At 39.2% G+C, this 243,793-nt stretch overlaps 1 protein-coding gene and 1 long non-coding RNA gene across 5 annotated transcripts; one reads left to right on the forward strand and one right to left on the reverse strand.

The window, feature by feature from the left end:
* Positions 1-122,728: 122,728 nt before the first annotated feature.
* Positions 122,729-132,886, reverse strand: Inhba (inhibin subunit beta A). Its single transcript, XM_036187634.1, has 2 exons — positions 132,437-132,886; positions 122,729-123,713 (listed from the first exon to the last, which is right to left on the reverse strand). Exons 1-2 carry the CDS (start codon positions 132,822-132,824, stop codon positions 122,827-122,829), a joined length of 1,275 nt encoding a protein of 424 aa, XP_036043527.1. The 5' UTR covers positions 132,825-132,886; the 3' UTR covers positions 122,729-122,826.
* Positions 126,592-239,168, forward strand: LOC118583888. 4 transcript variants are annotated; one of them, XR_004944979.1, is made up of 6 exons: positions 126,592-126,783; positions 142,496-142,625; positions 144,105-144,334; positions 147,353-147,439; positions 235,711-235,812; positions 237,551-239,168. It is a non-coding gene; the product is annotated as an uncharacterized LOC118583888 (long non-coding RNA). The 4 variants fall into 4 exon arrangements; XR_004944980.1 differs by lacking the exons at positions 235,711-235,812; positions 237,551-239,168 and adding an exon at positions 179,967-182,197; XR_004944978.1 differs by lacking the exons at positions 235,711-235,812; positions 237,551-239,168 and adding an exon at positions 157,901-158,005.
* The last annotated feature ends 4,625 nt before the right edge of the window (positions 239,169-243,793 follow it).

Below are 243,793 nucleotides of genomic sequence, written 5' to 3' on the forward strand. Positions count from 1 at the left end.
CTAGGCAGATCTCTGTGTGTTCAGGGACACAGCCAGCATGGCAGACACATGCCTTTAATCTCAATACCAACCATAGAAGACCTGGAGGTCTGTACAAACAGGCAGTGACGAGGAGGTCATGTGGCTGGGTTTACAACCAATGAGAAAACAGAACAGAAAGTCTTTAAATAGATAGGATGCACAGAAGTAGGTCTCTTGCAGAGAAGAAGAACAGCAGAAGCAGTGAAGGGTAAGGTTTTCCGCTCTTGCTCTGACCTCGTGGTTTTTAACTTTGCAATTGGTTCTGTGTTTCTTATTTAACAAGCCAGTTACATCTACACTGGGCCTGGCTTTAGCATTTAAAACCTTAAAGCCCACCCCTAGTGACACAATTTCTCCAACAAAGCCACATGTACTCCAACAAGGCCATACTTTCTAACCTTGTCAAGTAGCACCATTCTCTAATGACTAAGCATTCAAATGTATGAGCCTGGGGACTATTCCTATTCAAACTACCTCACTTAGACCTACAGAATTTGAGCTCTTTTTTTATTGGACCTTAAGGAACTGTTGGACATGGAAACTGGTAAAAGAGTTATCATCATGCCAACTGTGAAAAAACTAATGTCTCCTACTTCAGGAACAGTACAAAGACAGCAGATTCAAGGAGAACTCAAAGAAGCAAGTGGGAAAATTTTCAACCATATCAAGTTTCAGATAGCAAGCACCATGTCCAGTGGATACATGAAGAAGACAGGATCCAGGGATAAATAACAAAAGTTAAAGAGATAGCATGAGGACTTGGTGCTATGAAATACTATAGTGTAAATGTTTATGTCTTTTCTAAAATCTATGCTGAGACTTAATTCTAAAATGACAGTTATTAGTAGACAGGATGTATGGAAGATGAAAGAGATTAGTATCATTCACTAATATAACTTTCATGTAGGGATACTCATGAGTGGCATAGTGTCCTTATAAAAGAGACTCCAGAGGATCCATTCACCAGCCATGTAAAGTAAGGACAGAAACAGAAGATACAGACTAAAAGAAAGCAGGCCCTTGCCAGGCACCAAATCTTCAGCTGCCTTGAGCTTGTATTTCTTGGGCTATGAGAAATAAATTTGTGTGATTTGTAAACTACTCAGATTATAATACCTTATTATAGTAACCCAAATATACTAAGAAATACCAGTGAAAGTTTATGTAATTAATAATGTCACTCAATAGTGCTGATTAATTTCAATATATGGCTCATATGTTCTATAATCATTAATTTGAGTATTGGATTATGTTAATGTTCAACTGTCTAAACCATCATATAATTACCACTGATTTTTGATGCTTTCATTAATAAAATTGATAGTATTGGTGTTAGTGAAATCTTACCATAATGCATTCAATAAAGACAATCCAATAAAATTTTCTTCTTTATATTAGCCCTATTCTTAATGTCTGTAAAATTCTAAGCTACATTTTTTTCTGAATCCATAAAATTGAGCTAAGTTAACATAGGTATATAAACATAAATATAGTTATGTAGGTAACTCAAGTATACTAAACATATAGTAACATGTAAACATACATGTAATATATATATATATAATTTAGTGTTCATCTTCATATCTAAACATGAATGTAATATATATATATATAATTTAGTTTTCATCTTCATCAAAATTATCACTCTTAAGGGTTTAATTTCTTTTTATCAACTAATTATTCTTTTTATAGATTTTTAATACAATATATTCTTATCACAGTTTTCCCTTACCACAACTCCTCTAAGATCCTCTCCACTTCCCCTCTCCCCACCAACCCAAATCTACACCCTTTCTTTCTCAGGATTGAGTTTCTATCTAATTCTTGTGGGATTTAGTGCCACTAGGTAACTTATGTTTTATATTTGCCACAGTCTGTCTAGTGTTTATTTTATTGAGAGGGACTTGTGCTCTTGACAAGGTCATTTAACTGCAAATGGGTGTAGGCTCTGCAGCTGCATCACTCTGTCATGGTATTCCAAGAAGGATTCCAGAAGAAATCCCAAATGCATCTGACATTGAAGGTAGAAGCCTTTCTCTACATCATCCTTTCACTGGAATTACCCAAAGCTAGAACTAACTTAGGTTTGCTTAGTCAGCTGTCCACAAATTCTATTTAATATGTCCTTTGGTGTGCTTTTAGTGCTATGAGCCTGAAATGATAATGGACCTGGTTTTATTTTACTCTTCTCTTTGTTCTACAAAATAGTATACATTCAGGCAATTATATCCCCACAGCCCAGGCAGGTGTATATATAAGCCGTCACATAAAATCCCTATGCATTTACACTGTGTATTTGGATAACATATACACACAATAAAGCTTTCCATAGATACATTTTCATTCTGTGTTCTCACTTCTAAGTGAAATAAAAATCAGCGCAAGAGATCACTACATGCTTCACCCAGATGACATTACTGTCATGTGTACCATACCATAATTCATATATTAATATGTAAAAATGACATTTTTTAATAAAATGTGTCACTTTAATTTAGAGCTGAAGGAGAAGACATAGGAAAATATTTTCCAATTCATTAGGCCACAGGCCCAAAGAAATAAATCCTTCTGATGAATCCTGTCATCGCATTGTAATTCCAACACTTCAATATTCTGAAATTAACCAGACCCATGCCACCCTCTTCTTCACTATTGCAGCCTAAAATGCTTCCAGAAAGTTCCCCAAGCACTAGCTGTGAAATTACATTGGGCACTAATGGGAGTCACTAGGCAGGGGGTAAAAGAGAGTTTTTGCAGTGTGTAACTGATGTCAGATAAGCAGTGAGCTCATGAGTCAGGAAAATGACTTGTTTCCTTTCCGTGTTCTACCCAGTGAAGCAGCCAGGATAATTTTACAAGTGAGGATTTTGCTGTTGCTGCTGAGATTCTGGTTGTGTGTAAACAAGTCTGCTGCTTCAACCCTGAGGTCTGTTTTGGTGTCGTTTAGTCATCATCTTTGGATGGTTCTTCTCCTTCATGTTACCATGTGCCTGGGGTTTTCACAAAAGCTGCTGGTCCAATCTCCAGGGCAAGTAGAAAATGAACTGGTAAATTGGATACCATTGCCCTTCTCTTTTGATTCCTTGGAACTTCGGGTCACAACCACCTCTGGTAAAATGCCATGAGAGACTTAACATTTTCCTTCTAGGCACTGGTCTTTCAGAATCTACCTCCTACCTTCAAAATCCTATGGGCCCCCCATTTAATAATGCACCAGAGAGTGCTCCCCATTGATTTGAGGGTATTCCTACATCTACCCAGAATGGGGGTTAGTGAAAAATCATAGGTTTCTAAATAAAACCAAAACACATCATTTCCCAACTTCTCTGAATACATTCTTTTAGAATAGACATAGGCACACTTACTGAGATTTGCTGTATTGCTAGTACCTGAGATACACCTGTATTAAAATGAATGTTCCTACATTTAAAGGATTCATCAATGAGATAATGTTTAAAACTTGTGTAAAAACCTTTAGAGCTGAGTCTCCCCTTGGGGAGACTCCTCAATGCTAAGAAAAGGGAAATCTGATTTTTCACTTTTCCCAAGTTTATTTTATCACAAAGTCCTTTTCTTTTTAACCAGGGAACATCAATTTGGACCATAGTTCATAATAACTCATGTCAATAACATCTTCCATTCTTATATATTTTCAATCTTTCTTTCTGATATTTGCTGATTGTTCTAAATTTAAAGCCATCTATTCAGAGGCTAGGATGGCATGAGATATATTCATTAGAAGCTCTAATTTGTGGTGAACATTCCTTGAATTTTAAATGTGACAATATTAGTAATTTAAGTTGTGCTTTATGTTTTCGATGTTGCAGTAGAATACAAAACAATCATCATATTACTTTGGGTTGTCTGTCCTAAGCACTTTTGTGTATGTTCATATTGGAATAGCAACTGTTATATTCACTTCTTGAAAAGAAGAAAAAGACAGATAAATATGTGGCTGAAGGCCACAGAGCTGTGTTCAAGTGAGACTGAATGTGCCTAAACCAGCTCTCTCCAGACACAGGGCTTTGGCTTTCACATCATGGAAAAGTTACCTTTGATAGGTAGATACATTTTCTGTTCTTCTGATATTATTACAGAAGACCCTTCACCCTACTCTGCTCCTTAAATTAGTTACAGAAGTCTCCCTTCATTTGTAGAGACCATAGTTTAAGTACCCAGTAGATACCTGGCACTATAGCTAGACCTGAGCAGAAGCATAGTGTATCTATGATAAATTATAAGTTGTAAGTTAGGAGAGGTAAGATTCTAATATCAGATGAGATTGGACGCGTTCAGGGTGGTATGTCCCTGGTGCAAGGGCAGGCTTTTCGGAATCTGATGCCTGTGGTGTGATGCCTTGTGCAGCCTTGGTGCAGTGGGAAGGGGCTTGGACCTTCCTAGGCTCAGTGTGCCGGACTCTGCTGACTCCCCATGGGATTTGGGGGATGTGGGAATGTGGGGTGGCTCGGAAGAGAGGGCTGGGGATGGGAGAAGGGAGGAGGTGGGATCTGTGGGTGATATGTGGAGTGAGTAGAAAATATCTTAATAAAGAAAAATGGAAGAAAAAATAAAAAAATATTTTTAAAAGATTGTAATATTAAATAATAAAATAATGCTTCAATGAAAATAACTTGAACCATGCAACTCTTGTTGCTACAACTTTTCATTTAATATTTTCAGAGCTAGACTGATCTTGGTTTTGGAAAGTGAAAGAGGGCACTTTGAGTGGTTTTCTGTATACAGCAGTTGTCTTTTAGGTGGGGCCTTTACCATAATTGTTTTGCTAATGTTCATTTTTTGGGTATATAACATAAAGTCCCCATGACTCTTTCTAACCACTGTCTTATATGCATTGATGCTTAGCACACATGAGCCTCATACATGTCACACTTTCTTGAGCTTTCTCTGCTTCCTTGACTTATTTTACCTAAAAGAACATAGATTGAAAATAGCAAGGACCACAAAAGAGAGAGAGGAGAGAACAGCCTTCGCTAACTTGCATTCATATTTTAAAACCTCCACAGTAAATAAATATAGCAAGAAGGGTCTGTGGGGTACAAGAAAATTTAAAAAGGCAATCAATGTTTCCCTGATATTCCTAATAGGAGGAAAACTATGATATGTTATTTGGAATAAGAAAGGAAATGACTATAAAAATAATCCCATTTGTACCACATATCTAATATATTATATGTGTGTGATAGACTAGATATCTGTGTATAAAAGTGTCACTTACACATAAGTAATTATAGAGACAATCAAAATTCATAGTCAAGGTAAGCTACTCTGAAGTATTGAATTAACTGAGTTTCACTAGTCTTCATCACATAGATTTTCCATAAGCATCATTCAAACATAAAACATGTTGGACTTCTCTAGCTCAGGATTTCAATCCTCAAAGTATTTTTATCCCTGGCCTCTTCCTCTTCATTCAAATATCTACAGAATACTTACCTTTGTCTGCGAAAAACGTATCATTAAGGTTTCACAGTATTCTAGGCACATGGCTAATGTGTGTGAAATATACCAAGATGAACAGAAGAACTAAGAACTAAGCACTGAGGTATCTAGAGTTTTCTGTAGTTAAGTTGATGTGAGCCTGCTTTCCAATGGTAAAGGAAGTAGAGAAAGGTATCAAACAAAGGACATGTTCCACTAACCAAACCAATCTACCAGCCAAATAAACCAAGACTAGAAATGCTATATGTAGGTATAGAGAGTAAATAGGGAATTCTGCTAAAGAGTGGTCTAAGCTTAGGGACTTATGAGTAGGAGCCAATAACCAAGGCAGACATTTGGGCAAGATCCACTTTGGAGAGTAATGCTGGATTTTGCTTAACTGTATCAGTTTAAGGCAGAGAGGCAGCTGTGTGATAAATGAGCACATTAAGCACTTGAAGATGAAGGGTCAAAGTCTGAGCTCCCAGCAGATAAGATGAAGCCATCATCAGGGAGGGAAGGCTGGACACAAAGCTGATGTGGCTTTCCTAATACAGTCCGAAAGCCACACCCTTAAATCCAAGCTTCATGAGCCCTCCTTGATGCTTGACTTAGGTGAACTTTTGTATGTACTCATGTTCTATTTCTACTACTCTGTTTCTTGATCTCTCTGCCTTCTCACTTCATTCATTTGCCAATGCTGTGACCTGCATCCATCGCTGGGCATGCACTATATTTCACCCAGCAGCTCCCTAACATCAGAAATTAAAATCTACTAGTAGATGACAAATGTGACATTGGTAATTGTGTTGGGCAACTTTTGCCATTTGTGATGAAAATGCTCAACAGGATAATCATGCAGAAAAGGGGTTTATTTAGCTCACGTTTCCAGAGGCTGAAGTTTAAGTGGAACGGCACATACCTTCAGGTGAGGGTTACCTCAAAACCCCCATGGCCACCCTCTCCCAATTAACACTAGTGTGGGACCAAACTTCCAGTCAGAGTGGATTCTTGGGGTACATTCCCTAAGCATAGGGTATAATATTCCTTTTGCTTTCTATGATTCCCTGCCTCCCTGGTAGTTAAGTTAGAGCCACATGACAAGTTGTGGTAAGTACACTATGAGAAGAAATAAGAAGTATCATTTTAGCTCAAGGCATACTCAGTTCCCTCTGGCCATGTGCTCAAGAAAGTGTCACCCCAGGATGGAGACCATCCCACATGACACACAGTGGATATTGTGTAAACAGGGATTAAACCTCGGTTGGGCTAAGCCACTGACATTTAGGGAGCGGTCTGTTGTGGCCAGTGGTATTATTGACAACAACTCACATAGCAACCTAGAGGATCTCACTATTTGAAAATAAATAAGTGGTTTTCAAGGGAAGTTAAAGAAGAATCAACGGAACAAAGACTTCTGGAAGGGAGATCTCCATGGCCTGTGTCCTAGGCTGCACCTTCAAAACATTCATGTTGTTTTTCTTTCACCCCAAGTCATTAAGCTTGAAATAAAGAAGAACTGACAAATTTGATTATCTGTTGGTGCATCATGTGAGGCAACATACTAGGATATGAAGACCACCCCAGCTCCTCTTTCTGTACATAATTGTTTTCATTAGAAGTTGCCCAGGTGTTTACTATTATTGTGACTATTTATTCTATAAACAAGATATAACAAAGCTGAAAAAAATATCCAGGAATATTCTTTTAAGGCCTTCAATGTTGAACTAAAATATATATACACTATAATTTGACCATAATTATGCTTTTCCACTGCATTATGGATGGACATTGAATACTTCTGATATAAAATTCAGTTACATAATTATGTGGTAGGGTACTCTTATTTTAAACACAACTTAATCTTTGGTTGGAACTTACTGATGGTGAGTTTCTATGAGTCTGCATTCTCCACAGGACAGTTGTTTTTCAAGAGGAGTAAATAGTGAGAAGACAGGACTCACTGGGAGGTTGAAGCCAGAAGTTTCTGCTTAGAGTTAACCATATTCTCCTTCCCAGCCCCAGTAAGCATCTGAGGTTACATAAATGTCATGTGGTGTGATTATGGTTTACTGAGCACAAGGCATAAGATGGTTATAAAGTTTGGGCATGAAATCCATGCTATGCCAACACTACACATTTTCCCACACCTATCTGGGGCAAAGTGCATCCATTTCTTCATTTTGTTTGTAGATGGGCTCCTCACATGTCTGTTAAATCTCTACTATGTTACAAGCTAAATTATGAAGCTATGGCAGCCAAAAGTTTAAGTATTTTCATATTTAAGATCATCTCATTTTTATGGCCACACTGTTGCAGTAGTTGAGTTGGCTTTACAGTTCTCAAATGATGTAACATAGCCATCCTTGCTATTTACAGGAGTGAAAAGAGAGCAAAAAACAAAAGTAATTCAAAACAGTGAATACAGTCTCCAAAGCAAATTTGTAGGAAACATATTTGGGGAATTGGCAAGTTTAGCAAGATACAACCATTGAATCAGGTTGTGGGTGGAGAGCAGACCACCAGAAAAATAGTAGCCAGCCATCATCAAGACAATGTTCTTAAATATAGATTATATGCTTAAGGGAAGGGAGTTCTTGTAAAAGTAAAGGTCAAGAATCAGCAAAGTGGGACAAAATTTAAATCTAGCATAGAATGGCAGGATGGTTTTCATTTAGATAGAAAAACAAAGCTCAAACAACTTAAAGAGTTTGACACAGTAGTAGAAAAGAGGCTTTATTCATACAGCCGAGCATCAGTATGTGCTAAGCAAAATATGCTGGACTATGTGAGCCTTTGCTCTTCATTCCTAAAAGATCCCTTAAGAAGCCATTAATAAGAGTTCCCCCAAATTATTGATGATGTTCTGAGATTCTGGGAAAGAAACCTATTTTAGGTTCAGATGATAGAATATGAATTAAGCCCACCAGGTACCAAAACCTCTGCCTGTTTACCATCTTGCTCTCCTGGCACATAAGCAATATGATGCCAGCTCACCACACCTCCTCCAACACACACACACACACACACACACACACACACACAGAGAGAGAGAGAGAGAGACAGAGACAGACACAGAGACAGACACAGACACAGAGAGACAGAGACAGACACAGAGTGAGAGAGAGAGAGAGAGAGAGAGTCTGAAAAGTTTAGGAGTTACACAAAAGCAAAGCTCTGATACTTGATTGTCTTCCATGCTGCTGTCTCTTTGTGTATTTTCATTGGAATTAGATGATTCCATATCCATTGATTTTTATATCCATTTGGGGTGTGGTTTAATTCCTATGGCCTCTCCTTTGTTGACATTGCCAGGAACTCCAGGAAGTAGGTGAAGCCTAGTTATGGTTCCTGTTACCTCTTCTTTACCAGCAATAATTCATTTTCTGTTGTTATAACAAAATACCCAAGGCTGAATGACCTAAAACAAAGGAAGCTTACTTAATTAACTATTTTAGAGTATAACAGTGTGAGTATTTTTAGTTTAGTTCAGACCCTGGAATGGATGCCTTGGCTCGATAATAGGGTGAATGACATCATAGTGTGTGTAAAAGAGGGAGATCAATGATGATACAAGTAACAAAAGGAGCAAGACATAAAGGTGCAAGTCATGATCTTTATACATATATGCACACATTCTTACTGAGACTGACTGGAGTATTGTGGGAACTACACTAATTCTTCCTGAGAGCAGTCTTGCCCAACAACATAACCACCTAGTTCATAGCCCACCACCTCAGCGCAGTCTTACTGAGGAGCAAGCTTCCACCATTAGAGTCTCTGGAAAGCAAACCACACCTAACCTCAGTCCACCCCAAACACCACAAAGAGTTTAGCATTATGGGAACACATTATGACCATGCTATTGACCTTCACCTGCCTTTAAAATTTTGATCTTAGCTGAGATGTTCTCCTTCCTAAGTGCTGTCAAACAGGAGCCTGCGATATTGACAATGACCAGAATTTTTCATGGATTTTAATATGAACCCATGTTGGCCTGGATAAATAGCTGTAAATACCACTAACTACTCCTTGTAGATGATCTGGATTTGGTTCCCTACACCCACATGGTGGCTTCCAACCATGTGTAACTCCAATTACAGGGGATCTAACACACACCTCTGACTTCTGTGGACAACAGAGACAAACACACACACACACACACACACACACACACACACACACACACACATGTATGTATGTATGTATGTATGTATGTATGTATGTATGTATGTATATGCTGTCAAAATAGTCATACAAATAAAATTAAATAAATATATCTATTTTTTAAAAAAGAACTCATAAAGCCATCAAAGTTACCCTCCACAGAAGCCATCTCTACAGAACTGATTAATTTCCCCGACTCTACCCATGGCTCCAGCAGCAAGGTCATATGTGATGCTAGCTCCTTTCACATACAAGTATCACGGCTCTGCCTCACCAATCCAAGTGTACCAAGTACCATCAATTATTACAAAGAAGTAAGGATGGAAGCTTTTGTTTATTTTCAGTAATAGGAAACAAATAAAAGTTTAAGCCTCATCCAAATTGGTATTTCTTCCCTATTTAGGCCACTAGAAAGTTATAGAAACAGGATATTTTTTATTTAATTAATTAATAGGTATTGTTTTGCAGATTAACTGATCAAAAAGTCCTCCTATGAGCCAGGCGGTGGTGGTGAATGTCTTTAATCCCAGCACTCGGGAGGCAGAGGCAGGCAGATCTCTGTGAGTTCGAGGCCAGCCTGGGCTACCAAGTGAGTTCCAGGAAAGGCACAAAGCTACACAGGGAAACCCTATCTCGAAAAACAAACAAACAAACAAAAATTCCTCCTATGTGTCTCCACCTAATGAGAGGGGTATTTTAGGGGTGGGGGTGGTGGTCTTGTTGGTCTTATTTTTGTTTTTGTTTTTGTTTTTTTCTTGAATTTGGACAGTTTATCATGTACTTTGATGAACAGGCACTGTGCCAATTTGAGGGTCTTTCATCTGGGAGTCAGACACATAGTGAAATAAGTATAGTAATACTGAGGGTAGGAGGATGGAGAGAGAGAGGATGGAGAGAGAATAGTCCAGCTTAGATAGTCACCCCAGGTAAGGTATCACATGGATAGATAGATAGATAGATAGATAGATAGATAGATAGATAGATAGATAGATAGATAATGTATAATCAAGCCATCTTGGACATTGTAACCTCAGTTGATCAACTAATTGAGTTTAAAGAAGCACCAAGTGAAACCACCACATAGAGCAGAAAGAGCACACATCTCATCTCAGGATGAGACATCTTAAGTCGTTGTCACTGTAAGTCAAGTGCTGATGTACTTTGCATATAGAAATGTCTATGCCCCATGCTCTCCATCCTGCAAACACTTACAGTGTATTAATTCCTGCAAATGTCATCCATTGCTCATTGTAAGAATTAAAAACCAAATGTCTTGCAGGAAGATCTTCTGGAACTCTTAAATAGCATTCCTTATCCCCATCCTAGGAATACTTTCAGGGAAGTTGCTGAGATAGATTGCAGAGGGTCAAGACCAGCCCTGTGCTTCTTTTTATAGAAGTAACTACTGGGAATAAGTAGAAATTATTTTCAATCTAGCTTCTGACCAAAAAAAATGTTCTTTTAAGAGTAAAATACACTAAAATAACTTCTGCATTTATTATCTAACACCTAACACATCTTCTATCTCATATGGCATTCCATGCAAACCAAGTACTTCTCATAAGCAGTTGTTTGCCTTCAAGTATTTATAGGAATTCTACAACAGCCTGGGCAGGACTTGAGCTTGGCAATGACTTAGGCTAATGTTGAACATTCTTTCCTGGAAACACCAGACATCCAGCTATAGATTTCAAGAAAAAGGACAAATATTTCCCTTAGTAGTTGTTAAAATAGAAGCTTCCAAATTACATATTTACATTTGCTTTCAAGAAGAACAGCTGAAGGCCCATGAAATAGCTCAATTACTAAAAGCACATGCTGCCAAGATTGGCAACCTGAGTTCGAGACCCAGGACCTCTACATGAAGGAAAGAGAGAAATGATCCCCACAAGTTGTTCTCTGACCTTCATATGCATATGGCACATGCATGCTTATGCAGCTCACATATGGGTACTCATACATAGATGCATACACTAAAATAAACCAAAATGAAAGAGAGAAAGAAAGGGAGGGAGGGAGGGAGAGAGGGTAGGAGGGAGGGAGGGAAAGAGGGAGGGAAGGAGGGAGGGAGGGATGTGGTGGTATTGTATTCCCTGAAATATTGTGCACCCTAATAAACTTATCTGGGGTCAAAGACAGAACAACCACAATATAAAACATAGAGGATAGGCAGTGGTAGCACACACCTTTAATCCTAGCATTCCAGAGGCAGAAATCCATCTGTTCAAGAATACAACCAGGCATGGTGACACATGCCTTTAATCCCAGGGGGTGATGGCAAAAAGTGAAAGATATGTGAGGCGTGAAGACCAGAAACTAGAAGCATTTGGCTGGTTAAGCTTTTAGACTTTCAGCAACACAGTTCAGCTGAGATTCATTCTGGATGAGGACTGAGCGGCTTCCAGTCTGAGGAAACAGGATCAGCTGAGGAACTGGCAAGGTGAGGTAGCTGTGGCTTGTTCTGCTTCTCTGATCTTCCAGCATTCACCCCAATAACTGGCTCAGGTTTGATTTTATTAATAAGAACTTTTAAGATTCCTGCTACAAAGGGATGGAAGAGTGAGGATAGAGGAAGAAAGAAAGGGAGGAAGGAAGGAAGGAAGGAAGGAAGGAGGGGAGGGGGAGAGAGAGAGAGAGAGAGAGAGAGAGAGAGAGAGAGAGAGAGAGGCCAAACCAAGAGTCATGTTTTATGTGTCCTTAGCTTGTGGAAAGCTTATTTACTCTCTTTTAAATGAACAAAAGCCCCACCATGGATATAACATGAAGGTCTTTTGATAGCTTCTCCAGGCACTAGGCAGCTCTTAAATAACTGCTAAGTCACTACTCTTTATACAAGGGCTTGATGGCCCAGATATCATTTGAGTCCCTACAGGTAGACAGCTGTTACCATTCCCGACTCCTCTGGCTCCTGGAAACAAAGTGAAATGAAGCTGTTTGCAGCTGCAGGAATCAGCAGCGCTGCCATCTGCTTGGCTCCCCAGAAGCTCCCAGCCAAGGACTTTGCATCCAACTGCTGCACAGCAGAGCAGAAAGTTTTCTGTGGGGAACTGCTTTGAAGGTCACCTCTTGTCATTTCCAGAAGGCCATTTCCAGAAAAAAACACATGGCAACCCTGCCCCTTAGCAATCTATCTCTGCTACTGCTCAGAAACTGACCCAAGAAAATAGATTCAAGGAGGCTTTCTTCCAGTGAGATTCTTTCTAACACTTGGGCAATGTGGCCACTTACCCCTACACAAAACTCTACCTGGAAGTTTACACATCCCATGTCCTTCTCTTTGGCCAGTCACTTCTCTAAGCAGCACTCCTTTCTCCGGCCCTTAGATATAATAAGCCCACAAACCCGAGTCCTTCATCCTTGCTTTCCTTTTTCTGAATTGCCATTGCCCATCTCATCTCTGTACTCTAGGTATACCCCAAAGAAAATCACTCATAACTAAGTCCCATGTCTCTCTGCCTTCTACCAGCCTATCTCTTCTTGGAATTCTTACCTTTCCCAAAACAGCACCTTCAAAACAAATGCAACCATATATCTATGTAGATGATGAACTAATCCTTCAGTTCCACACCTAATCACCTGAAGTTTTCAACCTTGGCCGGTAGTAGCCCAGAAGCTTTCGATCATTCATATCCTAGGCCCAATATTACAGCCTCAGAGTGAGGACTTAACAGGCTAAATTCTTGACACTTTGAATAGTCTTCTACTTCTTGGCTTTATGTCTACCATTTTAACTTTCAGAGGAACCTAGATATTTCTCCAATGTAATTCTCCCCTCTGTTCAAAAACCTCCAAGATAAATGCACTCATACTCACACCTAAGACTTTTTCAATACTTATGTCCCTAGCCTACCTGTCTGGTCTCACATCCATCCTATATCTAGTGTTTATAGATGTATAGGCTTAAGTATAGACTACAGTTTGGATCTGGAATGTTTCTTAAAGGGCCACTAGGTTAAAGGTGAAGTCCCTAACTTGGTGTTATTGGAAAGTGGTAGAAATTTTAGCCTCTACTTCCTTTCATTTACTTCCCAGCCATGAAGTGAGAGCTGTTTGCTCTGAAGTGTATTGCTGCCATGATTGCTGCTTCACCACAGGTGTAACAGTAACAGGGACAATCACAGGCTGAAATCTGAAACTGGGCCAAAATAAGCTTGTCTGTATAAGTTCATTTCACCCAGTGTTTTGCATAGTGATAAAGAGTTAACTAACACACTTATATATGTTATAAATAACATACACTGTTAAATAATTCCCCCAGGGCACTGTTTACATGAGCCACAATTTGAATATTACTTCATAGTATAGAACTCAGAACATGCCACATGTACTGAGCCTCAGCCTCTACCTGTACCTTACCTATTGGGTGCTTCCCTACACTTTATATCTCTCAACCTTCACTTTCCTCTTGTCTTCTTAAACTTAAAACTTGTCTTTTCCCCTAGGAAGACCTCCTCAGTTGACTCAATATTTATTCAGATTCAAGAAGTGAATCATTACCTAAATCATTATGATGACACTTGTCCTCCACCAGGCCTTTGGATCAGTTTGGTCATTCTTCGTGTGTGTTGTCTATTTCTAAGATTTGAATACAATTTCCTAGAAAAGCCTCCAAAATTATGTTTGCCTGAAATGTCCAATGAAAAAGATTTTTATTTAATTTTTTAAAGAATGTCATATGTGAGTACTGTATTTATATCATTTTCACCCCTCCCCCTCCTCCATTCAACTACTCTTGGAACCCATCCCATTCCCCTTAAAACTCATACCCTCTTCTGCAATTATGATTAATATGTAGAGATATAATGGATATAGATATAATAATATATTTATATAGATATTTTCACTGTCTAAGGCAGTAAATAACGCAAGTCAAAAGTAGCAATAGAAGTGCCGTAAGTGACATGATCTATTTAACTACAGGAAAGATCATAAAATGCAGAGATTTATGGGGTATGTAGTGAACACTGAGTACATAATATATACAGAGTAAATGATGATATGTTTGTGTGTTAGCATGTACTGTATATTTCATAATATTTTCAAAATATATTCTCATGCACACATATATATAGTGAGAATTTACCCCATAGGCTCATACGTTTGAACTTTTGTCCCTAGTTGGTGGTGCTATTTGAGGAGGTGTGGACTTGGAGGAAGTAAGTCATTGGAGATGGATTTTAAGAGTTTGAAGTCTTGTGTCATTTCCAGTTTGTTATTTCTTTGTCAAGTTTGAGGTTCAAGATGCGAGTTATCAGCATTTTGCTGCAGGCCACATTGCTGCTATGCCTTGCTGTCACAATATCCCTCTGTAACCTAAGCCTAAATTCTATGAGTTGCCTTGGTCAGGGTGTTTTTTCACAGCTTTATTCCCCATAACCAAATATCACCTTTTTCTTTACTCTTTATGTAAGACAAATCCCAACAAATTAATTTACATCAGTCATGAGCCACTGCTAATATCAATCAGGCCATGAGGGCTGACATTTCTCTTGTGGAAAACACTACTTTCAGCACATGGCACTGCATCCAGCTCAAGTTCATTTCTGCCTTCTCTTGACATCATCCCTACATCATCCTGATTTCCCTTGTATCCCCATCTCTTCCTCTTTGCTTGAAGAACGTTGTTTCCTCACATTTCACCCTTATACCTTTCTCTTGACACTCTTGTTCTCTCACTCCACTTGCTCAGGAAGAATGATTCATAAATTCACCTTCAACCCATAATTCTGTTCCATATCTCCCACTTCCATTATGAGCAAACTAGATTTCCTACCTTTCCCAAACCAACATATTCAAATCAAATCAGTATATTTAACCCTAGATGCTTCAGATGTCTGCCCTGGAAGTTTTATGGTTTATAGTAAAGGGTGCTTATTATGGATTTAACCAAATCTGATTCAGGCTGTGAGATCGCCTTCAATTGGTAAGTCATGATCCGTCTTGGGGCTGCCTAATTTTGTCACATGCTCTGTGTTTGCTGAAGGAAGAAAAGAAGGGGAGTTGGCTAGCTCTTTGCTGCCTCAGTCAGAAGCAACAATAGAAGTGACATAAGTTACATGTTGATTTAGCCACAATAAAGACTGAAAATACAGAGATATGGAATACATAGCAAGCACTGAATATGTACCGGGAACCCTTCATCTCTCAACTACATTACTGCCTATTCTAACTAGATTCTAATCTTGATTATAGTTCCATCCTTCCTATATACTTTCACTAGAAACATTTTATTTATTAGTTATTCTTTTAAAAACAAAGTTCACTTTATGTTGCAACTGGCACAACTTAGGGACTGACCTGACTAGAGCAACAGGGAATGAAAACTCAGCATTCACACATACAAAAAGCTGGGACCAGTGGGGACATGGTCTTGGATGAAGATGCACCAGCAGCCAATAATTTCTTAGCAGCCTGGAAACTCAGCTGTTTAGAATATACAGTTGAAGGAGGAGACAGGTTAACTCATTTTGGTAGGGGGTCTTTGTGAGGGAGCAGTATGAGGCTGAAGTTGTCTGAGAGGAGGAAGCTTTAGTTGATATTTTATGCGCACACTGTCAACATTCATATTCAGTCAGACAAGGGGATAGTTTTGCCATTCTCACACTCCTAACCATTGGAAGGCCTTCATATTCCCATGGGTCTGAGGCACTGGAATCCTTGACACGGCCATGTTCATGTCAACAATACACATGCACTCAGGACTTCAAATGCTCTCCACAACATTACCTTATCAATGGATCTCCAGTATTAACATAATAAAATTTATCTGACTACAAACTATTTTCCTAGCCTCATCATACCTACAAACTCTCTGTCAGAAATACACCTGATGAAATCACCGGAACATTCCATTCATTCTCTTTTCTATTTCAGCACACCTGGCACAGCCTTCCTGGATTACATAGGAATGTAATTTAAATGTTTTGACTTTACTCTGAATTGTTATGTTAATGTAAATGTTGAATTTAGAACCATAAAAAATATAATTAAGTAAACCAATTCTTAGAATTCCTTTATCTTAAGAAAACAGGCCTAAAGCTTAGTTTTCTTCTTTTCTCCTTAAATTAAGAATGTAACCACAATTGGCTATCATTCCCATTCTCTGTATACTGTAATCCCTCAAAAAGCCAGTAGTGAATGATGCTGCATTTTTGAAGACAGGTTCCAGATCCCTAATGAGACTATTAGGGGGAAAATTGGACATACTTAACAGCTGATGAATTTCATATAAGAATTAGAGTATTTCCCTTCTGGTCCAGGCCATGACCACACTAGCCAAGATTCTGTGCCAGGAATTACCCCCTGGGATCTGGTTTGTATGTAAGGGAAGATGAGGTCTTTGCTGCTGACAGCCTAAACCACTAGGAACTAAGATTATTCAAACACAGAATAAAGAAAGTTCCTTTGGGAAGCTAGGCTGCTTTAGCAATAGAAGAAGGAATTAGTGGGAAGGCAGTGTAGTCTACTGGAAATAGTCAGAGGTCTGAAGACAGATGAAGGATAAGTCTGCTAAGAACTCTATTGAGCTTTTGAAGTAACCCAACCTTTCTAAGCTAGAGGGGCTTTGCACACCTTTTCTAGGATGATAAGTGATTACATAAACTGTGTCACAGACTAATTTTATGAGATGTTAACTTGTTTTTGTTCCCAGGAGATCCTCCAGGACATTCATTCCTACACTTCCAAAATCTGGATTTACTTCAGTCAAGGGCTTTGCACAGCATGGAGGAAAACTGTTATCCTGTTAAAATATACTTCTTGTCCTTGTTTAGTCTTAAGTTCTCAGAGGAGATTTCAAAAATACTAGAAACTAATGGCAGGGACATTACAATCAGAGAAAACTGGAGTCTGGAAGAAGAAAAGCAATCTATATGCTTTTGTGTATAACCTCAGAGGGTATTTAAAAAAGGCTATGCCAAAGAGTCTCCCTAAGTATCCCCCAAGACCTAGGTATGTTGCTGAAAGCTCAATTCTAGGCAAGTTGAGATATTAGAAGCAATCAATATGAGCTAAAAACTGAAGATTTGGGGTGCCTTTTACCCCAGAGGACAACCATGATGTTGGCTTTTGTGTTTCATTTTGTAAACATGACACAAATCCAGACATATCCAGGAAGGGAGAAGCTCAACTAAGAAACTGCCTCTATAATATTGGCTATATTCAATTCTGCAGGGAATTTTCTCAATTAATGATTGGTATTGACACAAACCCTGAGCAAGTAGCTCTGGGCTGTATAAGAAAACAGACTGAGTAAGCCTTGAGGATTAAAACAGGAAGCAGTATCTCTTAATGCTCTCTGCTTCACTTCCTGCCTCTAGATTCCTGCCTTGTGTTCCTGTCTTAGATTCCACTGAGGGTAGACTGTAACCTGTAAGCCAAACAAACCCGGTTCCTCATAAAGTTACTTTTGGTTGTGATGTTTTATCATAGTGACTGAAAGCAAACTAAAACAGAAATTGGTCCCCGAAATGGACCACTGCTGAGACAAGCCTGGTCATGTTTGGGGGAGGATTATGGAATAAATTTGAAGCTTTGGGCTACAGAAACTTAATGAGTCATTGTGGGAACACAGAAGATTAATTCTGAGAGCAAAACTATGAACAACAATTGCCTGACTTGTGTAGTTTCCGAGGCCCTTTGGACTACCAGGACCATTCCTGTGACATATTTAAATTAAGAATTTGTGGTGTCTGGTCAGCTGAAGAATCAGGTGTGATTAAAAAGAGAACATTATGAAAGTGAAACTTTCAATTTACTGGGACAATTGAGCTTGTTGGCCAGGGCTCATAGATAGCTGTGATTAAGAGACCGGCATCATTGAAGCGAAGTCTTCTGGGAAGCAGTTCCACACAGAAGCTGTGGTCCAGAGGGGACCAAGGCTGTATCTCATATGGGCAGATGAACTTGGTAATGTGTAACAAAAGTCTTTCATATCATGTTAGTTTTGGATACATGAAGGGGTCATGGAAAGTAGCTGAGGCTTAGCACCATGACAGATGAGGAGAGGCCATTGGTGAAGGTGCAACCTCAGGTATAGTACAAAGCCAAGGATTGAAGGGGTTGTGGAGAAAATTTGAGGCTTGACCAGAAAGAAAGCCTAGGAAAGGGTATTGATGAAGGTGCATTGTGAATTTTAGTACAGACACAGGGAGACTGGAGGCACCAGAACTGAGGAATGGCCACAAAGAAGAGCAACAGCTGATGCTCAGGTACTTTGGCACCCAGAGAATCATGAATGGGTCTAAGATGTTGAGTCCTAAACAGCTACACTCTTCAATTTTGGCTTTGCTTTGATTTGATTGTGACTGCTCTGGTTCTTCCTTCTTAGAATAAGAAGTAAGTAACTCTTTTTTAATTTTAATTTTAAAGGAACCTACAGTTAAGAGACTGGTTTTGAAGATTTGGGATATTTTAATAAACTGAACTTTTAGAGTGTTTGAATTTTTTAAAAGCTGGAGTTTTTAAAGTTATACTGTGTTTTACATTGCATTATTAATATTAACATGGTATCTTGGCTACAAAGAAGAAAGGAAAATTTAACATCTAGGTGTTTGTTAAGTTGACAAGGAGTCAATTGAGCTGATGATTTTTCTCAATTTGATGCAAACATAAACATATCTGGGAAGAGGGAATCTCAACTGAGGAATTGCCTCCCACCATGCTGGCCTATAGGCAAGTCTGTGGGGTATTTTCTTATTTAATGATTGGTGTGGGAGTGTCCTACTCATTGTAGATGGTACAATTCCTAAAAAGATGGTCTTGGGTTTTACAAGAAAAGAGGATGAGCAAGGCATGAGAAGCAAGTCAGTAAGCAGCATTCCTCCATGGTCCTGCTTCATTCTTGCCTTTAGAGTTCCTATCTTGGTGTCCTTTGATGATGGACTATAACCTTAAGCCAAGTTAGTCCTTTTGTCTCCAAGTTGCTTTTGATCATGGTATTTTATCACAGTGATATAAATAAAACTAAAATACTTGGTAATAACTGCAAATTCATTTTCCTTCCAGAAAATAGGATAAAGACTGGAAATCTAATTTCAACTTTTAAGTACCAAAATATGATATCCCTTGTCTCTCAAATTCAGAGATTACATAGCATATATGCTACAAATTCATCATGAACTGAATACTTATGTCTCTCACTAATTCAAATATCAATTTTACCCCACCCCAGCACAATGTTATAAAGTGCTGCTTTGGAGAAATAATTAAGTTTAAGTCATGAGAGTCATTCCTCCACTATGGGATCCAGTGTCCTTATGAGAAGAGAGAGACACACCAGAGCTTCCTCTCTCTTCTGTATAAGGACAAGCAAGAGAATAACAGTTGTCTGTGGACTGGGAACCAAAAAGCCTAGTCTATCAATAACTCCTTAGCCTCCCATGCCATGTAACGTTAGCTCATAGTACATAGAACTTAATATAAGTTCTGTAAAAATCTCCATACAAAATATTATCTTTTAACAATTCATATTATACATCGCAAAAATGTCTTTTAAATGCCATAGAATCCTTATAAGTGATATTGCAGTTATTGATTAAACTATTTTTTTGCATTTGTGATATTTGGTATATAAGGGATCTGATTAAAAATAAAAAATAAAAATAAAAAATAAAAACCTTGTTCTACACCTCACTGTTTAGATGCACCAGCTAAATGATGTGTTCAATCATAAATAGCCACAAGCTTTATAACCAGTAAGAGAATTATACCTAATTTCTTCCTACAGAGGAAAATGGTAGCAATCATCTGAGTCCAGACTATTAAACAGACAGGATGATACTAACAACTGCCAAGATCTGCCAAGAAAACCAAGGTCTGGTTACTACATATTTTCTGAATGAGAGTCGTTTAGAAGACAGATCCTGGCAGGGTACTCATTGCTGCCCTTCAGTTAGTGAGTCACTATACTGTCCATCTCCTTTGATAATGGAAAAACTAGATGCTAGCAGACTTTTCCTTTCTTGAAAAAGAAGTGCTGTCAGAACCAGTCACTGCAGAGGAACCCCATTCTGAGCTGGCTCAGAGAGTTCTGGAAAGTATACAGCACAGACAGCTCCAATTCCAGAATATATTTCCTTAACCAGAAGTCATTTTCAGGAGAAGAAAGATGGCCTCTTCAGCTTTAATTCATGATTTTGTGGTCAAATTGGAGTATTTGTAGATACTCAGAATGGATAGAAAGAAAATGCAGGTTAGCCGGGTGGTGGTGTTGGCGGTGGCGTACGCCTTTAATCCCAGCACTCCGGAAGCAGAACCAGGTGGATCTCTGTGAGTTCAAGGCCAGCCTGGGCTACCAAGTGAGTTTCAGGAAAGGCACAAAGCCACAAAGCTACACAGCGAAACTCTGTCTCGAAAAACCAAAAAGAAAAAAGAAAAGAAAACGCAGGTTGTTACAGAAAGAATACCTGGATGGAATCAAAATTTTTAGAAATCAAATATGTATAAGGATGAAAGTAATACCCTCAGAATATAATAGCTGGTAGAAAACTAGAAGATAAAATCATGCTTAAGGAAGTTCTAAATCACATTAAAACTCAGTACTGAGCATTCCTCTATGAGAAAGAGAGAAAGGCACAAAGTGAGTGATTTCTCCTAAGTCCATATAATGCTTGCTATTTGCATAACTGCCATCCCAGACACAAAACTCAAAAATATTTCTGAAGTCAATTAATTCAAAAAGCCATGTATTTCAAACTAACAGTATACATCAGGACTGTTTAAAAGAACTGGGGAGAAAATGGTGGTTGAAGCAAGTTAAAAGCATGCATCTTTTTGTCACCCAAAGAGGAGTGCTACATCTGGTTCAGGAAGAATCCTTGCTGATGCTCCAGTCCTGCTGCACAAAGTCCTGTGAACACAAAATCTTTCTTCATGCTGTGACACCATGAGGATGTTGTTCCTATCTCATAATAAAGGAAGGCAGCTACAGCCACAGTCCAGGAACAGGATTAGGAAAGGAAGAAAAGTAAATTATTGTCCTTGAGTCCAGGCCTACATGTGCCATTTTAGTCCCAAACATAAGCAATTACAATGCTTTATTGGCAGGCTCCCTGGGTGCAAGTTGCCCTCTTTCCAACAAACTTGGTGTATAACCAGCCATGATTCAGTTACTGAGAAGAAGTAGCAATCACAGCCTTAGACCCTCCCTGATAATCTTATTCAAGGGAAGCTATAGGCAGATTTTTCTGTCCTACCAGCCAGCTCCCAAATGACCAGATGGAGATAGTTTATTAATTATGAAAGCTCAACCAATAGCTCAGGCTTGTTACTAACTAGCCCTTAGAACTTAAATTGACCCATTTTTATCAATCTATTTTTTGTCTTGTAGCTTTATTACCTTTACTCCATACTGTCCATGCTGCTTCCTCTCTGTCTGGGTGGTGACTCCAGAATCTCCACCCTTCTTCTTCTCAGTCCTCTCTGCCTCCAAAAATCCTGCCTAGCTATTGGCTATTCAGCTTTATATTAAACCAATCTGAGTGACAAATGCTCACAGAGTACAAAAAGATTATTCCAGAACATTCTGTGCTTCCTAAATTCCAACACCAATTGGTTACATTATGTGACTTTGGGTAGTCCTCCACTTCATTCCCACTCAGTCTAATGGAACACTTAAAATTTAGACTGTTTGCCTTAAGGCAGTATCAGACTTTTATATAACATTATCTATGCTAGTATTGTTTTAAAAACAAGACTAAATATTTAAAGCATTGCCCTTCAAATCTCATTTATGTGAGAACCAGAACCGGGACTCACTGGGAAGACCACCCACCACTAGAAATGTTTTCTTCATTTTCTAGCTTTTTACCATTTATTTGCTTGGTTTATTGCCTTAGAGGAGTGGCACTTGCAAATTACAAATGGATATGCTTCAACTAAAGAAGATACCAATCCTGAGATACACTGATCTCCACGATGACTGTAGTAGATATGGTATTAGAATGTCACAGGGCACAAATAAACCAAATGCAGAAAACATAACCTTTAAACATGGTCACTCTGTAAGGGAACAAAGAGGAACAATGTATAAAACCTACCTTATCTACGAGATACCTTGAAATCATTTCCAAAAGTTTCAAGTTTCGAGTGTTTTAAACTTGGTGTAATTCCTGGCAATCTGAAAAAGGGAAAGAAAGCAGGAGAGCCCACTCTGGACTTTCAAGCTAAATGCAAAACAGTGGTATTCAAGACAATGCAGTACTGACATGGGTAAATAGAAAAAGCCATGGCACAGAACTGAGGTTACCCTCAAGAATCCATATCTCTGTGGTCAACTGACTTTCAGAAAGGATGTGGTGTCATTCAACAGAAAGAAAAAAAAATGAGGTTTTCAACAAATGATGCAGACACAGCTATATGTAATAAAAAACAAAAACAAAGCCTGTTCCTCACATTATTCACAGCATACACAGAAATAGTCTTAATATAATCAGAGAACTAATTGCAAGAATTAAAACTTTTAGAAGGAAAAAGAGAGGAGTAAATATCTATGTGTTTAGTGATATTAAATATAATACAAAGCATGAGCAATAAAAAGATAAATAGATACATTAGAACTTGATTTTCTTAGAGTAGATAGGTGATGGGAAATCCATTTCATCAAGGTCACACAATAGATCCAGAGCACATCTCAGGGGAAATTTGATGTATCAACTCCATGAAAGCAGTTGCATAATGGAATGCCCCAAACCCTGACAATGTGGTTCCAAAGAGGAGACTGAAGAATCCAAAGGCTGTGGTTTTCCATGTGTGCATCAAACCTAGATAACAAGATCCAAGCTTCCAAGAGCTGAAGGTCCAGTGGAAGATTTCCTACAATTTTCTGTGTAATTTAAATGGCGATAAAGGTTCTAGAAAGATGGCTCACCACATATGAGCATTGGCTGTTTTTCCAGATGACCTGGGTTCAATTTCCAGCACCCACAGCTCACAACTGTCTGAAATACCAATCCCAGGGAATCTGACATATTCTTCTGGCCTCCCCAGGTACCTCACACATGGTACATAGACATTCATGCAGAAAAAAAAATAAAAATAAAAATAAATAATAAAAAAACCCATATCCCAGCTAAGACTCCTAGCAATAGTGGAGAGAGTACCCAAACTGGTCTTCTGTAATCAGATTGATGACTACCCTAAATTGTCATCCTAGAACCTTCATCCAGTAACTGATGGAAGCAGATGTAGAGATCCACAAATAAGCATTGGGTGGAACTCTGGGAGTACTGTTGAAGAGAGGAAGAAGGAATTGTAAAAGCCAGGGGGATCAAGATAATGTGGGGAAACCCACAGAAACAGCTGACCCTGAGCTCATTGGAGCTCACAGACTCTAGACCAACAGCTAGGGAGCCTGCATGGGACCAAGCTAGGCCCTCTGCATGTAGGTGACAGTTGTGTAGCTTGGTCTGTTTGTGGGGTCCCTAGCAGTAGGACCAGGATCTGTCCCTGGAACTTGAACTGGCTTTTTGGAGCCCATTCCTATGGTGGGATGCTCTGCTCAGCCTTGATGCAGAGGGGCAGAGTTCAGTCCTGCCTTAATTTGATATGCCACGAGTTTCTGACTCCCATTGGAGGCCTTACCCTTTCTGAGGAGTGGATGGGGCAATGGGTAGGAAAGAGGTAGGGGGAGGGAGCAGGAGGAGAGGAGGGAGGGAAAATTGTGGTTGATATGTAAAAATTTAATAATAATATTATAAAAATACTCATACACATAAGTAAAATTAATAATAAAAATTAAAAGTTTTACAATTCTCCTTTCTTCTACTTATCTTTTATAATGGTATTTACCACAGTACAATTTTAAAAGGTGTCAACAAATACTTCAATACATTCCTTTTAAAATGAAATCATCCTTTTAATTGCCAATAGAATTATTAAATTGCTTTTCATTAATAGGTTATAATAGCTTGGTGATATGTGATGCTGGGAGTCACAGAAATATGAAGCAGAAATTCAGCTGACTATGGCAAAAGCTAATACCTGGAAGAAGCCAAGGACCTTCCAGAGTTAAAGCCAAGTCTCGAGGAGTCTTGATGAGACTGGCTCTTGAATATTAAGCCATTTTCCTGCAACGAATTTCTCATGTGCTATTGTAGCTTTTTCATTCCTGAAAACAATATGTTTGATCATTCATTGGGCACAATTTCCCCTATACAATTAAAGTGTGTATATAACTTTCTCCAATTGTGCTAACCACAGACACAGTCAAGACCCCTAATTTCAGGCTTTCCTGTAATTATCATCATTAGCACCATCCCACCAGGACCTTCTCTGGACGAAAGTATCTTATCTGAGATACTTCCCAGACTTTCTAAGAACAGACTTCAGCATCCAGACTATCTGTTTGAGAAGGCCTGGCAGATGTGCTAATTAAGATTAACCGTCTTTCTTCCAAATGCTGTCTCTGCTCTAGATCAATTAACTCAGAACTAAAGGGTTTTTATTTACCAGGTACATCAAGCTGTGACTCAGGGTGCCTAGCCACCGAGTGCACTCCCCTGCCCTTCCAGAAAACAGCAGTAGCTGAGATAGCATGGACAGATAAGGGACTGAAGGAAAATAAGGTAGTTTTACTTTCACTCATCACTGATAGACTCCTAACACTTTACCTAACCACTTCTAAGAATATAGTTTGAGCACATACATTCCCTTTCTCAGATCTATTACCCTAATTTAGCCCTCAGTTGATTCATTCCCCATTAGCCACTTCCGGTTGCAGATGATGGCTGGCAATTACTGCTCTTTTGTGTGGATCCTCTCCTTTTGACCCTTTGGAATTTCAAGCCTGGAGGCCTTGCCTTAGCCAGAGCAATGCTATTGCATGTGTATATAACTGTAAGCCTCAGAGACTTGAGAGGACTAGATTGGAGGACTAGAAGAGAGAACTAGAAGAACAAGACCGAAGATGAGGAAGAGCCAGGTGGGGAAGAACAAGATGAAAGAGAAGGATATAGGAGAGGAGCTAAGATGGGAAAGAAACTAGATGGATGAGAACCTAGATGGGGCAGAATTAGATGAAGGAACTACGATAGTACTTAGAGGGAACTGAAGAAAAATGTAGAGAAAAATCAGGCAAGAAAGGAGCTAAATAAGAGAGCAAAATGGAAGCTGTGTAGAGAGAGAACTGACTCAGAAGAATAAACTGTATAGACTAAAGAGCTTTGTATAAGTGGAATCACTTCATATCATCTAAGATTAGATTCTTGCACGGACCCTGGGAGAAGGCTATCAAGGGACTGGACCCCAATAGTCTTCGTTAATGTGAAATTCTAAGAACAGGTCATAAGAATTCATATAATTTGAATTCTAAGCGCAGGTCCTGTGGCATCACCCTTTGTTCTGTCTTATAATCTTGTAGAGCTCTGCTTTATAGCACTGTGAAGAAGCTGTGGTAAACAACTGTTCAGGTTTATAGGTGACTTTCTCAGCTTTAGCACTGAAGGTCTTTCATCCACAATAAACTTTCGGCCCTGGAACAATTAGGGTGGCCCATTACCCTAAGAGAAGCTCAATAGCAAGAAACATGAATTGGAGCCAGGCAGTGGTGGTACACCCCTTTAATCCCAGCTTTCAGGAGGCAGAAGCAGGTGAATGTGTATGAGTTTGAGGCCAGTCTGGTCTACAGAGTGAGTTCCAGGATGGTCTGAGCTGTTTGTTACACAGAGAAACTCTGTCTCAAAAAACAAAAACAACACAAACAAACAAAAAGAAGCATGAATGGCCCACAGGAATGAGACATCTGGAAATGAATCCTTCAGTTCCCAGTAAAAGTTTTGCATGACATGGAGCCCTCCCCCAACACCTTTACAAGGAACTTAGGAGAGGGTCTGCACTAGGACCACCAACTCCAAACACTGAACTGCTGACCCTTTAGAGAAAGTAAGATGTGTTTCCAGTCCAAAGCCACTAAGTCTAGGTGTAAATTATTATCCTCCAGGATTTCATTATCTTTTAACATTTCTTCTGGATGGAAATAATTTTAAATATGAATTGAAATCTCTAAATTTCATTTAATCTGAATCCTAGAGTTTTGATATTTATTATTGTTAAGAATCAAGTAACTTAAATTTCTTTCTAATACATTGTTTGCTCCAAGATAATTAACAAGCACTATAAAACATCTAAGAATGTGTGGGCTTTTCTAAGTCATCTTTAAATCACTGATTCCTAAAATATTTTTAAAATAATTAATTCTTTATGATCCTCATTCCTTAATATGTATTGGGATTCAAAGCACAGGGTTAATTTCGCTAAATGTTTTCAAGCATCTGTGATTAAAAAGAAGAAATAGTTTGAGAAATACAATGCTTAGTATATCTCAATTAGTTCAGATTTGTTAATTGTGCTATTTAAATTTCACCCATCAGTAATGATGCATTTGTATACCTTGTTTTTGTGTGTTTCATGGTCTTCTTTGCAAGAAGATACACTGAAAATAATATATTAAAATCTCTCTATATAAGGAAGGTTGCTCAATTTTTTTTAACTTTGGCTAATATTGGACTTAAATATCTTAAAGCTTTGGCCACATGAGCATATAATTTTTCATGTAAGTCTTAAGAATATATTCTTGGGCTGGCTAAACATGTAAAGGTGCTTGCCACTAAGTCTGACAACTTGAGTTTAATACCCAGGGACCACTTGGTAGGAGAGAACCAACTCCTGCAATTTGTCATCTGACCTCCACAAGAGTGTCATAGCATGTGCATATATATATACAATGTAATATAAAATTTAATATAAAAACAAATGCAATATAAAAATGTTAAAGACTATATTCCACAACTATCTAATCATTTTCTTCAGGCTTCCTATGTTAACCCATCCTTTATTTGAAAGTTCTATGTGGGGGACATCAAGATCATGATGGGAAGACATGCAGAGATGACCTGCCACACTAGTGGAAGTCCATGAAATGTAGACTAGTGGCTCTGGAGCCCCTATGGGACTAGACTAGGCCCTCTGGATATGGAAGATGGTTGTTTGGCTCGAAGTGTTTGGGGGCACCCAGGCAGGGGAATCAGGATCCATCCCTGGTACATAGGCAGGCTTTTGGGAGCCCAGTGACTGTGGTGTGATGCCTTGTGCAGCATTGGTGCAGTGGAGGAGGGGCTTGGACCTGCCTAGGCTCAATGTTCCTGGTTCTGCTGACTCCCCATGGGAGACCTTGATTTGGGGGATGTGGGGATGTGGAGTGGCTAGGGAAGAAGGGCTGGAGGGTGGGAAGAGGGGGGATCAGTGGGTGGTATGTAGAGTGAGTAGAAAATTTCTTAATAAAGAAAAAATTTTAAAAAAAGAAAGTTCTATGCAATTGGTCTGCTCTTCCATAACTTACTTTCTAACAATATACATTTCTATGTTAACTCATAGTAGTGTACAATATATCAACTTATTTACCTTCCCTACTATTGTTAGTAACTTCCATGCCATTGTGACCAAACTCCCCCCAGACACTGCACAAAGGAAGAAGAACTTGTTTTAACTCACAGTTTATGAAACTGTAGACCATCATAGGAAATGTGATGGTTAATCTTTGCTGACTGGACTTGGAATCACCCAGAAAACACACTTCCTCAGTATCTCTTTGAGCCCGTTTTCCAGAGAGGTTTATGTGCAAAGGATGACCAACCCTGGGATCCTAGGCTGAGGAAAGAGGTAAATGCAGAAGATGGAAGAATGTTCTCTTTCCTCTACCCTGATCTACCCAGACAGTGAGAAGAGCTGTGAGTTCAATCCAACACTGCATACTTTTCACACTCATTTGGTTTTCCTTTCTATCCACTGATAGTCTTGATGTTGAAACTGACATATTTGTTAAGTTTATATTTTAATGAATTGCATATGTGGACACTTGTCTATCATTTTACCACTTGATGTACAACATCTTTACTATACATCATTTCTATTTTCTAAATGCTTTTTTCTATATTAACTAATTTTTTAAATAACCCAGTTATGGGCTCTTGTTCACTTATTAGGGTAAATTCACTTATTTTCACTATTAAAGTTAACATGAAAACTTTATCATATAAAGGCTTCTTTTTTCCCCATCTGAAATAAAGGGTTTTTGTTTGTTTGTTTTGTCCAAATAATTGTCTTTATTTTTCCCTTTTCCATTTTTCACTTGTTGCTTATGTGTATGATGGTGATTATTTCTCTGTTTCAGTATTTGTTTTTGTTTTTGTTGTTTTGTGAGACAGGGACTCACTATGTAGCACTGGCTGTCTTGTGAAATATTTACTAAACATTTATTAAAACAAAAACATAATTTGGAGGTACATGATTCTAAATTATCTTTAGAGAACATTCTTCTCCCTATACAATACAAAAATGGAAGCTATCTCCTGCCAGGTCTTTGGAGAAGCCATTAGACTAGCTTCTGGCTTCTCTCATATTATTACAGCTTAGTTTCATTTATTTTTTGGCTTTAAAGGTGTTTGAAAGTATTTGATATTAAAAGTAATGTGTGCCCCACCTCCCTAGCTACCATTAATTATTGTGACCTTTGTTTTCTTTGATTTCAGTGAATCTTACAACGGTATAATTGGAATGCTATATTTCTAATTTTGCTCTTTTGTTTTTATTATATTCTTTGAACACGATTCAAATCTGCAATTTAATGTCTTTCATCAACTTTGCAAAGTTCTTTTCACTAGTATTTTAAAGTGGAAACCTGCTATTGTGAGTGCACTGTGCCTGCACTGCTGCTATGCCCCATGCTTTTCTGCTGGTTTGGATTTCTTCTGCTTGACCTTCGTCTTTAGTTTCCTTTGCTCATCACCACTGTGTTCTTCAGTCTGCTTATTTGTCCCTGAGCTATGTCTCAATCCTCTAAGTCTCTATTGTGCTAACATTGTTTTACTGTCACTTTGCTCACTCAGTTCTTACTAGTGTTTGTCTATGGTAATTTATATATATATATATATATATATATATATATATATATATATATATATATATATATATATATATGTTTGTCGAGACAGGATTTCTCTGTGTAGCTTTGTACCTTTCCTGGAACTCACAGAGATCTGCTTACCTCTGCCTCCCGAGTGCTGGGATTAAAGGCATGTGCCACCACTGCCTGGCCGGTAATTTATATTTTAAATGCTTCTTTAGAGTTAATTATCCATTAACGTTGCCACCTATTTAGGAACACCTATTGAATCACTATTTGAAAGTCGTTAATCTATTAGTTTCAGCTTCTGGGTTTAATTTTCCTGGCTATATTTTCTCTGGGGTTTTTTTATTCATTTTAACAACTAAAGTTTTATTATACACTCATTTTAATTAAAGTTTGAAGTTAGCAGATAAAGTAATGAGCTTCATTATGATATATATATATATATGTATGTGTGTGTGTGTGTGTGTGTGTGTGTGTGTGTCATTAGGCACTGGCTAGCCCATCTTCTCACCTCCACAGTCATCCAATGATTTCTATATTTAAAATATTATATTATCATACACATGATAATATAAAGTTCCATTTTTTATTGAAAATAATTTTTCATACAATATATTCTGATCAGTTTCCCCTCCTTTCCTTCCAAATGCTTCCCATCTCCCCATCTATCCAACTTCATGTATTCTTTTTCCGTCTCTTTAGAAAACAGATTTAAAAAAAAACAATAAAACAAAAACATAGAAACAGGACAAGAAACACATACAGACAGATAGACACAGAAAAAAAAAACATAAAAATACAAAATTGGAGACCATAATATATAAGCAAAAGACCAGTATGGTAAAATAAAAAATTAATGCCCATCAAAGAAATATGAGAAAAAAATATCTCCAAAAATATCATTGGGTTCATTTTGTTTTGGCCACCTACTGCTGAGCAGAGGTTCTGCCCTCAAGTGTGGTTTATATAGCCAATGAGAATCTACTCGAGAAAATTGATTTTTTTTCCCCCTTGGCAATCAGCTGTCAGTTGGAGATGGCTTCTTGGTTAGGGATGGGAGCCTTTGTCCCCTTCTTCCTTTCAGTGCTTGGACCCATCCTGGCTTGGACCTGTGCAGGCCCTGTTCATGCTGCTACAATCCCTGTGAGTTCGTGATTGTGTCAGTTCTGCTGTGTCTGAAAGACAGTTTCCTGGGTGGCATCCATCCTCTCTGGCACTTGCCACCTTTCTGCCTCCTCTTCTACATATACCTCTGAGCCCTGAGGAGGGAGTTGATGAAGACATACCATTTAGGACTGAGTATCGCAAAGTCTTTCACTCTTTGCACATTGTCCAGTTGTGGTTCTCAATGTTAGTTCCCATTTACTATAGGAAGAGAAATCTTTGATGATTGTTAACTAGGACACTGATCTATGGATATAGCAGAATGTCATTGGGGTCATCTTATTGCTTCAGCAGAACAATACTATTTGGTTTTCCCCTAGAAAGATGGCCTATGTAGTCTCAGATATTTGGTCATCCAAACAGTGGGTTCCATCTCATGCAGTGGGCCTTAAATCCAATTAGAGAGTGGTTGGTTACTTCCACAACATTTGTGACACTATTGCACCAGGTCACCATGGTAGATTGCAAGTTTGTAGCTGGGTTGATGGCAACTACTTTTGTTATGGAAAGACAACTATTGCAATAAAGAGATATAACTTTTGAAAATGTAATTCCATCCAGAGACAATATTCTTATAATTGCATGTGTCACATGATGTGATGTTAAACTAATTTAGAATGTTTTATTCATTGGGAAAGATAATCTTAATCTAGTCACTCTAAAGTCCAACATCTGAGTTTCTCACTTTCAAGTCTGAGATGTCTATATGCAGTCTCAGTTCATTGGTGATCTCCTAAGACTACTGAAGTTCTGCTCAAATTCTAGCCTCAGAGTCACTGTTTCCTATCCCGACTCTTAGAGTTTATACTCTTCATAGATATTTTAATTTCAGTTTCTATTCAATGACTATGAGCTTATGATTGCAAGTTCTTGAGACAGACATTTAGCTTTTCTTTTCTTATTCAGTTCAGAGCCAATGCTTTTACTAATATGTGTTCTTGCCGTTGTATATGTATTTACATATGTGTGTATGTATGTATGCATGTCTATGCCTATTTATGTATGCATATGTGTATGCCTGTGTTTATATGTGTATATGTCTGGGTATATTATTGACAGAATCACCTTTCAGTTTTTTACTTTAATGTAGAACTATTTGTCTGTATCATTCATGCATAGCCTAAACCTTTGTATCTTGTCCGTAACTTACATAGACCAGTAGTATCTATGGGGTCTTTAGATTACTTGGCATTGGCAGATATCTGTAGAGCTAAGGCCATCCATATTGAGCTTGTTTGCTTTTACAAATCAATGATTGCTGTCCTCTGAGGAAATCTCTTCATCATTTCTAATGACTTCAACCGCCTATTTGAATAATTTCAGCATTTAATCCAGTGTTTTAGGTGTGTTGCACCAGGAGGTGTATTTCTGAACATCTGGTCTGCCATATTGCTTTATGTTAGTATCTCATCATGCTGTTCTTTAGTCACATTAAAAACTCATCTCACATTTTCCTACTTTCAGTCACTGACTCCACTAATTCTTTTTGAGTTAAAAGATATTAACTGTTGTTTGAAAGCTAAGAGTGTATTCTTTGGAGTTGTATATTCTGAATTAAATTATTTGCCCTCCAAGCACACGACTTTGAATTACTTACTTTTGAGGACTCCATTTCTTCTTCTGTAAAATGTGATATTAATAGTGTACTTCTTATACAGTTCAGGAAGATCATAGTGAAGTGCTGAGAACAATATCCAGCACACTGAATAAGCAATCTGGAGCCAAACATAATAAGGCATAAATCAACATGAGTTATTATAATAATTACATAGTATATTCTTCCGTTAGGTAATTATTTTGCTGGGTTCCTCTCTTCCATTTAGGGTTCAACACGTATTTCTACAACTTTCAAATATCCATTCTGATTTTTCTACTCAGGAATAATTATTTACATTATAATCCTATAGTGTGTCTATTTCTTTTAAACTCTTCATAATAATTTGTCTAGTTCTACCAGGCCTAGAGTGTTTTCATGTGTCTTCTTCATCAGTCTGTAAGCTTCTACAGTATAAAGATTCAGAGTGGCCTAACAACCTTGAGATAGCAGGCTCTTAGAGATAAATGCTAGAGTTCACAAAATTGATTTATATTTTATATCATCTGTGATCTAGGGAGACCAAAGTACAGTAAATAATATATACATGTATTTGAGAAAAAAAGAACAAGATTTAGTATGGTGCGGGGGTGGGGTGGGTTAACAGAGGGGGGTTCCTGAAACTCTGCCTTGCATATATTATTTCAAGTGACCCTTATCTTGGTGAAGCATTCACGGAGTTTTTCATTGTTTCCTTTTCTGGGTAGATATAAAGAGTTAATTTTTCTTCAAAATGTGCTAAATTTCAGATTTCCTGATATTAAACTAAGTGAAAACAGACACTTAAACCACTTAATGACAGGAAGTTTGAGGAGGCATGCTATGTTTTAAACCAGTGAAAGGTAAATTTGCCATAGTAGAAATAGTTGAGGGGAAATGGGGTATATGAGATAAAGAATTAAAGAAATTTATAGCTATGTGTTGGTCGAGGTCCTCTAGAGAAATGAAGCAAATGAGCAAATATTGTGTTAGTGTAGATATAAACATGATGGAAATGACTTCTAAGAAAATGATTTGAAGTCCGATCATTAACTGTGGGGACAGGCAAGGTAAGATCGTGGTGAAGTACTGGGAACACATTGCATAAGCAATCCGGAGCCAAACATAATAGGGCATAAATCAACATGAGTTACCATTATAATTACCTAGTATATTCTTCTGTTGGGTAATTGTTTACTGGATCCCTCTCTTCCAACAAAGTTGATACAGTAAAAAAGAGATGAGTCTGCCATGTCAAGACAAAAGGAAAGATGGGCACACAAGTTTCTTTTAGGCAAAAGTCTTAAATGACCCAACTGACCAGTAAAACCTATTTCTATCATAGTTATTATGTTCTGCTTAAAACTGGATGACTTATGGATTAGTTATATCTGAACCATGTCAATACCACCATGTCTAGACATGCATTTGATTGAAAATGAGGTCCCATAATGTAGCCAGTCTGACACATAAATATGATTAGCCTTCATAATGGCAAAGAAAAGATGTGCCCATGAAAATGTCACCTTCACATTATGCCATTTTGTGGCCCTCTTTTCAGCTGTTTACGTTCTTCTTCACGATGTACGCACTCTAAGCTCAGTTCTGTTAGCAGGCTTTCAAAGACTTCTCTCAAGCCCTCTCAGGTAGTGCAAACTAACCTTTCCAAATGACCTTGAATCAAAAATTCAAAGCATCCTTTTTTCTTCTGTCCACCTTTTTCATCCCTCACCCCAAATTTTCTTTGATTTTCAAAAAAATATAGCTTTGCATGGCATCTTGGGATGTGGGAGAGTTTTAGCAATTTAAGTGAAGAGTGATGAAATAAAACGGGATGGCTGGGAAAGGAAAGATAAAAGCACTCGCTCTGAGAGGACCTAAGAGGAGATTTGAAAGGCAAAAGGATGATGTGTAGATCTAAGAGTGTCAACAAAGTCTTTCCTGGGATGCACTAGTTTGGGAAGACTTTGAAAGCCTGGGAACCTCTGCAGCTGAGCAGCAGCCTTGCAGAGAGCAGCTCTCTGGCACCTATGGAAAGAGCAGTACTGGCGAGTCTACAAAGAAAACCTGGCATTTCTAAAGGAATGATCATTCATTCATTCATTCATTCATTCATTGGGCATTGACCACTAGTTAACATCTTGTCCTTGGAACTGTCCATCAGTGAGATTTTAGTCAGCTCGCCTGAACACGCAGCTCCTTACAAATTCAGTATCTCCATTTTAATAGTATCATTAAGAGCCATAACAAAGAATTAAATCTGTGGAACCTTCCTGAAACTCGATGTTTTCTATTTTTTCTAGGAAGGCATTGAAACAATATGGTTTGTTATTACTAAGATATAGGCACACTGCCTAACAAATTAATCTTGTTCTTTAAATAATTAATTGAAACAAGTCTGCTATGCTCATTATTTCTCAGCATATTCTCAAGCACAACACCAGAGCTGTAATCTGATCTCGATTTCCTTTTACTGTTTAAATATCTTTTACAGTATTCTGCACAGAGCAGTGGTATAATTTGTGTCTAAAGTTTTCCTGGTAGGGAACCCACTCTAAAGTCCTCCTAAATTTTAGACAACTCCAACTGCAACTTCTCTTTGATGTTGCCATATAATGTGTCTTCCTGGGTACCCACTGGCACTCTTCCTACCATTCAGGTCCAATTACAATTAACCTAGAATGTTTGGTTTCTAACACTCCAATTACATGATGAGAATTTCACTCCACTCCTCATATTTAATTTGGAATTATCTTTTCTTCAGTTATGTTTCATTATTACTTAGTGTAATATACATTTGGCTTTCTAATTCCTTTGCTTTAACAGATTCAGAACTCGCCAATTCTATATATGATCTGACCAGCAGACGATGGTAGAAAACTCTTTTGATTGCTCCTATTATTTCGTTATCATATCTTTTTAACTTTCCAGTTTATTAAAACTCAGCCATCATTTTATCACATTCCATTATGCTACACTATTTCCAACTGTATTTGGGCAGTAGGGTTTTTGGACCAAAGTGTAGGATCTTATGTTAATCCCCGTTAACTTCTATCTTTTTAGAGATTCATCCCATTGCTACAGACTGACAAGATTTTTTTTTGTTGTTTCAATTCTGGTTCTGACATACAATGTGTTCCTTCTCTCGCCAGGCTTCATGCCATCTACATATTTGATAAGCATGCCTTCTGTGGCTTCATACAATTCAATCTATAGGATTATACAGTCATAATTACATCTTTTGAGAACTTTCCAACCTTCTAAAGTTATATTTCCTTTCAAAACTTCATGTTAGAGAGTAAGGACCACTTTTCACTGAACTTTTAGAAGTTCTACTTTCTAAACTTTGTAGTATACCCTTCCTTTCTTTGAAAAACACATATTCTCCAGTGAGTATTTCAGATTTTTGAATATCATTCATTTCATTAATCCACAAACTCTTTTGCAATCGTGTTAGCATACACTTGTTTGCATTAAAATAATTATTTATTTAGAATTGCATCCATTACCCAATTCTGCCACAACACATCATCCTAAACTCAGAGGCTTAAAATACTATAAATTTACCATCTTACATTTCATAAAATTAGAAGTCCAAACATGTCGCAATAGGCTAGAGTGAAAAAATATGTTGTTAAGGCTGAATTCCTTCAAAGGCTATAGGGGAATCCACATCTTTATCATTCCCAGTTTCTAGAGCTGCCGGTTCCTCGGGTAGTGCTCTCTTTTTTCACTTTCAAAGACAGAAACATAACATCTTCAAATTATTCTCTCTGGTCCTCATTTCCACTCATGCCTCTTTCTTCTAGTGTGAAAAGGCCATGCATTTTCATTAGGCTTACCTTTGAGCCCTACATACTGTCACCAATTAATTCAAAACAAATTGAAATGTTTCATATTTGAATAGAACTAACATCTATTTTTCTTTAATTATTTAAAGAACATAAGAGCTAAATAGAAGACATACATTTAAAAATAAGCTATTGGATGTGGTGGTATTGTGTTCCCCAAAATATTGTGCACCCTAATGAAATTATCTGGGGTCAGAGAACAGAACAGCCACTAGATACAGAGGCTAGAAAATGGTGGCACTCACACCTTTAATCCTAGCATTCCAGAGGCAGAAATCCCTCTGGATCTCTATGAGTTCAAGGCCACATTGGAAACAGCCAGGCATGGTGACTCAAGCCTTTAATCCCAGGGAGTGATGGCAGAAAGCAGAAAGGTATATAAGGCTTGAAGACCAGAAACTAGAAGCTTTTGGCTGGTCAAACTTTCAGGCTTTCAAGAAGCAGTTCAGCTGAGATCCATTCGGAGGATGACTCAGAGGCTTCCAGCCTAAGGAAACAGGATCAGTTGAGGAACTGGTGAGGTGAGGTAGCGGCTGTGGCTTGTTCTGCTTCTCTGATCTTCCAGCATTTACCCCAGTACCTGACTACAGGTTTATTTTTATTACTAAGAACTTTTAAGATTCATGATACAATTGGAAGCTTGTATAGATGATGGGCTAAATTAAAAGTGTGGGATTTTAAAATCTTGTTCACTAATATAGTGAAACTAGTTTGGATTTGGCATGATCACATGGAAGAAAAGATTATGAAGTGAAATTGGGATTATTAACCAAATGGATATTAAGAAGTCTCCATAAGATCCTGAGGGATGCCTTCATGTTAATAATCAACAATATAAATGAGCCTTGGCTTTAGATAGCATAGTATTTCAGTTTGTCAAATACAGCAGGATATCTGTCATGTAACCACCAGTTGTCATGCCATTGTGGGCAGGAGAAATGTAACATGATTCACCACAAGATGAAGAGCTACTGAGGTCAATGGCTACTGAGAGGAGGAGAATTATTTATCTCCAACAATGAACTCCCATATAGATTATCTAGTCTAATCCCAAGTGTTCAGCCATGAATACATGCACATTTGAACACTTACATGGACTCCATAGGGTGGACACACACACACACACACACACACACACACACACACACACACAAATAATAAATGTTAGAGAAAAGAGAGGAGTTAAAGGAGGAGAGGAAGGGGCAAAAGTGATATAGATATAGTGTTCATGTATGAAATTCTCAAAACAAGCTAAAACTTTCATTTAAAATGTAGGTGGCATGCCGTTTCCTAAGGACTAAGAATGATAAACATTTCTTTAAGTGTTTCTCAGCCATTTCTGTTTTTTCTTTTGAGAACTCTCTGTTTAGAGCTGTACTTCATTTTTAATGTGGTTATTTGTTTTCTTGATGGCCTGTTTTTTTTTTCAAAATCCTTATATATTAATTTTTTTCCTTTATTGGATGTGTAGTTTGTAAAAAAATTTTTTCCCATTTTAAAGCCTGCCTCTTTGTCCAAATGATGTCCAGAATTAGCTTTGCCACACAGGAGCTTTTCACTTTCATGAGGCCCCATTTATTAATTGTTGTTCTTAGTGCCTGTCCTAATGGTGTTCTATTCAGAAAGTCATTTCTGGTGCTAATGAGTTCAAAACTATTTTGAACTTTCTCTTGTAACAGATTCAATATGTCTGGCCTTCTGATGAGATCTTTGATCCATTTGGAGTTGAGTTTTGTCCAAGGTGATAAGAATGGATCTCTTTGCAACCTTCAACATGCAGTCATCCAGTGTGACCAACACCACTTGTTGAAGATGTTGTCTTTTTTATAGTGTGTATTTCTGGTTTCTTTTTAAAAAGTTGCATGTCCATAGTCAGGTGTGTGGATTTATGTCTGGGCCTTCAGTTCTATTCCATTGATCAATGTGATTGTTTTTATGCCAGTACTATGCTGTTTTTATTTCTATATCTTTGTAGTACAATAAGATATCAATGATAGTGATACCTCCACAAGTTCCTTTATTATTCAGGATTATTTTAGCTGTCTTAGTTTTTGTGTGTTTCCATATGAAGCTGAAAATTGTCCTTTTAATCCATGTGAAGAACTTTGTTACAATTTTGGTGGGGATTGCATTGACTCTATAGATGATTTTTGGTAGGGTGGTCATTTTTAATGTATTAATCTTTCTGAACCATGAGCATGGGAGATCTTTCCATCTTTTAGTATCTTTTTCAATTTCCTTATTCAATGTCTTAAAGTTTTTATAATACAAGTCTGATTATTTTCCAATGACAGAACAAGAAAGGGTATGTATGGATTTGGATGGGTAGGGAGGTAGAGAGGGTCTGGAAGGATCTGGAGAAGGGGAAACTATAATCAGAATGTATTTTATGGAAAAATTTTCAATAAAAATAACACACACACAAAAAAAAGTTGGTGACAAAGTATGGAATATATGAACAAGTTGTAATATTTGCAATATCTATGGACTAGATCTAAGTTATATTTATATTTATGAAATTTATCTGATTTTTAACAAAGTCATTTATTTTAATTTTTAACAAAATTGCCTTGGCTGTTGTTACATCTACATTCTGTCCATTTCAGGTTAAAATCATTGACTTACTCAGCCTAGGCTTTAGGGGTTTACATAATCTACCTCCTTCAACACTGTACTGAAGCTAAGAGAAGACAACTCTGCTCCTACCTCAAACTGACTCACTCTCTAAGCCTAGGGGACTCATTTTTCTCTCAGCCCAAGTTGGCTAATCTGTAAACTGCATCTCCAAGGTGAGAACACTGGAGTACTTCGGTGCCATTTTTTAGAGTGTTGTATAACTCTTTGTTCGGTAAGATGTCTCTGGCACTGTTAGGACATGCATGGGTGAGAGAAGTTAAAGGGGTAGGCATCTTGAAACTAATTCCACAGTGTAAACACAAGCCACAGAGATCCAACTTTTCATACAATTATTAGAGTTTAAAAGAAATCTGTAAGCAGCACACTCATTTTTTTACTAAAGGCCTCTATTAAAGGATTCCAAACAAGTCAGTGATGGTGGTAAACACTTGTAATCCAAGAACTCAGAAGCTGAGTGAAGAAGATGACAGCCCAAGGCCAGCCTGAATTATGTAATTAGACTCTATCTCAAAAGGTGAGCAGACAAAGAAAGAATTGGGCTCACAATGCAAAAATTGTCACTCCCTAATCCCTACACTATTGATCTTTGAGACAGAAATGTAATCAGCATAGAGTCTAAAATGGTATCCAGAGGAGAGAACTAAAGCCACACTTTTCAACTTTATAAACAACATTGAATAATTCAGAACTAGCTTAATACAGCACAGTGTTAGATTGCAGTTCCTAAAACAAACACCCATGAGTCCTTGCCATCAGAGAAAAATTAAATAAGCAATGGGAAAGAAGGTGAAACCACCTCACTGAAAAATTATAATTAATGAGTGCAGAAGAAATGAAGGGAAATCACCAGCAGGACTCCACTGTAAAGATGCTTGTAGCAAGATTCACTGATGGCTAAGAAGACCATTGAGTGATGGGTGGGGAGAACAGTTTCAAGGTGCCAACATTTCATTCCCCTCCTACTTTCTAAATACTGTGGAAAAAAACTGGCATGCTTTTGTCATCACCAAATGACCATTTTATAATATCACACTAGGTATTAAAATTCTGAACTGAATGTTGTTTCTCTAATTAATAAGATGTTAAGTACATTTAAGTCAAAGTCTTTATAATATTGTCCTAACATTCACCTTAAAATTAGAAAGAAAGCAAATTTGAATAAATGTAAATGTTTTTCTCTCTACTACTAAAATATATCATAAAATTATAATTACCAAAACAATATCCTAAAAACACTTGAAAAATAAATTATTCAGAATCATTTCTAAATAGATATAGAGATATAAAACAAATATTGGCTTAATTAGTCAAAGATCTTAATTATATACAGAGAACTGTTCTTTAGGAAATAATCTATTTACATTTGACACAATCAATTATAGGCGTGTTAAAATTAAAAAGTATAATAGCATAGAAGAAAACATCACTGTGTCTTCCATATGTGTTTGGGCCATGAAAGACTTAACAGACAAGTATATGTACAAAATAAAAATTAAAATTAACTATCATTACATAAAAGTAATACAAAACATTATATATCAAGTGGGAAACTTGTTAACACATGTACTGGTAAAGACTAATAATTATAAAGTCATTTATTTATTCTTCCACTTATTTACTGTCTGTCCATTTTTTCACTTAATAATATGTCTAAGCATCTATTCTGTTCCAGACTAGAACACAGTAGTCAACAGAACAAAGTTATTCCCTGCATGCTTACACTCTAGAAGTTGGTATAGGTAAAAAGCCAATCAATCAGGCAATCTAGAAAGGATCAGTATGCAAGTTCAAAATAATACTGCATAGGGAGATGATGCTGGCCAACGAAAGAGAAGTAGTATAGAGTGAGGATTATTTTATACCAGGTAATCAGAAGGGCTTTGATGCCATAATTTGAGAAGAAACATACAGGAAATGTAGGAAACTGCTGGGCAGATGTCAGCATGAAAACTTTCAACAGCAGAGGGAAAGGGAGAAAATGAGACGGGGCTTGAGGAGGGATTGCCTATCATGCCCAATGCTTGTAGAGTCTAGTGTTAGGGCTTAGTAACAAAGGAGACAGAGAGTAGACTGCTAGAAGTGTAGGGTGGATGCCTCAATCAGACCTAAGGCATCATAGGCCACTAAAAGGAATACAGGGTTTCTGGGGAGCTGTTTTGCTTGGCTGGGTTTTGTTTTGGTGGTATTTGCTTGTTTGTTTGTTTTTGAATAAAGTAGGAAATCTTTGGAAATATTTAAGTGCCAAAATTATTTCACTTGTTTAGTGCATATTTGTTGACTGACTTTGTACTGGTCACTCTCCTGAGGTCTCATGGAACAACTGCAAATAAATTCTGACCCTTAATTCTAGTAAGGAAAGGCAGTTAATAAATAAATAAGTTTAATATCTATGCTATTGAAGAGCAGTAAATGCTCTAGAAGTTATGAAGGAGGCTGGGAACAAGGATCATCCAGAAACAGTTTCAGAGAGAAAAAAAAAATCCTCATCTCTCAGTGTACAAAGGACACTGGCCTCAGAAGAGACTCTCCTTAGTGTGAGAAAAGAGGGTAGAAATGGGCTATCAGGAAACTACTGAAATATCCAGGCAAGCTTTTAAGTGTTTTTTACATGAAGCCTACAGAATGTTTGACCTGTTGGATCTGAAGGAACTAGGCCTCCAGACATAAACAAAAGTAGGAAAGCATGCACTGGAATATGAGTCACTATTGCTTCATTTTATCTCTTGGGACATTTTAAAGGTCATTGGGTACCAAATCTGGTACCTAATGACATGAGTTCCCAGGCATTTTTTATTCACCAGACTATATTTTTCTTAGATTAGATAGAAATGGTTAAAATAAAAAAGGTTGTCAACATGACAGCTTTCTTATAGTTTATTATTGACCATGTTTAATGAAGTTGGAAGTTGGATAGCTTCATCAATGCTATGAGTCCCAGACAGGAGTACTTGCCTTTGAATGGAATTTCTAGTCTATTTATGAAGAACCCATAAGCCAATTCTGTAACTAGAAGTTTAGAAAGGTTTTGACCTATATCTGTCCGGGGGTTCTGTGTTTTCATTTTTTAATGTTCATATAAAATAACTACATGGTCCTTTGTCCTTACTGAGTGATGAATATGAGTTTGTTTTGTATGTGAGAAAGAATTAAGAAGACAGAAAAGAAATATTAAAGGAGAAGAAGAGAGGAAAGGAAGCTAAGAAAGGAGAGAGAGACACAAGACTAGGAGAAAGCATTGTCAATATGAAAAAGAGGCAATGGTAGACAGCAATGCCTGTGTACTCAAGAACTGCCCAAAGACAGAGTGGAGGAATCACCCAGGTCTCCCCTCTGAATTGTTTCCTCTAGTGGTTTGGACAGATAAACACTTGCCATGCCCTCAGTTGGAAGCCAAAGTCCTATTGACTTAAATGAGAAGTCCCTTGTTGATTACTCAAGTATAGCTTCCTCAAGCACACAGAAAGAATTTTCAGGAATCCTTAGGGTCTCTGTGATGGGTGTGGTTGTCACCATGCCCCCAGTATCATTTAAAATCAGCTTGGAAATTCACCAGAACAGAAAGTCATATGAGAATGGACACTCATTATAAATGTTTAAGTTTGAAAGTACACCAGCTCCATTGTACATGGGGATAGTTGAATGTCTTCTACAAAATGGTTTCAAGTGGTTAAAGCATACAATGACATTAAAGGGTATAGTCGTTAACGGGAGATTTGAGGACTCGCAAACATACAGTCGCTGTCCATTTGTTAGAGTTTCAACACCTTTTAAAGAAATTTCTTTGTTTGAACATAATGCTGAGTTGAGGAGGAGTCATAACAAACTTTGTCAAACTACCCACCTGACTCTAAACTCCCTTGCCCATATAACAGTGAAAACCCTTGCTTTGCTTTGGGGCTAGGTATATAGATTTGGGGGTTTTGTTTGTTTTGTTTTGTTTTTCTTTCATGTAAAATTGCAAGTCTCTTCACTGTAACTCTAATTCTTATAGCTTGAATTCCTTAAAATAATCCTTAACTTTGATCTATTTCTCTTTTAAGGGTCTTCTCTGTCTTTTTGCCTTAGCCTCAGAGAACTCTCATCCTACCTGCTGGCATCTGTCACTTGGACTGACCTACTTAGACATTCTGTCACAGAAGTTCCTTTGTTAATGATATCCCATTTTTATGGAGATTCTGACCACCTCCCTTTATTTCAAGAACTTGTCAAGGAAACTATGAACACTGATATTTGTTCAAGAGAAATACATATAATAATATGGGTTCCTGTGAGCTTCCCTTGTGAGCAGGCAGAAGGGGACATGATAAACAGCTGTCTCTACTCTCTCAGAACAGCCTAATTGGAACTTCACTTCCCATATTCCTAAACCATTTTCAGGAAGGACCAAAATATGCTTCTCCTCTGCCTGAGCATCAACCACCCATAGAAACATGTCTAGTTTTTCACGTTTTCTTTCATTTTTCCTACTTCCTTTCCCCCTTCTTCTCTCTTAGTCTTGATTCCCTGACGTCCTTAACCCTTCATTGTATTTATAACCTAACTAGTGTATATATACATCAGTCTTCCCCTTGTGACAGAAATCCTCCAGGAGGCTGTCACTGTAGGTTTTTTTTATACTAAAATTGTGGTAAAATGCCAGACATACATATTTGAATTGATTAGTAATGTAATCTACTAAGTAAAAAGTAATAAGGCTGAAAGCCTCACCTGAAAATCTTTATAACTATTTAGCAGTGTAATTGTCCAAAATCTTAGTCTGCTCTGATGAGTCTTATTGACAACTGTGAAGCCTACAGAAAACAAAAAAATTATCAACTTAGTCCTTGCACATAACTTTCATGTTTTACTACATTTTTCATGATATTTTTTCCTTTGGATTGATAAACTACTTTCATTTGTATAGTACAGCCTTAAACTCAAGCATTTATATATTACATGTTATATACTAAATATATGCATAAGTCATATACACATAATCAAAAGTTGTTTCTCAGTATCCACATATGTGCAGTAGCACTTGACCTAGCCCACACACACATGCACACAAATAAATAAAAATAAATAATAAAGTTATAGGAAACATGATTGGTCAGTTTGACAGCCCAGAACCCTGGTATCTTTAAAATATGTTAATTTCTCTGAAAATGGTGAATTATTTTCTAAGAGACAGGGTCCTTCAAAACTGCAGTTCTGAGTCAGTGAGATGAATCAGTGTGTAAACTAGCTTTCTTCCAAAGCTAACAGCTTGGGTTTCATCCCCAGAATCTAGATGGTGACAAAAGAGAATAGACTTCCTCAAACTGTCCTCTACTTAATATCTGCACTATACACACACACATACACACACACACACCACTAAAAATAAATAAATGTAAATTCTAATCTTGAAATTCTGTTATTAACCAAAAGACTTCTGTCATATTTTCATATATTAAGATATTTAATTTAGTAGTCTCTGATGGCTCAGTAGCCACGGTGTGGTGGTTTGAAAGAAAATGGCCCTCCAAGTGGCACTAATGGGAGGTGTGGCCTTGTTGGAATAAGTGTGGTCTTGTTGGAGGAGGTATGTCACTGTGGAGGCAGGCTTTGAAGTCTCATATATATATTCAAGCCATGCCCAGTGAGTCAATCTACTTTCTGTTGCCTGCATATCAGCATGTAGCAACTCCTTCTCCAACACCATGTCTGCCAGCATGCTGCCTTCTTCCCTGTCATGATGAATGATAATGGACTAAACCTCTGAAACTGTAAGCCACCACCTCAATTAAATATTTTCCTTTATACAAGTTGTTGTGGTCATGGGGTCTCTTCACAGCAACAGAAACCCTAACTAAGATACATGGTAAAGTTAGCAAAGCATTGTTAAACAACAGAATCACCAAGAGGCCAGGATAGTCTCTTGCTGCAGCAGCTACCCAAGAACACCTTTCTGATTTCTGCATTTGTATGCTCTATAACAATGAAATAAATCACTCAGAAAACCTAAGCCACTTGCTCAACTGCTTATGTGTTTGTTTGTTTTTAAGTCAGTAGCTATGTGATAGATATAGCCCTTCTGCTTGATTTATATCTATGATGATAATGATGATAAAGATAGGTAGATAGATGATAGACAGATGGATAGATAGATAGACAGACAGACAGACAGACAGATAGATAGATCACTTCTGTGATAAATATATCCCCTTCTGCTTCTTCTCAGCCACTGACATCAAAGGATTATGGGAAGGAGTTAGAAAACAGCCCTGCCAGGTTATGAAAACAGGTTAGTTTACCAAGACCTGAAGACCAAGCCATGATTGACCCAGAAGATGGTGTTACAATGTTAGAATTGCTTGATTTTATTGCAAGTCTTCAAAAGATAAAATGGATTATGTCCTTAGAGACTTACTTGGCTGAAGATTAAGGACCCATAGAACAATTGTTTGAAAAGTAAATGTCTGAGCAAATGAACCAATTTCTTTTGTGCCTACATTTTCTCATTCCTTTTTTCTTCCTCCATCTCTCTATCATTATACCTACACTATGTAGGGCCTTGATGAGCAAGAGGAACAGTATAGAAGACAGATTCCTTCCCACAAAGCCATTCCTTCTGCTCCATAGCTCCAACATAATACCTCCACAAAAGTCCCACAAACCCCAAACCATCCCCTGTGGACTCCACTCGAGCTCTGCTTTGAACCAAGAACAGCAGCATAGCATTTTCTGAAAAATGAAGTAGCTGCCAGATGCTGTTAAAATTTCCAGACCTTGAAAAAAAATGCATCTTCTCTCCAGAGTGTGCATTCAGCTGATGGAAGCGCATTTCCGTGTGACCATCTTCAAGTTCTGAAACATCTGGATGGTGTCTGCAGCTTTGTGGTGCTAAGTGCCCCCCTTATTCATCATAAAAAGGAACTTACCACATTATAAACTGAAGACAGAGCTCTCCTTTGTGGGTAGACCTAAAAGAAGAAGATTAAAGGAACTGTCTTTTATCTCCCCAGGTGTGGGTCTGCCCTCTGGGGACACCACTTACAAGTGAGTTCAAAACCGACAGTGGACTGAAGGTTGTCCTTACTCAAGAGATGAGAAATGGCAAACCTGAGGCCTTGGGGGAGAAGGAAAATCCCTTTCTGTCGCTTCCTGTGTCATGTTCACATCTCTTCATGGAAAAGGATGACTTCCAAACATAACCGTGTTTTGTTGGTTTTGTTGGTTTTGTTGGTTTGTTTGTTTGTTTGTTTTCCCTGGAGACCTACCTGAATGTTTTCTCTGCTATTGTTTAAGAAGAGCCTGGCTTTCACACGTGAGTTATCATCCATGGCTTAGGGCTGTTCAAACATATTACACGCTATAAAGGAATTTGATTCAGCTTGATGACATTCACTCTATTTTCCTTCTAACAGTGCATGTTCACATATATCTTTAAGAAGGCAAGATCCTTTCTAAAATTTCAAAATCAGTCACATCCAAATAGAGCAAAAGTCAATTGAATGTACCATGTTTCAATATTCTTAATGTTCTGAGGGGGAAAAAAGTGTGGCTTTTCTTCTTCTTTTCTTCCCAAATTATGGAATTTAAGGCATTCCCTTCTATTTTGTAACGTTTTTGATATATTTTCATGAGAAAGAATTACTTTGCAGATGCCTACAATGTAAACTTTGTTCTGAAATTTATTCTGAAAATAGGTGACTAAATGAAAGACTTAAACATTCACCTTGCCAATGAAATTGCAGTTCATTACCCCCTTGAGAAAAAAAACATACAATTCTAACTGAAATCACTAATAAATTAAGAAATAATGATTTCTGAAACTGCCAATGATTAAGGCAAGAGATCCTACAACTGCTAAGGCCACAGAGTGAAGTCTATTGGCAACTGGTATGTGCATGGGTATCTGGACGTCACTTCAAAGATGATCAGCTAAAAAGAAAAAGGACACTGGCCATCAAAATAGTAGGAGATCATCTTGTAGCCCATGTGGCTAAATTCAGCCATACAGTTAGAGGGGAACCCAAACTAACATCTCTCCTTCCAGCACACAATATAAAGATATAGTGCCATCTTAGATACTCCTGATGAAATTTTTACTTGAATCTAATTAGGCCTTTTTATATACTTAATACTTTCTACATAGGAATAGGAAATATGAAGGACACTGAAATGTGTTAAATCCAAAATAAGAGGAAACTATCAAATCAAACCACAGTAATAAAATAATCAGATTATTTTTAATAGTTTTTGTAAGGGTTTGAAGGACTTGCCAAAATTCTCAAAGACTAAAGAAATGAAATTTATCAAAAATGCCACCAGAAACTTTGATTCTGCTGTGAGATAGTGGTCACTAAAACAAGATACAGGTAGACATGCTGGTGGGGTCAATCAATCTCACAAGGTCTCCTCCCATCTTGAAGCGCTACAGACAGTAAGTAAGTGGTTGTTTAGAGTGGCAAATCAGTCTTCTCCAGGTATGAGCCCCTGATCAGTGACTCAATCCAAGACAGTCAGCCCTGAACACATACATATATGAGCAATGCTAAATTAATCCAGCAAGCTACATTTATATATACATATGTATATATATATATATATACATATATGTTTATATATGCATACATATGTATATATACAAATATACACAGACACATATACTCATATAAGTAGCAGTAATATTTAAAGAAGAGGAGGTCATTAATTTGAGAGGGAATGGAAGGGGACATGAGAGGATTTGTAGGAGGAAGAGGGAGGAGTGAAATGATATAAATACAGTACTCATGTATGAAATTCTCAGAAGAATAAAAAAGTTTAAATTAAAAAGAGTTCTAAAAGCATCTAGAGTACATCTGAGAGAGGCTGAATGTGAATTCACTGTCAGATGTTAAGGAATCACGGATTGCACTTCTCAGCATTGTGGTTCCATGGGAGAACATCCTTAATTTTAGAGGTGCTAAAGTATTCAGGACTGAAATTTTCTTCAAGCGACTTCAAATAGTTCAGTATTAAACAGGAGATTTAAGAGTTTTTCAACCTCTTTATTACAAACAATTTGAACTAAACAACTCTTAGTGTAGGGACTTAACAAAACGTTGGCCTCTACAAGTTAGATACCAGCATCACAAACTGGCCCTTACTGTCTAATTGTGACAACCATAAATGTCTTCAGATATTGCTAAAAATCCCCCATAACTTATTCTAGTGGAGAACTACTGCTCTAGATAAACCAAAATTGTATAGTTAAATAATTTAAGTTTGGCAAAATATTAAGAATTGATAGATCTCCTACAGGGGTACATGAGTGACTTTTAAGCTATTCCTTTACTGTTGATAGGCATACTGGTTATCAGTTACCATTCTTTCAACTCTTCTACAAATAAGAGAAATTTTATAATAAGGATACAGTAGGGGAAATGATGTTTTGGCTTCATTTGCTGAGATTACTAAGTGGTTTTGGATAAAGACTGGGCTTTCATATTTTTTTTTAAAGAATCCCTTTCTCCTAAGGGTCAGCAAGGATTTTCCTAAGGGTCGCCAATGGATTAAAAGGATTTTGAAATATCATCAGAGTTGCAGTATTGCCTTATGAGATGTAAGAGGAAAGTGAAATACAATGTTATTTAATTTCTATTCCATGAACATTAAACAAAAGAATACCTATTCACTATTTTTACCTATGAACAATGTAGGATTGAGAAAGCAAGAATGTGACCTCACAGGATTCCATCAGCGCCACCTGAAAGCTACAGACCTTCAGACTCTACTCAGGCTTGCTGAATCCGAACCAGAATTTAGTGAAATTCAAACTGGAAAACGGTCACAAAACAAATCCTATAATGGCTGAGCTACTTGTTTCTTTGGGGAGACTTAGTCTGTTACTGCAAATTAAATTACTGCCAAATAACCATCTAGGAAGTGGAACAGCAAACAGAAATGAATCAATGGAGGCATGTTAAATTCTCATTTGATCAACTTTTTGCTTCAGTATTATACAAAACAAAATCTTGAATTTGCTACCGACTTCTCCCTTCCCCTCCTCTTTGTATCCTTCTTTCTTCTTCCCTTCCTCCTTCCCTCCCTTTCTTTTTTTCAAAACTTACTTATTTACTTCCGTTGGAAAGATAGCTATTCCTTTAGTTAATTAATCTTACACTGGTTACCACAGATACTCTTAATCACTTTATTTCTCAAAGATATCAAAAGCATTATCCTTTTATTCCTATAAATGATCTCTGATTGAAACTAGTGCATTATCAACTTCTGTAAATTTTTCAAAACTGAAAAGACTAAAGAACTGAGTGCTAAAGGAAACTAAGGATCAGAAGAATGGAAAACATTTGCTTTTGTACCAGTTAATGCAAAGGAGCAAGATTTAGCCCCTCTACTTTGCATTCAAAGACTTGTTTTCTCCAGTGATGTGACATACAGGTCTCCCTGTTAAGAAATGCCTTCTTTGGGCATCATTCTCTCTGCTCTAGTAGTTGAGGCAAAAACAAAGGCCAAGAACATGCATGATCTTCAGCTCTCCACTACACAGACACACACACACACACACACACACACACACACACACACACACACAGCTTTAAGACATACTTTCTATTCCTGCATCCCTTGCTCTGGTAAGTGTTTCAAGAGATGAAATATTCATTGCCTCCCTTTGACTACTTGAGCACAACAGGCTTCTCGTTAGGAAATATTTTTGGTAACTCTAACAATTTTTTTCCGTGTACAATTCCATCTAATTATCCTGTACTACAACCATTTAGAGACCCAAGCCAGCCCTTCTTCTCTGTTGCTACACCCTCCAAATATAGCTTTTGGAGTTAGAGTCAGCTCTCATATCCACTCTTAGTCATAGCCCAGGTGCCTAAGAAGAGTAGAAAGCACCTGTCAAAATGAATCAACAATAGAAACACTGAGTAGGTGAAACCCTCCTCTTTTCTTTTTCCCTCCTACATTTCATCTGAAAGTTGAGGGGGAGAAGAATTCTTTGCATTTTTCAAGTAGGAAGGAGTTCACCTTTTACATTGCTCCACAAAGGTTAGCATCTGATCTGCTCTTCTTTCTCAGGATTTAAAGAATTTTCAGATCAAAATAACATTATTTGCCAGTAGACTTTGCACTGTTCCTCCTTATTTTCCAAGAAACAGCATCTATGTCAGATCAGCTGATCACTGTTGCTAGCACTCAAAACCCACATGAACCAAGCATGACTGTTTGCAGTGAATAATAGTTTAATGCTCATTGTTTACAGAACTTTATCTTTGTTCCCCACACACACACCACTAGCATGCTTGGTTTGTTTAGTCAAAACGGAGGCCTTCTAGGTTTAAAGGGGTTAATTTTCTTTTAGCATTGAAAGAAATGCAAATGATGCTAAGAAAAAAAAATCAGAAGTAAACATTTAAATCTTCTGGTTGGAAAAGGCTGTGCAGTTAATTAAAAAAAGAGGAAGCCACCACTGGTTTGCATGAGAATTTGTGGGAAGGCTGCCCATTGTTAAATTAGGATCATCCATTCATTGCTGAATTTGATTTCACCACACTCCTTGCTTTAGTTCTTCAGTGGGAATGATGCCAGTTTTGAGATTTACAACTTTCCCCATCTGCTCTTGCCAACACATGGATCTTGGGAAGGTGTTCCATGGTGTTTAAGATGTTTTCAATAAGAAAAACCTGTCTGTGGGGTGAGTTCACTTTTCGTCCTTGCCTTTTAACTTTCATTTGGCTATGAACTTGGCTTCTTTGTTCTTTCATGACTAATATTACCATCTGTGACATTACATATCAACATAGCAATGTAACTAACATATTAAGTGCAGGAAAACTCAGAAAGCTTGAGTTCATCCAAGCGTTTGTTGCTTCAAGTTCCAGGCCTGCTTCCTAGCCACCTGAAGGGCTTCCCAAATTCCTGGCGACCTAATAGAACATAATTATTCAAAACACTTTTGTCTTATTAGAATGGAAACCACAAAACCTTTGGCATAGCAATCCTTGGGTAAGATGTCATTTTGCCTCCTAACAATAATTTTTCCGGCATCAGCTTCAAAGCAAAGAACGGCCCTTTTGGCGGTATCCCCTCTCCCTGTAAGACGCTGCTACTGAGGAAATCATCTTGCTTCCCTTTAGCAAATGAGCTCAGAAGTTTCTGTGTGGAGTTTGGGTCTCTGCACGCACGGAGGGTCACACAGCCGGTCCAGGAGAAAGCGAGTAGGGAACAACACAGCACCTGGGGAAGAAAGATGCAGGAAGCAAGGATACAATTTGAGCACTGTTTACAGTGGATTTATCAAGTGCTTGGGCTACTAGAAGCCTAAGACAGGAGGACCACAAGTTCAAGGCCTAGGCTACAGGGTGAGGCCAACCCGAGGAACATCATGGAAATCTGTCTCAAAATACAAAGTTTAAAAAAAAAAAAAAAAAAAAAAAAAGAGCCTGGAATATTGCTCAGTAGGAGAGCACTTGCCTAGTATGAGCTAGAGCCTATGCTCCTTCTCCAATATTCAAAGAAATATAATTTTAAAAAAAGAGGGGGGAGGGCGGTAAATCACAATGTGTATAGTCATATACCTGCTTTTCAAAATAATGTCATTATGCCATATTTACATGATTAACTCTAAAAAGGAAAATCACTTTTTTTCCACGCTGTACCTTTCCATGAATTTAAAATGTATCCTGAGTTCACTTGGGTTTTGCTAAGGTAGAATCCTCAGGCCAAGAAGCCTTAGTGTTTCCCATGGACAACAGGATGCAAGCACAGGCTTAGTGCCTACATTCACTGGTACTGAGTCCACAGTTCATCTGGATTGGGTTTTGCTTTACATTTTTAAAGTGGGAAAATTGTTTTCACCTTGGGATAGCCTCTAGGCAGAGAATCACAGATGACATTTATTATAGAAACGGGTATTACATGCTGTTTGAGTCAGCTCAGGTTGCTATAATAAAATACCATGGACTGGGTATCTTAAACAATAGACAGGACAGTGAAAATCTAAGCTTAAAATGCTGGCTGACACAGTTCTCAGGTAAGGGCTTCACTCTGTGTCCTCACCTGGTGAAGAGAGAAAAAGACATCTTCTCTGGTTGCTCTTCCACAATTGAAAAGTAGCCCCATCATTGGAGAAGTGCTTTGTAGCTTTACCTAAATTTGGTTTCCGCTCAGAGGCCTCAACTTCAAATACTTTGGAGATAAGAACATAAACACAGAAAGTATAGACACTCAAAGATTTATGATACAACATGCAGACAATGATAGGGACAGAGTGGATAGGATTGGACCATCCCTGAAGAGAATAGATCTGTTACCAAAATGTAGGACAGACACGAAAGGTGAAGTGTCCAGCTGCAGCCAACACAATATCATTTTCTGCAACTACACTAAATAGTGTCAGTGTTTTCTGTTTCAAAATTACTTTTAATTTCATTTATGAACTGCTGTGCAATGTAATCTACTATACCTGAACAAAAGACAAAAGTGAATGTTTACATCGCACCAGGAGAGTATTTGGTGTTTCATTTTGGAGACACACACACACACACACACACACACACACACACACACACACACACATACTGAGAATTCTGGACATGTTTTCATCATATTCACCTCCCACTTAACTCTTCCCGGATTCACACCCCTCTTTCTTACCTCACAACTTTGTGTCCTTTTCCTCCCTCGAAGGCAGCTTGTGCTGCCCAAAAAAGCTTGAATATCTGGTCTTCCTCCGACTATGGCTGACTCCTCAGGGGCTACACATTAAGAGAAAACTACCTTACCTCTCCCCAACAGCTAGCAATTGTCAATAACTCCTCAACTAAAGATGAGATGTTATGCCTGACCACTGCCCCTGCCCTTCCATGCTAGGATTTGCTCTGGCTTAGGCTGGCTGTCTTGTATTTTGTACTGGATTAGGTCTTGTACATGCTGTCACAACCACTGTATGTTTGTATGTGCAGCTGCCTTGCCGTGTCCAGAAAATATTGTTTTCTTGTAGCCATATATTACTTCTGGCTTTTACATTTCTCCTGCCCCTCCGCACTTCTACAGTGATCCCTGAGCATTTGAAGGAGTGTGTGAAGTATATATTTTCTATTTAGGACTGAGAATTCTACAGTCTCTCATTCTCTGCACCTTAGCCTACTGTGGCTCTCTGTATTAATTTCCATCAACTGCAAATAGAAGCTTCTCTGATGCATTAAGCTATAGGTATAGTGATACATCATCAGGAGCCAATAAAATACTAAAATACTATGTCCACTTAGCAGAATAATAGTAGTGTTCTCTCCTAGGGTCTATGACCTGTTTATCCAAAGGTTCTTGGATCAATAATAGTATCAGGTGTGGGTTTCATCCTGTGGAGAATAGCCTGCTGTCCATCAACTAATGAATGGATAATGAAAATGTGGTAGTTTACACAATGAAATATTACTCAGTTATTAAGAAAAATGGAATTCACAGGTAAATAGGTGGAGCTGGAAACAGCCATTTTTAGTGAGGTAACCCAGATCCTGACCCAGACAAAATTGCATGTTTTTCCTTATTTGTGGATGTTAGTTAGATGTCAGATATGAGTCTTGAGATATGTGTGTATCATTTGGAATACCCATAGATGTCAGTAAATTACTAAGAAGCCATATGGATGGCCTTCCAAGGGAGAAAAAAATAGAGTGCTCTAGAATAAAGGGTTAAAATATGTTTTGAGTGGGCTGGAGAGACAGCTCAGAGGTTAAGAGCACTGACTGCTCTTCCAGAGGTCCTGAGTTCAATTCCCAGCAACCACATGGTGGCTCACAACCATCTGTAATGAGATCTGGCGCCCTCTTCTGTATACATAATAAATAAATAAATCTTTAAAAAAATAAGTTATGGAACAAGAAGGGTTAAATTGAAGTGGGGGAGTGGAGGGCAGGGTATAAATGGAATGTAGAAAGGGATAAACTAAAGGATTATTATAAAAGTCATATGGAAACCTACTAATGTAGAATAGTCCTGTTTGCTCTCTCTCTGTCTCTGTCTCTGACTCTCTCTCTCTCTTTTCCTCTGTGTGTGTGTGAATGTATGTGTGTATTGTTTACAATGAGGAATTATGTCCCTAATAGACACCAAAAGCTAACAAATAAAAAGTATGTTCCAAGAATGCATTCCCCTTTTTGGAGTTATTGACCAGTGAGTTCCCATGAATCCCAAAATATTTTTTTGCAAGGCTCTTGGTTACCTGCCAGAACATGATAGTGAGACTCCATTGCTGCAAATACTGCATATTTGAGTCATCAAACATGAAGAAATCAAGCAGGTACCAAAGAAGGTGTCTCGATTGCTTTCCAAACATAATTTGGTCTGTATTATTAAGGCTGTGATCATTGGTGTGCCAATAGGTGCTTTACAGTGGGGAATAAGCTGAGACTAGGGAAGGAAGAAGCTCGGTGGGCAGTATTTCCTGATATTTGTGATAGAGATGGCATAGTTTGATTTGCCACCCTGTCTTCACAAGACAAGATGTACTATACCTCATTTCTAGAAAACACAGCCTCCATGGATTAAGCAAGGAGCAAAGTCTAATAATATAATTAGACAGTGATATGCTGTGAGTATTATTATCTTTGTCTTTAAATAATTTGTATAATTTTACATAATTTAATTTTTAATGATAGCTGTGTTGAGTAAGTGACTTGTAAAACTCATTTAAGAAGTTTAATGAGTTATACCTAGTTCACCACTGGATAACTGTGGCCCTTCACACTGGACTTTCCTCACAGCTGTAGAAACCTACCCTGAAAACAAGAACTGACTTCCTCTAGAGATCATCTGCCTCACTTCTGCTTTCTCCATTCTTCCCACCCTGCAGTTCTTCACAAAATCTAAAACAAAGCAAATGGAAAGGCAAGAAAAGAATCTACTTGTTTCAGTTCAACTTAACAGGTCTTAATGCTTTCTTAATGGTTTTTAAATGTTAGAAAATATATAAACATCAGAACAACTAAGAAATGTTTATGCAAATAGCTGAGAAACAAGTTTATTTTAATAACTAAAATTAAATGGGACTTTGTATTTGTAATTTTTTACTTTTATAACTTTTAGGTCCTTTTCAGATAAGTAATGAAATGTAAGGCACTTGAAATTGTCTAGAATAGTTATCAGACATTGCTTGTGAAGACAGAGATGATTAATGAAAAGTGCTAGATACACTCTGAGTTAGAGGTACTGTGTTAACAATGACCACCCTACCCTAGAAGAGGCCATGTCAGAATATAAACACCTGAAGGACCTGTGCAGGTTAAATCAGAGTTGAAACATTTGTGATCCTTCCTATAGGCAGGAAATGTCAGTACCCCAGCTACTTAGATCCTCACTGCACACAGCAGCACCCAAGTTTCATGCAAAGTGTCATTCCAGAAATTATTTGTCATCAGTGACTAAGCAATCACTGAGAACAGATGGAACTAAAATACTAATTTCACACTCTTGTAGATGAATTGCTAAATGGTCTTATAAATGAAATACATGGAGCCAGGTATTGGGGTAAATTCTGAAAGATCAGAGAAACAGAATAAGCCACAACTAATCTCACCTCGACAGCTTCTCAGCAGATCCTGTTTCCTCAAACTGGAAGCCTCTGAGTCTTCATCCGAATTGATTTCAGCTGAACTGCTGCTAAAAAGCTAAAAATTTAAAAGCCTAAAAGCTTAAAAAGCCTCTAGTTCCTGGTCCTCATGTCTTATATACCTTTCTGCTTCCTGCCATCACTTACTGGGATTAGAGGTGTATGTCTTTCCCAAGCAAGACATGAGATCTCAAGTGCTGGGATTAAAGGTGTATGTCACCATGCCCGGCTGTTTTCATTGTGGCTTTGAATTCACAGGAATCTTGATGAATCTCTGCCTCCAGAATGCTAGGATTAAAGGCATGTGCTACCACTGCCTAACCTCTATGTTTAATATAGTGGCTATTCTGTTCTCTGACCCCCAGATAAGTCTATTGGGGTGTATAATATATCAACCACACACTCTATTGAGAAAGATTTTTACAAACTAGTCCAGCAACTTTGTGTAATTCCACTAATACTTACTGTACTTCAATTCAGAATCAATTCTTAGGCAGTGAAGAAGACGCCACCTCCCATAGCAGTCTCACACAGTATGTCTCTATCCTTAATGGGGAAAGTGGCATTTTCCTTCGTGTAAAAAAGCTCCCCTTTCTGGACAGTTCTCTAAAACATTGCTGCTCCTGCTATGGTTTCAGTATGTATTGTATCCCACAATCTGGTGATTTCAATAGTTGGTCCCTAGGTGGTGCTTTTTGGGGAGGTCTGTAAGCTCTGGGAGGTAGGGTCTAGCTATAAGAGGGAAGTAACTGGGGTGGGACTCTTTCCTATATATTCTCCCTATTTGCTTCTTGTCTTACCCTCTGCTACCCTCCCAAATGGCCGCTGACCACCATTAACTGAATTAGACCACTGTGCCTACTTTGACACCATGAAACACTCTGAAGCTATAAACCCAAATAGAGCTCTCCTCTCTTGGGTTGTCTGTATCAGTAGGTTGGGCAAAGTAATGGAAAATAACTGTGATGGTTAATTTCAATTGTCAATTTGATGAGATCTATAATAACCTGGAAGACAGGCCTCAGGGCTTGCCTGTGGAGTATTACCTTGATTCAGCTAATTAAATGGGAGGAATCACCTGTTGTGCATGTTACCATCTGAAGGGTGGCATCCTGAACTGTCTGAAAAGGAGGAAAGTAGTTATGCAGAGGCATTTGTGGCTCTCTGATGACTGACTGCACATGAGCCCAGCACCTTCAAGACCCTGCAGCCGTTCCTCCTCTGCTGTGATAGATAGACCTTGGAACCATGAGCCAAAATAAATCCTTCTTCCCTTCCTTCATGTCAACTGAGCAACAGAAAAAGTAACTGAAACAGTGACTTATGTAACACTGGTTCCCCTAGGATGGAATTCTCACCCTTGAAAGTATTGACCTTAGGGGCCACATGCTTCTTTGCCATGGAAGATGATTCTGTGCACTGGAGGGTATCTGACAGCATTCCTGATTTCTAGTCACTGAACCCCAATATCACTCCCTATACCCCATTTATCACAATCAATCCTCCTGCCTTCTTTTCTGCTTCCACTCCTTCTGAAAACCACACCAAAGTCATTCGAGAATTCTGTTCTGTCCCAATTGTTCTCCAAGGCAATATACACAAGATGATTTCTATCAAATAGAGAACATTTACAGTAGTATGTAAAAATATAAGAGAACTGTAAATTCATAGTTCAAATGTCTATATTGTCTTATTCATTTTAAATATCTATTTAGGTTGAAGCACATAAAATTGCTACCATACAACAGTATCAACTTCTTGTGGTTGAAACTGATAATATATGAGCATATAACCAGCCCCAAGTGTTTATTCCACCTTTTTTACAAGCAATCCCTGGATGCTAAATATAAAGGTAGGGGCAGGTATTCCATAGATATTCATGCAACCGTCATTAAAATTTAACTGAATTTAGCAAGCATAAATTTGGAAATGTGGACATGTTTATTTTTTAGAGTTAGTCAGCTTGCATCTTTGTGGGGACAGAGGATAGGAAATCCCTGGCAAATTCTTGGACATGGCTTAGGGGACAAAGAAGATGTCCTCCCTAGGCTGCTATTTTCTGAATGAACTCAGAAGTATGGGAAACTACACCAGAGCAAACCACCCTGTTGCTGTGCTCTGACCACAACCTACAGACTCTGCTAATGAAATAGAAGAGCAGAGCCTTTTCCCAAGGGAAAGACCCTATCCTTGTCACAAGTCCTACCCCTAATGGGTTCTAAAGAAAGGACCAAGTATCCACAGGGCAGTGCTGGCCCAGTTAGTGCATGTTATATGCTACCTATAGTACACAGTTTCCAAGGTCAGCGTGAGATAGAAATAAGGCCTTAAGTTACTTGTGCTGTGGCCCTGGGTCAAGCTGACATCTATGGAAAGAAAGAGTGTTGAAAAATAATAGCTGTTTTCCCAGAAGTAGAAGCTTTTTGGAGTTGTACATAGTCCTTGGGTGCCTCCTTCTACCTACCCAATGCTTCTGAAAACCCTGACCCAGGAGAAAAGGTTGAAGAAACCACAGGTGAATGATGGCTCTGCCAGTACATTAAACACACAAAACAGAAATTGAAGAATAAAGGCAGAATACTGAGACTTAGAGTTCTGTAGCCTGAGATTTCTGTTGGCAGCAAGCACCAGACCTAAAAAGTCACTTGAAGCAGCATCGTTCTCTTGGTTCACACTCAGTGAAATGGACATTAAGCGACAAACATCCATCTCTCCAAGTTATCAAGAGCTGAGTATATTGAGTCAGCCCATCACCTTATCCTCTCAACCAACTTAATATTTCAACTTTAAATTTAGCATAGGGCCATGCTATCAGTGTTCTGAACATATTGTAGTGTTCAATAATGTGATTGCAATGAAAATATCCCAGAAAGGCATTAGGCTGAAGATATTAATTACCATGAAGCCTTTTGCCTAAGTCCAGTGTAAAGGCCATGACTATGCTGTGCCCCTGTGAGACTTTCGATAACATCAGCGGAAATTAGCTGCAGGAGACAGGAATTAGAGAAAGATGGGACTAGGTGGGGCTGAAGACAACTAGTTTCACCTTCTCCAGAGCTGTTGCTGTGTGACTGAGATGCCCCCAGGGAGCAGGTGGCAGCATTTGCCTGACACACAGCTTGTTATGTACTGCATGGGCTTGATATAATAACAGTCAAGGTCTCATCAGGACATTCTTAATAGAAGTTTATAAAGTCATACAAAAGCCTAAATTACCCTAGAATTCATCGATAAGTTTTATAGGTGAAGCTCATTATAATCCTTTAGGAAGTAATGTAGTAGTTCTCGATACAAGGCTGGCAAACATATTGAGAATAAAATTAAACCCTACTTACTAATATGGAAACTGAAAAACTATTAGAATAATCTCTAGTCTCAAAGAAGCTGTATCAACACGGAAGTATATATACACACATATGGTAAAGAACTGTGTTCAACAATTTTACATAATCCAACACTTCCCAGTCCATTTATAAAGCAAAGTCACTGTGCCCAGAATCCAGAATACTCAAGAAGTAGAGAAAATGCATGACTGTGAATGTGCATGTATGTACTTATATGTGTGTATGTGTATCTGTGCATGCATTTCTGTATGCCTATGTGTGTGCCCATGTGTATGTGAATGTATATGTTCTGCTGCCAACTTATTTCATGTTGTGTTGCTAATAAGATGACATCACAGACTGAGTAATTTATAAAGAGATTTATTTCTGCTAGAAATCTGGCCCAAAGTTGAAGGCAGCAGAAGATGGCGGGTTTCTTGCCAGTCTAAACTTAAGGTGTTACAAAGCAGGAATAAGGACGCAGAAACATTGTCCCATTGGTTTCAGTAGCAGACCACTCTTGATACACCCATTAACCCCTTGATCCATTAACCTACTAATTACATAAATGGATTAACCACCCCAGAGTGCAGTCCTCATGGCATTGTGTGTCTCAAGACAGTGATGTTTTCCTTTGTGCAGCTAACTTTTGTGTGAACAATGTTGTCTTTTATTACCATGTCAAACATGAGTAGTGAAGGGAGATGCACATGCACAAAACAAAGTCTTTAAAAGTCTGGGCAAAATTAAGGCAGTGAAACAAAAATTATGGGAAAATACAGAAATATCTGACATTGGTCAGTGTTTATAAGTTCTAAAACCTTAGTTCCACTTTGAAATAACTAAATCCAGGAAACAAATAATGAAATGTAGTTTTCACAAGAAAGAGACTTGAGAATTCTTATCCATGACAATCTGTATTCAGAGGCATGGGAACCACATGCAAAGACTGACAAAGAAGTTTGTGATGGGGATCATTTCCCATCATTATTCAATGAGCTTTTCCTACTGTAACTTTTCCTAGTGGTATCAATAGGTTGAAAAGAGGTTTTCTCACAATCGTCCATATATTTTTAAGCAATAAGGTCACAAAATAAAGAGGGAAAATTAATATTTACTACTTTCTTGAAGGGAAATAATTATTTGGAAAAGAACAGATAAAATATTATTTTAGATATCAATCCCAATTCCTAATGAGAAAAATAGATGTAAAATTCCCAATGTAAAATTAAAAAATTTATGTTTATGACAAAAGATATTAATATGGACAGTCTTTCATTATATAAAAGTACAGAAACATAAAATATTAGGTTTTCAAATGTTCAAACAAGACCTAAAAAATTAAATTTAAAACTGGCAAGCCACATGAAAAGTTGTGAAAAATAGACAAGAATTATATTTATATGGTAATATTATATAAGATATATTCATTATTTAATGTATTAAATATATTAATACAATACACCATCCTTGGCAAGAAGGACACTAACAGGCAGAGTGCACACACTGCTGTCCCTCAGAAACATGAGGTAAGGAAGGTAAGATGAGAATTATCCTTAACTTGCACTCCCCACAGGTATCTAGTCCCTTCTCAAGTGTTCTCCAACCTACTGTCCAAGTGGGTGCTCTATTTCACAGAAGCTAACTCTTTGGGTTACAGAAGAGCTAACTCTTTTTTTTTTCCCAGAGCTGAGGACCAAACCCAGGGCCCTGCGCTTGGTAGGCAAGCGCTCTTCCACTGAGCTAAATCCCCAACCTGAGCTAACACTTTAAAGTTGAACAGCACAGGTAATGTTGGTGCTTCTTCTGCCCTAGTCTTCTATTGGTTTTCATGGATAGTCCCTGAGTATAGCCACTAGTCCATTGCCTTTTTATGCTCTCAGATAAACTCACTGAGCTTAGAATTTGCAAACATGATTTGTGGAGTCTGCTTCTTCAAATTCCACTTCTCTACCCTTCCAGATAGGTTTCTAGCATCTCTCCCATGTCTATCTTTTGGTGGCCACTTCAGTGCCACTGGCATGTGCCTTCAATTCATGTCAGAGTCAAGTCTGAAGTTGCAGTGAAGGTACAAATTATAAATTTCCAGTTAGAAACATAAATGGAATTTGTCTTTGTAAGGATTATGTCCTTAATTATGTCACCAGCCTGCAACGGAGTCCCAGCCTAGAAAGCAGGCATGCCCTCTGTGTGTTCTCTTTTTTCTGCACTCTCTCTCCTTCCTTACTCCCCTCTCCATGTGGTCTCTCTCTCTCTCTCTCTCTCTCTCTCTCTCTCTCTCTCTCTTCTCCCTCCCTCCCTCCCCTCCCTCTCTCTCTCAATAAAGCTCTAGAAAGGTAACTATGGTACACTGATTCTTCTAAGACCAACACATCCAGCACTATGCTCTGTAGGCATGGCCACCACAGGCAGTCGCCAGCCTCAAGCGCTGCCCCTTAACCAACAATCTTAATTTGGGTTTCTACTGCTGTGAAGAGACACCAGGACCACAGAAACTCTTATAAAGAAAACATTTAATTGGGTGGCTCACTTATAATTTCAGAGGTTCAGTTCATTACCATAATGACAGGGAGCATGGCAGAGTGCAGGCAGATGTGGGACTGGAGTAGTAGCTGAGAATCTTACATCTTACAGATAAGAGGAAGTCAACTGAGATATTGTGCAGTATACTGAGCATTGGAAACCTTAGAGCATGCCCTCACAGTGTCCTACCTCCTCCAACAAGGTCATATCATGCCAACAGAGCCACACCTCCTAGTAGTGCCACTCTCTATAAGATTAAGCAGGTCAGTTACATTCAAACTACCACATTCCACTCCCTGGATGCCATAAGCCTGTAACAATACCATAATGCAAAATGCATTTAGTCCAACTTCAAAAGTCTCCATGGTCTATCACAGTCTCAACAATGTTTTAAAGTCCAAAGTTCAAAGTCTCTTCTGAGATTCATGCAATCTCTTAACTATAATCCCGTATAAAATCAACATCAAAAAACAGATCACATACTTCTAACATATAATTGCACAAGATACACATTATCATTCCAAAACACAGGGAAGGGATCATAGTGAGGAAACACTGGACCAAAGAAAGACCAAAAACCAGCTGGACAAACTCGAAATTCTTCATCTCCAGTGCAGATGTCAAAATGCTCTTCAGATCTTCAACTCCTTTCAGCTTTGTTGACTGCAACACATTTCTTTCTCTTAGTTATTTCCATTCCCTGTTAGTAGATCTCCTCAGCAGGTATTCCATGACTCTGTTATTTCTAACATCTCAGGTTCCCCAAGACAATCTAGGCTTTACCTTCACAGTTTCATGCAATAACCTTTCTAATAGGCCTCCATTCATGGACACCCTTAACACATGCCTGACCTCAGAAGCTTTATTCCATAACTTCTTTCTTCTATTCTTAACTCTAAAGCAAGAACCATGTGGCCAAACCTGTCAAGTTCTGCTGCTTACAGGGACCAGAACATGGCCCTCTCATTTAGTTGCGTCCTCACCAGCTTTCTATCCTTCATTGCCTAAGCTTGGTTGCCCTGAAACTGGATCTCTAGACCATGCTGGCCTCAAACACAGAGATCTGCCAGCCTCTGCTTTCCCAGTGCTGGAATTAAAGATATACCCCACCACACCTGACTCTAAGCTTTCCCTTAGTTCCTTTCACAAGTTGAAAACTACAATGGGTGGGATTTTACCTTGAGGTCACCATTCCCTTTATTCCATATCTTAATCTCCTTGAATACAGAATTTATCTCCATTCCACTTTCTGGTGCTCTTTTTCCCTCAGGTATTTTTCGTTGCTCAGCTTACTCCTTCCCATTACATATCTTCATTAGAGCTAACACTGGTAACCACAAGACAGAGTCTGTACAAGGCTGTTTTGAGATTTCTTCTGCCAATGGAATTAATCCAACACTCTTCACTTTAGCCTCAGGCAAACTCTTCAGAAAAGGAAAAAAAAAAAACAGCCACTTTCTTCAAAATATCACAAGAATGATTTCTAGGCAATATACTAAAATGCTCTGAAACCTCTTGAGCCTGCTCCTGACATTTCAAATCATTATCAATATCATTGTCTTCCATGTTCCTACTAGTATGCTCCATTAAGCAGTGCTTAAAGCATTCCACTGCTTTCTTAACTCAAAGTACCAAAGTCCAAATTCCTCTGAACAAAAACATGATCAGGCACATCACAGCAATACCCAAGTCCCTGGTAGTGTTATACCCAGATCACAGGGACCCCCAAAAGACCACCACTGAGACCAAATCCCTCATGTGAAAGCAAAGAGCCTTTATTTCAAGCTCCAGAGCTTGATCCCTCTGTCTGTCTGACACAGTGGTGAGAGCAGAGAACCCTGAGCTCAAGTGGGGCAGAGTTTTTATCATAGCAGAGGTTGGGTTGAGGGGATTTCCAGGGTCCAGGACCCTGATTGGTATCTGTAAAACAAAAAAATAGGTGTGTGCTAGACTCAAGGATATCTGGCCACTTTATCTAATGGTTGGAACGTTTGGGATGTCAGGTACTTCCTTACCTGGGTGTATCCCTGGGTGGTATCAGCTTAAGGCTTTTCCTGGATCTGGGTGTTGCCTGCCAGTAAGTCTGTCACAGAAGCTGTGTCTAGGCCCCTAAGCCTGTCATGGCTCCTGTGTGGTCAAGCTGTTTTGCCCCAACCCCCCCCCCCACACACACACAGTAGCAACTTCTATCTTAGTTTGGATTTCTATTGCTATGAAGAGACACCATGACCACAGCAACTCTTATAAAGAAAACATTTAACTGGAGTGGCTCCCTTGCAGTTTCAGAGGTTCAGTCCATTATCATCATGATAGGGAGCATGGCGGACATGGTGTTGGGGTAGTAGCTGAGAGTCCTACATCTTACAGGCAACAGGAAGTCAACTGAGACACTAGGTAGTATCCATATCCACTTCAACAAAGCCATATTTCCTAATAGTGCTACTCCCTATGAGAATATTCAAACTACCACAGAAGTCAAAATGGCTCTCATCATTTTCTCATTATGTGTGTATGGGGTGAGGGGGGTGGAGACACAAGCAAGAATTTATTTGTATGTGTTTTATAATTATTCAGTACTAGAAAGATGTTACCTCCTGAACTTAAAAGCCTACTCTTTCAGCTGCTGTTTGAGATGACATTGTGACATTTTTTGAATAATAGGATGCATTGATTTAAGTTCATGGACCTTGTTGTCTGGCCTCGAAATAAATCTGTTAAAAATCATGAGACCCATATCCTCCCTTTGAGGTGTATAATGTAGTATTAATGTGACAAAGTAGATGTTAGCAGAAATATGATGATGGATCCATAAAAATATTTATAATTCATATCAAACAGCCAATAATTATGAGGGTGAATGGAAAAACTAAGAAGGAAGGCTGTGAGAGCAGAATGAAAACAAGATAAGCATGAAGCACAACATACATATTCATGAGATAAAGGAGCTGTTGAGTATTGAACCTGAACAATGAGCACTTGTTCATAAGAGAATCAATTGGTGATGATAACTGTGGCCAGTCAGAATTTCCTAAGCAGCACATTGAATTAAGGCAGAATTAAGGTAGAAGCATTTTAAAAGTGCTGATCACTCTCCATGTGTCTCCCTTCCTTACTGGCGTGCTTTACATTGCACTTGAAGAATGAATGGTCTGCCATCAGGGAAGGACTAAATGTTAACTGCTGTCTTCTTTAGTTTGGATGACAAGAATAAATGTCTTAAAGAAGATGGCCCATTGATGCAGGTCCTGTTGCTCCCTGAGTGTAAAAAGACTGGGAGTTCTGTCTTCCTTCACCAAAACTCTTGTGAGGATTCATTCTTTTGATATGGAAGAAGTCACCTACAGCACTTACATGATACAATCTAGACTGCAATAAAATATTATAATTTTGGAAACTATAAACATACCACCATAAGTTGAAGAGCTTCTAATCCTTAAAGAGTTTCAGTTAAGTTGTGCAGGTGGCATCAGCACATACAGCTACTTTACTGAGATGCAATGTATAATAACAGGTTAGATGCCTAAGCAGACAGAAGACTCCAGCTGCCTTCTTTCAAGAGATTTGCAAAAGTTTAAAACAAAGTCATGCTTTCTGCTATTTATTTTGCCTCATAAAATTTATTTTTCATAAAAGTGCATCATTTTATTAGAATATAATTGGCTTTCCATTGTTATATTAGCTGTTTCAACTTCAACTTGTAATTTGATATATGTTGATAAGTAGTATGCATATAAACAATTCTTTGAAGTTCTCAATCATTTTTAAAAGTATGAAGCATTGGTGAAATTATTAAAGCGACTCCACATAGTTAAAAGGGAGGTTTATTTTGTAGCATAACTTACAAATGAAGGGATAGGTAGATTGTAGGGTCTGGCAAAGCTATGGCACAGTCCGGCAGTGTTCTCTGGAGAACTCTGCTCAGTCTACCTCCAGTGTCCAGGGTCCGGGCACCAAGAGATCCTTCTCATTTGGATCCTGGGTCTTCAGTGTCCTCTCTCGGCCCTGCCTTGTATGCATGACCATTACCAAAGCCTCAATGGGGATTGGAACTTTCAGGCCAATGCTGGAATGGCTACCCAATACAATGAAGGAGTCCTGAAGACAACATTTAGACTGATAAATAAAATGCGAACCATGATATGTGACTATTTTTCCCTTGGTAATTGTCAGATGAAGCCTCTTCTTAATTTTAAACAATGTTTATTGAGCATTTCGTGTAGAACTGAGCTAAGAATTCTGTTTGCATTGTTCGTGTGTGATCTCTGCACTCAGCTAGGACCTCAGGCTTCTGTACTCTCCCACAGAGAATAGACTTAGTCACTTCAGTGGTACTAGTAACTGATGGGGCCCAGATTTGAAACCAGCAAACCTGCTGATATCAAGGGCAGTGTCCTTCAACAGTGAGTAAGATGAGTGGCTCCCCCTGCTCATGGCTTTGCTATGTCACTGAAAAAATAGATTTTAGAACATGGTTGTAGCTGCTCAATTATACCATACTGTATATCATCCTTTTTCTATGCTTCACACTTTCTCTGCCTAAGAGGTTCTAGTTAGTCACACAGCATTCTGTCACATGGTTATGTTTTCTTACCTATTCCCAGATTTCTCCAAATCACTGCTACCAGAAGGAAGTAATAAACAAAGCCTGAACAGAACTTTTAATGAACCAAGGTTTTAAAAGTTCTATTCCCAGCAAGGGAATTCTAAAATATAAGACACATAATCAATTTTATTAAGTGTTCCTAGGGAATCTTCCAGAATGTGAATAAATTATGGATTTTCCTAGGCAGAGCATCAAGAGTAAATTTTATACAGGCAATGAATGATACTTGGTTTTATACAACTTTCCAAATTTAGCCTCTGTGATGGATTCAAGTTCTTAGGAAGCTACTCCTTTTCCTTGGCAGGCTGGTGGTTACAGGACTGCCTGTGGCTTCCTGGTCTTGCATTGCACATTCTTTAACTGTATCCCCTCTGCCATGGAGTTTTCTTTTTTTCTTGTTGGTATTTACTTTTATATCATTATGTTAATATTTTACTTATAGTAAATATATTCTCTTATCTGCTATCCTTGTTTATATTTGTTTAAAACTCTAAAAGCACAAATTTTAAAATTGAGAAATTTGTCTGATTTTTTTTAAATTTTCACAATTTAGGGATCAGATTTTTAAAATGTTTCCAGAAATTACAAAGGTATTTTTCTGGGTTTTTTTCTACTAACCTTGGTATTTTGTCTTCTGTTAGGTATTAATTTACTTGGAGATTCCTTTTATATTTGATGAAACTTGAGAGTCAGTTTTTCTTCTTTGTGTCTTTTGACAGAGTTTATGTATTTTTCTCAATTTCTAAAACATTCTCTGTTATTTGTTTAAGTTACTTAGTAGGCATTTTTATAGTATTTGTGAAGGGGCATTATTTCTACACAATTTATTATTAATGATTTTTATATATTAACCTTGTTTGCTTCATTTTCTTATAACCGTGTTAATTGCGCTGGAGATTTATATATAAGAGAGTGTTGCTAGAAAAGGTAGTACTGTCTCTTTTTTCTCAGTGCTCAGGTCTCTTACCTTTTACTTCTTATGATTATAGTCAGAGTCCTTAGAGTGCAGGGGAAGAGTGAACACGAAGGTAACCTTACTGGTCGGACTCCCTACTCCCTGCTCACTTACTCTCTCACTCTTGTCTCTCTCACACACACATACACATAAACACACACACACACACACACACACACACACACACAATCACGTGCAATCATGCATGTGTATCTAACTCATATTAATTAAAATAGATGTTTATTATAAGAAAATTGAATAAACTTAAGAAATTATCTTCTAGTTCTTTTAAAATGTTGTAAATATGCCTTCAACTTCAACATTTTTTTTCTATTCTTATTTGAACAATGTGATTTTTTTCCTACTGACCTGTTTTTCATTTGTGAGTAATTAAACTAATGTACTTTATATTAAACTACACTCAAACTATTGAAAGGAAGCATTTTCTTTCTTAAATTTAAATAAACCAGTTTTGAGGACAGCTTCTCGGCTCACAGCAACATCAATCAGAAAGCTTCTGTGTATTTCTTGCCCCACACTCATGTACAGTCCCCATTAATCTTTGGTTCCCAATGCTTCATCTCCAGCACTGGCATACTGTCATCCATAGTCCACAGAGCTGCTGAACCCAGATTGACACCTCATCCTCTGTACTCCACAGTTCCCACTGCTTCATCCTGGTGATGTCCCTTCTGTGGGTGTGGTCAAATCTGTAGTGACCTAGACCCACCATTGTAACATTGCATGGAAGGATCCAAGGAGGAAACTTACAAAGCTACAAACAAGCTCATGCTCTGCCTGTTTTTCTTACCTCCACTTGACCTCTTCTTGCATTCATGTAATAAAGATCAACCTTTCTCCACTAAGCACCTACTTCAGAGGAAGGAAACAGTGCTGGCCTAGTCCTCTCTCTTTGAGTCAAAGCTGCTGTTTTTCAGCCCTCAAAGGAGGAATCTCCCTAGTTTCCACTCCTTTCTATGTATCCCACTTCTCTTCTCAATGTCTCTCTCAGTTTGATACTTTTTGCTTGATTAGTTTTTCGTAGTTGTTAAGACACAAGAACAACTAGCCCCTGCACTGTTGTACTCTTCTCTGGGAATGATCTTGGCATCAAGAGCCAGCATTTCATATTTGTTTTGTTCTTGTCAATCAAATTAGAGATTATACTATAATTTGCTTTATTACATAATGAGCGGAGTGAGGACTCAGTACACTAGAACAACTAGAATTCCAGATGCTGTTTTAAAATAAAATGCAGTAAGCAATCAATGCTCCGAGCAAAATTCAAAGACAGTTTTTCTCAGATATAATAAAATTCCATTGCAGAACATGTTGTTATTAACTATAGATGAACATGCTTTAATTATGGTTATATAATTTGCAGTCTTGATTTTTGTATGAATTTCTTCTACTATATGAATTTTTCAAGCATAAGGAAAATCAATTTACATTTTTCTTCTTATAAAAAAAAAAAAACAGCACAAGGAAAACTCCTAAGGTAGTTCAAAGGGAATCTGACTTTAAGTTCAAATGCAGAGCACATCCCTATGAACTCTTGGCAAGAGCCAGATTCAGCTCCTCAGCAAATTCCTACTCCATGCCAGGGACTTAAAGAGTCCATGATCTACATCCTACTTTGGTTTTCAAAAAGAGCTAATAGGGCCAGTGAGATGGCTTATCGGATAAAGGCACAGACCTCTAAGCCTGACAACATGAATTAGATCCTCAGAACTCACACTATGGAAGGTCAGAACCAAGTCTCTGAAGTTGTCTTCTGATCCCCATATGTATGCCATGGTTCATACTCATGCACATACATATACATACACAATTAATTAAATAATTAATTCGATGCAATTTTAAAAAGAGAATAATAAATGTTTCTTCAGAGCCTTTTATTTATAACTTTAGAAAAATTATTGAAGATTTAATCAAAATAACAAAGCAGAAATTTGCTTTCCATGACTGCATAGTGGTCAGTGGAAACTGCTGGAAGGTTCAATGAAAACCGCTACCGTATACCTTTCAAAAGTCTATCTAAATTATTGTCCAATATTGATATTTTACTAAATTTTAAAGTTATGTAACCCCTCTCTCATCTCCTCTTATTACAGAAGAAGAAATTGAGAAAGAAATAGCAGAAATATGGCCCACTGATTGAGAATTGTATGTGTTTAGGCAGGTAAAATGACATGTAATATCATGACTTGACTACTGTAATAATTGATGAGCTTTATTCTCATTTTTCCACAGCAAAATTAGTTTCAAAGAAAACAAGATGTAGAAAACCAACTCTTTTCTTATTCCATAGGCTTAGATTAAGGGATTCATGATTGATAACTAAATTTCCCAGAATTCCCCACATTTTTTGGTTTTATTTTTCACTTTTAATATAAAAGTATTATTGAAATACAATTCATATCCCAGGTAATTCAGACATTTAATGTATACAAGTCAATGTTTTTAGTATATTCACAGAGTTATGCAACTGTCATCACCATTGATTCTAGAACATTTTCATCATTCCAGAAGAGACTGTACCTATTATGAGTCATTACTCATTTCTTCCAACTTACCAACCATAGCCCAAGCAACCACCTATTTACTTTCTGTGTTTAGGAACTTACCATTTCCAGAAATATTGAAAGGAATGGACCATCTGCAGCCTTTTCTGCCTGACTTTTCTCACTTAGCACAGTGTTTTCAAGTTATGTCTATATGTAGCATATAGCAAGACTTTATTTTTTTTCTTCCTGCCAAAAAAATAACTTTGTTGTATGGAAATGCTAAATTTACTCATGTTATTTATTTTTAGTTATCAAGAATAATGCCATGCAACCATGCAGACAGAGTACTTATGTGGTATGTCTTAATCTCTCCTGTATATACACCTAAAAGTAGCAACTCTAGGTTACATGATGACCACTTGTTAAACTTTTAAGGAGCTGTTATCAATTTCATTTGGTAACTTGTTCGTCCATGAAAAGGCACTTACTCAGAACAGCATTGCTTCCCCCTTGCTATTTTAATTCCCCTACTATGCTATGCCCTCTGGTTATACACAATACTTAATAGCAATGTTCCATTTGTGATCCCACAGCTGCTTGGATAAGGTTTCCCTAAGGACAGCAATACTTTCTTAGTTCACCACTGGCTACTCAGCTTCTAACAAAGAATCTGACAACTAGTAGTCACCCAATAAATCTTAACAGATGAATGAGTAGATGGAATAAGAGATACCATTTTATTGAAGTCTAAGGAATTAAATGATCAACCAAGACATTTTATATATTAGGCATATTTCTAAAATTGTTTCTCAGCAAGAACTTTGCTAGAAGAGACTTTGTCTTGTTAAATTTCAAATAATCTTGAGACACTTTGTCAGGAACCATAAGATACACTGCTTAGGAAAATCATAACTGAAGAATATGGCTCACATCTGAATGCCAGCCAAGATCTGCACTCTGGATTAGTGACCCCAGTGCACACTGAGCCTATTTCTAAGATGCAGGGAATACAGATGTTTCTCTTCATTAAACTCTGTGTGGCAGGTTAAGATAATTGTACACCATTGCATTTTATATTGTAACTGAACACTTTAAATACTCATCAAATATTACTTTATCTGAATGTAATTTACCCATGTGACTATTTCTCTTATTTTTTTAAAAGTAGTCCTTGGGAGCAGAGAGCTGGCTCAGGGGATAAGAGCATTAGCTGCTCGTCCAGAGGATCCAGGTTCAATTCCCAGCATTCACACAATACAAACAAACAACTGCTTATAACTCCAGTCCCAGAGGATCCATGTCTCTTCTGGCCTCCATGGGCTCTGCACACATGTGGTTCACAGACATAAATGTGGGCAAAGCATTCGTAGATATAAATTTTTTAACAAAATTTTAGAAGAAAATTTAAAGTAGACTTTATTGTGTGTATAAACTAGTATAGCGTTTCCCAGGACCGGCTGAATATGTATTTTTAAATTATGTGGTTCTCTTGTTCAGATAAAACACATTTAGAATTTGATATTTGGGTGACCAACCAAATGTTTTTATGTAAGATGTATATAAAAGTTAGGAAATTTTAGTTTTCAAAATTACCTTATACTTTGCTAAGAAAAAAAAGCATGTGGAAAAAAAATCACTCTTTGAAAGTGTAACTGCCGCTACAAGGATGGAATGCCTGCTCCTTAAAGCATTTCCCCTTCCTGGTTACATCAGAAAGTTTTTGGAAATTTCTGAAGAGTATGTTTGGCTGCTTAGAAAAGTTGTCTGGTTTATTGATTTGTTGATTCTGTTATTCTGACTTCTGAAAATAATGTATTGTTTCTGAATACTGAAATGTCAGTATCAAGGTGAGTATTGCTGTTGAAAATGCAGCAAAAAAAAATTATGTACTTTTAATCAAATTTGTTCATTTATTGTGAGTGTGCAGCCTCTCTCTCTATCATCTATCTATCTATCTATCTATCTATCTATCTCTATCTCTATCTCTTTGTGTGTGTGTGTGTGTGTGTGTGTGTGTGTGTGTGTGTACTCATGTGCCAAAGCACAACTGTGGAGGTCAGAGGACATCTTATCAAAGTAGATTCTTCCCTCCACCTTTTGGGTTCTGGGAATTCAACTCAGGTCACCAGTCTTAATGGCAAGTACCTTAGCCCATCTTACTGGCCCTGACGATTTTATTTAAGTCTCTGTGTCTTCAAGGAAACTATCTAAAAGCATTTTACTACGTTCTCACCTGAGATTGTCTAACTGAACTGGTACCCTTGAGTTGTGAAAGAAAAACAGAAATCAAAGAATTTACTGTGACAGCACCTACGCCTACCCCCTTCACTTAGCCTTTAAGAAGATGTGATATGTGAGGATGTGAGGAACATGGTTTACCAAGGAACCATGACAGCCATTGGTCCTCTACTATTCAGTCCCATGGCAGTTTGTAGGAAGCAGAGTGAACATGTACCATCAAATTCTTAATCTTTAAAGTAGAATAGTGATTTCTAATGAGGCAGTGTTCTTTAATATCATTTGGGCAAATAGAAAAATATAGAGTATTTGCATGGTGAAAACCAGTGTGAGCTATCTGGAGTCCATGGAAGCAACCTGAGTGCCTCGGAAAGAGATGTGGCTGGAAAAGGGAACAACAATCATTGACAATAGCAAATGGCATTTGGGGACCCACTAATTTGAAATTAAGTTGCCATTAAAATAGACCTTTACCTCTAATCTATCAAAACACATAGCCAACGAATTTGTCTGTGAAGGAGAAGCAGAGGAAATGTATTGGGTCATTTGAAATAAAATCCCTTGCAGCTGACCCATGAGAGGTACTGATAGCTTCCAGATGGAGCCCTGTCCAGTTCCCATTGGCCAGATGTTTGGGCCTGTCCAGAAGGATTGTTTTGTATGTAGAGTGGGGAACCATGGAAATAGCATCAGGATTGACCAAGGACTTACCCCAAAATAAGAAAATTCCAGTCAGAGGTGTGGTCTATAGCTTGAAGCTTATTCAGTGAACTAACTGGCTGCAGAGTCCAGCTCTATTCTTTCAGAGCTTTGTACCTTCAGGCAAATTAATTAAAGTCTGAGAATTGGTTATCTCATCTGTGGGTGGGAAGGAGACAGTAAGAACTAAGCCTCACAACATTGTTGTTAGGAATACAAAGGGTAGTTTAATAGTCTTCAGTAAGTGATTCCTGTATGCAATTATTAAATCACCTCCAGGGTTCTACACTGATTGAATGTGAATTAGAACTAACTCTGTTGGGTATTGCAAATACAAAAATGGGTGGAAGACAGTTCTGATCTTCTAGAACTTCAGTTAGGGAAGATAAATAAGCAAACAATAAATTAACCAAAGTAGATGAGTGCTGGTAGGGGTGTCTACACAGTAGCCAAGGGGAGAAGGAAATGACTTCCATATTTCCACAATTGCCATATGGGAGCACCAGGCTTCATATTATGAATTCATAACTATCCTCTCTTTCATTGTAAAGGTGAGAAAACTAAGGCACAATAAATTGTCCAACTTCAAATAGATAGTGCATGGTGAAGTTTGATGTGATTTCTCTTGTCCTTGTCACAGCTGGTCTCTCTGTCTCCAAAGTTTCAAGGATGCTTCCATGTATCAAAGGGGAAATGGGGAGTGTCTATATCATTTCTGTAGCTGTGACAGATTGCTATAGATTAAGAAGTTTATAATTTTATAAGAACAGAGTTTATTTAGCTTGTAGTACTTGAGCGTGTTATGTTCAAAATCTCAGGGATATATCTTGCAAGACTGCTCTCCTTTGGTAAGAAGGAAAGCAGGACTCTTTTCTTCTTAGAAAGCCATTAATCTCAACATTAAGTGCCACCTTGGAGACTTTATTCATCTAACACCAATTACTAATATCTCAAAGTTACCATGTGCATGGCTAAATTGATTACCATCTAGCTTTTTTTTTTAAATAATCCATGCAGATGCAAAGAAACATTTTACATGTTGACTCAAATGCATTCATAGACACATTTATAAAGTAAAATTACATACTTAACTCTAGCTACTTGTGCAGCATAAGATCACTGACATTTTCCAGCCCTCTGTGGGTTTTTGTTTGTTTGTTTGTTTGTTTAACTGATTTTATGAGTGTATCACAGTTTTAAAATCACTGAAAAGTATCTGGACAAAATGTACATGGTATCAGTCTTGGTACTGAATACCTTGGGAAAGGCTGAGATGTTATTTTTTTTACCATAATTAAAATAATTTTAAGATTATATGCAATATTCTTAGGGGTGGAGTCAGCTTGTAATATGGGCCTCACCTATTTAGTGACCTTTGAGCCACATACCACAGATTAAGTTATCAAAAGAGACAAACTAATTTGAAACACCAAATGGGAAAGAGTAGCACACAGAAAAATCCTATGTGGACATACAAAAAAAAATGAATTAAAGAATTAAATTTAGATTCTACAGGAAGATACACATTTAGACCCAAGCAATTTACTACAAGCATCTTCCTTTTTTTCCATCACAAGAAGGAAATTTTCAGCTATAGGTATCATTTTGGGTGGTCCCAGAGAATGCCTACTAAAGTGGTCAGTATGTGCAGAGCTGTGTTACTGGAGTCAGCCAACCTGCAGAAGATGGCCCTGCCAGCACAGCTAAAGCTGGATCAGTCACTCTTTCATTTACTCTAGGAGCACATTATTTACATAAGGTTGAGTGGCCCTTTCTCAGACTCTCAGCCACCCTCTGAACCTTTGCCCATGTATATTCTCAATGTTCAGTTGATCTGCTGCAATGTTTGGATGTAGAGTTTACAGCAGGCGCTAGAGCAGGAGGTGTCAAAACACGACAAGAAAGGCTTTTTCTTGTTTGACTTCTGGCAGGGATCAGAGTGAAAGTGATGGAAGGCTTGGGAAAAAGCCCAAACTTGTCATTTCTTCCAGCCAACTTGGCGGACTCTACAGGTTTAGAGAGTTCAGATGAGCTTCATGTCCATAAACCTTTGAATACTTATAGAGAAACTAATCTGTCTGAGGCTTTCTGAGGTTCAACACATCTTATTGTTCTGACACCAAACTCCAGCTTCAATCAAATTACCCTCCCCGCTACTCTACAAATAACAACAAAGGGCTTTGTGCTGCAATCATACGTATCAAAGAAAATGGCAAGCAAGCTGGTAAAACCCACACTATACCTGGCCCAACCTGGAAGTACCACTTGCTCTGCTTTGCAAATATACCCCAAATTATTAATTTTTGTCTGTTTTGTATTCATTAGAACTGTGCATACTAAAGCAGCCAGTACACTACATTATCTTCTGAATACAGAAATTTCTGCTTCCTTGAGGAAATCTTAGACTGACAGCTTTTTAGAATAAGATTATTTGTTGATTTTGTTTTATAAGTGAAGTATGAATGTAAAAGAGCATACATGACCTATGTATATTTTAAAACTACTCAATGGTTTAAAAAGATAATGATTCTTGCTTAAAAATATTTGTATTATAATTTTTCTTATTTCAACTCTCAAGTTAAAAAGAAAAAAGTCAAGAAAAGCAGCCACTCCAGTAAACCACATTATTTGGCAGTCTGTGACAATGAGCACAGAAGAAGTGGCCTAGGAGGGACTATGGGATTTTGACTACATTCATTGTTTTTATATTATGCAGTGCTCAGATATTATACTAAGGCTTTGTAGAGGTCTGTTCAAGACTCCGCATAGATTTCAATTATCCACAACACACATATTTCCTTGAGAACATTCTTATGGAAACCACATTTCCAACCTTTAAGTTGCTGGTGTTACAGTGCCTAGGAAGCTGGCTCGGGACCAGGAACATGTCTCACATCTTACTGCCACATTTCCTGAGTGAACTCGGGGTTTCAGTTGTAGCTGAATTTTCTCTGAACTGTAGATAACATTCAAGAAAGAGCAGTCTTACAGTCTGGGAATCCCAAAAGTCACTTGTTCTGGGGCGTGCACTTCCACAAAGCCCAGTTTTTATGCCCTCGACTACCAGTAGTGTCCTTTGGACTCGTGCATCTTCTGGCTTTGTTGGCAAGGCAGTTGGCATTCATTCTATAACACATCCCAAATGTCTAAGTAGGTCACCAGAACTAGTCTCTAATGGATGGGAGCATAAAACACTGCTAAAAGGACAAAGGGGGGAAAGATAGATCTTCCCATTTCAAAGATTAGTTGTCTATAGTTTTTACTACAACACCCAGCAGGAATGCAATATACTTCTAACAAACAGCAGAAACCAAACTAGAGAATTAAAATATACTCAAAAGTTATACTCTAGCAAAACTAGATTTTGCTCTTGTATTAATAACTCAACAACTACAAAAAGACTCCGTTTGAAGCTGATATTTTTGTTTATTTCATTGTTTTTGTTTCATAGGGTTCTCTAATGTGTCTATGCATTGTGGAATCTATCGATGGAAGTTCTAACATTTTAATTTGAATTGGAAATAAAATTCACCATATGAAACAAAATTGGGCAAATGTTTCTACAAATTAGAATGAGCTCCATAATTTTCAGGGATTTTAGTGTGCTCCATGTGTACACTCCTAATTAGGAGTAACTGCATTGCCTTACATTTGTAGAGTCGCCCAGCCACTGTAGAACACTCCATGGATGCTCTTAAGAAGGCTTCTGAACAAATAATAAAATTAATGCCATGCCCTGTAGTGAACTGTATTCCAAAATCTGTGTATAACTATCTGACAACAAACCCAGAATCATCACCATAAAAAGCAAATAGCACCTCATCCATAATTCCAGAAAGCTAAATATCATTCATTAACATGTGATGAACTCAGTAATTACATGGGTGCCAGCATAACGACAGTTATGGCATAGACAAGGTAATACACTGTGCTGGTGGCCTAAAAGGCCTTCCAAACCCAAAGGAATTTAACTTGAATGGTGTCATTTCTGAAACTGGGGCAGACAGTTGGGTGGAGATGTCAGCAGCTGGCACATCTGCTCATGGGAAAGGTCAGTCACGCCTGTTTTCTGGCAGGGGTCTGTAGCTTTTTCTCTACCCACATAGCCATGCCATGGAACCAGAGCTGGTTCCTAGCAGCATACCAAACACTTAATGAACAACTTCATTATTCTTCCTTGAGGTCACTAGCCACAAATCTAAGGAGTTTAGGGAAGAATTTTTACTAGATTTGTTTTAGTATTTTTCCTCCCAGACTTAAACATGGATAAAGACTGTGGTCTTCCATTTGACCAGAAACATGCAACAGAGCACCAGCATTACACATTCTTTCCTGTGGGGAAAACAAATTAGAAAGAGAAAGCCATACAAGCAAAGGCAATGCTGCCCAAGGATTTATCTTTCAAGTGAAAATACTGACGGGTGCCTACTCAACAACATACCACACTCAGGTTGTGATGTGGGAGGGAAAGAATCACCGTGACAGTTTCAACTCCACAGGTATGTTCACAGATGAGGAAAAGAAGGCAACTCAGAAGAACACGATGTTCGTATCCTCTGCAAGCCACAAGGCATGTTTTCTCTCTCTACAGGGATTCCTATAATAACAAGAGGCAGCACCACCATAACTGATGGCTCTGATCACAATAAGAACCTAGTGATGAACCAGCTCCCCAAATGCTAGCTTACAAACATGCTGAGCAGTCAAAGCTCGGGTACAAACGGCAGAATATACTGAAAAAAACTCCCAAGCTGCTTGCTTTACAGGCAAGTTTTCTATGGAAGCAGAGGGGGCAAAATCCTATAACCCACTTCATCATTTATTTTTCTATTATGTATTACGACTGAGACCAAAAGAAGTCAATGAAGGAAAATACCAGATTGATATATCACCATTTAGTAAGTTACGTTTATTCGGGGTTAAATTTATCAACCACTACTCACCTTATTCCATCTTATAAGAATTTTAATTTTGAAAGGGTAAGTTTTTAATATTGAGTAACAATCAAGAGGATTTGAAGAACCTTGTTTACACCAATTACCAGTGAAAGCAATGTAATGGGGAGAGGTTGGGGGGGGGAAGGAAGGAGTGAGAAGAAAAGGGGAGAGAGAGATTGTGCCTACTCACAATTTCATAATTAGAGAAGTCCCTTCCATCAACATTTTTTTCCTAGAATAAATGTTCCCTCTAGGACAGAGGTGTCCTAGACAAGTTGGGTTAAACAGACACACAGTTTATACCCTGTGAAGTATATTCACTTCATTAAGTGTCAGAATTTACTCTGCTGAGGCCATGGACTGTGCAGATAACTCATTGTTCTAGGCCAAAGAGCTTCATGAACACTGTGCTTCCAGAGAGTGAGTTTCATTCTCAATAAGACTAAGGAAAGATAACCTCTCACACACATGTCACACAATCTCCCAGGCAAGACTACATGGAAGGAGTTTTACAGAGGAAAACAAGGGTTAAAGAGGTTATAATGGACAATGAGGCAACCTCTCAGCCAATGTGATTGTATATACAACAAAATGTGAATGTCTTTCTCCCAAGGTTAAGGCTGAGCTAACCTGAAGAACAGATGCATTATGATTATGTAATTTGGGGGAAAATTACACACCAAACACTTAAAACAAGTGTCAAGAGACAGAAATAAAATACGTAAAATAAAAAAATAAATAAATAAAACATGAGAAAGGAACAAAAGATAAAAGTAGGATGTGAAATCATTTCCTGGGTCTAAGTCTGCATGCCATGGTAGACGAGTGGACTTTCAAACCCAAATAATGTGTCATGGAGCATACAAGTATGCCTCAGTGGACCCTGAGGGAGATAGGGCTGAGGTGAGGGAAAGTGAAATTGGTTTCAAGGTCCAGGGATCCACTGCCTCCCCCAGAACAGTTTCCATTGCACGTATCAGTGGTTCCCATGAAATTGTTTGGCTTCTGGGACTTAAGTCAGTTTGAAAATGGCCTTAACTAGCACACTCTCTGGTAGCTACACAATTCTCCAGATGCTGTCTGTAGCAGAGCCTCACGGTAGAGTCTTCTTGGCATTCCATCAAGTCAAGTGAAAAAATTAGAATGCTTAATTCATCAATCAGCCTGTCTCTCTCATCGCCTGTAAAACCCACTTCCAAGAGTAGATTAACATAGGCAACTAGCACAGTGTCACTGTCTTTGCTTACCTTGGAGAACCACACACTGTCAGTGGAAATTATTTTAGCTACATCAGCTTTGCAGAGAAAAGTAGATGAACCATTAAATCTACAGCCCTGGAGTTACAACTTTGCTATGGCCTTCGGCTCACTTCCTAAAAATAATGCCTATGCATCTTTTTCATGAGTCTGATTGTGCCTCACTACCAACTTCTAGATTTCATAATCCCCAGAGAAACTTCACCAAAAAGCAGTCATTTGTCATCTCAATTCTAAAGACAACATCTTTCTTTGGTATTATCATGGTAGACTTGAGACATTACCACAAAGAGTCAATTAATTGAGTACAAACAGAAACATTCTCCTGTGTAACTTAGACCTATATCAATATGCAAGTGTCAATAATATTGGCTAGAAATGTGTCAGATGAGTAGAAGTGTGAGTGCTTGTCATTTTCCTGTCACCAGGATTTCCTATAGTATTTCTAATATACTTTGTGTAATTGTGATGCACAAAAATCCTGTGTATCATGCCATCTTCAATTTGTAATAGATTTGTGACTTGCTTCTGTACCATAATGAGAGTGTTATACTTCTAAGTCAAACCCATTCATCAGTGTTCATGTCCTTGTACCAGTACATCAACATATGATAGACAATTGCTTAGAAAATCCTAGACCTTTGCTAAAATCACACCAGTAAAGCCCTCTTTGGTACCCTCTCTTATTATGGCAACAACATGTGTTTCAGATTTCAACCACTCACAAGTTATTTCTTGCAGAAGAAGGAGTGCATTGCACATGTCTGAATGATGAGCATATGTTAGCACACAGACATACACATGAATTTATTTTGAGCTAAAATCTCCTAGTGGGACCATAAACCATTTGGCCAATGAAAGTTATAGATGTGCACTTGAAGACTGACATTACTAATTCACATAATTAATAAAGCTTGTTCAAAACGGAAGATTCATATTGCTATATTTATCTGTAATGTTTCCATTTTAAGTAATAGACTCCTTCATTATTCTTGAATTCAGGTTGTGGCTTTCCATCTCTTAAAAATCTCAAGCAGAACCACTTGCAGTTTGTTGTCACTATGCCCTAACATGCTATTGCTTTAATATGCCCAGTGCCGAGTATAAAGACAAAAGAAATTCACCAGAAAATGTTTACTTTCAAAAGGACTTTTTCTGGATACCTGCTGCATCAGACAATCTGCTTGATTCCATGGCAATTTCAAGAATTTCCAGCTGGTAAAATATAGGAAATACAAAAAGATGGCATGAATGTCTAATCAAAACTTGGCATGATTTGTAAGCACCCATTTTCATATTTAACACAATATATACCTCTGTTTTACATTGAAAAGAAAATATTTGTATTGGCATGAATGGTTCAAATGTAAGTATTTAATGAAAATCGGACTTACATTGCATCATTTTATCCTGGAGCCCAGGGGAATGTATTTCACCTTGAAATTCACATTGAAACTGTCATTTAAGTCAATCTTACCAAAAGCTATATACAGATTCAATGCAATCCCCATCAAAATCCCAACACAATTCTTCATAGACTTGGAAAGAACAATACTTAACTTTATATGGAAAAACAAAAAACCTAGGATAGGATAGCTAAAAGAATCCTGTATAATAAAGCAACCTCTGGAGGCATCATGAACCCTGACCTCAAGCTCTACTATAGAGCTATAGTAATCAAAACAGCATGGTACTGGCATAAAAACTGACATGTGGACCAATGGAATCAAATCAAAGACCCTGACACTAATCCACACACCTATGAACATATGATTTTTGACAAAGAAGTCAAAGCTGTACCATGGAAAAAAGAAAGCATCTTCAACAAATGGTGCTGGCTTAACTGGATATCAACACGCAGAAGATTGCAAATAGATCCATATCTGTCGCCATGTACAAAACTTAAATCCAAGAGGATCAAAGACCTCAACATAAATCCAGTTACACTGAACTTGATAGAAGAGAAAGTAGGAAGTAGTCTGGAACGAATTGTCACAGGAGACCACTTCCTAAATATAATACCAGTACAGTAGCACACACACTGAGAGCAACAATTAATAAATGGGACCTCCTGAAACTGAGAAGCTTTTGTAGAGCAAAGGACATGGTCAATAAGACCAAACTACAGCCTACAGAATGGGAAAAGATCTTCACTAACCCCACATCTGACAGAGGGCTAATCTCCAAAACATATAAAGAACTCAAAAAGCTAGACGTCAACTGAACAATCCAATTAAAAATGGGCTACAGAGCTTAACAGAGAATTCTCAAAAGATGAATCTCATATGGCTGAAAGACATTTAAGGAATTGCTCAACATCCTTAGTCATCAGGGAAATGAAAAGTCAAAATGACTCTGAGATACCATCTTACACCTGTCAGAATGGCTAAGATCAAAAACACTGAAGACAGCTTATGTTGGAGAGGACGAGGAACAAGGGGAACACTCCTCCACTGTTGGTGGGAATGCAAACTTGTACAGCCACTCTGGAAATCAGTATGGCAGTTTCTCATAAAACTGGGAATAAGTCTTCCTCAAGACCCAGTTACACCACTCTTGGGCATATATCCAAGGAATGCTCAATCTTGCCACAAGGACACATGCTCAACCATGTTCATATCACCATTATTTGTAATAGCAAGAACCTGGAAACAACCTAGATACCCCTCAACTGAAGAATGGATAAAGAAAATATGGCACATATACACAATAGAGTACTACTCAGCAGTAAAAAACAATGATATCATTAAATTTGCAGGTAAATGGATGGATCTAGAAAATATCATCTTGAGTGAGGTAACCCAGATTCAGAAGGACAAACATAGTATGTACTCACTCATAAGTGGATACTAAATGGGAGGGAAGGGATGGCCAGACTACAACCCACAACTCCAGAGAGGCTAGCTAACAGGAAAAGACTGTAGGGGGGGACACATGGATGATCCTGTGAAGGAGAAGTGGATGAGATCTACATGAGTGGACTGGGTGTGGGGGGTGGCAGAGGGCGAGGAGTGGGGGATGAGAACATAGGGAAATGGGAGCGTCAAGCTGGAACAAGGACAGAGTGGGAGGGCAGGGAGGAAGATACCATGGTAGATGAGGGCATCGTGAGAATAGGAAGAGGCAGGGTGCTAAGGAGGCTCTCAGGAATCCACAAAGTTGACCCCACCTTGGTCTGCTGGCAGTGGTCCAAAGGGTGCCTGGACTGGTCTCTTCTGGTGTCCAGCCTAGCAAATAACCTAGCTGTCATCATAGAGCCTTTGTCCAGTGAAAGATGGAGGCAGATACAGAGATCCACTGCCAGGCACCAGGCTGAGCTATGGGAATCCAACTGATGAGAGAGAGGAGAGGTACTACAGGCGAGGGACATTGAGATCATGATGGGAGGACATGCAGAGATGACCAGCCACACTAGCAGAAGCCCATGAACTGTGGACTGGTGGCTGTGGAACCTCCATGGGACTGGACTAGGCCCTCTGGATACAGAAGATGGTTGTTTGGCTCAAACTTTTTGAGGGGAACCTAGGCAGGGAAATCAGGATCTGTACCTGTTCTATTAGCAGGCTTCTGGAATCCAGTGCCTGTGGTGTGACACCTTGCACAGCCTTAGCGCAGTGGGAAGGGGCTTCAACCCGCCTAGGCTCAGTGTGCTGGGCTCTGCTGACTCCCCATGGGAGACCTCAATTTGGGGGATTTGGGGATGCAGGGTGGCTTGGGAAGGAGGGTTGTGGGATGGGAGGAGGGAAGTGAGTCTGTGGATAGCATGAGGAGTGAGTAGAAAATTTCTTAATAAAGAAAAATGAAAAAAATCATTTAATTTTTTAATTTTGTTTTCTTTGTTTTATTTAAAAAAATATTTTATTAATTGAGAATTTCATACATTTTATGTTGATCATATTCACCCCTCCCCTAAATTCTCCCAGACCATTCCTCCTTTCATAGTATCCAATATGTGCCCTCTTCTTTTTTTCTTTCTTTCTTTCTTTTTTTCTTTTGAGACAGGGTTTATCTGTGTAGCTTTGGAGCCTTTCCTGGATCTTACTTTGTAGACCAGGCTGGCCTTGAACTCACAGAGATCTGCCTGCCTCTGCCTCTTGAGTGTTCAGATTAAAGGCGTGTGCCAGCACCTCCTGGCTGTGCCTTCTTCTTTTTAACCCAAGCATAATTTGTACATCCTATACACTCCTGGGTATGTGGCCTTCCATAATAGTGTTATCAACCTACCAGAGACCACATCCTTAAGAAAACCAACTCTCCTGGAATCCTAGTGATTCCCAATAGGACTTCAACTGGAGGTGGCACTTAGTGACTGTCTCCCCGTTCTATGCTGGCATTCTGTCTGATTTTGTGGTTAGGTCTTTGCATGCTGTTATGACTTCTGTGATATCATATGTACAGTTGTGCTGTTATCAGGGCCAATAATCTGTGGATAAATAGATCACAGGCTAGAGAGTAGAACATAGTATTAAATTGACTCCTAGTAATTTACCACATATCCATAGTTTATTGCATCTCTCAACCCTTATTAGAGAAGCTCTATTTGCAGTAGGTGGAGAATAATACAGAGACCCACACCTGGCCGAAGTACCGAGAAAAGGACACTATGGAGTGCTCAGCCCTAAATGAGACATGCAGTTTATGTCCTCACCTCTTGAAACTCAGGAATCGTCATTGAAGAGGGGTGAAAAGATTGTAAGATTCACAGATTGATAAGGAATGCACCTGAGTCTTCTGGACAAGAAAGGACTGCTATGGTCATCAACTAATAGCAACATAATTGTCTGCATGAAATCTATGCAAGATCAAGCCAATCAGTACCCTAGAACGAAGGGAGGAGGAGGAGCTCATGAAGAGCTATTGATGGTTAATGGCTACTGGGGAAGGAGAAATCAGTTTTGTTTAAAGATGTGCCTCCTGTTAGGTTGACCATGCTCCAGTTGGCAGCCCTACACCCATGAGTATATCTGCAATAGAATTGGATAAGGTGGGTTATAAAAATAAGAGGGTATGAGCTGAGAAGGGGTGGGAGTTAGGGATGGATGTTGAAGCAAGTAGAGAGAAGAGTGGGGATGAATATGGTCAAAATACATTGTATATATGTGTGTATGAAATAAAAATTCTCAAAAGATTAATTAAAAACTACATTATTAAAATCATATTTTAAGTCTATATGGATGAAATATTATAAAGTTCATGACTTATTCGCAAGTGGTTCAAAAAATTTGAAAATATATGGATATTTTTACAGAAGAATAAATGAAACACAATAAACAAAAACAAAATCAGACTCACAGAAAGTAAATTTCAATTTAGAAGAGGAAAATCCTAGTTTCCTCTCCACAGTGTGTTCATTCTGCTTTCTTACATCACCTAGGGCTACCTGCTCAGGAGCAGCACCACTCACAGTGTGTTGGGCCCTCCTACACAATCAGCCAAGAAGATGCCCACACATACTTGTCTATAGGCTGATTTGATGGAGGCAATTTTCTCAATTAAGATCCCATCTTCCCAGATGACTCTAACTTGTTTCAAAAACTAACCAGGACATCAACCAAATTCCCAAGTCACCATGCATTTGATTGTATTCTGTCTGTGTTTTGAGATACTGTATGTAGGAGCAGCCATATTTGAGGTTATATTCTAATTCCCATCAGTTGTGACATATTTCAGATGTCTTCCTAACATGAAAATTCATGTCTGAGGGACAAGAGTACCAATTCTCATTGCTACAAACTATGGAAAACTGAGGCTCAAAGCAGGACCACTATCTCCAAAAATGATCTGTGGTCACCTTCTGTTGAAATTTTCATCAAAGGAGACAACATTCTTGAATAGATGTTCATTTTGTCTCATGAGAAGATGTAATAAGTCAGCTCTTCTACAGAAGTCCTGGACTCTTTCAAGAAGATATTATTGTTTGTTTGTTTGTTTGTTTGTTTGTTTGTTTGTTTGTTTTCTGCATTCTGTCTGAGGTCTGAGACCAAGCCATTGCCTCTTTCAATATAAAAGTGAAGAAAGTGAATAGTGAATTCTGGTCTTCCACAGACTTTACTGGAATCAGTCTCAGAAAAATGAAGGTTTAGAAAACAGCTTCTGACTGTGACTCATTTTATGTTTGCAGGGCTCCAAACCAAAGAGGGTGATATGACTCTCTGGATCCTATATTCTCATCATCTAGAATTGTCTCAGTACCTCTTTGCAAGTGGAAAATTTCCCCAAACTCCAGTGTCAAAACTGATCCCAAATAAAAAGAAAATATACTTAATGGAGGTCTTGGAGTCTTTACTGTCCAGTTCAAGCTTACCTTGAACAAAAGGAAAAGGAAAAGAAAGCATAAAGCTTGTTGAAAGTTAATGTCACTCTGTGGCAATCCCCCCATCTTTCTTTTCAGGAAATCAGGCTAGAACATCAAGAGCCAGCTTTCGATGTTCACTCTTCTCAGAGTTTGTGCCCAATACAATCTTATTGTTGTCTCTTTTTCTTCCCTGGAAGGGTGTTCCCTTACCTGTCCCCTGTTTGTGTGTTGTCTTTTCTACATCAGCCATTATATTCCCTACTCAGTGAAGAGATACTCTTATTCATTCAAGTTTGATATGTCATGGATCTGATCTCTCTCCCCTCTTTCCCTAATACAAGCTGTGGTGAATAGGCCTCGCCACTTGAAGCCTCACTCACACCTCTGCTCAAGAGCTGTCTTTAAGGACCAGGAGAAGAGCATCATGAAAAGTCTCTTTCCGCTACTTCCCAACCTGATGCTGTCTGAATATCCTATAGAGCAGCCCTAGTAGCATGTGAGCCCAGGACCATTCTTCCTTCTGAGTGAGCTTTTCCTCTGTCTACCCTCTCCAGGATAACCCTCCACTAGAGATTGACAGTAGTTGGGCATGTGCAACTGTGAATCACTATCCTTCCCTTTTTGGGCCTCAGAACTTCCACACAGCACTGTGGGCTTCCCATGTTAAGCAAAGACTTGACTGAGTTTTTGGAGACTCAAATCCTAATTGTGACCCCAAATCCCATTTAGTTCATAAATGAGTGATCTGGTAAGATATTAAAGCTAGTTCAATGAGATTTATAGTCTTTACTTGGAAAATTCATTTGCATTTGTAATGTCCAGGGATTTTCTACAATTTAAATTCTGTCTCTGTAGAGTTACAATAGAGCATCATCAATAAAAAACAATCCAAACTGAATGCTATGTATATTTTGAGATAATGCCTTAAGGACATCCATATTTTTGTTTGTTTGTTTGTTTGTTTGTTTGTTTGTTTTTGCTTTTTTTGCTTATTTTCAAGCCTTGCATTAAGGTCTGACAAGAACTATATACTCCTATTTCAATCTGTTAGCTTATATGCAGTATATATTAGTAGGACCATACACCTCTGCTAAAATATAAATTTCTTAAAGGCAAATACTATGCCAAGTCTTTTCACTGCTGTGTCTCCTGAGTCTAGAGTAAAAGTTGCCACAGTAAACATTTAAAAATTAACACAGGGACACATTGCTCAGCCTGGAAGGAGGGGACTGGACCTGCCTGTACTGAATCCACCAGGTTTACATGAATCCCCAGGGGAGTCTTGGCCCTGGAGGAGATGGGAATGGAGGGAAGGGGATGGGGTGAAGGTAGGGTTGGGGACGGGAGGGGGGAGGACAGGGGAACCCATGGCTGATGCGTAAAATTAAAACACAAATATAATAAATTTTTAAAAAAAGAAAAAAGATAAGCAAGTTAAAAAATAAAAATAAAAAGTAATATACTGGATTTAATTACATGTGTGCCTGTGAAAATCTTGTCAATTGCCAGAATAAAATGTTTTATTGCACATGTGGTGTTTGGTTTTTTTTTTTTTTAATAATCTTCAGTGGGTATTTGAGAATAGTATGGTTTGGACACAGAACACTATGACTGTTTAATTTTCATTTCACATAGACTCATTGGCTATTTCTGAGATCTGACCATTTCCCTCCAAGTGCATGGCCACTACCAGTCTAGATGCTGACACATTTGATTTCTTAATGGACTAGCTATTCTGTTTAATTACTTGGATTCCAGGTCAGATGTTAGTGGCTCTGCTTATCCTGCACTTGGGTTGCCTCCAGGGTGTCCAGTTGTCCTTATAAAGCTCATTTGTAATTATTTTCTAAGTTTATCAAATGTATTTTTAAGTTTTGTATAACTAAACATTGTACATTAAATATACCCTGCTACTTCCCTACCCTCCAAACTTCTTGCACATTCTGTTAGTTCCCTTTGTCCTTCTAGGCAGCTCTACTTCTGTGGCATACACACAATATGTATGGTTATATACATGCATATGTGTATAATCTAGGAACATATGATATTTGTTTTTCTGAGACTGGTTTAACTCATTTATGATGACTGTCTCCAGTTTCATCTATTTTCCTGCAAACCACATGACTTCATTCTTCTTTATGGCTGAAAAATAAAATTCCATCATGTCTGTGTACCTTATTACTTTTATCAGATTCTCTGTAGTCAGCCACATAGGTTTGTTCCATAATTTAGATATTGTGAATCATGCTGAAATAAATATCTATATTTAAGTATCTCTGTGATATGTTGACCTAGTGTCCTTTAGGTAAATAGCTTTTCTGAGGGCACTATTTTCACTGGATCTGCTATCTGCTTTGCTATATAAAAGGATTTTAATTTCATTAGGTCCCATGTTTAACCTGACAATTTCAGAGTTTTAGTTGTTTGGTTAAGGCTTTTGAAGCATTTTGCATTATTTTTGTACTGGGTGAGATAAGAATATAGCTTCATTCTTGCACATGTACTTATCTAATTTTCAAGACATGTTTGTTGAAGATGCTATGTTTTTTTCATTATACTTTTGGCATCTTTATAAAAATCCTAGATGCTATAGTATAGCTGTGTGGGTTTACATCTAGATTTTCTATGCTATTTTACTGACTTACACATCTGTTTGTATGCATGTACAATGCTGTTTCTGTTACTATGGTTCCAAAGTATAGTTGAAAATCAGTTATGGTGATACCTCCAGAAGTGTTCTTATTGCTCAGAATTGCTTTGGGTATCTCTGGTCATCTGTGCTTTCATAAGAACTTTAAGATTGTTTTTTGTAGTTTTTTGATGAGTGACATTGTAATGTTTATTGAAATTTCACTGACTCTGTAGATTACTTTTAATAAGATAATTTTCACAATATTAATAATAATGCCAATTAATAATAATTTTTCCCATCCGTAGATTTCTTTCTACACTATTTAAAATATTTCACTACAAGCTCTTTTACATTTTTGGGTATGGATTATTGTAAGGTATTTGGGGGCATTTGTGAATGGGACTGTTTCTCTGATTTTGTTCTAGAATGTTTGCTATTGATATATATCAAAAGTAATGGGATTTAAGATGAACATACAAAAATCAGTAAGTAGCACATATATATGTATATATACATACATATTTCCATCCATTGCTTTAAGGTTTATCTTGCTCTTTTTTTTTCCTAAAACCCCAAATAAATTGTTAAGTTATTTATTTAGGATCTTTCTTGCATTTGTGTTTTAATGTAAGCAGATGCAATAACAAGCCTCTCTCCTAAACTTTCCTACTTGTGTCCCAAAGGTTTTGATATGCTGTGCTTTCATTTTCATTCAGTGCTTTGAGTTTTTAAATTTTCTTTCTTGTTATATTCAATGGCCTACTCATTATTCAATTGTCTGCTTTTCAATCTCCACCAGTTCATATATTTTCTACAGTTCCACTTGCTGTTATTTTCAAGCTTTGTTCCACTATAGTCAAGCAGAATACAAGAATGGAGTCTAGTAATATTCAGAGTTATTATTGAAAGGTGTATATTGATCCATGTCATTTTCTTGATTTACAGTGTTTGGTGTTACCCTAGCCTTTTCTTGATTAACTACTATTCTATCATGCTTTATTCTTTCCTGATGTGTTTGTCTTACTCTTTAACCTGGAGAATTCATTCCAATACATTATGTGGACTTGGTGACTTAGTCATGAATTGCTTTATCCTACTTTTATCATGGATAGATTTTGTCATTCAGATAGGAAAGTCTCAGTGATTGCAGTAATCAAATTTGACAATTGTCATGTCAAGCCCTTCTGCATTTTAAAGCTTCTGTTAAAAGAACAGCTGTTACTCTAATATGCTCACCTTTATGGCGGTTCCCTTTTGTGGCTTCCAATAAGCTTCCCTTGATCTATTATTTTGTGTTTTAACTGTAACATTGTATGGGGGGGTTCATTTCTGGCCTTATCTATTTTGTCTTCTAAATGCTTTCTGTGCCTGGATAGAAATCTCTTCCCTTAGATTGGAAATTTTTTCAGATTTAATTCTATTGAAAATGTTCCCTATGCTTTTAGCATGGAATTCTTCTATTTTTTCTGTGCCTCTGATTAAGATCTGGTCTTTCCATGATGTCACATAGGCCTCACATGTTCCAGTATCATTTTTTGTCATTAATATATCTTTGCCATTGACAACTTCCTCTACCTTATCTTCAGCCCCAATATTTTTGTCTTCCCTATGGTCCATTTTATTGAAGAAACTTCCAAGGAGTATTTTCATCTAACTTACTTAACTTTTCATTTCCAGTATTTCAGTTTGTTTTTTTTTTCTTCAGTATTTCCATTTTTAGAGCATCTAATTACTTCTTTTTTCTATTCAGTTGTTATTATTTATTTAGATGTTTGTGACTTCTTTGATTTGTTTAAGTACAAATCTGAGTAGATAACCTGAAGTACCCGTAGAAGAATGGAAAGTTGAGGGGACTGAGGGTAATGGAAAGGAAAAGATCCAGAGAGGAGTAGTAGGATACAGGTGCTGTGATGGTCTCATGGGTAAAGTGGAGGTAGCAGGCTCTAACCAGGGAAGAGACAGGAAGGATAATTCAAGGAGAATTGTTTGAAAAAGACATGGAAAAACATTATTTTATAAGCTCACTTAAATACAATAAATGCATATGAGTATGTAATATAGACAAGCACTCTTGAATTATTTATCTGTAATTTCAGCTAACTCATCTTTGATGTGGACCATCACTGTGATACTGGTAATTTGGGGAGGAAACATGTTGCCCTGGTTTCTCTTGTCTCTAGTATTTTCTCTTTGAGATTGTGCATCTAGCCTTTAGGTTGTTGCTTGATTTTTTTTTTTTTTTTAAATTAAGCCACTTTCATTCTTCCCATGGAAATGTTTTCAGTGTTCAATAAAAAGTAGGTGTCATGTTCCTCTGTTAGACTTGTATCAGGACACTAAGTTTGATTCATAGGACTTCCTTGATAGTATAATACTGTCTGTGGCAATAATCACTGCCAAGAAATTGGCCCACTGTGAAACCATAGCAACAGTCAAATAGAAACCATCACCCTGTAAAAATCACTCACTTTAGGAGGTGAAGGGACACTGAAAGTATTGTGTGCACTAATATCAGTTACTGTAGCTATAATTGGAATGGGGGAAAAGCAGTTTATGGGCAAGGTTTAGTACTGGATTGACAGAGAAAAAAGCACAGCAGGATACATAAGTCAAAGCAGGAACAGTACCAAAATGATGAGTTTGTGATGTGGTAGTTTTCACTAAAGGTAAACAGGAAGTAGAAAGCTAAAGAAATCCACTCAGGGGGCTACCAAGATGGTTCTGTGGTTAAGGACATTAGCTACTTTTCCCAATTCCCTGGGTTCTATTCTAAGTACCTACATGGGAGTTCACAACTGTAATCTATAACTTTAGCTTGGGATGTGTATCAGGTGATGTCTTCTTACGGCTTTCACATGCATCAAGCACACAAGTGGTGCAGAGACATGCATGGAGACAAAATACATATAAAATAATAAGATAATAAGTTTTAAGTTAAGAAGAACTACAATCAGATAATATCTAGTGTCAGCTTTCAAAAGCCTGAGATACTGAGACCTCACAAGGCAGGCCATTTCTATGTTATTTGGAAGAGGAAGATAAATAAAGAAAGCATGAGGAAGGAAGAAGAAAGTGAGGGAAGAAAAGGAGGAGGAGGAGAAATAATAGTAATAACATCTAAGAAGAACGAAAGAAAGCAGAGATGGCTGGCTATGTTGAAATTGAATATTAAATAAAGGAGGAGTGATGTGTAAGGGCAGGAGCTAGAATAGGGTGGAGTATGTGAATGCTGGCAGGCCTGTTTGCTGATTCATCTTTGAATCTCTCCGTCTTTTTTTTTTTCCCTTGATGCCTTGGAAATTCCTTGGGATGTCTAGTACCAAATGCTGATCACAGCACTGAGGAGTCCTGTTTCACCTCTGTGTCTTCTTTTGGAAGATTAGGTTACTGATGCAAGTCTGACTGGTGAGCAATACTCCACAAACAGAACTTTACTTGGTAGCAATACTGCTGAAAATTCTTTAGAAGTCTGCTTGGAAACTTCTGGGTTGTCTATGTGCAATCCTTTCCATTGTCCAGCATGCTGCTTGGAGCTTGTGGGAAAGTTTCTCTACAGACTTGAGCTCTGACGAGGTTTCCAGAAGTTCTGATTCCAAGTTCTCCAGAGCCTGGAAGTATTTCTCTGGCCAGGTATAAATGAGTGTACCTGCAGTACTTGCTTTGAGTTTCACAAGAGTGTGGCTCATGGAGGGTCTTAGACTACCTAGCCTCTAAACCAGCAGAGGACTTTTTGAAATACCATCATCATTTAGTGCCATCATCACTTAGTAAGCATCTAGCACCAATGGGTAGTGTCTGTCTGCAAGTGCTACTACTTCACTGGGTCCTCATTCTTTTTTGAATCTTTAAGATTGCTGACAGGATGAGTGCATCTTCTGGATGTCTCTGGCTCTCACAGCCTGCTTTCCCTCACTCTGGGAGCAGAGAGCTCTCCACAAGAAACCTATTTCTGTGGATTACTTTCTAGAAGATACTTGCTTCTTTGTAAATTTTGCTATTTAAACTAGAAGTATTTTGGTATCACATCTTCTAATACTTGTTATCCAACTTTCCCATTTTAATTGCTGGAGACTCTAGAAGACTATGCCTGAATGTCATCCACAACCTTAAAAAAGTAAATAGCACCTAGGTGGTGGTAGTGCATGTCTTTAATCCCAGCACTTGGGAGGCAGAAGCAGGTGAGTTCAAAGCCAGCCCGGTCTACAGAGTGAGTTCCAGTAGATCCAAGGGCAACACAAAGAAGCCCTGTGTTGGAAAAAAAAGAAAAAAGAAAAAGAAAAAAACTGGTATTTTATAATATGAAGCAAAAAAAAAAAAAATTATCTTTCCTAAAGATCATCCATGCTATTGTTACCCAAAAATACCTTTTAAAAGTTTTTCCCTAAAAAATGATTGCTTTAAATTCTTCACCTTGCTACACTGCATTTATTAATTCAAGGTTTAGAGATCTAAATTCTAGCTTTAAAAGGCTATTTTAAAAGACCAATTTTTCTAAGTTTCTATTAAAGCTAGAGTTTAGAATATTGATTTAATTAATATTCTTCCACGTCCAAAAAGATACTAAAAACAATATGTGGGAAGAATTAAAAATAAAGGAATAAATGTTTATTGAGTGTTTATTATATGTACAATAGTGTGCTAGTGATTTTGAAATGTGTTTTATTTTATATAATATCCCTGTGAAGGAGCTATCATCTTCCTTCTCAACATCATCATCTTTATGTACATAAGAAGTTGTGGCTCTGGAGACAAAATAATTTGGGACAGGGCTAAAGTCGGCAGGCTCAGAACCAAGTGCTTTGCCCTCACATTTTCTTTAAGCTGCAGTCCAACTCTTCTTTGTTTCAATACATTCATCTGTTAACTGGTAGAGAGAGCTCATATACTAAGAGGAAGAATTATGAAAGAATTCTTTTCATCATATTTATATATAAAATACAAACTTTTAAGATTTCAAAATTACCCAAGTCAATGTGTAGAATGGTATTAAATCTACTTCAGATATGGATTATAAAAGGTTAAGTGTGTACCACTATCAAAGGCTTCTGGAAATTTCTAAACTTCTATTGACGAATTGCAAAGGGCTTTGGCAATAGGATTTATAATTCTACTGAATTGAACTAGGGTAAAAAAAAAAAAGATCAACAAAAAGAGAGTCCCTGTCTTAGTTCTAAACAAACAACAATGTGACTTTAGCACCTTCTTTTAAATTTTGTCAAATGAGAAGTGTTAAAATTTAACTAACCTCATTGGGCAGCTTAAAAATACAGTGAAAAAGAGAAGAAACTCTTCTCAACACACACCCATCCCTTGATCTCATTGCTCACATACTACAATTTTCTGTCTAGCCAGCCATGTACATGCTGCCCCAGAGCCTAGCCTTCTGAGTTCTCCTGATCCTTCCCTTCACCATATACCATTTCTAATCCCCAGTTCTAGCCTGGGTCCCTCATCTAATGTTCTATCCTAGTCTGGACATCCCTGCATACCACCTACAACCTCCAGGCTTTGGCCAGGACACACATCCTACTTGACAGCATTAGACCTATTCCACTATCTTTAGCAATTGGGAAATGTAAGTCATAACAACTTCTAGATTTCATCTCTCCCCAGTCAGAATGGCAAAGATCAAGAAAACAACCAGCCACAACTGATTGAAAGAATATGGGGGGAAAGGAACTCTCATCAAGTGTTTGTAGATTCCAAACTGACTCAGCCACTCTGAAAATCAGTGTAGAGAAGTCTCAAAATACTAAAAATAAATCTACCATATGATCAAGATATACTACTTGTGGTGGTTTGAAAGAAAATGTCGCCCAAAGAGAGTGACACTATTAGGAAGTGTGGCCTTGTTTGAGTAGGTGTGGTTTTGTTGGAGGAAATGTGTCACTGTGGGGGTGGGCTTTGAGATCTCATATGCTCAAGATACTCCCAGTGAGACAGACCACTTTCTGCTACCTGTGAGATGTAGAACTCTCAGCTACCTCTCCAGGACCATGTCTGCCTGCATGTCACCATGTTCCACCATGATGATAATGGAATGAACAACTGAAACTGTAAGCTACCACCTCAATTAAATGCTTTCCTTTATAAGAGTTGTCATGGCCATGGTGTCTCTTCACAGCAATAGAAACACTCAGACAGCACTCCTTGACATATGTCTAAAGGATTCCACATCCTACATGGCAGATACTTGCTCAGTCATGTTCATTGCTGTGCTATGCACAATGGCTAGAGTAAAATGAAAACGTAGTATATACACTATGTAACAGTTTTTGACAGTAAAGAAAAAATTAAAGTTGAAGGTAAATGAATATTACTAGAAAATATTATATTGAATAAGGCAATTCAGATCCCAAAGGACAAATTCCACATGTTCTATCTCATCTGTGGGTCCTAGCTACTAATATTCAGATTTCAGTCTATAGCCTGCAGTAACTACAGAAGCCAGGAGAGTAAAAAGGTACCACAAAGAGAGAGAAGCACTAGAAAAAAGAACAGAAGAATCCAAGTGATTTGAGGGGAGAACCACAATAAGCACCAGCACGGCATACTAACCCTAAGGGTGCAAATATGGCACTAAACAACACCTGTCTAATTTGGCATAAAGCCCAATTAGGAGGAGGGAAATCATTCCTACTACTAGAAACCTAGCCCATTGAGGCCATGTATCTTAAGGAGAATCTGCTACTGCCACTTCCAGTGACTATATTTCCCTAAATATATTCCAAAAGTTCATCCTCCTAGATAAATGTTATCCCCACAGATAACTGTTTCTCTCACCCTTCATTAAAGATTTTTTATTGCAATGAAGACCATTACTGAAAAACACAGTCATTCAAAAATTCAAAGAACAAATGAAATGACCACAAAATGCCCAGTCCTAATTGATACATTTACAATACAACTCTGTACCTAAGTCTCAGAGAATATTGTGAAAGAGGAGACAAAAAGATAGAGGCAGAGAATCAGAAAATCTGCTGTGAGATTGTGTCTCCTAAAATAGACAAGAGGCTTCACCCATGATACTTCAATAATATGGCTATTTACACAAGACATGAATAAGTACAACATTAATAGTTATGCTAACATAAAACAGGGTCATCTTATAGGACTTCACTCATAGATTAAGAAGGAATTAACAAGGAACTAAGAAATGCTGAGAGCTAGAGCAATCTTCTTCCTCAAGGATGAGTTCCCTAAATAGTTGTCCTAAACAAAGTGGTCAGCCCTGAAATAATTTGTACAGATAAGTATTGCTAATGGACTATATATGCAACAGCAACAAAGTAAAGAGGATATAAATTTGAGGCAGAGAATGGGTATAAATATGGGGTGTTTGGAGGGAGGAGAGGGAAGGGGTAAAATGATGTGTCTATATTTTAATTAAAAAAAATAAAAACAGAAGAAGAACAGTATTTCAAGACTTTGAAAAGCTAGGTATGGTATTAGTTACCCTAGTTCCAATAACTAAGGAGACTGGGTCAGGATGCTGACATGAGTCTAGGAATTCATGGCCAGAAAAAGCAACAAGACAAGGTCCCATTTCTCCATATTAAAAAAATTAAAAATGTTATTGAATGATATCATAGTGGGATAGAGACAATAGAATGTGAAAATTTGTTTGTGGCTTTCAAGGAAACACTGAAATGTGCTACTGTCACTCAGGCTTCCATTGGTGAAGCGCTCTCTACCTGTAACAATGGCATTAATTGTACATAGAGCTTCTTCAGTGAATCCTCACAAAACACTGAAATCTCAATGGTATTTTCATTTTAAAGATACCAAAATTCCAAATAACAGGTGCAAGTTATTCTCATGGAATAGAATAGTTAATTCTCATGGAGGTGAGAAATAATCTCAAACTAACTAACTCTAAACCATGTGAGTGTGTGCTAGTCAGTTTTTTGTCAGCTTAACACAAACTTAGAATTAAAAATTCTGGCAGCTAAACTTGGTAATGTCTGAAAAGAAGGAATCTCTATTGAGGAAATGCCCCCCACCAAAACAATCTGTAGGCAAGCTTGTAGAGTGTTATATTGACTGATGTGGAAAAGCTAGCCCACTGTGCATGGTACCATCCCTGGGCAATGTGTCTAGGGATGTATAAGAAATCAAACCTAGCAATCCAGGAAAGGCAAACCAGTAAGCAGCATTCCACCCTGGTCTCTGCTTCAGGTACTGCCTCCTGGTTCCTGCCCTAAGTTCCTGCCCTGATGACTATAAACTGTGAGAAGAAATAAAACTTTTACTCCCCAAATTGTGTTTGGTCATGGCATTTAACAGAGCAATGGAAACCTAACTAAGACTGAAATGGGTACCAAGATTTGCTGTGACAGACCTGACTATGCTATTTTGGCAAGGGTTGTGGAAGGAATTTGAAACTTTAGGCTGAAAAATCCATGGAGTGTTTAGCACGCTTAATGAGCTGTTATGCATTTTTGGAAAACAATGAGAGTAGTACAGATAATGGAGGTCCAGAAAGAAGTTCAAGCTTCTTTAAAAACTCTATTGGTGTCATTTATGTTGTATTTTGAATTAAGAATCTGTGGCTTTTCATGCTTTATTGACACCCATGGGATGCCTGACCCTTTCTGAGCAGAAACAGAGGAAGAGTGGATTGGAGGAAGGGATAATTGAAGGAGAGGAGGGAGGGAAAACTGTGGCCAGGTTGTAAAATAAATGAATAAGTTTAATTAACAATAATAAAGAATCTGTGGCTCTCTCAACTTGGGCTAAATAATCAGCAGTGATTAAGAAAACACCAGTGTCACTAAAGTGAAACCTTTGCTTTATTGGGACAACTGGTGCTGGTTAGCTGGAGTTGGAAAAGGAGCAGTGGTTAGAAAGAGACTGACATCACTGAGGTGAAATTCTCTGTGACTATTTTCTCAGATTCGGTACACAGGAAGCTGGGATCAAGAAGACCCCAGGTTATACCTCATTCTGGTAGCTGAACTTGGTAGTGTATAAAAGTTTTTCACATGGTGCCAGTGTTTTAGGTATGAAGGAGTCATGGGGAGCAGCTGAGACTTGGCACTGTGAGAGGCCAAGAGAGGCCATTAGTGAAGGTGCAGCAATAGTTGCTGTGGAGACCCCAGGATGAAGGGGTCATGAGGAGAAGCTGAGGCACCATGTAGCAGATTTAGACTACCTAAAGAGGGGCCAAGGAGGTCAGTAGTGATGGTGTAACCTGGGTAGAACTCAGCATATGAGTAATGCCATCCCTAGGCAAGTGGTCCTAGGATATATAAGAAATCAAATCTAGCATGCTATAAAGAGAGTTAGTAATTAGCATTTTTCTCCGTGATTTTTTGTTTACAGTTCCTGCCTCCAGGTTTCTTCCTTGAATTCCTGTCCTAACTTTCCTAAATAATGAACTGTAAGAAAACATAAACTCTTCCTTCCCAAATTGCTTTTGGTCATGGTGTTCATTATAGCAATGGAAACCTAACTAAGACAGATTATACTCTATAACATAATCATGACTCTAGGGGCTTTGTTGGTTTATCGTGTTCCATCTAAATAATGGAGTTGGCCACTGTCCCGGATCAATACATGGTGACTCCCTATAACAGTTATAGGGGTATATTCAGAGTCCCTAGGAAATCCATCCATTTCATTTGAAAGGGATAAGAAGCTTAATTATTTAGTGTGAATTATTTGGTCCCATTAGCTCCTGCTTCTTTCTGTCTTAGTTCTGACTCCAGAATTTAGAATAAAAATTTAGCTTTGACTCTGAACAAAGTTTGAAATCTGGCCAGCATGAAACAACTAAACTCCTTGTAGCCATGTCCTTCTTCATTTTAACAAAAGCATCACTTAGTCTGACAAAATATAGATACTTCTGCTTATATTTGATGTGGTGGAGGATTATAAGACAAGAGAGTATGAGTTGAGAGAAATATAGAAGAAACAAAAGAAATATGAAGCAGCTGTGACTATTTTAAACCTTGACTTTGCCTGAAATGCCCGTGTGCATAGATCCATATTTTAAAATGAATCTGAACATTTACCCAAGCCTAAATATAGCTCCTCGATTATTTGTTCTGCCTGTCTTTATCATGATTTAGGCTTCATATTTCATTGTTTGGAAGGCATATGTGGCAGGCTAATGGTCTAAATACCTCAGTCTCATTTATAAATATTTATTGCCAACTGCTGTGTTCATGTCTTTGAAGTCATGTGCATGGCTCATTGTAAGCCTGTATTTCTCTCCTCTGCTGGTAGAGACAACCTACTCAGCATTTTCTTTACATCAAGAGAGTTTGGATACTAAGTGATCTTTTTTTCCTAATTCTTTATCTCTTATTCACTCACCTCTACTTGTCATAATTTTTCCTCCTTTACTTAACACCCCATGTAGTAAAGGCCAGAGCAATAAACAAACTATGTTGATCAGTCTTGCCAGTGAATGAAAGCTGTGTTACAGCCAACTATGGGTGCCACTGGAAACCAAGTGGCAGTAAGTTTAACTGAGACCAAGAGTCTCATAACATAATGTAAATAGGTCCAGGTTCCACATTTGTGTGCCAGGAAGACCTAAAGCTGTATGAAAGATTATAATCAATAGATAAAAGCACCGAGATGATAGACAAGTATGAGAATCGTGTCAAAATTTGAAAGCTCCCATGACAATCAATATCCAATCACAGTGTTAAAAAAAACAAAATAGGGTAACTTCTTTAACTTGATAGAATGTCTTCAAAAATCTTATCTTACTCCTTTAATTGTAAAATATACAGTATGTTACTGCTAGGTTAACAATGGAATAAGGATGCCTTCTCTTACTCAACTCTAATGCAAATAAACCTGGAAGTTCCAGCTAGTAGAATAAAGCAGAAAAAGTAAACAAATGATGTAAAGATGTAAGAAAGAAACAAAACTGTCACTTTTGACAACTGAAAGGAAATATACCAAAACATTTCTAGGAGAAATGAGTGCTATCATCAAGCAATAGTGCATAAGAAAAGCATTCAAAATTGATTGTATTTCTATACATAGTAATGATCACATAGGTATTGAAAATAAAAACATACTATTATTTATATTACCCTTAAAAAAGAGAAGAAATTAGGTGTGAGTTTGACATACCTGCACAGAACTTACAAGATAAGGGAAGCCAAGGCAGAACTGAATAATGCAGAGATATATAGTATTTATGGATTGAAACAATAAAGATAGCAAAGATGTTATTTACCTACAAATTGAAATGCATGTATAATACTATACTTATCAAAATCCATATATGATATTTTGTAGATAAGAATTATTCCAAAATTTTTATGAAAAACAAAGATCTGGAACAGCTAAGACAGCTTATTTATTCATTCACTCACAATTTCACACACACATACATATAGATCATACTTTTATAATAATCCTTCCTGTTATCTTCTTTCTTATCATATACTTCCTCCCACTGAACCCCTGCTTCTTTCCAGGAATCCCAATAATAATTTCTGGTCTTTTGTTTGTTTATTTGTGACCCATTGCCTACATGAGCATAGATGAGGGTTATTTATTTGAAGAAAGACAATTTACCAACGTCTTCAACACTTAGGAATATTACGGATCCTCCCCCAGCAACCATTAACTGACAATAGCTTATCGGGGAGCAGTGGGTTCTTCTTAGACCCTCCTAATCCATGACAGAGGAGTGGTGGGTCCAGGTTTTTGGAAGTGATGGACTACTCTGTAAGTTCAGAGGTACAATCATCATGCCATGTACAGAGGACAACCTGTCACAGTTCTTTCCATACACAGGCTCTTAGTTCTACTGAATCTCCCAGTATGTTCTCTGAGCCTTGGCAAAGATGATGTAGCTGTCCCGAGAGGAATGAGCACTCAGGAGCTAAGAGAGGTTTTGTTTGTTTGTTTTGTTTTGTTTTTTTAATCTGGAAGGAAGGAAACAGCACAATTTTAAGACTTACTGCATATTTTGAGAAAGAGAGAGAGAGAGAGAACATGAAGTTGGGTGGATAAGAAAGTTAGGGGTATCTGGGAGAAGCTGGGTGAGGGGAAGACTATAATAAACATACGTGGCATGAATTTTTTAAAGGATTTACTACTTAGCTATAGTAGGCAAGGCTGTGTGATGTCTGACATTAACAGAGGGACACAGACCAGTGAAACATAATAAAGAGCCCAGAAATACACCCAGAAAAAAATGTCCAACTGATCTTGGAAGAATTTGTTAGGAATTTCAGAAAGCAAGGCTAGGGTGGGACTGGACTGGAGGCTGGCTATCAAACCAGAAGGAACAGATGGATAAGTGTTCTTCATTGATACTTTCATATTAAAGGAGTAAAATTACCTTAAATCTCAGGAAGAATGTACAATGAAAGTAGCAGTTCCCTCCATGCAGTTTCACCTTCTATTGCTAACTGTCAATATCAAAGTCCAGTGCTCTTGAAAGCTTCTAGTTTTTTGAACAATTATTCTCCAGTCCTGAAAACTAAACATTTATGTGGGTATTTCATCTATTAAATCTAAACTCACTTGACTTGGGCATTGTATAATATCTTAACATATACCCTAACACTACTTCCTACTCACATACGTCCATGCTCACTCACACATATTTGCTTCTACTACCTCATCTTTCTAATGTGCCATAAAAGCCTTCGTGCCTGATATGAAGAGAGCTAGTTAATGGAGAAGAAGTTGGTTGAAGAGGGTAATTATACAAAATGACATATGTCCATAACATTTGGTCTTAACATAAAAATATGTTACTGTAGATTCATTCGTCAAGCTTTTGATACAGGGCCAGGGCCTTTTCTTTGAAAGTGGATCTCTGATTAAAGGTTGACATCATGTTTCTTGTATGACTTTTACAATTTCCTGTGAAAGATTCTTTAAATCAAGGACAAGAATTTAAGTATCCCTATATTTTATGAATGTTATCTTTATTATTTGGGTTTTTTGTTTCAGTTTTGTTTTATAGTGTGTGTGTGTGTGTGTGTGTGTGTGTGTGTGTGTGTGTGTGTATGTGTGTGTGTATGTTCTTTACTCTTACCATCATCTAATGTAATAACTAATTTTGCCACCAAAGTTTTAAATCATTTCCCACTAACTTTTATAATCACTTAATTTACTTAATAGTTTTTAATAAATCATGTTTTATACGATTAAAAGTTTTCATGTGACACAACACAAACAGCATAAAAAGATTTAGAAAGAGTCTGTGCTACTGATGTTATATTTAGGAAGTGATCTCCTATGTCAACGCATTCAAGAATACTTCCTACTTTCTCTTCTATCAGGTTCAAAGTAACTGAATTTATGTTGAAGTCTTTGATCCACTTGGACTTAAGTTTTGTGCATGGTGACAGATATGGATCTATTTGCAGCCTTCTACATGTTGACACCAAGTTATGCCAGCACCATTTGTTGAAGAAGATTTCTTTTTTCCATTGTACAGTTTTGGCTTCTTTGTCAAAAATTATATGTTCATAGGTGTGCAGGTTAATGTCAGGGTCTTCAATTCGATTCCATTGGTCCACATGTCAGTTTTTATGCCAGTACCAAGCTGTTTTTATTACTATAGCTCTATAGTTGAGCTTGAGGTTGGGGATCGTGATGCCTCCAAAGGTTGTTATATTGCACAGGATTCTTTTGGCTATCCTGGGTTTTTTGTTTTTCCATATGAAGTTGAGTATTATTCTTTCCAGATCTGTGAGGAATTGTGTTGGTATTTTGATGGGGATTGCACTGAATCTGTAGATTGCTTTTGGTAAGATCGCCATTTTTACTATGTTAATCCTGCCTATCCATGAGCATAGGAGATCTTTCCATTTTCTGACATCTTCAATTTCTTTTTTCAGGGACTTAAAGTTCTTATCATATAGGTCCTTCACTTGCTTAGTTAGAGTAACCCCAAGGTATTTTATATCATTTGTGGCTATTGTAAAGGATGATGTATCTCTGATTTCCTTCTCAGCCTGTGTGTCTACTGTATATAGGAGGGCTACTGATTTTTTTAAGTTGATCTTGTATCCTGCTATGTTGCTGAAGGTGTTTATAAGCTGTATCAGTTCCTTGGTTGAATTTTTGGGGTCATTCATGTATACTGTCATGTCATCTGCAAATAGGGAAAGCTTGACTTCTTCCTTTCCAATTTGTATCCCCCAATCTCCTTTTGTTGTCTTATTGCTCTGACTAGAACTTCAAGTACTATATTGAATAAGTATGGGGAGAGGGGACAGCCTTGCCTTGTTCCTTATTTTAGTGGTATTGCTTTGAGTTTCTTTCCATTTAATTTGATGTTGGCTGTTGGCTTGCTGTAAATTGCCTTTATTATGTTTAGGTATGTTCCCTGTATTCCTGATCACTCCAAGACCTTCATTGTGAAGGGGTGTTGGATTTTGTCAAATCCTTTTCTGCGTCTAGTGAGATGATCATACGGTTTTTTTCTTTGAGTTTATTTATATGGTGATTACATTGATGGACTTTGATATGTTGAACCACCCTTGCATCTCTGGGATGAAGCCTACTTGATCATAGTGGATAATTGTTTTGATGTGTTCTTGGAGTATGTTTGCCAGTTTTTTCTTGAGTATTTTTGCATCAGTGTTCATGAGGGAGATCAGTCTGCAGTTCTCTTTCTTTTTTGCATCTTTGTTTGGTTTAGGAATCAGGGTAATTGAAGCCTCATAGAAGGAGTTTGGTAATAGTCCTTCTGCTTCTAGTGTGTAGAACAATTTAAAGAGTATTGGTATTAAGTCTTCTTTGAAGATCTGGTAGAATTTTGCACTGAAACCACCTGGTCCTGGGCTTTTTTTGGTTGGGAGACTTTTAATGACTGATTCTATTTCTTAGGGGTTATTGTACTATTTAAATGGTTTACCTGGTCTTCATTTAACTACACTGAGAGAAACAATCAATCAATGGGACCTCTTGAAAGTGAGAAGCTTTTGTAGAGCTAAGGACATGGTCAGCAAGACAAAGAAACAGCCTACAGAATGGGAAAAGGTCTTCACCAACCCCATACCTGAAAGAGGGGTGATATCCAAAATATATAAAGTACTCAAGAAATTAGACATCAAAATGCCCAACAGTCCAATTAAGAAATAGGCTATAGAACTAAACAGAGAATTCTCAACAGAGGAAGTTCAAATGGCTGAAAGTCATTTAAGGAATTGCTCAACATCCCTAATTATCCAGGAAATGCAAATCAAAATGACTCTGAGATATCTCCTTACACCTGTCAGAAAGGCTAAGATCAAAAACATAGAAGACAGCTTATGCTGGAGAGGATGTGGAGCAAGGAGAACTCTCCTCCACTGCCAAAGGGAATGCAAACTTGTACAGCCACTTTGGAAATCAATATGGTACTTGCTTAGAAAATTGGGAATCCATCTCCCCTAAGACCCAGCTATAGCACTCTTGGGCATAAACCCAAGGAATGCTCAATCATACCACAAGGGTATTTGCTCAGCTATGTTCATATCAGCATTGTTTGTAATAGCCAGAACCTGGAAACAACCTAGATGCCCTTCTACTGAAGAATGGATAAAAAAAAAATGTGGTACATATACACAATGGAGTACTACTCAGCAGAGAAAAACAGTGACATCATGAGGTTTACAGGCAAATGGATGGATCTATAGAAAATCATCCTGAGTGAGGTAACCCAGACTCAAAAAGACAAACATAGTATGTACTTACTCATAGGAGGATACTAGATGTAAAACAAAGATGACTAGACTGCTACTCACAACTCTAGGGATGCTACCTAGAAAACAGGACCCTAAGAAAGACACAGGGATCACCCAATGACAGAGAAATGGATGAGATCTACATGAACAACCTGGACATGAGTGGGGTAATGAAGGGCAAGGTTCGAGGGAAAGAGAGTTTAGGGGAGCATGAGATCCCAGCTGGATCAAGAACAGAAAGGGAGAACAAGGAATAACAGACCATAATAAATGAAGACCACATGAGAACAGGAAGAGGCAAAATGTTACAGAGGCCCCCAGAAATCCACAATGATACCCCCCAGTGTAGACTACTGGCAATGGTCAAGAGAAAGCCTGAACTGACCTAGTCTGGTGATTGGATGGCCAAACTCGCTAACTGTCATGCTGGAACTCTCATCCAATAACTGATGGAAGTGGATGCAGAGATCCTAGGCCAGGCCCCAGATGGAGCTCCAGAAGTCCAACTGGCGAGAAAGAGAAGGGATTGTATGGGCGAGAATTGTTGAGACCATGACTGGAAAAAGCACAGGGACAAATAGCCAAACTAATGGAAACACATGAATTATGAACCAAAAGCTGTGGAGCCCACAACTAGATCAGGCTTTCTGAATAAGAGAGACAATTGAATAGCTTGAACTTTTTGGGAGACACCCAGGCAGTGGGACCAGGACCTGTCCTTAGTGCATGAGCTGGCTGTTTGGAACCTGGGGCTTATGTGGGGACACTTTGCTCAGCCTGGAAGGAGGGGACTGGACCTGCCTGTACTGAATCCACCAGGTTGAGCTGAATCCCCAGGGTAGTCTTTGCCCTGCAGGAGATGAGAATGGGGGAGGGGCAGGGGGAAGGCAGGGGCAGGGAAGTGGGGAGGACAGGGGAACCCATGGTTGATATGTAAAATTGAAACACAAATATCCATATTAAAAAAAGTAAAATTTGAAGAAAAAAAAAGATTTAGAAAGAAATACACCTGAATCCATAGCACTGTGCATGACAAATGCAGAGTGAGAGCAAAAAGTCACTGCATATCCACAATCATGGAGAACACTGGAAATGCACACAGGGACCCAGGCAATACATGTATGCAGTTTTCTGAGAACACTGAAACTGCACACAATGAATATGGTGATATTTTATTTGTGCTAAGATGTGATTTTATTTGTATGTTAATAAATAAAGTTACCTGTGGGTCAGAGCTAATAGTAAGCTATAGCAGAAGTAGAACATGCCCTTAATCCCAATCACCTGACAGACAGATCTCTGTGTGTTCAAGGACACCACCAGCTTGGAGACACACGCCTTTAATCTCAATACCAACCATAGAAGACCTGGAGACCTGCATAGACAGGCAGTGATGAGGAGGCCATGTTGTTGGGTTTACAACCAATGAGAAGGCAGAACAGAAATTCAATAAAAAGACAGATACACAGTAAGTAGGTTTCTTTTGGAGGGGCAGACAGAAGTGGCAGCAAGGGGTAAGAAAGAGTTTTAGTCTCAGCTCTTAGCTACTGCTCTGACCTCTTGGGCTTTTAACTCTGCATTTGGCTCTGGGTTTCTTATTTAATAAGACTGTTAGTTACATCTATACAATGGACCCACTTTCTGCATGTGTTTACTTTGCTGAAAACACTGGAACTACACACAATGGCCCACTCACTGCATGTGTTCATTCTGCCAAGAACACTGGACACTGTTCTTTATTCTGGATATGTGGATTATCTATCAGTCCCAGAGTTGATTAAATAGGCTTGATAAGAGATATTCTATGATCTTTTATCCCACAGGAAAGCAATACTGGGGAAGAGTTGTTTTATAGAACTTAAATCATTAGCTTCACAGGTTAGGTACTGTGATAACAAAATAGGTAGAAGAGTTGTCTTGAGGCTACAGATTTCAAAAAGAGACAAGAACTACTTCAGCTGAAAACAATAACACTGTCCACTTAAGTAGACACTGCTAGGCTTACCAAATCGTCATTTGTATGACTGTAAAAGGGATCAATTCTGTTCGGTGCTGTTCATTTCATGCTGTGAAGAGTAAAGACCCTCTTTCTCAATCAAGTGGATTTAGATACCATTTAGAAAGCCAGGGATGCCAGGCAGTGGTGGCACAAGCCTTTAATCCCAGCACTCAGGAGGCACAGGCAGGCGGATCTCTATGAGTTCAAGGCTGGCCTGGTCTACATAGCGAGATCCAGGACAGGCATCAAAACTACACAGAGAAACCCTGTCTCGGGGAAAGAAAAAGAAAAAAAAAAAAAAAAACAAAAAAACAAACAAACAAACAAACAAAAAACTAGAAAGTCAGGGATTTAACCCAGAGGCATAGTATTCACCTGGATTCCCAAGGTCCATTTGTCAATACTACAAAGAAAGGGTTTATTTAATAGAATAAAAATGTGGTGATGCATGATTCTTCACTGTTCACCCTAGTCAAATCTGTATGATCTAGCAGCATTATCATTTAGGGAACTGATCCATCTCCAGAAGTTCTGTCTACTGATCTCACATAAACATGGCCTCCAGTCATCATGTTTAACCTCTGCTGATTTAGATCAGGTCATTATTAGATGAGATATAAGAGTGATTTTTTTTTTAAATAATTACTTCTTTACTGTTTAACATAAGCCATGAAAAGCTGTCTAGCCATGGATCTCTGCATCCGCTTCCATCAGTCAATGGATGAGAGTTCTAGCACAACAGTTAGGCTGTTTGGCCATCCGATCACTAGAGTAGATCAGGTGGAGCTCTGGGAGTCCAATCGGTGAAAAAGAGGAGGGACTGTATGAGTGAGAATTGTTGAGACCATGATTGGAAAAAGCACAGGGACAAATAGTCAAACTAGTGGAAACATATGAACTATGAACCAGTGGCTGAGGAGCCCCAACTGGATCAGACCCTCTGGATAAGTGAGACAGCTGATTAACTTGAACGGTTTGGGAGGCACCCAGGCAGTGGGACTGGGACCTGTCCATAGTGCATGAACTGGCTGTGTGGAACCTGGGGCCTATTCAGGGAATGTTTGCTCAGCCTGGGCAAAGGGAGGAGGGCACTGGACTTGCCTCAGTTGAATCTACCAAGCTGAGCTGAATCCCCAGGGGAGTCCTTGCACTGGGGAGGGGGGAGCTGGAGGAGGGAGGACAGAGGAATCCATAGCTAATATGTAAAATTAAATTAAACTGAAATAAAGTAAATTTAAAAAAGAAAGGAAAAGAAAAGCAGTCTAGAGGAGAGACAATGAATGCCAGAGAAGATGAATACTTTCCAGATTTTTTTTTGTAAAGGCCTTATGACCATTGCCTGATGGCAAGTCAAAAAACTTACTTGGAATGATTAGAAAGTACAGCTGGTACCATCATTGCATTTTGCCTGAAAGTGTGGTCTTCTATTATACAAGCAACAAATGTTCTTATTCAGTCCTTCCTGGCTGCAGTTCCACTTCATATACCCAAACCAATACCATTCCTATTGCTTTTCCAATATTTAGAAGCTTTTTCTTCATTTATGGGCAAAATGTGTTCTTTACATGTGATGCTTTCATTGTTACGGTTTTCAGGTTTAAATGCTGATTTAATTTATATGATATATTAGTATACCTTTTTATCCAAGGAATGGATTAAGACTGAATGAGTAGTTTGAGTGGAGTTATTAAAGAAAGTGATTTGGGTAAAAATATAAGCTTCAGCAATTGATGGCAACCAAGCAACAACTATATCCACTCCTAAGCAAATGGCACTGTCAGAGATCAAGTCCTGCAGTGCATGAGACCAGGGCATGAGGAGGGAAGGCACTATTCATAGCAACCTTTCTAAGAGAGTGAAAGCCTAGAAGATAGACCCAGGATGTGAGGAAGAAAGATGGTACCACTTTCAGTGCTAACATCCTAGACTGAGCATGAGGAGGGAGTTTGTTTCTGATAATCCTTGGAAAAAGCAGACATGTACATACTACTACTTGGAGTTGGTAGAGAACACACAATAGTAGACACTGAGCTCTGCTATTTCAGCTTTCCGCCTGTTATTTTGTAAATAGTCCTACCAGATTGAATTGTTTTAACCTCAATTTTAAGAAGATATGGAAAAAATTGTTGTTGGGTTTAAAGAAGGTTTCCTATGTCATTGAGCTACTAAGTGCCCAGCATAAAATCTGTCTTTTCTAAACTGGAAACTTCGTTATTCCCCATTGTAAGATATATTTCATTTTATTTTATTTTATTAAAAAAACTTCACAGGCTAAGGCAAAAAGAAAAGCTTATGAACCAAGTATTACAGGTCTTATAAAATTACAATGATTAGGAACATCTCCCAACATTTTCCCCTATGAAGTCCACTTACATGCACTTGTTCTAAGAGTATCATTCACCTACCAGGAGAGGCACTAGCAACTATCTTAGATAGAATTTTTTTCTACTATGCATCTTTAGAGGGAGATGGGTCTGCAAGAAACAACATCTCAATGATTTTACATTATGAAGTACAGTATATGTACAACATGGAAATTCAAAGGCACATGAAGATTGGCTTTACTTGAACACTTGTGGAAAGCAGTGTTCATCCTTAAGAATATACTATCATAAATGCAACTTGAGCAATATTGTGCCTCACAGTTACTATATATCTTTATTAAGTACTCATAGACAGAATAGATAAATATTTGTTTTTATAATTTGGTCTCTTGTAACTGGTACACACAATTAAATCCATTAACTCCAAACAAAAATTAGAAATGAATTAATGGCCTGGGAGACTGTATTTATGATTCCTTAACCCCTAAAGTAGTTTAACATGTGCTCACCCTCATCATCCAGAGACATAGCTTAAGAGGTATTATTTGTTCAACCCTAAAACTAGAATTAAAATACCTTATTCAACAAAATATCTAGCCAAGTATAGTCTCATAATCTGTACCTCCAGCATTCTGAAGGCAGAGGCAGGACGATCATCCATAAAGTCCAAACCACCAAAAAAGAAACAAAAAATGAATTCACAATTCCATCACTGGGTTGTAATTCACTGGGCTGTAAAAGGACAGCCTAGACCAAATACGTTTAGTACTTACTCCAGATCTCAATCCAGTTTGGACATTACTGGTAAGCTTAATGTTACACACTAACCATACAAAGAAAATTAACTTCAAATGTCTTGGAGATGAGTTAATTTCATGACTAAGACTGTTTCATAGGGCTGGAGAGATGGCTCAGTGATTAAGAACAGTTACTGACTGATCTTGCAGAGGACCTGGCTCACAACCATCCACGACTTCAGTTCTAGTTCTTACTTCCACAGGCACCAGGCACACATGTGGTGTACATACATTCAAGCAGGGAAAATAATTATAGACATAAGAATAAAAAAAATCTGAAAATATTAGTACACAATTAAATTCATAAAGAAAGAGATGAGAATATGCCACCAAGGCCAATATGGTCAGCTAAAACAGTACATCCGTCTCTAATTACACCATGTTTAGTAATCTTTTGAAGAGAGTAAATACTTTTGCAGTCATAGGGCAGGTCTTCATAGTTCCTGTCTGTTCTATTTTAGATCCTGAATTACTCAAAAAGGCCACATGCTATTGCCATAGACCTAGGGTGGCACTATTGGGAGGTACTATTGACTTTTATGAAGGTCCTGTGGTGTTATGGAAGGTGCTAATGCATTTTGGATATGACCCAAGGAAGCTGTGGGTCTTTGGATTTCTTCTTCCTTCTAGCTATAGTTATCTTTTTCAGAACATGTGTATCCAAGAGCGCTTACCTCATAGAGTAAGGAGGTAATTATTTCTGAGCTTCTTATATATAGTGTGTATTTGTTTTTAAATGTGATATGTTCTTTGATGATTTCATACATGTAAAGAGTATATTTTGTTCATAATCATTCCTAACTTCCCCTTCCTAAGTACACTGGGCATTTCCCCAACACATCCTCTTTCTACCTTCATGTTCTCTCCTTATTATTTACTTACAAATCATTGAGACCAATTATTGGAATACTGGCTGATATTATCATCTTGCAGGGGAACCATGACTGCAGTGAGCTCCTGAGTACAGCCACCACAGCACTTCACAGCAGCCTTCCACATCCTCCAGCTTTAAGTCTTTCTGTCACCATGTCCATGGTGTTCACTGAGCACTATAGACAATGACACACATGTCCCATTTCGGGCTGAGAACCCACCAGTGCTCACCACTTGATCAGTTACGAGTTTCTTTTTCATTGTTGTCCACTGCAGGTAAAGTTTCTTTGGCAAGAATGACAGACAGCATGGATACAATTTCTGGGTATAAACATAACATTTAGGGTGCAGTTAGATAACATGTATATTTAGCCAAAGAGTAGTAGGTTCACCTCTAGGACCTCCTGAGCACTGTGTTTTTAAAAATGGTTTTTTGAATATGTTTATGATAATAGTCTTGAATTTCCTTCTATAGAGCAGGTCTCCAATCTAATCATAAAGCAGTGAGTTACCCCCTATAACTGTCATACCACTATTGCACCAGTGGGCACATCTTCCCCAGCAGGTCAGTATTGTAGTACGCAGGAGTCACAAGTTGAGTGATACCAGTGATGATTTTTCTTCCAGCAGCCTGCACTTTGAAAACAAGCCAGAAGGGAGGAAGATTCCAGGCCAATCCCAACCTGAGTTCTCTATGTCCTGCAGACAAAATGTACTGTGTCTTCAGAAATAGGGTCTTATCATCTATTTATGATGAGTAACCAAGAAATGTGACAACAGTTTGTATTGTTTTGGAGACTTGTAGGGCTTCCCTGACCAATAACTCATATAGAGCTATCTCGCACTGCAATTTTCATTTAGTTACCCATGATTTCTGGAGCAAGCATTGTCTGCCCATGTGGTACAAATAATCAGATTTTTTAAATTGTATTTTAATTATCTTGCAAAATAGTGGATTTCCATGGGAGTTTTTGTACTATCTTTGAATTTTTCTAGCCCCAATCATAACCCCTTCTACATTCTGCCCCCTCCACCCTACCCCTGATTAAACTTTTAACCCCAAGTATCTCCTGCTCCAATCTCATATCACATCTGGTCTACTATTCTCTCATACTCTGTAGAGTCTTTCCTTTCCCTCTCATGGGCTATTTCTAGCTTCCCGACCTCAACAGACACTCCAAATTAAATACACAAATCTAAAATTCAAAGCTAAGATCCGCATATTAGAGAAAGCATATGGTGTTTCTCTTTCTCGGCCTGGGTTACCTCATTTAGTATATTTTTCAGTTCCATGCCTTTTCCTACAGACTTCATTTCTCTTTACAGTTGAATAAAATTCCATTTTGCATATGAACCACATTTTATTATCCATCCATCAGCTGATTGATATCTAGGCTGATTCCATTTCCTAGCTATTGTCAATAGAGCATCAATGAAAACATATGCACATATGTGTCTATAGGAGGATGTAGAGCCCTATGGGTATGTGTCCAGGAACAGCAGAGCTGCAACACATGGCAGTTTTACTTTACTTCTTAAGTGGCCACACTAGTTTATACTCCAAGTGTTCTCTTCCCCCATTCTCACCAGTATTTGCTGCCATTTGTTTATCCTGACCGTGGTGAAATGGACTCTCAAAGGTTTTTGTTGTTGTTGTTGTTGTTGTTGTTTAATTCACATCTCCCTGGTGGCAAATAACACTGATTGCTTTTTAAAGTGGTTGCTTTTTAGCCATTTGTATCTCTTCTTTTGATAATTCTTTATTCAGTTCCATGGCATGTTTTTATTAGGGATGTGTTTTCTTGTGTTTAGTTTTTTAGTTATTTGCATATTCTTTTATTTTTGTATTGAAAGATTTTATTTCCATTTGACCATAAGTTTGTCTTCTGTTTTTTTAATTATATTTGTGTTTTAATTTTACACATCAGCCATGGGTTCCCCTGTCCTCCCCCCTCCCGCCCCCGCCCCTGCCTTCCCCCCAGCCCCTCCCCTCCATTCCCATCTCCTCCAGGGCCAAGACTCCCCTGGGGATTCAGAACTGAATTTTTTAATCACTTAGGCTTCTTATTGAAGAATGTCATCACAGTTGTTCAATTATTGATATATTGTGATATTTTAACATTATTCTCATTCAAATTTTGCATATTTCTTACTATATATATTATTGAGCATTGCAAATTTAAGGATTTTTAATGACATTGCCAATTATTATATATTTTTTCATTTTTTATTTATTATATTTGTGTTTTAATTTTACACATCAGCCATGGGTTCTCCTGTCTTCCCCCCTCCCGCACCCACCCCCACCTTCCCCCCAACCCCTCCCCTCCGTTCCCATCTCCTCCAGGGCCAAGACTCCCCTGGGGATTCATTTAAACCTGGTGGATTCAGTACAGGCAGGTCCAGTCCCCTCCTTCCAGGCTGAGCAAAGTGTCCCTGTGTAAGCCGAAGGTTCCAAACAGCCAGCTCATGTACTCATGTACTATATACACTTTGTATATTCTATATATTCTATATATCCTCTGTTGGATATAGAGCCAGAATATATTTTCTCCACATTCTATAGGCTCTTCATTTGACTGACAGTTTATATATATGCAAAAGTGGAAACTGAGTCGCAGAAAAATAAGGAGTAGAAGGAACATGTATGAAGGTAAAGGCTGGCACAGCTGTACTGGGTTAAAGGTGACGTCCTCAGATCCCTCTGGCTCTAGCAAGTTCCATGTGGCACTGTGTGCAGGAGGGACTAATGGAGGCCATTGGCCTCTGGTTCCTCTGTGTTCTTGGGTTTCTGGTGTGATAGCTCCCTGGCACCCCTGCACTACTCTGTGGCGCCTTCTAGACCTGTAGTTAAGGTATATGTGAAAACAGCACTTGCCTCTAAGTTCAGCTGCTGTGTACTGGGCAGCTTTGTTTGGTAGGCAGGCAGGCTGATGTGGAGAGGGCTTCCTGCTGGGCTAGATATATTGCCTTTCTTCTCTGCTTCTCCACAGAGGTCTCCTCTAGCTTAGCATGTTCACTTACTTGGCACTTGTTGGGTGAGAATTTTTTTTTGTATCTTATCTTTACTGTTTCCTCTTGTTCAGTTTCAGTGATGAGGTCTCCAGACTGTCTGCCATCTTACTCAGAAGCCGAGGATATATATTTCTATATATTTGTTGGAAAAATCTATGGACCTTCCTCCTCAACTTCTTGTCTTTGGCTTTCTGGAAGATGAGGTGAGTTATTTGGCTCCATCTAGTGTTCCCACCAAGATGTGCTGCTTGTCTATGGGCCCCAAATGCTGACTAAAACCTCCAAACTGTGAGCAAATATAAATCTTGTCTTTTTATAAACTGCCTCTGGCATATTATGATAACAGTAGAAGGTTAACTGTGTGGGTAGCTGCGCATCACTGCAACCAAACGACTGTGGTAATCAAGAAGATGTGGAAGACTGCTCTGGGCTCAGGGTCTTGGAAGTTCCTGTCCATTGTTAGTTGAACTCACTGCTTTAGGGCCTTGTGGGACAAATAGCAGGGTGTCTTGGCAGTGGCAGTTGGTGGAATGACCTGTTCACCTCATAGTGGTGAGAAAGCACAAAAAGAGATCCAGGATCTCAATGTCCCCTTCAACCAACCACATGTCCATAGGATCCTAACGGTCTCTTGATAAGCCTTACTATTTAAGGGTAGCACTACAGGTTGGGGACACAAGCCTTTAACACGTGGGCCTTTGTGTTAAAGGTGTCATTCAACCCACTGCTAGTGCATACTGATTAACATACTACCCATGAGTCTAGAAAAACCAATCTGAGCAAAAGAAATGCCCAGACATAGGCAGAGGTGTGACCTTTAGCAGTTTCCATTTCAAAGAATTCAGAGTCACTAATAGGCTAAGACAGGTGTCAGTTTTCTGTGTAGTCTATCTTCATATTCTTATAAAAAAAAAAAACAAACAAACAAACAAACAAGCAAAAAAAAACTCAACTTCACAGTGCTTTTCCACTATATTGGCATGTTAAAAAATTTTTCAAGTGTGAAACATTGAGCCACTGTTCCAGAAATGTCACAAAATAAATATTTCCGGGTCTCACTGTGAACATGTTACTTCAAACCTATTTAGAGACATTTATAGGTGATTATGCATACTGACATCAGAAATGTCTGATTGCAGAGCACAAAGCTCCATTTGAAACTTTTCCAGTCTAATTAGTTTAGCCTTCGTGACCTTCTCTCTTGGCTTTCAGATTAAAAAAGAATTTTCAGTAGGAATGGAAAGACTGATAGAAAATAACAACAGAAGAAAGAAAACCACAATCTCATAATAAGCAGTGGAAAAAAAATGGGTAGGCACCGAATCACCTGTAGTGAAACACAGATCTATAACAGCAAATGTGTGCAGGGCCCAGGAGATGGCTCAGTCGGTGAGAAGACTGGCTGTGATTCCAGAGGACAGAGTTTTGGTTCCCAGAACCAATGTAGTTCTTTATAACCACCTATAACTACAGTTCCAGAGGGTCACATGCCCTTTTCTGACCTCTACAGGTACTAGACATGTGCATAGTACACAGACATACGTGCAAAACACTCATACACATAAATTTTTAAAAATAAACTTTTAAAACAGTTTTAAAAGAAATGTGTGGAGAACATAGCTAGAATAGGCAAATTTAGAGATTAAAAATGAATATTCACATATTTTTCTAACCTTAATGAGAATTAAGATAGACTGCATGATTCCAAATCTTTCCTGTTAGCATCAACCTCCTTTTTAAAAAGCAATATGGCCAGGTGGTAGTGGCACACGCCTTTAATCCCAGAACTCGGGAGGCAGAGGCAGGCAGATCTCTGTGAGTTCGAGGCCAGCCTGGTCTACAGAGCTAGATCCAAGACAGGCATCAAAACTACACAGAGAAACCTTGTCTCAAAAAGCCAAAAAAGAATTTTTTAATTAAAATAAAAATAAAAAGTAATATGGGTAAAATGAAATGGAAAATTTGTTTGTTTGTTTGTTTGTTTGTTTGTTTGTTTTAGACTGACATCCATGGGTGGCCTGTCCCTTTCTGAGCAAATATGGAGTAGAGTTGGATTGAGGGGGAATGGGCAGAAAAGGGGAGGGAGTGGGAGGGAAGGTGGGAGGAGAGGCTGTGGTCAGGATATAAAATAAATAAGTTAATTTAAAAATAAAAAAAAAGAAATGAAAACACCCATGGTACTTCAACAATATAACTGCCTAAACAAGAGCTGAACAAAGACAACGCCAACAGACATGCTAACACAAAAGGCGGGATCTCAGGAGGCCCCACCCCAAACAGGAACTACAGGCGACCAAGGAATGCTGAGAGGAAAACCGATCGTCACCCCAGAAATGGCCACCATAACTGGTTACCCGATAGTCACCCCAGAAATGGCCACCATAACTGGTTACCCGATAGTCACCCCAGAAATGGCCACCATAACTGGTTACCCGATAGTCACCACAGAAATGGCCACCATAACTGGTTACCCGATAGTCACCCCAGAAATGGCCACCATAACTGGTTACCCGATAGTCACCGCAGAAATGGCCACCATAACTGGTTACCCGATAGTCACCGCAGAAATGGCCACCATAACTGGTTACCCGATAGTCACCCCAGAAATGGCCACCATAACTGGTTACCTGATACAAAGCAGTCAGCCCTGAAATTGTATTCAAACAGGCCACACTAAATGGACTCATCAGGTAGTATCCATATATTTAGGCATATGTAAATGTTTTTATTGCTAAACATATGTGCTATATTATATTAGTGTTACATATATATGTAACAAAGCTATATACATGTTATATATTGTAACAATAACAATCAAAGAAAGTGAGGTCATCATTTCAAGCATGGGTACACAGGAATGGTTGGAAGGAGAAACGGAAATGGGGAAACTGACATATAACTCTATTTTTAACTTTTAAAATTTTAATTTTAGAAAAGTAACTTTAGGAAAGTAATTCTGAAGGAATCCCTCAGTCAACTTCTTTGACTGGCTTGCACATTTTTTTTTCTACAACAAATAATTAAATGAAATAGTTTAGTGCTGTTGACATTATTTAGAAAATACTGGGACATAAAAAAAACAAAATAGTAGCAGGATGACAGTGACCCATGCCTTTAATCCCTGCAGTTGGGAGGCAGAGGCAGGTGGATCTCTATGAGTTCAAGGCCAGTCTGGTCTACAGAATGAGTTTCAGGACAGCCAAGACTACACAGAGAAACCTTGCCCAAAAAAAAAAAAAAAAAAAAAAAAAAAGAAAGAAAAAGAAAACCAAGAAAAAAGAAACCAGACAATAATCTAAGCAAGAAGATGCTTTTAGCCTCTGCCTAACTACTTTTATGTCTTAGCATCCATAGGATGAGATACACTTTATGGATACTAACCCCACCCTTTCTGCAGATGTGGACATTGAGACCCACAGATGTCAATGTAATCCGATATGGCAGAGCGACTTGCTGATTGAGCCAAAATATCCTCCATTCCTGCACATAGGTCCCCCCCTTTCCCTTTTCAACACAGTGCTGCTTAGTAACTGCAGCTCAATAAACAGTTGGCTGCAGCACTTGTAAACATATTAAGTGCATGTAGAAGCAGAAGGAAGACAAGAATTTGTTTTGCAGACTCAGCAAAAGAGAAGCAATAGCCATGAAATTGTTGGAGAGGGAGCAGAGAACAGGAGGGGTGCAGCCTTGCTGGGTTCCACCCCCAGCTCCATTGCATCCCTCCTACTTCATATTAGGTAATTTCAGATTCAGTCATAATTTCCTCATCTGTCAAATGGTTCATATTTGAGAAAGTAGAGCTATAATTTTATATGACTTGAAAGCATAAAGGACTTTGTTGGGTAGTTTTGTGTGTGTGTGTGTGTGTGTGTGTGTGTGTGTGTGTGTGTGTGTGAGAGAGAGAGAGAGAGAGAGAGAGAGAGAGAGAGAGAGAGAGAGAGAGAGAGAGAGGGAGAGGGAGATATGCAGCCTCAGCCATGGGCAATAGCTTTCCTCAGATGCCCTTGTCTGAGAAATGTTTCCAAGCCTGGCTTGTAGTTACCAAGTTGTCTCTTCCATGAACTGGTAGATACTGTGACTGGCATCACTTCTTATACTGAACCAAACAGTCAAAAAAAACTCTTTATAGAGTTCTTCATTAGCAAAGCACTTAACTATGCCCTGCCAGTGACTTCCTGATGGTACTAGCTATCCCACAATCTGGTAAAGACTGGTGTATATTCATTATTTTGAGTATTATGTTACCATTGGTTAATTTCTGACTTGTGAGCCCCATAACACTTTGAATAATGCTAGCCAGCTACTAAAGGTACAGGGTAGCCTCCAGCCATCACATCTAGGTGGTGATTCTGTAATGTTTAGGACATGATTACTCATATGGAAAATTAGTTTTATCATCAAGAGACTGTCCTATTTAATGACAGCATTACTAAAAGTCTTTGAGGGATAAACAAATTGACCATGAAACACAAACATTTGTTGTTGAGATCAATGGCAGAAGCCTCCCTGGTTCCATTTAGAGGAGTTTGATGCCTGTCTTCAAAGGACTCGGCAGCACTAGCACAATACACACTTTGAAGCGGGTGCTTTGTCATCCCCTGCCTTAGGCCTGCCTGCTTCTGGCATAGATTAGCAAAGCTTGTCTTTTTTTTCCCTTTCTTTCTTTTTTTTTTCATTCTCTCACAATGGAAGAGTTTTGCCTTAATGACCATTTCTATCCCACAAGTACAAAGCTTTACACACAGCTTAGCCTTGATACTCCACATTGAGACAACTTCATTAATGAAAGGCGGATACTGTGGGAGCCTTTGTTGCCACATTATGGTATTTGTGTCAGAACATTGTGTGCCCCACATCACAATGATGTGGGCAGACCAGCACCATGACAGGAAGAGATACAGCAGCAAATTAGCTCTGACCAGGCATGGCTTTTCTGCTCCTTCCTGACAGAAACTGAATAGTGACCAGCACTTCCTCTGACTTCTTCCTGAGGGGACCAAAAAAGAGGGTTCTTCATCATGTGTGTTCAGTCAGTAGGTCTAATATTTCCCCAAACACCTCTAGATCTTAGCTGACATGTCTTCTATAAGAAAAATATTTCTCTGGTGTGTACTTGATGAGTCTAAACTCTGTGGAACACAAGCTTTTATGAAATTAGACATCATCGAGTGAGGCAACTGTACATTTCCAAATGTACTTGAGACTGCTCAGTGGGACTTGGCTTGTGGGTAAACAATTCACTTTTCCTACTCTCCTTGATGTAGTCACTAATTGCATGACAATGAAGGAAAGGGAGAGAGGGCGTCCTAGAGACTCTGGAGCTGACCCTTTCTTTTCACAGGCCAAAGAGAACACTCAGAGCTGCAGCCATGCAGAAATAGCAGAGTTCTTTCAACTGCAGAAGGAATATAGGCACTATTCTATCCCAAGCTGACAGTGCCTCCTAACACAATTGTTTTCTGACAAAAGCCTAAACCACAATGGACACGGGTTTGGGTGTAAAATGATGGCACATTCTCTCTCCCTGAATGTGTGTGTTTGCTAATTACCAATATTTTCTTTTGAACTTCAGTGTTTTTCTCTAGATTAAGATAGTATCTATGTAAAATTCACAATACTGACTCATTTGTAAGTCATTGGCATTTTGAATTTGTTTTGTGATTTCCTAGGCCATGAGCAGGGGGTAGTTCTGAACTGTGGAGTGGAGGAATTGAGCTGGGCACAAACAAGTGCATATGCGTTCATTACCTTCTGCCCTTGACAGGATGCTGTTTGCAGTTCCTTGACATAATGCTGTTTACCCTAGAACTGTAAGCTGAAATAAACACATTTCTATGTTGCTTTTTGTCAGTGTTTTTTTTTTTTTTTTTATCACAGCAACAGAAATTAAATTAAACTAGGACCAAAATGAGGTAATAAACACCCCCAGGAGGGATAACAAACCAGATGGAAACTATAGAAAGAAACATTAAATTATTAACTAAGCCTTTGGTTTACAATTGGTCACAACTTGCTTTAGTTAGTTCTGGTACTAGAATGAAGTTTGTTTCTTTTACATTCATATTGTTCTCTGGCTTGGATTGCTCTAGACAAAAAGGAAAGAAAAGAAAACAGAAAAAAAAGTGGGAAGAATGCTAAAGAGTATCTACTTTATAAGTGATTGACACTATTGTCGGAGAAGAAAATAAGTACAAGCTAAATATCGTAGCCTAGTGTTAGCTTCTGCGATGGCAATATAGATAGGTACTCCTCTGCTTGACTTCTCTCAGTCAATAGTTTGCATCCCATCCCATAATCAGCCCATTTCTCATCTCTGGAAAATTACAGTAGAAACAAAATTACCACCTAGCAAATGTGTAGTGAAATGTATGACAGTTGATCTTGAAAAACAAGTAGACAAATAACAAAAATAAAAAATACATCCCAAACAGGTCTTTTTATTTAACATAAGGCCAAAGAAGCTATCAGGCATTGCTGAATACTGCCTACTAACTGTACAAAATATTGACTGCATGCCTCGCAAACACCAGAATATCCGCTGGAATGGAATAGAAATAAATAACTTCTGCTATAAACACATGAAAACATATCCAACTGTTATCTCTTTAAACATATTGTAAATAAAAAATTACCAGTACTTCTACAAAATAAATATTAAGAAACCATTGACATAGTTGAAATGCACTCATATAAATTAACAACTTTAATTACATTAGCCAAACAGACATTGGTTAAAGAATTGCATATAGTATGCAAAAGAACTCACAAAATAAAAATAAAAACAAACAAACATCAACCACGTAACATAAAAAGTTTTAGAACAAAACAGGTTTCAGATTATCTTGGCTTTAATAATTATATTTTTCTTTTAAAGAAAAATATCAACCCATTGTCAATGCACTGTTTTTCAAAGCATTTAAATAGAGGGTAAAACCCACTGAAAATTAATACAGAAGAAATGATTCACTTTATGCATAAAAATAAATAATAATATAGCTGAGACATGTGATTCTGCTCTTGAAGATGTGAACAGCATCTTAGCATTCATTATCTCTGAGCCTTCCAATAGCTTCTTCGTGTTACAGGGTTTAATTGAAACACATACAGTGTTCATCCCCAAACTGCCTGCCCACATCTACAAGTTTCACTTATGTGGGCTTTGGGGGTGATTGAGCTTCTCTCTACATTGAAAAGAGAAATTGCCAAAAGGCTCACAGGAAATCATATTTTTCAAGTGACCACAATCATTTAAATTTATGTTTACTACATTTTTGTTCTTTTTTATTTTTTTTAAGTCACCTCTTGAGTTCAGTCCCACAAATATGAAACAATTTTGCTAATTCTGCCATTTAGAAAACTGCAAGGCCTCTCCTTGACAAAGGAGTGTGGAATCAATCTTAAATGAACATGAAATTGGCTAATCTTCTAGGATAAGAAAATCTCAATCATTGTGCTGGAATTTGCCTTACTTTTGAGGGGAATGTCAATTAAGCTTACAAAGTATTTAATTTTTAAAGAGATACTGAGCACAGATGCTCTTCATAACTTCTGGAATTCATGTGGGCAGGTACTTAACAATTATCCTAGAGAAATTGAGGAGACTAGAAAGAGCCACTCTGAGGCTAGGTGAAGTACACCACGCAGAAACTAAGATGTTAGACAGTAAAAGCTTTTTGATTTTGGACTGAGTAGCCATTTGAAAGGACCAGTTGTTCACAAGACTGTGTTTTCTGAGAGTGCTAACTATAGCAAAGTAATATCTAATATGCTTAAAGACGATAGTTAATTTAAATTCTATTGCAAGGCCATACAAATTTGATGAGCTTAGATGTGGTTTATTGGTACGTGACAACCAAGTCACTTGATCCCCCAATTAATACACCGTCCTGTGGAATTCATTTTTTTTCTAGATTTAATTACTATGGTTACTAATTAAACATGAGCTTACCCCCAGTACATCTTGAATTTAAAGGGCTTTAAAAGATTACACATTCATCTCAGATGAACAAGAACTATAATTAGTAGTTTCATAAATCCTGCTCTTCCCATGGTCTAGATAGTTCCTGATATGGCACAGTAGACCTCTACACACTATTTCTATAGGTCCCAGTAATAGCTCCAGTACCAAGAAAACAATTCAGAGGGCTCTAAGGTTTTTCATAAAAATTGGCAAAGTTGAACCTGGCCATCTACTTCCCTCAATTTTCTGCACCATGCCATCTGTCTCCACATGCAAGATCTCCAAGGTCAATGGACCTTAATTATAATTCATTTCTTATGCAGTACATGCATTTCCTGCATAAGACAGGGAGGGCCCCTGGAACACAGTAAGTATGTTTGCCCAGTAACAAGACTAAAGTAGATTGCCTACATACAGCCTAATGTGATAATGTATATTGACTTAGTATATATAATATATATTGACAGGTTCTTTTTTTTAGAGTTAAACCAGCTTTTGTAACATTTAATTTCTCACTTTTATTTCATTTTCCTACAATGACTTTAATCTATGGACTGAATTAATGCTAAAAGTTTTAATATTTTATAAAATACTGAGGAATATAGTTTTTCTCAATTAGAGTTTTTCATTTTTATAAAGTTTTCAAACTTCAAACAAGTCCGTAAAAATAAGGCTCTGTATTTTAAATACATAAATGAATAATTTATTAGCTGTTTTAGACAAGCAAAACACTGGACTAAATTAGAAACTTGGGTTTAAGCATGTATTTTGATATTTATAAGACAATCTTTTCAGTTTTGCCTCTGAAAAATACAAACTTACACATCAAGATTTTTGGCTGTAAAATAAAATATTAGAGATTTGAACAACTACCCTACTCCCTGGCTCCTAAGTACTCTCTCCCTTAACTTCCACTGTCTTAAATACTTTCCTGCTTGTTTTATTATTTAAGTAGTAACAACACTATTCAAAAAAAAAAAAGAACTTTTATTCTAGCCTAGAGATATTTTTTTCCGAAAAAGTTTCTGATTTAAGATTGATTCCAATAAATAATAAATATAAGTTGAAAAAACTCAGCCACTGTTTTCATTAACATCCTGTTTTCCCCACAGGGGATAACTTGTAGGGAACAGGGGTGAGAAAGAGGGGGGATTTTATCTTGTACATTTAAAGAGGGCCTTGCTGGATACTCACTGGGATTTTCAGGCTTTTTTCCCATCCAAATATTTGAAATGTACCCACCTAATACAGAGTAAAAGCAAGAAAAATCTATCACTTATCCTTCTTAAAAATACTGTGTTTTGCACACAAACATTCATTGTTTTAAGAACATTTAAAAAAAATGACAGCCTGAAGTGCTTAAAATGTGTATGGACATGGTACAATACATGTATATATACACACAGGTATGCATATGCACAAGCAATGTATATATACACATACAAGCATGTAGTCTCATGAATTTGAACTTGATAATCCAACAGTGTACACTACTGTACATCCAGTATGAAATGTCCTGTTTCATGGATGTAAAAAGAGTCAAAACCCAACCTCTCAGGTCTCTTAAGCCTGAACCCAACCCACCTAACTCGACCTTAAATCTTGACCCCTGACTCATTGATGGTGAACGATACCAACCACAGACAGACTGTTTAAAGGCTCACACAAATGTCTTTGGTGTATGTGTCTATTTTTAAGGTACAAAATAATAATAATAATAATTATAATTATAATAATAAAAATAGCTATTTTGTGTGCTGTAGCAGTTCTTTTATAGCTCACATGAAGTGCAGCTCTTAAAGCCCACCCCCACCCCCACCCAAAGAAAATACTTGTTAAATAAGGATTAGACAGGTCAGACACCGTTGTAGTGCAAATAGTAAACGATAAGAAACAACATTTACAAAATATAGAAATGTTTGAATCCAACAGATGGACAAACATATTCCTTTCAAGTATCTCTCCTTGAAGAAAATAAAAATTAATCAGGTTACTCCCAATACAAAAAAGTCTCTCTTTTTGTCCTCTTTCAGGTAAACAGTTTCAAACCTATTAGGTTGCATAGTTCTAAGATCATAAGCACCTTAACGAAATGTAACTTGGTATTCTTTTTTCCTTGATCTTTCACTCTTTCCGTTCCTGTTCTCAATGTTTTATGTTGATTTTTGTCTTGTGGCAAAAGTGGTACAGAAAAAAAAATGTGACCACCTGCACAGAATTATTCTTTTACCAGTACGAGTATGCATGTGGTGTGTGGAAATACCTCTGTGTGTCGTGTGTACATGTGTGTGTGTGTGTGTGTGTGTGTGTGTGTGTGTGTGTGTGTGTGTGTGTGTGTGTGTGTTTGCATGTGTGTGTGCATGTGCATGTGTGTGTGTGCACACACACACATTTGTGCACACTGAAATACACAGAGATAGTGTCACATAGACATACTTATGACCTGGGTGGGACTGGCCCTTTAAAACTCATGGCTTTCTAGACGTTATTTGGGTTGTGCTAGCCCACATTACTGCAGAATAGACAAGTAGACTTCCAGGCTCACGAGGGAACCGCAAGAGGCAGGAGAGAGGACAATACCCAGTTTGGATAAAACTGATGCCATCAGTTTGGTTTGGGAAGAAATGAAGGGTACACCATTCTCTCTTTTCCTCCCAATCCCTGTTTCCTTCACTGCTTCATATCTGAGCCCTGGCTTAGGATATTTTTCCACAACTTCCTTCATCTGTTTCATTAGGTTTTGTTTTCAGTTTAGTTTTTGTTTTGTGGGTTTTTTTTTTTTAATTTCTATTTTTCAGGTTGTTTTGTTTAATTCGGGTATCTTATATTTTTCTTCATTTTGCCACTGTCTTCTCTGGACTGTCTAGATCCATTTCCTCTGGGACCTGGCAACTCTAGGAGCAGCCACACTCCTCCACAATCATGTTCTGAATGTCCTTTTTGATGATGTTTTGACCATCATCATAATATAGCATGGACATGGGTCTCAGCTTGGTGGGCACACAACATGACTTAAGGTTGGCAAAGGGGCTATGACCCCTCATGCGGTAGTGGTTGATGACTGTTGAGTGAAAAGAGAGGGAGGACCCAGAGGTGCCTGCTATGTGGCTTGGGCACTCACCCTCACAATAGTTGGCATGATAGCCAGAGGGAGCAATGATCCAGTCATTCCAGCCAATGTCCTTGAAGCTGACAAAGAATTGTTTCTTACAGCAGATGTTGACCTTGCCATCACACTCCAAGCCCCGCCTACGCCTGCGGTGAGGGTGGTCTTCGGACTGCCTAGCCTGCAGCATGAGGAAAGGTCTGTGTGATTGTTCCTTTTCCTCTTCCACTGCTCCATCACTTCCATCTTTCTTCTTCCCATCTCCATCCACTTCTTTCTTCTTCTTCTTGCCCAGGAGCACTAGGCTGGCACCACTCTCCTGGCATTGCTCACAAGCAATCCGCACATCAAGGGAACTCTTTCCCTGGTCCAGCAGGCGCTGGATGCTGCTAGACACTGGAAAGATGTGCCAGGTACTCTTCCGAGCATCAACCACTTTCTCTGATAGCAGCAGTTCACTCCTCTCCCCCTTTAAGCCCATTTCCTCAGCCTCATCCCCCATGTCCAAGCTGCCCTGTGGGTGCTTCTGCTGCTGAAACAGACGGATGGTGACTTTGGTCCTGGTTCTGTTGGCCTTGGGGACTTTCAGGAAGAGCCAGACTTCTGCACGCTCCACTACTGACAGGTCACTGCCTTCCTTGGAAATCTCAAAATGCAGTGTCTTCCTGGCTGTACCTGAAGATAAAACAACACAAGAGAGAAAAAAAAGAGCACGTGTTAATTGAAAATTGTATATCTATCAGTAACTTCAGGCAGTAAGAATCTTGTTATCCACTATGACACACAATGCTCAGTCAGCAATTTACAGCACATACATGAGATAAACCTGTTTCCATGTGGCCACTGAGTTGAAAGGGGTTTTACAGCTTTGAAATGATTGAAGAAAAATAGTATTTTTTTTTACATGTGAAACTTACCTGAAATGTAAACTTTAGTGCCTGTAAAAGCAGTTTTATTAGAACACAGTCCTGTCTGTTTCTTTGTATGTTGCCTGTGACCATGCTTCACTTACACATAATTGAGTAGTTATGGGAAACACTAACAGAGACAAGTATGTAGGCCTTGCTCTGTGATGAAGGAAACCTGGACTTCTGCATCTCTTTCATTCACTCCTGAACTTTAGTTTAATCCATGAAACAGGAAGGATATGGTGACATTTGAAAGAGATCTCACGGGTTTGACAGGATCTGATGGAGTCACGTATATGAAAAACCCTGGAAGCCGTAGTAGTAAGTTGTAGAATTATTTTCCCACAAAAAGCCAAAAACCCTGTCCATCTATGTGTGGATCCATGTGGACCAGATTCTCTGAGACAATATTTTCTTCCCGTCACTACCTGACCTAATCTGTCTGTCAACGTGTATTGAGTTACAGCAGCAGCGTTTTCACCAAATGACCCCAGAAACTGAGTCAGGCCTCTCTCAGGTCATTTCTCCATTAAACACTTAAAGAAATCTTCCCTAAAAGTGAGTCTGATCACAGCTGTCCCTTCTGTTGTGACCTTTGCTTTCCAGTATCCCTCACACCAATTTAGTTTAGGAAACCGGCTTAGGTCATATCTATCTTATCCACTGTCATGGTATAATATGCAGCAAAGGGTAGGTAATTACTAGATTCCTAATTAACAAATGGGGGCATCTTAGCATTGAGTTGCCTTAAATGAAGAAAGCAATTCCTATCTCTGAATCCCTTATTTTTGCCTCTGTTCATTTAGAATACACCAAACAAATACCAAAGATATATTTCACTTTCTATCTGCTTTTAAAACAGAAGAAATCCCAGAAACCACTCAGATCTACCTAGATGTAGAGCCAGAACCTTGCTATTTCCTTCTTTTCTCACAGACACTTGTAGATGTATTATGCAGTCTCATTTATGATAAAAAACACGTGTCCAGACTAGAATTCTTTGATCAAGTATATATTTCCCCTCGCTTCCACGTTACCATTGGGAGGCATATAAAAGCATGCTCTCTTTTACCTGATCATGTTCCTACTCATAACTGTCTGCTGTACACGGATCACATGTACAATCTGGGAACAATTTTCAAGAGGTTCATCTATGACATCACAGTTCCCTAGGAGGATCTCCCTAACTGGCTTCCAGAATTAACAGAAATCCAGCTCTACTCGTCAGTAGAGACGTTCAGATGTTTATGGTACCGTGAATTTCAGCACAGTCTCAAGGGCACTGCAGCAGAAGGCAAGCTTTTCTGTGCGCGGTACACTGTAGATTCCCAGCTCAATCTAACACGCTGTACACTACGACTACAGTACTTTGGTAAGATCACAAAGGCAAGGCCCAGGGAGCACTGACTAGAGGCAAGGAGAGACCCCTGGCATCTGCCTAGAAGTCTGCCAAGAAGATGGGGCAGCAGAGGCATTCCTCTGAGTCACTTCACATTTTGGCTAGGAGTCAAAATAAATAATTAATAGATTTTTTTTATTCCATAGTATATAAGAGCACAGAACAGTGAGAAAGGAAAACATGATAACAGTTTTTAAAGTGAATTCTGTTTCGCCCTTTGCTAAGTGAGTTTGTTGTTGATTATTTTTATAAGAAAGTAAAAGGCTCTAGGAAAAAAAAAAAAGATGGAAATTGCAGCATATCTTGAGGTTGTTAGGGCACATGAGGGTAGAGAGGCCTAGAAGGGTTGGGGTAAAGGAAGGATAGGGTCCAAGAGGCCTGGAAAAGTACATGCTCCTCCACTGAAGGGGCACATCTGCTACTCCTTTGGAAAATGTTAACTTACCTACCTGTCATTTTCCTTCCTGCCTCCATGCAGAACCCTTTCTGAAATTCTGAGCTGTGCAGGGTGTCAGTCCACAGACAGAGAATAAACATAGCAGCTTAATTTGAGAAGTCAGAAGAGGCTGCCTTCTTTCTCTAGGAAACAGCTTCTGACTGGCAAGGTTCACTAGGTCTCAAGTAAGGCAGCCTTCTCCCAAACTCTCTTCTGTCCCCATCCACCCTTGGCATGGGTGTGAGGGTAAAGAAGCTGACAGCAGCGATGACCTGCTCAACCAAGGCTTCCTATAAACAGTCCTGTGCTGACTGCAGATGCTGGGGTAGGGGACAGGAGAGGATTACTTGGCGTGCTAGAAGAAGTGACTGTGCATATGAATTGCTTTTTATCATGGCCAGTAAGGCTGAGGCCTTGTACTCCTGTCACACAGCCTGCAGGATGGCCCCTTATTTCATGGGAACAAGTTTCTAATGCCTGGGGTAGCTCCACCCCTTCTTCACAGGCGGCTGTACTTGGAAGCAAATGATTTAGTGTTCCTGCAAGAGGATCGTACAAAGAGAGTGCTCATTAGAGGGGGCTCAGTCTGTCAGGTGCTGTTACATTAGGCTCAGAGAGTCATCATCCAACGACTCTCAGGCTGGTCTTGGCTGACAATTAACTACAAGCCATTGCCTGTGTGTCACGGGGATGCAAGGGTGCTGATTTATGCCGCAGTTTAATTATCCAGCCGAAAGCCTCTGCTCCTGTATTTGTTTCCTCTCTAGCTTGCTTCATCTCTCCCCCATATTTCTGACATTTGGATTTTCCCCTACTAATTGACATGCCTGTCCCCTCCTTCTCCTGGTGTCCATTTCTGGAACTGCTATTTGTGTATTGCATGATATTTTATCAGGGAAAAAATAAAACTGAGATCCAATTTCATGAAAGTGCTGTTGCCGTATGCCCAGGAGGACAGGGGGAGGAGAGAGTCAAGTCTTCCTCCGTCTACCTCATGCGCAGGTACATTTTACAAGTTCTATTGTATTCTGACTTATTAAGCAGGGCATTTTTTTCTTTTACCTTAGCTTTCATTGTAGAAGGGTGTGGGGAGAGTGAGATGGATGGAAGCTGAAGCGGACTGACTGTTTATCAGACCTGTTGGTTTCAGAAATATATTACAGTTCTCAGGTTAGTTACATAAGAATGAAAAATATAATTAGCAAATGCTATATTCCCTTCTTTTCTATTACCTGAGAGAAATTGCTATATTGCAGTGATGCTTCAGGAAGCCCCAAGCTGAACATGTAATGATTTGGAAAAGGAAAGAAAGATATCTAAGGCTGAGCTGTTGAGGATCAACTTCCCATCCATATCAGGCCTGACTTTAATATCTGGTGCTGTAAAAATCCTGAAATAAATGCCTTCCCATAATGCTACGTAAGCAAATATGGCAGTCCTGTGTCCAGGTGTGTGCCAGGTTCCTCCACCAGGCCACAGCTCCCTCGTTAAAGCTGCTGGCTCTCTAACCTTTCATTAACTACTCCCTGTACCGTTCTTTTCCCCTCTGTGCTATTTTCTGTCCTGAGGCTTGTGAGCAAGGCTTATATCACAGCCTGCTCTGTCTGAGTAATTCACTAAGAAAGTCCCACGCAAAACCATGTGGGTGATAATACCTCATCACTTAAGCCCCCGTGAGCTTGGTGGACACACCGCAAAGCAGAAGGAAATGGGCAGAACATTCCGGAGGGGCTACAGTTTGTACCTTATAGGGAATACCTTTGAAATGCTGCCTGGGGGAAGGGCTGGATGGAAAGAAAGTCTACGTCAGCCTAAAGGAAGAGTGTTTGTACCGATTCTCTTTTGCTTTCAGGATTTTTCTCTAGCTTGGTCACAGAGGTATGCCAGGGCTTAAGTAAGCAGGCTCTTTGTTCCCTTCCCCAACATTAGTGTGTAAATGCCACACACACGAAAGTCCACGTATCAGATTTGTGAGTATATGACCATTTTCATTAAATAATCAATATACACACAAAGTTTCAGCTGACTTTAGCCCGGTTTTCCTCACCAATGTCCTGGGTAAATATGCTGCCCTTTTACAAAGAGATAATAATGACATCTCTGTTAATATGAAAAGCCATGCCATTCATGGTGCACATTTAAACTCACCGTGAGGGGAGCACAGCTCTGCTGTAAAATATGTGTTACTCTAATTTTCCATTCTTCGTCAAGTTTCCCTGTGCCTAGATACAGCACAGTCAATAACATAAAGGGCCAGCATTGCAGCCTGTGTGTTCTCTGAGGCACTAAGTCGGCCTCTGGATGGCTTCCAGGGGGTTCTGCAGAAGGCAGCCAGTGAGGTCTGAAAGGTTATTTTTCCCCCGTCCTACAATAGAGAATCTCGCTTACAGCAGGCGTATTAACTTGCTTCTATGAATTATCCTGTCTAAACTTGTGGCTTTAATACCTCTCATTGGGATCCATTTTTGAATTATTGTAAATCTTCAGGTCTGAGTAACGTATCATCCATTGCCTCTTCCATTTAAATAAGGATTTTAAAAAAAGGGGGGGATAGGGGGAGTTAAGCCTTTGAAAAAAGAGGAGTCTTCATAACATACATAGAAAAAAAAATTCTCAAGATTCAACCCAGAGAGTTTTTCCAGAGTTCCTCAAAACTTTTACACTTTTAATTTTGGACCTAGGATCCAGTCAAGCATGGAGAATTCCGAAGTAAAGCGAAGAAATCATGCTCCAGTTTGATAGAGCAGAAGGGCCAAAGCAAATAAGTATTTTCATGAAGAGTGGGAAGGTACTCCTTCTCTCCATGTGAAACTGCATCTCTCTCCTGCCATCTCCTATCATACTATGCTACACCCACTCCACAGGCAAAAAAAAAAAAACCAAAGTGCTCATCTCTTTGCACATTCTTCCCCACGGTTTCTCTCCACACTCTCAGCTGGGAAACAAATGCGTCCTCAGCAGCTGAACTCCATGTTCCTACCAGGCGTTAAATAAATAGTCTCTTTTTTCTCCCTGTTGGAAGTCACTTGTCATTTTTGTCCCTTGTGAAACGCATTGATTCGGCAGGCAAACTAGGAAGCAGAATTGGGGAAGATGTCTTTGTAGACCCCAGGCAACCGTATTAGAGAGACTGTGCTCACATCAGTGTGGCTGACGATTCACACACATCCCAAGCCCTGTTTTGTTTGTTTTTGAAATGTATCGCTCCTCTGTGGCCGATGGAGCTGTGGAATATTCACATGGACCACAGTGTTCCTATTGCTGTGTCTCTGTCTCGCTTAATGTATCACAGGTACTTGTGCACCTCCCAGCCCATAAAATCTTAACTCTTTGGGAAGATGGGATTGTGGGGAGGAAGTAACTGATAAACTTCCAGATTAAGGTGCTACAGGCTGGGGCTTCAAGTAGACACAAAACTGCTTTTTCCAGATTAGCTGATGAAGATTTAGGGATGCGCCCTCTTGTGGTCAATCTTTTCCAAATTCAGATTAAGTGTGAAACCTTAAAAGTTCAGAGGTTCTCTGAGGTGTAATTCACAAGACAGGTCAAAAGAAAGGCAGGGAATGGAGCTCTGGAAGTTTACTCCATTTCCAGATGGCTTTCTTGAGGTGTAGAGAAGCACTCTTCAGGTGATCTCATGTCTAACTCAGATCTTCTGTACCTGGTGTCCTCCAAGAGGGGAGAGATTTGCTGCTTTAGACAACACCTGGGCAGTATTTATTCAGGCATCACTTTTTTTGTTTCTCTATCTTATGTAGCAGGCACTCAAGTAAGATAATTGTGAAAATCAGCAACTAACCATGGCAGAATCTATGCAGACTCAATGGAGGGCTGTTACTGTACAACTGCTATAACAAAGCAAAAGTAGATAAGACACAGTGTATTGGCCAAGAAGTCCTCTGATCTCAGTTTCATTGAGAATTTAAGTCATAGCTGGATTGGCTTTACTCATCCACACTGCCATTCCTTTGAAGAAAAGGGAGTACTGAGAGTTTGGGGCCAGCCATATGCTAACTTTGGGCAGCACTCTTGGGTGACACCTTTAAAAATAAAATCGATTTTATTTATTGGAACAGATTTCAGAGAGCTTGAGAGTGAATATCTATCTGCTGCTTAGTCAATGCTATCCAAATTGGCTCCACAAAGCTGAACTACCTCCCTCCTGAACACAGTAGGACAGTTAGTTAAAAGCTCAAGGTACTGTTGCCTGGCAGTCTCTTTATTTTTACATTTGTTTTTTGTCAGCTTTTTCTAATAATCTTGAGTGAAGAGGCCAAAGGGGAGGAAGAAAACATCCCCTAGCAGGAATCTTGGTATTAAAAGGCACATCTATGGTGTGTTTACAGGTGACACTCAATGACTGTACTCTGTGTTGTACAAATAGTTACAAAAAAGAAAAAGAAAAAAAGAGCACATGCTCTTTTCTATTCTTGAAATATGTTCGTGTACTACATAGAAAAGTAGAGCTACTCCAAAAGCAACAAGACAGTTCTTTGCCATTCATTTTCATGTATTTTCTCTAATTAATCAGATGGTAAATATGTTTCCTGCATAGGCAAAATGATTATATTATACTCTACACTATTTAGAGAGTAGATTGTCTATACTTTGATCCTTACTTACATCTATGAAATTATAATAAATCAACTTGAAGTCAATGTGTGCTTCTTCTCACATGAGAAATAAGCAACTGTAACAAACACACCATGTTCCTGGACTAGAAAGAGTTTCCACTTACAAATTTTACACTCAGTCAATGTGTGAGTCCAGTGAATCACCGTTGTAAATAGTAGCTCATTTTCTCTCAAACTAAACAACAGAGAAGCAAAAATGACAAGATCCTATTTAACTGAGAGAGTCATTAGCATTGAGAAGGCCATAAGTAAGAAAGAGTGTAAATGGCCTATTCTTTGCCAAATCTCTAACTGCCAAGCAATGAATTTTCTGTAGAAGCCCAGTAAGAAGAGGGTAGGATAGAGTGCTGGCATCCACTGTGCAGTTAAACATGGTGGAAGTCATATGGATAGTCACATGATACATTTAAAACCAAGTTAGTAGAAACTGCAGCTGAGGCCAACATAGGTGAAGGTTGTATAGAAAAACATGTGAGGACCAGCACTAATCTTCTACAGCACAGAACCCATCCCATGCACACCAGCCAATGTGATTCTCTTGCACCTTCAAATTATGAAAGCTGAAGAAAATTAAGTGGCAACCTGAAAGGTCCAACCTGTCTTTTTGCTCAGTAAGGTTCAGAAAATAAAGTCACCATGACCAAGGTTTGGGACCTGTATCCAGAAGGACCTGGTCAGTAAGAATGGAGGGCATGGACAGAGCTAACCTACCAAGGGAACTGCTGGGGTAGCAAGGCTTCTCCCAAGGAGGAAGCCACCAAGCCAGCAGCCTGTGGAATCCCACCCTACCCACCCCCCAAGAATGCCCAGGTCTTGCATGGCTTTCTTGAAAACAGTACATCTGACTCAACAGGTTTTCAGGATTGGAAATTTTGAGTGTTGCCTTAATTGTTTATACTGCTGCAGCAAACTTTTAAACAAAATGCTGGGAGTCCCTGCACATACTTTACTAGCCATATGCTATACCAAACAAAACAATGGCATTCCTTTCAAATGGCTTTGGCAAAGGATCCTATTCCTTAGCCTGGCATTTACCATGAAAGTGAAAAGGTATTATTAACCCATCTGTATGCCAGCTCCCACAGACTTACAGACTTGTAGTAAGATCTGTGTCCTCCTGCTCTGTGTCCAGTTCCAAGTCTAGGGCCTCGGCTTTAGACAGGTACTTTGTACACAGCAACAGGTTAGCGTGTTCCTGAGCCAATGATTAGAATCTATTCAAGTTCTTAAGTCTCAAAAATTGAGTAGTTCATCATAGTGTGTGAGAGCACACTGTCAAGGTTGCATTCCTTGGCAAAAAGTTCTTAGTAACTTTACAAAGAACGAAACTGGGTTGGGGGTGAGGTTCTTTGGCTTTTGATGCTGTTGCTTTTGTTTTTATTCCGAAAGCAACGCTATTCTGAAAGTAATCGCCAATTCAATGCTAACTGCCCTGGGAGTTGCTCTTTCCTGTCTTGGGTGGATTGTGCACAGAGGCAGGCTTTCCAGAGGTGAAAATGATTGTCACTAATAAATATGCCCCGCGTCTGGCTCCGATGTGGCCCCAGATCAGACATTTAAAGGAGATTTGTTTTCAGACAGTGGATTCATCCGTGCCTTTGCACCCGCCCCCCAGGCACTCTCACCCCTACCCCAGAACAACTTTGGATGGGGTCCAGATGCTGCCTCTGTACCCCCAAACCCCCAAATGCCCTGCTTTCATCTGGCTGCTCAGATCTGGTTTCCTAGGCAGGGCAGCTAGGGAGCTCCATGCAGACTGCCTTCCAGCTCCAGACTGGCCCAAGAGAATCCTCTCTGGGTAACCGCTGAATTTATTTAGCAAGTGTAAGCTAGCCATCGCGGGGCAGGGCTCCCTGGCAAAGAAGTCCTCTCCCCTCCTCTGCCTCTCAGGCGCCACCATCACCTAATAACTAATAACCTTCCCGGGCGGTCGCTAGCGGGAGGGGGAAGAAGTTCCTGCTAGGACTGTCAACGGAATACATTTCCCTGCCCCCGCCCCCCCCCCCAACGCCAGCACCCACCTGACTCGGCAAAGGTGATGATCTCCGAGGTCTGCTCCATGAGTTCATTCATTTCGGCCCTTCTGCCAATGTCGTCCTCTATCTCCACATACCCGTTCTCCCCCACTTTACCCACATGAAGCTTTCTGATCGCGTTGAGAAGCGCCGCCTTGGGCACCGGCTGGGTGACATCGGGTCTCTTCTTCAAGTGCAGCATGTTTAGGATGTGTTTCTTGACAGCCTCTACCATCTCTGGCTGAGAGTTAGGTCCATCCTTCGGAAGGGTGGCCAGCGCACAGGACGGGCAGTCCGGGGCTGCTCCGTGCCCCTCGGATCCTGGGGTGGGGGAACTCCTCACTATAATCCAGCAACTTGCCAACAGAAATCCTCTCAGCCAAAGCAAGGGCATCCTGGCAGCAAAAGTCGTAGGGTTGCCTTCTTTAAAGGCCCTGCTTTTCCTCCCACCCTCACGCACAGGTTTCTTTCTTTCTTTTTTTTTTCTTTTCCTTTTCTTTTTTTCTATTTTTTCTTTTTTTGGACTTTTTTTTTTTTCCTTCTCCTCTTCAGCAAATTCTCTGGAACAAGAGCAAAAAGTTTTCTGTGAAGTTTTGTTTGCAGGTTCCCTCTCTGAATGCAGTCAGTGCTGTAGGTTTGTGGCTGTCAGGGAGGAGAGTTCTGTCTCCGAGTAAAAGAGAAGGAAGGAGGGAGGGAGAGAGGGAGGGAGAGAGGGAGGGAGGAAGGAAGAGACAGGGTGGGGGGGGAGACAGAGACTGAGAGAGGATGGGAGGGAGAGAGACAGGGAGAAAAGAGAGAGGGGGAGAGTAGACAGAGGAAGAGGGGGAGAGAGAGAGGGAGAGCAAGGGAGGGGGAGGGGAGGGAAGAGGGAGAGAGGGAGGGAAGGAGGGAGAGAGAGAGAGAGAGAGAGAGAGAGAGAGAGAGAGAGAGACGATTGGTCCTAAGTGAGTGAGTGAATGGGAGAGGGAGGGAGGAGGGGGGCTGTGAGTAAGAGCTGTGACTCGGGAGGAGGGACAGCCCGTTTCTGACAGGCTGCCTTCCTTCTGCTCCTTGCTCCCTCACGCACACCTCTCTTCAAATCCAGCCATTCTCTGGGGGTGGGAGGGTGGGGGGTAATTCTTCAGTCCTTTCTACGATAAATGCTCCTAATTCTGCTCACTTTCGGTCTAGGAGTTTCTTTCTTTTTCTTCTACTTTTTTTTTTAACTTCTTTTCATCTTTCTCTGTCTTGGGAAACCCAAGCCAACTAAATGCACCGTCTCCATTCACTGAGATAACTTGATTGGAAAGTGTACCCCCGAAGTCCTCTCCCATGACCTTGCACTACTCTGGAGTAAGCACGCACCTGGCCTCGATGTGGGGCTGAGGGAAGTCCTCAGTAGATGGCACAGGTCAGGGGCCTGGGCCTGGGGCAGAGGAGCTGCCTAAGACAGCTGGTTGTTCTGCCTGACAGAATCCAGAACCATTCCTTTCTGCCATTCATTCATATTTAAATGTCCAGGGTCCTCATGCCAGCAGGGGATCCAATGGGACCTGGAGCGCAGCAGAACTTTTGTCTGGGGTCATCTAATACACTCTGCTTTTGCCAACTGGGCACCACAGCAGGGCATTGGAAGCTCCCTTGGGCAAGCAGCATTTTATATGCCCTAATCAGAGAAGGTACTCACTTTTCTCTCTCCCTCTGCCCTGGATACACGCATATTCACAAATTATAGCCTCCTGTCCCTTGTCCTGGCTTCACAGATAAAGCACAGAATTAACTTGGCCTTTCTCACATCCTTTCATAAAAAGAGTGCACTCTTACCGTGTGAAAAACTGGCCTATGGGGAAAGAATCTCTAAAATATATTTGTCAAATTATTTTTCTCTGGCATGTGCCAGTTTTGTTTTGTTTTCTGCACGCACACCTACCACCACCACCCAGTCTTGACCATATCATTCATGGCACCCTGCTTGGTTGCTTCCTTTCTCTTCAAAGTAACAGCAGAGCTGAAATCATGGAGGATTACAGTGCTCACAGAACAAGACAAATGTGCATTTGAAAACAATGCCTTTCTGGGGCTTTTTTTTTAAAGTCCTGCACACCCCCTTTTCATTTTCTGTCTTATTGCTTTTATCTTGCAGAAGTATCTTTAAAGCATCCATTTATTAAGGCTGCCCCTTTCTCTCAGTTTCTTCCCTACACATAAGCCCTCTTAGTTTCTGTAGAGACACTGCTTCTACCTGACACTTACCCTCTTCATAGCATTCTGTCTAGCAAAGCAGGTCAGGAGAACAGAGTTAATAGGTGTCATGACTACAAGCATAAGGTCTACATACAAAGAGAAGAGCTTGATAAAATCCTAACACTCAGTTAAACTTCCAGTTTTGACAGGTAACAATGCTTTTCTGAGCCACACAAATGCTACCTTTTTCAGAAGCAGCAGTGCACAAGACTTGCTTGGTTCCAAACCTTCTGACACCCTGGCAGGGTTAGGAGGGCTCTGCTGTTATTGATAAGACTGTCCATAACACCTAAAACTCTCATTTAAAAAAAAAGGGGGGGGGGATGGTAAAAAGATAAGGGAAGTAGGGGGATGGGTATTATAATGGTTTAATAAAAAATCTTTGTATTATAATAATGTCACCCACCTATTTGGAGTTGCAGATACAGAACCCGGAGCATTTTGTGGTGCAGTTAAGTTTTACAAGACAGACTAACACAGAGCATAAAGTTTAATGACTCTAAACAACTTGAGAGTCCTAATAGCAGCATTTGGATAAGAACAACTTATCAATGTTTGGATTCTCTCTGTATGTGAATGTGTGTGTGTTCCCTGAATTTACTGTTTGCAAATGGAACTCTTAAAAATAGCTTTCTCTCTTTGGCATATGTACTTGTATATGTGTGCTGAATGGGTTGTATAAACACATAATCTATTTGCATGCTCTAGAACTATTAAAAACAGTATTAACCTGCCTGCACAAGAGAAAACGATACAAATTACAATGCCTATGGAGGTGCCAAAAAGTTGTAAAAGTCCTCTTAGCCATAGTGATTTTTAATGTGTATAGAGCTCATAAGCAAGAATAAAAGCATTACCTTTCGGGTCCCTTCTGCTTTGCCAGCCGGCTCTTGTATCATGAGGTCAGAGCTGTCTGAGTTCCTCTTCATGGTATTGGCACTGTGAAGTTTTATACTGTAGTACTTAGTTGTACACTCACACATTGGTACCTCGCAAAGAGGAGGGCTGGGGCTTTGTTTGGATTGGTTAGAATCAGCATGACGTCAGCAGATGACTAGTTTTTCCAGGGTGAGACATTTCATAATTCATTATCCAATGGAAATCCCTCTTGGCTTCTGAGATACTACCTGGGTGATGTCCTGAGCCAGTAAAGCCTGTGGCTAGGAATAGTTCACCCTTGACAAAACTAAGAGAACCAAATACAGGCATATACATCTCCAGGAATGTCCAGCCTTGACTTTATACTACTCACCCTTCCCCTCTTGTTATATTCAGACTCAATTTTATGTCTGTACATAGAACATCTGTTACTTCATAAAGTTGCCTATATTTGCAAAGCACTTTACTTTTTCCACAGCAAAGAAAATTCATCATGATCTTTATAGGAAGTCTAATTTGATAATTATGATTAAAATAAGCTATTTTCTTGAGACAAGCATAGGAAAATCTGTATGTCCATGTGCTGATGGTCTCCCTGCCTTGACTCACACTATTAATTTACACTTTGAAATTGAATGCCTGCTTCATACATCATTTATCACCCCAGACTTGGGCAATGGTCCTTCTTTGCAAGTTAACTTCCTAAGTACCCTGCCTAGATCTTTAGAGTCTCATCCTAACTAGCAAAACACAACCACAAAAACACACCAAAAAAGACATACATCTTTTTTTTATACTAGAACTTCAAGTCCTATAATTTATAAACATTATAAATATGAATGTAATGAAAAGAGTGAACTCTTCTTGAAATAGAAGTAAAGTTAGTTTGGGGGTTTTCTTTTGGGGGTGATCGCACTGGCAGGGAGATAACATAGAGAGGAAGAACACTCCGATAAGCCCAGTAAAGACTGGCCGTTGTTCTCAGGAAGGAGCACAGCTGAAGTACTGGCCAGGTTCTCATGACAAGTTGGATAAAATGTGCAAAATTGGGAGCTAATGAAAGCCATATGACCAGATACGTTGTTTTGTGTGCCGGATTTAACATGCATAAAATAAACTTTTCACTGTGCCCACAAGCAAAATAGAGAGGCTCTGGTCTCCTGATGTGTAGTGGGGGAAGGTTCCTTTAGGACACCAGGAGCTGTCTCTGCAAGGGTATCTCCTGGCTACAAAGTGTGGGTGCTGGCTATATGTCGGGGAGGAGAGGAGAGGAGCATTCTAAGAACTGCATTAGAGAACTGAAGTAGGAAATGAAGTTGCAGGGCAAGAAAGGAATATGAGTGGCAAGACATAAAGAAAATCAGAGATGGTCAATCCCATGCCCACCCCAGGATGAACATAAACACTTGGGAGACAGGCACTTCCATACTGTTTGATAAAAACCTTCAAGCAGCTAAACTCACCTCCTGCCTCACACATGATTTCAGGGAAAGTACCACTTGCACCCGAATGTAGTGTGGGTGGCACAGAAAAGTGCCTGCGTCAGACCCCAGCTCTGAGGCTCCCTCATTATTTAAACTCAAGCCTCAGTGTTCCCATCTATAAAATGGGATCTATAATCTCAGGGTCAAAACTCAGTGGTCACAAAGAATGTTATTTCTGGGCATGCTGGTAGTTTCTTAAGCATGTGTGTCATGGGAATGTTCAGGACCCTGACTGCAGAAGCCACCTCACATGGGTCACTCTGAGACCCTGTTGGCCTTTGACGCCACGGAAGTGCCCACCTGCTAAGCCAGTCTATGACAAGACTTAGCTGGATCCCCCAACCTCAGAGCTGAACTACACTGGGAAAGCCTCCTCTCTCTCCGTGGAAATCAAGTTGGGGGGGGGGGGGGGAGGAAGCAGGCAGGTTAAAATAGCTTCTTTGGAATATTCTGGGCTGAGGATCAGCGTTTCCCTGCTGAATTCCAGGGCCCAGGGCGTGCGCTGGTCAACCCAGCTCTGAACGGGGTTGGTTTCTCTTTCACTTCCTGCCCCCCCAAACACCCCCGCGGAGACTCCCTGCACCCAGGCCCTGTCCCTTCTCAGCCTGCCACCGTACCTTGAGCAGCACCTGCTGGCAGTTTCCAGGGATCACTCCCGAATGCGCAGCTCCAGCCCGGCTCTCGGGACGCCTGGACTCAGGGCCAAGCCGGTCCAAGCGGCCGCCTCTATTTTTACCCTGAACACCAGCAAGGGCAACTTCGTTTAAAAGCGCAGCTCTTGATTTTTCCCCCCCTTTGGCAGCTAAAGAATTCAGGGAGGGGAAGAAAAAAAAAATCACTGTTCAGTGAGTGCAGCTGGGAATCTCTGATCCCAGCCCTTGGTGCCAGGGAATGTCAGGGACCGGGACCTGCAGTGGGACTAGCGGTCTCCTGGCCGGCCGATGCGAGCGGCAACGCAGGCCTGGCGCCCGCAGACTGCCCCTTCCCGAGTGTGGAGTTCGGTCCCACCGACTACCGCACTGGCAGAGTGGCCCGCTGCCACCGCGCTCTGCACCTAGCGGAGGCGTTCTGATTTACTGGCTACTTCACAAAGCTCCAACTCCACGCTGGCCCTGTGCTTGCCTGGAGGAGCAGCCACTAGCGAACCCGGGGAGCAGCTTGCTGTGAGGAGGAGCCCGGAGGGAAACTGGTACCTTATTTTACTGTAATTGCAAAAGAAGCGATGTGCCAGAGATTTATATTTAGAAGTTGTATGTTTCTACTTTTATGTAAATGGAGCAATTAGGGCCTGTCTTGTTTCTGCTAACTCGAATGCGTGAGCATTGCTGGGGAGCTGGTGTTTTCAATCACAATTAGTGAGCTGGTCAAGACACACAGTTCCTTTGAGGATAGAGCTCCTTTGTGCGGATGGAGAGACCTGCATTTTGGTGCTGGCCTGTGGCTTGGGGTGACACATATCTCAGGGGCATAGCTAACTCTGGACTAGCGTGTTTGCCCTGTGCGGCAGCTGGGCCCATGTAAAGTTGGCAGAGATCAAGAAGTGAGAATATTCACTTTTCCTCTCAAGCGAACCGTATGTCCTTAAGCATTCATCCAGACTATTGATCGCTCTTCCCTCACTATTCCTGAATCGAGGAGACAGGCTTGGGAAGGGGGCCGTTGTCCACGACTCTGGTTAGCTGCTGCTCACACATCCTATGATTCAGTCCAACATGGCAAACAGGGGATAAGGACACCCTCAGCAGGTGACTGAGTAGTGTCCTCTGATTCAACTGAATGACAGGAGGCTGGTGGTTCAGAGGCACCGACAAGCTGCTGACAGCTCAGGGTGTTTGGTTCCTTCCCATGAAAAATCTGTTTCCAGAAAATCATGATTTCTGCCTCATCCCCACTGGGAAAGTGAACATGAAACGTGACTATGGAAATGAAAAGGACTTTCGAAGTGTCCCCAGCAGCTGAGTATTATTCTGGGTATAGGAGGGAAAACCTTGCCTCCTGATGAGTAGTTACCCCCTTCCCCAAGAGGCATCTCAGCATCCAGAAAACATGGACAAGATTCTAAATGGTATTTGCTGCAGTCAACTGTGGGAGTCCCTGGTTAAGCATCCTGTCAAATGGCTTCAACAGAGTATGGGTTTGGCAGACCTATTTGTTTCCTACCAGCCACAGCCTGCAGCCAGTGTGGGCCAAATGTTAGAGGCAACGATTTGGGCCAGAGCTACAGCCACACTTTTCAGTCAAAATCAAGCTGGGGTGGTGGTGGAGGTGGTGGTGGTGGTGGTGCTTCTAAGTTAGATCAAGAATGAATACTTCAAAACAGAGGTGGAAAGGGGAGCATTAAAATTCCTCTGAGATGTATCAAAAACAACAAATCAGAAATAGTTAACCCCAAACTCCCTGATCTCTAAGATTCACATTTTTCTCAGAATTATCTGAATAGCCCTCCAGGCCTCGTGCTGTCTAAGAGGGTCTGCTTTCAGAGTATTGGAGAGTGTTAACTGAACAGCGTACCCAGATGTTAGAGCAAAAAAAAGGGAAAAGAAAAAGAAGGGGGGGGGGGTGGGGGTAAACTGTTCTTCATTCCAGAGCAGCGGTTCTCAGCTGAAGCAATTTTGTTCCCTGGGACATCTGACAATGTTTTCAACTGTCACAACCAGGAAGGAGGTGCCACTGGCATCTATTGAACAGAGGCCAAGGATGCTGAGAGCCCTCCCACAATGCACAGCACAGGATGGTGCCCACACTAGAGGAATTAGCAATGATTACACAGTGGAGAGGCCTGAGTTAAGAGTCATGGTTTTAAGATTTCACCCAATTCCCTTTCCATCCATGGTCCAAGAGGACTTGGAAACCCAGATTATAATACTGGAAAATAATTGAATTATGCAAAGGATTAGTGATTGACGTGACCCTGCTTCCTCATGCATGTGTGTGATACCTAAGGGCTAGAGACTCACTCGAGGCAATAGATAACTGACTTTCCATGGGCAACCTTGTCCCCACCTATCTTCTCATGTTCTCTCAGGACATTTTCTGCCATTTTTGGGTTAAACCAAGGGTAGTCTCGGTGGCAAGCAACAAATCTAGATGAACTGATTTATATCCAAGGTCTTCAAAGACAACAGATTCACACACACACACACACACACACACACACACACACACACACACACAAAGGAAATAAAGAACTGGCATCCTGACTTTAGCAATTTAGTAACAGCTCAATCAATGCAACAGAGAATTCCCCAAAAGTAAAGTTTACACATGTAAGATAGCTATACTTGTCTTATCTTAACTTAAAAAAAAGAAAAAAATAATAGCTTCATTTTATTATCTTGTACCTTAAGAGAATGACATACAATAAATTCAAAACAAAACAAAAAACAAAAACAAAGCAGCGTTCTTGCCAAAATCCAAACGTACATTCCAAGCCACAGAATGTCCTGCAAACACCCTTCCTATAAGGAAGTAAGGCTGTTAAAGGAAGGCCATGGCCCTCCAGGTGCTACTCCTCTGAGAGGTCCCAGACGTGATTGTGAAAGATACAGAAAAAGCGTCATCAACAACAAATGATGCACATTGCACACAGAAGCAGCCTATAACAAGCTAGCATGGGTGTGAATACTGTTCAAGATGAGGTCCAACATCCCAAGTTCATGGCTTAGCTTCTTGGTGGCTCAGGTTAGTCAGAAAGAAGAAGGTAAGTCAAAGTTCATCTGTCAATGGACAGAGCCATAAGAGGAGTGTCTTAGACACCATGACTCCATGTCATCTCCTCCAAGATGTGAATCATAGTCTACTCAGGTAAATGGTCATTTTAGAACCAAAAGCCTCAATAAACTCCCAAATGATTCATAAATGCCTGGATTTCTTCCCAAAGATGGCTAGTACATGCAGAAACTCACTTGTAACCTATAAAGAAACCACACAAATATATCTTCTCAAAATTCTGACCAACATGCATAATGTTCATAAATTATCACAACTCAGTTTAAACCCAATCAGGAAACATCTGCTACAGAAATTGATTTATTTCCCCTAGAAGGTTATGGGAAACATTCTCAAAGGAACATAGAACAGGGCGTTACCATCCTTTTTCTTACCTGGAACCCCTAAGATAACAAGTCTCATGTTCCTGGGTTGAAGACACAGAGATTCAACGTATAGGTTCCATTGGAATGATAAGAGACTTTTATTCTAATCCAGTTTTGCTTATCCACAAAGATAACTCTACAATTTGTTCTCCAGTTATAGATCCAAAAGGTTGGATCTTGGTAAAAAACCAATCAAAAGCTTGAAAAGCTTGAAAAGCTTGAAGCTGTTCTCTCTCTCTCTCTCTCTCTCTCTCTCTCTCTCTCTCTCTCTCATTCACTCACTCTCTCTCTCTCTCTCTCTCTCTCTCTCTCTCTCTCTGCGTATTCGTGTGTGTGTGTGTGTGTGTGTGTGTGTGTGTGTGTGTGTGTGTGTGTGTGTTTTGGATCAGTGAATAACTGCCTCCTGCATGTCCTGATAAAGTCCAAAGGTTGTGTCCTTCTGTGGGAGCAGCTCCCAGGCACGTCTAAGCCACCGTGGCTTGGGTGCTGTTCTTCACTGCACTGTGACCTCTCCTAGGCATGTTCTGGCAGCACTTGCTGGCAGCACCCTGGCCTGGTCAATAAATATTTCCAGGTGTCCTACTCTAATCTCAGGAAGGTCAGGTTTGCAAAGGTGGACTATCAAGCAGGACTCTGCCAACATTGATCCACTTGGGGAAGCAAAATGTAAGAAAGTACAATTATCTTATGTAGTTTAGTTGGGGTCACTAAATACGTTAAATTTATGGCCACAGTGCCTTGTCTTAACACTTACTCCTCCTGAAAGAAGGAGGACTAAAATGATGAATGGAAGAACAGTCATTGTATTAAAGAAAAAAAGTCTCGTCTCTCAAAGACCATTTGTGATCACTTTAATGAAACAACTGGAAAGCCAATAATGTCATTTTGGCCCACTCTAACATCATTTAGCTATGAAATGAGAACAATTAAAATGGTGCTCCCTGTAGAGAAGAGTTCACCAATAACTTCCTTAACTCTCAAGAAGCTTTTGTTTTATTAGATGCTGTTGGCTTCATGTTAGTCACAGGGAAAAAAAAAATGCCCACATACACACGCACGACTAAATGTAGTCAGTTTGCTCAGCTGCTGCTGACGTCACTGCTGCCCACTAGGAGTGAGTTACTGTAATAACCCCCTTTTATTAATCATAGGCTGGAGGAAGCACAAAGTGAGTGACATCATTAGGCAAAAGACTGGCTAACTCATGCTCCAATTTACTCAGCTTTATTATAGCATTTCTCAAGTGTCATATGAAAGTGATTACCATTTCACACTTTCCCCTCTGAGCAGTCATCCCTGACCTTCCATTCAGACTCCCAGAGAAAAGTTGGTTTTTCAAATGGAGGTACGAAAGAGCCAAGTCTCACTAAGGGTCTTTATTCCAGGAGAGAACATCCCCAGGACAGCTTCTTTCTGGGCTACACATGGAGAGCATCTCTGAAAGGAAAGCATTCCCTATGACCTTCGTTTCACTCGGACCCTGGTGACAGCATCCAATTGCAGGAGGCAGTTGTGGTATGTCTTCATGGTGACCTAGGCCTTGGATTGTGCACAACTGAGCTCCAAAATGTGAAAGATCCCCTTGGGAGACTGGCAAGTTAGTGAATAGCCACGTGGGTCTTGAGGTTAGACTACAGGGGGTTACGTTCATTGCTTTCAGACTTGAGGACTTCTGAAGGAATCACTGTTGTCAGTAGAGCGGTTCCCCTGACTAGTGAGCGCCCATCACAATGCATGTCCTCCACAAATAACAATCATGCATGCAGGATGAAGGCACCACTAAAGCCCAGCACATAGAACAGGACTCTTACATAGGCCACATGGCCACTGGTGGGTTGTTGTTTTTTTCCTCAGAAAGTTTCACTGGCTAAAATGAGCCTTCACTGTCTTCTACATTGAACACTGGAAAGACATGTACACATCCTGTAATGTAACCAGGGTAGGTTAGAAAAAGGGAAACCCAGCTATATACTCAGCTTCAATACTAGCTTGAAAGTGACAAGCCAGCCCACATTTGTGTGGTCCAGTTCCTCATGCACTCCTACATACCCAATGGAGAACTTCAGGAACTGAAGAGGTGGGTGACTGAACGGGGAGGAAGACCACTTTAGCTCAAAAACTGCCAAGAACACTACATCATGTTTCTGTCACATTTTCTGTTCTTGTTTTCCTTCTCTTTCTTTCCTTTTTTTTTTTTTTTTTAATCCTTAGACAAGGTCTGACAGCCAGAGGAGATAGAGCTTGACCTTGCAATCCACCTGCCTCCACCTCCCAAGTTCTTGGATTATAGGAACGTACTACCACATCCAACCTCTTTTCTTTTGACCATACAAAAACTGACTGTCCCCATGATGAATTGTAGACACACACATACACAGACAGACAGACACACACATTCCATACACCAGGAAAAAAAATTGTTTTATCATAATCTGAGTTGTCTTCAAGCTCATAAGCTGGCATCTAGCAGATGTTACTTTGTAGAAACCTTCACTCGCTCCCTTTCTTGTAGTTCTAACCTGAGGTTATTTTAAGGAGCCAAAGAGTCAACTAAAGTTTAGTTGGACATACATGAGAGATGTAAGGTAAAACAGACAAGAGGGCTGGAATCCTGGGGGCTTTGGATAACAGTAGGGTTGACTCACCAGTTGCCGAATGCAATCATCAGGTGAGATACCTTACTACTTGGGCCTTTTCCAGCTCAGTATTAAATCATGAGCAGTTTCTAGGAGATGGATAGGCTTTCAGAATGATAGGCTACTCCAGGAAGGACATACCAGACTATGATAAATCAACCCAGCATGATAAATCAACCCAGCAACTCTAAGATCTCCAGATCAGAAGTTCCCTTAAGCAAAGAATGCCACCATGGGAAGGCACAGGGTCAACCAGGTAATTGGTGGCTGATTCGAACTCCTTAGGTGAGAAATGTGCATGTGGCAGTTTTTACCCTTTCTGTGGCTAAATTCATGCTATACTTTACTCCCCTTTCAGTGAAAGGATACTCCTGAGTTACAGAAGATGCCCTGCAAAGGCACACCAAATACAAATTATGTGCACTGTGTTTGTTAATACTGTGACTAGAGGAAGTTCCCACAGGGCCACTTGGAACTCTTGTAAGATTTTCTGAGGCAGAAAAAAAGAACAAACAAACAAACAAAACCAACATGACCACCACAGAAATCAAATCTTCTGGACTTGGAGGAATGTTCCGGATTTACCAGGTGATTGAGCTGTTACTCCCCTGGAAAGAGACAACAGCGCCCTCTTCTGGTGCATTAGCATAGAAAGAAACTTTAGAAGGTAGCTGATAGGCCCACTCCCAGGCAATTGCTTTTCAAATGACACTCATCCTGAATTTAAAAGTAACATATATTCTCTATGCAGAATATGAAAATGCATGCAAATACAAAAAATGTGAATCACATGTGGCCTTCCTTCCCAGAATCCTCGCTATTTTTGTGTGCGTGCTAAACAAAATTGAAAATTAATAATTGGATAAACTGATATTTTTCATCTCTCATTCATTATATGTTGACTATTTTCAATGGCCATATTTCTTGGAAAAGTAATGTGTGAAGGATAATAAGTCAAATAAATTGCTTTATTTTTAAAACAAGCCAACTAACAGCGTGTAATCAGTTCCAAAATTTTGTAGGCATTGTTTAAATGTTTTTACTTCATCTCTTATTACTTCCTTAAGATAAATTTCTAGAAAATGTATTATTGGGTCCATTAATGTGGACATATTTAATATCTCCATACATGTTACCAAGTTGCCCTCTTACAAGTTCTAATAGTATAAGAGCATGGCCCCTTCGCTGTGTTTCAGCCTGGGTCTTAGCTTAGTTCCAATCCTTCTAGATAAATCTACTGTACATTTTCTTTAAATTTAGATTTTTAAGTTACTCATTAAGATTAAACATTTCATTGTTCATCTGTATGAGTTTCTTTGGAGTCATTGTTAAGTTTTAGACTTTCGTATTTCAAATAAAACTTAATTATGTACAACTTAATATGAGCATATTCTATGATTCCTAAGGAGTCTTGATAGCCAAGGCTGTGTCTTACTTTCTGGTACTGTTGTCAGGACTTCTCCCATGCTAATTCTTTATCATTTAATTTTGTTTACAGAATTTCAGACAAAAGAGTACTTAAATATATGCAGACCATTATAGTATTCTTCACATATGTTGAGGTTTTTCTGTCAGGAAATCCAATTGATATTCACCTGTGTTTTCTTCTAAATTTCCTTTTCTACATTTTATTCTTCAATCCTGAATATCCAAAATGCATTTGCCATGAAGACCAAGAGCTTCATAGCACATAAACTCTGGCCTTCCATATCTGTCCTTACTTAAAATTAGTAATTTAATAGTGATCATTAAATAGCATTTTTTTTCAGAGCTGAGGCCTGAACCCAGGGCCTTGTGCTTGCTAGGCAAGTGCTCTACCATTGAGCTAAATCCCCAACCCCCTAAATAGCATTTATTTTTAATTGAAGTAGATTTTTTTCTGTCTATAAAAACCCTATTGATTTTTAAAATGTTTTTTTCTATTGCATTTTTGACAAGTGTTTTTGTTTGTTTCCATAATTTTCTTCAACAATATAAGTAAATTGTTAGTTTGAAAAGTCTTTAGCTTTTAAAGGTCCATTTTGCCTTTTCTGTTTTGCTGAATCCTTTTCTATTAGTTGCAGAATGTATGCAAAAATACCCCTGTTGCCATTTTATTCCTTTTTCTGGTGATTCATTTGTTTAAGATTTATTTTATGTATTTAAATTAGGGTTGTGGTGTGTGCATTAAGAGTGCCCAAGGAGGTCAGAGGTATAAGATCCCCCTGGAGCTGCAGTCATAGGCTTTTGTGAGCCACCTAACATGGGTGCTAGGAACTGAGGTAGGCCCTCTGCAAGTTCTCACCCTTAACCACTGAGTAATCTCTCCCACACCCTGTGACTTCTTTTTTTAATAGTACATCTTTTTTATAAAAATGCCATCTTCTTTTCCCCTCTTCCTTGCCCAGGGACCAATTTGTTATTATTTCTTGATGAGTCAAAAATATTCAGGGAGCCCCCAACTTCAGTAGGAGCACCACTGCACCCTAATCCAGTTGAAGGTTAACTCAACTCTCATATGGAAAATGACTCTTCTTTGTATTTAGGAGTGAATTTCAGAAGGAAGAAGAAAAAATGCAAAGATTATCATGGTGGGTGACACTTCTTAAAGCATCTTAAAGAATCCTTTTATCTATTCAGTATCACAGCCCTCACAGTCAGTAAAGAGTTATAGTGATCCCGTACTCTACTCACATACCTTACTATTCCCCACTCTGGTGTCTCTGATAGTTGGGCATTTGTTTTGTTTTCTTTTTGTTGTTGTTTTTTGTTTTTGTTTGTTTGTTTGTTTTTGCTTTGGGGGATTGTGGGGTTTTTTGTTTTTTTGGTTTTTTGTTTTTGTTTTTGTTTTTGTTTTTTTATTATGCTGGGTATTGAATCCAGAATCTCATGCTCACTGAGCAAGCATTCCACCACTAAGTTACATTGCCAGCTCCCTTTTTCTTTTTACTGTGAGACAGTCTCATTGTATTTCCCAGGCGAGGCTTGCACTCCTTCTATAGCCCAGACAAACCTTGAACTTGCAATCCCCTAACGAACTAAATAGCTGGGACCACAGGTGTACACTACCAAGCCTCTGATAACTGTTTGACTTCTGTAATGGCATCCTGAGTTAGGATGTCAGTCTTTAAATACAATACACCAGGAACATTTATTTCCTGTCATTGCTGATTTTGAGACATTATTATTTGCAGATCTATTTCTTATAGCAGTGAATGCCTTCCCAGGAGGGAGCAGAGACTGAGATGAAACCAATCTAAAAGTCAGAGTCCTGGGAGCCGCATATTTAAAAGGAAGGTGTGGGCAGAGAAGCTTGTGCGGAATCTGGCACAGTAGTCAGGGTGGGGGAAGAAAACTGAGGGCAGATCACCTTCCAGGAAGCCAAGAAGAAAGTTTGGAAGTATCAGGTGACACAGGTTAGCCAATGAAGGTACAAAGAGTCTGGCAGGGAGGACAATACCGGAATTGCTGCCAGTTGAAGCACACAGGGTCTGGTCGAAGGTAGTTGAATTTCTGGAGCCTTACCTTTGAAGCAGACTTGTGGCCAGACCACCTCATTGCCCGGCTGCTGCGAGGTGAGAACATATTCACCACATGTTCCTCTGAGACTCTTTTCCCTCTCCACAGGCCCACAGATAATGGAACCACATAACTATGAAATGAAACCTCTGAAGCATGGGTCAAAAAAATAAACCTCCCCACCCCAAAGAGCTGGTAAGTGTCTGGTGTTTTGTAGCAGTGATAGAAAGCTGACTGCCATAGATAAAGTCGGGATGCTCCAAGTGCCATTAGAGTCCAGTGACATTAAATGCAACTGAAGTTTCCAGCGGCATCAAGTCACTTACTTGTGTGTTGCCTAGTTGGTTTTTTTTGGGTTTTTTTGTTGTTGTTGTTTTGTTTTGTTTTGTTTTGTTTTGTTTTTTTGTTTTGTTTTAGCTCAACGTGTACAAGAGAGAAACTGATTGCTTTGATAAAGCACTATTGTCTTGAAGTCCACTCTACCACGATGAAAATATCCCACACCCCATGCTGTGCAATAAACTAGCTGTGGACTGCATGTGCATGGCCACTGTCATTGCTTCATAGTTAGTGGTGCATGTAGAGGCATCTGAAGACAGGGTCTGATGGGATGAGAGCCCCCACAGCACAACAGAGGAGGTAAAAGCCTGGCAGGGTGGTACATGCCTGTAAGCCCAGTGCTCAGGGCTCAAGCAGGTTGGCTCTGGTAAAAAGACTCAGGCAGAAGGGCTCAAGTAGGAGCACTGACTATTTAAAGCCAGACTGGGCTACATACCAAGACTTATTTGGGGTAGGAAAAAAAAAAAGTCAAATGGAAAACTGATACATTTACTACTGAGGTGAAAGAAAGACATGAAACCAGAATGCAACCAATGGTTTTTTCCAAATATCATTATGTAAGAATACAGACGATAGACATGTGAATGAAGTTTAGCTATGCCTGGAGGAAGATACAGAGAGCTCGGAAGCATGAAGTTTCTAAAGAGCCTATTGAATGACAAAATGCCAAAGGGAAATGGTAATGAAGAGGTGATCCATGCAGGATGTGGTTAGGGAATGGATTTCTTATATGGGGTAGGTATGAAAGTCCTTGATATTAAGGAATTCAAAAACAAGTAAAGGCAAGTGGAAAGTGTAATGAATCAAACTTATGGAGTATATAGGAGACATCTAAGATGTACAGTACAATAGCCAAAGCCCTAAATTTGTCCCGCTGAGTGAGCAGGAACACAATGTGGGTGTTATCATTGTTGTTACCAATGATCTGTAGACACCGAGTGAAACGTGTGATGTATGTGCAATCCCTTTCCATCCACTAAGCAACCTTCTGAAGCAGATTTGCACATTGATGCCATTTATAGATAAAGCCACCTAGGCTTAGAAAAGCCAAATAACTTGTCCCTAGGACATGCATTAAAGGTGTAATTGAACTATGATTTCAGTAACTAAGCCATTTCACTGTGGCAGTGGCAAAAGCCTTTAGTGGCTCCAATCTTGTGCTCATCTATGTGCCCCACATCTGGGAAGCTACTTGACTTTGAGTAAATACTATATACTGGGGATCCAGTGTCAGGAAAGATGATAGTGGACCAAGAATTCAGGGCAAAAACTGAAAATAAATCACAGTTCACTGACACTGGAACAAGTGGGAGTGTTAGGAATGGTGCAAAGAGCAGAGGAAGGATGGGGGCCTAGGCCCATTGGAAGGAATCCTTGGAAAAATAGACTCTAAAAAGGCCTTGAATTGGGATGGTGTTAAAGACTGACAAGCAAACATTAGTTTGCCTTATAATTTCACACTGAAATATATGTGTGTATGTCTGTATACACACACACACACACACACACACACACACAGCATGCTATTTTGTATATACTAATAGATATTAAAAGAATACTAAAAATGAAAATTAAATTTAGAAGAGCTTCATTAGCATGATACATTCAAGTTTGATTGCTACACCAATTCCTACAATGATAGCATGTCAAAAAAAGCAAGGCATGACAATAAGAACAAATTTTAATATACATACACAGGTGATTAGGGTTAGTGACTTTAGAACTCAATCTTTCTTAATCCAGTACATGAATTTCACTCTGTGTAAAATCTTCAACTGTTCCCTTCCACCTAAATCCTGGGTTAGGAGTTGAGAGTGAAGGGGGCTTGTTGAGTTTCTTCAGTCTTGATGGGATGAGGAGCATGATGAACCAAGATATCTTCTGGGTTGCTCTACAAAGATCACAACTATATTGTTCCTTATTTATAACTGTGACTTTTTATTTTTTAAATTCTAGTAACTATAATAGATACATATACAAATAATGAGCAAAATTAAGCAACAGGGAGAAAAATTTTGAGTATTGCTTGGTAGATGGTAATGATCTGATTTTTCAAAATCCACACTTACAAGCAAGACACATGGCCTTTTTTTTTTTTAATTAAAAAAAAAATCTCAAACACACACAAGTGAGCAAAAAGTTAAATTTTAGTTATACTTTTTCCTTTCATCAGCCCAAAGAATTCTGAGTATTGGCCAAAAGAAAACCTGTCTTCTAAAGGTCCCCAACATGCCCGCTGGCTGGTGCTAAGACTCCAATGTCTCTAGTGGCACAGGCCCACAGGGACTATGGCCTAGCTGCTGTCTCTGGGCATTGTCTAGTCTGTTGCTAGTCTTTTCTGGGAGGTGAGTTCTGGCTTCCTACCCCTATCCTGCACCTCTCTTAATCCTATCCAATCCATCATCCTCTGTTCCCTATGTCAAATGACCATCCCTGCCTTTTTCAGATTTTGGAAGACTGTGCCATGAAGAAGTACTTGAGGCAAGTCTTGATTGTCTACTATTCATACAGGGGAAAAGATAATATGGAGACTAGAATGCATGTACTCGGTCTTTTAATCCTACACCAGCAACCTTACATAGATGTCTCGGATCCATTTTACACAGGAGGTAGATGAAGACTTTGAATTGACTCCTTGTTCAATTTTCAACAGCAAGTTGCCTTGTCACTGGAAAGCCATTAAAACTGTTCTCACAAATAGTAGCAGGAGTCTGCCACGTAAAAGAAGTTCAGTGAATGTGTTTCCTCTCTTTGTCCTCCTCCCAAAACTGCCTTTGTGTCCTGGCTGTCTTGATACTCTGGCCCCTGGTGTCTTTGGGAGCTCCCTTTCCCTGTCTGCTAGGATCTTCTTTCTTCTCTTCTTAGTCTACATTCAAACTCTTTTTGAGACACTATCCCTACTTTATGGGTTCAGTAGATATTGATTTCTAACTCATCCCTATAAACACCCATTTGTCACTACCCAGTAGTTCCCTTTAGACTACTTTAATGTAATACGTCAACTTCTTGAGTCCCTACTTTTGAACTTCAGTCCCCATTAGCATCCACCCCACTGTGACTTTGACTGTTTTCTCTTCCCTACTAAGTGCAATTAAGAAGAGTGCTGTGCCCATTCCCCTGCTCATTATTTCTATGATATAGGCTCTCTGCTCCACAAAAATGTAATAGATAGAAGAACAAGGTCCTGTGGCTTTGCCCATGTTCTGCCATAATGAAAACCTTGGCATACATTAGTGATTAATTTTATTAAAATAAATGAGAAACAATAAACTTTACCATATGGAGGTGCATTGTTCACCATAGATCACAACTGTTAAACTAATTAGTTATTGAATCCTCTGGATTAATGTCTCTGATGTTCTTTTTCTCTCACATTTTCTGTATCTTTACCTGGGACTTTAATTCTGTCATCCATCTCCTCTACTTTTTTTTTTTTTAAACTAGAGAATAATACAAATGTTCTTACAAACTGAAAATATGAGCCCAAAGTCCCCTTCCATCTTTGGGCTTCATTTGTTCTAAAACATTTTAGAGGGGAGAGAATAAGTCCTGTTCCTGACCATGAGAAATTTTTGTTTCCACACCATCGAACTGCTTGTTCAGCTGCTACACCTCTGGTTTTCCTCAGGCCCGGTGCTGTTACAGTGTCTCCTGATTTGGGGTGGACTGTGCCTGTTACACAGCTGGCACATGTCCTGTGAGTGGAGTGGGTGTTTTTTTTTTTTTTTTTGCTGAAGGCCTGGTCTGCTTTCTCTCCTCTATGTCTGGATGGTAGGAAATTTACCATCTGGATTGATTTACTTCTCTGAATCTTAATCTTTGTGCCTATAAGACTGTCAGCTATTATCATAAGAACCCAAAATATCAGAATCAAATGCTAATGAAAGCTTTCTTTTGTTATGGCCCACAAGGTAGTTAAGAGGATCTAAGGGGGGCTTCTGATAAAATGTAGGCACTATCCTGATCCTGAGACATAAAGAGGCATTTATCTCAACAAAGCCAACTCTCTAAGTTATTTTCTTTTTTTCTCCCATTTTTATTATAGAAGCTTCCTTATGTTAAATCAGAACAGAAAAAGGCAATTTCCATCATAACCATAGCTTCCTGAACCAGGAATGAAGAGATATAATGTAGATCCTGGCCCCACATGTATTGAGGAGGCCCCAAGATGCCATTGAACTGATTAATCCATTGTTTCTCTGTACATAAAGGGCATAAATCTCAACACAGTTCTGTTAGAATTTAAGTAACAGTGTATATTTTGTTGACCTTAGAAATTTTGTCTTAAAAACACTCATCACTAACCTTCATGGTCAAACTCTTAATCCCAACACATAAATTTATACACATAACACAGTGTATAATTTATACGTTTTGCTAACTTTCACATGTCATAGAACATGGCTGACATCCATAAAAGGAAACTGATAAACAAACTTGCAATAGCAGCATTATCATCACCTTTTCAGGAAAGAAACATACCCAGAGATGCACAATGGGAAAATGGGGGAAAGTATGAAAGAAGAAATAGCATAATGTATATTTCTTGCATTGTGGGTTCAAAAAGTTGAATACCACACTAAAAATTAAACAGGAAGTGTATCCAATTACAAGAAAACTTTCTTAAGCTAAAAGAAATATCAGAATGTATAGATTGAAAAGTGCTAAATATGTTTCAGTAATTGTTAATAAAATTAACACAAAATGTTTTCCTTCCCTGTCAGATGAAAGATGCTGTTTTATTTTGTTGGTTGAGTATGGGTTGGCCAAGTAGGAGCCAGCACATCAGTTAATGAAAATTTTCAACAAATGCTTGATTTAATTATCTGTTGGATAGGGCTAAAAAATAACAACTCTGCTTTAAGAAAAAGAAAATGGTCCGTTGTTAGCTAAGTTTGAGTGACTATCCAGAAACACATATACAAGTGTCCCTGATTGGTCTATGCTATCATGCAAGAGGTCTCATGACCTTTTATAGCCACATGGAAAAAAATATCACAAGTTAATATTTATTAAATATATTGCCAGGGGCATGTGGCAGTACTACAGCAAAGCAGGGAGATTTTTCTTATAGTCTCAGACATTACCTCACAGCAAAGATAATAATCCATCCAGGCTGACAATGTAAACTTTGCAGTGCATTGTGACAGGGTGACTTAATAGTCATGGGGGTGGTAAGTCGGACACAGGTTGCAAGTAACTATACTAGGGTTGAGACAGCTCAAGATAATTTGACTCTTGACCTGTAGGATTCCACCTCTCCAAATTGGGATGTTGTAGTCAGCCAAGACCAAGGAGCCTGTGGGACCTTTAATACAGAAGCAGCTTCTCAGAGAACTTCTGCTTTCCACTAGTGGTTGAAAATAACCAAAAAAGGACATCAGGAAGATGGCTTAACCATGAAAGAATAAGGCAATTAAAATATATCTCTAGTTTCTGTCCTTGGAGCAGTTCTAAGAAAAATATGTATAAGAGATGGATATGGAGCATTTTCACAACCCAATAGACAGTGAGATTCAGATAAGAAGGGCTTATTTGGCCTTTCCTACCATCTTCTCTGTCTCCCATACAACCTTTCCAGCTCATTCTACTACTCATAACTATTCTCTGTTGACCATAATTTTTCTAATCAAAATGAGAAAACAAAAATGTGTCTACCTGCCCATTCTCATCACCTTATTCTGCATCAAACACCCATGAGATGGGATGTGGGTCTGATTTATAATTAGCTAAAATGGTAACAAGTAAAGCAATACATTAAAGGTGTCAATTTAATATGTTATTAATTACCATGAATGATTGCCCCAGCAATAATATTGCTGTATTCATGAGCCTGAGTCAATTTTCTGAGCATAAAGCATCTCCATGTTTGGAAACATGCCTTGGAGTTGCCAAAGCCGAGAGCCCATCAGGGTCTTCTAGAGTCATGGTGCTGCCAAACACTGGTGTTCCTGCATCATTCCATGGGAATGGTCTGTCTAAGCCTTTTGGAGCTCCCTCATACCCTGTTCACCCTCAATAAATGCTGCTTAACCAGAGGATATGTTCCATCTCACTTTTCTTTCCCCTGAACACCTTGATTTAAGGAGCCACAAATGTACCCCTAAGTAATTTATTCCATTGCTTAATTGTTTAAACAGTCCAAAGATGTTTTCCTACTGTCTTAGTTGGATGTTTTCATTCCCCTTTTGAAACTTAGTCTAGTACTCTTGCTCTTGTGCAGGTACGTTACCCTATACTATTTGGCGGTTAGGATATCATACCTGGAGAACCTTGCTTCAATTTTTGTATTCCCATGCAGTCACAGCCAAGAATGTGTTTGTTTATAGATTTTATATTTAAGCCGAGTTTAGTTCACAACTGCACAAGAAGAAAGGAAAGAAAGAGAATGGGAGGTGGGGGAGAAAGGAAGGAAGATCTCTACTTACTCATTTACTTTTAAGACTTCGAAATTATATGAGACAGAAGGCCAAGTTGTGTAGAGTGGCAAATAAATACAACCTGGATAGATGAGTGACAGCTAGCACTCCCATGAATGACTAAAGGATAAAACTGAGACCCGTGTAAGAGCTAGATGACTGTCACAATTGTCCTCTTCCTGAAGAACTGAAATGCCAGCTAAGTGTCATGATCCTAGAGACAAATGTAAGCCTGTGAGTCGCTGGTCTGTGTAATACAGTTGAGCCCATGAGCTCCCATGGACAGATGTGAGTGCCTGAGTCATAGATCTGTGTGATATAGTCAAACCCATGAGCCCCCAGAGATGGCTGTGAGTAGAGGGTCTGTGTAATGCAGAAGAGCCCATGAGCCCTAGAGACAGATGTGAGTGTATGAGTTGCATGTGAGCAAATCTTCTCTTCCTTCCAGAGGGACTAAACATTGTCAGTTGAGACCTATTGTATCACACAATTCCTTTGCTTCCTTCTCTACCCTAAGTCCTTCTATAGACTTGGCCTCAGGAGAAGTCTGACTTGAAAACCATTTACCTCTGACACACACAGCTACCTCATCTCAATACCAGACAGGAGATATCTGCTAGGATAAAAGCCACTCCAGTTGTCTAAAGGAACTGCAAGTGGCTGCTCAACATTAAAATTCCACAAATTTATCATGATCTGTATCTAGTCCCATGGTGGAGGCTTGGAACACAGCTTTCATTAAAAGTAGCCTCCCCAGGTCTCACAAGAAGGCAGATGTTAGCAGCTGCTTCTTTATCCACTATACTTATCACTCTAAAGATAGGAGTGTTATGGAGTCCACACTCAGCTTTGCAAGATTTCTAAGTCAAGAAGCATTTATCTACCCTTTCCTCCAGGACAGCCAGACTTTTCTTCAAAAGTGATTCCATGGATGAAATCCAAAGGAGAAGAATTCTTTTATGTCTTGAGATCACAATAATAAAAAGTAATGTGTTGAATATAATTAAAGCTTATATATTGTTTTTTCAAAAGCACTTCACAACAAAAAGTAAATAGTTTGACCGTGGCATAATTCCTTCATGCCAATATCATTATCACCATGAAGCTATTGGGACCATAGTCACTGTCCCACTCTACAGGTGAGTATTCTAGGCTTTGAGAAACCTCAGGGGAAGCATGGTTACACAGTTATTAGTAAAACAGTAATATGTCATGAACAAGCTTTGGAACTCATACCTTGGAGTCTTCCTAGTGTTTTTTGTTTTGTTTTGTTTTGTTTTCAGAGAAACTGGCTGGGAAGCAGAAGGAATCAAAATTGTTTAACCTCCATTTTACAATTGTGTCAAATTCCTTCAGTTTTCAGATGCAAGCTCTGATCCCATCCCTACCATTGATTCCCTCCAGCCCTGGGCACATAGTTCAACCCAATATGCTCCTCTTTCCCATCCAAGCTAGCTCAAATACCACTGGCTGACACAGGGCCAATGTCTGATATCTTATATATTCTCAATAAATGTGTGTTTCCTTTTCCTTTAGTCCAAGAAAGCAACACAAAACTGTTAATTAAGTGAATAGTAATTAATGATAATAATAGTAAATACGTGTATGTCCCTTAGCTGCAGAAGCATCATGTAGAAAGTGAGGCTCCTAGTAACCAGGCAGCTGTAAAGATCTGTCACCAATTGTTCTGTGGATTGATGCCTGCTAGGCCCTGTGCTCTGCTCCAGGCCCAGGAAAAGCATATTCCTATTACAGCTGAAGGAACAGAACAAAATCTCCTTCAGAAAAACCTTGAGGCAAAAGAAAGGGAAAGAGGTAGGTAAGGAAATAAACCAAATGGCTTAAGGAGACTGTTTCCTTCCCCACACTTCTGGTTTTCTCCTGGTGGGTGTGAGTGCTGAGACCTGTCTTTTGACTAACAACAATATGAAGGAGAAATGGGTGTTCACTTGCAGTACTTAGTCACCTCAAGGAGGAATCCATCCCTACCAGGCCCCTGTGTCCAGCCTGCTTCTTGCTGTGTTGACACCCTGTGCTCTAATTTTAATTTGTGTCACCTGTAATGGTTTATATGGAATTATTTTATGAAAATGTAGGTATAAGCAGAGAAACACGTGCAGAGAAGTAAGTAAGTGCACTCACTCTTGAAGACTGTCTTTAACATGCCTGTACACTGCCCAATGTAAGAACTGGAGTCACTCTCTGAGGCTCTAGGCTGCACCACATTTTCCAGAGGCTGCTGTGGCACGCCGTGCAGTTTCATTTAAATAAGAAAACCCAGTAAAAGTGCCCAAGTTAAACAAACAAGATCTCACCTTTGGATTTTAATAGCTTCCCTGTGCCGGGCCTGTATTTTAGCAAGGTGTGGCAATCATTTTTAGGCAAGTTTATTCCTACCTCATTCTCCCAGCTACCTCCTCCCTAAAGATTGGAAAAATAACATACATGTCCCCTCCAGCTTTCTTTGTAGCAAGCAATGTTGATTCAGTTCTGGTTGCTAAAGCTTGCCCATTACTGACAGAAACATAAACAGTGCCAGACATTTCTTTCCTTTGCCTTGAACAGAGATGTCATGGTTAGAGCTGTAGCAGCCATCTTTTGGCCTTGAGACAACACACCATCATGTTAAAAATATCAAAGAAGAAAAACAAAAGGGCATTTCTTGTACATGTGCCTCTGAATACACTGTCTACTCAGAAATGCAAGTTCCTACCTGACTCTCAGTCAAGCATTCTGTGACTTGAGCCAAAAGTTATCCCAATAGATGCTTTCCTTGAAGACCCATCTGGCTTTCCAGGACTGGCACATGTAAGACACCACAGCTCAGTTGCTCCACTGTTTGTCTGTGGGCTTTATTGTCCTAGGAACCCCATAGAGACACAGTGTCCGTGTCCTGGGGTTGCATTCTTGAGATACTCCACTTGATACAGAGAACGACAATGAATTTAATTTCACACCGTTTCTTAAGAATTGCAATTTACCAACGATCCCCAAATCTATAATGAATCAGGAGCAATAAGAGACTAAAATGCCAGGCATGGTGGTCCCAAAACAAGAGAAGCAGAAGCAGGTGGATTTCTGTGAGTTCTAGGCCTGTCTGGTCTACAGTGAAATACACAGTGAAAACTTGTCTCAAAAAAGAAAAAAATAATAATAAAGCAAAAAAAAAAAAAATGGGAAAACAAAAACAGAATAGGGGGCTTGAGAGATGGTGTTGTTTTCGTCTAGGCCTGAGTCTTTCCAGTTTCCAACTGTTCTCATTCTGAAAACCATTTTATTGCCCCTCACATAATGAATCTCGATTAAGGTATATAATATTCTTGTAAGATACCTCAGAAGCATTACGTCAAAAACTTAAATAAGGGTGTGACCCAGCAGTTAACATAGGAGAAAGAGACAGAGAGAATACAGAACCCATCTTACTCGGAGAAAAGGTAGGTCTGAGGCCCAGCAACCACTCTCAACATGAAATCTTAGAAAAAAAATCCAATCTCGTTTTCACCAGCGCCATTCTCAAAACTCCAGTAACTGGAGGATGCCAACAACAAACTGGCCTTTTCAGTTGCTTTCTTTTATTATTATATGTCTATAGGTATTTGACCTGTGTGTAGGTCTGTGCACCACTTGCATGCCTGGTGCCTGTGGAGGCCAGAAGAGGGTGTCAGATCCCCCAGAACCCGAGCTACAGGCAGTTGTGCGCTACCATGTGGGTGCTGGGAATCCAGTTCAGGTCCTCTGGGAGGGCAGCCTGTGACTTTAACGGCCAAGCCATCTCAGCCCTAGAGAACATTTTTCTTCTCTTGCTGATGATGAGGCAGGCTGGCTGACCTAGCCAGCCCTCAGCACCTCACCTCCCTTTTCTGTATTTATCCCCTTGATCATGGTGTGCCTTCTCTAGCTCCTGCTGTCCTGGCTTTGAATTTTTGGATCCATTTCCCAGCTGACATCCGCCTCTTCCCTGCTCCTCTAACTGTTGAGAACATCCTGGTTCACCTTCTGGTATTTGACCAGCTTTCTTTAATTTATGACAAGTTGTTTCCAGTATGTTTCTCAAAAGACTGCGACTGCCAAGAGAAAAGAAGCCAGTTGAAATGCAGCCCACGTCCTGTGCCATCACAGCATAAGTTTCATCGAAGACAGACTTAGCATCAAGAGTACACGGCTGTGTGGTCATGAAACCACCCTACTTTTTCTGTGTTGGATGAAGTCTCATTTGTCAAATGGTCTCATGGTGTTCACGGGCCTTTAAAACCAATCCACATTGGACAAGAAAACCTGAGTCTATGGCATTTACAATGTAATCAGAGTGAACTTGAGAGATAATGCTGCAGTCTGCTGCCCTCCCACCACCGCCACTTAGTAAAGCACCAAGAATGATGCTACAGCCTTTGACAACATCTGTACCCTGAAATTCCACCACTTACAGGGATCAGAGTCCAATTAAAATAGCTTTAGGTTTGGAATTTAATATGTCAGTCTTGTGTGTCATATCAGACTTTGACCAAGCTGAGAACTTATTCCAAAGAGGATGATTTTCAGACCACAATGTAGAGGGCAGTGTCATCTAATGGACTGTGTTTGTATTAGTTAGTTAGTTAGTTAGTTCCTTTAGTTCAGTTTATTTATTTAGTCAGCCAGTTAGTTAGAAATGTTTATTGTTTTCATATGAGCAACAGCTCTTACACATGTTTACATACAAAATGAATGGAGGGAATAAATACTCAACAACCACACTGCCTACTAAAACATTATTTTGTTCATGGTCACCTGTCATTCTGTGGTAGAATAGGGCTTTCTCCTGCCTCCCTCAAAGATTTGATCAATCCAGGCTGATTGATGATATTTCCAAGAGCAGTGACTTACAGGTTTTGACACATCATAGAGTTTTTGCCAAGAAGGTGAAATCTGGAATGTATAGAACCCTTAAGAAAACAAAAACAGACAATTTTATGTCTCTGAATGTTACTGCATGAGACTGTGGAACTCAGAGCTATCATGTGACCTTAAAGGCAGACATAGGGAAGAATATGACAAGGCAGCTGACACCCCTGAGTTATGACTGAACTCTGAGATCGCCCGACACTTAGTCTTCTGGCTAAGTCTTAGTCATCCTCTCTAGCCAGGTCTTTTTGGTTAAAGATTTGAGTTGAAGTTATGTGTCTGTTTGGGAGGAGGGGTGCACACACATTAGTGCGGGTGCCCTCAGAGGCCAGAGAAGGGGTTCGGGTCCCCTGGAGTTGGATTTACAGGGGCTCGTGAACCACCACGAGTTTCTGAAGAAACTGGCTGTGGAGAGCAGAAGGAATCCAAAATGTCTGGTCACTAACTCTCCATAGCTACAAGGTCTCAGATTTTTTCATTTTGGAGAGCAGCAAAGCTCTGATAAATCAAGACAAACCAACAATCAAACAGGCCTTGCAAATAGAGTCCAGGTCCCTAGACTGGCTACTGTATCTTATTTCATGCTATGAGTCTCACGTGGAACTGGTTGGGGTTTTGTTTGTTTGCTTGTTTGTTTGTTGTATTGTGCTCTTTTTGCTTTTTTTCCCACTGGTATCCACTTACATTCGACTGCTTTTCTTATGACTGTCCTTCTCATTTTAAATAAGACACTTAGCTTCCATAACTAGGTAAGAGGAAAGATTTAGCCAGAAGTTAGAAACTAGATTCAGTCTTGTAGTTTACCACCTACAAGTATAAATCACACTAATGTCAGAGATCTGAGCAAAGGAACAAACAGCAGATAGGTATTGCTAGTATTCCAACAGTACCCAGCAAGGCTGGACATGCTCAACAATTACTTCAATTCCATATTTATTGTACAACACAAAGGTTGATTAATTTTCATTATTGATGTTTGGACATGCTCAGGGTCTTCTACGATGTCCTATTATTAGGAATGCAATTTTGAAAAGTTCCCTTTGCATAGTTGCTCAGACCTCTGTCCCAGTGACATGAATAAGCTGACCGTGGAAAAGTCTGTCTACAATATGACTAGAGGAAGACAGCATAGAGCCACTTCAGAGGAGGCAATGGCTAAATCCTATGCTTGGGGGTAGTCTCTCCTCCAGTAGTGGCAATATTTGCACTTTCCCAGACCTCTAACGCACACAGTCTTCTGGGAATGCTCTTAAGAACTTCCTGGGTACTGCCCACTGTGGCTTCGTCCATGGTACCAGGGAGCTCATTCACTAGAAGTGTGTCTGCCATGGGGGAGCCTTCCTCGGTGCACGCTTCTCCTTTTGGGGAGTTTTCTGATTAGTTCCTCTGAAGATGTGTCTAGTCGTTGCAAGATTATTCTTAGTTTTGTTGAAAGCATTCTTAGAGAAGTCTAAATGAAACTGAAACAGAACTTGGGATTCGATTCGGGGTCTTTTACAAGGTTGGCACTTGAAAAGTCTACCCTATTTCTTTCTGCTTCCAGTGCATGCTGAGTGAGTGTGAAAATATGTTGGGGAAAACAGTCTCCATTCAATTATGTATACACTCATTTCTCATCCTGTAAATGTGCATGCGTGACTAGTAATTAAGTCTTATTAGGCCAGAATTTCTCCTTTGTAATGTACTATATGGTTTAATTACATAAAACAATCACTTGAAAAATGATTGTGCACACTTATTTGAGCTTTGGGTGCCCTCTACTGGAACAAGAAAAAAGTAAGAAATCAATAGCACATAGGCCTTGGAAGGGTCTGCCCTAACAATGAAAATGTCATCATGTTTAGAACAATAAGAACTCAGCGTATATCATTCACAGTAATAAAAATGATGTTGAAAATCACTTTAAATCGACATAATAGTGTGCATTGTGTGGGTTCTATATTCACAAAAGTGCTGAAATACTAGCAAGAAGTGCTTCAGCTGGTTGGTTTACTCAGTCACTTCCAGTCTCTGTATTGAGACTGTTTCCAACCATGGGCTCTGGAACAAGGCTGGGAGCTGTATCAGCTCCCTTCCAGAGGCTTGAGTGACTCCAGCTTTCCCTGGGAAGAAGCATTCCATACATCACCCCCACAGGCCTTTGGTGTTCTTCCCATTTCCGGTCTTCTCTCCTTTGCTTTAAGTTCATCTTGGGTACCTACTCCACCTATGACCTCCTGCATTTACACTGCTCCCTGCAGATGGCCAGGCACCTACTCTACCACATGATCTGCACACTGGCTCTTCCCACACTCGACATGATCAATCCAGCACATTCTTTCTGGCAAACCTTCTGTTCAATCAGGCTTCAAGCCCTTTGCCTCAATTTCCTAATTTGTCTTGACCACAGGGTTTATTATCTCAATGACTATCACCAACACACTCATTTCCACCAAAGCTTTGGTCTTCTCTGTAGCCTTGCAGACAGTCTATTCTACTACAACCTAATGATTCACTCCAATGGACTTTACTTTCCAAGCTGCCAAGCACTGCTGAAGTCAGTCATCTGGTATGGCCCACTTTCTAGTGACAGATTCTTGGAGCCTGCTTCAGGCAATATTGGGGATGCTTGGTAATATGCTTTCACTCTGCTGTTTATTTCCCTGGTTTTTAAAGATCAGCCTTGCCTCCTTCCCTCGTTATTAAGACTTGATATTCTTAAGTTTCAGGGGGAAATACAGCCTTTATTTTTCCTACCCCAAACTTGTAAATTTGTCATTATCCCTATCCATTTGCTTTTTCCATAGGAGATTATCTCTTCTTCATTGGCTAGAATCTTCCAGTCTGTCTTAATTTTTGGACCGGGAGTTTGTTAAATGTTGCTTTCCCTCCACAGGTAATCCTTTCCTACACCCAGGCTTAGAAAGATTCCCTGTTATCCTGTCTTCCTCTATTCTCAGCCAGGACTCCCAACAGAAGCCATCCTCAAATGCCCTTTGACTCCCTAGAAAGTTCCTTGGAGGAGGCCTGTGCTTCTGCCTTCTGCTTTTCATTAGCCACATAGACCTCTGTGAAATCCAGAGTGGCCTCGAGCTTTGATCACTCTCCACAGTAAAACTGAGGGTCCCTTCCCTCAAGTTCTTGCTCAGTCAACTTCTCTGAGGCCTCAGAGCACAAGACTGGCTGCACTGTACCCCACTGTTGCACCCGGGGGAAGAGAGAAAAGGTAAAAGACCGTGCACACCTCCCACAGAAAACCTACCAGATGTTGTTCTCCGTACTTTAACTTGAATCTCACTGGCTTCACTGCAATCACATGACTAGACCTAGCTGCATGGGAAATTGGGACAAAAAAGACTATTCTAGTTCATCAGTTAAAAATTTGGAGATTCTATTACTAAGGAAAAAATAGAAAACTGATATTTGGGTATATTAAATTCTGTGTGTTCTAATCTCACATGGTGAAAAAATTAATGAGATTGAGATTTCAAAATGTGAAGACGTATGCTTTAATATTATGGAAATTTAATTTGATATTTTACAGATATAATCTAGTACTTGAAAATTATTGAAATTTGTGTCCTGATATATACACTATATATTTTCTAAATGATTTATGAGCATAGAAAGGCATATTCGTGTATTTTAAAGTAAAAAGTAAATAAATACACATTAGTTTATCCTATGAATATTATCATGCTTATGTGTGTCTAAGCTTTTCCAAAAAACTTAGAAAAAGAGCAGAAATGGTGATTTGACCACTACTGCTACTTTTAAAAAACATTTGGTTTACTAAGGAGTCAATCTATCTTAGTAACTAAACACTATTTTTGCTTAAATTATTGTGTGTGTGTGTGTGTGTGTGTGTGTGTGTGTGTGTGTGTGTGTGTGTGTGTGTGCTTTCTCTTTCTCATGTACTTCCTGGGAATCAAACTAAGAACCTTAGTCTCTGGCTGGCCCACCATTGTTATGTTTTAAGAATATTTTTCCATACTTAAAACCAGCTTTTGGCTTTTAAAAATTGCTTCTATTTTTGAGATTGTAATATAGTTGCACCAATTCTTCCTCTCCTCCCCCTCATATACTGTCCTTGCTCTTTCAGATTCGTGACCTCTTTTTTTAATTAGTTGTTGTTACATGTTAAACAACTTTTGTATAAAATAAAAGTGCTACATTGTTTCCAACTCACAGAGCATTTTGACAGACACATTAACACTGAGGTTCTCATTTTCTTCGCTATAGAGATTTACAAGTCATAATTTTATTTTGTTGAATCTTAAGGAATATCAGTTACGCATTTTAAACTAGACACATCTAATTCTCAATACATTTGAGTCCAGAAATATTTCCGAGAAGAACTTTGTTATGTTTTACTTATTCTCTCTTCAATTGTTCTGTTTCTTAGTTGCTACTAATTGAGCTGGATTAGTATGAATGAATTATGATGCTTTCATGGTAGGAACTCTTTTGACTTACGCTATTGCATTTCCAACTCATATTCAAAAATATTATACATCACTCTGTGACTTGCTAGATTTGATTTTTCTTTTTTGAGCTGAGGATCGACCCCAGGACCTTGTGCTTGCTAGGCAAATGCTGTACCACTGAGCTAAATCCCAACCCCTACATTTGATACTATTTACACAGTTCCTTTCAAAGAATATTTCCATCCTGAGTTGTTCAGACTGCAACTTTTCACCAGTTGTAACATATTTTATTTTGTTTTATTTTAGTGTAGGCATGACTATTTCTAGTTCCTGACTATTCTCATTTTGAAAATGATCTTATCATCCCATACATAATAGTTCTTGATTAAAGTACATAATACTCTTGTAATATATCTCAGAAACATTACATCAAAAACTTAAGAGAAGGATCTGGAGAGATGAGTAAATAGGTAGAGTGCTTGTTGTGTAAGCAGGAAGCATGTGAGCATGAAGCCCTGAATTTGGATCCTTGGCACTCACATAATGTCTGAGTGTAGTGTGTGCACCTGTAACCCCAATAGTGGGGCAGGTAGAGACAGATGGATCTTGGGGGCCTTTGTGGCCAGCCAGTCTAACTAAAGCTGTGCGATCCAAGCTGAGACAGACAGAGAGAGAGAGAGAGAGAGAGAGAGAGAGAGAGAGAGAGAGAAGGATCTTTTCTCAAAATAAATAAAGAAGGAAGAATGTAATAGAGAAACACACTCATTGCTGACTTCTACATTCCACATACACACATATGGGTGAGCACACTTATATACACAAACGTGTGCCACTCACAAAAGAAAGGGAGGAAGGGTGAGAGGGAGGGAGGGAGGGACGAGGAAAGGAGCAAGGGAAGAGACTTAGAGGAAACAACTGTCTTTAGAGGGGTAAGTGTTTGTTGACAGGATTAAGGGTGTAATGTGTGACCAGTCACCCTCCCTGATCACAGAATCTGATTGGTTGAGAAGCATCAGCTGGAGGCATTATACATGTGAAATGCTTCTGTCTTTTTCTAATTTCTCCTCAACCTTTATCTTAAACTATTCTATGGTGGATTGCCTAGCTTTCTCTTTTAATAAAATTAGGCCAAAATCTATAGTGTTTGCTTTGTTGAGATGCCTGTAGATCAAAAACTTTACTTAAACAACTTTTCTCTTCTTCCCAGTGTGGGTTTCCTCCACAGTGTAAAGAGCTGAAGTGTGAAGTGAGACTTGGTTAGCTCTTCTAATTACATTCTCCCTCTTCTGTATGCATAGCATTTTAGGCGTGGAGCCAGCTGAATTAAAACTGTAGAAAGTGGCTACAGGCTAGAGGGAATAGCAGATTAAAATGATGCTGTGAGGCTAAGAACTTAGTGTGGTTCTAGGAAATATTGGACAGTGAAGTGAATTTGGGACTTTCAAAAGAGCCTGAAGTCATAAAATGTAGCTGAAGAGGTGAGCATCTTGAAAATCATTAGAAAAATTGGGAGTATATTCTAGACACAGTGCAAAATCATCTGAAATTTTTGGAATACACGAGATTATTGTTTTAGATCCTTAAAAGATATCTCTAACCACAGGGGGAAGAAGAGTTCATGAGACAGAAGTATAAGAGATAAGAGATAAGCTAGAGGGGTGCTGGAGAGATGGCTCAGAGGTTAAGAGCACTGGCTGCTCTTCCAGAGGTCCTGAGTTCAATTCCCAGCAACCACATGGTGGCTCACAACCATCTGTAATGAGATCTGGTGCTCTCTTCTGTCCTGCAGTCACACATGCTGTATACATAATAAATAAATAAATCTTTAAAAAGAGAGAGAGAAAGAGAGAAGAGAGAGAGAGAGAGAGAGAGAGAGAGAGAGAGAGAGAGAGAAGCTAGAGAAGGCTGTCAGTGGTCCAGGAAAGACACCAGGACCTGAACTAGGATGCTGTGACACCATCGACAATTGTGGGCATTCTGAAAGAACTGATTATGATGTAGGTAGACATGTTTGCCTAAGATATCTATTGTATCTAAATTAATATATTGGGTAGGTGACTGATACATAAATCTCAAACCCTGGGCTGTGGACAGATATGCAAAGCTATGAGGGTACATATGGTAGCCAGAGCCACAGGAATCAAAACAGTTACCAAGACAGTAAGTATTTAAAAAAAAAATTCATTAAGTGTCTCTAAAACTTTGTCAGTCTCTGCTCCCACTCCTTTTAAAGATTTTATGACTTCATTTCACAATGGAAGCTTATTGAGAACATGCATTTTTTCTTGTATTGATATAAAATTATTTTTAGAAGTATGATTTTTCACTGCACAGCCTGTTGGATGTTGTCCTTCCCTTGTGAGATAAAGTATTTTCAAGCCTCCCATATTCATAACATTTCCACTTACAGTATAGTAGTAGTGTATACACATTTAATGTATATGATTGAACTATATGCTCCCTTAGAGGAAAGAGAGAGCATTACAATGCTATGAATGATTCTACATCATCTCTGTGCCATGCTTGTGCCCAAGAACAGAACAAATGTGTGATGATCTGAAGTTACACCTACAAAGAAACATACTCTCAACCTATAGGCATTTTTTGTTTGTTTGTTTCAAAATAATTGTGTGCTTGCTTTATATGCTGCTCTTGGAATCCTGCCTCATGTTAGATATGCTTCTACTTTACTTAAACTGGGATAGGGTACAGGCCTTTATCCACAAAAAAATGTTTGTGCTGTAGTCTTATTTCCAGAGTGACAAGTCACTGTGTCGGTTTTCCTAGTGGGTAATGCTGGACACTCTCCTTCTCCTTATACTATTTATGTTGACAGATTCATATTAGAGTCTGAATGACCATATAAAAAGAAGGAACTAAAATAGTTTCTAAGTTTGTGGACAGTGTCTGTGGGCTTCATTTTGCCCTGGATGAGACCAAAAGATGAATGAGAGACAGGGCTCCCAGGAAAGCTGAACATCAGCTCAACACGGAGCCTGAGTAGCTGCAGAAAGAGCTCTTTCTGGCAGAACAAGTTCTAGGACCTTTCCTAAAGCAGCATGCAATGGTGCACTTTGCAGTGAATGTCTTCATTGAAGTGTCTAACAACAGAATTATAACTTAGACATGAATCTAGATGGACATCGGCGAGAATAAGGGAAGGATGACTGTTATATTCCCCCTACCTTGCATTCAGATCTAGGGCCACTTGACTTTAGCACCTTGAGTCTTCTGGCCTTGCCCTAGAATTCTCAAAACCTCTGTTTTGGTGGCAACACCATGTAATGACAATGCCTCTTTGAAAGTCTAGAACTAGGGTCTCCCTCATGAGGATGGTTAAGCATTCAGTGTCCTTTTCTGCAAAGAGTTATTAATTACCATATTGAGTACCTCCAGAGGCAATTCTTTCATCTCATTGGTAGGTCAAAATGTTTGGATCAATAAAATTTGGATCCCAGGAGAAAGGGGGCCTTATTTTACCATGCAAGCTGGCAATATGGGGAATATCTTCTTCAGGACTTTAATGTGAAATTTGGAGACTGTCTATGGAAAGAGCTACCTTGTGAACCCAAAAGTATTGATTTTGTTTTAACAGCAAAGAGCAGAGTTTAAGGAAAGCACTGTGCAATTAAAATCCATATCCACTCTTCTGCTGCTCCACTGATGTCTTATTAAATATGTGTGTTTGTGGCCAAGGAAGTAGGAGGTGGGCTCTCAGCTGTCAGGCAGAGAAGAGAGTGCCTTGTGTGCCCCGGATCCATCGCTAAAGGCCTGCACACTCAGATTCCTGGCCCCCAAGGAGGGAGTCGTTTCATCCTCTTCCCACATGACAATCAAAATCACACCACAGACTTCATTTTTCTCACTTCTCCTACACAAGGGCTCATGGTTGGGCATAAGATAATGAGGACAGGCTCTGTCACCCACAGTGTGGCAAGATAAGATGGAGCATAGTCAGAAGAAATTATTTTAGGGTCCCCCTCCCCCAGAATTTTCACTGGTGACTCAGTTCATCCTCTCTATGGCTAAATAGGTATCAGAAATGGATCCTCAGATGCCCTAGGTTTTCATTTCAACTCTACTTCTGGATTCATTTCTGTACTAAGTATACTATTAAATGTCTCCATGCTTCTCTCCCTAAAGGGAGAGTTCAAGTGCAACTCACACCACCAAACAGTAAGGGAAACCAAATTATGTGGAATTGCCTGTAAAGTTCACTTCGATTTGCACCACTCTGTAGCATGGCCTGCAGCAGCCTTTATGGTAATTTGTGAGTATTCACTCTCAGTAAGTTGAAGTATACCAAAACATAAATGCAGCATATTTTTTAATTGTACCCACTTTTAGTAGTGATATAGTTTCAGCCTCTAGGACCTTGTCTCAATGTTTCCACTGAGTAAAGTTTCTTAGATCAGCCATGAAGCCAGCCTATGCCCATACAGTTCACAAGGCCTTTAATTTTTGTTTCCCAAGCATCTCAAAGATGTTAATCATGTGTTTAATGCAGAAATTGAAAAACGTTTAGTGACAATAAAGAAAATAAAAATTTAAACCTGGGGCTGAGGAGCTAGCTTTGCAGTTAAGATTGTTTGCTGCTCTTGCAAAGGACTCACACCCAACTCCCAATGCCCATATCAGGTGGCTCACAACTGCCTGTAACTCCAGCTCCAGGGAACCTAATGCCTCTGGCCTCCCTAGGCACCTGAATTCGTGTGCACATATCCAGACACAGGTACACACATAGAGACATAATTAAAAATTAAAACAATTTGTTAAAGAAAAGGTTGAGTCACCAAAGATTTAACAGTAGACTAATGGCATGGAGGAGAAAGAAGGGGAGGAGGAAGAGAAGAGGAAGATGATGAAGGGGGAATTGAAGGCAGGAATTTTTGTTTGTTAGTCAATCGATTGGTTTTGCTTAACAGTAAACTGAAAGGTTCATTGCAAAAGATTTTCTTTCTTCTTGAGCCTCAATTTACTTATCTGATGAGTGGGAACAGAGCTCAGATCAACACACTTAATGAAACACAGATCTCTTACACTTTAAAACACGATTGATGTTCATTCAATAACTACAAAACTGCAAGGTTCACCAGCACAGGCTTCCCATTAAAGAATAAAATAAAATCATTGATCCCCAAATGGTTCACCCTACAAGCAAAATCACTTTTCCAATAGAATGTGAAACATTCCATGTTTGTGGTGATGTCATGTGTTTAAAAAAAACACTTTTTAATACTATTTATATAAGAGTAACTCCAGAAAAATGTTAATAAAGTGAAAAATTATTATTGAAGATTTAATGCTTAGATAGTATTAAAGTTCCAAAAACATGAAACAGCAAATTTTTCCAAAGAAATGGATATACCTGGGAAGAATACAGCCATAAATATGGAAGAAATAGGTGACTTAAATTTCATTTAGTTATATTCCCCAAAAGTTTCTATATAAACTGACTGATGATAGATCACACATCAACTGTTACAAATTGCTTTCTAAAGCAATTATTAACCCTGGCTTGTGATTTTATGTAATGGACTTTGTCTGTTGCAAAGAGAAGTTCCATTGATAAAGGGTGAAGAGTACACCTACTTGTGGGTATGAGGACACATATTCAGAAGGTAATTAAGGATTATACTAGTTTAGTGAAGTGGCAGTTGCATAGCTCTAGATGGCTGACTGGCTTTCCAGGTCATGATTTCCATCCTGGTAAGGGAGTCTTGGGTCCAATTACAGAGCTTCTGGTTACCACTAAGGAAAGCATGCCACTACAGCATCCTTTAGGGCTATCATGTCATGCTGTTCATTGCTGGGGTTCTTAAGCATAATGGAAATGGGAAAGGTGAGTATCTTAATTAGGGGGGTAATAAATACAAAAGAAGGAGAGGAGAAAGTAAAATAGTAGTAAAAATGTCTGGAAAAGTCATAAGGAAGTAAACTATTAAGTATTTAACTAAAAATACCTATACTACACTTAAGTCTGTATCTAAGTACATATATAGTTTAAGTGAAACTTTCCCTTCTTGGCTCCCTTTAAGAGCCAACAACTCTCTAACACTCCTAACAGTAGGCGTGAGAAGCCCTCTTCGGAGTTGTTGGTCAGAGTTGTTCAGGAGAATCTGGAAACATTATAAGATATTGCTGTTGCCCTTGGTTGCCCCAGTGGTAGAATGTAAGTCCCCATTGCAAAAGACACCATGCACTTCAGACACAGGACCCAGAGGCCACTGAGATGAGACTGATCTGACTGACTGCCTCCCTGAGGACAGGCTCTCTTCTTAGTTACCCCTTCTAACCTGGACTCCAGGTCGCCAGTGTCTGAGGCTATCCGTACTAACTGGTTAATAAGAAGCTCTTTCCCATCTTTTTTCTTAATATCCAGTGCCTCATTTTCCTCTTGGTTCCCATGGAAAGTCTCCGCCCTCTTCCTTTCTGTCCTTACCACTGACTCCTGACCTGGCTTCTCTTACCATGGTCTGCACTCTTCCTTGTTGGCCTCATGGACACCTGTTTCTGGACCCTCTGACATTCTGCCTCCTGTCTCTTTGTGTCCTATTCTACCTGCCCTGCAATTCTTTTTACATATCCTTCAGTCTGACCATCCACTGCCCACATCGAAGACTAAAGAATCAATACCACTTCCTCTAATCATTTCTTTAGTGTCTATCTCCTCCATACCTTTTTCTGACTGCTACTGAGTTGCTATCTCCTTTAAGGATACCTTTTTTAAAAAATTATTATTACTTTATTTGTGTTTTAATTTTACACATCAGCCATGGGTTCCCCTGTCCTCCCCCCTCCCGCCCCCACTCCTACCTTCCCCCGATCCCCTCCCCTCCATTCCCATCTCCTCCAGGGCCAAGACTCTCCTGGGGATTCACTTAAACCTGGTGGATTCAGTACAGGCAGGTCCAGCCCCCTCCTTCCAAGCTGAGCATGTGTCCCTGCGTAAGCCCAAGGTTCCAAACAGCCAGCTCAGGCACTAAGGACAGGTCCAGGTCCCACAGCCTGGATGCCTCACAAACAGTTCAAGCTATTCAATTGTCTCACTTATCCAGAGGGCCTGATCCAGCTGGGGGCTCCACAGCCTTTGGTTCATAATTCATGTGCTTCCATTTGTTTGGCTATTTGTCCCTGTGCTTTTTCCAACCTTGGGCTCAACAATTCACACTCTTACAGTCCCTCCTCTTTCTCAACAATTGGACTCCTGGAGCTCCACCTGTGGCCTGGCTGAGGATCTCTGCATCCACTTCCATGAGTTATTGGATGAGAGTTCCAGCATGCCATCTGATCGCCAGACTAAGTCAGATCAGGTTTTCTCCCGACCATTGCCAGGAGTCTACAGAGGATGTATCATTGTGGATTTCTGTGGACCTTTCCAGCACTCTGCCTATTCCTGTTCTCATGTGGTCTTCATTTATCATGGTCTGTTATTCCTTGTTCTCCCTTTCTGTTCTTGATCCAGCTGGGATCTCCTGCTCCCCTAAGCTTTCTTTCCCTCAAATCTTGCCCTTCATTACTCCAACTGTCGTCCAGGTTGTTCATGTAGATCTCATCCATTTCTCTTCATTGGGTGATCCCTGTGTCTTTCCTAGGGTCCTGTTTTCTAGGTAGCATCCCTGGAGTTGTGAGTAACAGTCTAGTCATCTTTGTTTTACATCTAGTATCCTCCTATGAGTGAGTTCATACCATGTTTGTCCTTCTGAGTCTGGGTTACCTCACTCAGGATGATTTTTTTCTAGATCCATCCATTTGCCTGCAAACCTCATGATGTCATTGTTTTTCTCTGCTGAGTAGTACTCCATTGTGTATATGTACCATATTTTCTTTATCCATTCTTCAGTTGAAGGGCATTTAGGTTGTTTCCAGGTTCTGGCTATTACAAACAATGCTGATATGAACATAGCTGAACAAACGCCCTTGTGGTATGATAGAGCATTCCTTGGGTATATGCCCAAGAGTGCTACAGCTGGGTCCTGGGGGAGATTGATTCCCAGTTTTCTAAGGAAGCACCATATTGATTTCCAAAGTGGCTGTACAAGCTTGCATTCCCACCAGCAGTGGAGGAGAGTTCCCCTTGCTCCACATCCTCTCCAGCATAAGCTGTCTTCTCTGTTTTTGATCTTAGCCTTTCTGACAGGTATAAGGTGGTATCTCAGAGTTGTTTTGATTTGCATTTCTCAGATAATTAGGGATGTTGAGCAATTCCTTAAATGTCTCTCAGCCATTTGAACTTCCTCTGTGGAGAATTCTCTGTTTAGTTCTATAGCCCATTTCTTAATTGGACTGTTGGGCATTTTGATGTCTAATTTCTTGAGTTCTTTATATATTCTGGATATCAGCCCTCTGTCAGGTGTGGGGTTGGTGAAGACCTTTTCCCATTCTGTAGGCTGTTGCTTTGTCTTGTTGACTGTGTCCTTTGCTCTACAAAAGCTTCTCAGTTTCAATAGGTCCCATTGATTGATTGTTTCTCACAGTGTCTGTGCTACTGGTGTTATATTTAGAAAGTGATCTCTGGTGCCAATGTGTTCAAGAGTACTTCCTAGTTTCTCTTCTATCAGGTTCAGAGTAACTGGATTTATATTGAGGTCTTTGATCCACTTGGACTTAAGTTTTGTGCATGGTGACAGATATGGATCTATTTGCAACCTTCTACACATTGACATCCTGTCATGCCAGCACCATTTGTTGAAGATGTTTTCTTTTTTCCATTGTACATTTTTGGCTTCTTTGTCAAAAATTATATGTTCATAGGTGTGCGGGTTAATGTCAGGGTCTTCAATTCGATTCCATTGGTCCACATGTCAGTTTTTATGCCAGTACCAAGCTGTTTTTATTATGGAAACTCTATAGTAGAGCTTGAGGTCAGGGATTGTGATGCCTCCAGAGGTTGTTTTATTGTACAGGATTCTTTTGGCTAAAGGATACCTTTCTTAAAATCTTTGTCTCCAATAAAATTGCCAGGATCCTTAAGAGTGTGTGTATATGTGTGTGTGTGTGTGTGTGTGTGTGTGTGTGTGTGTGTGAGTGAGAGAGAGAGAGAGAGAGAGAGAGAGAGAGAGAGAGAGATTCTATCACATCTTTATCAAAAGAAATGACTTGGTCTTCTTTTTCCTGAACTCATTTAGGAGACCCTCACGCAGGTTTTGCCCATGTACTCTGTATTCTTTTTTTTCCCCAGAGCTGAAGATCGAACCCAGGGCCTTGTGCTTGCTAGGCAAGTACTCTACCACTGAGCTAAATCCCCAGCCCCCTCTGTATTCTTTTTTATAGTTCATGATTATTAGTTGCAATTAGTTGTCAATATATGGATTTAGCAATCTTAAAAAAAATGTGTTATGGAGATTGTTAATGAATACTGTAGTGTAAATTGGAATTTATGGAAAAACTGCTTCAAGGACATGGGTCACCCACAGTGATATCTTGTGTTTATAAATCAGCAACTCACATAATATACATCAAGGCTTCTACATCAACATTGATCATGGCTTTGCAATTTTCCCAAGAATCCTAGCATAATCCTTAGGTTGTTGTTATATGCAAAACCTTTTTGAAATTTACAAATCAAGATACATCTCTGGTTTTAAAAAAATTACTAGGCCAAGTGGTGGTGACACAGACCTTTAATTCTAGCACTTGGGAGAAGGAGGCAGGTGGATCTCTGAGTTCAAGGCTAGCCTGGTCTACAGAGCAAGTTCCAAAAGAGCCAGAAACCCTGTCTCAAAACAAAAACAAAAACATAAAACAAGTGTGTACAATCAAGGCACATTACAGAAAATGTAACTAAAGTTATTTTAAGCTGAAAATGCCAAGAAAAATTGCATCGCTTATATGACAAAAGTCCAAAAACAGTAAATGTGCTATTAAATGTTGACAGAATATTCCCAATGCCTGTGAAACCTCCTACTGCCCCCTGTTCACTCACCAATTCAAGTAAATCTGTAGTGTTGGAATGAAGGAAGGAAGAAAGGAAGGAAGAAGGGAGGCAGGGAGGGAGGGGGAGGGAGGGAGGGAAGAAGGGAGGGGAGGGAGGGAGGGAAGGAGGGAGGAGGAGGGAGGGAGGGAAGAAGGGAAGGGGGGAGGAGGAGGGAGGGAGGGAAGAAGGGAAGGAGGGAGGACGAGGGAGGGAGGGAAGGAGGGAGGAGGAGGGAGGAAGTGAGGGAGGGAAGAAGGAAGGGAGGAAGGAAGGAAAGAAGGAAGGGAGGGAGGGAGGGAGAGAGGGAGGGAGGGGGAGGCAGGGAGGAAGGAAGGAAGGAAGGAAGGAAGGAAGGAAGGAAGGAAGGAAGGAAGGAAGCCTATTAGAACCATATGTGGCAATGCCTTCCCTCGTTCACTGTGCCCCATACCAGCCTGTGCTGCCTGGCACAAGACTTGGCATCTAGCCTAAAGCAGTCTGAACACTAGGCCTCTTTCTGTTCTGGTACTGTCTTACTTGGACAGTTGTGTCTCTGTCCTGGCAGTCATTAGAAAAGCGTACATTCTGTTATGTCTTTACTGAACTAAGTTCCTATCTCATCATCACCCATCTTTGTTCTTCTCCTGAATTCACATGTTGATTAATGAACCAAACTTTACATACACACCCCAAATGAAAACCTTCTCTAAGATGATAACTCCTTTCTCACCGTCTACCCATGAATATACTTTCATTTGTCCTTTCAAATTTTCAGACCTGGCTGATAGATACTTAGTGGCTTTGCTGGGTGACTGCCCTTCAGAATTTGTCTTCTTCTATTCTTCCCCATGATCCTGTAATCTTTTACCTAAACTTCTGGCTTCCCTGATTTTTCCTTTTGCCTTTCAAACTGCTTCCCTGTTTTAAAATAAATTCAGACTTTCTAAACAGTCTTCAATGTCTTCTCAGTCTAGTAGCATTGTAGACAAGACACTTTGATCTCTTTCTATCATAGACGTTTTTTGTCTTAACTTGTTTTTTTAAGATGCTGTCATTTCTGCAGTGTATATTTTTGGATTCTTTGTCAAAAGGTAAAAGGACTAAAGGTGAAGCAGTGGCTTTCATATCTTGTTGATAAGCTATAGCTGTATAATTGAACTTAAGATTTGCTCAACAGAAGAAAAATCATGCCTGGTACTGGAAATCCAGCCAACTAAGGTCATGCATTTTAGAGAAGAACCAACTGCCCCTTTATTAGATCAGCATAATTTTAACTGCATTCCAAACTTATCCTTATATCCACATGCAAGGGTAGTTACTACTCTTCATCAAAGAAGCTTGTCTTTGCAGCAAACAGGGTGTACAGTACAATGGATTGTGTGGAGCCCAGATCCCATGGATACATTTACAACACAACTCCTGCTCCCAAGACTCAAGGAATAATTGTGAAAGACAGGGTAGAAACATTGTAAGAGTCAGAGGATCAGAAGATAAAACACAAGATTGTATCTCCTAGAAATGACAGGAGAGCTACACCCATAATACCTTAACTATATGGCTGCCTATATAAGACCCAAGTGATGATAATATCAATAGACATACTAATGTGGAAGGAATAATTCTCAGGGATTCTCACCCCTAGAAAAAGAACTACAGGCAACTAAAGATTTCTGAAAAGAGGAGAATTAGTCTCTCCCAGGAAAGGTCCCTCTTATTGGTAATACAATACAAAGTGATCAGCCCTGAAACATATATATACAAGCAGCACCAAATGGATTCAGCAATATATGTGTATAATACATGTGTAAGAAATATATACAGATGCACTTAATAATCAATGAGGAAAGACTAACAATTTGAGAAGGAGAGGAAGGGATGGGAGGTATTGGAGAGAGGGCAAACAAGAGTGGTTGAAGAGAGGAAAGAGAAGAGGAAAATGATGCGATTGCATTTTAATTAAAATGAAAATAATAATAAATAAAAGTTCTAATTGTTGATAACAGGGCCTGGAACACAGTTAGTACTCAGTGAATATGTGTTGATAAACCACTGAGGGCTAAGTACACGAAGAGAAAATCCAAGCTTCTACCAACCCAATGTCTCATAAAACACTGTTTCTGGAACTCTCATGGAAGTGGATGCAGAGATCTTCAGCCAGGCCCCAGGTGGAGCTCCAGGAGTCCAATTGTTGAGAAAGAAGAGGGACTGTAAGAGTGTGAATTGTTGAGCCCAAGGTTGGAAAAAGCACAGGGACAAATAGCCAAACGAATGGAAGCACATGAATTATGAACCAAAGGCTGTGGAGCCCCCAGCTGGATCAGGCCTTCTGGATAAGTGAGACAATTGAATAGCTTGAACTGTTTGGGAGGCACCCAGGCTGTGGGACCCAGACCTGTCCTTAGTGCATGAGCTGGCTATTTGGAACCTTGGGCTTACACAGGGACACTTTGCTCAGCCTGGAAGGAGGGGACTGGACCTGCCTGTACTGAATCCACCAGGTTTAAATGAATCCCCAGGGGAGTCTTGGCCCTGGAGGAGATGGGAATGGAGGGGGCTGGGGGGAAGGTGGGGGTGGGGGCGCGAGGGGGGAGGACAGGGGAACCCATGGCTGATGTGTGGAATTGGAGCACGAATATAATAATAAAAAAAAAAATGAAAAAAAAAAAAAGCCGGCTCTTGGGCCAGGGACAGACCTTGGTGCCATGCTTTGTTGACTCCCATGGGAAGCCTTACCCTTTCTGAAGAGTGGATGGGGGGTAGGAAGGAGGTAGGGGAGGGAACATGATGAGAGGAGAGAGGGTAAACTGTGGTTGGTATGTAAAATAAATTAAAATTTTAAATAAATAAATATAAAAATAAAAATAAAAAACACTTTCTCTTTGTAAAGAAGAAATTTAAGTTTCTGTGAATGGTGAAGATTGGGACCTTCTTATTGCAAGAATGATCAGGAGGGAAAATGTCCATCGAAGTTACATCTTACAAAGTGGAAGAGAATTACCTCAAACATCAAGGCTCTCTGGCTGGGGAGATGGCTCAGTGAGTCAGCACACTTGCTGCACCCACATGAAGACCTGGGCTGGGACTCTCATGTTTACAACACTCATGTAAAAAGCTAGATGTGGCTACTCTGACCCCCCGCACCAGAAGACCTAGACAGGAGCATCTCTGAGTCTCACTGGCCATCAGACTAGCTCAGACTAGCATAAAAGCAAGCAGGTCCTGGGTCAGGAAAAGACCTTGTCTTGTTTGCAGGGATAAGGCAGAGAGCAATACAGGAAGACATATGATGTTCTGTTCTGGCTAATAACTATCAGCAACTCTACTACCGGTAGATCTGACACTCTCTGCTGTCCCCATGGGCACTTCCTATATGTTGTGCATAGGCATACATGCAGGCAAAACTCCTGTACACATAAAATAAAAATAACTAAATCTTTTTAAAAACACAGTATGAAAATACTTAACTGAAATGTGAGTCCCACATTTGTCTAAGGACTTTATGCTTAATGGGAAACGTCAATTGAGTTGGTAAGGCAGAACATGAAGAGTGGTCAATCACAAGTCTCTGGATGGAAGGATAAAGAAAATGCAGCAATATTCTAGTTGTTAATGGTGTCGTTAAAGAGAGCAAGTTCCCAGACATCTGATTTGCTGTACTTTAGAGCCACAGGACTACCCCACTTCCACAAGACCTAATCAGGGGCACACTGCAGGCTCCTGCCCTCCTTTGCCAAATACTTCTGTCCAGAGTCCAGTTTTTAGGCAATGGAATAGCCCTCACCTGAATAGCCATCCTGGACTTTTGACAGTTGTCTATAGCAGCCCCATGTCTAAAGAACCAGAACAGCAGGAGCCATGATTTTTCCTCCCAGACTTGCCCACTGAGCAGTAACCGTACGACCAACAGACACATCTTGGGGGTAACAAGGATTTGCATGGTCTGTGTGGTACATTCATGTCCAAGGACAGCACTGAGTCAGAACCACAGAAGAAAGGACAGCATAATGCAGAAACTGCTTTGGGTCACCCTATCCTCTTCCAGGGAAACATTCAGAAGAAACACTGGACCCTCTTAGACTAACATTCTGCCGTGTTTCCATGGGATGATGAAATGGGGAGGGTATGTTTACAGCCTTGCATTACTTAATCCAAGAATATCTCTAAGGGGCAATTTTAAAATAGTAGAATCATAACATAATGAATGTAAATTGAGCCATCAATGAGAAACAGTAAGATGTTAAAACTGGGTAAAATGAGACTGGTTTGGAGAGATTTGAAGAGCATCAAACAAGGCAGATTTGCCCTGTGGAGCCCAGGGTTATTTCCCTTTCTATAGCAGGCTTCTCTACACAAGTGAACACAATGGAGTCAAAGGTGCATGGATACAAACTATGGTAGTTCCAAAAGCAAGATCTGGTCTACTGAGCAATGCTTGCATACCACCTAGATGCCATGTTTCCTTTTTTGCTTCCATCTTTCTGTGTTTTAGTCTTTATTTTCAAGTCTTTGACAATTTTATTAACAGTCTAAATTCAAACATGTAAACTGTTTTTCTCTCATCAGCCACCAGCTGCTTTGGAGATACAGAATACAATACTCAACACTGAAACAGAGATGAATGTAGGGGAAAATTGTGAAAATATTTTAAATTGACCAAAATAAAAATTCCTGAGTTTTATCTAATAAACATCTTAGCCATCTCCAAATTCTATCCTCTTCAAGTTACTTAAAATATTGACTAAGTTACAACAATCAGCAAACCAGTAATACTATTTTGCTATTTAACATGAGATTAAGTGTGGCCAGGGAAATGTATTAATGACTGACATTATTTAGATTTTCCTGTTTTCTTTAAATTCATTCCAGCAATCTTTATTTCCCTTTCTGTCTGTGTGTAATATGTTCGTCAATGTGTGGTAATGTGTTCACCCCGGGGTATTATGCTTACCAATGTGTGTATGGATTTTACTTTGGAATAGTTGTGATACTTATTGGTTTACATATTAGTAAGAAATTGAATTCTTTGGCAGACATTCACTTTATAACTGTACTGAAGTTGTGTATTTAACATGAACTCTTTAAATTGTGAAAATTAATGATAGCAAAATGACTGTTCTGGTCAGGTTCAGATCCAATAGGAGTCAAGGGAGCTCTTTAAGATGATAACTTTCTAAAGGATGTTTTTCAAGCTCCAAAGAGATGTACTCTCATCACACAAACCACATACTCTGAATGCTTTCTACTTATACACAGATTCCTACAACAAAGTTTATCTTTAACATTCCTTATGAACGGACTTATTATTATATTATTATTATTATTACTTTTATTTATTGTATGTGTTTGAGTGTTTTGCCTGCATGTATGTCTGTATACCACATGTATGCCTAGTGCTACAGAGTCCAGAAGAGGGTGTGAGATTCCCTGGAACTGGAGTTGTAAACTGTTGTGAGCCACCTTGTAGGTATTGGAAATGGAACCAGCATCCCCTGGAAGAATAATCTGTGCTCTTACTCACTGTGCCACCTCTCCTGAAAATATTCCATATATACATATATATTCTTTCATCAGACCACCAGCCTCACAGTAACATCTTTTCCAAAAAAAACTGATGAGACTCCTAGCATGAGGCTCCAAGCCAGTCAATACTTTATGTCCATGTAACTTCTACAAAAATCTCCCCTTTTTGACTTTACAAAGGTCCTCTTTCATGGGCCTCCTTGGTTTCTCCACTGTTTCCTAGGGTGGTAAGATATTCTGCTATTCTCAAGTAAGTGACATTGTACTTTGAAGAAATTTGCCCTATTGTTTTGTGTTTTGTTGTGTTTGGGGTGATTTGCATTTTTAGGGGGTTGACAAGCACAAATAAATAAAATTCAGAAATGATTAATCAAACAGACACACAACCCCAAATTCAGCTCTTGCCTTTCTCATCTCTAACAGTACACTCAGATCCAATGAAATAATAATATTCACATCCCAGGGTCATCTGGAATCCTGTCTTTTTCAAAAAAGACTAAGACAAAATAAGATATCAGAAACATATGATGGTCCAGTTGCTTCACAATGTTATTAGTACTTGTTTTCATTTTGTTTCAATTATGGTCAGCCGAATGAATGTCATAAAAAGGGTTTTGTTGGTTGGTTTGTTGGTTTTCCTTCCTTGTATTGTTGTGGGTTTGTTTGTTGAGACCAGTTCTCATTGTGTAGACCAGGCTGGCCTGGCACTCAAAGAGATCCACTTGTCTCTGCCCTCTGAGTGCTGGGACTAAAAGCATGCAACTTTAAGAGTTTTAATGGAAATGATGTCTTAATTCCTTTAAGTGTATCCACTCTTAGAAAAAACTAAAACAGCCGGTTGTGGTGGCGCACCCCGGTAGGATTTGCTGAAGGAGGCGGAGGCAGGAGGATCACAAGTTCAAGGCCAGCCTGAGCTACACAATTAAAAAAAAAAAAAAGACTAAAACAACTGGGTCTATACCTCTGTTACATTACCTTACCATTACATTACATTACCTCCCATAATTTTCTTGAGGTAAGCTTCACAATTACCTTTTAACTTTGCAGTGAAGTATACATACACATTTACATTTTTTAAAACATTAAATATATGAAGATGTAGTTAGGAAAAGTAGAAGATATTTTTTCCTTAATGAAACATTTCCTGCATTTTACTCTCATCAAGGCTAAATGTACAATAAATAAATACATCACACTTTAAAAACTTTTCAATAGAAAAACACACATATTCCAGAAAATTTTCTGTTTTCTCTCTTTCTCAGGAAGATGATTTATAGAAACTGAGACAAAGAAGAGCAGTGAATATATTATCTAACTCCAACTCAGAAAACCTGACACCTGGACTCATGTACCAGGAGAATTCAGTCTACTCCTCTGTCTTTAGAATTATTAAAAGAAGAAAGTCAAATTTTTGAATAATAAAATATGGACTCATGAATGAAAGAAGTAAATACCCATCCTTAATCTCCAAACCATAGTGCCTGGAACATACAAAGGGGAGTCTCATGGTTCATGGATTCCATCTGAGATGGGAATGAAGGAAAAACTTAAAAGGTGTTCTGGATCTGCCTAAAAGGTATTCTGAATCTTCAAGAGAGAAGTCAGCACAATTTCTTCTAGAGCAATATTCTTTCAACGGGAAGTGCTACAATTTCCTCTGAAGAGACTGTACACACATCAAACAAGATTAATATGCCACCACAGAGAATTCTAATTTTTTTGGTTTCTTATTTTTATTTGTTGATTTGTTTGTTGTAAAGACAGAGAGAAAAAGAACACAAAGTTGGGTAGTGAGGTAGAAGAATTTGGGAGGACTTAGAGGAGGGGGAAAACATGATTAAAATACATTGCATGAAAAAGATTTCAACCAAAAAAATTAGAAGTTAATGAAGCTTCTGATAGAATTAAGGTTTTGGAAGTTGGACTAGACACCATTCATGTTACATTCCAGCAAAAAGCTTGCCTACACTCTCCATGTTTCAAGATAATTAAGAATTTAGGAGACATGCTTGTTAATTTCATGCAGGAAATTTCAAGGCAGCCCAGAATTCTGGCTATGCCATGGCTGTTGTTAGATTATTTTAGCCATGTTTAAAACAAAAATTAGGAGTGGAAGCAAAGTAGAAAGACTTAAATACACATGTCTGTATAAATTTATAAATATACGAATTTCCAGGTCCATTTAGTGCTGCTTGTTTGTATATATGTTTAGGGTTAACCACTCAAGATTGAATAAACTATCAGGGAACTCACCCCATGAGAAGACTAGTTTTCCATCTCTTAACTCCCTGGAGCTTTTCATCTAGGATTGGGGACTTTAGATCTATCTCTGTCACCTTCCCCACAAATCAACTCTTGACAGATCAAAGACCTCAATATGAAATTTGAAATGCTGAAACTGCCAGTCGAAAACATAGCTGTTATTTAGCTGGAACTGCACAGTATCTGACCTTTTCAGATTACCTACTTTTACTTAGAAATACATAGCCTTTGCCCATCTATGATCTCATTTTCTATGTATCATTTACTCAAAGTCAATTATAGTTCAAAATTTTTAAAAAGAATATTTCAGAGACAGCTAATACCCTGATGTTCTTAGTAATATAATCTAGCCACCATATTCCATTCTACTACAAGAGGGCTTGTCCCACTGTCCAATGTATCCATGCTATATAAGCTTCCTATGTACCAGCTATTTAGTAGTAATCTGAGTCATTACATGGCCTATCATGGTTTCATAATGTTGTGTTCAAGAAATGGAGAAATAGTGAAAGAGACAGTATATTATTTTTGTATTTCATTGTTATTAATTTATGAATCAAACTCATAGATACGTACATATGGGGAATATATAGTATATATGCTTGGTTTCAAACATTTGCTGATTATCTTGAAATGAATTTCTCAGGGATAAATGAGGACTACTATACATGTTTAGGTATTCCCCATGTTTTTTTATCACTTGGTAGCATTTTTGTGTGTATTGAAAAATATTTCATTGTTTAAATGTGTGACAGTTGACTTATACATTCACCCATGGAAGCACATCTTGGTTTCTTCATAGTTTGATAAGTATTAGGATAGCTGCTGTAAGAATATGCATCCAGATGTTTATGGATAGGAGTTTCAATTCCTTCTTTGAGTTAATTCTGAGGACCTTGATTATAATATCATAGTGTGAGTACATCCAGATCTATAGGAAAAATAACAAAGCAGTACATCTGAGTTCCTGTTGCCCCATATCTACACCATCATTTGGTGTTGTCAGAGTTCTGGAATCAGCCATTCACAAAGTGGGTAGTACACTTTTATTGTTTTAATTATCATTTTATTTTTAATGTCCAGGGTGAAGCATCTTTTCATGTCTTTAATTGCCAGTTGTAGAACTTTCTTGATAAGTTGTCTGTCTAGGTATGCAGATGTTTTGGTTAATCATCCCTTGTCATATGTATTTTTTCCAAATAATTTCTAGTTAGGGGTCCATTGCTGTTTTTATGTTTTTGTTTTTGCTTTTGTTTTGCATCATCTTTCACAGAATAGAAAAAATATAAATTTAATGGCTCCACTTAATTTTATCTTTCACTAGTTTAAATTATTATTTTGTATCATACAAAGGAGGTGCTGAGAAGTTCCAGTTTAAAGACAACAATAAATTCAACTAATTCGTTCTTTAAAATCCACACTGTTTTACAAGTCTCATTTCACATATCTTCTCTTGTGCTTTTATAAATTCTATTCATCCATTCTTTAAAAACATTCAGGTAGAGAGTGTGAGGAAGCTGCAGTGAATGAAGTGGTCAGATTCCACCCACAAGGCACTTCCAGTCCAGCAGGAAAGAGAATAGTTAAGGGGGTGGAGTACATTTTGTGAATGGAGAAGCAAGTGCACAAAAGGTACAACAGGGAATCCAATATAACAGAGGGACTTGATAGATCTATTTCAGCACCCAAATCCATCAGAAAACTCATGGAACAAGAATCAATACTACTGTTGACACTAGCAGACAATCCATCTTTGAAAAATTGCCAATATTCAAACCACCTGACCAAAATTGATAACAATAAGTCCATCCACCTTTTTGCTAATTTCTATAAAGTTTAAATGTGGACACAGAAGGAATTAATGACATCCAGATACCAGCAGCAGGCATGCCAACCAGAGCTTGCCATGCTTTGCCAGCACAAGTCAAGAGGTACAGACAGGACAGCGACAGCACTGGTTAAGTATTTGGAAAACTTCTAAGCATCATAAGAAGCAATAACTCCTGTCCTGAACAGCTGTTGGAGTCTAGAGACTGGGTGGGAGGGTGGCTTGATTCCCTCTGACATCCCCTGTGATTACCTCTTGGCATGTACCAGTATGACAAAATGAAATGGAAGTGCTTGATCAATGTAAGGGACGGAGGAGGTGGCTGCTGCTGGAGTCTCAGCTATAAATCACTATAGAACAGATATTTCACTCTACTCTCTCTTCCAAAGGTGCGTTGAATCTACTTGCTGCCTAGCAAACTAGATTTCTCCACCCTGGACATTTCAGTGCCATGTGACTAATTTTCCTTGACAACTGGAACTGTATCCCAAGCTAAACATCTTAGAGGTCACAAAACATTCCAGTACTTTTTTCTACTCTATGGCATTTCTAAATGTCAGCAGTTTTGGAGCTAGATTCTGGCCTGGAAACTGAGTTCAGACATGCTAAAGGGATAACTTCTAGGCTAGCAATTTCAGAACTATGGGAAATACCAGAGGTGGTCAGGCATAGTTCACATCCAAATAACATGTATCAGATTTATTTTAGACATTTCAGAAGAGGTTCTCCAAAAATATATTGAAAATAAGCACTCAAGAGACTTTGTTATCAGCTGTGAAACCTGCATGGAACCAGACTAGACCTCTGCATACGGGAGACAGTGGTGTAGCTGGGTCTGTTTGAGGAGCCCCTGGAAGTGTGTTCAGGATCTATCCCTGATACATGAGTTGGCTTTCTGTATCCCATTACCTATGGCCGGACACCTTGCTTACCCCTAATAAAGTGAGGAGAGGCTTGGTCTTGCCTCAACTGAATGTACCAGGCTTAACTGTCCCCCCAAGGGAGAACTTACCCTGTTGGAGAAGGTAATGATGCATGAGGGAAAGTGGGGGGAGCGGTTAGGAGGGATGAGAGGGGAATATGTGGTTGGTATGTAAAATGAATAAAAGGAAAAAAATAGAATTGCCACCATATCACAAAAAAAAAGAAAAGAAATCTTGTCATGACTTGAGGAAGGACAGGAAGCTTTAGATTCTTCTCACCTGGTTATAAATATTGAAGTATATGCAGGGCAGAGTGGTGGGGAGTGTGCTATTGCTTCATCAAAGCTCTAGGGATTGTAGAAGCTCAGGGATGACTTAGATGTACACCAGGTTTAACTTCCTATGAATCCAAACAGATAAGTAAATGAACGCTCATAGGACCTGTTAGATGGTGATGAAGTCCTTTGTCTAAGATAAGGCACTGAAGCAGGGGCCTGGCTGGGAGTACATCATTCAAACTTCTGTTTGATCAAGATGTACTTAGACTATGGACTGAAGAGGACTAAAAACAGGGAAATCATGGAAGCTGCAGTGGGATCCCCATTAGGATTTGGAGGTGCTGTGGTAAAAGCCCAACATTGATGTGAAGGGAAGTGAGGGGTGTTTGGTGGGCTTAGTGGGAAAGGAAGGAGACAGCATGGGTGACATTTAATGGCTGGAAGAGACCAAGATGAGTGACACTGAGATGCCAGAGAGTTAGCAATAAGGAGCAGTTGGGAACATGGTGCTGCAAAACTCCAAGTGTAGCAGTGGACTATCTTCCAAGCAAGTTAAAAGAATTTCTAGCAAATGACTACATCCCACACACTATATAGATAGAGTCTGTTCACCATGCCCTGCGATTAAACCATCTAAGGATAGTTAAAGTTACTTCTTTTTAAAACCTTGGTTAGGAACCAGAACCACGAATTTGAGAGGCTAAGGCAAGAGGACCAGTTGTGAGACCAAATTAGGCTGCATAGCAACATTCTGACTTAAAAGCCAATGAATCTTGATTAGATACACAGGCACTAGAGAGCTGATCTCTTGTTCCTCTTCCTGCTCCTCCTCCTTCCCTATGTCCTCCTCCTCTACATCTTCCTCCTCTTTCACATCCTCCTCTACTCTTCCTTCTCTACATCTTCCTCCCCTAAACCCTCCTCCTCTAATCTTCTAGAGCCTCCTCTTTCTCCTCCTCCTACTAGTCCTATCTACCTCCTCCTGTTCTTCCCCCTTTTTTCTCCTTTTCCTTCTCTTCCTCCCCCTCCACTCTCTTCTTCTATAATGAGGTTTAAGCCCAGGGCCCAGGGCCTTGAGCATGGTACAAAATTGCTATTCCTTATCTTTTTATCCAAAAAGACAGATTATGTTGAGTAGGTTTGATTGTTGTTCCAGGTTTCAGAGTAGGAAACTGAAACTCCAAGAAGACACACAAGTTGAAAAAAAAAAAAAACAAAAAACAAAAAAAACAAAAACAACAAAAAAAAAACCCTACTTACTCATTCAGTACAGAGCCTAGGCTCTAATCAAGACAATTCTGGTTCCAAGGCCCAATCTTAACTACTCCATGCTTCTTCATTAAAGTACCTGAATATGAAATGTCTACAAGTTTGGCTGAAATAAATGATTTAGCTTCACTGAGGAAGGGAGATACTATGTGCCATATTTCCAAAACAGCCAGCAACTTTACAAATATGTGCTATTGATCACAGGGATCTTCCTAATGTACCATATCCAGATTTGCACAATATTATATATTGTTGGCTAGTAAAGTAGCTTTCATTGTCTCCCATTGATGTGTGTGCTTGTAGTGCAAAAGTGAAGGACAATGCACATGTCCATGTGTGCCTTACAGTAAATAAGTGACTCTCATTAAATGAAACATTATCACAGATTTGAGTGCATAGATGTAAAAGAAATTCACTGGGGAAATGCTTTCACACCTACCATATGAGCAACATCTGAGCAGTGTCTATAGGCACTCCAGTTTATTCCAGACAGAAGGCTGGCTCAGGAGAAGAAGAACTTCATGGTGACTGTATCTAAACACAATACAATGCACAGACAGAAGGATATAGTAGGGCATGGATGTGAAACAGGACTTTGCAGAAAGAAAGGAGAAACCACTTCTGGAGACATTATTAGATGATAAGAATGGACTGAAGGCAGAAAGAAGTGGCTGTGTCTCTGACTTTGTTATCAGTGTCTATTTTAAAGCAACCTTCCTGAACTTTAACAGAAGCACAAACATAAAACAGTAGCCCTGCATTTAAATAACATATTCCTTTATTTATTTACAAAATTAAGATTTTGTCAGCGGCAGGAAACATGGAAAAGAAACAGGTTGTAGGACCAATTGTGGGTGTCTTTAGGGCCTTCAGGGTGCATGGCGACACTTGAGGAGCAAGCGCCTCTATGTTCGTGTTCATATTACTGAAGGGAAGAGTCACTGGAATTAGCAGAGCAGGTGGTAATAGGCAGGGTACTATTTGGGGGAAACATCCAAAGCTTTGCTGTATGACAGCAGAGGGAATTACCCAGGCAATTTGTGAGGCACCTAAATCTATGTCCATTTCAAAACATTTTAATTAAATCACCTGCCTGCTGGCTGTAAGTGCTAAAGTTTTTAGTGAAAGAAGCCCCTGTCCTGCTCATCTTTCATCCCCATTCATTGGGTGGCTTTCTCTCCTACACAGCAGCATATTGGGGAGGAAGGGGTCACCTATAGTGTTAAGTGTTCCATCCAGTGGAGCCGTTCCCAGACAGAGATAAGCCTCACTGAAGCAGGGTCTGCAGAGGATGATGCCTATCTAGGTTTGCCTGTTCTGTACAATAGGATCTTGGCTGTGATAATCAGTGTAAGTCTACCGATTTGGATATTTGCATATGATAACATTTAAAAATAGATCCTGAATTCTGTGATGAGAATTAGGGTCACTTCTTGATGTACTCAAGATTTACATAGATCCATAAGACAATATGTAAAAGAAACCTGTGTAAAAGCTATATAGATCAAAGAATAAAATGAAGAAGAAATCAATGTTTTGGTTTTTTTTTTAGTATGAATGATAATTTCACAAGATTTGCTCTTTAAATGCATCCATTTACTTGGGTTTTTAACTCTTAAGTGAAATTAAGCAAGGAAATCATTAATTCACATTATTGGGAGGACCTTGAATGAAAAGAAGCAGAAAAAAAAAACTCAGCTGCAGGTAGGATAAAGTTTATCAAATAACCATGAAACAATGAGGACACTCCTGACCTCAGTTCCACTTCTGAGAGGAAGGATGTGGGTGTGGTGGTGAAGTCTCCTTAGAGGACAAGTCTAGACCACCTCCACGTGCCTCACAGGCATCTTAAGCAAGAATTTACAATAACAGATAAAAACCAGAATCCAAATACTTTTCCTGAAGCTGTCTCTGGCTATAATTAACATTGCACATGATTTGTTTTTTTTTTCCATAAATAAACTTTTTTAAAACCTAAGTTTCCATAAAATATTTAATATGGCAAAAATATTTTGGCAGCACACATATATTTTTAAGTGTCCTGCTCCCCCAGCACTCTTTCGCATCAGTCGAGAGCATGCCATTTTAGCTGTGAGGTTTAATGAAGATGTTGTCACTTCTGCTATCATCCTCCAGGTCCTTCATGCTGGAGTACGAGCTGAAAGGGGGATTTGAGAGATGTTCTTCTCTAGCATTGACATTGTGCATCCTCTATTACTCATTACTAATGGGTGCTGGGAGGTCTGCCTCTTGTTTCAATGGCTGATTATTTCATATCTTTCTTTTCTTTTCCTTTTTTAAAGTAGACCAAGACTTTAATTTACAAGTTCAAATATGTCTGGGAAGAAAATAGAAAAAAAAAAACCAACAACAAAACTTAAAGTTGGTTTTATATGCATGCAATAACAAAAAAGAGGCCATGAATTTGAAGGAGAGCATAGAGGGGTATATGGAAGGGCTTGGATGGAGGAAAGGGAAGGAGAAATGTTGTATTTATAATTGAATGAAAAATAATAACAAAAATAAATGAGAGGGAACATTTTGCTACCAACCTTAAAGAAATAACATGGATAATACAGAAGTAGTATGAAGGGGTATATACACACAAATTAATGACATGATATGAAAAGTTTCCTGGCATGGTACAAGTTACTAACATATAACATAGAGCTAGAATCAGTAACAAAGAAACAAACAAACAAATATCTTACAAAATATGATTCTGGGTCAGATGTCTTTTTAGTATAGACTAAGAAGAGTATAATTTATTTATTAACACTTAATTTTAATTCTTCAAAAGCTCTGTAAAACATAGGACAGGCTACTTCTCAGCCAATTTTGTGGTACAAAATCACTCTCATATCAAAATCAGACAAAGACATCACAAGAAAAGAAAATTATAGACCAATATCTTAAGGAGACTCCCACATTTGTGAGTAGCTTTTCCTATCTCCTGCTGTAGTTTTAATATGGACTTTTGGTTGAAATCACATTAAAATGGATTGTGCATCAAAAGATATGAAGAAGTGGAACCAGGCAGGACCCTTAAGTGGGTTGGATTCTGCACTCACAAATGGGTGGATACATCCACATGATTATTAAATTAACTACTATCTCCAAAGTGTGTCCACCATTGGCTAGGGCTCTGGAGCAGTCTCTATTGATCAACAGCCTCTGCAATCTACCAGCAAGAAGCTCATCATCATATGCAGCCTTTTGACATTGGAAGATATAAACCTATTTCCTCTGTGATTTACCCAGTCTATGGTATTGTGCTGTTAGCAATATCAGAGAGACAAAGACATTTTCATTACTCTGTCCATTTTAGCTTTGACGCTGCTGTGCCATGGATTCCACCTCTAATTGGAGAGGTTTAAAACTAATTTCTGTCTAGGCTTGCAGTTCTCATGTTATATCATGGGGAAAGGTTACAGTGTGTCACACAGATATAATAGTTACCATTTGGAGTCAAAATTGCAGATAGATCATTTATTGAACTGAAATATTTATAGCAAACAGACACCTTTGGTGTAACAACAAGTAGAACTTACATTTCTACCCTACTCCAATGAGTAGCTCTGTGTGTGTGTGTGTGTGTGTGTGTGTGTGTGTTTAATTACTTCTGGTTTGATATCATAGTAACACCTCTTTAGAGTTTCACAAAAAGACAATGAGAGGAACATGAAATCTTTCCTGCCCATGTGGCTTTCCCAAGAACAGACCACTTCCATTGGAGGTAACTAGTTTGGCCTCCAGCTTTCTTTGACTGGCATGCCTGGTAAGATCTCATCACTCATAAGTTGCCAACTCTTACCTAAAATGCACACTTTGGTGGCATTTAGAATCTATAAGAACTTTTCCCTCCAGCTAAAACTTGTCAAGTTTTATGACAAACACAGAGAAGCAAAGATAGGGATATACTCATGAGCACATGGCAAGGAGCATGTGCACACATGCGTGTGCACACACACACACACACACACACACACACACACACACACCGTTTCTCTTAGGAAAAATAGAAAAACACATTTTTCACGTTTTGAATAATTTAAAGTAGGTAGAAGCCATTAACCACAAAATGTCAGGAAATGCCTCTTGGTGTCCATCCACTCCGACTCTGGAACCTGTATTTCAGTTGAGCTCACGCTTTCTGGATCTCGTGCTACTGCTTTTAGTCTTTCATACCTAATCTTTTGGATAGCAATGATGTGGCAAGTAACAGGGCATATAGACATATGACTCATGTCTATAATCCTAGCACTCAGGGTGCTGAGGCAGGATGATCACCCTGAGTGCCAGGCTAGCCTGAACAATAATGTAAGGCCTCATCTCAAAAAAAGTATCTAAAAAAAAATAAATAAATAAGGTAGTAACCTATTCTAAACCCTCATTTCCCTCTCTCTAAAGCCAAGTCCCTAGTCCTGTCAAAATGTCTAGTCTCGTGTTTTCAGCTCTCTTTCTGCACTTTTGCATGTGAATAAGCCACATCCTGTGAATGGTAAGTCACTGCTCTGGCCCTGTTGTCCTATAACAGTCTTAAATCACCAGCCTACAAGACCTATTTGGTCTTCCCACTATGGCGCTTAGCAGTTACAGAGAAATATATTCATCATACCCAGTAAGTTCACACCTCCAAACTTGCCTGGAGCAGGTTTTAGGCCTCTAGGTTAGCTTCTGAGTTGCTGAGGTTCTAAGAAAACATGTTGCATTCTGCAGAGAAGCCATGGAAGAAATTGAAACTTTCTGCAAACTGTGCGAGAGAACATTCACGAACCTTCCCAAGAGAACTCTAAAAATTTTAAAAGGCAGATGTAGAGGGGAAACGGCATTACAGAATGCAGACACAGGTAAGAGATTGGCAGGAACGTCACCTACTTGTAGAGTGGCATGGGGAGCAGAGGGACAGTGAGCTGCATGCTGTTATGAGACACATTACTTCCTGCAAATGAAGGAGCTTGGGAAACTAAGTGAACACATCCACATGAAGTACCTCATAGAACCATCACCAGGGGAGAAGAGGTTAAAAACAATTAGAAAAGTATAGTTATTTTTAGTGTTTAAAACACTTCCTGGAGTTTGCAATGCTCTCAAAAATTCTGGGGAAACTGACTTTACATCAATGTAAGTGGTTATCACTGGGTCAATTTTGAACAAGTCCCTTAATTTAAGCTACCTATTCCAACACTTCCAATAAGGAATTGGGAGAGCACACCAATGCTTTTGTTCAGTTTACACATATGTCACCCTGTGTCATTCATAGTAATTGCCTATAATTATTTTTCATGTTCATATTACTTATTTTCATAACATGAATGTAATTCCATAGTACAGAAGTTCAAATTTATATACTTTAGGTCCTTCATAACTTCTCCTAGGCCCTAGATTCCTTCTCAAATTCAAGGCCTTATTTTCCTTTAATTAGTATTGTTTCATATGCATATGTACATACAAACATGTGTGTATATATATATTGAGACAAGGTTTCTTTGGGTAGCCTTGGCTGTCCCATAACTAGCTCTGTAGACAGGCTAGCCTCAAGTTCACAGAGATCAACCTGCCTCTGCTTCCAAAGTGCTGTAATTAAAGACATGCACTACCACCACCTGTCTTAAAAATAATTTCACACACACACACACACACACACACACACACACACCCTACTGATTTGATTTACTGATGTCTTAAACATGTGTTAAGAACTGATTACTTGAGATTGGACAATATATTGGGGGATAGGGAGTTTGTTTTTGTGGAAAACTGATTCTCCCTCTCTAAGCATCCAATAATTTCCTGTAGCTGTTCATCCAGTGGAAAAGGGGGAGCAATATCAAAACTTCCCCCATCCACATTGGCATGTTGATTGGTGTGATCATTATACAGTTCTTGTTGGCATTACAGAAACAGGTGCTTCTCCAGAGAGAGTTTTGACATGTGGTGATGCTATACCCCCAAAAATCTATGGCCATAAGAAGTAGATCAGTTTTTCTGAAAAACTCAATATGCCCTTAGAAGGGGGATCCAAAGCTATGCTCCCCTTGACTATGTAAGTGACTCAGCATGTAGCCCCAGATCAGCTAATGACTTCTATGGTTTTTTTTATGGTCTCAATTGCACAAATGAAAGGCAGGAGATGGATAGGAAAATTCTGGTAAAACTCTCTGAAATATCCACTCAAAAAAAATGTGGTCAAAAGATAATTACATGCCAGTAGATTTTCCCAAGGAAATTACGCAATCAGGGAAAAATTGAACAGTCAAGAAATACTGTATGATACCAATTAGTCCATAGCATATTCTAAGTGGAAAATATAATGTTAGCCTTCTATCACATTAATGAGATAAAGGAACTATTAATGTTCCACAGTCTAAATAAACTGCAAATCTTTTTCAGAAGGAGACATTGATGCATAATAAGTACTTCAGTGAAGATTATAAAACTTTTTATATGCAATATCTGAACTTATGGATAATATCACATGAACCTTCTGGTATAATGCTGTAATTCTTACAGTAAATAGTATTATTAAAGGAGCTAATTATCATCCACTGCTATCAAAATATTGAAGTAGCATACCCATTTGAGTCCTTTAAGATGGAGAACAATGAAGGGACTGGAACTTCTCTAGCATGTACAAAGTCCAAACTGGATTCCCAGCATAGCATAAATCAGGGATAGTATCACATGCCTGTAATCTCAAGACTTGGGAGGTAGAAACAGGAAGATCAAGAATTCAAGTTAATCTTTGGCTGTATAGCAAGTTCAAGGTCAGCTGAAGGTACATGAGACCCTGTCTCAGGAAAAACAAATAGCCAATAGATAGACAAAGCCCCTTGAACAGAATACAGATCACTCCCCTCACATCCTGTTAAGCAGTCAAAGACCACATTCATATAAGCACCATTTCTTCTAGAGTGAGCTGTTAGTTGTCACTATCACAGCCCTACACCCATTCAATACCATCCTTATTCCAGCCCTTTGAGTAGTAAATATCAGCTCACTTTTTCACTGCACCAGTATTTATTATGTGTTCTTATCTTATCTTTAAATTCTGCATTTTCTGCACATGAGTTGTTACTTTGGTGAAAATCAAGATAACACACCTTGCCTTGGTCAGTCTGCTAGTCTTAGAACTGTTAAGGAACAGGGAAGAATCTAGTTCCTTGATATGAATTGTTACTTTTTGAAGCTCTCAAGTAAATTATAGGAGAGCTAGTCTCCTTTGGTGACCTCTTGTACTTACCAGGCCCCTTAAGTTGCTCTAACTCAGCTGATTACCTTCTTTGTTTAGGGTTTTGTAAACATGCCATGAGATATTAATAAGGTTGGTATAAATCATATTATATAATTATAATGGGTTTGGGAACTCAAATAAGGAGTCGGCTTGCTATCTATAGTCTGCAGGTGTGGCATTACATTTTTTTGTTGATACAACTTTGGATATATTCACTGATCATACAGATTTGAATGACCTTATCCTACTAATAAAACAGAACTCTTTCTACTTGAGCCTAATATTTAAGGTGGGAATTCATATCTAATTCTTATTCTCAAATTCTCTCTAGTATATAGCCAAATATTGCAATTCTATTTCATTTGCTATCTCAATACACATGCCCCAGCTTCAAAATCATGCTTAATCTTGAGTCTAACCCACCCTCAGTGCACACTCCATCTGGCTTGGACCTTCTTGTTCCTCTGTTCCACTCTTACAAAAATACCTAGAAGAATCTCTCACTGCAGGGGGTCCACTGTCCCTGAGACCTGGCCTTACACACAAACAGTGATCTCTCTTTGCAACTAGTTACAACCTGGTAATATATTCTTCCCTTAAGTCTTTGTGTCCCAACAAAGACTAAAGTAAAATTTGGAAAATATTTTACCAAAAAAGCAAATCTGAAGGAAGGAAAGTACAATCATATAGCAGAAATTCTGAGAGTTGAGGTCTACAGTCCCCAGGCTGTCTTCAAGAATCCTTACCATCAGTCTGCATATTTCCCCCAGCGCAACTTTCAGGAAATGTGACTCCCCACTTCTCCATGCCCCGTGGTACCCGCAGAAATCAGCTGTCCTCAGGATCCAGGCCTATCTAACCTTAGGCCCTCAGTTTCAGCCCGCAGTTCTAGCCCCTCCTTCAATGTTTTTGAGTCTGAATATCAACCTTTTCAACCTTGACTATAAATATTCTTTCTTGTCTCTACCTCAGAAGACAGGTAACAGCTGAACTTCATCATCTGGTGTCACTCTTGGTAAACCCCGTCGTGGGGAATTGTGATTTGACTGAAGCTTTTCTTGCCCCATTCCCCAGGTCTCCATGCTGGCATTCTGGAAATCAGCTCCAAGCAGAGTTATGCGTGCAAAGCTACCACAATTGACAATGGCTTGTGGAAAATGCCCTTAAAAGTGAACAAGTCTAGAAATTCTAGAACCTTCATTCTCACTGACAGACAACCGTGTCTCTCAGACAAGAGTTTGGCTCAGTCGTCCCCAGAAATTTATGTTACAAGTAGAACACTTAACTAACTTCTCAGTCTAAAACATCTGTGTTTGGGTTAGTGCTGACTTCACATTTCCCTCTAGAACAGTGAGTGAATGTTTGATTTACATTTTTGTAAATAAATGGTAAACTCAAGTGGTTTTCCCAGACCAAAAGCAACTATTTGTCTCTGAGGTAAATTTGTGTCCCTACCCTTGGAGACTTGAAACTGTGTGTAGCTTTAAATGTTCCCCTCTTTTCCCAGCTACTAAAGATCAAGTTTCTAACAATATCTTGGGGTCAGTGGCAGCCTGGGTAACCCATGGCATGTCTGTGGAATTATGAGAATTATGGCTATTTTAGGTACTTACTAACTGCAGTTATACACACCCATGGCAATGTGGGCCCAGACAAGCAGAACCACCTGGGAAGTTGCTAGACATATCAATCCCAAGCTACTAAGTGAGGAATGGCACACTAGAGCTGAGTCCAAGCAGCATGCACTTCAGAGGCCCTGCCGAAAGAAGGCTCTAACCACTATGCACAGGGGTTCAGCAGGCAGATTTACCAGGGATACCTTCGAATTCACCCCAAACCTCACAAACTCTGTAACAAAAGATGCTTCTTATTTTGATGTATAAATGAGTGGAGATTATGAAAAAAGGTAATGTGGGCTGATGAAAACTGAAAGCCATTGGAAGCAAGGCAGAGAACACAAGGGGAAAGGGATATGATTAATATCCCTGCCCTGGGAGAGTAGAGTGAGAGACTGCCCATTTGTGTTTAAATTGGCTGCCCCACTGTCCAAAGCAGAATTTTAGCAGGCTGGTTCCCTAGATACCTTTTCTGTTCTTCCCTTCATCTATATGAGGTGGCTCTATGAAGCTTTTAGAACTGCCTATGATCCTGAGTGAGGTGTGGAGGAAAAAGCCTGGCTCAGCCCATCTCCCTGAGAAGCTTGAGTAGAAGTCACCCCCTCCCTGCTTACTCAGGATAGTGCGGAAGTCCTAAACATGGCTGAGCCTCTCTGTTCCTTGCTCTTGCCTGGAAAGGGCTAAACAATGGCTCTTCTAAGGCTGTCCAGAATGGCCCAGAAAAGAACACTATACAGACCACAAGGCTGATGTCCGATGCAGGGCCAGGGGTGGGAACATAGCCAGGTCAAAGGAATTGTGGAGGTGCCCCAGACCCTGGAAATGCCTATAAATTATTTCAAAATTAAACTCAGTGCACAATGAGTGCCTGTAAAAAATACATAATGCAGGTTTTATAGTACACAGGGTTATATAGTTTAAAGCCACCACATCTGTCCTCAGTCCTTACTAGCTACTAATAAAGAGCAGAGATAGACACTGTCAACTTCCACACACAGCACATATCACAATTCTACCATGGCTGTGGAGCAGTCCTATAGCAAAACCTTGGAAAGAAGTGGATTTTTGACCTGGAAAGGTCCAAGGTATCTCCTAGAATCACAGTCTCACAGTAGACCCCTGTGCTATCTCTGTGTCAAGGCTCACCTCTAGTGTCAGCCCACCCTCCTAATTCTTGCCCTGGCCAGACACAAAGCACTGAGCAGTTGCTCACAGCTAGAGCCTTCCTCTAGACCTGGAAATCTATCTCAGGCTCAAGGGGAAGTGTGCAAAGGCCAGTGAAGGATGAAAGCCCCATCTTGGAGATTACTGCATCATGCTATGCTTCTCTGGTGCTACAGAAAGAAAATTATTCTTCCTATGTTTAACCTAAAACTCAGCTCCTCAGAATGGCTTTACCATGTGTAAGAGTTATCTTGTAATGAAACTCCTTCATAGAGCACTGTTACCTGAAGCTGTGTAAAACAATAAAATAAAATCTTCTCACAGTGGCAGACAGGCAAGTGAACTAAGCAAAATAAATAAACCGCAGGCTTTGAATCAAATCTGGCTCATCACCTATTTTTGTAAATAAAGTTTTATTGAGGTATATAGACAGCCATGTATATAGAAGTGTCATAATTCATGACTGCAACATATTGTATGTCTCATATAGTATAAAATATTTACAGAAATATTCCTAATTTCTCCTCATCTGAAGTCAGCCACTGAACAAAGAGATTCTTGAACCACTGTTGACCAAACTCCTACCTCTGCCCTGAATTATTGCAATTATAGTCCAGGGTTGGAAAATTTTATAGCTTTTTTTTTATTTTATGTGCACTGGTGTTTTGCCTGCATGTGTATCAGTATAAGTGTGTTGGATCCCCTGGAACTGGAGTTACAGACAGTTGTGAGCTGCCATGTAGGTGCTGGGAATTGAACCTGGGTCCTCTGGAAAAGCAGCCACTGTTCTTAACCACTGAGCCATCTCTCAGCCCAGATTTTATATCTTTAAACAAATAAAACCTAGAAAGTAAAGCAGAAGGTAGGCATTAGTCAACTCCTTGAAGAAAAAAGAAAAGAATCAATCTTTCAAATGAAGAGACTTTAAAGAAAGGGCCACTTTCAATGCTAGAAACAAAATTGAAGGAAAAAAAAAAAAGACAACATGAAATTTTCTTACCCTGGGGCTCAAAAAGATTGCTACCAAGCAGGGGAGCAAGATTACCCTATAGGGCCAGACAAAAAGAAAGCTTCTAGTCCTGTGGGAATGAGGAACACCCCCAAGTCCCTCTCTACTACCCCATATCCTTATAATGCCTCCACTGCCGGAGGACCAAACTAGAAACCAGAGAACAAGGGTACCAGGTGATGCAATCAGTCCATACCATCAGAAAAAGACAAGATGGGACACATGAGGGATGTGGCAGATACCAAAAGCAACATGAATAACATGTTATACTAGTGAGAATTTTCTTTGGAGGTGTTGCGTATTGAAACAGGTTTATATACTGGATGAGTGTTCTACCACTGAACCACATCCCCAATCCTGCTAATTAGAATTGTATTGGAAATATGGAGACCTAACTCAAACTGGCTTATGTAATGAGAAAATTTATCCACTTACATTAGAAGGAGACTTCAGAGTAGACAGAAGAAGTAGCTCTTGCAACCCATCAAGGAGCTCTATGTATTTCCACCATCCTATCTATCCATATCAAGATCAGATTTATTCTGAGGCTGGGTTACTGGTTACAGTAAATAAAGTATCCTCTTCAGGGCCAAAAAGGATGTAAAAACCAGAAAAAGAAGTAGTATGGGTAGAGTGCTCCCTTCTGGGTATGGTACAGCCATTGCACGCTTAAACTCAGAGTCCATGCCTACTTGAGATCAGCCCTACCACCTCCTGTCCTGAGAAAGCCTCATAACTCTCTCTTGATTATTAATATGCATTTATTAGCTGCTAGGGAAAGGAGGGACATTTACTTCATTGTGTGGACACTACAAGTAAGGTGCCCAGGCTTCTTAAAAGAACTCTTCACCCACACTTCCATAAGCAATCCTAATGAAACTGATTGGTTTATCCATGGAGAAAAATAGTAAGGTAGAAAAGAACTAGTTGGAAAGAAAAAGGGATCTGTAGAAATGTGAGGGAACAAAAGTTGGTATCAGGGTGAATATAATAAAGATGGATTATATATATATATGAAAATATAATGAAATCTATTGCATATGTTTAATATATAACAATAAATAAAAGGAAAACTGAGCTGTAGAAGTAGATAAAAGTTCATTAAGGAAAGTAATTTATTAACATAGTAAGCTCTCTTAAAGGGAGTGTGTAACAGTCCTCCTATCCTACCCATCCAAAAGAGGGACAGACATTTAGAGATGGGGGAATGTCCCCAATGCTAGAAACTACCTAGTGTGGAGTTATAGTAGTTACAGGAAGGAAATCCATGGGCTGCTGTAACTAACCTTGCCCAGTGGGGTGGATACTTGCATTTCCAATCCCATAAGCCTGCTGCTCTTTTTTCAATGACATCTATAAGCTAGAGACCATCCCAACTAATTCAGAAGACTGCACACTGGCTGTGTCCTGCTCTACATTATTCTATATTGTATAAAATATGGCTTTCTGGCTATATCTTGCTCTTGGAGACTCCATTTTGAAAATAAACCCAGAAACAGGATGATGTTAAGGCTCATTGCACATGTCGATATCAACCTCAGTCTAACACAACCTGTGAGGCAAACACCAATAGATCACTTATTCCAAAATGTAAGAGGACATTGTTCTACAAATTTATCAAAGTAGATTGTTAAGAACGAAGTCCTGAGTAAAAGTGTAGTGTTGACATGGACATGGCTATGTCTAGTACCGATGCTTCAGATCCATTGTAATGGCAAAGCTTTCCCCACAGTGTAAGGCTCAGAGCATGATGAAGCCTTCCTCTAGTCTGAGTGTAAATGTTGGCAGGGTGTACAATTACAAGTGTTTGCAAATGATTGACCAGTGTGCAAACATTAGCAACTGCAGCTTCCTCCTCCTGGATGTTAACAGCCTGAAACTGCTCTCCCACCAAGGCCTCCTACTGAGACTAGGTAACTCCTTCCCCATCCCTGTGCTGTACATAATAAATGTCCACCAGAATGACCATGCCCCCCAAACCCTATCTCTCTTTGTCAGTGTATGTCTATAGTTTCTTTAGTGTCTGTCCTTTCTTCATTCCCTCACTGCCCCCAGCTAGGATTCTGGAACCCAACTCACACAGTCACAGCTATAGATTAGGTCATACAAGCACATGAGCATATTAAAAGCATATTTTAAAAAATGGGTCTGAGAACTTACAGAACACACCAGACTAAGAAAAGGAGTAATACCCTGGCCTGGACCCCATAAAGGGGAGTGCCCCTAACAGTACAAATGGTAGTGGCCCCACTGGCCTATCATTCCACCCAGTATGTTGATCAAGGAATCTGTAAGCAAAGAACTTCAAACTGCCCCCAGGGCTTCATCTCAGCTCTCTCCCACTTGTGGCAGGACCTACCTGAATTTCCACCTATCCATTCATCCATGTATCTGACCAGACACAGCTTTGCACCTTACCTCCAGTCTTGCCATCCTTTGCCTCACCTCTATGGCTTCCATCTGCACTTTGATCATATGGCTCGATCAACTCTGAGGCTCTCTTCACCCCTGCAAGTCTATGGCTATCTCTGTGCCTTTGGTGACTCTCCAACTGAGTTCTTTTGTAATCTTTCTTACCACTGCAATGACTCTGCATCTTTATCAGCTCTCTGCTTCCAGTAATACCTCCTTAACCTTTGGTACCTATGCTGTAACCAAATATACAAAAATACACACACACACACACACACACACACACACACACACACACTCACAGAGGGATGGGGAAGAGGGGAGAAATGATAGATAGATAGATAGATAGATAGATAGATAGATAGATAGATAGATAGATATGGTGATAGATTGACATACAAAGAGAATTACTGTGTGATCTGAGAGTTAATATTAGCAGTTAAGACCAAAATAAAAAGAATCTGTTTGACAACAGCCAGGTATCAAGGAAGATTGGAACTATTTGGCAAATTGAAACCAATGAAAGTGATGTGGCTTAAGAATTTATTATTCTGAATCCCATCTAGCCGGGTGGTGGTGGCACACACCTGTAATCCCAGAACTCAGGAGGCAGAGGCAGGTGGATCTCTGTGAGTTCGAGGTCAGCCTGGTCTACAGAGCTAGTCCAGGACAGGCTCCAAAGCTACAGAGAAACCCTGTCTCAAAAAAAAAAAAAAAAAGAAAGAAAGAATTTATTATTCTGGAGTAAATACTAACACAGTAAGAGAAAATTTTTAAAGTGTATCTATTTTCTCTTTGATTGGGGAATAGTAAGGGCCAGCTGAAACCAGGAAGCAAGTGGGCCAGTAGTAGGTTCTTATACAATATGGGCATCTTGGAAGCTGTATTTCTGCCCCTCTATAGCTATAATGTTATATGACAAGTTATAGGCCATGGGGGAAACCTGATATTACTTTGCCAAACAGACAGAATATTAAATCAATTCCTAATGAATTATTCTTATATTATCAACCTCATTGGAGAAGCTCATATTTGCAGGAGATATAATTAACAGAGCCCCACAGCTAGTCAAGTTGCAAAGAATAAATGACTGCAGAATATTCAGCCCTAAATGGGACATCTAGAACATATCCCATTTTCCCAAGGCTCAGGGATCATTCTGGAAGAGGGCCATGAAGATTGTGCTGGATAGTTTTATGTCAACTTGACACAAGATAAAGTCATCTCAGAGGAGGGAACCTCAATTAAGAAATATCTTCTGTAAGATGGGGCTGTGGCAAGCCTGTAAGGACATTTTCTTAATTAATGATTGATGTATGAGGGCCCAGGCCATTGTGGGTCCCATGCCTAGCTGAGGTGCTATGGACGGTTGTTAGATTCTTAGAACGTGAGTGACAGTTTCTTTAAGAGTGTAGACCTGCTGTGCAGTGGTGGCACACGCCTTTAATCCCAGCACTCAGGAGGCAGAGCCAGGAGGATCTCTGTGAGTTCAAGGCCAGCCCGGGCTACACAGATCCAGGACAGATACCACAACTGCACAGAGAAACCATGTCTGGAAAGAAAACCCAAAAGATGTGTTTGGGGATTTAGCTCAGTGGTAGAGTGCTTGCCTAGCAAGCACAAGGCCCTGGGTTCGGTCCTCAACTCCAGAAAGAAAAAAGAAAGAGAGAGAGAGAGAGAGAGAGAGAGAGAGAGAGAGAGAGAGAGAGAGAGAGAAACCCAAAAAGAAAGAATGTGGTCCCTGGTAAGTCAGCCGTGCTCCAGTGGAAGGCCACACATCCGATATCTGAGAATATATGGGTAGCATGAATTAAACATTAAACTTGTTGGGGAAAACAAAACAAAACAAGACCAAGTAATAAAGCTGAGTAGGTAGGTAAAAGGAAGGGGGATCTGGGAGGAGTTGGAAAAGGGGGTGAATATGATGAAAACACATTATCTAAAATTCTCAAAGAACTAATACATAAGAGAAAATATTAATGTAGACTAGTCATCTGAAGGATGGAATGTGAGTCTTGAGGAGTGTCAACTAGAAACCCCAGTGCTTAAAATCTATAGCGATATATATCATGCTATCTCTCTACTCTCAGGTGTGTTTGCTGTCTGTGTCGTATGACCTGTAGATATTTATAACCTGGTCTTCATCAGACACATGAGGCCCTGTGACAGCAAAGTACTCCATTCTGTGCAACAAAGATACCGGCTATTGTTGGAATTTCCGTTCTTTACCAAGCAGTTCATGTTATTCTAGAAAGGGACAAAAGATAACTAAAGAACACAAAAGCTTACCCATCTCACCAAGGTTCTAACTGGTCTTTCCTAAACCCCACCTTTGTAGTTTAACCTCCTCCTCCATAATTGAAACACAGGAAGTCACAACAGCAAGGAAATCTCACACCAGGGGCTCCAAGGACTTAACAACTGAAATGCATATGAAGGCCTTTTAAGAGGTGCTGGTGACTTTCACACTTCTCCCAACACCTAGGAGGTGTTGGGTCCCATTGGTGAAATCTGCATTGGTCTTTGACATAGATGTTGTAAGTCCATTTGGACCTTGCATTCATGTAGATTTCCCACTTTCATCATGTGCTCTCTATTGCTACAACCTGATCCAAACTTTCTACTCCAGAAATACCCTGAGACTTTAATATCTTATATAGGAAAGTGCCCACAAAGTAACTTAAGCATGGCTCCCAGATGTTGAGTAGAGGCACTCTGTAGACTGATGTTCCAGAAGGGGCTTGCGAGGACAATGCCTTTGTTATGCAGAAAGACTGCCATTTCAGGTACAGTCAGTTAAATGGTGGCTAGGCATTCAATAATATAATTGAATTTGAAAAGCTTTTTATAGATGAATTTCTAAACAGTCTTATTAAATAAGAAACACAGAGCCAAATACAGGGGTGCAAGCTGTAGAGATCAGAGCAATAGTGATAGCCACCAAACTTACCTTAGCTCACCACACTGCTGTTGCTTCCCAAGAGAACTGAACCAGTTTCTTCCTATCTAACCTTCCCTTTATTGCCTTATTGTTCTGCCTTCTCATTGGCTCTAAGCCCAGCCACATCACTTCCTCGTCACTGCCTGTCTATACAGACCTCCAGGTCTCTATGGTTGGTACTGAGATTAAAGGCATATGTCACCATGCTTGACTGTTTCCTTGAACACAAAAAGACTCAGCCTGCCATGTGATTGGATTAAGGGCATGTGTTACTACCACCTGACTTCTGTTTATGGCTGGCAATGACCTCTGATCTCCAGGTAAACTTTATTTATTAACATACAGATAAAATATCACCACATTTCAGCAAAATAAAATATTGTCACAGCTTTTTATTTTTCCTACATATTCCCAATATCTAACTGAGGTAGCTGTCAAACCATATAGATTGCCTGCTTACCTCAGGATTTTCATAAAGAAAATGTCTGTCACAAAGAGACACATAATGGCAATGCCTAGGTAGGGTCCGGAATGTTCAACACACGAGAAATGACTGAAGTCCTGGTCAGCAGAAATTAGTTCTCTCCCTAATCCCCATACTGCTTTCATGTTTATAGTTTCTTACAAAAAAAAAATCTAAAATTTTATAAACTATAATATTTTTATGAGTCTCCATAATGGTGTTTCTATATATGCTACAGCAAATTCCATGAGAGAATTATTATTATATTAATCAACAGTGAGTCATTTATAATTATAGTTTGGGATATTTTATTTTTAAAAAGATCTACTTTTATTTGTATCATGGCCTAAGCTTATTTTTTGCTTAACTTTTACATCATAATTCATAATAGGAAATTCCACTGAAAAGTTGTTTTTTAAACAAAGAATTTTGTTTCCAAAAAGAGAAAATGAGAGAACAAATGGACACAATAATGCCAATAATTACATGCTACATGATTTTTATAACCAAGCAGTTTATTACAGCTGCTCCTGTGGGTGGAATAAAATATCTGAACACATTTTCAAACCAGTTGGTGATTTATTGAATATCAGTAATCTTTATTACAGGTTGAATTTTAGGATTTATTGCTGATCTATTCGTAGTGGAAATCAAAAGGGCACACATAAACTAGCATTCTACTTTCTAGCTGATTCACCTGAAAGCCACTTTCACAGTACTGTCGACCTCCAAAAAAGAAAAGCTAGTGGGAAAAACAATTGCAAGTGACAAAGGAAAGAATGTGCACAGTCCCTGAAAACAGAGTCCAATACCTACTGACCACCAAAAGAAAATTAAATAATCAGTTTATTAAAAGGAGTAGACTCAGGCAACCTCACCTGACTAAGCCTAAGAGCATTGTGATCAAATACTCAGCTCACCTAAAATACTAAATGAGCCTGGAATCTAGCAAGGATGGGGGCCACCATTCCCTACTCTCCTTTAATTAACATCATCATTTTCTTCTCTCTTTTAATGACACTACCAGAAAATTAGATAGGAAGATGAGTTATATAATTTTAAGAAGTTAAATTGTCACCCCAGTTGTTTAATCAAAGATATTGTTATTGTCATAATAGGCAGTGAGTAAAATTCAGCGACTCCTAAAATGCTTCTATCACCAACCCCAGAATTTAAGAAAATGTTTGCAAGAATTTGCAAAAATACTTTATTGTTATATTTAAACAGTAGAATTTGGTCAGACACTTTCAACAGCTAAGTCATCAGGAAGGGAAAAATGGCATACTCTCTGGACCCCAGTTATCTCTTGAGAGATTATGTTCATTTTAAACACAATAGGTCAGTTTTCATTGTGCCATGACTTTGGTTCAACTCAAAGAGAAATGTTGAGTCTATAGAATTTGTAAAACTTGGGGGCTTAGCTATCATTGTCTTGCCTAGTGAGATCTATACAAAATAGCCACACAATCTATTCATTGGAGACATGATAGAATGAGCATCAGAGAAAGTACCCAAGAGTAAATCTAGGTGTGTCTCTGACTCTGTCACTGTCTCTGTCTCTTTCTCTCTGTCTCTCTCTGTCTCTCTCTGTCTCTCTCTCTCTCTCTCTCTCTCTCTCTCTCTCTCTCTCTCTGTGTGTGTGTGTGTGTGTGTACATGTGTACGTGTGTGTGTGTGTGGTTACCATGGAAACTTGATAAATGGTACTAAAATTACTATGGACCCACAGGGAATAGCTTTCAAGGAAGGGAAGATGGAACACCATGATATAAAAGGTTAAAGGGAAGGAAGAAACAGGAAAAGTCACATTGGGGTGGAGTGGAGAGTGGTGGAGAGGAGTGTGAAGATGAAAAATAACACAAAAGACATTTCAAAAAACATATATTGAGACCTACTACTGTAGAAGCCTCCATATTTATGGAGAGAGTGAAGAGAGTTAAAAAGGAGTTACCCCATAACAGGATAACAATATCCCCTACTAACACCAGAGGCTAACAACATCAACAACAAAAATCTCAGTGCCAGAAGTAAATTACTTCTTTGGAGCTACTGGATAATGAAGGGTCCATTCCCCTAAAAATGTTATAGGCAGTTCTCATTGTTCTTAATTACGCTTCTGAACTTGATGGTAAGACACTGTTGCTAAAGACATAACATGTTTGAATCACAGTACATGATAAATTCAACCTGGTACAGACATAAAAGTTTCATCCCTACTGACTAACATTTATAATGCTGGAAGATTATGTAATTCCAGAGAATAAAAGTAATTATCAAATATACCCAACTGTAAACTATGTAAGCTACATAGTTCAGTCATACAGTGACAGTCCTAAGAAGGCACACCCACTGGTGTAATAGTGGCACAAACCTCAAACCTCATAGTAGTAACCAACCACTTTGTGCTTGGATTGAAGAACCATGCCAAAATATGAAGCCCATACTTAGCACCATTATTGGAGATGAACCTATGGCTAGATAGGTCATAGGCCCTCAGGAGAATCTACTTCTATTATACCGCTGAATGGAAATAATATTAAACCAACTCCCAGTGACTTGTTATACCTATATATCAATTCTTCTTCCTACACTCTCCTGAAAAGCATCTATTTTCAGTAGATAGTAATTAACACGGTGGTCCACAGTTAAGTAAGATGAAATGAATAAGAAACTTGAATGTTCAGGCCTAAAAGGAATACACACATCACAAGGTTCAGGGAAATGATAGAAAAAGTGTAATAGTCATAGGAATGGATGACTACATCTTCAGAACATGGGAAGTTAACTTCATATATTGATTCACAGTGATTGTAACAGCATGCACAAAACCTGTGAAATCTCAAGTTAAACCAATTCATCACACTGAGAAGGAAGTAGAGCACACAACCCTACCACTAGCCATGGAGTAATTGACAATTGTTAGCTACTGGGAAATGAAGGGTCAGTTTTCTCTAACAGTGTAGCCCCTGGTAAATCAAAGAAGTTCCAGTAGAATATCACACATCTATGAATGTTTTGAGTAATGCTGATTTGTCTTAAAGGACTAAGAAGAAAGGATCTATATATCTTTGTGTGTGTGTGCATATGTGCAATATATATTGTTGTTACACACATATATAATATAACATATTAACATATGTTATTGTTACATATATATATATAACATATAATGTAATATATGTGTGTAACAATAATATTTTTTTAAAAGGCCATGAATTTGAGAGGCATAGAGGTCAGGGTGGGGCACTAGAGGAATTGTAGAAAAGGGAGGTATGAATATTATGTAAACACAATTACTTACATAATAAATTCTCCAAAGATATAAACTTTTAAAAAGACATTCTGCTGGACCTGCCTGTACTGAATCTACCAGGTTGAGCTGAATCCCCAGGGGAGTCTTGGCCCTAGAGGAGATGGGAATGGAGGGGAAGGGATGGGGGAAGGTGGAGGTGGGGGCGGGAGGGGGGAAGACAGGGAAACCCATGGCTGATGTGTAAAATTAAAACACAAATATAATAATTAAAAAAAAGACATGCTGCTAATATGAAATGTTCGGTTAACATTATACTGTGCAAAGTAAAGCCTGCCTGTGTGTCAGAAGCCCACAGAAACCCCCATCCTAGCCGTGTGTCAGTGCTTCTTTCCTCCACAGTTTTAACCCCCACTTGCCATCTGCCGGAAGTGAAGGTGGCATCCCATCAAATGTTTATGTTGGCTACATGTAGTTCTCTTAGCAAAATGTCAACATCATTATTTTTATAATTTCCTCTTGAGTTATCTTCTTACGCTCATTTATTTATAGTAACATTTTATGTATCCTTATGTATTCTTGGCTGATGAGATTTTAAAAAAAAATGCCTTTCAAGGCCATAAAATTATTTGATGCGTAGAGATTTTCACTTTCGTTTGTAGTTAGACTTATCAGCACTTTTTTTTCTCTTGTAGCTTTGACTTTGTGATTGATTAAAAAAGGAACCAATATGAGTTTTTGTTGTTATTGTTTTGTTTTGTTTTGTTTTTCAAGACAGGGTTTCTCTGTGTAGCTTTGGAACCTGTCCTGGAACTCATTCTGTAGACCAGGCTGGCCTCAAACTCACTGAGATACACCTGTCTCTGCCTTCTGAGTGCAGGGATTAAAGGCATGTGCCAACACCACCTGACCCAATGTGAAAATTTAAAAGATATTCACTTAAATAATGTTCTAAGTATTTGAATCCTTGAATTCACCTCGGGTTGATTTGGGTCTGTAAGAAAAATTTTTGTCTATTATAAAAATGTACTAAGGTAATCTTAATAATAATTTTGAAAATAATTCAAATGAGAATGAAGAGAATTTTGCATACAAAGTAGACATCAGTTTCATGCAGATCCTAAGTCTCCTCAGAACAATTGAGAGACCAAGCGCCATTCTACTGGAATGAACCATCTTGCAACTTGACTGACTTACTGAACCACCCTGGCTTCAGGGAACAGCCTTGGAGTACTCATGCTGACACCCACCTAGAAGGCACACTGAAAAGACAGAAGGAGCTAACACATAAGTACTGCCTAGCCCTAGCCCTGACAAGCATGGAGTACACAGTAAGTCTCCCACACCATCCAGAATGTCAAAGGCTGAATGCCTTGGTGGTTGTCCATCCAGGAGGACATCCTTCTCATCCCAAGAGCAGACATCAGACATCGTAAAAGTGGCACCTCCTCTAAAGCTGTGTGAGAAAGCAGGTAAGTTGCCAAGACCACAAAGTTAAGGAAATGTTATTTTTAAATCTAAATTGCTGTAGTAATATGAAGAGAAATCATGCCAGGGTCACAGGTGCCCATTCTGTTTCGGTGTTGGTATTAGGAGTGTGTAGTCACAGATCCTGTGTTTCTTAGAATGCCTGGGATTCTGTGCTAAATAATTTCTGCCCAAAAATGGCCACGAGAAGCCTTGGTCTTCTCCTGCCTTCCTCATCCCCCTACAATCTTTACTCTCCACCTCACATTTACAGTTTGCTTTACACAATTCTGTTAAATTGTCTAACATCGTAATATGACTCACAAGTAATTATACCTTTTTCTTTATTAAGAAATTTTCATTCACTTTACACACCAACCACAGACCCCCCTCTCATCTCTCCTCCTGCTCCCCCAACCCTCCCCCCAATTTACTTCTCCTCCCCTCCTCCAAAAAGGTAAGACCTCCCATGGGGAGTCAGCAAATTTTTAAGAATTTTTCTCATCTAGTGTTGAATATCTAAAGGCATTCCTAACTCTTGGAAATACTACTGACCTCTCCTTTTGGACCATGCAGCAACTCCTGAGGACAAAATCTGGAAAGGATTATCAAATGATGAGGGCTATCTGACCTTCAATATTTAAGAGGTTTTTGTACATGCATATATATATGTGAGCATGAACACATATGTGTATATACAAGAGAAATTGTGGCTTATATTTTATCAAATATTGGTTGAGTTTTATGTACAAGACCAATCCTTGATATTTTCATAATCAAAATGCCTCTGAATTTCTCCATTATTTGTATTTGGGGTTTATATCACTATAGAAAGTTAATGAGTTTAAAAGAGTTAACGTCGATAGTTAGGGCTAAAGATGTAGCTCCTGATAAGACACTACTAATCCAGCATGATCCAGATTCCATCACCCACATGGGTGCATACAGGCATGTACACACACAGATACACACACACACACACACACACACACACACACACACACACACACATACACACACACACACATTGCAGCAGGTTCCCTCAGCTGGTTTCATGAAAAGCTAGCTTCCTACATATACCTACAACTCCCCTGCCTTGGTTGTTATGTCATTGACTTCTTTGGAAACATGTTTCCAGGAACCATTGGGCTTGATGGGGAAATCATCTGGGAACTACTTGCCTCATTGACAGGAGACGAAGGTGGGGAAATCTCCCAACTGAAACATTGGCTCATGGCCTATGTGGTTACTTGGGACTGTCATCAGGACAGTTTCAATTGGTTGGTAAGGAAGAGGAATGTTTTCATGCTTGTGCAATGCAATTTCAAAAGTAAATAGGAAAAGCCTTTGTGTTTGTTCAGCACAGAAATCCAAGCACCTGTGAAAATCTGTGAGTGTACAATAAGGATGAAAATGTATGAAATGTCACAGATACTGATTAAAATGACCAGGGCTTGTCCTCCATGGTTTGCCTTCAACAGTCAGCATCCAGCACTGTGTGCACAGAGGGAAGCAGGAGTCGCAGCAGCACGGTAGAGCAGAGTGACAGTGAGTGAGGATGTGGAGCAGATGAAGTAAGAGGAGGAAACTTGGGTATGAGACACCGCACAGGATTGCCACTGTCAACACGGGAAATGAAGAGGCCCCTGGAGTGGGGACTGATGGGACAGAGCCTTCCCATTTGTCTACAAATAACATGTGCACACATGTGCAGACAGGAAATTGAATTGTTCGGAATTGAGAGGTGACAGGAGTCCTGTTGAATGCTGTTCACTCAATGTGGAATGAAAAAGAGACAGTTCTGGTCATGGCAGGAATTCCCTGTTAAAATTCTTCATCGCAGTCTGCTATGTGGTCTGAGATGTACAACGGAGTAATGACCAGGCTGGACACCTCTGTGGTTTAGGATTAATGGACAGGCACAGATACTGTGAACTAACGAGCAAATGAACCCATGTGGAAAAGAGCTAAACTCAATGGGAATCCAGATCCTTTTTTCCTCACCCTGACGCTCCATTAACCCAGCTCCCTTCATCCTCACCCCAACCCTCCATTCCTCACTGTCCTCCATGTTTCCATTTCCAGAATCTCAGCAAGCAGCCTCTTTAAATAAATTCCGGATTCTGTCATATCTCATTCTTCTCTAGAAAATTCAACCAAAAAGCAAATTAAAAGAAAAAGATTGGAGAAATGTTGTAAATTCTGTTGTCTGGAGAGGCTGCCCAGTTTGGTCTTAGACCAGATGCTTCAATGGTTCTTGACAGCTTGTTAGAAAGGCAATTTAGACATCAGGCATCTCTACCATGGAATAGGAATCTGCATGTCGTAAATAAGCACACAATATTTTCAGATTTTATAAGGTACACACAAATATTTGACACAAAGCATAAAGTGATCAAGGCAGAGCAATTAGCATTACCCCTAACTCAAACATTTAGAATCCATCTTTCTCACTCATCTTTCATGAGTAACCATTAACTGCCAATAGCTTCTCATGGAGGAGTCAGAGTGTTGATGGGCTCAGGTCTTGTACATGAGACTGTGGCTTATTACCCATATCTTCTGTGAGTGCACAGTTGCAATGGTCATGTCATTTCCAGAGGACATTGTTCCACAGCACACTTCCCATTGTCTGGCTCTTGCATTCTTTCTATCTCCTCCTTTCTTATGTAAGAAGTCATTTATTCTCAGCATTTTGACTAGTTATGTGTCTCTGCATTAACCATCACCTGCTGCAAACAGAAATTTCCCTGACCAAAACTAGAAACCATCACTAATTTATGGATATAAATAAAACAAAACAAAAACTATAAGGTAGTTTGGCACTCCATCCATTTAGTAAACTAATAGTAGTAGGTTCCCCACTAAGGACTGTGACTTCTCCAGCCATAAACTTTTACCCAGGTTTATAGAATACACATGACTTCTCTCCTTTGGTATGGGCCTTATCATATCAGAAAACAGTTGGCTGACCCTATGACAATTGGGCCACTATTGCACCAATGAGTACATCTTGGTATTGGCTCTCAGGATTCACAGTTGGGTAAGGGTTTGGTGACTTTTCTCTCCCAGTGGATTGCATGTGCCTTCTGGCACAATGAAAGCTACCCAGTAAAAAACTCAGTTCCAGCATGACTTTTCTACATTCTGGAAGCAAAACATGTTGATGAGTTTAGTATTGCGCTCTCATCTTCTAGTTATGGCAGGTAACAAAGAGTGAAATCACTTATAATTTCTATGTGCTGAAACCTTTCAGACTCTTCTAGCTGTCTTGAAATGTGTGATAACTCTTGGTATATTATAATCTACTTACTATGCTGTAGAATTTTTTTTTTATTGCACTGGAATCAGTTCTTCCTGCTTGACTGTGTACGTTGTCTCCACACTTCTAATGCCCTAATGTTCACTAGCTTAGTTTCTATTTCTGTCAAATCAACTTTTGTTTTACCTCCCACAAATGAGAACATATAGTAACTATATATTCTTGGGCCTGTTTTATTTCACTAACATAATGTTAAAATTGAAATATAAAAATATTCTACACAGGTGTATGTGGTTGTTCTTGGGCTTAGACACTGTTTGGGGAAATTGAGGAACCAGTTAAGACCTAACTGAAGTGTGTGAAATCTTGGGATGTGAACAATAAGGTTTAAAGTCTACCCCCTTTTTGGTCCTTTTTCTGCTCCTGATTAACAAGTAGCCTCATGCTCCTGCCACCATGCTTTACCAGCCACAATAGCTGGTCCCATGAAATGGAAGGCAAAATAAACCACTCTCTAAGTTGCTTCTTGTCAGGCACATTGTCACGGCAATGAGAAAAGTTACTAATACACAGAACATCTCCTGGTTGCAGCTTCCTCCCTGTAAATCTTTCCCACATTGGCTAATAGCTATCAAACAGTAAGCTACAACTGCTTTTATTTTCGTATCTTACTTACTGAGGTCCTCGTGGCTAGATATATATCCATATAAACAATACCAGGAAAGGTAAAGGAAACCTAAAATTATTTTTGTTCCTGAATATTTGATTAATCAGTTTTCTACTATTGTGACAAAATAACCAAGATAATAATCTTACATGGCAGAAAGGTTTAGGCTTGGGAGTAACTTGGGGGAAGAACATCATCCAGCGTACAAATAGCCTTGGATTCTTTCCTCCAGGACCACAAAGGAAAATAACATGGAGGAATAGTTTATTGGGACTGATGTGTTCAAAAGGCCCATTCCATAATCACTTGGTTCCCTTAGGTTTGAGGCTTCTGGTAACTGAGTTCACCATATTGCGAGCCTGTGACTTTGTTACCTCATGGTATAGGAAGGGTTCAAGGTCCCAGTGTCCCCTGTAGGTAATTTTCACAATCACATAACTTCCCTCCTAAAGGCCCCATCTTCTAAATGCTTTCTTGCTTCTCAATAATGCCATGTGCTACAGAATAAACCTTCAACACATGAGCCTTTAGGGACATTTAAGGTCAAACTGTGGAACCATTGAAGGTATGATGCTCAAATTACAGCGTCATCTGTGAGTGTGTTAAAATGCAGAATTCTGGGTCCCACCTAAACCTACTACATCTACATTTTAACAAGTTCTCTTTCCAGGTGATATGTATGTGCATGTTAAAGTTTGAGAAGACCTTGCCAAGAAAATGATGAGATCATATATCCTATTCAGTGTTACCAACATTTCTCTTGGTCAATTGAACACATTCTCTTCTAGAACAGTAAGCCAAACAATATTCATTAAGGGCGTTTATTTACTGCTCTCAATTTATTTTTCCTGCTCCTCTAATCCAGTTCTAATGATTTGTAAAAGGAGTGAAGAAAGCATTGACTAATAGTCTGCCCATCCACCGTCTGTGGACAGATGAAACTTATCCCCACCAGGTACATGAGCCAGGCCTAAGAGGAAACAAAGATTTCTTTTTTTTTTCTGCTAAAACATCACAAAATACAACGACAAAAGATCACTCCTCCTATGTCTTCTCTGACTTAATAAGACTATATAAATCATAAATCATATTTTAAAGAGAAACCTGTAAAGAAACTGAAATTAAACTTCACTACTTTTACTGCACCAAACCTCCCTCTGTAAATGTAAGTGTCTAGCTTTCTGGCTTGTTAATAGTACGCTGTTCTAAACTAAAGTGATCTGATATGGCAACCCTATAGTTATGACAGTCAAATAAACACATTCTTACTTTTTGATGTAGAAATAATTTAGTAGCTTCAAGTAGCCATGTGTGCTAATGCTTTTGATGCTTTAGATATTGGTAACCCACTTAGTTATTTCAAATTACATTCATGCTTTACAACAGGATACTGATGTCTTATTCCATGCCCAACCTCTAACAATAGAATAAGGATATTCTCTACTCTATCTGCTCCCACTAACCCAAAACAAGGTCTTCAATCTGAGTGTATTTATGTCCACTTGCCCTATTTCAGGCCACTCTTGTAGGATGAGTAGTAATCCTTGGAATCTCTCACGTAAGAAAATGAATGGCAAGCAAGTTTATTTGCAGGGAGAGTCTAAGCATTGATTTTTCTCCAGGCTTCTGTTTACAAGAATAAGGAAACATTATAAACAGTAAGCAATATCCTCCAAAACCCGGGAGACTGAGGATGAAGGAAGCGGCTTCCTCTGAATTTCTGATGGACCACAGTCGGTGTTCTGGTCAATATCTGCCAGTATTAGTCATCTCTACAAGTACACGTGAATAACAAAAGGGCTCAATTTAGACAAATATGTGAGAGCCATTGGCTACTTCACAAAAGACATCTCCAAGGATTTCCTGTAACAAATGGGCAAAACTTTGAAATGAGAACAAAGAATATGTATTGTGCAAGTTGGAAGAAGCTGAATTGGGACTTAATAGGAAAGTATTCTCAAACAAAAGCTAATGAAATCTTGAGAGACTGGCTGGTTCAAATCAGCTTGTACAATTTGTATTTCCTGCAACTTGGGGCACCAAAAATGTGAGATAGATGAAAAAAGAAGCCCTCTTAAAAATAGCATTCTAGAATGTGGCACCTTCCCAGAAAATCAAGATTGGTTGACAATTTTTTATTACCATTTATGTGAGGAACACTGAAGAAACATGCCAAATAATTCACACCGCCTATATCACCTTTCAGCTTTGGACTCATTGATATTAAAAACCTATTTTAAATGACACGAACTCAGCTGGATATTGAACTCATACTGATTATACACAAGCAGTTTATCTTCTCATTTCAGTTTACTGAAGGAGACAATTTGCGTTTGAGTTAAAAGCTGGAAGATATTGATGCCATTTATAGTTGGGTTAAAAGAAAAAAAAAAAAAAAACAAGCAGATGTGAGCTTAATCATAAGGAGAAAGAGGATGTTGTCTTCTGGGTCCCATTTCTAGTTCCTTAAACTACCCAGGCATGTTAGAGTAAAATGGGAAATGTCATCTCTCTTTATGGAAATCTAATCATTTCACAAAGTATGATGTGGAAATTTGGCAAATCTCCATTAATACCTCTCCCACAGAAAGCATGGTGCTTTATTCTTCAGGACAATCTTTTTTGAAGCAGAAAGTCAACTCTTCATCTTTCAGGAAGCTTCAGTAAAATAAAATACCTAACAAAGAAAACTAACCAAGGAGGTGAAAAACTGCTATAATAAAAACTTTTAAAACACAGAAAAAAAGCAATGAAAGACGATACCAGAACCCGGGAAGATTCTCCCCCATCCCTCGCCCATGTTAATGAATCAGCAGAACTACTGTGAACATGGCCGTGCTACCTAAAACAATACACAGAACTCAAGCCAATCTTCATCAAAACCCCAATTACATTGTCACAGTACTAGAAAAGGAAATTATCAAACCCGTATGAAAACACAAAAATGCTCTGAATAGCCAAAGCAGTCTTCAGCACATAGAGCAATGTGGGAAGTGCCATACATCTTATTTCAAATTGTACTGCAGAGCCATAGTGACAAAAAACATCACGGCTACAGCACAAAAGCAGACATGGACCCACAGAACGGAGCTGAAAACCACTCAGCAAGAGCAACCCCATTTTTGAGAAAAACATCAAAAATATACATTCGTTAAAAAGACGAAGTCTTCAACAGAAAACAGTGATGAAAATATTGGATATAGAGACATAAAGAAGAATAAAATAGTACCTGCCTCTCTCATGCAGTATAAAATCAATTGCAAATGGATCAAAAGCCTTCATGTAAGAGTTGAAACCATCAGACTGCCAAGGGAAATGTTTTAAGATACAGGCATAGGCAAGGGCTTTCTGGAAGAGACTCCCAGGGCTCAGGAATTAGTTGTAAGCACTACAAATGAGATTGCATGAAACTTAAAAGCCTCTATACAGCAAAAGAAACTATCATCAGAGTGAAGAAGCAGTCTGCAAAATGAGAGAAAACATTTGCTGACTGTGTCTGACAACAACCTAGAATCTGTAAAGAACTCAAAAAAGTAAAAACAAAAAGCCAAACATAAGCTAAGTGCAATATGTAATATATATCTAGCATATATATGTATCATTGTACTTGTATTTTATATAAATATGTATCATATGTATGTATACACAAAACACAAATAAATAAATAGCCAATGAGTGTAGTAAAAAAATAAAAACAAAAAGATCAGCAAGGAGAATATGTTGGGAGCAGTCTGGGAGTGTCCCCCATTATGCAGCTTCTCTGTCTAAGAGAGTGTGACAAGCACAGTTATACCAGTGTAAGATTCTCTCTCAAGCTTGGTGGTCCATAGGACTTGTTGAAAAGTCATACATAACAGAGTGAGCTGTATTCCTTGAGTAGTGGTCTAATTCAGTATCTGGCTTCCTTTGTTTCCACAAAGGCTGGTCTGATATTATGTACCTCAAAAAAGCTAATTTTCTGAATAGTTTGAACTGGGAGGCATCCAGGCTGTGGGACCAGGACCTGTCCTTAATGTATGAGCTGGCTGTTTGGAACCTTGGGCTTACACAGGGACACTTTGCTTAGCCTGGAAGGAGGGGACTGGACCTGCCTGTACTGAATCCACCAGGTTTAAATGAATCCCCAGGGGAGTCTTGGCCCTGGAGGAGATGGGAATGGAAGGGAGGGGATGGGGGGAAGGTAGGGTGGGGGCAGGAGGGGGCAGGACAGGGGAACCCACGGCTGATGTGTAAAATTAAAACACAAATATAATTTTTTAAAAAATTAAAAAAGATACACTAGAACAAGAACAGCTTCATGAAAGTAATTCTAAGATTGCTCACTAAGTCCAGGATTTGGCTTTGCAGAAAAAAACAATAAAATCTTTGAGATTCGGGGGGGAAAAAAAGCTAATTTTCTAATCTGGAGTTTCTGGCACAGTTAGCTTTACCCTGAATCTCTCCTTAAAATCACTCTAGAGACCACCAGGAGTCATTTCAGAAGAACAAACTCAAGAGAATCTCAGAGATACCCAGCAGTAACAAAGACACTTCAGTCATTTCAGCCTCCCAAGGTTCCAGGGTTCCCTCTCACGTTCATATGATAGTTTAAAGTTAGTTTGTTTTTTTTTTTGAAAGACATCCATAGTGACTTCTATGCATCAATTTATAGTCATCAACATTAGTCTTCTGTTTCCCATACCAGTCATTTGTTCTCTTGTTTTTAACCATTTTGACTGTGGTGAGAAGGAATCTCATTCACCCACATAAAAAAATGAAATTGTCCCATTTTCTGGGAATTAGAAGAAACTGGAGATTATTATCTTAAGCAAAGTATACCAAACTTAGTAGACAATGTCTCATGGGTTTTCCCACATGCAGATCCCAGAATTTAGTTTTTGTGTATTTGCAATATGTATGTGGGAGGGTAAATGTGAAAACAGAAGTGAGATCAGAGAAGAGAAACAGAAGCATTCAGGGAAGGATGGGGAGTAGAAAACAGAAAGAAAAGCAGAAACAGAGTGCTAAGGACAGGGAGAAAACAGTGTGTGCGAAAACTCCATAAGGAAAGGCATTGCTTTATGTACAAAGTTTATAATTTAAAAAAATAGCCAGAATATTTGACTTAACAAAGTCTAAATACTATCAATTTAATAACAGCTTTCTGGATCATAAGCTGAATAGTCTATGTTCATTTAGCTTCATTGTTCTGCGTCAATATGACCTAGTATTGGATAGCTTGGCTTTAACATAACCCCCACTATACATTGTGTACTGCATTTTAAATTAAAAAAAAAAAAACAAAAAACAATTTTCCAAGTTACTGAATCTCTCTTCAAAAGTGTCTAATTTGATATTTAAACCAACCACCAAATTTTTCATTCAAACAAATCATAACTTTCTGCTCTAGAATTTCAAGGTTCTTTACAGTTAGACTTTTCTTTTTAGTAATGCTCTCTTCTTACACTATAACTTATGTTCCTTCTTTTTGCATCTTTAATTTAAAAACTATTCTATTCTCTTTCAAATTTTGTATTAAACTCCAGAATGCTAGTTCTTAAACTTGCCACTTCTGTTGTGTTTTCTTAAATTTTTTTTTCTATCATGGTTTATTGTATTAGAGTTCTTTCTTTGTGAGGATTATAGTTCCTGTGAGAACCGTGATTGTCTCTGGTACTATCACATAAAAGGACTGATTCAATGGAGCCTTGAGAATTGTATCAACTTGCTTATGAATCTCTCCCACAAATCCCCATGGTAGAACTAATAGGTTTGGTGCCATGTCCCACACAGCTTGGGTCCCAGGATCCTAGCTAAGGGCTTTCAGACAGACACACATTCAGTGAAGCTGGGATCATGTGAGGTTCTCTAACTATTGTAACCAACACCTCAGTGGTATGTTTACTATGTGCAACACAACACAAGCAGTTGGCTAGTCTCAGTAGGTCTCTGTAGGAGCAGTGGCAGTCTATAAATATCTGAGAGGAGAAGGCTACAGTTGCTAGTCTTTGTACACATTGGTCAATTTTAATAAATGCTCATACTCCAGCTCCAAAGAAAGCTTTGCCTTTCCTTTTGAACCTGGCCCATGTGGGTAAGCTTTGTCAATTTCTAGCAGGCCAACTGGTCTTGGAGTCCTGAACAGGCCTTGCTCATGTCAAAACATACATTCACTTAGGACTTCACTCACTCAGGACTTTTTCCCCTCCCTAAGTTTGGGCTCCTACACTCAGCACAAATTTAGTCTTTATGTATTAATTATGACAAATCTTGCTGCTTCTCAAGCCTTGTGGGTAGAATTTCCTCATAGTCATGTCAGTTCTCAAGATTCTTCATACAAAGAAGCTAAATTCCAACTTTCTATTCTTGTGGATGAAGGGGACATAATGAGAGCTGCCTCCTACCCAGGGCCTGGGTTCATGTCCCTCCTGTTCTGAGCTTCCAGATCTCTCTCTCCCTTCCATACTAGCTTGGGCTAGCCATGGAGTTAGCTTTGCCTTTTTCTGGTCATGTGGCACTCATCTTTCATGCAGGATACATATTAAGGCTTTAAGGTGGGATGTGTTATATTCAGTTGTCCTATTTTCAGGCATGCCTTTGACGTCTGCCAGGCAGACATTTTGTCAGTCATCTTCTGACATCTGAGGTGTGCTCACATCTTCATGGTGCCTAAAGTTACACATGAGTTAGTTTACCTTCTGGGTCATATTTCAAATTCATAAATTGCTGGGGTTGAGCACAAACAAGTACACCCCAACTAGTAAAAATCCCACCCTTTCTAGAAGTACAACCACCAGCAATTTGTATCCATCTAAATATAAATGTAGTTTCCTAATGTCTTCTTTGACACATATGTACAAATACATTCGACAAGAACAGAGGAGAACAGAGTGGGAATTATGTAATATATACTTGTATATACATAATCACATTAGCAAATTCCACATCCATAGAGCTATGTACTTAACATTTATAACTCGATGTTTAAATTTACTATTTGCAAAACCAAAATAAATCCTCCTGTGCTTTCATGGCCATTTCCAGATGTGCAGACTGATGGAGCTATGAATAGCTTAACAGCCATGGTCCCTGCAGAGAAGGACTACATCGAAGTTCCGCTCTTCTGCTTCAGTTCTTGTGTTGTAGCCAGTGAGCCAGTGTCTTTTCGCTGCCCATCTTTTTTTCTTTCTTTTTTGGTTTTGCGAGACAGGGTTTCTCTGTGTAGCTTTGTGCCTGTCCTGGAACTCACTCTGTAGCCCAGGCTGGCCTCGAAATCACAGAGATCTGCCTGGCTCTGCCTCCCGAGTGCTGGGATAAAAGGCATGTGCCACCAATGCCCAGCCATTCACTGCCCATCTTATGCCACACATTTTGCATGTTTAGACCTTTCTTGGTGATTTCAATGCTTAAAGGTCCTCTACACATAGTGGCTAAAAAGCTGTCTGGTGTCCTTAAACACAAGAAGGCCGTGGGATGTGTCTTCTGAAAAAAAATATCTATGTATATGTATTAGATAAGCTTTATATGAGAATGAAGTAGGCAGCAGTTTACCGTGAGTTAATGTTAAACATACGAATGTATGTATGTATGTATGTATGTATGTATGTATGTATGTATATGTGGCAGTTTAGTTTTCAAACAGAAATATTTGAAATAGAATTCTGGATTATGCATTGATGAGTTGTTGAAAATGTTGTGACCAGATGCTCAAAGGCCCAGATTCTGTTTTTCTTCTCATAATGCTACCTTAGTGTTTATGACTTTATATAACATAACTACAACAGATAATAAAATCAGACTTATATCCATATAGACTTATAGTCATATGAAGTAAGACAGGGAGTTAGATAGTGATTGAGTGATTATAGGACCACACACACACACATTTACGTTTGGAAAAAAGAAAGAAATGATGGAAAGGAAGAGGTGAGGAAGGAGAAAATTACCAGTGGCTACACTTTGATGCATTCCTTGAGGGGTGACCTTCAGGCCTCATAGCTCTTAGACTGGCCTACTAGCATCTACCTCAATTCCTTTCTATTGGTTTGGTCTCCCTTAGGGGACACAAAGAACAAAATCTTCCAACCTAGCGTGAGAAAGCCTGTGAATCATCTCCTCAGTAAGCCACATCTAGAGTGTTTGGTGACTGTGGTATTCCTTTGATTTTTCAGACTTCTAAAACTTCTCTGAAAGATGTCTTTGAGTTTTCTAAGCTCATAAAACATCCCCTCTATTTCAGCTATCACAGAGTAGAATTTTATTAACACCATTTAACATTTTTTTAATTAAATAAGAGCTTGTACTTGGATAACAACTAATATTTTGGATAAATAATTTGTTTTTGTTTAGGCTTTAAAGGCTAGCTTGGGAACAAACTTTAGAGGGTTATAAGGTACCACACCGAGAGCTCACATATAGCAAGACCATAGGATTCACATGGTTGTGACAGTGCTCTATATTTGGCCTAACAGATATTTTGATTAGTTGTAAAATTGCCTTTGATTCCTATGATAATTTTCCCTAATGCAGTTATAAGCACAATACTCTTTTCGTTCTGTTTTTCCAAGTCTATAAAGGGCCGTGAACTTCCTTCCTTAGAAAGGTGGAGAATTTTCCAAGCATAGGAGCCCTAGCTTAGTCAACCCCAAATTTCCCTAATCTAAATTCAGGGTCTGCCCATGGCACAATGAACAGTGCTCCTGTGCAAAGAGAAACAAAAAACTACAGCTTCTCTTTCACACAAAATGTTATGGAGTCCTTGAGCTTCAGACAAACACCACTGGTGGATTTGCATCAGGCTTCCATCTGCCCAGAGGAAAAATCCTGACACCACCAACACTGAGTGTCTTCATCCAATGTGACAACTCTGAACATACCTAGCAGTATAGTTAGATCAATTTAGATCCCTCTTCAAATATACTCCAGTGTCACAAGCAAAGAAGCTACTTCTCAGATGGTTTATGGTTCCAGAAATCTGAAATTCCTATTCTAATGTATCCTCAATAACAGTCTTAGTATTCCAATAATTCAAAAGGTCATTCTTGGATTATAACTTTTCCCAAGTCTGGAAATATGCTCATCCAGTGAACATTACTAAGGTTACTTCAACCCTTGATGGCTTCTACACAGTCATGTTTTCCCACCTAAGCTGACTTCTATGACAGCCAGCCTTGCCTATCTATTATGTACAAGTGAAAGTGTCTGTGTTGTGCTTCATTCACACTTGTAGAAACCAGTGGGATGCTTCAAAAGCCAATGACAGAGGTGATGTAGAAAAATAATAGCGTGACCAGGAAGCATATTATCAATCCAATGGCAAAAGCATCTTGATCCAAAAGTAATGAAGTCAAAATATGTTTAATGGGGTTTCTGTGAGTATTGAGAACAACAGCCTGAAGGAGAGCAGATTCAGGAACTAAAAGCTGAGGGCCATATATAAGGAAACTGTGGTGGTCTGAATGAAAATGGCCCCCATAGGCTCACAGGGAGTGGCACTATTGGGAAATGTGGCCTTTTTGGAGGAAGTGTGTCACAGAGGGTGGGCTTTGGGCTTTCAGAAGCCCGAGCCAGGTCCAGTGGCTCTCGCTCTATTTATGTTGCCTGTCAATCCAGACATAGAACTCTCAGCTACTACTCCAGCACCAGCATGGTGGCTGCCTGCACGCCACCATGCTTCTCACCATGATGATAATGGACCAAACTTCTGAAATAGTAAGCCAGCCCCAATTAAATGTTTTCCTATATAAGAGTTGCCGTGGTCGTAGTGTCTCTTCACCTTTTGTCTGCAGAAGATGTGAGCCTTCAATAGGTTATCAGAGAAGCCCTTTGGATTTCATATTTCACTTCAAATTGGTGACTGGTCACCCTCAGCTTTTCCTTGTCCTTCCTCAATATAATAGTAATTAGATCCACAGCCCTGACACTGCTTTTCTTAAACCTCTGAGCACCCTCTCCTGCATCCCTGGGTGGCCTATAGTACTCCATTCATCCCTAGTGAAGGGTCCTTTGTTGTCTGCAGGCTGGTATTTGGTTCAACTTCCAAGCTCATTTTAAAATGTACTTCCAAGGATTCTATCAGCAACTCCAATAAGTATTTTCCAGGGTAGTGGGTTGAATGATAACCTCATAAAAAAATATGTGCCTTCCCAGAACTTGTAAATGTGATTTTATTTTAGAAAAGGACCTTGCAGATATAGTAAGGTTTAAAGTCATGAAATGAGATCATCCTAAATAGCCATATGGGCCCTAAATCCAATTACAACTGTTCTTTGCATAAACACACTGAACAGAAACTGGGAAAAAGGCAGTGGCAAAGATTACAGTGATGTGGCTAAACGCCAAGGACAGCTAACGATTCCTAGCAAACAGCAGAAGCTAGAAGAGAGAATGGCAAATTCTTCAAACTACAGCATGCAATGAAGCTAGACTTTTAGTGAAAATATTGTGCATGTACACAAAGGAAACCTATTCATGTATAAAGAGAAATAAAATAATGAAATTTGCAGGTAAGTAGATGAAATTAGAAAATAAACTGAGTAAGGTAACCCATACCTAGAAAGATAAATACCACATGTTCTCTCATTTATGATTCCTAGTTCCAATCTTTAGGTGTGAGGATAACCTGAAGCAACAACAAAAAAACAGGGAACTAAAAAGTGTCTGTGTAGAGGAACCTCTAGAGAAGTTAATAGTGAGATATAGGTGATGCGAAGGGGAAAGAGAGAAAATGGGAGATGTCAAAAGTGGAGGGCAGGGACGAAGTACAGATGGAAAGAAAGGATTCAGAGATACAAAAAAAAAAAAAAAAAAAAAACCCACTTAAGATTTTTGGAAAAGCCATAGAGGAATTATATTATTTTGTGTTTACCTAAAGTTACACATATATAAATATATTTAAATGAAGTTATGCCACTTAGGGTGATAATACCCCACAAGCAGGGACCGAGCATGAAAAACCTCCTTTGGAGTTGTCGGTCAAGAGGGTCCAAGAGACTCCAAAATGATACAGCCCCCTGCTGCTGCCCTTGGCTGCCTCCCAGAATTTGAAGAAACCATGCATTTCAGACACCAGACTTGAGGGGGTTGATCTGTATCTGATCTAGAAGCCTCCTCCAAGGACTTGCTTTCATAGTACTGCATACTGGTATACAAGCTGCCAAGATGGAGAGCAATAATCAATAGCCCTGTCCAGCTGTGAAGCCTGTGATCCACAACACAAGAGAGGTTGGAGGGAGAAAAGGCAGGGAACAGTGATGAGAACGCAGTATAAATATCAGAATTTTAAATGTTTTTCGAGGAAAGGGGGTAGAGAAATGGCTCCATAGCTGAGAGTGCATGCTGCTCTTGCAGAGGATCCCAGTTTGATCCCCAGCAATCATGTCAGATGTCTCACCCCGCCTATAACTCCAGTTCCAGGAGATCTGATGCCATTTCTTGTCTCCATGGGAACTAGACTCACTTGTATCCACGGAATTTTTGAGTATCCTATATAATATAATAAAACACACGATTAACCTAATTATCTACCTTTTAGATTTAGTATTATATTAACTTATTACCTACTTAAGATGAAGAAAATAAAAACTATTTTTTACAAAAACATACTATTTGGACTGTCTGTCTTTGTCATGAATACTGTTCTGAGTAGACCTGGAGCTAACTCATGTTAGAGGATGAAATAACTTCCCTTTTCTTAGTCACCCAGTGAGCCAATGTTTCATACCAGAGTCCGTTTCCTTATTACCACAGAATGAAATGACAGGGTTGTCTGTTGCAATGAGAACAATCCCCCAGTCTAAAGAAGCCACAGAAAGTCATAAGAACCCTGAATGCCAATATCATCATGTGTTTACCTAAGAGACCTCATGGTCGACTTGATCATGTTGCTTTTTCCCACTGCTCCTTTGCTGCTGGTTCATTCACAAAGACACTGAAAGGTCAGATGTCTCATTGGAGTTGGCGACAATGAGTTGATGACTTCCCATCACCTTCCGGTCTACGGTCTGAGTGCTAAGCCAGAGTCAGATCCACTGACTGGAACATTACTTAGAATTCCCATTGTTTTCTCTCTTCTCTCCATTCTTTCTCTTCCTGTCTTCCATATTCTTTTGATCACAAAGCATACATCTATATAGTAAAATAAAATTATTAATGAAAATTTAAGATATATTTTTATGGAATAAACAGCTGCCTAGCAACTTAATCATCTTATACCCACCAAAGAACTATAAAGCCTTATTTTCTACATGTTTGATATACTGTCTAAATGAAAAAGGAACAGGATTTCATATTACCTTATCCTAACAATTGATACATTAAAATGCCAGTAGAATCAATGCAATGTGAACATCTAGATTGTATCTGTTATATAATCAACTGTGTGATTCCATTCAATAGAGTTAGTGATCAAATCACTGAGGGGAAATGGTCTAATCCAAAATAGAGGCAATCAAAAAAGATATAATTAGCTATCTGACTATATTACATCGATAATTACACATAGGATATAGTCAGACACCCCGGGAAACTGAAGGCCCTCCAGCCTCATTGTTCACAGTGGCAATCACTACATACAAGGCATTCTACAAAGAGGTTCTTGAGTTTTAACACTGAGTTCATACTTAGTGGCTCTGGTGTAAAACAGAAAATAAATATTATTTTTAAATCCAGAAAAAAAAATCTAATCTTCTCTCAGCCTTCACTCATCTGTGGCTTTCTTCTTAAGTGCTGTATTCAGGCAGACATATGCCTAGATGCATCATATTTCAAAAGGATCACTGTTTAAATCTAAAATAATTCATCTCTAAGAGCAAGCAAATAATTCAATAGGTCTTAAGGAGTGGGAATCATCATTAAAGAGAATAGGTATACCACAACTAGAGTCGTTATCACAGGTCTATGTTTCTACATGACTCATTGTTGGTACTCTAACCTCTGCCATCTTTGCATAACAAGCAGAGCTAAACATCCCCATTACAGTGAAAAATCTATCAATATGGATCAGGAATGTTTAATACTTTTAAGATATTTTTGTATTTTTGCAATCAAACCATGGAAAGATGAAAGGAGAGTATTTATTTTATGTTATCTTAGTGATGTTTGCTTAGCAAGAAATGATTAGCTTAGGTGCATGCCTTGTCACTCCAGAGTCAAACAGTATCTCCCAACCAAATTTATAAAGCCTCCAAATTGTATTCTTATTATTAATAAGGCTTGATTGTTTTAGAATGAAGGAGAGTGCTGTGAAATTAGTTTAGGATATGTTATATTTGTTTATGCTGTGGAATATTAGTCTAATGATGCAAAGATGTATTGCATACTTTTATGTTGCATTTATTTAACTTTGTAAAGTTGTGTTACATTACCTGCCTAAAACACCTAATGGTCTAATAAAGAGCTGAGTGGCAAATAGCCAGAGGGGAGAAAGGGATAGGCGGGGCTGGCAGGTAGAGAGAATAAACAGGAGAAATCTAGAGATGGGGAAGAAGTGAGAAAGGGATAGGTGGGGCTGGCAGGTAGAGAGAATAAACAGGAGAAATCTGGAGATGGGGAAGAAGTGAGAAAGGGATAGGCGGGGCTGGCAGGTAGAGAGAATAAACAGGAGAAATCTGGAGATGGGGAAGAAGTGAGAAAGGGATAGGTGGGGCTGGCAGGTAGAGAGAATAAACAGGAGGAGCAACCACACAGCCACACAGCCAGTCATAGAGTAAGAAGGGAAATAAAGACATATAGAATAAAGAAAAGTAGGCCATAGGAAAAAGGTAGTTAAAGAGAAACAGAACAATTTAAGTTAGAAAAATCTGGCTAGAAACAAGCCAAGCTATGGCCAGGAATTCATAAGAATAAGTCTCCATGTATTTATTTGGGAGCTGAGTGACAAGTCCCCAAAGAGTTAAAAAAAAAAAAAAATAACTACAGGAGACAAAGTAAAATTTTCCAAATTTGATTCATAACCCCCTCTAATAATACCTTACCTCCTTGTAAGCATTTAACCATATGAATAGAATGAGTCCAGAATCAACTCTCCATTAGTGGTCCCTAGCTCCAAGTCTTTAGATATGTGTATACAACATGGAGTAACCACAGAAACCAGGAAAATATAAAGGGACCATAGGTAAGGAAATCTTGGGAGGAGAATAGAAAGACACAAGTAATATAATATAAAGTAGGAAATAGAATAACTTGGGAGGAGATTCCACCTGGATGAAGGGAAGGAGGTCAATACAGAAGGAGTAGGAAAGACATGGACAAATAACACCAAGGTTATTTGATAAAATCTTAAGGAATCCTATCATTTTATATTTATCTAAAATTTTTATATATAAAAGTTAAGCCATTTGCGCTGACAATGTTCCCCACAAGAAAAGGTAGACAAACAAAAACTCCAATACTGGGCATGAGAAACTTCCTTTCAAAATGCTTGGCTCTCAAAACAATATATATTATTGATGTAGACCTCACTAGTCCTCAGGGGTTGTGAGTGCCCCCTTGTTGCTGAAGGTACCTCACACCTAGGACACAGGTCTCAGATGATTTGAACTGGATTTGACCTGAAAATGTCTCTCCTGTGGTCTAATTCCATAGTTTAAGAAAATACTATGCTCTTAAACTCTCTTGCTCATATAATCCCTCTTCTCTCTCTTCAACTGGACTCCTGGAGCTGGGCCTGGTGCTTGGCTATGGATCTCTGCATCTGCTTCCATCAGTTACTGGATGAAGGCTCTATAATGATAGTTAGTTCAGGCACCCTCTCCACAATTGCTAGTAGTCTAATCTGAGGTCGTCCTTGTGGATTCCTGAGAATTTCCCTAGCACCAAGTTTCTCCCTAACCCTAAAATGTCTTTTTCTATGAAGGTATCTCTTTCATTGCTCTCCCACTCTGTCCCTCCCCGACCTTGATCAACTTGTTCCCTCATGTTCTCAACCTCCACCCCCATGATGGGGAAATCTACAGAGTCAACTGAACCAAGCTCATAGGAACTCACAAACTTTAGACTAACAACTGTGGAACCTGAATGGAACCAGACTAGGCCCTCTACATAAAGGAGACAGTTGTGTAGTTTGTCTGTTTGAGGGGCCCCTAGCAGTGTGATCATGATCTATCCTGGTGCTTTCTGGAGTCCATTACCTATGGTAGGATGTCTTACTCAGCCTTGATGCACACAGGAGGGGGTGGGGGGAAGGTCTTGGTCCTGCATCAAATGAAAGTACTAGGCTTAGTTGACTCCTCATGGGGGGCCTTACCCTTTTGGAAGAAGGGATGGGAAGTGGGTCAGGGGAGGGGTGTCTGTGGGGGAGCAAGAGGAGGGATGAGACAGGGATCTGTGGTTAGTATATAAAATGAATTAAAAAAATCTTAAAAAAGAAAACACTATGCAAGTTGACAATGAAGGGAAGCAACTCAGCAATCCCACCCAGCCATAATCCCTATGAACCATGACAATGACCAGTATGGCAAAATATGCATAAATTGCAAAAAGTGGCATTCACATGTTGGTAGCAACCAGCAGCTGTCTAACTGGACTTAAGGTCCATTCAACAGGAGCAAAGTCAGACCCGGTACTGGAAATCTAGCCAGCTTCCTGGACCTAGTGAGGTCATGGACCTTAAAATCTACTATAGCCACTTTGTTAGACCAGTATAATCCCTTACTACATTCTGAAACTTATTCTTATACCCACAGATAAGCATAATTACCGCAAATAACCATAATTAACCCATCAAAGAAACTTCACAGCAAATGGAGACCATCACAGAAAAGGACACAATGCATAAATCAACAGATCACAGAGAGGCCATGCCCAAGGTGTATATCTGCATCACATATAGATCCTACATCTATGGCTCAGGAAAGAGGTAGTGGAAAAAATGTAAAAGCCAGAATACCAGGAAGTCTACTGTGAAACAGTGTCTCCTAGAAATGGCTGCATAAGCCAGACCATGACAATGGCAGTATCAATGGACATGTAAAAGTGGAAGGGAGAAAAATTTGCCATAAACAAACAACTACAGGCAACTAATGACTTCTGAGAGGAGAATAGGACTCTGGCAGAGTCATCAGTCCTGAAACTATGTACACACAAGCATCAAAACCAGACTCAGCAGGGTGTGTGTGAGTGTGTGTGTGTGTGTGTGTGTGTGTGTGTGTGTGTGTGTGTGTGTGTAACAATAGCAAAGGAAAAGAAGCTATCACTTTAAAGTGGTGGGGCGGGGCATGGTTTGAGAGAAGGTATCTGGGAGGGAGTGGAGGGAAGGACAAGAGGGTGGAAAGTGATATGGTTCTACTGCAAAAGTTGCAGCAGAGCTGCCTTGCCGAGGCCTATGGTTCATGTTGACAGTCTGACAGGGACAACTGGGTCAAGATCCCAGGCAGCATTCCAACCCAGGACACCTGAGTCCTCTTCTCCTTCTCCACCTGTGTAGATCTTCTACCATCCTCTTCCCTGGTTTTTATGTCAATACAATTACTGTGTGGAGCTGTGGACAAGTCCACTGCCTCTGTGGCCACCTCCCCTGGCCGCTCTCACTTGCAGAACTCACCCGAACTCACAGACTCACTTTTTTAGTTTATCTTTTTCTCTTATTTTCTGTCATCACTCCTTCTCAATGTTCCCTCAAATAAACATAAAACAAGCATGAAAAGTGAACCACAAGAACAAAAAAAAAAAAAAAAAACTTTTTTTTGGTCAGAGTAGTTGTACTGAACAAACCTGGCAAAATGTATCTGGCTGTGTCGGCGTTTTCTGTCACCAGGAATTTCAGAGGCTTGCTTCCGCTACACAATGTTTGCATCTTGAAGGCATGCTGAAGACAAGCTCTTGGCACACACGCAAAGCAAAGCAGTCTGTGCTTTCTGGAAGATATGGTCTTTAACCTCAGGTTGAACTAAAAAGCACTGGACGTTTTAAGAGTCGGCTCTGACCTCTTGGGGTCATTCAGGATGGGGATCTGCCTGGCTGTTGGTGGTGGTTTGATTGAGCTCCAGTGCTATTATGCAGACCCTTCTTAGAGCGTGGCCAAGTTAAACACATTGTCTTTTCATCTTTCCTCTGCAGGCAACCTCCATCCTCAGGTCTTCAGTCATCCCTTGGTCCTCTGGATGCTCTCCAACTTGTTGACAAAGCCTCCAATCTTCATTTAAAACTGCTTCTTAATTTCTTCCCGATGGTATCACATACTGTTTCCTCAACATCAGCATTTTATCCTAGTTCTGCCCACACAATGAGCTGAACGAGGGAGCAAGAGGACAAAGGAAAGGCTGCAGAGCTGCTTGATGGAGCTGGAGCAAGGCGGGGGATGGAGGGAACAGGACCGGCTTCTTGGAAGAGCAAGCCGGCCTCACAGGGGGCTGTTTTCTGCTTTGCCCCTCTGTTTTGAATATATCTTGTCTTGACAGTGAAATACATATTGATCATCTCTAGAAACTTGCGAAACACAGACATGTGAGCAGGAAAATAAAATCCATGGGTAGTCCACAGATTACATGCAGTTATCTGTTCATATTTGTGTTTTTCTTCCATTTCTTTATATATAAACACTTTAACCAAATTCAATTATGTGTCAAGTACATTTTCTCTTATTGTCTCCCACATTCCTAGCCCATTCTTCTAACAACTGCTATAACCATGTGAACCAAACTACCTTCCTTATAATGAAATATATACAATAAAAATTGCAATGTAATTTATTATCTGTGCTCATATCTTTTTTAATATTTTCTCAAATATTCTTTAATTAATTAATTGTATTATTTTCTTTCTGTATATATGTTTAATTCATTTTGCCATCTTTCGGAACAGAACTCTTAAACACAAAGGCTAACAATTAAAAAAGAAAAAGAAGGCTAGCCGGGTGGCTCAGTGTGTAAAGGCACCTCCTGTCAAGCCTGACAACTTGAGTTCGAGCCCCAGGATGCACAGAATAGAAGGGAAAACCAACTCTTGGAAATCATCCTCTGACCTCTGGCTCTAAATACATGCTCACATGCATGCATGCATGCTCACACAAACACAAACACACACAGACACACACAATAATGTAAATAAATCTATAAAAACAAAACAAAGAGTAGGCACAGTGCTGCTTCCAGGAGCTCTGCAGACTCAGTCGATAAGGATTTACATTGCCATCTCGGAGCTCTTCCAATTTCAAATAAACTTGACCAGTGTTTTAAAGCCATCACCTCATACGTGATTTGTGAGTGTGCACTCAGGCGTCTGCTTTGCATTTCTCTCTTCTTCCCTCCTTATCTGAGGACAAAAGACTTTCTGATTATGGTAAAATATACAACCCCAAATTTGCTACTTTTACCAATTTTATGTGTATGATTTCAAAGCTTTAAACACAGTTTCTTACATGGCTATACATAGACCAAATAACTAATAAAGAACTGTTGAAGTACTGAGTTTTCCAAGTCTCCTTGCCCCTCAACATGATAGCTCACATTCCACTGACTTTTCTGATTTTATTCATCAATATTGTTTTTATTAAGAATTTTGTATGTGCATATAATGTATTTTGATCAAATCCATCCTTATTCCCTCCCCTCCAGTTCTTCTACTAGCCTCCAAATACTTTTTGCTCCCAAATTCATCTTCTCTCCTCTCTCTCTCTCTCCTTACTCTCCCTTTCCCTCCCTCCCTCTCTCACTCACTCACTCCCCACTGTACTCACGGTGCTGTCTGTACATGAGTGTGAGATCATGTACTCAAGTGTTCAGGAGCCACATTCCTGAAGAAAACTTATTTTCTCTTTCCCATCAGCCATCAATTGCCAATAGCTTCGCAAATACAGGTAGGGCTTCTTGAGCCCCTCCCCTATCCAGGGGAGGAGTTTGCTGGACTTGACATTGTTCAGAGAGATCTTTGTGCATACAGTCACAGCTGCTATGAGCTCATATACACAATGGAAATGTCCTGGCATGCCCAGCAAATAACTTTTCCCTGTATATCCACTACCTATGGCTCTTATAATCTGGCCTTCTTTTCCACAGTGATCCTGAGCCTTGGGGTAAGGAGTTATGATATAAATGTCCCCATTTAGAAGTGATCACTCCACTGTCCCTTATTCTCTGTACATAGACTAGTTGTGAGTCTCTCTATTAATTATCATCTACTGCAAAAATAAGCTTCTCTCATAAGCGATGCACTAATTTATGGATATAAAGATAAGACTTTAAAGAGAGGTTTGATACTAGGACCCACCTAGCTATGGGACTAAACGCAGTTAATTGTATCAAGTATGAATTTGTCTTGGAGAATAGGCCTGAAATTCAGTCAGAAAACTGTTAGCTGCTTCCCAAAAATCCATGCCTCAATTGCACCAATGGGCGTATCTTGCCAGGTCAGTATTATTGTAGGTCTCAAGATTCACAGTTGGCTAAGGTTGTATTACAGTTCCTCTTCATATAGTACATTGTATTTGTTTTGTCAGCATTGTAGCTAAGTATTTCACTACTAATGTAAATAATAATGTGTTTTTCATGTCATTTCATTTGACTTGCTTAATCCTAGTATTTAGGAAAAATGTTGACTTTTATGGATTTGCCTTATCTCTCATAACCTTATACACTTTCTAGTTCTAGGATTATGTTTTCTGATTTTTTCACAAGTTTTTATATGCAATACCATCTACAAGTAAAAACAGTTTTATTTCTTCCCTTCCAAATTCATTTTTTCTTGTCTCATTAAATTAGCTAAGATTGGCAATGATGTTGAAGAGTAACGGGATGGGGGTCCTTTGCCTTTCACCTCATCTTACTAGTAAAGTTTCTAGTTTGCATCAGTGCATACTATATTAGCTAGAGTTTATGCCATAAATGTGTGCTAAATTTGTTCAAGTCTTTTACACAATTATTGATAAAATCATATGATATTACTTCTTCAATGTACTAGTATGATAGATCATACTAACTGATTTTTAAATTTTGAGCCTGCCTTTTCTGAATTTCCAGGATAAATCTCACTGCATTGTAGTATTCGTCGTATGTATTGTTAGTTTTGATTGGCAATATTTTACTGAGGATTTAAGCAAGTTTAGAATTATAGCATACTGTGAAAAAATACATTTCTCATTGTTTTTAAACCCTGGTATATTGCTCTTTGAGAGTCAGGAACAATGAATCAGTATTCCCAGGTAGTCTCAGCAGTTTTCAAAATTATGATATGTTAAGCATATATCTAACATTCTTCACACTTATAATTTGAATAGCTAACATTCTTGTTTTAAGAATAAAATATACTAAGCTTAGCAATATTTGCAAAAGATGTAAGTCCTCCAGGTTTAACAAGTGATCAAAAAACACAAGGTTTCACCTTTTTAAGTTTAAATGATATTTCAATTTTTTATCTACCACAGTTTTGTTCACTCATTCATCATTGGACATTTAATTTGCTTCAGTGTCTAAGATCTAAATAATGATTCAATGAGCATGGAGTGCAGGCACCACTTAGAGATGCTTGTTCAAATTCCTCTGGCTTCTGAGCTATGACTAGAAAGTTGAATTTATTTCCTTATATGTAGAATTAAAGGGATGGAATATGTATGCAGCATCACAGAATTTCATAAAGGGAAAGATTTTAGAAAGCATTTAGCATATCTTGTTTAATGAGGAGACTGAGGTTCCAAGAGATTTAGGAATGTGTTTAAGGTCAGCCAAGTTCTGATAGGATAGGCTGGGAGTCAAAAAGAAGTTGTGTTCCTACACACAGTAAAGACTTTTAGAAAGAAATGAAGAGAATCGTTCAACTGCAACAGCATTAGAGAAGATAAAATACTTATAGACAGATGTATCCTGATAGGTAAAAAGACCCACATAAAACTTATTTTGATGGGGAAATAAAGACGCCCATAAATAGATGGCATTCCATATTTATTAGTTTGATAATTCAAATAGTCTGTTAAAGGGACTACAGACACTCCAAGAAAACTTTAGCATTGGATCTGTAACATTTGGTTGTCCACAATCAAGAAGTTTTAATCATTTACTCATCCCTATACAGTCTATTAGCATAGATGTAGCTTTTTTCCAGGAACATCAATTCACGTCCTTAGTAGCTGATCATTGGCAAACACAGGTGGTTTTTTTTCCAGTTTTTGCTACTAATATTCTCTTATATCATGCATTACACCTCACACCATGATGTATATATGTATGTGTGTATGTATGTTTGTGTGTATACATATATACATATGTGTTTGTATGTATGTGAGTAGGTTACAGATGGCTGGAAAAAAAAAACAGTTAACGAGGCCACAGAAGCCAATCATCATAGTGGAGGCAGTGGCAGAGAGATAGTATGATGCAAAGAGTCACTGGAAATGTATATATAAATGGTTAAACAAGATTTCTGTTTTTAATTTTGTATGGAAACCTTGGAAAGACATTTTAACTTTTCCTCCATTTCATTTAGTTCTTTGATATTTTTGTACACTGTGTTTTAATCATATTCACTCCTCCCCCCAGCTCTTCCCATATCTACTGCCCCAACTCACTCAACTTTTGGTGCTCCCTCTTCTTTAAAACTCAACAAGATCAGTTTGTGCTGTCCAGTTTGTGGCCTTCAACTGGAACATGGTCTGCCTACTTACTAGGGGCCACGCCTTTAACAAGACTAACTCTCCCTCTCTTAGTAGCTATCAATTCCCAATAGCTCCTCAGTTAGAGGTGGGACTAAATGCAGAGCTCCCCTCTCCATGCTGGAATTTCATATTCTGTCACAACCACTGTGGGTTCAAATGTGTTTTCTTAACATATGTTTCATACTTATTTTGTAATTTTCAAAAGAAATTATATTGAGAAAGGATAATTATAATAGTTCATTCTTGGGGGGGAAATGTCAACAGTGAGTGAAATGTTTGACACTGAGGAAAGCCTGATACATGGCAGATACTCAATAAACAAGATGGTCAAGAAGATGGGCCGGAGAGATGGCTCAGCCGTTAAAGGCTAGGCTCACAACCAAAAATATAAGATGGTCAAGAAGAAAAACCAACATAATTTTAGAAATTTCTGTTTAACATCGTTCATCCAAATGCAGCAAGTTACCACATAACTACTTCAGTATCGGACTGCTTCATCGTTGTGTTTAGGCCCCTTGTGTATTAAGTGAGAATAGTAGTGGTACCTATTCTTGCAGATTTCTGTGGATAAAATAAAACGCATAGAGCCTTTTCTCTTCACACAGCAGGCACTCAGTAAATGATATGTGATGGTCATCAATTTAATGCTAGAGACTTTTAGCTATTAGCATAACCAATGTGGCTTTAACCCTTTTATCAAATCTTTATCACAGTCTCAAATTTTAAAATACAAAATTCAGAAGGATTAAGGAACTTTCCAAATTCACATTTGTTTTCAATCTGAAGTCGTCAGCTCCTTTTGACCCTCAGGAGTCAAGGTTTATACATGTTTCTCTGTTCACTACACTCAAGAAGGTGGAAAATTTTCTAGCCAATTCTCTCTCCCTACCATAAACATCTTATTCATTTTGCCTCCTAATTTACTGCCCCTTATATGCAACAAGTATGTACCCTCTAGGTCCTGGACACTTATCATTCCTCAATTGATCACACTTCTGGATTTCTAAACTCTTCGATCTCAGTCTGGGACCTTCTGTTTTCTACACTGGCCTCTTCTTGATAGGGCAAGCTTGGACTGCTAGGGAGCTAATGTCCTTACAAAGGCTTCCAATCCATGATAGATGAGATTTGGGAAGGAAATGAGCCCACCTCCTCTAATTTCATGGGACAACTATCAACAAAATCTGCAGTGTCCTGGCAGCATGCAATCTCAATTCTGCCCTTGTAATCTGATAATTCTTGGATCTGCCCTTGATTTTATCCTTCTCCCACTTGCCTGACTTACTCGTCTATTTCAGTGCTCATCTAAACAAATCACACTCAAATCCTGGTCTCTGATGCTGCTTCTCAGAGAGCCAACAAAGATAGCTCTCCATTCCCACTCAAGTCTTGAAACTCATTTTCTTTCCGTTGAATGATTGCAATAATGTCCTGGCTTTTCTCTTTCAGCTTCAATCTGTCTCTTCAAAACTCTCCTTCAAAGAACAATTTCTGAAACATAAGTAATTCCTGCACTTCCTGACATAAAATTTGTTATGGATTCTCATCGTATGTAGGATAAAATATACAGTCCTTGGCAAGGTTACACAGTCTCCCATGCTCTCGTGATCCTGATTGAATGCCTCTCCATCTTTCCTTCCCATGTGTCCTGATACCATCCTTTGCTAAGCTCATATGGGAGGCTGTATATGCTTTAGATACACTATGCCACTCTAATTTCCCGTAGATTTAAAAAAAAATACCCTGTCTCCTCCATCTACAAAACTCACAGCCATCATCTGCTTCTACTTCAGTGGGGTGGCAGGACATTCATTCTACACATAATGAATAGGAAGATCATTTATCTCTGTATTTGTGCTAACCACACCATTCCTGTATAACAACATCCCTCTCCTTTGTGACACTGAATTCCTTGAAATAAACACTCTTTTCCTGGATCAAGGAGTCTACAGAGTCACTGCAACATTACCCACAGAGCAGGTGCTTTAGAAACTGGTGTTGTAGTGACAAGGCTGAGCATATAAATGTGAGAAATGCATCAAATGCTCGAACTGTAATTCCCCACAAAGATGTGCCAAGTATTGAAGCCTGTGCTTTCTCTGTTGTACCATCCTCTCAGAAAAGGGTGAGAATTATAATGCTCTATTGCTGTGACACACCAGTTTTATTATACAAAATTGGTGGATTTGCAATCTTCATGCATTTTGATAATCAAAGACAAAAAGGAAAAAGTGGGGCTTGAGAATACAAAAAGAAGAATTAAGATCTCTGATGAAGGTATCACAGAGCAGGATGACAAGTGATGGGTGCAGATGGAAGTGCAGAGAGACTTCTTTCATTTCTACTACTGTGCAAATGAGGGGAGAAAGGAATCCAGGGGTGCATGTATTTTAATCTTCTGTGTGGACCTGAGCCACTGTGAAAATGAATGGTGAAATTGCATCGGTATATTGAAATGCAGACAACACTTTGTCTAAGATTTGGGAAAGACATTTTCATCAATCTTCCCCATCCTGGCATTGGAGAAGGAAATCAGAAAGGCAGACAGTCAAGACCAGCAAACATTTGCAACTCTGGTGAGAACACCACTGTTGTTGCCCTAGCCTTCCTCTTTGGATAAAACAACCTGGCTTTGGTCCCTGGCTCACTCAGGAAATTCCAAACCTCCTCATCTCACAATATGGCTATACTATGGGACACCTGAGGTGGCTCCAGTTCCCCTTTCCAAGCTTCATACCTTCCCACTATCTCCTCCTGGATACCTTCTCTGTGTTGTAAGCCTAATTTTTGTCATGGATTTAATTATGCTTCTGCTATTCAGATTTGGAAAAAACAGCTGTAATGTAATTGAAATTCAACTTGTTATTATACCTCACTCTTTTCTGGTAATTATTTAAGAGTGCTACCCTCAATAATCCCCATATGAAAGCTTCAGTTGAAGTTTCTGCTTAATCTTAGGTAATAGACAATAAATTCTAAGTAATACATTGTATTTATTAATTTATTAAGAGCTACAGATTAAATGCAGGACCCCAGGCATGTTGAACACACTACTCTCTCAACTGCATCAACTTTAAAAGTTTTAACTCTAAAGTCAAAATATTCAAATATTTCATCAAAACACCAAACTCATTCCATGTAAGATCTTTCCTCCTCATCTTGAGAGCCTTGGCTGTAGTGAAGGTATAAAGTGTTCTTCTCCCACTGATACTTCCATATTCACTGTTTCCACACTTGCCAACTGTTTTATTCTCAGGTCCAATGAGCAAGAGTGACCCCAGTCACAGAAAATAGATTATAAAAGGCTTTGCTGATGTGTCTTGATGAGGTGGGACTTTGCAGTTGGGCCTGAGAGATGACCAAGGCTTCCTTTTTCTCTGATGTCATTTCCTTTGTTCTCTAGAGTTTCCAAGGACTTCTACAGTACAACTACATTGATCCTGAAAGTTACATGTTCCAAGTAGAAATCCCTAGAGATTCGATGTTGGCCTCCAACTTCTTACTGGTGGGTTTCTTTCTATTTTTATGGCCGAAAATATCACATGGCTGGCCTTGCTCTCCCTCTGTGTTTCTGTGTGCCCGTCTTTCCCTTTTAGAGAGAAACCATGTTCTGAAGGAAAACAGCAAGCATCCCTTGACCCGACGAGTGCTGAAATCACAGGTAAAAATCCATCATGAAATCACCACAGGCATTCCAACCATTAAATATAAGCCCATCAATTCTCCCAACATACTGAGCACATCACCAGCTCTCCAGTAATCCATAAAAGCCTTTTACTCAGCTTATGAACCAAAGGGAATCTGCCACTCTTCACTTGGTTTCTTATTCCTCAAGCTCATACTCAGCTCAAAACTCAGGGTAGAAAGAGATATCTTCATCTATAGGCTGAGTCTTACAAGGGTTTATAACTCTCCAGTGCCTGAGATCCTTTCTAATACACAGGTTTATTTATCAGTCAGAAAACAGAGAACTAGAGAGGTAAAGAATTAGTTCAAAGACACTAATTGGGGAGCTGGAATATGATATCCAGTCCTGTGCTTTTAAAGTCTGATCTATGATGGCCATTGGGCATCATGGCTAAAATGTTTCCTTTCTGACTTCTTCAGTATTTTCAAAGTAATTGTGTTCCTATATGACCATCAGGCATTAAGTTTGTCTACATTTTGCTTTGCTAAAACAATCACATTGTGTTCTATGACTCAATCCCAAAATTCCAACACTTGCTAAAAGGTGGTCCACTGGCAATCAACAACATCTATGAACTTATTAGAAATGTCCTCTTGGTGCCTCCCTACCAACCCACCCTATTGGAACCTGCATTTGAGAAAGTACATTAAGTTTGAAGAAACACTTGAGATATGTTCATTCTTGCCAGCCAAAGGAAATTTGCTCCTGGTCAGCCCTATGGACAGGTATCAAGAGAAAACTGTTTGCAAGATCAATAGTTACATACCAGGTCCCAGGAGATGTGTTAATCTGCTCAAGCAGGAAAAAAAGCCATATCTGGTATAGCAGCTACAAATGGAGTCACTGGTTAAGTTTCTGGTAATCAGCTGCCATTACACAAGATTTACAGTCTTCTGCACAAATAGGAGAGTTAAAGGGAGATGTGATGGGAGCACCATCCCTGTACTTTTCATGTCCTTGCTAGTGGACCTAATTTCTGTAATCCTTCCAGGAATGATATATTGATTTAAATTCACTATTTTTCCTGGTACAGGACATTCCAGTGGCTTTTCTTTGGCCTTTCTGACCATGATAGTACTCATTCTGCAGGCCATGGAAACAATGTGGAGAATTTTATCAGTCTGCGGAGAATATCTACCCAAAGTACACAATCTAGAACTGGGGAAATAGCTATAAGATGAGTTCAGGAATTTACTGGACTCCCCCACCAAAGGAGTCAGATGTTAGCTAAAATTCATTGATCACTTGACTTCCATAAGTCCCTGATTTACTTGGAAGGCCCCAGCTTTCTTTGGGGTTTTCATGATCAATATCAATCCAGAGCCAGTACCTAGAAGGCCCCCCAAAAACCTGATTATTTACTTTTCTATGATGTCCAGTTACCCAAGAAAAAATGCTATAAGTCTCTTTTGGAAATATGAGAGAAAGGTTAATAATAAAACTTTGTTATATTGTCACAAGGTACTTCCTCAAGGAGATCTGGCCTTTTCTTGGTTCAAGTTGTACATGTCTAGGAATTTTTTTTAGGACCATGATTCTCTGTTGCTTTTGGCAGGGGTCGTGTGACTTCTTCAGGGGGTAAGGCCTGAGAATAACTTGAATGACTCTCCTTGTGGCAAAGCTCTGCAGACCCTGACCCACTTGGCAAGTACCTGTGGACAGTTCATTGTATAATTCTGGGCATAACCCCAGGAGTGTGTGCTACACACTCTCCTTGCTTTCACCATGCTAGCCATACTGCTGCCCTAAATGAGTCACAGTAGGTCATGAAGTTTAATATCACATATTTGTATAACTGTTCTGGAAAGAATGATTTTTAACCATAAGAGATTTTAAGAAATGTTATTAAATAGATGATATCAGGAGTTATTGGGAGCATTTTAGAAATGGGGAATGAAACAGAATCATAGAAACCCACAGTTCTCTCATTTCTAATAACTTTGCCAATACCCCCAAATATTAAGATAGACATAAGGACAAGGGATAAGCAGTGCCAGCTATTAACTTTCCAAGTTATGTTGCCAATAGGATAAATGGAAAAACCTTGTATATCCCCAAAGGAGACAGAGTAGTAGAAAATGCAGAATGGGTTGATCCAGCTTTGGCTGGTGAGTTGATTTTGAGAACCCAGACCCTACCAGATGTAAATATTAATCTCATCCTGCATGACACTGTAACCACATATGCTGTCAACTAGGCACACTGTTCTACCTGTAGGTATGCCTAGTTAGAAAAGTTCCTTTGTAGCTTGCAAGAGTGTTTATGCTTTTAACAGTAGAAATATAGATCAAAAAGGTAATGGCTACTGGTGGGAGAGCTTGGAAATGGAAAGGAAAAGAAGCAAGGAACAAACTAGCAATTATTGTAAGCATTTTTAGAAACTTAGAAAGTAAAAACTGATTATAAAATCATTCATGCAAATCATTGAAATGGTACAAATGAAGACAGCCCAGGCTATCCAGGGCCACTTGTTTGAATGACAACAGGTACTCATAATTTCTTCATAGAGCCAACTCCACACATCCATCCGAGGTCTGCAAATGCATCTGGAGCAAGGCTTCCAGCATACTATGGTTCAAGATCTCCTTTGGTTCATTTGTTCTGGAATATTCCTTCTTAAACAGATGAGGTTAGGACTTAGTAGGCTTCATATCTATTTAGTTTATGAAAGCACCATGATTAATTAATCAGAAACAAAAGTCTATAGATGCCAGACCACATTGTTTTGGGGAAGATTGCAGAAGGACTTTAGAACTTTGAGCTATAAAAGCCATTAAGTGTTGAGAGGTCAGTGAGCTTTTGTGTAGGAGTATGGAAAATAGGAACGTTGAGGGTAACACAGATAATGGAGGTCAGGATTGTGGCACTTCAAGGGGAAGCAAACACTCTACTGGACCATTTGTAAAGAATTGGTAGTTACTGGTCCACTAGAGGTGAAGAATCACCTGTGTTTAACAAAAGACCAGAACCACTAAAGTAAAACCTTTGCTTTCCTGGGACAATGGATAATGGTCATTTGGGGCTGAAGAATCAGCTGTGATAAAGAGGAGACCAACACCACTGAGGTGAAATCTTCTGGGAAGTGTTTCCTCATAGTCAGCACACAGAATTATAATCACACATTTTCATCAGGACTGTCAGCTCTCCAGTAATGACACAGAGACTTATTATTAATTATGAAAGCTTGGCCAATAGCTTAGGCTTGTTTCTAACTAGCTCTTATAACTTAAATTAACCTATTTCTCTAAATCTATGTTCTTTTACATAGCTCAGTTACCTTTACTATGTAATACCCATGCTATTTCTCTGTGTCCTGGCATCTCCATCCTTCTTCCCAGCATCCTCTGTGCCTAGAAATCCTGCCTAGCTATTGACCATTCAGCTTTTTTATTAAAACAATCAGAAGCCGGGCAGTGGTGGTACATGCCTTTAATCCCAGCACTCAGGAGGCAGAGCCAGGTGGATCTCTGTGAGTTCGAGGCCAGCCTGGGCTACCAGGTAAGTTCCAGGAAAGGTGCAAAGCTACACAGAGAAACTCTGTCTCAAAAAACAAACAAAAAAATCAGAGTGATACATCTTCAAGTGTACAAAAAGATTATTCCACAACACAGAATAGCCTGGAAGCTGTTCTGGATGTAAAACTTTGGGGAAACTGCAACAAAGGCACTCTGAGAAGCTGGAGCACATGAGCCACCCATTTTCATTGCTTTCTGGTCCCCTGCTCTGAAAACACATAAATTTTCAAAGGTAACATGCATATCTGCATTAACATAAGTATGGACTGTGTGCTGTACACAATCAAGCCAAAGATGATTTTTTGTATTATATTTGAGCAGGTAAAACATATGCCATCTGTCTTACAGTTTTTCTAGGTTTATTTCTTTACATCTGTAGCCAGGACAGGGGGTCTCCCCCAACCAAATCTGATCTCTATCAACCTTAAATGAATCTACAGCCTTTCATTTTCTGTGGAAACAAAAGCATAACCTCTTCATCAATGCAACATATTTTTTACTTCCATTCTGAAGTTAAGATATTTTTAAAATATATAGGTTGGTTTAACTTAAAAGTTTCCATAATCCAGTGCCTCACAGCACTTGTTGTTCACTCATCAGCAATCAAAATACTTAAAGTCTATACAACACCATACAGGATCCAGACTCCCTGTATATTTCTCATCTCTACATGGCTTATCCTTTTATCATTTTACTTTTCTCTCCAAAGACTTTATTATTTATAATGTAATTTTTCTACCCATTTTCTTTTCTTTCTAAGCCCACACACATTTTTTAAACATACTATAACCTGTTTAGAGTTTCTTTTCCATCTGGATCTGTCTTTACTGAGCCTCTGTAGTGTTCTCTGACCAAGTGCCATGCTGCTTAGATTTTAGAACACAGTGCTCGTGACTAGCTCCAGTCCACAGGCAGTGGCCAGTAGCTATATCTCTATATGTCACTGAGAACCAGCCCACTTGAAAGGCTGCAGGTCTAGGAAAATACATCTGGCTCTTTGTCCAGAAATGTCATTGCTGTTTTTTTTCTTAGGCCCTATGTTTGGATATTCGAACCCCACATTGGGCATCATTTGTGGTTGGACCTTTTTGTCAGGACCATCAACTCCCCAATAATGACATGGAGACATTAATTATGAAAGATTGGCCAATAGCTTAGGCTTGTTTCTAGCTAGCTTGTATAACTTAAATTAACTCATTTCTTTTTTTATTCATCTATTTATTTTACATCCTTGTTGTAGCCTTGCCCCATCCTCCTCTCCCAGTCCTTCTTCCTCATTCCTCGCCTCTCACTCCCCAATATCATCTTCTTCCATCTCCATCCAAGAAAGAGCAGGTCTCTTATGAGTATCAATAAAACATGGCATATCAAGTTGCAGTAAGACTAAACACCTCCCAATTTGTTAAAGCTAGGCAAGATGACCCAGTATAAGAAATAGGGTCCTAAAAGCTGGTTTAAAAAAAAGTTAGAGATAGCCCCTGTTCCTGATGTTAGGAGTCCCACAAGAGAACCAAGCTACACAAATGTAACATATATCTGGAGTGCTTAGGTCAGTTTCATGCAGGCTCCCTGGTTGTTGGTTCAGTCTCTGTGAGTCCCTGTGACCCAGGTTAGTTGATAGTGTGAGCTTTACCATGGTTCTTTGACCTCTCTGGCTCCTATACTGCTTTCTCCTCCTCCTTCACAGGATTCCCAAACTCCACCTAATGTTTGGCTGTGGGTCTCTGCATCTGCCTCCATCAGTTGCTAGATAACACCTCTCTGGTGAAAATTGGACCAGGCACCAATCTGGTCACAGGAGGATGGCCAGTTCATACTACTTATTTATCATTGCTAAGAGTCTAAGCTGGGGTCCTCCCCATTCACTTCTGGGAGATTCCCCTGCACCAGGCTTCTGCCTGATCCCGTAATGCCCTCCCAAGGCATCACCCTCAGCACTCACTCCCTCCATGTCCCCCAACCTGATCACTCATGTTCCAATCACCACCTAACCTCAGTCCACTCTCAAAATCTCTTCCATTTCCCCTTCCCAGGGATATCTAACCCATTTCTTTTAATATACATTCTTTTATGTGGTTCAATTGCCTTTACTTTGTAATACCAATTCTGCTTGCACTGTGTCCTGATGTCTCTGCTCTTTTCTCCCAACATCCTTTGTGCCTGGAAATCTGCCTAGTTCTTGGCCATTCAGTTTTTTATTAAACCAATCAGAATGACACATCTTCACAATGTACAAAAACATTGTTCCACAATACAGAAACTGTGTTCTAGATGGTCAAGGTTGTATTGTGCTCTGGCAGGTAGTATAAGAATCACCCTGGTGGTACTTGCTTTAAATGCATGAAGGGGTCTTGTGGCAGTGGAAGCTTGGCACTGTGGGAGTCCAGGAGAGGCCATTGGTGAAGGTGCAGCCTCAGTAGCAGTTGAAGACCCAGGATTAAATGAATCATACAGATAAATTAAGGCATGGTATCATGAAGGGATTACAGGAGGCTATTGGTGAGTTGCAGCATTTTTGGAGATGCCAGTACCATGGGAAGACCAACAAAAGCACTAGCTGTGGTGGAGTGGAGCTAGCTTGAGATGAAAGGACAAGCTGTATGCTGCAGAGAGCAGAACCAGAGAGATTACTCAAGCCCCTTGCAGGAGTGCAGAAAACTGTGAGTGAATCCCTGATCTTGGACATTGAGTTATTTATACTGCTAGAGTTTGATTTTGCTTTTATCTGACTGTAACTGTGCCCTGGTTCTTCCCTCTTGAAGTAAGAAAATGTTTGATTCATTTTTCATTTTGTAGGATTCCACAGTTGAAAAACTTTAATTTTTTTAAAAGAAAATTTTGGAGTTTTATGGAGATTTTAGATTTTAAAAGATTGGATATTGTTAAAGACAAGTTTTAAAGTATTTGAACTTGTAAAGCTGTGGGAGTTTTTAAGTTTACAATGTTCTGTATTGTGATATCTTTATCAACGTGTGGCCTTGGGAATGAACAAGAATGGAAAGGTTGTTGTTTAATAGTGATATGTTTGTATGTCAAGTTGACAAGGCATCAATTGTACTGGCTAGTTTTATGTCAGCTTGACACAAGCTAGAGTCATCTGACAAGAGGAAGCCTCAACTGAAAAAAAAAAAAATGCCTCCATAAGGTCAAGGTATAGGCAAGACTGTAGGGCATTTTCTTAATTAGTGATGGATGGATGGAAGAGGACCCAACCCATTGTGGGTGGTGCCACTCCTGGGATGGTAGTCCTGGATTCTGTAAGAAAGCAAGCTAAGCAAGCATGGAGAGTAGGCCAGCTTCAGCTCTCACCTCCCAGTTCCTGCTCTGTTTGAGTTCCTGCCCTGATTTCCTTCAGTGGTGGACTATAATGTTGATGTATGAGACAAATAAACAATTTCTTCCCCAACTTGCTTTTGGTCATGTTATTTCATCACAGCAACAGTAACCCTCACACATACACACACACACACACACACACACACACACACACACACGCACACACACGCACACACATATGCACACACACACAACTAAGTAAATAAATAGCCTCATACACTTCTTCATCCCTCTGGCACTCAGAAAATCTCATCCTGTTTCCTTACCAAGGACTCTCCAGTTACCCTATATGACACAGAGACTCAAGTAAGCTAACTTCCATTTCCTTCCTTCAATTTGAGTCATCCCAAAGCATTATAACTCCTTCCCAGGAACTGTCACCTCCACCAGGCCCCTCTATCTCTATTTGAAACTTCTCAGATGCAAACCAACTCCCCACCAGAGACTCTGCAGCTCACCCATATAACTAAGAGACCTAGCCACATCCTTCTTCAAGAGATACTAGAACCCTGCCAGCAATCTCACTGGTACCCTCTAATTTCCCAATCTGGCCTTGAGAACTACAACCAGTCCACACTACCAGGGTGAACTGGTTCAAAACTCTTTAACCACACTGCTGTAGGTACCAGATTATAGCTGACATGCAGACCTGGGACAGAGGCTGTGGCCCTAAATAGTTGACAAGTGGGAGTTAATGCTAGACATAGTGTTGCACGACTTTAATCTGAGCACTCAAAAGGCAGAAGCAGGTGGATTTCTGTGAGTCTGAGCCCATCCTGGTCTACATAGTGAGTTACAGGACACCCAGAGTTGTATGGTGAGACCCTATCTAAAAGAAAATGACATCCTAATGCTGCTATGAAATAGCCCCCTCCTGAACATTGTAAACACCTCTAGAAAGAAGAACGGTGACTGGAACAAAAATAAAAGTAAATCTAAGCCAATAA

Source organism: Onychomys torridus, chromosome 5, assembly GCF_903995425.1.
Source record: "Onychomys torridus chromosome 5, mOncTor1.1, whole genome shotgun sequence".
In the NCBI taxonomy this organism is placed as follows: domain Eukaryota; kingdom Metazoa; phylum Chordata; class Mammalia; order Rodentia; family Cricetidae; genus Onychomys; species Onychomys torridus.

What these genes read in the sequence shown, in the direction of transcription:
- Inhba (XM_036187634.1), bottom strand. Translation starts at nt 132,824, where the DNA reads ATGCCCTTGCTTTGGCTGAGAGGATTTCTGTTGGCAAGTTGCTGGATT. An exon ending in CATCACCTTTGCCGAGTCAG is followed by an intron (nt 123,714 to 132,436) that starts GTGGGTGCTGGC and finishes TTTTATCTTCAG; the next exon opens with GTACAGCCAGGAAGACACTG.